Source organism: Mauremys reevesii, linkage group 1, assembly GCF_016161935.1.
Source record: "Mauremys reevesii isolate NIE-2019 linkage group 1, ASM1616193v1, whole genome shotgun sequence".
In the NCBI taxonomy this organism is placed as follows: Eukaryota; Metazoa; Chordata; order Testudines; family Geoemydidae; genus Mauremys; species Mauremys reevesii.
This window is the reverse complement of record NC_052623.1, coordinates 144434591-144722948: the sequence shown is the minus strand read 5'-3', so window position 1 is coordinate 144722948 and position 288358 is coordinate 144434591. Positions and strand designations below refer to the sequence as shown.

Here is a 288358-nt window from a genome sequence, read left to right as displayed (position 1 = left end):
AGCTGGGAGGTAGAAGAGAGGTATCAAGGTAAAGGTAACACTACCATCCCTCCAGCCTTAGAAATATAGTCTGAGATTTTCAAACATCACTTAAGACATTTGGATGCAAAATTCTCATTAAAATAAATTGGAATTGGGCATCCAGATCCTCTAAAGAGCTTTGAAAATCTCAGCCATATTATTTCAGGAACCTGGAATCAAAATATGATGAAGATAAGCTATCTGGCCAGAATATTTAAAAAACAAGGGAACCAGTAATCGAAGATTAGGTTAAAAGGTGTTGTGCTGTAATTAGATGAGATCAGACAAATCAGAGAAGAATTTAAAACCAAACGCAGCATTCTATACTACCCATTCATGCCCATAGACTTCAATGGACTTGCACAAATGTGATGGAGATCAGGATTCAGCCCTTACTATCTGAACCACTTTCCTCTGGACACATTCATTGGTACAAAAATGCTGTATTATTGCATGATTATGGAAGGAATTTAGGTTTGAATTTTCAGTGGCGTACACTAACTTAAAATGTTTAAATTTGGGGGTGGCTGATCTGACTCACGTCAGGGCCTGATTTTCAGGTCCCAACCACCTGTAGCTCCTCCTGGTATCAGCTGAAAAGGTATGCCTTCATACATATCCTTTTCCGAACAAATAATTAAAGAAGAAAAAGAAGTCGGGTACTCACTGATCTGGTTGGTCGATGCACTATAGAAAGCGTTGACAGTGGTTGGACTAGTAAACCACCTGTAAAAACAGCAAAAAACAGCAATAAAATATTGGTTGTCAGTGTGCTGGGCTTGTGAATGGAATAATCAAAGATAAAAGGCTAATTCAGTTAAATGAAACCAAGAGATTAAAAGCAATTAGGTACATGACAAAATTGCAGAAATAATTATATTTGTAAATTGCTATCTGTGATTTTTGGATCATTTAAATCTATTATCTACCAACATTATTTTAAATGACTATAATCAAATAGTGCTTAACAGAGCCGTCACTGGAGGGTACACTTGCTAACACTTATTCTATTTTTGTGTTCTTTTTTAAGTGATTTTAGTGCTTATGAAAGATGCCAAACTGACAGCCTTGGACACTGAAGTCCTCTATTTAAAATGAACAGGTGCCACACAGACAGTAGCAGTGCAAAGTCCTTTGCACTGTCTCAGCAATGTACTTCAACCCCCTCATGGAGAAACTACCTATAGAAATTAGAGGAGTTTACTTAGAAATGAGTAATGAAGGCTTTTCAGTCCATGGCTTCTCCTGCAACCCCTGACAAAGTGACTACTCATGCCTATTAGGATGATTTCAATTATGTGGATGTATCTCTAATAAGAACAAAAGAAAGAAAAATGATTTCAACATTCTGTAGGCCACTCAGCAACTACTGCTAATTATTTTATCACTAGTAAAGACTGCAATAGCTTTCAGCAACTATTAACCAATGGCCTAGAAGTGAAATATTCTGTACTGTGGGCTAGGGGACAATGCAAAGGACGAGGTTACAGGAACTCCTGAAATTCGAATCCAGCTTTTCCACTGATTCATTGAACGGTCTGGACTAGCAATTTAATCTTTTAGTTTCCCCATCTGTAAAATGATTAATATATTTACTTACCTACTTTAGAGTCTGATCCAACCAACACGCACATGAGTAACATTGCTCAAATAGTTAGTCCTATGGCTTGAGTAAAGTTACTTGTGTGTCAGTGTGAGTAGGACTGGGCCATTACACAGGTAGGTTAGTTAATGCTGGAAGATGTAATATGCTAAGCATTATCCCCTTCTGCCCCACAACTCAGTGATCTTCTCCCCCTCTAATGTCATTTATTAACAAAAGAGTCAGTTAGTTATTAACAAAAGTGTGGTTCATCGTGGTTACAAATATTGCACTGGTCTGCAAACAATGTACAAAAGGATTATTTTCAATTGGTCACGTGCTTTCCTTGCTGCTCTCTGTGTTCTAAACCATAAATGCAATGGACAAACCTGAATATTGGAGCTTTTCCACTAATATTGTAACAGAACCTGCACCAGCAAGATTTGAAGGATGTAATATTAACCCTGGCTGAACTTTTACTGCATCTATTGAAGTTAACAGCAAAATTCACATAGACTTTACTGGGAGTAGAGTCAGACCCTCCCTACAGGTGAAATTCTGCCTCTACTGCAGCCAATGAGAATTTAGCCATTGACTTCAATGGGGCCAGGATTTCACCCTAGGTTTTTATAATGAAAAAATTAAAATAAAATTAAATATAAAAATAATGAGAATTAATGGGTAATCTGTGATAAATTAGGCCCAGGTGTAATAAATGTCTGTACATCTGAAGGGAAAAATTCTTGAATTATCACATGAGATGCTAGAATTTCTTCAGTATGTAAGATCAAAACTTTAGAAAGTCTCATTGAAAGTCAATAGCACTTAGGCTCCTTTAGTGCCTAATTCACTTTTGAAAATGTGGCTTTTCCATCTAAGTTATTTAAGCCTTGCAGTTCTGAATGGAGTGATGCCTAAATACCTTTTAAAAATCTAGGCCTTAGCATCTCTGTGCCTCACTGCCCCTATCTGTACAATGGGGACAACGGCACTTTCCAACCTCATAGGGGTGTATGAGGGTAACACAGTCTTTAATGGAGAGGTGCTTATATGGTAATGGCAGGACATATAAAATCATATATATGAGAGAGAGAGAGAGATTAAAATCTCATGTAACAGGATCATACACAATAGAGATTAAAAGTAGCAAAGAGTCCTGTGGCACCTTATAGGCTAACAGACATATTGGAGCATGAGCTTTCGTGGGTGAATACCCACTTCGTCGGATGCATAGAGATTAAAACATTTTAAATTATTTAAAATTATTTAAATTATTTTAAACTGGGATAGAAAACCAGTTAGTTCTGATTTTACTTGCCTGCAAAGAACAGAGTCAAGGGTTTCTCTTACTACAATTAATGACTTCACTATTATTGAAAACAGTATAAGGAATGCTATTTTCCAAGTGTTAGTGATGCCATTCAATGCATCTATAAAAACATTCAACTCTGAATTTAGGTCTTAGTAGGCAAAAATCCTCTCAAGTTAAAAACAACAAATATTGAAAGATAAATGTTGAGGAATCCCTTCTGAATTACTCTGCTTTAAAATATTTTCATTCCCCTTTAGAAAAGTGAAATCTGAAAGTGAAATTTAGAAAGATTTATGGGGTGCAGCATGGACACCTGACCCTGAAGTCCTTACTTAGGTAAAACTCTCACTGAAGTCAGGATTTGCACCAGTGTGACTACTGATGGTGGGTTCCCTTTTGCTTGAATGCTCTTCCAAACCTTAACCATACAGTAAGTGCCTTGGCACTTTTAAAACCAAGCTACACAGCCTCAGAGACCACGTCCTTAATTTCCAACTGTCTGGTCCCTTCCCTGAGACCACCAAACACAACCCTTTCCCAGCACCCCACAGCCTTCCTAACCTATGTTTCATCAGGTGCAAGTGAGACACTTGTGAGCTCACGAATACAATACACTCCAAGAACCAGCTAAAAGAAATTATCTAAAGCCATGGTTTTCAGCCTTTTCAGGCTCAGAAGCCATTTGTAAATGTTAATGGCCTGATGTGACCCAGTATATAAGCTGGGGGAGGGAGCGTTGGATCTTGCCCCGAGTGGCTTATGGCCTGTCACAACCAAGTAAACAGGCAGTGAGGAGGAGGAGGGGGAATCAGGTCCTGCCCTATGGATGAGTAGGAGGCCATGGGATCTGGTTCTGTCACCACTGAGGAGTGGGAGGGGAAGGCCTGTGGCAGAGCCCACCCCACACTCACCTCGCAGCAGTTACTCCTGCAGCTCTAGTCCCACAGGGCTGGCTGGGCCTGTCTCCTCACTCCAGCCATGTGCAACCTCCAGGCTCATAGTGCCACTCAGGTTTGGCCCTGCTGCCCTGACAAGGTCCTGCTGGGCCAAATTTCTGGAAGTGGCATTGCCACCTGCTGCTAGGGTTACCACCTTTGAAATGCAAAATAAAAAGCACCCACCATCACAGAAGGCAAGCCCGCCGCAACCTCAGCCACCAACCACAACTCCCCCTCCTTCAACAGCCACTTATAGTATGTGGAGAGAGAACACATATAGGTGAGATTGATAACATTTTCTTACTTCAACTGCAGAAGTTGGAACGCTGCAGCATCTCTAGGTGGACACAGAAACTTTTAACATTAGATATCCCAGTGTATTGTGATAATAATGCAAATCTTTACACCCACGTAAAAATTAAATTATTTTTTTTTGGCAACTGGCAAATCCATAAAAAAAAACAGCCAAGCCACCTAAATACCGGGCAGATGGTCACCGGACATGTCAAACCCGCAAAAAAAACCACAGAAATTGGGCTTGTTTTTGGCTTACTTGGCATGTGAGTTGCTTGTTGGCTAGTTTTTGGCTTGTAGCTTGTTGCTTCTTTTTTTTATTGGCTCCCAGGAAGCAGGGGCAAGGTGGGGAGAGAGTCAGGGGTGCACAGTCCCAGACTGCACGCTGGGGGGTTCTAGTCACATAGAGTGTTGGGGTTCTTAGGGATTGGCTTGTTTGGGCCTTGTTTTGAAATGGGATTAGCTTGATTTTTGGCTTATTGTGAAAGTCAGGGCATTTATTTACCATGTGAAAGTTGGCAAGTGTGGTGGCAACCCTACCTGATGCCTGGGATTGCAGCAGCACTCACTGTAATTTCACCTGACCTCTCATCATGGCAGAGGAACAGCTGGGCCAAACCTGAGTAGTGCTGCAACCCTACAAGTCACAACACCTGGAGCTGAGCTCAGCCAGCCCCATGGGAGCCACTTCATGACCCTTTGAAACAATCTGACAACCCACTTTTGGGTCATAACCCACGGATCGAGAAACCCTGGTCTAAAGTACTGAGACACTGGAAGCAAGCAGCCACTTCTGGCCCAGCAGAGACTCTGGCAAAGCTACTAAGCCCCATAAATTTTCAAATGTAGGTAGGGGGATAGGGCAAGAAGAGGCTAAGGGACTGGGTTGAGATCAAAGAAACATCTGCACTGGGAGTGGAGTCAAGCAACTGGATTGAGTGGGAGCAGCAGATAAAGGCACGTGGGGAAGAAGTAGGAAAGAAAGAGCAGGGTAGAAGGTGAGATAATCAGAGCCTGGAAAATGTCTGATTTCAGTGACATGAATGTAAAATAAGCAACCGAATTAGTTATCTGTGGAGTTATAGTCGTAATGTGCTTTTTTTGGCAATTGCAATTCTTAGTTAAATTGTGCAATAAAGGATAGAATCTTAAAATGGCAGCGTACATTCCTTAATCAATACATTAATCAGCCTCCCTCTCTCATTTTATTTTCAGCGTTGTGCTGCCACTTTTACAATGCAGGAACCAGAGAATTAATCAATTGAAACATCAAAGAATGATGTCATAGCCATATCTTAAATATCCATCATTTTATGGACTCTAATTGCCAAGGGTAATCCTCCCTGCAGAGTTTATTTAAGAGAAAGGCTTTTTCCAGAAAAAAATCTCTGTAATAAAGTGATGAAATGGTGGAAATATTTTAGTAAAACAGTGAAAGTCAGAAGACGACAGGTGGTTCTGGTGAGAAGGGGGGAGCAAAAAATAGAAACATTTATTTATACTATATTTCAGTTTCACATCCATCCACATCAGCAGTCAGAGCAATGATCTGTGAGGGATGCAGACACTTGGAAAGTGGGGCTCACCCACAAGAAAAACTGCATGGCTTTGCAACGGTCTGCAGGACTAACCACCAGTTTAAATTCCTTCGGTCTGAGGAGAGAACCTCAAGGGCCACATCTGAAATACTGGACATTTATTTTTTAATTTCAAAGTATCTCAGAATATAGTCAAGTATCCACCAGGATGTCAGCCTCAACCCAGGTGTTTGTCACCCTTCTCCCACAACTGCCTTTCCACTTCCTTCTACCGAACCACTTACACATGGAAAGTACTCCCTGACATTATGCTCTTCTTCTCCAAATCCCTTCTCAAGATTGACCCAATGACTAAATTGCCACATAGTTCTAGAGCCTTCTGAGGTTAATTAATACTTAAAATATACATATCGTATGTTTTATCCCTCTCCCCACACCCTTTTATTGTTGCTTGGCTTCTTATCTTTAGAGCCACGCTGGACTCAGCCTTTGGCTAGCCTGAGGAGTCTGCACCTATTCTTCCTGGATGTATTTGTCACTTCAAAGTTAGATTACTGTACCTCACTCTGCCTGGGGTTAATGGTAAAGGTTGGTGGGTTTGTACAACACTCAGCAGCCCATCATGAAAGGCCACAGAGACTATATCATATCACTGTTCCACCTGCCTCCATTGGCTGGATCCACTTCACAGTCCTTGAACTTATCCTTAAGAGTTGGCACAGGGTCTATCTTGTAGACCACTTCCTTCTCCGTGACCACCAATACAACTCCCACCGCCGAATTGCCGCTGAAGACCCGGCACTTCAGCGGCGGGTCCCGAGGCGGAAGGACCCCCTGCCGCGGGTCTTCGGGGCACTTTGGTGGCAGGTCCCGGAGCAGAAGAACCCCCCGCCACCGAATTGCCGCTGAAGACCTGGAGCAGAAGCAGCTCCGAGGGCCCGGGCCCCGCAAAAGTTTTCCAGGGCCCCCGGAACGAGTGAAGGACCCTGCTCCAGGGGCCCCAAAAAACTCTCGTGGGGGCCCCTGCAAGGCCCAGGGCTTGGGGCAAATTGCCCCACTTGCCTCCCCCCACCCCGGGAGGCCCTAAGCACACTCAGGAGAGTAAGGGGGCACTCCTTCCTCCACTTCACACAGGCATAGGTGACCCACAATCTCACCCTATATGGACATTAGGTCTATTAATCTTTTTTTCAAATGTAGCATGAAGGGCAAAGAAAGACCAGATCTAATCTACTATGCTACAATGTGAGTAAAAATGCCTTCAAGTTCTCCTTGAATGAAGAGAAACAGGATAAGAGGAAGAAATTATATTCTATCTCTCAGTGAACAGGGGAGTAAATCCCTTATTTTTTTAAGCATATCAGTGATGTGGAAATTCTCAGAGTATGGCCCTAAAGGTGTATATTTCAGGGATTACCTGCCAAATAATTTCCTACAGATGACATTTCCCTTCATAGTAAGAACCTATTCAGTGCACATTAATGCAGCTAAAAAATTCCTTTCGCAAGACTGAAGGATAGAAGGTGTTTATCTACTTTTCTATAAAGGAGAAAATGTTATTTCACTGCTCCCTGGAAACTCATAATGGGCTAAAGAGAATATATTATCATGACCTAACTGTGTCACACAAGGCTATAGGAGAGTCTTCAAAATCATCCCTTCAGAATTAACCCTTCTGCTTTCAAAGTAATGTGTTCATGAGATTTTAGCAGTCACACTCACTGTTGAAGTTAAGCTGCTAAAACCAAGGACTATGCCTCAAATTCTGATACCCTTAATAACAGGGAATACTACAGTACATCACCCTTTGAGTAGTCTCATAGAGTCAAGGGGACCACTCCTGGCCTAAGGTGAAACCAGGTGTGAAAGTAACTTAAAGGACTTACCGGTACTCCAGAGTCCTTATGAGGGGGAGGGGCCTCTACCGGAAGAGACAGGGCTTTTAAATCCCCAGGCTCTTTAAATCAGGATTTAAAGGGCCCGGGGCTGGGGCAGCAGCAGCTGGGAGCCCCAGGCCCTTTAAATCACCCCCAGAGCTACCAGCTGCAGAGGCGGCTGGGAGCCCTGGGGGTGATTTAAAAGGCCCGGGGCTCCAGCTGCGCTACTTCAGTGGAGCCCTGGGCCCTTTAAATCACCATCGGAGGGGGCCCAGGCCTCTGGCGGAGCTTCAAAGGGCCCGGGGCTCTGCTGCAGTAGCAGCAGCCGGGAGCCCCTGGCCCTTTAAATCGCCTCCAGAGCCCTGCCACTGCTACCCCAGGGATCCAGCAGCAGGGCTCGAGTGATGATTTAACAGGCCCCAGAGGGTAGTGGCAGTGGGAACCCCGAGCCCTTTACATCGCCACCCAAGCCACGCTGCCGGAGCCCCGGGGTAGCAGAGGCAGCCGGGGTCTCGGGCGGTGATTTAAAGGGCCTAGGGCTCCGGCTGCAGCTATCACCATGGGCCCTTTAAATCATCCCATAAGCCCTGGGGAGGCGGCGGCGGGCTCCGGCGGCTATTTTAAGGGCTGGGGCAGTAGCTGCGGCAGGTGCCCCAGGCCCTTTAAATCGCTGCCTGAGCCCCGCTGCCGCTTCCCCAGGGCTCCGGCAGCAATTTAAAAGGCCCAGGGCTCCAGCCGCTGCTGGGAGCCCCAGGCCCTTTAAATTGCCACCAGGAGAAGCTGATCCGCCCGTTTCAGCATACTGGCAAGAGCTGGTGCGCTGTACCAGGGTGGACCAGCTTACCCTCTGGGTGAAACCCAACATGAGTAAGGATAATAGAATCTGATTTACAGGGATTAATAATATACTGGAGACAACTGTCACATTAGTTGTAACGTGAAAAATGATCTTTAAACCTAAAGATGACAACACCTATATGAAATATGACCAGCATAGCTATGCATCAGTGCTACTTTAAAGGTTTTATGCAGTGCGATTACACTAATTGACTTTTGTATAGGTCTTAATTGGAATTTCAAGGATTTGATTACCCATCAGTAAGAAAAAAGATTTGATTACTCATACATATTAGACTATTGTATATAATACATCTTAATATTGTAATTTTAAAAGTAAATTTAAAATGTTAAAATGAAATTAATTATTTCTTATTCCACATCACTGCTATCAACAGCAGGTAACTAACAATGCTGGCTGCTATTAGTAATAACAATATTATCTCTTAATATTCTATTAATGGAAAATGTATTGAATAAAATCCCTGCTGTGCCATTCTAAATTCTTACTGGGACCACGAGAAATAATCCAATTTTAACTGAGATTCAATTACTCTTTCTTTTCATTAAATTAAACATTTAAGCTCCATGAATATGAGGAGTGTGATGCTGCATTGGAACAGGACTGCCCAGAACTTTTAAGAAGTTTGTTAAGATATAAATATTTACAAGCATTTCTGAGTAATTACTGGGTTTTTTTCTGTAGTATTATTCCTTCACAATGAGGCACTGTGTGCAATTTTAATCAATGTACATGTTTGCCTACTCACTCTGTTTTTGGAACTTCTTTTCTAAGCCAGTAGAAGTCAGACTGGGCCAGATATTTGCGAGTCTGCAATACGTTGCCAAAATAGTCATTTTCTGAAAACTTCATCTGTGTAAATAAATCATAACCATTAAACATGACCAACAGACACAAAGATGACATGAAAAGAATCAGAACTTCGACAGTAATGAGATAATAATAATGACTAAAAATGAATTGGTTAAGGAAATGACATTATTCACATTACAACAGTTAGGATAAAATCCACCCCATTGCAGAAGGCTTCCCTAGGACCTCCACACTGTGGAATCTCTAGGGTCACCCTGCATAAGGGAAGGGTCAAGAGCAGAGCAGGTATACAGGAGGATCTCAACACTTTGTACATCACCTTGGGTGGCAGGATGGTCATGTGGTAAAGACAATGAGATAGGACTCAGGATGTTGGGGTTCAAGTCTCTGCTCTGACACCAAACATTCTGGGTAACATTAACCAACACTATTGCATTAAGAGTTTTGTTTCAAAATATTTTCTGTGTCATTAGCTAACTGGTTTTGGATCCCTTATTTACCGTATATAAGTGTCAGTAAGAAATCTTTTTCTAAATAAACCAAATACTCATACCATTTTTAAAACTAGGGGGCTTTAAACATTTTTATTATTTTCTTCTATCAATTATTGCCATAATCAAATGTTATACCCAGATATCTACTATACCATGGAAGGCTTAAGTGTTTTTCAGTATCTAGCCAGACAAATTTGGGTATAAGATAATGTTAAAAATTGCTTGGACAAAGCAGAATTACATTTAATCCAGGTCTAGGGCACACACAAAGAGTTAATGAGCCTGACAACTGATGAGTACAAGCTAAGCGTAAGCATGCATTTAAACATGAGAAGTTTATGAGCAAAAATTGATCTTCCCTGGGAGTTTTAATAATTGACATCAGCTATTTATTTTTTTTCAAATTACACCCTAAGGACTAATAAATGTTTTATCACAACAGTGGAGACAGATACAAACCATTATTGTTTACATTGGACAGCTCAGAGGATTGATAATTGGATAAAACAGATTTCACCTGTGGGTCACAGGTTCAAATCCAGGCTGTGCTGTCAGTGATTGTAGGTCATTATGATCTGATTGCTATTTAGTGGCTTATGTGAAATCAATCAGTTGCTCAGAACAATTTCTAGAGCACAAATATCTACTTCCTATAAATCACCAAATAGGTCAATCGGTAGGGGGTCCTCTATATTAGTGCTTAAAATGAAAAACAACCACATTTTCTGTTTTAGGTGAGTCATTTAATTCTGAATTAGAGAGGTGATAAGTCAGCACTAGACTCAAACTAGAGCTATGTGAAATTAAATGTGTCAGAAGATTTCTAGGGAAATATTTGCCATATTGGTTAGTGCAATTTGCAGTCCATAAAATTTCACTTTGAGAAAAATATTGATGATATACTATGTACATGTTGGAAATGTGAACAACATGCATTTCTACTGGTATTATTATGTAAAGCCATTTTCACATGAAAATTGGCCCATCTTGCTTTAAAAAGTATGCAACAAAATGTTCAAAGAGAAGTGATGTTTGAGTAATTTTGCATTTCATTGCAAATATTTTGCACACCTCCCCCTCAAAGGAATCTAGCAGTGCTGCTCTACCATCACTCATGTTAGCAGCATTTACCAATATGAGGGTTCCCATTGCCAGAAGTCTCCAATCTATTACCATATTTCTCAAATATGACTAGCCATGCAAGAAAAAAGGCTGTTAATATTACATAAACTTTGCTCATATCCCAATCATCCTTTCAAAAAATTCTCAAGCTTCGGACAAATTTACACTTCATTAACAACCTACTGTGTTGCATTTTTAGGGCCCAGACTTACAAACATATTGCTTATGTCAGTGAGTGAGTCCACCACCTGAATGGCTTTTCCTCTATCCCATTAACACAGATGGTAAAGGTTCACAATATCTCCTCTCTACACTGTTTCCCTTGGCAGGGACCAGACTTGCTGAGTTTTTCCTTCTTAGAATTCTGAGTGAACTACGCCATATTTAACAATGCCTTATTTGGTTAGGTTTTGTTTGTGTACTATTGTCAGTTATACTGAAGCAATTTTTTGCAATGCTACCATTGCAAAAGAGAGTCCATGCAAACAATCTGGTGATAAAGTAAATATTTCTCCCTTTTGTTATTTGATCTTGATGTAGATGTAAGTCCTGCTGGTGGCTATTCCAGGTTTTCCTATAGCTGGAAACAACATGTTCTCTAGGAAGGATGGTCTTGTAGTTAAAGCACTAGACTTAGAAGATCTGGGTTTAATTTGTGGTCACAAAGATTTCCTGTGTGACCTTGGCCAAGTCACTTCAGTCACCTGCAACGGTTCCTCATCTGTAAAATTGGGATAGAAATACTTCCTTTCTCCCACCCTTTGTCAGTCTTGTCTACTGAGATTGAGAAGTCTTTGGAGCAGGAATTATCTTTTACTATGTGTTTGAAAAGTGCCTAGCACAATGGGGCTGTAATGCTGTATCTTATCTGGGGCTTGTAGGCGCAGTTATCAATATTCATACTATTAGGGAAAACAGCCCCAAGCATTTAATAATAATTTATAACATTTGGGGAGAAAATGTATTAGTTTGTTGAAGAAGTTTATTTTGAAGGGAATGTTAGGGGGTTATTTTGTTTTATTATTAAATACAAAATTTGTGTTGGAAAATTTTTATCTTGAAAAGAATACTTTGAGTGTATTAAAACTGCCCAGCCATATTTTACAGTTAATAGGCCTGGTCCATCATCTTACAGACAGAGGTGGAAACAAGGAATATCTCTGTTGAAAATCAAGAAAGCTACCCTGGCACAAATCTGGTGCAAGTTAGAGGAGAATCAACCCCAATATTCATACTGTCATAAGTCCAGATTTTTCAGTCCTCACAATGGCATGACTTCTATTTAAATCAATTTGGATTCTTCTTGTATGAAGACTGCTGCATTGGACACATATAAATTAGATTTGGAAAAGATATTAGATTACTTAGTCCACCAACCTACCATGGCAGGATTGTTTCCGAAGATGTATTTTCTATTGATTTATCTTGTTTGCTTTTAAATCTCTTACCATGAGGTTTAATAGCATCTGCTTGATACGATGTAAAAACATTAATAATAGAAGTGACTTGTTTTCATTTTTCAGTCTATTTTAACTCATCACAGATGGGACAGTCCCTTCAGTGATGACAAAGCCAGTATTTAACACTGGAACTTTATTTCAATGCAATATTTGGCAGTTAACAAGTTTGCTGCAAGCTCTAGAGACTGACTCTAGCAACCATCAATTTATTCTAATGATAATTCTGGAAAAATGATTGATGACGGCTATGGCTGGCCACACCGAACATTAAATCACCCCCTTGTGTCCGTGCATAATGTAGCTGGCATCCTCAGCTCCCATGCCTCCTGTTGGCCATCTGCCTCTAGCTGGGTCTTCTGTGGCTCAGCCCTCCAGCAAAATCACAAAGTTCAGACCACTTCCAGGGTAACAGAAAAGTCCAAATGAAAATCCAAATAAAATTAATAATTTTTCAGCCATGGTGGGCTACTGAAGTCTTCTGTTTCTACTATATCAGTTCTCCCTCCCACAGAAACCTACTGGGCTCCCTGGGGGGTTTCTCCCTGTCCTCTACAGTCTCTCTCTTTTCCAGGACCCTCCACAGGGATAAATTCTTCCTCAGCCTGCCTAACCCAAGCCCTTCCCAGGGAGTGGGGAGGGAAAACTTCCCTATCTCCTCTCTCCTGGGTCTTTGCTATGTGTGGAGCATGACTTGTTAGGGTTCTTTCCCTTGCCTTGCAGGTGATGGGGATTAAGCAACATCACAATAATCAATCTGTTGTATTGGCCAAGTTATACATAATACACAGTGTTGTAAAACAAATATTCCAATGGACATGTTGTAAAAAGAGTCTCCCTAGCTTGGTTGAGGCCCCTTGCCACACCCAGTTACCATCGCAGGCTTGGCCCAATCCCAAGCCCCAACCTCTTAGTCCTTGCAATGGGCCCCACCATTGTGGGCCTGCTTACTTTATTTAGGGGAACGGGAAAAGCAAGAGTTCAGAATCAGAGAACAAGCCCCTCCTGGGGTCAGCAAAAAGGTCAGTAGTACCACCTTACTACAGGGGTGCCTGGGTAGCAGCTTTACTGGAGTCATTACATCCAGACAGGCAGCCACATCAGTCTCTCCCTACTGGGCTTGCCACTAGGGTTCACTGGATCCTCACAGAACTGGGAGATCTCTGGCATGGGGGGATTCCTCCTACTGCTTCAGCAGCCACTCCCTTCTCATGGCTTCCCCCTTGTTGACTGCAGCTTCCTCCTTTTATAGCCCTGTTCCCTACCATGCATGAATGTCAGGGCCAGAGAAGCAGGGCTACCTTAGCGCACATAACCTCCCCATATCCTTCCCTCTCAGCATGGGGTTTATCCACCCCATCACAATGCTCAATTCTTTCCTTTGTGGTTAAGCTAAGTTGGCACCGAGACCGTGTGTTTAACTTTATTGTTCTTTTAAGATTTCAGTCTGGAGAGACAGGGTGCTCACTTCAGAATCATAAGAGAATGGGGCAAATCAAGCAGAAGGCCACAAGCAAAGTGTGCCATGCAAGGGAAAAAATGTAAATGTTTTCTGACACCACCGCCTTTATTTAAAAATGATGCAACTACTTTGATTTTTGGATGACTGAAAGGAAAAGACCAAAAAACAGTTGCGACATACTGTAAAGGAAGAAAACTATACACTGTACACTTACTGTTTTGATGTCTTCATTAATATACGTGTCATTCATTATAAACTCAGGGTAGCCCACTTTTGCCAAAACTGCTTTTGCCTTTGAAAGAAAAAAAAGTGGATGGTTTAAGCATTTCAAATGCATTTCTTCCCTCATTGAAAGGACCGCGCAGTACTATGCCTCCTAAATGACACCCAGATTTCACCTCAAACAGCTTGCTTAGATGCAACAAATCAGTTTTAGTTTATAACACTGAGGGCCACATTGAGCTGTCTATAGTTGCTCCACTGACTCCTGTAGAGTTACTACAGAATTACAAGTGTGCTTGAGCATGTAATCTGGTACTAAGAGTTGAACCCCACTAAGGATTGCAAGCAAAGTTAATCTAATGGTCACAACTTATATTTTTTTAGTGTTTTAACATCCTGTGACCTGTATAACTACCATAGAGCAGCTGAAGCAAGCCCAGTTATTCAGATGTATGCGGGACATGGATATGAATAGGTCAGAACCTCCGCTGGGATAAACACAGCATAGTTCCACTGACGTCAAATAGATCTCACCAGACAAGGATGTGGCTACGGTTTTCTGACGAAGAATGTGGTTTCTTCAGTTCATGCTGTTGAACTGTGTTTTGCTCATCTACCTGAGCCGTCTAATTAAAGTCTTTGCACTCCGCCTCTGTTTTAACAGACTCCATTTCTTAAAATACTTGTTCCCAATAATAGCCCAGAATCCTGTGTGTTCCTATGCTCAATACAAAGGCGATAGGAACATTAAAACAATGCAATTTACATTTTTACATTAACTTGATTTATTCTGTTTCACATTTGTGATAATTTGCCTTAGTGTTTATATACAGTACATCTTCTATATATATGTATACATACACACAAAACATATTTATGAATGCACACACAGACACATATATACACACACACATACATTCTCAGCCAGGGTAACTGTTATGCCTGCACTTACGTTTTACAAAATAATGATACAAATTGGAAACAATTACATAAACTAACTTCATAATACATTTGTGGATGGCACTAAACTTGTCCCACCCCAAGGACATCCATCCATAGTTACTATGGAAACAATTTATTTCCTAGAGCAAATGCAGAGAGAGAGAGAGAGTCTAAAAGATGAGGGGGAAACCAAACAAAATAAGACACATGCATGGAATAAGCTAAAAGGGATAGAGTGGGATGGTATAAAATGTATATTTCCATGTTGTTTAGGAAGACAGATGTCAATTTACCCTTTAGGACTATAGGACTTTTCCTTAAAATTTTCCTCTAGTAATGTGATCCTTTCAACACAAAAATCTGAAACCATGTGGAGGCTGAAAGAGGAGAATCCTAATGAACTACATGGCCCTTTCAAAATAAACCATCTTCAGCATATAGGCTCCATGCTGATCTGTGTGAGAGCACCCCTGCACCCATATGGAGCCCCTTGACTGCAGGGGTTGCCTAGATTTATTTATTTGTTTTACCATCCTCTGCAGCATGAGGCATGGGTCACTTGCAGGTTTAAACTAGTGTAAATGGTGAGTTCTCTGTAACTTTAAGTCTTTAAATCATGATTTGAGGACTTCAGTATCTCAGCTAGAGGTTAGGAGTCTATTACAGGATGGGAGTGGGTGAGGTTCTGTGGCCTGCAATGTGCAGGAGGTCAGACTAGATTATCATGATGGTCTCTTATGGCCTTAAAATGTATGAGTCTATGTGATGGGGAGAAGCAATGCTACAATGTTTTCCCCCAACATCCTTTTTTTAACTTCCCTCATTTTCAAGAAAACAGGATCTTTGTCTCTTGAGAGTTAATCTGTTCCTAGGGCTTATTTCCCAGTTGAAGTTATTGTCTTTTACTAGTGACATCACAATTAATTGTTGTAGAGATAATTAAGATGTCACAAACAGAAGATTACAACTTCAGGTTAGAAATTAACAGCAGGAACAGATGAACTCTTCAGCAAGAAGGATCCCATTGTCATACAAATATCCCCAGTGATAGAAAAACAATAGAAGACAAATGCTCTACGGGAAAGATGAAATGAGCCAAATTACTTCTAAAATAGAATGTTTTCTTAGTTTTTCATGAGGCACAGCAAGTACTGAAGATTTTTTTTTAAAATGCTTGAGAAAACAGGAAAGAACCAGAATTCAGCTGTAGATAGCATCTATTTTTTGCCCTGCTTTTGCTGTTTTGTCCAGTTGACTGAACTTTTGTGATGGATTGGAAAACTTTGGTACATTACTTTAGGGTTTTCAATGCTATTTGCTACTATATCTGTCTCAAGAAAGCAAGTAGGAAAACTCATCAGTTTTAATTTCCACTAAGTTGCCTGCTTAAATGAGTTAGGTTAGTCTCAAATGTCTTGCATGTATTCCAAAGTAATCATTTTAATCACTTAATTAAGCAGTCTTTGTGTTGCATCTGCATAATTGAGCCCTTAACATTTTTGATTAAACCAACAAAAGAAACAAAATAATTTATAATAGCTGATGAACAATTGCCCTTTTTAAAACAATTCAAAGAATCAATGTGGATTAACTGCTCCAATACTGCGTTGACTTTGAAAGCTGCAATCAGTACAAAAAGTGGATCAACATTGTTAAATATATTTAGGCAAATAACAAAAAGCACACTGAATGATAATATCCCTTAAAAACACTGGCATTTTTCAGACTGCCTTCCAGATCCTTAGCAGTTGTAAACCTCACAGAATTCTGAAACCATCTTAGGCCCAACAATCTCAGTGAGCAGGTCAATCAAGCATAGTTGTCATGATGAGAGTAGCAAAGGTGGACCCTGGCCTCAAACCAGAGGTGTTAATAGTCTGATCTTGACGAGCGCATACTGCTCTCCTCCCTGCCCCACTGAGAGATTTTGATTTCACCTTGAAGAGTCCATCTGCATAGACAGTAAAATCTTTCAGAACCATAAAACTTTTCTGACCTAGAACTCTGTCTGTTCAGCCAAGGAAGCTGAGGTATAGGAAGGCAGCCTGTACAACCCTGTTATTCTCATATTAAACCTATTCCATTACTCACACAAAAGGTGGACTCTCAAAGCCATCCATTTTGGACTGAGAAACACCCTACATTTAAGGGCAGATGGACAAGGTCAGCCACGCCACCTCCCCATGGCTGAGGCTGAACAAAATGCCCTTTTTTTTGTATGTGTTTCAATGGTGAGATGCCAGTTGTGCACCATTGACAGATATTTGGTTCATGTCTGTGATACTATCAAAATGGCCAATCAAGAGTGAGGCTTTGGACAATCTGCTTCCTAATAGAAAGTTTAACAACTGATTTAAATATCACTGACTGCCAATTGTTATTTACCATTTATTTCATATTGTGGTATATGTATTGTGTGTGCACGTGGGAGAGAGCGGGGGGGCAGGACAGAGAAAGTGAAAAAAATATCCTGGCTCCATTGATATCAGTGTAAGTTTTGCTATTGACTTCACCCATAATTTTTTCCCCATTTCTATTCATTCCAAGTGTATTGCAAACCAGATGGCTGTAATTGCAAAATGAAATTTTAAAAAAATTAACTTGCCTTGGCTTGCCAGCCTAAGTCAAATGTTTGTGTTTCAGAGCAACAGAACATCATTCTGTTCTATTCAGATTCTTCTACCATGCCTTGGTATCTGAGCATTACCAGTGACCCTCTCACTGATCATTTTAATTGCTGGGCCTGATTTTCATTTACACTAAGGTCCCTTTAAGCCACCCTGGCAATGTAAAGAGTCATTAAAGTGGAAGTAAGTTACAGTTACCTTAAATTACACCCATCTATGTATATTTTTACTAGAGTATATTCATAGCTTAAACAAACTCCAAAGAAAGACTATCATGATTGTCAATGTGCTACACTATATCTCATTTCTATCATGATATAAAAGTACTTGGCTTCAAGCACTAACATATCCCTGTACACTGAAATAATACTCTATCTACTGTAAAAATGTTTTTGAAATACCTGCAAAAATTAAAATTTATGAGTATGAAAAGGCTTTTTCATACCGACCTTAAGAAGATTATTTTTATTTTGGAAAGTCTGAAAATTAAAAATTAATACAATTATAGTTCACTGAAAAATTAGCATGAAATCTAGTTTGAAAGCTAGAATCGTTCATGGCAAAGTAATGTTCCATTTAATTACAAAGATTAATTCGGCCTTTATGTACATGTCTGGTCTTTTCATTTTTCATTGAATATATATGATTCGAGTGCCATCTGGCAGAATTGCTGCACATATATCGCTGGCATATATTTTAGTTTTAAACACAGAAAAGAGGAAGAAAATAGGGTGATGGAAATTTGTAAAATGTAGTGAGGTACAAATATGGGGCTTGAACCAACTCCCAGTCATATCAGTAGACAGGCTCCTACTGACTTCACTGGGAGTTGGATTGGGCCCATCACAGTGATGTATTTTCTTTCCTCAGCTGGTGCAATGTGAAACAATTTGTGAATAGCAAACTCTGCAATCAAAAGTGAAGTGGACACTCAAACACAAACCCTTTTATTGCTTGGTCTAAAGTGCTAAATGAAGTTATCAAGAGTGCTTGATCTGTGCAGAGCACACTACAGAACACAGCTAGTCATCAAACTGCTGTGCGTGTGGCTGTTTTTAAACATTGATTTTAACTGTTGGTCTTTTTATATTTGTAATGATTAAAAATGAATACAATTAACGTAACTATGAAACATAATTTATCAAGATTCCAGGGAACCGGAGCGTTGTTTAATAACTAATTTGCACACCACATCCAACTGGCCAACAGTAAGTCAAGCTATTATTTTCCTATTTCAGTAGTTGTTTTATGTGTTCTAACTTAATGTGGTTATTATTGCTTCCTTCTTGCTACATCCTGAGTTCAACAACAGAAAAATACCAGGTGACGTGACCAAACACAACTCAGCAACACAGCACAAATATCAAATATCTGGTGTATGTGTATACACCTCTACCTTGATATAACGCTGTCCTTGGGAGCAAAAAAATCTTACTGTGTTATAGGTGAAACCACGTTATATCGAACTTGCTTTGATCCACCGGAGTGTGCAGCCCCATCCAAATTCGTGTTATATCAGGTTGCATTATATTAGGGTAGAGATGTATATATCTCCTCCCTATATGTGCCATTCTATGCATCCAATGAAGTGGGCTGTAGCCCATGAAAGCTTATGCTCAGATAAATTTTTTAGTCTCTAAGGTGCCACCAGTACTCCTGTTCTTTTTGTGGACACAGACTAACATGGCTGCTACTCTGAAACCTGATGTATAATAGTCACAATGACCTGTTTTCAATCAACTCAGAGAGTAGAGAAAACTTTGTATTTGGTGTATTTGGCAAATGCCAGTCTGCTCATGGACATCCCAGGAGCAGGAAAAAAAGACAGAAGGGGGAATTTGCCAAATAAATTGTTCGTTGGCAATTATTCACTGAGTTCTAATACAATAGGGGTGATATTAACAGTATTATTTCACTTTTATTATATCGCCACTTCAAGAAGTTGAAACTTCAGTAGGACCTCACAGCATGAAGATGTCAGCACATCAGTCTGCATGACTGAGACACTCTTTTCTGTTATAAATCCCTGCCAATGCATTCTGGTCTTGTATGCTTTGAAGACAAAATCTTCATGGCTGGCTCAAGCAAAGCAGGTCCTTCCTCAAACCCGTGATTCACCTCTGGGGTTGCAAGGCCCAAGATTCAGGCAAAATCCTGACCCCATTAAAGTCAAAGGCAAAGTTCACATTGATTTCAATAGAATCAGCATTTCACCCTGTGTGTGTAACATTAACCTAACCTCCCACCCACTTCTGTTCCAAACTCCTATGACATGCAAGAGAGGACACCCATGCCCTTCCTGGCTTGTGAAAGAGTCATGAACAACTGGTACCACTCCTCACTGAAACAGTCAATATTTCACTCAGAGAAGGAATCTTCGCTTTCTCCTTCAAACACACAGTAGTCCAACAAACACTAAAGAAAACCACCCTGGACACTTGTGTCCTAGCCAACCACCAATGAGCAGTGATGGAAAATGGCACCTCCACCACTAGACCCCTCACTTGTGGAGTTCCACAAAAATCAATTCTCCCTTCAGTGCTTTACAACATCTACACGCAACCACTAGGTGAACCGGTCAAACAACATGAACTTAAGTTTGAGAAATATGCAGATGATGCACAGTTCTACCTATCCGTCACCATAAACAATCATACCGTTATTACAAAGGTGGCCTATTGGATGGGATCAGCTCTTGAATGAAGTTGAACCCAAGCAAGACTGAAATGATGCTGGTGGGCCAAGGAAAGTACTTTGAAAAGATTGCAGCCATGGTGTAGTCTCCGTCGGTTGCAGATACACACCCACAATTAGTGAATTCAGTCCATAATCTATGAGTACTCTTGAATTCCTTACTGATGCTGAGATCTCACATAGAAAGCATTACCTGAGGATGCTGCTATCATCTTCACCTAGCTAGGAACCTCTGTTCCTTCCTGGCAGAAGGAGACCTGGCCTCAGTTATTCAAGACTGCATCATCTCTCAGCTGGATAACAGGTTCCTAAGCCTTAGGAAACTCCAGCACATCTCTCTAGCAATACAGACTACCATGCACATATCAAATCTGTCATCAGCTCTCTACACTGGCTTCCCACAGAATTCTGAATCAAGGTCAAGGTCTCAGTCCTTATCTTGAAAGCACTCCATGACCTGGGTCCAGGATAGCTAAAAGACCATTTAAAGCTCCAGGACAAAGCCCATGGTCAACAATGCTACTCCTCTGGCACAATGGAACTATAAACAATAAGACCAAAGCTCATCTGTGCTAGAGACAGAACTGTCTCTGGGCATGGTCCAAGAGTGTAGAATGAACTCCCTCAAGAACTATGGACCACCCCTAACCTCAGCACCTTCCACAACAAGTGCAAGGTGCATTTCCTTAACCTTGCCTTCTCTTACATAAACACATAACAGGTAATTTTAAAAAAAAATACAGACAAAGGTACCCCACTGCACATGCTTCTCCCTCTGAGGAAAGGATGAGAGAACAAATAAAACTTGGCAGATGTGTAGTCATGTTGCTTCATGCACTACTGGAAAGTGCTCAAATACTATGATGATGAGCCCAGTACAACAACAACAACAACGTGAATAGAATAGAATGTTCAGTTCTATAGATGTCAGGCAGCACTGCACCAGAACTGTCATGTGAGTTTGTGAGCAATTAAACAGGAGGAGGAACCTAGGATATGTCCTAGCCACGGTAGCAATTAAGAAGAGAAATTCCAGTTCTTAGGGAGTTTACGCTATCATCACCACATAACTCTCAATCAGCAGCACTGCACACAGGGCCGTCCCTAGGGCAGTGCAGGGTCCAGGGCGGAAGTGACAGATCCGTCTCTTCCAGGACTCACCGTGCCAGCCATTCGCACCAGCCCGCTGGGCCCTCGAAAGCACAAGGCCTGGAGTGGGGAGGTGCAGGGAGCCTGCCTTAGCCCCGCTGTGCACCCCAAACCCCTCCTGCACTCCACACCCCAACCCCCTGCCCTGAGCCCCCTAATCTCCTGCCTTGAGCCTCCTGCCGCACCCAAACCCCCTGACCTGAGCCCCCTCCCACACTCAGTACCCCTCCTGCACCCTGCACCCCTTGCCCTGAGCCCCTTCCTGCACACCACACCCCCTCCTGGACCCCAACCCCCTGCCCCAGCCCTACGTTCATGGTCCTGCATACAATTTCCCCACCAAGATGTGGTCCTTGGGCCAAAAAGTTTGCCCACCCAAGCTAAACTGTAGTATATCAGAAGAGACATACTCCTGTGCATTTTACTCTATCTCCATTTCCCATTTTTACCTGCGCTTGTGATGCTACATCATGAGATTCAGTTATTTTATGTACAGACTTGTGTGGAGGAGGGGAGATGACAGATTGCAAGACTACACAGTATACATACTCACCACAGATCTGGACTGTCAAATGTGTATATTCATGGCACTCAGAAAATATTCCTGATAACCCTTCATCTATGATTACACAGTATATATGGTTCGATCTATGCTTACTATATCCCTTGCAATTTTGAACTAAAGCAATAGGTTGATTCCAATGAACCAACTGCATTTTGGTATTTCATGCTCCATATCAACTCTGACCTGAATCAAATCCAATAGTCCAAAGCTATCTATAAATGTATTAAGAGAGAACACAGTGAAACTAGTCATAAAGCCAGTGAAATGATCCAAGCCTTAAATCAGTTTATTCTTGGCCCAAATGCCAACTGACAGACATATTAAAAAGATTTAAAATACTGAATGGGAAGGAGCTCAAGTGTTTGTTTTGGAAACCAATGCAATAGATAAGCCATGCTCTATGAGAATTTAAATAAAGCCACATCCACAGAAAGAGAGTCTCCTTGCTGAAATAAAGCTTCAACCATTTAGACTAAATCCAGTGGCAGACTACAGTTTACCAATATGAAGTATTATTTTGGAAGTCAATAGTTGTTTTAGCTTTTCATTGGAGAGGTCTAAAAAGAGTCTTCAATCCCCAGTTAATGGTGAACAGTATAAAACCCAACACCAAGCAATAAAAGCAATAGAAACATACGGATCAGATATTAACAAACAACTTTGTCCTATTTCTAGTCCCACTGATGCCAATGGTAAAACTCCCATTTACTTTGATGGGAGCAAAATAATAATGCTGAATGCTTTGGAAAAATCTTACCCTATGCCTGTATGCAAAGTCCTTTGTTTTATAATGTAATTCTTATTAACCTCAGGGCTACAATAATTTTTCCATTTTCCAGCTACATAAATGTGATTGGACTAAACCTATAGTTGCAGCTGTTACTGTTTCTTTTTTGTGAATGTATTGCTATTTTAAAAGTGCCAGACTGATAGCCCTGTTTTATCCACAGGCATCTTGGCTTTTGCAAGATAAGTTCAGAGAAGGATGCATTAAGATCCCAGTGAATGATTAATGGTGCTCCTTTTAATCCAGGCAAAAAAAAAACCCTCCATGTCTAAATTCTTTGTGTGTGTGTGTGTGTGTGTTTATTTTAAAAAAAAGTGCATCCTAATTAACTTAAAATAAAATTTAAACATTGAGCAAATTACCACTCTATTTTTCACATTTTACAGTTCATAAGTGAGGACACCCCAATCCATGAATAAAATCAAATGACTGATTGAGGTGGGATTGAAACATATAGCAACAACTGCTATTGGGGGGCAGTAGGGAAGGGTGTAGAGCTCTGGGGAAATTCTGGAAGACATGTCTGACAGGCAAAATGCTGCAAGAACTCAGGGAATCCCATATGGAGCACAGATATCATGCTACTCTTGGAAAGGGTGCAATGTCTGCTTCTGGCCAGTGAGAGGTAGATGGGGACATGGCCCTTCCTCCTCTCTGCCCCCACTGAAGATGTAAGTAATTAGTTCCAGTAGCAGCACTAGGCCTGAGAAATCCTTGCATGGAAAGGCCCCAAGAACAGGCCAGCCCAAGGACATGGTGCTCCTCCCTATGCTGGAAATTCATGAGAGGAGAACCTCCTTAGGCCCTCACTTGCAAAGCCACTCTGTGGTCCAACACAATCTAGGACTCTGCACACAGTTTTCTAAAGTGCCTAAGTGACTTAGGAGCCTATGCCCCATTTTCAATGGGACTTGGGCTCTTAAGTCACTTAGGTACTTGAGAAAATTATGCCGTCTCTCAATATCCAGATGATGTTGTGCTTTCTCCAGAACCAAATGTTTCATTTTAACAAACAACCTTGTTATCCCTCCCTTTGAAGTCATGCTAGGTTTTCTTCCCAGGTGTGTTTCATTTCAGAACCCAAAACATTAACTGCACCTTCATCTGTTAGCGCATTGCTCTAATTATTCCATTAAACTCTTCTTAGAAACCTACTCTGTGCCTCACCCCCTGCCTGGAGAACCCCTGACCAATTGACCTCTACTGCAAATGGTTGCCATGCCACCCATTGCTGAAAACATGAACAACTCTGAGCAAAACCTTTTTGGGTGTTTTTTGTTTAAGCTCTGGCATGTCAGGAGATTTAACAAAGAGCACTGCATTGATTGACATGGTAAAAACCCTCAAGGGCTTAAGAAATTCAATGTGCTAAAGGAAAATTTAGGTTCTGAATAACATAGCATCATCTGTGCACAGATATAAAGGGAGCATAAGGGAGGGAGAGAGGGCAAGGAGGCTCTCTCCTGCTGCAGGGCCCGGTACTGTGGGATCTGTGGTCCCCAGGGTCTGTCTTGGTAGCTGTGAATTACCCGCTGTTAACAGTGACAGCCTTCCAACCCAAGCCTTCTGTTTGCATCAGTTGACATTTGTTTAAAATTTCCACTGTTAGCTTCACCTAGAAAAGGGATATTTTTTACTAACGAAATCTAAGAATTTTCTTTATATTTCTAGTTTCCTGAAAACCAGTGGGAGCCTATGACCTCATCAGTCTGCTTGGCCCTATGCTTTGTAGGGCCTAAAGTCCAGATCCAGCCAGGAAGTGCATGGACAGGGTGTGGCTTTAGCATTTCCCAGAAACTTAGCAGCCATCATGGACTTAAATTCAAGCAAAGACGACTGTATTTTACCCTTCCCTTTCCCTGATCTCCAAGAATAGATTCCATCCGTATGGTTGTAAATCGTTCACTCTGGAACTGAACAACCGTATCTCCAAAATACCTAGAAAATGCCTCACAGCCTGAACATTCAGCCATATTGAATGCTAACAATGCAACATACTCAGTCTGTCACCCACTTGAAACAGTTCTTACGATCAGAGCTTTGCAGTTGTTGTCTCACTCTGTGGAGAGGAACTCTGTCCACTTGAGCAGAGCCCCTTCTGTGCAGACTTGCAATGAGCACACCAATATTACTCCCCTCACCATCCCTACCCCTCCCTTCTATCCTATATTGAGACAAGAAAACAGACACGCACAGACACACAATGCAGGCAAGAAGGCACAGAACAAACAAACAGAAGAGACATTCTGTTTTCTACCTAGGAAAGGGTCTCTCCTTCTAGTAGATATCACTTGTGAAAAATCCCATTCTTGAGCTTAGATTACTTCTAAATTTTAAAAAACTTACTTTTCAAAGTTATCAAGGAAGAAGCAGACAGTCACCACTTATTTAAAAAACATAGGCACATCAGTGTTTGCCTAATAAATGTGAGCAGCTGACAAAGCATCTTTTCCACTGAGAACTACATGCTTCTTGGTGAATAGCCAATAAGGAAGCAGCCTCCTCCTGCATCTGATGATCCTCGTTAAAAAAAATACCTCTGTAAACTCTACCACCACCAGAGTCTGGAGCATTTCAATGGGACATTTAACATTTCTCTTCATTATTTTGTTTCAGACATCATTGGCTAATGAAATGCTTAAGCAATTTAATCTCTGCTGATGTTATAACAAAGTTTTCCCAAACTACATCACCAATTCTGCTGTCTAGTACTCAGGGTATTAAAAATATGCATTAGCACATAGAGATGCACCAGTGCAGTTACTCCTGGTTTCACCAGCGTAAGAGAGAGGATTATGGCCACACAAGCCAGCTAGCCTGCCAGGACTATCTGTACACAAAGTGCAATCAAAAGCACATGTAGATTATAGAATCTGGCCCTATACTGTCCTTTACATCTGCTCTCAAGTTAAGCAAAGCACATCATGAAATATCAAAACAGCTGGCCAAACGAAGGTGAAGATTTTTGAAGACAAACAGTAGCTAGGCACCTGCCTCACACTGGAAGTCTGTCATTAGTGGCTTTGAAAAAACTTGTCTGAAACACGTATTTTTAAACAAATGGAACATGAGTGATCGGTTTCCACCAGCTGATTAAGCTACGTCCTAAACTTGTTTTGCTGCCACTGGGTTTGGAACCTGGCTTTTAAAACATGGCTGTTTGGGCAATGAAGACGGTGCCCAAAGGAACCTCCTCGACGAACCCATATTGAAGAATCTATCCTGTTATGGTAAGAGGTGCTCGTGGTTGGCACATTAGGGGTGATTGATATATAAGCACCCAGGATTAAACTCTCCAAAAAAAAATTAAAGATGCCATGTAGTAACTGCACCCACAGAGTCAGTAAGGGACCTGGGTATCATCCTTTCTCACGGGACCTTTCTCAGCTCCTTTCTCAGAGCTGATGGGCAAAAGGAGGGTCCGTGACCAGGTCACCTTTTCCAGTCCGTGCAGTCTGAGGCAACACTTGAATTAGGGGTTTCCCAGGGTAAGGTTCAGGGGCTAAGGGAGGAAAAGAAACAGTACCTTGTTAAGCAGTTGGATTTGTCCGACTTTGAAAGAGTCCTGGAGAAAGACCCAGGCCCAAGGAAGCTGCTCCTTGGAGCTGGGAAGGCAGCAGGGGTGGCTCTAGACATTTTGCCACCCCAAGCACGGCGGCACACTGCGGGGGGCGCTCTGCTGGTTGCCGGTCCCGCGGCTTCGGTGGACCTCCCGCAGGCATGCCTGCGGAGGGTCCGCTAGTCTGCGAGAGGTTCACCGGAGCCACGGGACCAGCAGACCCTCTGCAGGCATGCCACCGAAGGATGCCTGCCTGCCTGCCGCCTTCCCAGCGACCGGCAGAGCACCCCCCGTGGCATGCCGCCCCAAGCACACGCTTGGCGTGCTGGGGCCTGGAGCCGCCCCTGGAAGGCAGAGGCCTTACTTGGGGTTTCTGCCTGTATGTAGCCTGTTACAACCTCTGCTCAAAGGAACAGGACACATATTCATTTTGTAAATACACAAATTACAGTAAGAATGTACTTTATTCTGCCTCACTGATTCCAGCTCCTAACAGGAAAATGGCCTACAAGGCCTCAGAGGGAGGGCTCTGAGTTACTTCAGTGAATTTTCTCCAGGAGTCTGGCTGATGGGTATCACTGACATGATCAGGGTCTAATTGATCACCATTTTGGGGGTCAGTAAGGAATTTTCACCAAGGTCAGATTGGCAGAGACCCTGAGGGGATTTCGCCTTCCTCAGCAGCATGGGGCACAGGTCACCGGCAGGTTTAAACTATGTAAATAGTGGGTTCTCTGTAACTTGAAGTCTTTAAATCATGATTTGAGGACCTCAGGAACTCAGCCAGAGTTTATCAGTCTATTACAGGAGTGGGTGGGTGAGATTCTGGGCCAGCGATGTGAAGGAGGTCAGACTAGATGATCACAATGGTCTGTTCTCACCTTAAAGTCTGTGAGTCTATGAGAATCCATTACTGCTCAGCAAAGGGGCAATAATCCTTTTTAAAATGTACCTTTATAAAAGGGTTTTGTTTTTGCTGGAGAAACAGCAACGTTTTCAGAAATGAGAGCAACTTTCTTGCACATCAGAAGAATTAATGTTAAGATGGTGTGTATCACTGCTTTTACACAGCATTTCCACTCCAAAAGCTCCAGATTCATGCCCAGTTTTACTTGTGGGTATGTCCCTCCATCTTTTTCTCTGTCTCTCTTCCTCTGTTTCAAGCCTGAGATTTGTCATAAGTGTTTTGATATCATGCACCCATTCTGGCCTTATGGAGTTGTGCTTGGGTCTGAAAAATGACAGCGAGAGATCAGGGTTAAATGCAATTTCCTTTCCCTTCACCCATTTTCCACTATCCGTCTGCATGGTGCTCAGGTTATTAATGGAACTGACATCACTGTACAACTGACTGAGCAGTAGCAGCAGCCAGATAACAAGGGAGAAGCTGACAGCAGCAGATCTAGCCTCACAGATAAGATATAAGCAAACATGCCATGGCTATTAGCTTCAGCTCAGGCCAAAGATGAACATTTCATATGGTTATTGAGTAGAAAACCCCAATCTTCCTGAGGAGATTAATTGAGTTTGGGTTTTGAAAGATATTATTCTCTGGGGCCAAAATAAAAGTTTATTGGAGGAAGAAGTGTTGGACTTGTAACTATGTATTGTCGATCCAACCGCAAGTGAGGATTTCTTTTTAATCCAGGAAAAAAGCATAGAATATTTTCACACTGAAAGGAAAGTCTCTGCCACTCATTTTATCTGCCAGTTGAAATGTTATCCTTAACACTGTCATTTTCCAGATGAACGCAGAAGGGTGTTAACTTCAGCGTCCTGGCAAAATTCCAGTCTGGGTTACTACAGTGACCTTTCCAGATTCCCTTCCTCATTCCCAATGAATACAGTACTTTTCATTTCCTTCCTTCAACCTGTCATGTAGTGCTCTTCTCTGCACACATTCATGAGCATAGTAGGAAAAGGATTAACCACTTTGTAAACACAAGTCTGAGTTGAATGGTGGTATGTTTATTGTCCTCTAAACCTGTAGGACAGTTCAGAAACACAGTTAAAACATGGTTCAGCCCCACTACACATTCCAGATCATATTTTAACTGTACCAGTAGACTAACCTTTTGCAGCCAGGTCTCCCTATGGTGTAGTTGTTACAATATAGATTGGCATCTTAATATTTAATGTCTACATCAGAGCACTGCCACAACAGAAGTACTAAAATATTCCACTGCAGCAAAATCATCACTGAGGCTGAGGCTGCACTAAAGACAGGGTAGATAGGTTTGTGATTAAAAGCACAAATCTGGAAGGGACAAAGGTTTCTAAAGGCACAAATAGGAGTTCGGCACCTAACTCCTCGTGAGTTCCATCTCTGCCTTTGAACATTTCCCCCTCGGTTCCTAGGTCTTTCTGAAGTAAGGTGTCACTGAACAAGAGTATACCTGGCAGGGTCCATTTGTTTTGACAATTTCGGGGGAGGGAGAGGTCAAAAAATTTGTCAAAGCCACCCTTTTTCCCATATCAGAGGGGTAGCCATGTTAGTCTGGATCTGTAAAAGCAGCAAAGAGTCTTGTGGCACCTTATAGACTAACAGACATTTTGGAGCATGAGCTTTTGTGGGTGAATACCCACTTCATCGGATGCATAAACAGTTTCCCATAAACAGTTCTGGTTTTGATAAATGGACATTTTTTGACAAAAGAAACATTTTGGTGAAAACTTTGTGACCAGCTCTACTTTAAACATAGTTTCAGAACAGTTTTGGCTCCTGTCACTGACCAGGAATACCATATTTAAAGCATTTAAAATTGGTTCAGCTAAAATGGTTACGACTCTTATTCAGTAAGGTGCCTAAGTAGTCCAATTGACTTCAAGGGGGTTGACTTCAATGAGAATACACAACTGCTTAAGGCACATGCTTAAGTGCCTTTTTGAATTGGGGCCTTTGTTCCTATTATAAATAGTCCTAAATTACTCCAGACATTGGTTTGTAAAGGCCATTGACCTGATCTGCACCACAGAGATCAATGGAAATTTTGCCTCAGTTTATATTGCTTGATTCTGTTCCCAGTGAAGTCAATCAGACTTGTGCCATTGACTCCACTGGGAAAAGAATCAAGCAATGTAAGCTGAGACTAAACTAAGAAACATAACAGAGAATTATGTGTATGTTTTTCTATGGCTCTGCCCTATCAGTCTTCAGACTGGGAGAGATGGGATTGGAAACAAATACACCTCTACCCCAATATAACACGGCCCGATACAACACAAATTCGGATATAACGCGGTAAAGCAGCACCCTGGGGGGAGCAGGACTGCACGCTCCGGTGGCTCAAAGCAAGTTCGATATAACGCGGTTTCACCTATAAAGTGGTAAGATTTTTTGGCTCCTGAGGACAGCATTATATCGGGGTAGAGGTGTATTGTAAATAGGACTTCCTTAGAGAAAAGTAAAGCCAGGCAGCAGTCAAATTCAGTAGGCAACAACATTACTTCAGATTGACCTTGGGATTTGTGCTCTGTAACCTAGAAAGGTTAATTATGTTACAGAAAGATCTTATTACAGAAGCACAAGATATTTTGGCTTGTCATTTGTAGTTAAAAATTTTTAAAAAGTGCTTCATCTAAATAAATAAAATAACTTCATAAGAAGCAGTAAATTTTCAAACTTTTGGAAAATAACTGTCTATAGATCTTGAATCTTGCTCTCAAGCCCCCCCCATTAAACTCAAGTACAAGGGGCATTTTAAGGGAGGAAAACAAAGGGATGAGCAAAAAAAATAAATTATCTTGCTTGTGCCCACAATTATAGTTTACTTCTCACAATTATCATCTGCCAGTGAATTATCATTTCTAAAGAAGCAGCAATAAATTATGATTTTAAAAATTAGGATCATCATTAGGACACGATTACAAGAGTCATGTTTATGTAGTTTCAATTTTGGGTCTCTTTTTTCTCAGCAGGTCCATCTTAGGAAATGCAGCTGTCGGTATCATTAAGCTGATATAGCAGTCTGCTATCAACACTTTCATTGTCAGGAAAAGAAAAGGCCCTTTTTGCACATTTGTCAGCTTTCCCAATAGGCTGCAAGGTGACTCAGACCTGGGCCAGCACAAGAGCTATTGAAGAGGTATCTCTCCGCATGACTGACATAATGCATACAGCACATGCCAAAGACACCCATTGAGCTGCACTCATCTGAATAATTTAGCTATACTTAAAAATGAAAGCAAAATCTAATGACCCTCACAAAACAGGGAGTTTAAAAAGTGAGAGCAGGAAGCAAAATGAGTTTTAAAAAGAGAAAAATCAGAGGCCTCCATCTAAGACTTAAAGGATTGACAGGAACAGTTTAAACAAATCCTTGATTATAGCCAAATAGAGTATAATAAATTAAGACTAACAAAAGAAAAAGGAAACAGAATATGAAAGCTTGGTGCCAGATACTAGACTCTGATTTAACTATGTTTTTTAGAAATACCATGAGCTCCATCCAGAGAATTAGGTGAGAATTGCATGTTAAAAAACCCAACACCCAAGCCTGTTAGGATCTGTTTCTTTGGGTGTTTTGTTTTTGGTTGGGGAGGGGGAGGCATGGGGGGTAGGCTGCTTTCAGTAGAACTGGTTTCAATTCATACTTACAGCACAGGGGTTTGAAATGATTAGAAGACATGATTTTTATTATGTGGTCTTATTCCCGAGGGAAAGAAACACTTAAATTCCAGAGAACTCCAGGAGCAAAAGGTGAGATTCCTTGAGATACAGAGCACAAGGATGCAGAAGAAGTGCTCAAAAGGCCACATAAGCTTATACTTGCTAAAAAGGCCAATTTTCAAAACTTAGACTGAGCTGGCTTCTCTCCCAAAGCCAAACTATGGCACTGGTTCTACCATAGGGATCCGCTTCAAAGCCTGCCTAAATCAATGGGAGTCTTTCCATTGACTTCAGTGAGGTTTGGGTCAGGCTTATAGAAGGTTATTGTTCAGCTGACCCCTGGCACTATCTGCAGTAAATATGTGGAAGCTAGTGTTGAGGCTAGCCCTATCACAAACAGAATCTGCAGTATCCTCTTTGAGGTGATGCGTAAGCCTATCAAGCCATTTGCAATATAGTGGAATCACCTAAACGTAAAGATATATGAGCCCATCAAGATCATGTTAGAAGGAGAGAATTTTTTCCAGAACATTTTCAGTGCAGAAAACCAAAACATACAAACAAAAGGTCTTTTACCTGTTGCACAATAAAGGAATAAGCCTGTTACAGCCTAACGGTCCATGGACTAAATAGGGACTAAATACCAGGGAAACTGACCTAATGCAATAGAACTGGTAAACAGGAAAATAACAACAACAATTAACTCCTTTCATTCCAATGTGGTTTGCAAACTCAAAAAACAGCTGAACAAACTATATCTAGACAAAACAGGCTATATGAAATGCAGCCATTGCTGGGTAAAATGCAGGTGGGGTTTAACTGCACACAGTAACTCTACACTACATGTCATTATGAGATAGTATGGCCAAGTGGATAGAGCAATGGATTTGAACTCAGGAGAGTTTCCCTGAGTTCAGATTGTAATCACCCATAGTTGGGTTTGTCCTCAGTTAACAATCTTATTCTCATAAAAATGCCATGAGATACTTAATTACCACAATCAGCCAGAGCAGTTATTTTACATGTCACTTGGCACAATGCAAGCATAACAGGGTGACATTCTGTGTATCAAACCAGTAAATAAATACTGGTAAATCCACCAATTTATTTGTTTTATATGTTATTGTATTAAAGTAAAAAGAGAAAAAAATGGAAGGGGGAAGATGTGTAAAGCTGATCATATATTGGTGCAAGCAATATACTTATTAAAGGTCTAGGGGTCTGACACATGGTAAGTCTCCCATTTATCAAGTAAATTATTTGATCAAGGGGTTTTATTTATTCATTTAACATGTGCCCATTCAAAGCTCTTGGCACAGTTATAAAATATATCAATAGAAATACTACAATAAATAAAGTGGTTCAGGACTGTTTAGAAAAGCTGGATGAGCACAAGTCCATGGGGCCGGATGCACTGCATCTGAGGGTGCTAAAGGACTTGGTGGATGTGACTGCAGAGCCATTGGTCATTGTCTTTGAAAACTCATGGCGATCGGGGGAGGTCCCGGGTGACTGGAGAAAGGCTAATGTAGTGCCCGTCTTTAAAAAGGGGAAGGAGGAGGATTCAGGGAACTACAAGCCAGTCAGCCTCACCTTAGTCCCTGGAAAAATCATGGAGCAGCTCCTCAAGGAATCAATTTTGAAGCACTTCAAGGAGCGAAAACTGATCAGGAACAGTCAGCAAGGGCAAGTCATGCCTGACTAACCTAATTGCCTTCTATGATGAGATAACTGGCTCTATGGATGAGGGGAAAGCAGTGGACATGATATTCCTTGACTTTAGCAAAGCTTTTGATATGGTCTCCTATAGTATTCTTGACAGCAAGTTAAAGAAGTATGGGCTGGATGAATGGACTATAAGGTGGATAGAAAGCTGGCTAGATCGTTGGGCTCAACAAGTAGTGATCAATGGCTCCATGTCTAGTTGGCAGCCGGTTTCAAGTGGAGTGCCCCAAGGGTCAGTCCTGGGGCCGGTTTTGTTCAATATCTTCATTAATGATCTGGAGGATGGCGTGGACTGCACTCTCAGCAAGTTTGCCGATTACACTAAACTGGGAGGAGTGGTAGATACGCTGGAGGGTAGAGATAGGATACAGAGGGACCTAGGCAAATTAGAAGATTGGACCAAAAGAAATCTCATGAGGTTCAACAAGGACAAGTGCAGAGTCCTGCACTTAGGACAGAAGAATCCCATGCACTGCTACAGACTAGGGACCAAGTAGCTAGGCAGCAGTTCTGCAGAAAAGGACCTAGGGGTTACAGTGGACGAGGAAGCAGGATATGAGTCAACAGTGTACCCTTGTTGCCAAGAAAGCTAATGGCATTTTGGGCTGTATAAGTAGGAGCATTGCCAGCAGATCGAGGGACATGATCATTCCCCTCTATTCAGCATTGGTGAGGCCTCATCTGAGTACTGTGTCCAGTTTGGGGCCCCACATTTACAAGAAGGATATGGAAAAATTGGAAAGAATCCAGCGGAGGGCAACAGAAAAGATTAGGGGGCTGGAACACATGACTTATGAGGAGAGGCTAAGGGAACTGGGATTTATTTAGTCTGCAGAAGAGAAGAATGAGGGGGGATTTGATAGCTGCTTTCAACTACTAGAAAGGGGTTTCCAAAGAGGATGGATCTAGGCTGTTCTCAGTGGTAGCAGATGACAGAACAAGGAGTAATGGTATCAAGTTGCAGTGGTGGAGGTTTAGGTTGGATATTAGGAAAAACTTTTTCATTAGGAGGGTGGTGAAGCACTGGAATGGGTTACCTAGGGAGGTGGTGGAATCTCCTTTCTTAGAGGTTTTTTAAGGTCAGGCTTGACAAAGCCCTGGCTGGGATGATTTAGTTGGGGATTGGTCCTGCTTTGAGCAGGGGGTTGGACAAGATGACCTCCTGAGGTCCCTTCCAACCCTGATATTCTATAATTCTATGAATAAACAAATATCCACCCAGATCTCTCCAAAACTAAGACATCCTCATCATACTATTCTTTATTGGCAGGGTTGGTGTCTATTTGTAAACTTCAGTGTAAACCTATAATCTGAAGCCTTAAATAATCCTAGAAAATTACCTTGCTTCCTGGATGTCTTTTTGAGAAAGATGCCAATCTCTCCTGAGAAGGATGCTCCCTGATTTATTCTGCCAATATTGCCCAAAGTACTCAAACAAAGCTGACATTTTGTGCATTGGTTTTAAATATATCATATTATTGTTTGGTGTGATTTTTTAATTTTTTTAAAAGAACAGTCATAATGAAATAAGCTTTGGGGGTTGTTTAAAACACTTCTGGATTAAGAGGATTTAAGATAGATGGGGCTTTTTAAAAGCATCATTTTATCAGGTCATTTCACTTTGTATCCCACTTATGCCCTATTATGGGATTGTGTCTAATATGCTAAAAATCACACAAGGCATGAATATGCTGTCTCCATTCTTATAAAAATATGTTCTACAGTAATGATCTAAAAAGGTGACTGCTGTCAATGATATTACTGTGATTTTGAAAAATCGTTTTAATATAATAAACAAATGATAAATAATAATAATAATAATAATACTTTAAATATACTTTGCTCTTATAAGCCTGCTCCTGTTCCCATTGAAGTAAATTGTTGGAAGTCCCATTCACTTCAACTGAAGCAATGCATATATTACTGTACCATATTGTAGGGTTTTTTAATAAGGTCTGAATTTAGTCTGCCAGGCACATTTTGTATGTAGCGGAAGGACATATGACCAATATGATTTTTGGCTTCTTATGGACTTTATGGTACTTTTACCACCTTCTCCTACTGGCTCTCTTCTGTTCAGCCTTCTGCTATATCTGATAGGCAGCTGACAGAAGTAGTGCAGGAGAGTGGTTAAATAAATAATTTAGTAGAGAAATAAGGCCAGACTCTTATGATATTATTAGAAAAGTTGCTGTTCGGAAAAAAATATGTACAAGGCCTCTTTCCCTCTTCAAAGACCAAAAATAGTATCAATTCACCCTGAGTTGGGCAAGTATCTATATTAGATACACACTATATTAGATATAGTCAGACTGTTTGTTTGTTCACTTCCTAAACTTCACAAGCTGTGTGAAAGTATGTGGGTAATTGGTGGCTCAAATGGCAATACACTCCATTTGCTATCAGGTTAGCAAGAACCATAGTGATACGCTGCCACCCTTGGCTTTGGGGCTCTGAATGATTCACTCATCCATCTATACATTCCTAATGTGTTCTTGAGAAAGGCAGCATGAGGCAAAGATGTTGCATACTGAATTTAAAACTTTCCAAAGATAAAATGACCTCCGCAGCCTTTTCATCTGATTTCTCAAAAAGCTTTGAAGACTGCTTTTCTAAAATCAAAACTGCTATTTTTATTCAAGCACAGCAAGTGGGACATAATTCAGCTCAGCTTGCATATAATTCTGTTCAGAAAGGGTTTGTGTCAATTGAATGCTGTCCAATCACTTCAACAAATAAGGTGAAGAGCCCATCCTCTCCTCCTATGAGTTCACACATTTTTAAGGTATGTCAACACTGTAAAAAAAAATGTTTTTTTTTTTAAAAAAGAGAGAGAGAGAGACCGACCCCTTGGCAGTGACTCTTAGAATCTGGGTCAGTTGACTCAGGATCAGTGGGCTCATTCTATGGGGCTAAAACTAGCAGTATAGATGTTTAAGCTCGGGCTGAAGCCCAGGATCTCAGAGCATACTCTTGCTGGATTTCAGAGCCCAGGCTTCAGCCCAAGCCCAAATGTCTACACTGCTATTTTTAGCCTCAGAGTGTGAGCCCACATCAGTGGACCCGGGCTCTGATACTTGCAGTCATTTTTTGCAGTGTAGACAAATCCAGATTGTTGCTCTGTGTGCTGCTCCCTGTTTTCTGAGATCACTTTCCATGTGTGAACTCATAGTGTAAGTGAGGGATGGAGGGACCTGGTTCAGGAAGCCTTGGGTACCTTCTAACATCCAATTCACCCTCTGCACTATAATGTCACACAATGTTTAAGTAATCATGAAGGGAAGTGCCAGTCTTGAGAATGATGTGATATCATTGCATTTGGGGACTGCTGATTCACTGGAATGGTGACATCACTCTTGGAAGTACTGTTTTCAGGGGGTAGACTTCCAACAGTGACATCAGAGAAGATGCCAGACGTAACATCTTCATATACCCATTGCTAAATTGGAGCCTCCTCCTTCCAGGTACTGGACATCCTAAACAATCTAAACTTTAAAATATTTTATAGTAGTATTATTCATTTGTACTATGGTAGCACCTATAAAGCCCATTCAAGGATCAAAGATCATTGTGGTAGGCACTGTCCTGACAAATAATGAGGAAGACAGCTCCTGCCCCAGAGAGCTCACAATCTCCATGTCAGTCAGGGTGTAAGAAGTGGACAAAACAAACAGGGTGAACATGGGAGGAAATGAGGTAACAAAATTAACAGCTTAGCAGAAAAATAGGAGTTCAGGTTTCTCAGCATTTGAACATAAAAGCGGCTATACTGGGTCAGACCAAAGGTCCATCTAGCCCAGTATCCTACAAGTTTAGGCAAACAGATTGCCAATGTGTATTTCTAAAATAGTAAACAATTAAATGGAACATTAAACACAGCATTCAAACTAATGGCAAAGCTTCCATTGACTTCAACGCAGCAGGATTTCACCCAGCATTTCCATATTCCCACATCAGCAGTTACCTTTTCATTAGCTTTCCTTTTTGTTCTTGCATCCATCCAGTCATTTTCCTTTTCCAACATGTCGATAAAAGCCCAGCGAATCCCTTCAGTCAACTCCGCCATCTGCAAAACAAATTTTCCCCTATAAAGAGAGTCATGGGAAACTGACTATAAGAAAAGCAAACTTCTTGACTAACTGGGTATATGAATGACCTGTGGGGTAAGACTACATCTGTCTCTCTTTATATGACACCAAGTCTCCTTCCTTCCCCACATACCTTCCTCCGTCTCTCCTCGCAACCTGTGATTTCTAGTCATAAAGTGCTTGCCGTCATTTTCATCTCTACTAGCTGCATCTCTCTGACTACAGTTCCCTCCATGATACAGTAATGAACAGTCATCATGAGAATGTCTTTCTTGTGCTCATGATGGACATGCTGAGAGAACAGCAGAAGTCTTGTGAAATTCCCGGCAATTTGTTTCCTAATCACATGTGTACAGTGCCCAGTATTCCTTCTGATTGACATTCATCCAAAAGAACAGTATTTGGGCTGTTTGCATCTTTACCCAAACATAAAGTAGAGCTCTATTATTTATCCAACTAGCTTCATTTGTGGACTTTTACTGTAATTTAAATAAATATTGTTTATATTACAGATGGTAGCAGCTTGAACACCCAACTGGGCCCAGTTTTCCTTGTTTTTTGCACCTTGGATAGTAATTTACATTGGCACCACAATTCTGGTCTGGTAGCATTTTCCATCCACTTGGCACAGGTATAAAATGACTACACAAGGTGTCACGGAATTTCAAAAACAGAAATAGTAACAGGACTAGTGACCGGGGACCTAGAAAGAGTTGACGGAGAGAGACACAGTCTGATTTCATGCCTGGACTGGTTGCTTGGGTGGGTTCGAGACCGGCCTGCGGAACTTTGGGGGTTGGATTAGAAGATGACCTCCTGAGGTCCCTTCCAACCCTGATATTCAATGATTCACTTAGATACCAAGAGGATAGACATTTGGGAATAGCCTAAAATGATACACATCAAGCAACCCCATGGCATCTGATCCTGAGTGAAAGATTATTCTGCTGGTCTAAAGAGCGGAAATGTTATCAGTCCTATGTATTTGGCTGGGGGAGTTGAACAACAGAGGTGCTCGTAGTCAGTTGCTTCTACTTGTGTTGACAGGTGAGGCTGAAACCATAGGCAATTACTAAAGACACAACCATGGCAATAAAAAAGGGCTGAAGTTATTGGAGCTGGATCAGGCCTAAAAGTTGGGATAGCAAAACTAATCTAAGGATTCAACCATATCACTATATAAAGTTTATCAGCTGTGTTAAATTTAAAAATAAACAGAAATGTGAATTAACATGGACGTGCAACATGTTAATCAGTAGAGATGGCATCGTTAAAATGTCCTTGTGGGGTAGAGGGGCCCTGAAAAATAGCAACATTATTTTCAGCTGAGCAGTCATGAATGCATCAGACTCACATTTTGAGCTGTTATTTCCTTGTTGTGTATGTGTCTCAAATTAAAGGAAAGCACTTGCCCTCTTTATTATTAAATTTCCTCCCCTCCTTTTTTTAATATCTCATTATCTTAGAGATAATATAGGACAACCAGAACAAAACATTAAATATGACCAAACCATCTCAGTAAACGGCATCCAAGGGACTAAAGTAACTTAAAGAATATTGATGGCAGAGCACTGACTCAATTAACTTAGTGCACTAATGAGGTGAATTCCTTGTGTTTGGAGGTTGCAAGTTCAAACTCAAACTCTGCAATTGGACCCTGGTGTATATTTAGGTTTTATGCAGCAGCTGTAGCATTAGGGGGTGGGAGAAGAAACCTATTCATATTATCAGAGTTATTACTGAAATTGCTCAGGCATAGCTGTAAGAAACACTGCAGAGTCTGTAGGTCAAAACCAATACTATATTTAGACACAGATAATATTTTTTTCATAAAAGGAGGAGAGAGAAGGCAAGCATGGCATGAGACATCATCAGTCACTAAAACCTGAAAACACCATACTATCCGTAACTCATGATTTGCTTAGCAAATCTCTCTCCTTTAGCTAAGGAAAAAATGTTCTGGAAATCAGAATGGCTTTCCTAGTGTAAGAAAGGGGGGAAAATGGAAAAAGAGGAAGAGAAAAAATTATTAAAAATAGACTTGAAGAGCCACAATTTTCAAGGTTTCAACCAGATTCAACATGACCTCCAATTTTATTTCCGTACTCACACTCAGGGCAGGTCTACTCTAGAAGCGCTACGTCGATGCAGCTGCACCAATGCAACTGCACATCTGGTAAAAACACTGTATGCCAGCAGGAGAGCACTCTCCTGTTGACATAACTACACCACCTTCGCAAGAGGTGGAAGCTATGTCAGCAGGAGAGCGTCTCCCACCATCATAGCGCCAGTGTGGACAGTGCTTAGGTCGCTGTAACTTGTATCACTCGGGGACAGGGGGTGCCTTTTTCACACCCCTCAGCAATGTCAGTTAGATCAACTTAAGCAGTAGTATAGACCTGCCCTCAGATAAACCTGCATGGAGGTCATTACACTACATTTGTGACATCCCAGAGTTTTTTTCCCTAACAAACTGTAATATAAACACCACTTTAGGAATTCAGTGAATGATCAAAGAGCTGAAAAAGTTGGATGTTGGAGAGGAAATTCTAGTTCAAAGACAAAGGCTTACAGCAGTAAAAAAGGGAATCCAGATCATTATTGAAAATATAAGGAACAAAGACTTTGCCAAACCAAATCAAACCACTGGTCAATTTGGGATCCTGCCCTTGACAGCAGCCAACACCTGGTCCTACACATGAAACTGAAGAAACTAGAGGTTGAATCAAGCCAATAAATTTAGATTAGAAGACTGGGCCTAATTGAATGCCCACTGAAGTCAAACCCTTCCATTGACTACAGTGTATTAGATCAGGCCCTTCAATCTAAATCTGAATTTTCCCAGAATCTAGTATTTGGGGTTCAGCTTAGGCACACTAAAGAGAAGATCCATTAGCGGGGAGTTTACGTTAAAAATTAGAAAAAATCAAAGTGGAACTAAGTCACAAGTTTTTAACAGCGGGGATAGTTAATCTTTAGACCAATTTATCAAGGGAAATGGTAAATTCAGCATTAATTTGAAGTCTTTAGGTTGAGAAGAGATGGCTTTCTGAAAGGCATGGTCTAAATCAATCACCGGTTATTGGGCTCAATCATGTTCACTTACATAACATGGAAGAATAATTCCTGCCCACCATAGGAATTACTGGGTGAAATTTTATGCAGGAGGTTTGATTATATGATCACAGGATTTATGCAGGAGGTTTGATTATATGATCACAGATTTCTTTAAAATTATCTTCCTAAAATTTTATGAATCACAAATCCTGAGTTTTGATCTTTAAATATGAGCTTCCCCAAAATTTGGGCCAGAGATCAGTTAAGGATTCCCTATGCTGGTTCAAACTTCCAGGGAGGATATTCAGAATGCATACAGTCAACTGTGCAATGCTGCACCTGCAGAGAGGAGATCCTTCTTGACCCTCACAGCTGAGAAGTCTTGGATCAGATCCTCAAGATCAGATCCTACAGTTTAGTGATAATGCCAGTTAGCTCCTGCACCATAAGAATTACCCTTATCTTAGAAGTCATAACTACAAGTCTATTCATGGTGAAAATATTACCTGGATACATTTTTAAATCCAGCTACATATTTGTCTCAAAGGCCTGAACTGGCAATTAATGCACAGACTGAATTTAGCTGGAGGGAGAGGAGGCATTTCCTTTACTTTGTTCTGTTTTTCCCTACCATCCATTACTCTGAATAAGTGAAATTTTTAAAATCATTGCTGGTGGAAAGTCTCTCTTTAAAGCTAAATTCAACTTCAAATTTATTCTACTGGGAGAAAGAAACTATTTAAAAGTTTTCAGATAGAGACTGAGGAGGACTTACCATTTCTCTCTTGTCTTCTTGAAAATGGACATCCACAAACATCCTGCCAACGACATAAGGGAGTGCTCCTTCTACAAAGTTTACACATTTATCCCACTGAGGCAGTAAAGATGTGGTTCCCTGGATTACCTGTTGGCATTGCACAATAAACCATCAGAACATGCCATTTGAGAAAAAAACATGGAAATAACTCAGTATCCTCATGGTAAATTCTGAAAAGTAACAGACAGCCATAACCTAATAAATATAACAGCAGGATCATTTTACTATTTATGTTGCATTTTCATAGTCTTCAAAAAGACACCAGCTGAGGATCTGCCTTCTTAATGTCTAATTCACCATTTAATGAGCAGGATGCAGCATTCTGCACCAACTTCAAAATCATCCAAAAGACCTCCTCTCTGGTCAATCCCCATTCCCCTGAACCAGGCCTGCCATTAGGATTGCAAAGGATTGGGGTAGGAATTACTGAATGTGGAAGGTCATCAGTATGCCTGCCTGCATGGGCATTTCTGGGAGGACACTAATATCAGTGTGAGAAAGAGAGCACCAGCACAAGTAGAGGCTATCAATGAGTGTGTGAATGAGTGTGTGAAGTAGAAAAGTGAGAGTGTAAAAAGGCACCGCTGAGTTGGGGGAGTGGGGCAAATATGTGTGACAGTGTAGAGGGGCATGAACGTGTGAGGTAGGAGAGGACGCTGGAACCTTTGTACAAGTGGGGAGGCCAAGGCCAAAGTGCCTGCTCTCTCTCTCTCCAAGGCTGGCTGCTCCAGCAATGAGCCAGCTGCCCTCTCTTCTGGTCCCACAGCAATTCCGAGTGGGCAAAAGGTATATTTGTAGCACCTCCTTGGCAGAATCTATTATTCTGCGGGGGGGGGGGGAGCGGAATCTGCAGGGACATGAATTCTCCGCTTGTTTCTTTTGTTAAAAAGTGGGAGGCATGGCCCCTGGCTCCTTCAGTTCTGGCACCAGTGGCCCTAGTGCCTGAGAGAGAGCAGGAGGTGCAGTATTCAATTGTGAGAGAGACGTGCATAGTTGGATGTAGAGTAAGAGTCCAGGGTAAGAAAGAGAGAACGAAAGACTACAGACACTGTAGCAAGAGAAGAATATACAGAATGAGTAGAAGGAAGAGGCTAGATGAGAAAAGCAACAGAGAAAAAAGAGTGAGGTGAAACATACTGAAAAAATAGAGGGAAAGTAATAATATGTATAATAGAAGGAAAGAAATATTAGAGTAAATGAACAAAAAAGAAGAAAAAAGCCATGGAGAAAGTTAATCTTTCATTGAATAATTTGTAATAGCAAAAAATTTCAAATAATACAAAGTTAATGTTTGACATATGCATATCTTTTGACTAGCCATTTTCTTATACCACAACTCCCTTCAACGTACCAAACATGATTTTGTTTGTGCATTGGGCAGTAAGCTATAGGAGGAGGAAGAACTTTGAGGATGGGGAGAGATAGCAGGCTGTCAGATTCCAGTGGGACAAAAAATGTCTTGGGTGGTGTTGCGAGAGGAGGTATCTTGGCTGGGAGAAAGTGTCAGCATGTAGGCTAGTCAAAATATATCGATTGCCTGCACCACTTTGTACCCGCCAGCCTTGTCCTGCTCCCATAGGCTGTGGGCATCATAGGCTGGTGGAGGCTTGAGCCTCCCCAAACAGCCCAGCATGGCCCTGCCCGTGTGCTGCCCACCCGGCGTTCCAGGGCTCAGACTGGAGACACTGAGGCCACTCAAGCAGCCCAGGGCTGGGGGGCTGGCGGCCAGGGTGGGAGTGCTCTGGGCTCTAGCGGGGGAGTGAGGTGTATGGTAAGGGAGAGGGGTGGGCCTTGGGCAGAAGAGGAGGGGCCAATGGCTAGCCTCTCCCAATGGCCTGCTCCCCAATTTGTTATTGGGAAAGGAAGCAATGCCTGTAGTCACTTAGGGCTGGTCTACACTGAAGGTAGAAAGTCGACCTAAGTTACGCTACTTCAGTTACGTAAGTTATGTAACTGAAGTCAACGTAGCTTAGGTTGACTTACCGCTGTGACTACACCATGCTGTGTCGATGGGAGATGCTCTCCCGCCAACTTACCTTACTCTTCTCTGGGAGGTGGAGTACAGATGTCGACGGGAGAGCGCTCTGCCATCAACACTGCATCGATTGCACCAGTACCAGTTTGGCCATAACTATAGGCAAGCCCTTAATGTAGCCCCTTTCCAGTCAGTTAAACAGCAATGTTGATGGACTCTGAAGGGATTTGTGTTCATCTTTTATCAGCTCAAAACATACTGGCATGTGGCAATGGCCATCAAGGGAGAAGGAAGGTGCAAAATGGAGGAAAACAGGGATCCTCAAGATTTTAATGGTTTCAAACACACATTCAGGGATTATGATTTTTTTGACAAATGAAATCTTTGTTTCCTCTGATGCCTTGTCTCATCATGTAAAAGTCACTTTAATAATTCCCCCAATGAAATGGAAATAGTATGTAAAGTTTAAACTTACTATAAAGTAACCACACATCCAGGGAGTCTGTGGCTTACAGGGCTAATTATGAGACACAGGGTTCTCCAGCTTTAAGTCACTAGTTTGAATCCAGCTTTGGTAGGTAACACAATGTAACTGAGGCCTGGCCTGCTATGAGTGCTACTAGCACTACAGTGTAGAAAAATGGCTGATACTACGAACAAAGCAATTTCTCAGCAGTGATGTCCTGTTTTACAGCCTATGAAAATGACCTTCCACTTTTAATTAATTGTGTGATTTTCTCCTCCTCTTCCTCTGCAAAGTCCAAACCATTTTTATTTTAAACCTCTTGATGCCAAGATTCACATTCTTCAGGTCTGAAACCCATCGCCAGGCGGGGGCAAGCTGGAAATTCAGGGCCCTGTCTGTACTGTGTTTAGCAGACTGGATGGAATTCACCCACATGCAGGGAACCCTCACATGGCCTATTTACATGACAACTTGAAAATGTTGTGCTGGAAGGTGTACAACCAACTCGATGTATATATTTTCTTTGATTTCTCAAGTGAGTACATAAATGCAAGTAGCTATTTGGTGTGTCATAAAGCACAACCCCTAAACTCTAAGGGTTCCATTTGGGATCAGAATATCCTGCCAGCCTGGTTATAGGTCAGCACTCTATTGTACTTGGCCACCAAGAAGTGTCTCATAAAAAGATGCACTAATAAACATGTAGCTGGGATTGGACAGCCAGTTGCTCACATTTTTTCATAAAGAAAATGCTTTTCTAACTACACTTGTTTGAATGTGATTTAAATTCTTCTAAACCCAGGGTTGTGAGTTCAATCCTTGAGGGGGCCACTTAGGGATCTTGGACAAAATCAGTACTTGGTCCTGCTAGTGAAGGCAGGGGGCTGAACTCGATGACCTTTTGGAGTCCCTTCCAGTTCTATGAGATAGGCATATCTCCATATACTTCTTATATTAACATTAGTCTACAGCTTTTGCCTTTTTCACAAAATAATGTATTTTATGGTGCTTTTTTTTTGGCCAACTCTAAGAATGTTCAAAAGTTACTTTTCAAATGGGAAACTCTTAGGTCACTCCATGTGCCCATGCAGGAAGTTTAGAGCAGAGCTGAGCAATGTTTTTTTCGGTGTAGGGGCCAAACAAAAAACATGGTAATAATTCTGGTTTTAGTTGAACTAACAGAGATACACTGTAGGAATTGGAGGGAGGGAAGTTTTATGGCCTATGCTATGAAGAAAGTCAGACTAGATGATCACAATTGTCCCTTCTGGTTTGGAATCTATGACTGTACAAAAAAACCAGTTTTTTTTTTAATTCATCAAATAAAAAATATATTTAAAAAATTATTATTTTCAAAACTGACCAAAACATTTTGAGACGACTCAAAACAAGATATTGTACATTTTTCAATTCATTTCAAATCGACCAAAATGTTTTTGATGGACTCAAATTTTTCTTCTGAAGTTTTCATGTAGATTCAGCCATTTCAGGTGTTATTCAGCCTTTGTGTGTGTGGTGGAGATTAAAAAATGGGCCAATTTTGAAATCAAAAAGCCATTTCAAATCAAGAAGTCAAAATGAAACAATTTTCTAAGTGAAGAGTTTCAATTCTATAAAAAAAGAAAAAAAATCAACTGAAACCATTCATCAAATTTAACTCAGATTCAGCAGTTTTGTGCCCCCAATGCATTTTTATTAAAAAAAAAATCAAAAATAAATAAATACAAGTCACCCAACTCTAGTGTAATGTGCCCATCTCATTGCTCCAGCCACCCATATCATGGGTGGCAGTGTGATGGGAAGAGAGCCATCTCCAGGGGAGGGGATTAAGCAGTCTTGGCTGATCTTCCCAAAACAGTCACAGCGTTGCACAGCGTGGGAAGTAATTTGCTATTTGTATACATTGACAAGCACATGGCCTCCCCTGGCAGCAAGAGAGAGCCAAGGACCAGGTTGTGAATGAGCACCACAATCTGTTCCTTCATTTGTCCATAGGGCAGTGAAATGTCACACTGCCCCTGATGAGAGGAAGATTAACAACTCACTGTTTGGACCTATTGTTATAACTGTGTTTGAATGTTTGATTTTGGAATTTTAATATTGTTTTTGTAATGTAGTTTTAATGTGACTATTTGATATTATTAAAATTAATTCACATTTGTTTTATATGAATGGAAATATTAGTGAACGGTTTATTCATCAAGGGGGGGGTTCTGGTGTGGGAAAAGCTGATCAAATTACAGTGCTGTATAAACGATGCAACGAAACCGGATCAGGATGCACTACTTTTTTGTAACCACTTTAATGCAAGTGATGTGCATTCTATTTATTATGTTGTATTGTAGGGGGGGAGGTCTCTGTATAGTGGGGCATTACTGATTTCAGTAGGGTTTTTTCCATTGATTTACTGGGCTTTGGATCAAGCACCAAGTGACTATGATAATACAATACACAGTATGTCATCCTCTGGATTTTTACACAATCTCCAGTTGCTCACAAACTTAATAAATTAATGAATTTACTTTGTTCTACTTCTGAGGAATCTCAGGACACTGAATTTTAAGCAGACCCCAAACATTCACAGAACATAACTGAAGAAGATATAGGGGAAATTATGCATCTCTCTCACTTGACTTTTTTTTCTATACTTAGTTACCAAAGTCCTTCACTTAATTAAACATATATTGGATAGAGTCCAAAGATGTGTCATCAGACTCATGCTCTATTACTTAATATCTTACTTCCTGAAAGGAGAAAGTATACAACTACACAGATATGGGCCTTTGAAAGAAAAGAAGGGAGGACTGGAAGTAAATGAACAGAACACACATATCCTGGAATCAGAGATATGGTGTTAAACTTTTACTCTGAGCTTTAGCATTTTCTATCACTACAGTAGTAATATGCATTTTTTACTGGATCTGGTAAGAATTATGTGTAAGTGTTTGTATATTCACAAGAGATTTGTATGATTTTTGACATATTACACACATACAAAACTACATTAGAAGAACGTTAAAAGGTTCCAGAGTCAAGCATTCAAAAGTTAAAAATGCCAGAAGGAAGGTTGCCTGTGAAACGGTAGTAGGTTTTATCCTCTACACTCGTGAGTTCTCAGATTCATAGGCACCGACTCCGTGGGTGTTCTGGGGCTGGAGCACCCACAGGGAAAAATTGGTGGGTGCTCTGCACCCACTGGCAGCTCCCTGCCCCCCCCGGCCCAGCTCACCTCCACCTCTGCATCCTGCTTCTCCCCCCTCCCTCCCAGCGCTTGGCGCCATGAAACAGCTGTTTTGCGCAGCAAGCCTGGGAGGGAGAGGGGAGAAGGAGGAACGCGGGGTGCTTGGGGAAGGAGGTGAGGCCAAGGCAGGGATTTGGGGAGGGATCCAATAGGGACAGGGAGGGGTGGAGTTGGGGCGGGGACTTTGGGGCAGGGGTGGAGGCGGGGCAGGGCCGGGGGCAGGTGTGAGCACCCACCAGCTCTGAAAAAAGTTGGCGTCTATGCTCACATTCATTCTTATTCCCATTCTCCTTGTGCAGCCAATCTCCCTTCCTGATCTCAGTGTTCCTCCCCAGGCAAATGGCTGCCAGTTCTTCCCTGACTGGCTCCTAATCCCAGCCTCTACCTCAGCTACCAGTCTCAGCCTTCCATCCTCACCATGGCTACCAGTCTCCTTGCCAAGCCAGCAGGGGGATCATTGATGAGCATGGTGCTGTCAGTTCCTGTGCCCGGACCTGCCATGGCCTGGAGAAGCAATTACAGGGCAAGTCCTTCTCAACACCTATGCTGAGGCATGCTCAGTTGTTATGTGGGGATGCGCCTGAGCAGTCTGATCACACATAGGAGCTATGTAGACAGGGATCATGCTCAGCTGCTTTGTGGGGATGGTGCATCTGCAGTCCGGTCACTAGAAGCTGTGAGAGGCTTGAGCATGCTCAGTGAGGGTAGAATCTTTACAGATTTTAGCTGGTCAAAGTCTACTTGGCACATGCCTATAACTTGATCAGATTTGGGCATATGTTTATGGAGATGGCAAAAGACACATCCCTGCCACAAAGGCCACCTCCTTTGCCAAATTTTGAGTCCCTGCTCCAAAGCATGGGAGACAGCTAGAGCTGTTTAAAAAAATTGCTGGAAGTTTATTTCTATGGGATAAGCAACCCATTTCCCCCCTACCCTCACTCTTACAGATGGCTGAAGTATTTTGGCAGAAATTCAGCCTAAGATAAACAGCCAGAATGTAAAATTCATTTCAAACTATTAAAGCTTGGGACGGTTATAAGTGACTGAAAACAGGGTCTTATAATGGGAAGCATCAGGCAACACTGATAATAGGTGGTTGTGACGGACTATACTATTGTGTTGACCACTTTTATAAGACTATGATAAATTTTGCACAAAGTATGCCTTGAGAGGTATCATTTGAAATGTCATAATCTGCCAAACATTATTTTCCTGGTAAGATATGTGTATCAACATTGTATTTGAAGTTATAAGATTTTACTATGTATTATTGCTGTAACATGGTCCAAGTTTAAGAAAACCAGGCCCATATCAGTTTCTCAGAAGCAAAGGACAGACCAACACCCAAACCAGGAGTTAAAAGTCTATTGAAAGCGTAAGCAGCCATTCTCCAGCAACGGTAAGGTGTAAACAAGAAATTTACATTTAATCACAATGGATTGCATATCACCATGACTCAGGAAGGATGTTTATAGCACAAAAAATTGAATTATAAAAAGGGAAGGAAAACTCCTGACTTCAACTCCTCCTCCAATCTCTCTGCTCATGACATCAGTGAATACCTGAAGGAGACTGAACCAAGGGGAAGGGTCCCCAGGCTGGAAGGAGACCCAGACGGTAAAAATTACTGCAACATATGGTGAGGAAAAACTTCATTTTGAATTTTGTTCATTTGTTAAGTTAGCCATTAGCTTGCATTTTACTCTTTTGTAACCAATCCGGGTTCTTATGCATCATTATTTGTAATCACTTAAAATCTATCTTCTGTAGTTAGTACTCTTATTGTTTTATCTTAATCTGTGTGTTAGGTTAAAGTCTGTGGGGAAACTCCATTTGGGATAACAGGGCTGGTGCATTATTATTTTCCTTTGATGAAATGATGGACTTTCTATGAGCTTGTATTTTTCAGAAGCGTAATGAGCAGTACAAGATGCAAATTTCTGGGAGACAAGGCTGGGACTAGGAATTTGTGGGTGTCGACTTATATGTAATTCAGGAGTGACTGGTCAGAGTGCTCATGTATTTAGTTAGGAGTGAATTTGCATGCTGAAGTCTGTGTGCAGGGGCGGCTCTAGGCATTTTGCCGCCCCAAGCACAGCAGGCAGGCTGCCTTCGGCAGTTTGCCTGCGGAGGGTCCGCTGGTCCCTGCCGGAGGTCCACCGAAGCCGCGGGACCAGTGGACCCTCCGCAGGCATGCCGCCAAAGGCAGCCTGCCTGCTGCCCTCGCGGCGACCGGCAGAGCGCCCCCAGTGGCTTGCCGCCCCAAGCACGTGCTTGGCATGCTGGGGCCTGGAGCTGCCCTGTCTGTGTGAACAGGCCAGAAGTGGATGTTCTGAGAGCAAAGCCGTGTAGAAGGCACCCCAGGCTAAAGAGTTAAGGAGACACCACCTTTCAACAGTTCAGATTGTACCCTGGGGAATGTCACTACCAGTCTCACCTATCATAAAAACTGAAAAATCTTGAACTTACCCGTGAAAATTCCAGCCATCTATACTGAAAGCGTCGGCTGAGGTTAAATATTCTTGAATAAACCATCCTCCATACCAGATAGTTGGCAATAGTCCTGTTAAATCAGACATACATATTTATCAAACATTTAATTCCATGTGATGTACAGCAAAGCACTTGTAGAAGCAATATCTGAATGGCTTTCTGTAAGAGCAGTTTGAACTGAATGACAGAAATTTCACCTTTAAAATTAATGATGAGCTATGACCGAATTGCTAAAATCCTATTACACAGAAGAAATTGCATGAAGACAGACATTTACTGCCTGATTTCATGATAGGAGCCATCTTCTGGAGAATGCTTTTAACACATCCATATCCTGATAGTTGTACTCTTTTTACAATGCAATTTTCATTTAGGTAATCGTTACACAAATGGTAAGTGCTATGCAGTGACAGTAATTACAGAACTGCTCTGTACAGAAACTACACAATATCTGGTAATTTTTGACTTGTAAATCAAAGTGCAGGTTCTTTCTCTTTACTAGTAAGACCAGCAAACAATGATCATGAAACTAAAATAATGGATAATTAGCTACTATATATAGTCATTACATGGTATTAACTAGGGTGACCAGATGTCCTGATATTAGTGGCTTTGTCTTATTTAGGAAACTATTCTGCCCCCCCCCCATCCTCCCACATGCCCACTGGGGAAAAAAGTGTCCCAATTTTTCACACTTGCTGTCCAATCATCCTTGTATTAGCACCTTTCATCTGAAAATATCAATGTGCTTTATGAGCATTTCTTCATTAGCACTCTGAGAATTACTGTAGGCAATTATTACTATCCCCACTTTGTAGATGGATAAACTGAAACACAGGAAGAGTTTAAGCTCCCAGATACTAGAGGGATTGAAGATAGATAGGAGCGACTTGTCCAACCCCCCCAGGAGGCCCAACTCCTGTTACCTTTCTCTAAACATTAAACAACACACTCTCAAGTCCGGTGTGTATGGTTACTGTGATGGGGTAACTAGCACCTGCTGTATAAGACATATGTGCATTGTAAAATCAAGGTGAGGAATTTAGATTTCACCCTCTCAAAAATACTAAAGTATTCTACAGTAATGCCCAAAACACACTGGTACAGTCATACACAAGTGTGAACTATAGTAACTCTCTTATTCACTAAAGATTTGCCCCTGATCACATGCACTTGGAGAGCACATGAGTGTATTTAGCAAAAGTCATGATTAAGAAAAGGGGAACAGGATAATTTGGGAAGCATTTATGACTGAAGATAAAGTAACAAGCTCTATTATATGATCAGACAGATTGCACCACTTCTGTATTGAAAACTGAAGGAGGCAGGTTGGAATAAGGAAAACTCTGTGAAGGTTCCCTTGTGAATATTTTGCGATAGCATCCTGAGGCATAGGAAAGATTTGCCTTCCTTGGGCAAGGCCTGTGGGGCCCACCTCAAACCTGGTGTTTCCTAGGAGATCTGAGAGAGGTCAAAGCCATCCACAAGGAATCCCTTTACCTGAGCACTGACACAGGATGCCCGTAGCCATGAGGTTCCCCAACAGTGGCTACCCTCACAGCCAAGCTTCCTCTTCCGGGAAAGATCCATATGGTCAGAGCAGGGATAAGAACGACCTGCCCAGGCTTCACCCTCAGCCTGACCGCTCCTTTCTCCCAAGCTTCCCCTTTTCTCATCCTCTCCTACTGTGGCAAGACCTTCACAGGTCTGAAGGGAGAGGGACAGTGCAGTGGCAACATCCAAGTCTCCTTCCACATGTGGGGGTTGATATCCCATGCATGGAGGGAACCCTTCACTAGGATCTAGGTGGCAATCATCTGCCCTCCTGTATGTAAATATCCATGTAATCATATAATATTGTGTCAAGTATCAGAGGGGTAGCCGTGTTAGTCTGGATCTGCAAAAGCAGCAAAGAATCCTGTGGCACCTTATAGACTAACAGATGTTTTGCAGCATGAGCTTTCGTGGGTGAATACCCACTTCTCTTGCATCCGACGAAGTGGGTATTCACCCACGAAAGCTCATGCTGCAAAACGTCTGTTAGTCTATAAGGTGCCACAGGATTCTTTGCTGCATATAATATTGTGTGTCTGTTGGATGTTTTTTCAGTGATTAGAAATATATATGTCTAATATATAATGTTATCAAGAAGATTAGCTTGCATGAGCTCAGGTTACAAGACTTGGAACAGTTCTTTTTGTCGTGATTGAATGAATTGAATCAGAAACATGAAAAATACACTCCAGGATCAATAATGATACCTCAAAATAGCAGGTCTTTCCCAAAAAATGTTTGGTCAATGTGGGGTTTCCTTAAGCAATGACAAACTGAAGTATGCTGTAGGTGCCTACTCAGTAAAATTTCTGCAAGTGAGCTAATTTCCACAAGCCTCACATCTATCAGTTTCAAAGTGCTTCAGCGGGGCTGCATCCATGCTCCTGCAATATCTATTAAGCCCCTGCATCTTATTAGAATCTAGAAAAGTATTTGCAGGATTCCTGTGGATTAAAATGATAAAAGGCTTAATTTTCATTGAAATTCTTATAAGGAGAAAACCCCATGTAGAAAGACCACTACCATGAGGAATTACATTTTACAATTTAGCACTTAAACGCCAAAGAAATTTAATTCTCCTTTGTGTGTAGTTCTTGCTCCACCTTGGGTGGTGTTTATCCTTGATTATGGGCTAGGAAATCTGTTCTGAGTTAAAATAAAAAGGTGGGAAATGTAATTAATGATGGATGAACTTCAAAAATGGGCCTGATCCAAAGCCCATTGATATCAATGGACGTAGTTACATTGATTTCAGTAGCTTTTGGATCAAGTCAGCGATATGGAGGTGGGGCTGAGTTTAGATAAATACATGAAGATTATCCAAATCTTATTTGAACTGGATCTGAAAAATTGGGCTGGTACTTTCTTTTTGAACTAGTATTTGAATCCCCTGCTACCCAAAAATATAAAGCAATGAAAAAGGTTTCATTTCAAACTCTGGATGAGGATTGGTTATTCTGTTTTCAAGAGCATGGGGAAGAGGAAAGGGCAGGGTTCATATTTTATCTGAACCCGTTTACCTATCCTTGGCTTCTATTCTTTGTCTCTTCGGCCAAGTACACAAAGTACAAAAAGAATAGAGATGGACGGGGCTAATTTCACCACTTTGGTTTAAAACAATAGTACTTTTTACTTCTGTGTTGCCATTCACCTAAGGCTCTCAGAATGCTTTACAAATTATTTAATCTGCACAATGCCAGCGTGAAGGAGGCAACTATTATCCAAAGTTTACCAGTGGTGAAACTGAGGCACAGAGAACATGAGCTATTTGCCCTGCTTCCCACACTGAGATGTAGTTCTGGAATAGAACACACAAGTCCCAGATCCAAGTTCTGTGTAACTAAAGTCCTTGTTATTGTAACCCTTGGGAAGATTACATTTTGCCCCCACTTTGACTGCTAAATGATTGCTACAGATGGAAAGTTTAGGAGGATTATTTCTTAACAAAGCAGTCTGTTAGTTTGTGGTATGGTTTCCCAAAGGAAGTGGTAGAAACCTTGTTTCCTGGGACATTTTGAACTAGACCAAGCATTTGTGATAACACTGTGAGGAAGAATTATGCCTTGACAGCGAATAAAGTTGATGACCTACATAAAATGCTAGGATTTTGTGACATCATGCTAACTAATGGACTAATGTTTTCTAACTAATAGACTTCCTTGAGGGGCATAAGCTATGCATGCATTTTTGCATCCCTAACTGAATTGTGGAACCAAATTCTGAGCACTTCTAAACCTTTCTCTATCATACTCCAGCAGGGGCATATCTACAACTAATTTTGCAGGAGCATCCTGAAGTGCAAAGAGAATACTAGGCTTCAAGTTTTCTAAAAGTTTATTCCATTATGTTCTATGGAAGAGTGAGTGTTAGTTATTTGTCTTTTGCCAGACCAGTAGGATAAGCAACAGGAAAGTAGTTCTTCAGTTTGAGTTCCGTTAGGGTTATAATCATTGTTACTGTAATAGTTACAAAGATTTGTATTTGGGATACAAATCCCTTTATTGCTCTCAGGTTATACATGTGACTCTTATTCCCTCAATGTACACAAATTCTCCTTAACAAAAGTGAAACGGGCATTGAGGAAAGAACATATTCCTTATATAACAGATGTAAGTTAATATCTAAGATTCCTAGGACATACCATACGATATCTTGATTAAATTCACTGGAGTTACTGTGAACCGATTAGAGCTGAGTGAATAATGGCCTGTGAAAAATTCATGCAATGAATTTAGCTCCTATTCTGCTTTGTGTGCCGTCTCCAATCAGACTGCAATTTTAATGAATTTGTTCACTATTCAAAAGGGTCCAGTAAATGCTCGGAGGAAATAGTTTTCAATATGTGTATTGCTTACAAAAAATTCTCTGTGAATACATGGAGTGTGAGGAGACAGAGTCATGGCTTTGCCTACTCCCACACTTTCTGCTTTCTTTGGGGGACCGTGTGCCCAAGGGCAATAGTTAGGGAGTATTCTTGCACTCCACTGAACACAGGGCCTGCACCTGTGCCCAGCCCATATGCCAGCCTCCCTCCCCTCTGCTGTGCCCCTGCATAAAGGCTAGTGAGATCTAGCTCCTAATTATGCTGTAGTACCCAATCCTCCCAGCACCTTACAGGACAGGACATTGAAGTAAATAAAATGAGCCTCTTTGCTTTATATATATAATACAAAACATACACATAAAGGGACCAATTCTCCATTACCTTGCTACGTATGCAGTTGGTGTAAAATGCTACCAAATAAGCATTTTATACTCACTTTGCATGTATGAAACTGACTTTCCAAGGCACAGGGCAATGGAGAATCGGGGCCACACAATGCATATTGTTCAGTCATTTGAAGGAGAAGTTCTGTGGTCATGTCTGTTTGAATTGTTTAAAGTAGGTTATGATAGCTAATTCTTTCGTGGTTGAACACTAATTTTTATTTTTAGTATTGCCTGATATTTTACATGTATTATGAATTTTTTAAAATATGTTCTTATTAAGAGAAGAAATACAGTGCAATAATATCAAAATAAAGTTTCTGCCTTGTTTTAGTATTTTTAGTTGCTATGTAGATAACTTTAGTTTGACATGCTCTGACCAAGTAATATTATTGCACGGTTAGCAATAAACTGTTTTTAAAAAGACATTCAACCAAAAATAAAAAGGTGGATGGTAAGAGGCAATCATTAAACAAGTAGCTCAACAGAGTAGTTCATAAGCTGTTGGTCAGTTTCAGTAATAAAGGAGTATTGCAAAGTCAGACAATTCAAGTATATACATTTTTCTCTATACTAAAGGACTGTTCTTCCATGTCTTGCACCCCTGAGCAAAGTGGGTGCAAAATGCTACCATTCGAATCTAGTAGCATTTTACACATCCATATCACAGCAGTACATGACTACACAAGATACAAGGCCATGGAGAGTCAAGCCTTAAATGTATATTAGAATGGTGAGCTGGATGCACCTGTAATGGCAAGCCTCAATGCAAGATCTTTTTTAATTCACGTTTTTTTTATTTGAAGTTAGAAATTGCATTACTACATACACGGCTTGTATTCTTCAGTCTTTATTCAAGCAAAACAAAATGGGAGGTTCACCTGAGTAAAGACTTGAGCCAAAGGAGTACTGAACATCTGAGATTCTCATTGAAATGTCCCGGATTTGGCCCTCCCTTTTGAGTGTAGTTGAATGCACAGTATAATACACCAGACAAAGGTATAACACAGTCTAATGGATGGAAGTTAAAGCTAGACATAAACATATTCAGACTGGAAATAAAGTACAAATTTTTAACAGTGAGGGTAACTAACCATTTGAACAATTTACCAAGAATTGTGGTGAAGTGTCTATCACTGGCATTTTTTAAATGCAAGATTGAGTTCTTTTAAAAAAAAATAATAATAAAGATACACTCCAGGAATTATTCTGGGGAAGGTCTATTGCCTGTGTTATACAGAAGGTCAGACTAGATGATCACAATAGTCCCTTCTGGCCTTAGAATCTACAGAACAAATAATAATCCTTACTTTTTCCTTTCTTTTTCTAGTATCCTGAACAAATCTTTGAAGTACTGGGGCACACGGACAATCACGTTTTCTGAAGGACCTATATCTTGAAGGTGAGGGTAGAGTTTAGTGTCAATCACCTTCTTGATATATCCCAGCCAGTCAAACTGAAAGGACAAAGAAAAGCTCAGTTAATACAGTTGACAAACAGGGAAGATCAGACATAATTAATTGGCAGGGTTCAGTTAAATGACACAAAGGTTTTTGCTCATTTAAAATATTTAATTTCATCATGGAAGGTATTATGGCACTTAAAGATGCAGCTGTATTTAAAACAACAATTATACTAGAGAACACCTGTTTGTACTAATGTTCATTTTAAATGCTGCCCTATGCACATTTGAAGCACCTTCAGTTGTAAATGGTGAGTTACACAGTCCAGACATTAGAGCAATTTTCCAGTTAACTTCCACCAACCTGAGGGATCATGGCACTAAGTTCAGATATGTTCATTCTATTGTACATAATCTCACTGGTTCGATTCTCCTGTGGAATCATTATCTAGAGAACATAAATGAAAAGAAATATATTTTAAACATCTTTCTCTTACAAATAATATGATAGGTATTAACAAAGTGAGAACTATCTCAGACTAGCTGCAAAAAAAAAAGTAGTTCATAGCAACAAATTGCCTCCCGATCCTCAAAGGAAAGTCAGCTATCCTAAACCAAAAACTAACTAATGTTATTTTAACTTATTACACTTCAGTAAGTTATCCAGTATTTTTACTTTTAAAGATTGGGCCATATTTTGCTCTAATTACATCACATTAAATTACTAGTCACTCCATTCAAATTTTTAGCAACATAAGTGAGAGCCAGATTTAGCCCATTAATACTTCTTCACTCCATCACCTCAACTAGAAGTCCATTCCATCTCCTCAAAAGCGTCTGGTCAAAAAGAAATACAACCGAGAAAACTAGGCCCATTCATAAATTATGAGGATTATCCTGATTCCAAGGTTTCAGTTTGTCCATAATAAAAAAAGTAGTCCAAGCACAAAAGTTCAGATCCAGTTCAAAATGTCCTCAAAGTTCAAGGGTGTTAGGATTTCAGATGCTGGTTCCAGTCTAATTCTAAGGTAATTTCTATACAATGGACGCTGTTGAAACTAAACAGGACACAGATGGCAAGACTCCAGACCAACCAAACTAATGGCAGTTTTCCAACCCAAACTCCCAAACCAAGTTTCTCTGGCTTTTGCTTAAGCCATACAGAAAAAATGACTTTCCTCAGATATTTTAATTCCCTTCCCTCACTGCCCCTCACATATGTCATCTTTATCTTCCCGCACTCCCCACAGGCTCTACTCCCCAAAATCTTCCCACTTTTTCCTGCTTAAACTTCCATTTTTCTCCATGCCTACAGGTACCACCCCCGCCATCTGACAAATCTTTAAACTCATCCTGCACGCTCTACTTTCTTTCTCCCACAAAATTTTCCTACTTGTGTGTAGTTCGCAATCACCCACATCTACCTGAAATCTTAGCATCTGCCCTCCACACATTCCCTCAAATTCTCTCTAAACACTCCATCTCCTCTCTAATCACAGGATCTAGTCTCAGAAATATTTTCCTTCCATTCTTGCTACTTCTCTCCCCGAACAAGTCTTCCCCAAGTAAGTTCACTTAAAATGAATATAGGGCACACGGTATATATAATATACCATTTCATCTATGTGGCAGCTTCACATGTGCACTAAATTCATGAACTAAAAGTCTGTAGGGCTTTATCGAAGGAATTACTGGAGCCACATGTCATGGCAATGTCTGGGGAAAGTGCACCCATGTGCAGTGTCCCTAAAGAGCTGAACAAACATGTATTGCTTTTCCAATCTAATGAAAGACAGTGAAGAATATGCTCATTACAATGAAGCAAGTTCCGTAAGGCACTGTTTTGAATAAAATAAAGCTGAATGCTTGATTTGATACACTGCTGCCATCTTGGATCACCCCAAATTCTGCAAAAAAAAATCTTTTAGGGCCATATGATACTTTCTACTCTGTGATAAGCAGCAGCAGAAATCAGCACATCAAGACTAATAGTGTTTGTGTGTGACAGGGAGAGAACTGGCTTTATGGCAGGCTACCCACTATCCTTCCCCAACAAGCTTAACCAATTGTCTCCACAGGTTTCAGGTTCCACGTATTATGATAGGGATGGGAAAACTTTTTGGGCCAAGGGCCACATCTGCATTGGGAAATTGTATGCAGGGCTAGGGCAGAGGGTTGGGATGTGGGAGGGAGTGTGGGGTGTGGGAGCAGGTGCAGTGTGCAGGAAGAGGCTCAGGACAAGAGATTGGGGCAGAGAAGGGATGCGAGGTGTATGAGGGGGCTTAGGGAAGAGGGTTGGGGTGTGCAGCAGGGGGATCAGGGCAGGGTATAGGGGTGCACAGGGGTGCAGGGTGCAGCAGGGAGGTCAGAGCAGGGGATTGGGGTGCTGGAGGGGTGCAGAGTATACAAGGGGGCTCAGGGCAGGAAGTTGGGGTGCAGGAGGGGTGCAAGCTACAGGCAGGGGGGCAGGGGGGGGGGGGGGGGTGGGGTGGGGGTTCAGGCTCCGACCACCACCGCACGCCTAATAAAAGCGAGCAGGGTGGCAGGCTCTCTGTGCCCCTGCCTCCCCCCCCCCCCTGGGGAGAGGGGAGGTGGCTCCACGTGTGCTGCCTCCACTCCTCTCCAGGTACCTCTCCTCCTCCCATTGGCCGGTCTGGGCCCGTGGGGGGATGGAGCCTGAGAGGCGAGGAGGAGGCAACTGGAGCAATGCACTCCTCTCTGCGCGCCTCTCCTCCCCCCAGGCCCAGGGCCGCTGCCCAGGGCTCTGAGAGCGGCGCAGGGCCCATGGTGCCACAGGGGGCAATCCCATGGGCCGGATCCAAAGCCCTGAGTGGCTGGATCCGGCCCATGGGCCATAGTTTGCCCACCCCTGTGTTAGAAGGTGGTGGGATGAATGGATGGCTGCTCTCCACAGCTCTGTCAAGAAACCATAAACTCCATGTACATTAATGTTGATGGGGCAGCACTAATTTATAACAGTTCGTCACCACTGAATTAAACCCTTCCTGCTCACCCTGACCAAAGGAGATCACAGGAATGCTAGCAGGATATGCAACCTCTGGGAGAAAAGTCCCTGCAGGAGCCATGCTGGCATGTAGGTCAGCGGAGCAAGAAGCACAGGGCTATCACAAATGTTGCCTTTGTCTCCAAACAGTTCCCAGAGATCTAGGAGTTTTATGGGTAAAAAGCAAGTATAAATTCTATAGGAGTGAGTAGGGATCCATTTTCCTACCATGGCCTCATTTTTCATGCAGATACAAATGGAATATTGATTGACTAAACCCATCATTCTGTAATTGAACAAACAAAAGCCCACACAATTCAGGTGGCCATAATGTTCTAAAAGACAACAAAATAATGTTCTCTTTTAGAACATTTAGAACAGGAAAGCTAGACATAAAACTGTTTGTAATAATACTTAATGGTATTACTTCGACAATTACTTCAACCTTCCTCACAAGCATAAGTTAATGATAATACATTGCCCAGCTGATTGCACTACGGGTGACACATTTAACTAAAACAGCCTACATCAAAACTCAAACTAATAATTATTTTGCAGATTTAAAGGATGGACTATACTCCCGTGGTTGGTTATTTCAGAACAGATTTCTGAGTTAACAGTTAACAAATACAGAAGGTTTGCTTTGGGCTTTTCTTTTTCATACTTTCACTACTGTTTCTACTCTTCCACTTCACCTTTCAAGAAATGTTACGAAGTATGTTAATATAAAATAATTGCACAAAGGAAAACCAGTAATATAATATTGTTTCAATTCGTGCATCTTTTTAGTAGTTAGTTACAATTACACATTAGAAAATTACTAACCTCAGCTATTTTAATTTCCAGTTTCAGAACTGACTTCATATCAGACTCTGCCCGTGAGGCATTAGCACCCAAAAGCACTGCAATATCAACCATGAACTGCAAAAAGGCTTCTCTATACTGAAGAGAAAGAAGAATGAAATGAGCATTGCAGTTACATCTAAGGTGGCTGTAGCAGTAAAAAGAAAAGTATTCTGCATTTAAGTCATTGTTTCAAGTGGAATATAAGCATTTTGTGAGACTGGCTTGATTCCACCGCAGGAGAACCAGGGAAATAACGCCATAATAGGTACTGTGCTGACAGGATCTCTCTGTGGTTCACTGAATATAGCTTTCAAAACATACCAAATGGCATGTGTGTGTTGGATTGAGACATACCTACAGATGTTAGAGCTCAGAGAGTTAGTATACACCAAGCCAAGCTGTAAATCTACAGCACACTAGCATACCATGCACTAGCGGCCGTGTAGACTAAAAGTTCACTATGGTGCTTTGACCTACTACTGTATCAAACAGCGTGCATAGCAGTATCCACATGGCCAGTTCATGGCAAGCTAGTGTCCTGTAGATTTACACCCCAGCTTGCTGTGCACTAAGTCTGTGTGTAGGCAAGCCCTTACAAAGCAATTGAATATGTATATTTGCATAGAAAATATATTCCTAGAATGAACTCTCTGCAACAACTCACTCTCCTCCTCCAGTCTTGCACTGACCTTTTGGATGCCCTAGGTCCTCTGATGTCTTGGAGGGCATCCTATCAGCCAGCATTCAAGACAGGAATAAAATTATACTCCAATTAACTACATATTTCACCTTCTGGTAGATGTAGTTCACTAGAGACACACCACCTGGCCAGAGGGATGCCACTGGAAAACTCACTAGCTCACCTGAGAGCTGGGAGGGGGAAGGAAAAGGGTCAGAACTTGGATGAGGGGTATCACCAATGCCCCATGAAGACTGTGGGGATATATTTGTAGAGTCTGGAGCTACAGGTGCTGGACATTGCATAATTTCCCATCATACTTAGGGGGAAAGGTGTTGCAAGTACTAAATATTGGGATAATCATTGAACACTTTTGGATCTTGCAATCCCTACTCAACTGTGAGTATGGAGAGGTTTGGAAGGGGCCATAGTAAGAAAAGAAACTGAAGACCTTGGAACCTATTGAGGGCCTCCTCATTCTGGGATTAAATACATCTAAATGTATTTGACAATAATGATCTAAAATACCAGAACTTAATACAGTGTTGGTGCTTAGAGACATTAGGTTATTTTACATAGTTTAATTGAACCAAGCCAAAGCTTACTATAAGGTTCAGGTTTGGTTCAGAGGAAATGCAGAGCTGAATTTTTATTTTTATAATTTTTCTAAAATGAAGAATACTCTGGATGAGAACAAGAGACGTGCAATTAACTGTAGTATAAACAAGCATAAATAGCAAACCACAGAGCCCAATCTCAATTTGGAGCTTAGCTAAAAAGAAAAAATTCATAGTGGGAAAATGATTTATCAAAGCTCAAGTTACTAATACTTACAGATTTAGCTTCTGTGGTATTATCAAGGTAATCTTCCCGTGCGGTTAGAGACAGGGTTGCTTGGTCTAGCTGTTAAAATAAACAAGAAAAGTATATAATATTCCTTATATAGTCTGTATTACACACATACACACAATTAACCGCCATCAATAGGAGTGGTATTTCAGGGCTGCCCAGAGGGGGGGCAAATGGGGCAATTTGCCCCAGGCCCTGCAGGGGCCCCCATAAGAATATAGTATTCTTTAGTATTGCAACTTATGGAAGGGGCCCCCAAAATTGCTTTGCCCCAGGCCCCCCTGAATCCTCTGGGCAGCTCTGTGGTATTTTTCTGGTAGTTTGAATAGGTGATATAGAGGCTAGTGGATCTGATCACCAGTTTGGGATAAACAACTGGCCATGCCCAAGAATCCAGCTCTTCAAGACTCTTTAACACAAAAAACTGTAACACATTCTACAGCTAAGATTGTGGGGCTTTCTGGCCTGTAAAAGCTTAAGGCACTGGACCTTAGCCCAACGTAGGAGGGTCCGCAGGACTTTCCTGCTCTGTTGCAGCCATCTACTGCAGCCAGAGTGTGCATTCCAAGCCTTCTCCTGGTCCCAACCAGCCTCATGAGACTGGGGCCCTCAATTATATCCCCTGACTGGGATCCATTACCCCCAATCACTAAATGTTGTCTGACTGGGACAGATGATTCCCAGCACCTGCCAGCTGGGCTCCTCTTCAGAATAGGACAGGCTGCTCCCTGGCTCCCCTGGCCCTTTAAGGGGCACACTGCCCTGTTATGCTGTCCTATAACACTAACATACAATCAATTGGGCAACACTGTGATAAATCCCACAGGAACTCTCACAAGCAGAAAACTTCAAAGTGCACTGCATGGCATTAACCACACTCGGACTGACCTCAACTCCATCATACTCAATGAAGCTTTAGAAGCCTCAAGAAATAAACAAACCACCACCTGCAGTATAAATGAGATTGTCCTACTGTTGAAAAGATGGCGCTGAAACCTTTTTCAGAGAGTCGTTCTGCAGCACGTTTAAGGTTCACACTGATTTATATTTGTTCTGCAGGATGAAATAATAATGCCAGGATACTTGCATATTACTGCAAGTCCTTAATCAGGTAAACTCCCTCTGAAGTCAATTTTTTTTAAATTACTTCTGGAAACTCTCATTTTTTCCAAAGCATTACATTGGCTCATGTTAGACTGGGGTATAGATGCCCATTTTGAAGGCACAATCAGTTTCAAAATACTGAATAATATATTGATGAGGCCACTAGCAGCAGTATCATTGCTGCAAGATTACTACTCTGGAGAATTTTGTTTTTAAAAAATATGATGTGCTGCCCAATGAACAAACATTAGATTTAAGTATATAGTTTTACACAGGCACATTTTTAGAAACAGAAAGAAACAAATAATAGCAATATAACATATTTATATTTATTAAATTTGGTGGGAGGTTTAAATGTGTGCATTTTTTTTTAGAATTTGAAATAAATAAAAACAACCGGAGTGTCAAATACGTAAATGTTGTCATTTCCATATCACCTGCTATTTGAAAGCTTTTGTAACATATCTTATACAGAATAATATAAATTATTCATAGAAACCACTTCTTCAGCTGGAACTTAGGAAGATTCCTCTAGTTGTTTAAAAACACGTGGCAATGATACTCAACAGCTTTATGATTTCTGAGAAACAATATCACTGTACTATTTCTGAACATGTCCAAGTGAAAAGAAGGTACCTACAGGAGCAATAGTAGACCTCGGATTATTTTGTTTGTTTTAAGTAATCATTCAATGATTGAAATGCTTATCTGAACTTAGCCAAACCGTTTTTGGTCTAGAAATCAGGCTTGAGGTCTTGGAAGAACAGAATTTCTTCCAAATGTTTTTATACTTGGCTCCATTAGGGCTGGAAATATATTCTAGTTGAAACCAAGAAATGCAAAGATGTGAGAAAAACCAAAAGCAAAGGAAAGCTAATCAACTTCTTTAGCCCTCAGGAAAAGGTTCAGGTTGGATTTGAGTAGAGTTTTTTATTTCATCTGAACCACATTGCTCATGAACCTGTAATGCTGAAAGAGAAAGCTTAAGAATGTTAAAATATCTCTCTTCCCGTAAACAGATTTAAATACTTCATTACTCATCTACCTCATCTACCCTGCTGGGAATTAATTAAAACATTTAGTTACTAAGCAGAATATTGGCAGAGGCACTCTGCAAATCGAGCTTCTAATCAAATTAGCAATGAGCAGTCATTCAGACTGTGCAGTCGTTCAGTTACTTATGCACTTAAATACTACAAAACAGATTCAGTGGACACACTAGTAGGTATAATCCATCACTGGGAGACTAGCATCTGTCCCAACCAACAATTTATGTGGGTGAGTTGGGTTATCTAAATAGCTTCTTGGAAAATACTTCCTATACAGTTTCTAGTCTTTCACCCATTAGAAAAAGACCTTTGGCCAAAGTATTCCTTCCAGATCTGAACATCATTCAAGTAGTCTGTACGTGGGAATCCGCTAATGAAAACAAGGAAGTGGCTCATTAACTTGATTTACTATTGACTCTATCAGTAGTGGAAAGAATTTCTTTAAGGGAACTTTAGGAATATAAAAATTTATGTCAGTTGGCTATCCCTGACCTGGTTTTGAAAACTGTGACCCAGAATCAATAACAAATCTAGTATCAGAAAAGTTAAGGTCCACAATATCCCTACGCAATCTATGTAATGCCCAGAAGGCAACTTTTATATAAGGATCACCTATTTTATTTCACTGTCGTGACTGGTCACTTTCCACTTTGCCTTTAACTCTCTCTAGCACAGACATACAATCTCATTGCTGGTAACGGTGGGTTGGGTTATATAGTTTAGGGTTGTTTTTTTCTCCTTAAAAAGCAACAAAAATTTGGACAAAGTCTCACATGTTAACCCAGGTGACAACCTACCTACCTAAATTCTACCTGTCCTGGTGACAACCTGACTACCTAAATTTCCCCTGAAATTTCAGTAGGATACAACTAGGTAACATATTTTAATTCATTTACTGTCCTAAATTGTTGTGTAGTGTTGACATGAATTGCTAACCTGCAACCATGTAATACTGCAGAAGTGACTGCATTTCACTGAAAGGTTAAGTGACTCCTGTATTTAAAGCATGAATGAGTTTGGAGATCATATGAAATGAATGATGACATATCAATATAGGACAAGATATTAGTGCCACCAATTAAGTGCCTAATGAAGTGGAATATCCCAAATTTATAATACTTGCAAATGATACACCATCTTTTATCTTCACAGAAAAAAATATTCCTCCTCACACAAATATACAGGACACAAAAACCATCAAGAATCAGATTCTAACCTCATTTGGATACCCACATCGATCTTGGCTATTGATTCATCAGGAATGTATTTTACTCACAATTCTGCCCTATTAAGGAATAAAATACCCTATCTACATATATTTTTCACCCGTGATAGTGTAACATTTGGTAACTAATGGCTTCTAAATTCCCATATATGGGTGATCATGTATATATACAAACCACTGGGTACTAACGGTTACAGCTAAACTTAAATTAACACAGTATTGAACTCACTTTTTAAAATGGATCACATATCTATGACAAGTAGCATATTAGAAATGTTATACTGTACCTTTAAGATGTGTTTATTGGAGGTTTTGTCATCAGGAGCCACATACAAACGGATGAAGACAGAGTTACTGTATTGACCACGAAAAGTTGCAAGGGTCTGGAGCATGCTGAACTTCCTTTCTGACCATTGTCCTTCAGGTCCGATGTTAGATTCCAGCACAGGCCAACGGAACAGCGAATGCTTCAGTATACTTAACAGTGGCTTTGCATCAACTTTTTCAATTTTATCTTAAATGACAAGATGTGCCAACATTAAAGTTCCAGACAATTCAAACCCAGTAGTGGGTATAAAGTCATGTTAATGAAATAGAAAGATTTATAGACTGATCAATTTCTAGGCAAGACTAAACAGAATAGCTCAAACCTAATGCCTTGGGTGGTCTTTTGCTGAAAAGATGCCTCTGAAAATAAGAGTATATGACTCCTTTATCACAGTTTATCCAAATCAAGCACTGATAGCCTGGGCAAGGAGAAACTTGCATTGCAGTCAGCTGCACTGTGCCTGTCCTTGGAATGTAAACCTCTCTATACTCTAATTCTATGGGATGTTCATCATAGCCAATGGAAGAAATGTTTCAGATAAATAATACATAGTGATAATCTAGGTCAGATTTCAAATATAAAGTAAGAATCAGCTTAAGTACTATAGTGATGGACTCTATGGAACACCCTAAGAGTGACAGAAATGTCATTTGTTATTTAAGAAAACGGGATGAAAAACTACACTTGCCTTTTAAATAATGGCTGGGGGCTAACAGGGAATGAAATAACATGCAGTGACAAAATCCTGATGGTGATTGCTCAACAACTGGCATAGGAGTTTGATTGGGTCAGAGGAATACTTGCTATTTGCAAACAAAATTGAGAGGGAATGGGAGTGGCCAGACCAAGAATACAATGGAGTGTGCAACAGAAAAAATATGTAGGCAGTCAGTTTCACAGCATGTTGGAGCATCAGAAAAGAAATAATCCATAAGACTGGGGGGGAAAACAACTTCTAAAAAAAAATTCTGGGAGAACAACAGAAGAACATGTTGAGGAACCAAGTCTAGCAGGTTTGATCCCCCACCCCCGCAAGGAACTGACTCATGAGATTCCAGAAACTTTAAAGATAAATTGCTAACTGCATTTGACCCGGAAGAGACACAAGTAAAACAGATTTCACAGTACCAGCCCCTTGTGAAGACATTAGGGCAGCATGAGATTTTTGGGAGGTGGAGGTTCTAGAGACATACGCAATCAAATGTGACTGGTGAAGAAACTGTGAGAGTTGAAAGTGGAGATACAGTTACAAGAGACCACAACCTAGGCTAGGGCCAGGTGAAGACACTACAGCTGCACTGATGAGAGGAAAGAGCAAGGAATACTGCAGGCCATACCGGAGATACTTTGAGAGGGTTCTGCTGTCAGGGCCCAATTGAAGAGTTGGCTTGTGGGCCCTACCATTTGGGTGCCTCTGGTGTAGAGGAAATAGGAATGCAAAGAAGAATTTCAATTTTCATTAGAAAAAATGAACATTGTTTCTAACTTGTTTCTGAAAACTACTTGATGGAAGTCATTCGCTAAGGTCAAAGAGAACAAGCAGGGGTGGGCCAGCAAAAGGCTGAGGGACCTAAAGATCCTGATCTCCTTCACTCTGTCTTTTAATGTCAAATGACTCCACTGAGTTTGGGGTCTGTCCCAAAAGTATCACCTCACTTACCCTCTCCAAAATCCTCAGGCCAGAACTGTACATACTAGTATGATAATAAAGGAGAGACTTTGGTTAGTGTTGAAGAGCAGGGGTGACAAATATTTATTGCAGAGCCTGAAGCCTGAGGGCACAAGCCAAGATGGTAAAGTTTGCCAGCTGAACAATTCCATCAGAGGATTCTATGAAACGATTTACTCATTTAACCTGTCAGTCAATGCTCCCACATCGTTTTGAGATGCCCTTAAAGCATAATCACTTTTCAAAGGAGAACTATGTGAATAGGGTATCTTGTGCCTTTGTATATTCAGAGGCACACTGCCTGACTTTATTGACAAAATAAGACTCTGAACTTGTAATTGGATCCATGTGAGTGGATCCTTCATTTGCTTGGAGCCTCACTAAGTTCAGTGAGTACAAATGATGGCCTGCATGGGTACAACGGCAGGGTCTGGGTCTAAGGTTTTACTGCTTTCCTCTGTTAGCACGTCACAGCCTACCCATGCCCCAAAATAAAATCAAGTTACTTACTCTCATTCATACATGATGAGTAAAGGATCTTGGCTTTCTGTACAGCTTCACTGTCCCGTCTCTTGCTGATAGATTTCTGTAGCAGTGCTGTGAAGCATACACAGTAAAATAAGTTTCTCCCGGGCCTTGGAAAATGCAGGGTTTGGTTTGTTTTTTAAATCATGCCACTGGTTGGAAAATGTATCATCATGGGATGACTTCATGGTCTAAATGCCACTCATCTCCTCAAAACAACAGTTTTAAATCCTAGCTGGGTTGACTCAAACCTTACCCCTTCCAGGGTACTTAAACTGAGTTACTCTAAAGAGTTGGGAGGGGAGAGAGCCAATAAGGAGGAGACTTTCAAATAACTTTAAAACCCAACCTCTGAATTACATTTTTTTTTAAACTGCATTATGAAGGAAGTGAAAATCATTGCAGAATATAGCTCATCCTTTTTCTTTTAAGGCAGGATGGGGGAGGATAGATCTTGCAAGCAGTTGAACAAGTCTTTTCATTCCAGGGCCTATGCTATTCTATACCACTATTTACCAGGCCAGCTTTTCATTTTTTGGCCACTGCCTTTTCCAATAATTTACCATACCACTGTCCCCACTGTTGTCTCTTATAGGATGAGCACAAGAGTGAAGCTTGGCGATGACAGTCAATTCCATGCTGGAGGAATGGGGCAGCTTTCTCTCTACCAGGTACAGTACTAGAAACTATGAGGATGAGTGCCCATAATGGCCACTGTCTTCAGTAGTATCTTAAGGAACTCAGCATTTCTCAGGAGGCACTCAGCACTTTGAAGGACCTGGCATAAAGAACATTGCAAATATGACTCACATCCATCCATCTGAGGAGCAGAAATCTACACACAGAAAAAAAATGGCAGAAGACAACAAAAATTCTCCTGCCAGCTACACTAATGCATAATGTAGCAGAGTACTGCAGGTGACGTTCTGTATTAACACCTCGGCAACAGTGTGGCTGTCATCAGTTTTAAGTGGTTAAAATTGTCTTATTATAACTGAATAAATACCAAAAATCACAGAACAACAAAATTGTTTGGTTGTTTTTTACCAAAGTTTTTAGCATGATAATGCTGTTTTAGTTTCAGATAAGAATCTCCCCAAATCTACTGCAGGGCACAATTCCCGATAGATTTGATATCAAATCTCAATCTTATCAATATTTCTGAGTTTCATAAATACAACATTATAACTGTCACCAACATATCTCTACCAGAAGGCTCATGAGCAAAGTTCTCAATGGAAGTAGCTCAATCCCTTTATTTTTTTTTAAACAGGATTATCAGATCTGTCCAAGATTTAAATATGGAATTTTAAAGGAAACTGTGATTCAGACCTTAATAAATCTAAAAATGAAAAATAGCCTCCTACTAAAGCCAATGCAATCATTTCTGTTTCTTGCCAGAGTTTTGCAACAGTCACGAAAATTGGAAGCTAACAACATTGTATAGCTAAAGCCCAGAAGAGGGGAAGACAATAAGCTAAAATAAAATAAAACCAACTCTAGAACTGCACTAACATAAAATCCTATTAAAATCAGACCTGATGCTTTCCACTGAATACCTTTTTTTTTTTACTTGCTACAGGAAGCAGCTGTAACACTCATTACATTACTGCAAACAATGACTGAAACAAAGACACTTCCAATTTGCTTAGAAAAAATAAAAAAAAAATTCAAAGAATATTCTGGATTCTTACTGTGAAACACGGGAAGCCCAGTTTTCAAAAATGGGAATCTTAACAAGATGGTCAAATCCTGCATTTGGACCCTCAAAAAATTGGCTCTTTGGGATATAAATGCTCTTTACAGCAGACATGTGACTGACTCTCGAAGTTCAGATTCAGATCCAAACTGCCCCTTAACTTGAGAGGATTCCAAACTGGTGTTCTGGTTCAGGCCTCTCTCTCTGCTTTTTATATCCTGAGGTGCTAATGTGACTATCCAAATGCACAATTTGGACATCCTTCTCCTATTTAAAGTGCCGTGTATGAAAACTTTCAAGTACTAGAATTCTCTTTGCTACCACGTACTTGAGGAAGAGTGAGGAAAGGAGGAGGAGGAATGGGTCTCTTTATATCTATATCTACCTACACACACATTATAGGAGGAGTTGGTAGCAACCTCTATATTCAGCCTAACACTTTTCCATATGAAGGATTCTGGCAACCATTCCTGTGAGAAACTCTCACACCATTGTTTGCAGCAGGCCTTTGATATTGGGCAGGTGGAATGTGCTCAGGCTAGACAAGCGCTTTTTCATTGTCTGTCATTTTTTGCTGAGGTATAAACTGTTAAAAATTCCTGTTTCTCTTCTCTTGCTTGCATTCCTCAGGAAAAATGTTGGCAGGCTTCTAGAATAATAACTGCACACAAAAATTTTAAGGCCAGGCTCATGTCACCACCAAAGCAGCAGCAACAGGAATACCTGGGAGTTGCCAGAGCAGCTGTAGGGGGCTAGGAAAGGGTCCCCCCATCCCCAGACCTGGAATATGGGCCCAGGGGCCTCTGCCCTCTTCTGAGAGTACCAACATGGGGAAAGGTTTCTTCACCTCACACTGCAACATCACCACTCAGACTGAACACCTATTCCCTAGCAGCCATCCCCCTGTCCCTCTGAGGAGATGGAGCTGCAGATCCTCTAACTCTCAAAGGTAGGGAGGGAATAGGAAACAAAACAGAAAAACTGCACACAAGATCAACCACTATCCGAACCCACCACATAATCCACCCCACCATCTGTGGGCACCAAGTGGGGCAGGAGCTACACCAATTCCTCGTGGGGGCTAGAGAAAGAGGGAAGAGAGCCAGGCCAGGCTGGGATCCCCCTTCACAAACCAGCACCTGCACCCAGTGGTCAACCCACGTTCAGGGATAACAACCTTCTGCTGCTTACAGCCCATGTAGTTAGTTCTGAAGATCCAGCAGTAGCAATTTGTACTGCAGTGCTAACAGTTCAGAGTCTAAACTATGATGATGATGATGATGTTGGGGGAGGGATGGTCACAGTCACACATGATAGAACCTTTTTCCTTTTAAAACACTCTAGAAAATTACATTTAAAGCTATATTAAAAGAAAGTTATTTAGTTTTCAGATTCAAGCTCTCAAAAGTTAGGAAGTGTTAGATTTGCATTTGCTTGCACAATTTTAATTCCAGCATCCTTGTGCGTATGTGTTATGATACAGTATTAAATTACATAGTCATCTATTACTTTTTCCACAAGATGCTTGCTTCATTCAGTGCACAGGATATACAAGGGGGCAGAATTAAGGCTGTACAGGCAACCGTAAACCTGGTATTTGCTACCTTTCAAGTGCTTGACTTTGCAACCAAATAATGTTCTTTTAATACAGATTATTACTCGTGTGTGTGTTTTATCTTCTTATTTCGGTTTATGAAAACATAGCTTCTTTTTATCCCTAAAGAGAGTGTTAGCCCTCCAAGGACCCCTTTCAAAAAATAAATAACAACTAATTTCAAAACTTTTAGACTCTGCACAGTCCAGCTTATCAAAGAATGTTTCATCTGAAGCTGCTGAGATGCACAATACCATTTTGTATTGTCTCCTGTTCTCTGTAACATGAGTATGCTTCCTCTTCTCATGGTTACTTGTCAATATAACCTAACCCACTGGTGCCTGGTCCATGTGTCACTATCTGAGTTCATGTGTAATCCAGCCTGCTGCTAGCCACTACTGGTAATATGATTCCCAAGGCTGTTGAAAGTGACTGAGACATGGAGGAAGTGAGGGGGTAAAACTGACAAGAGAAGTAGTGACCTAAGAGGAGGGTTAGAGAGGTTAAAATTAACAAAACGGAGAAATGACCCTGATATTACTATGGGATGGAGGGTTCTGAAATACAGGGGAAGGGTATGAAACTAGTAAAGGAAGCAGGAATAGTGAGAGACTGATATGTGCAATAAACAAAGGCAAGGAGGCTAGCACCACAAAAAGAGAAGGGAATGTAGTGCTTCAAGCTATGAAACCGATGCTTTAGTTTCATACATGCTGCACATTTACATTTCTAAGAATTCTCCCAGTGCAGATGTAACCCACACACCGCCTGGGCTTGGTGTTGTGTCCCATCTAGTGGCACTGAGACGAGAGAGAGAGAGAGAGAGAGATTTTAATGAGTCTGCTCTAAAGCCTTAGGTAAAAATAGCTTTTAGCTCATGTGGTAGAAGCTCATGCGCTCAGCTCCAGAGGCTTCAGGTTCGATCCCACCCGCTGACGACCAGGGTCTGTTGGTGTTACACATAGAGTTCTACAATCATTTTGTTCTACGAATAGCTGCAGCCTACTACAGAGGAGACACCTGCTGTGCTAGAGACTTTACATTTCCTCTTTCTTCATTGTTTCCCATAATCTAAAATAAAAATCATTCAGAGTACATTGCTGCTCTTTGAGTCTTATTAGTCGTAAAGCTTTTTATTAATAATTATTATTACTATTATTGAATAAGGAAAACAGAGTGGGGTGGGAGAGACAAGTAGACCAAATTTTCAAGAGACCAGGGCCCAATTTTCAAGTGCTCAGCACTAACAACTGGGGCCAGATTTTCAAAAATGTTCAACTCCCATTTAGGCACCTAGCTAAGGTCTAGATTATAAGAGATGCTCAGCAACCTGCAGCTACCATTCCAACATCTATGGACAGATTCTCAAGACTTTAGCACCCAACAGGCTGAGTTCTTTTGAAAACCTGGCCTGGGCTGCGGGAAGCAGTGCAGGCCAAGAGATGTGCTGGCCGCCGCTTCCTGCAGCCCCCATTGGCCTGGAGCAGTGAACCGCAAGCTGTGGGAGCTGCGATCGGCCAAAGCTGCAGATGCTGCAGGTAAACAAACCACCCCAGCCCACCAGAGGATTTCCCTGTGTACCAAAGGTTACCGATCTCTGGGATAGATGTTCCTAAATGACAGCACGGAAAGGTGCCCAATAACTAAGGGCCTACGCCTGAAAGGTATTAAGGACCCACAACTCCCACTGACACCTCTAGTTGTTTCAAGAAGTCAGCACCTCTGAGTCCCTTTTGATGTAAACTCTTCGGGACAGAGACTGTGTTTTGTGTGTCTGTAAGGCAGAATATAAAAATGAGTAAGAATAGTTCACGGTGCTTCAGATTCCAGAATCCGTTAGTACACTTTGTCTTAGACATCATGGTCATGGGCATAGAATAGGACACTAGATAGGTATTGAGGTAGATTAGAAAGAAGGAAATCTAACTTGATTGATAACCTCTCTGAAACTAGTACTTTATCTCACAGTGTCCATTATAACTAGATTATGCCTTCTCTTTAGTCACTGCTTTAATTTCCTTCAAAGTTCCAAACTAATTTCAAAATTCTTCTCCAAGGGACTTTACTATCAGTCTCATCATCTGGTTTCTACACTTCAGTATGTGCCATGTGGCTTGGGCACAGGATTTATTTTATATGTAAAGATGGATATAAATAGGGCAAGTGACAAAATCTATTGTTAACTGTGCTCCAAAGCTCTGGAATGCTGTAACTTCCCTCATTTAGTGTCATCTGTGTGCTCCGAAGTATGTTCAAGGTGTTCATGGGCTCTTAAACCTTCTTAGTTTTCCAAATTGTTTAACTGGTTTGGGGTCATTTCCTTTTGTCAAGAGAGTTAAAGGCTGAAAGACTCTGGTTGCAAATTTCTTTATTTTTGGCTGCCTCAATGCTAAGAATCAGATCAAATCACTTTATATAGCTCTTACTAGATCTTGCCCAAAGCACTGAGGAGATAACTCTAATATAAAATAATATACAATTAGGAACAGTGCTCAACACTATGAATTCTAGATGCTCAGACTTCAGTGTGATGGGCACGGTACAAAATCTTATTAGATAGGCAGACAGAATCAGTAGCCGCAGCATCTTTCCCTTGGGAAAAGGTATTCTTACTAAATCCATTCAGTGAGTGCTGTTTTAGGACACGATAGACTAAAAAGGCAAACTTTCTGAGGTCTACTACCCCTACAGTAAATAGCAATCATCTACTGTTAAAAGTAAGTATAATTCACTTTACAACCTAAGCTTTTTTTTTTTCTTTTTCTTCCCTTTTTTTTTTTTTTTTTAACTATTCTAAAGCTGCCTGAGAATAGCCTTGTGGTTACATTGGTACCTTTAATCTTACTTGCTATTTCTAGCTCTTGTTGATTTTCCAGCCTACAGTCTGACACAGCTTCTCTTTGGTTTTCAGACTCCTTGTTTTATCTACTGCAATGAGAAATCTCTCTTCCTCCCCCGGCTCCCCAATTTGGACTGCATGAAAAAGAATCTGTTGTACAGCAAGGTCTGGGAAAAGATGGATCAGTTTGCATTTCATTTTTACTCAGAATAAAAATATAGATTCAAATTACCAAAGTCATGGTCCATCTATAGACTGTATACTTTCTATGCTATTTTTGATTATTTAGCACATATAATAGATCTCTCAGAAACAAATATCAACCAAGCATGTGATTAACTAGGTATAGTTGATGCACTAGAAAAACCAATATGAGAAGAACATATTTTTCACACATCTGAAAACCTTCCTGGTTACAACTGGGGAGAGATTATTATCCCAAGAAAGACAATTACATTTTTGTTTTGTATTCATTCCCCCCACCACTGCCTTTACCAACATTTGCAGTAAGTAGAAATAGCAAATTTATATATTTGGAAAGAGAGATTTGATAATGAGTTGAAATATATTACAATACTTTTCACCTTTCACCAAGGAATGGAGAAGGAACCACATGTGTGAGCATGCCAGTTGGAAGGCATTCAGATACCATAATGATGGGTGCAGTAGAAAAACCTAATAGATCCATGCTGTATCCTGGAAAGTGGTGACTCCAAAAAGAACTCTAGCATAATAATGGACAAGCAACTCAGCATGACTCCCAATGCGATGCAGTGGCAAAAGAGAGCCAATGTGATTACTGGACGTATAAAAAGGGGAGTAGTGAGGGGGAATAGGGAGGCAAGTTTAATGCTTATACAGCATTGATTAAGCTGATACTCAGGCGATCTGTGCCTGACAATAGTGGGGGGGGGGGGCAGAGGAGGGGCAGATGGCTTCAGCAGTGTTACTCAGCATGTTCAGTACAAGCCAAGCAGCAAATCTGGGGGGGCACATGACTCCACATCCCCACACACACACGTTGCCTCTACTGATACTTGAATTCTGCATCCAGTTCTGGTGTCCACACTTTGAAAAGGAAATTGCAAAGTGGGAGAGGGTGCAGAAAAGAGCCACAAACATGAGTTAAGGGTTGGAGAAAAAGGCCTTAGAATGAGAGACTTAAAGAGCTTGATAAGTTTTGGTTACCAAAAAGAAGACTGAGAGGTGACTTGATTACAGTGTGTCAGTGTACCTGCACTGGGAGAAAATGCTGGTTATGAAAGGGCTTTTTATTGTAGCAGAGAAAGGCATAACAAGAACCAATGGCTAGAAGCCAGACAAATTCAGATTAGAAATGAGGCAAAATATTTTCACAGTGAGGGTGATTAACCACTGGAACAAACTACCAAGGGAAGTGATAGATTCTCTAACTCTTGATGTCTTCAGATCAACACTGCATGCCTTTGTGGAAGATGCGCTTTAACTAAACACAAGTTATTGGGCTCAATGCAGGAGGTCAGACTAGATGAGCTAATGGTCCTTTCTGGCCTTAAACTCTATAAATCTATGAGAAGGCTCTCAAAGCACTTTATAGACATTAAGCATGAAGGTGGTACAACTTTATCAACATTTATAGATGAGGAAAATGAGCCAGAGAAGACCAATTCCTGCTTATCTTACTCATGTGAGTAGTCATATTGATTTCAATGGTCCCCCTTTGTGAGAGTAAAGGCAAGCAGAGTTTGACCCAGAGAGAGTAAGGGCTTGATCCTTGGAGGCATTGAATGCCTTTTACTCCCACTGAAGTCAGCAGAAGTGGAAATTGCCCAGCATGTCACGTGAGATGCTCAATATCTTTCAGAATCAGACCTTAAATGGCTTGCACTAAGTTCCAAAGCAAGTCAGTGCCAGAGCTGGAAATGTCTACTCTCATACTATATGTTTATTCCATACAAAAAATATGTATGTTAAAAGAACACTAAAGATGCACCCTGAACCCCTACAAGTTTACATGTGCAAGGTTAGCTCTGCCACAATGTGCATATGACTATGGGCTTTAATAGTATGATCACATGCCATGATTTTTTCATACGCTCTACATTGGACATATAGAGAGCCAAATTTGTTAACATTTGTGGAAGATTCTTCCAGTAGTGGGCTGGCCAGGGTAACAGACACCATGATAAAAAACAATAAATGAAAGCCAGAGCTTTTGTTACGGAAGTCATGTCTTGACAAACACACAGCCTTAATTATAGTGGTGCAGATTTACACTAGCACATTCCAAGAAGTATTATTTCAGAATGGTTTGGGGTCAGCTGACATTCATTTAGAATATCTGATTTCTACTTCCATTTTTCAGGAAGTTCCCACAGAGCTTGGATATAAGAGAGAGAGGGCTGACATCTGGGAGTTTTATGAAAGAAGAAACACTAAGTATATAATGTTCTATCTCAAAATAAAAATACCAGCCACAAACATCTAAAATTAGGCACAACATTGTTCCTCTAACTTGACCAGTGGTCTCTTCTCCTGAATTCTATGTGCAGAAATTGCGTTCAGTAGGCTGCATACCACAGCTCCCCTAATATAGAAATCTGGGTAAATCTAGGAGGTTCTGAATAAGATTTAACCAATACGTTTTGATCTTTTGCATATTAATAGGGAACAGGAGTAACCAGTCCTGTCATGCCTCAGAATGAGCTGTTCAGAGAAGACATTGCTTGTGGTATGTTATCATTTAAAAAATATTTTATGATGTTGATATTGTGAAACATTTAATTCAAACTACATCTCACTATGACATTCAAGTCTGGATAACTGAAATTACCCATTATCACCCTTCTAGTATATATTTTTTCTTCCTTAAACTCTTTTGAAATAAATATTCTGGATCACGTTAACCACTGGTCTACACGGAATCATTTCCACTGAAATCAATGAGGTTGCAACCTTCTTACATCACTGGTGGATTTGGCCATCTGACTTAACTTCACTGTGTTGATCGGGACATTGGTTGTATACCTACCAGCAAAGATATGGCCCCGATTCTGCAAACAGAACCACATGGACCTTTGTGCACACACACCCCAATAGTTCTCTTTGCATGTTTAGGTCTTATATTTGTATTCTTGTAGCCTGGGATTCAGTAAAGATTCTACCTCAGTCATGGTCCTCTTCCTGACCAGAAGTTAGTTCAGTAGAGTCTATGGAATCCTATGTACCAATAAAACCCAACCTAGCTTCCACAGTATAGTTATTATAGTATTTGATTACGTTGTTTCATTCCATCATGTTTTAGAAAAGCCAATCATGTTGAGACCTTCTCCCAATGTCAAACATTCTACCCTACCCATTTTTCCTGTTAAAAATTGGTATTTAGTAAAATATTACTTTCCTGGAATCTCATTGAGATGAGAACTACACTTAGTCTTTTCCCCCAGCACAAGCCACCTTTATTCACCTGCTTGACTCTAGTTCGGATATCTAATTTGCTCAGTCTATAACTCCCACTCGTACCACACTCCTTTTTAAAGGTAATCTGCAAAAGGTTGTCCTTTTAAATACAAGCTTGCTTCTAAAATTCCAAAAGAACAAGTAAATTCAAAATCCCTCATAACTCAGAACTGGTTCATGCAATTTAGTTGAACCTAATCAGCTCTATATTGAGCTCTATATTCAGATTAAGCATAAGAAATTTTCTTCTTAAAAAAAGGAATGTTTTGAGAAGGTGACAAGTATCAGAGGGGTAGCCGTGTTAGTTTGAGAAGGTGAAAATGCCAGTATAGAATGGAGTGCGTCTTTCATTCTATGTTTGTGGTGGTTATAATATTGCTAATATTGGCAGCTGTGGTAGATAAACAATTGGAGTGGTGGCCCTTACAAGTTGTTTAAAACAAATTTTGCAAGAGCTATTTTCAATTTTCTTTGTTAACGCATGAAGCTGATATTTTGATCTTTGTTAAAAGTTCAGGAAATGACCAAATAAGCAGAAAAAATGTGCAGAAATGTGATTTCATATGCAAAAATTATCTTTGTCAAAACAAAGTCACAATGTAGAGGTCTTTAATTTAAAAAAATAATCAAAACAAATTATGGCCTACTGTATTACCCAGATAGGTTATTTTCTAAAACTGGATGATTATTTTATGAATTCAAAATGAAAAGTATAAAATTTGAATTTTAAAATTTTCACTTTTTTTCTGAATAATTCACATAACTCTACAAGAATATCTTAACCTATAATTCTTCAGGATCCAAGGAGCCAATGTTTGTCTCAAATTTGGTTAAAATACAAATAGACTGATAATTACATCTGTAAACAAAAGCTACACACGTTGTTTCCTCTTCAGCAATTTAACTTTCATCAAACCCTTAACACAGACTCATGCTATTATTGTCCCATTCTGTTGTCAATCTTCCACTATCTTTGTTTCTTTCTATAGTTTCTCTAGCACGCGCCCTCAGCTCCTCCATTACAATCAAACCCATCAAGCCAACAGAATCATCTCCCTTCAGAGCTCTTAAACTATCATGTCAGGCAATCTCTAATGTTAGCATTGTATTGTATCTCAATGACCCTTATTGTCAGGACCAGGACATGGGCAGCCTGACCTAGTGGTTGGAGCAGGGTGGTCATGCCTAATTGTCAGAGCCAGAGTGCAAGCCAGGGTCAGAGTACAGGAGCCAAGAACTGGGGTTGGGTCTGGTGCAGCAGTCAAAGTTTCTCGGTTGCTTGGACAACTTTTCTGGCTTAAATTGTATGAACTAGCCAATCAGTGGGGCCTGTCATCACCCCTCATCAGCAGTACCTCTGGGAAGGGTTAGAGTTCTGCTAGAACTCTCGCTTCCAGTAGTTCTGGATCAGCTGCCCAGCAACGCTCAGGGTGTGAGGGCTGCTTGTAACCCATGGGCCCAGGTTCGAGACCTATGGACTTACATCATCCCCTTCCCCTAGGGCACATCAGGGTGGCTTTGGGCCTGGTTTCCCAGGATCAGAGTCAAGGAAGGCTCTCAGTAGGTCGGGAGCATGGACATTTTCCATGCGCTCCCAGGAACATTCTTCTTGTCTGCAGCCCTCCCAGTTACCCAAATATCAAAGTTTTCCCTCCTTTCTTTTGGAGTTGAGGATTTTGTGGACAATATATTCAGCATGATTTTGGACATGAACCAGAGGGGGGAAGGGTGGGAATGTATTTTGCACATAAGGCTTCAGCAATGATGTGTAGAACTCTGGGTATATCCAAAGGGATTGAGGCCGGGGGAGCTTAAAAGTGACTGTGTTGACTTAGTTGAGAATTTGGTAAGGACCAAGAAACTGGGAGTCTAACTTGAGCGATAGCCTATCCAAGCATAGGTATTTGGTGGACAACCACACTTTGTGGCTCCCAGATAAGAAAGGAGCTTGCTGTTGACACTAATCCACATAGTGCTTGTATCTCCTCTTAGCATCTTTCAGGTGAGCTTTCACATCCTCTTGGGTCTGACATACCAGTTGTACCCGGTTTGCAGATGCAGGGCTGGAGGAAATTGTGAGTAGTTCCAGGTGGAAATGAGGGGAGTACCTATAATGTGAATAGAAGGTGCTCTGCCCTGTGGAAGTTCTACATTGTTGTACACAAGCTCCACCATGGGTAATAGATAGGATCAATCATTCTGATGATGATTGATATAGCACCAGAAGTAATGTTCCAGAATTTGATTAATTTTCTCCATTTGGTCATTTGTCTGGGGGTGGTAGGCAGATGAAGGGCTGGCGCAAAACGACTAATACTCAGACGGCCTCTCTCCAGAAGTGGCATACTTATTGAAGCACTCTGGAAGACCACTAAGACAAGTGACATGGTTCACTCAGAGCTGAGCAGTTTCCCCAGAGAAGGGCAGCCCAGTGCAGAGAATAAAGTGGGCCATCTGGAGAAGTGGTATACTGCATCCAAGATTGTCCTAAATCTGTTGGATTTGGGTAATTCCTATATGAAGTCTAGGGTGATGATTGCTCAGGGTCTGGATGATACCTGAAGGGGTTGCAGGAGTCTGAAAGGTTTATCAGATGGTGCCTTGGCAAGGGTGCAGGTGTTACAGGAGGAAATATAGGTCTGTATTGTGGCTCACGTGTGGGGCCACCAAAAGAACTGTGAGGCAAGCTGTTGGGTTTTGGTACAGCAAAATGACCTGCTGGGGGGAATCACGGAAGGCATGCAGAGCTACAACTCTTGGGGGGCTCAGGAGAACATTCTGTCACATAGAGGATCCCTTAGCAGACATCCAGGGCCTTCTTGTTTAACACTTTCTGGTCGCTGACGGGGGAGGGGATGCCTGGGTTGAGCCCAGCTAGATCCAGGCAGACAGGTCTCAACAAGGGGACATGCCAAAAAAGTTCTGGGGCTTAAGAATGCTTGAAGCATCAGGGCTCGGGCCTTTCAGGTCTTCAAGATGCTTTCCTTTTCAGAACAGCACATTGACCTTTCTATTTTTAGGCCCTGACAGAAGATAACAAAATAGAAGTGTGAGAAGAACAGGGCACAGAGAAGTTGTTGATTAAGGGCCTTGGCCCTGTGCAGATATTCCAATTTCTTATAGTTGGTATTCACCTGGACTGGAGACCAGATCCCTCAAGATAGTGGTCCCATTCCTCAAAGGCAACCTTAATTGCCAGGAAATCCTTGTCCAGGGTTTCAGAGTTTTGTTCTGCAGTGGTGAGTTTTCTGGAGTAGAAAGCACATAGATGCAACCCTGTTGCGGGGCTGCACCTCTGGGAAAGCACTACCCCAATCACTATGTTGGAGGTGTCTGTTTCCATGGTGAAGGCTTCTGTGGGATTTGGGTGGATCAATAAAGGGGCAGAATTGCACGCGAGTTTTAGCATTGAAAGGACAGTTGAGCCTCAGAGACTCAGTGGAACTGAATGCTTTTGTGAAGCAGGGAGGTGAGGAGGGTGACTCATTCTGGGAACTTCAGGATTAACCTAGGATAGAAGTTAGCAAATCCCTGGAAATGCTGCAGGTCTCCAACATTCCACAGTGTCACCCAAACGAGGACTGCCTTCACTGTGCAGGGGTGCATCTTGACACCTCTGTGAATTGGAGCAACCCTAGAAACTCTATGGAGGACTGGTGAACTACAGACTTTTCCAGCTTAGTGAAGACGCTGTGCTGGCATAGCCTTTTGATGGTGGTACAGATATGGGTTGCTTGCTCCAGCTCCCGAACTTCTGAAGATTGTCGTATGTGGCTTGGAGAATCAGTAAGTTAGGCCATCCCTGGTGTATACCCAGACAGCCTCCACATGGTCTAACCACTTGCATGAGTGATGGTGGATAGCAATTCCTGATTATGAGTTGGTTCAAAGCACGGTAACACAACAACACAACACAACACACACACACACACACACTCGGAAGCTTCCATTCTTCCCTTTCATGAAAAGTACTGGCACCCCAGTGGGACAGGTGGATTTGCAAATAAACTCTTTGGGCAGGTTTTCTTAAAGGTAAGCCTGCAGGGCAGATGGCTCAGGCTCAGACATGGAATAAATGCACCCAAACAGAATCTTTCTTCACTCCTGGTTGCTATTCTATGGGGCAGTCATACTCCCACTGTGATGGTAGGGAGTCTGCGGTGGAGGAGGGGGTTCAAATATATCTGCATAATTATACTGGGAGGAATTGGTGTTCAAGATCTGTGGCTGAAATAGCCAAGCCAAGTGCTCTGCTTGTGGTCCTTAGAAAACTATTGCACACTTCCCACCCACTGGGGGCTGGCAGTGCTGATGGCACAACTCTGGCTGCGTCGGAGGAGTACATCTGTGGGTGAAGCAGCAACTGGAGGCAGCACTGATTCATGAAACCTCAAAATCTTTGGCAATCCCTGTCAAAGCATTCCGGCGGAGGAATGATGGGTGCTGGTTCAGGTCCAAAGCACAGTGCTCTCAGTAAGAAGCTGGAGCACTTGGTCCTGCAACCTTGGTTTTCAGCAGCCAGCTGCATAGCCTGTGCCTGGCAGCACTTGGCTGTCTGCCTGACTGCAGACTACCAGCTCATGAGATGCCAGTGTTCCTTGGGGTGTGAGGGGCTCTGCTGGATCCATGCCTGGAAGGTTATGCTCTGTCAAGGGGTTAGTGGTCCGAGCAAGCTGTCAGGACTGGGACATGGGTGGTCTGGCCTAGTCAGGCCTAGTCAGAACCCAAGTCCAACCCAAAGATCAACCAAGAGTCAGGTCCAGTGCAGCTGTCAGGAAGTCTCTCCTTTGCTCAGACAACTTCCTGTGCCTCCTTCTGGCTTAAATTGTATGGTCCAGCCAATCAGTGAGGCCAGTTATTGTCCTTAGTGAGGATCCTCATGGACAGTGCCTCTTGGAGAAGTCAGAGTTCTGCTAGCCTCTCACTTCCAATAGTTCTGGGTGTTACCCAGTGGCGGCCAAAGTGCAAGAGCTGTGTAGGAACCCAGGTTTGAGACCCATGTGCACGCTCACTCATTTCTAGATTTACTCTGGGGCCAGAGTGTGGTAAGACCTGCTGGGATGTTCAAGGGGAAAACAGCCAGGTAGCCATTCTCCTCATTGTGATTTTGTACATGAGTCAGGTACAACCTCAGCCCTTGTGCACCAACAATAGTGGAAGGAATCTCAGTAAAGCAGGCAGAGGATGGGGACATGATCCCATCCCACTCCATGCTAGCCAGTGGAGAGGAGCTGGCATCTGCTAACGAAGTGCAACCTACTAAATCATACTAAGCTGTTACTGCTGTGTATGCTCTCCCAGGGCTCCAAGAGGCACCACAGGCAGAGGCTTAAAGCTACACTTTTGTCCTGTGTACGCTTTTAATTAGGAATAAGAAAATATTCCTTTCCTGCCAGGCCAAGTAGAAGCAATCCAGGGCACTGGACATAACCCATGTAGACCCTCTCATGTTATTTCCTACCCCTTCTTGGGTGGCAGCAGGTTTTAGAATTATGATGAACAGGGCTGCTTACAACTCTTGGAGCTACTGACTCAGGCTGTGTACAGGTTCAGGCAGGCACCACTTCACTTTGGTTCACCTTTTGAAGCTTTTATTTGCATCCATGAGGGCTACAAATATAATTTAAAAAAAAAACAACCTGAGATCTTGTTAGCTGACTCCAGGATTCCAGGCCCCAAGCATTGGCCAACACTGCCTATGCCTTAATCCAGGCCTGCTCTGTTTTAATCTGCTGCCTTCTTTTTTTATTTTAAAGCACATCTAATGATCTAAACATCAACACCAATTATACTGTCTCGACAAACGTGTTTCATTTTTGACATAGTAAATATTCACCTGCCTCCCTCGTGAGGGTAGTGTATTTCTTACCACAAATAGTCTAGACACACTTGAAAATAATTGGCCCATCAGGATTCCTTTGGCATTCATGATAATGCTCTTAAATCACTGTGAATTAATGTGGCATTAATGATGATGTAATTAATATGCATTTCCATAGAAATTCCATGATGATTTAGCAATTAATCCATCAACAGTGATACCGTATCTCAAGAAGAAATAAAATAAGTTGATCTTTCAAGACAAACAATTCCATAAAAATTGCACTTATACAAACAAATCTGATTCAAACAACAACATTTTAGTTTTGCTTTTTTCCTAAGAAGCCATTTTGCCATCCAATATCAATTTCAGCAACGTGGAGGTTTACGTGAAAATGCCAGTAATACAGCTGTGCTAATATAATTGCTTCCTAATGCTGTTTAGTGGTGCCTGAAGGCCAAACTATGAAGCATGTTGCCCAAATGACAATGCTTTGAAAGTCTGTTGCTACAATTTCAATATTTTGTAAAGGCTTTTTGAGCTTGTGTGTGAAAAGATAAACACATCACTTGAGTTCAGATAAAACTGAACGAACGAAACTATGCACAAACTAAAACAACATTCGTTGATAAACTATTGGAGAGGGGAGGATCTGTTTTCACCAACCTAATTTCAACATTATTTTCATAAATGCTTTGGAGGTATACTCTCGTGGCACCATGCTACAGGGGGTTATATATACGTTGCCATAAGAGAGTAGAACCATTAATTTATAATAGTGGCATATGAGTAATAGGCAAAATTGTAACAATAGAGCCGCAGTGTAATGTTTAACAGCAACATTAAGTTTTACTTCATGTTATTAATAGTTTTACCATGCACTTTCAATAACTGTTTTTCATCAGAGAATATAGAAAATTAGATGACACAGATTTTCACGGTTTTAAGGTAATAAATGTATCTTTTTCTAGAATTAAAGGTACAAAGAAAACACTGAAAGCTTTATAATTTTTTATCTTTGGATACAAATCTAACATTTTGATGCACACAACAGCTTCAATATATATGCTTGGTACAAAACTACTATAAATACTGCCTCAAAAATAGAATGAAAGGGTGACAGAAAGTCAACTTCTCGGTACTGGCATAGTGAACTCTCACAAGACTCATAAGCAAGAAGGTGGTGTTCTGCTCTCCCGACCAGAGAGGCTCTGTGGGAATCCTGTGGCTCAGCTGCTGTGGAGCCTTAAACCTCACTCAAGAACCAAAATGATCTCCTTTCTTCACCCATGGTTTCCCAAACACGCATTACAAATACAGCTTTTCTTTCTAGCTGCCACAAGAGCCTGCAAACCTTCCTGGCTGCTCCACTTCCTATTCAGGTATGTTACTTTAACAAAAAATAAGTTGTTAACCTGTACTGGGTTGGCAGACTCTCATATCTTATTTTATCTTTTTGGCAACATCTCACGTTTTGATTAATGCACGAGTCTCAAATTTTATGCGAAGATATAAATACCTAGTACTTATTGTACCATTATTAGTGGAATTGGAGTCAGAAGACCCATGTTCCCTGGAGGAACTGTTATTGACCAGACTCCAGCAAAAAAGGGAACGTGGGGAGTTAGACTGGAAGTAATTCAGCCACAAGGGGAAAGCAGTGTAAAAGGTTAGCGTCACTCTTTATAAATGAAACACTTATATAAAATATTTTATAGTCCAATAATTTGTACTCATTAGCTAATTAAATGCTCACAATAGGTCTACCATGCAGGTATTATACATGTTTTACAAATGGGGAAAACTGAAGCACAGCATGTACTAAGATTAAAAGAAAATATTGGAGCCAGAGAATTCAGGAGTTCTTGAATTCAAGTTCGGTGTTTGGATTACTGGAGCACACTTCTCAATTCTGTTTCATCATTTGGTATCACCCTTAGGGGATGAGCAAACTGGCTCAGAGAGTGAGAAAAGGTCTGAACTCTTACTAAAAACTGGGACTTGGGAACTATCTGTCAATAAAGTAAAAATCTCAATTAAAAACACAAAGCTTCACCAAGTACTTTCTCAAAAACCTTGTTTTTCATATTATGCTGTTAGATTAGAAACTTCCACCCACCCTTAATAGTATTGGAAAGAATTCTCAAAAAACTCAATCATTGATATACAGAATGAGGAGGAAGAAGCTGGTGATATCACTTCTGAATATGAGACAAGAAGTAGGAATAACGATAGCAATGAATGCCACACTAATGATAACATGCAAACAAAATAGACTATACTGAATGCCACACATCCAAGAGATTCTTCATTGTTATAAAAAACATAGCCCTACATGTATGCAGTGTAGTTGTAGCTGGCCAATGGGAGCTGGGGGGGGGGGCAGCGCCTGTGGGTGGAAACAGTGCACAGAATCACCTGGCCATGCCTCTGCCTAGGAGCTGGCAGGACATGCTGGCAGCTTCCCAGGAGCCACCTGAGGTAAGCACCGCCTGGAGCCTGCACCCCGAACCTCCTCCCACACCCCAACCCCCTGCCACAGCTCTGAGTCCCCTCCTGTACCCAAACGCCTTCCTGGAGCCTGCACCTCAAACCCCCTCCCATGCCCCAATCCTCTACCCCAGCTCAGAACTCCCTCCCACACTCCAAACCCAGCAGCCCCAGCCCGGAGACCCCTCCTGCACCCCAAACTCCTCATCTCCAGCCCCATCCCAGAGCCCGCACCCCCAGTCGGAGCCCTCATACAACACACCCTGCACCCCAACACCTGTCCCAGCCCAGAGCCCCCTCCCACACCCTGAAACCCTCATTTCTAGCCCCACCCCAGAGCCTGTAGCCCCACCCCAGAGCCTGTACCCGTCCCACATCCTAACCCCCACCTCAGCCCAGAGCCCTCTCCCACGCTCCGAACCGCTAAGCCCCTCCCCCCTCCCCAGAGCTCCCTCCTGAACCCCAAACCTCTCATCCCTGGCCCCACCCCAGAGCCTGCACCCCCAGCCAGAGCCCTAACCCCCTTCGCACCCCAACCCTCTGTCCCAGCCCAGAGCTCCCTCCCGCACCCTGAACCCCTCATTTCTGGCCCCGGGAGCCCCCACCCCAGCCGGAGCCCTCCGCCCCTCCCGTACCCCAACCCCCGCCCAAGCCCAGTGAAAATGAGTGAGAGTGAGTGAGGGTGAAGAAGAGCAAGCGACAGAGGGAGGGGGGATAGAGTGAGCAGGGACAGGGCCTCAGAGAAGGGGCCGGGGCAGGGCAAGGATGTTTGGTTTTGTGAGATTAGAAAGCTGGCAACCCTAGAGACAGCAGGGAGAAAAGGCTTCTCCTAGGTCGGGGTGGGCAAACTTTTTGGCCCGAGGGCCACATCGGGGTTGCACAACTGTATGGAGGGCCGGGTAGGGAAGGCTGTGCCTCCCCAAACAGCCTGGTCCCTGCCCCCTATCTGCCCCCTCCCATTTCCCGCTCCCTGACTGCCCCCTCAGAACCCGCAACCCATCCAACCCCCCCTGCTCCTGGTCCCCTGACCACCCCCTCCCGGGACCCCCACCACCTATCCAACCCCCTGCTCCCTGTCCCCTGACTGCCCCAACCCCTATCCACAAACCCGCAACCTGACAGCCCCCCGGGGACTCCCACCCCCTAGCCAACCCCCTCTGCTCCTCATCCCCTGACCACCCCCTGCCAGGACCCCCTGCCCCTAACTGCCCCCTGGGATCTCTCTCCCTTATCCCACCCCGCGCTTCCTGTCCCGACTGCCCTCCTGACCCCTATCCACATCCCCAACACCCATCCAACCCCCACTCCCAACCTCCCTATTCCCCCTCCTGACCGCCCCAGAACCACTGCCCCATCCAACCACCATCCCCCCCGACTGCCCCTCAGGACCCTCCACTCCCTTACCCAACCCCCCTGCTCCCTGCCCTCTTACCAGCAGCAGGAGCTCGCAGCTGCGACACCCAGCCAGAGCCAGCTGCGCTCCCCATGCTGCCCAGCGGGAGCAGGAGCATGGCCCGCGTGGCAACATGGCTGCGGGGTAGAGGGGGACAGCAGGGGATGGGCTGGGGACTAGGCTCCCCGGCCAGGAGCTCAGGGGCCGGGCAGGATGGTCCAGCAGGCCACATGTGGCCCGTGGGCCGTAGTTTGCCCACATCTGTCCTAGGTGGAGCTGCTTGCCTCCATTTAGGGGAAACACTGAGTTTACTTCTATTTGGGGAAGGGCTGGCAACCAGAAGCCAACATAATGAGTCAATGATCCAGTGAGGGGCAAGGAAATGTATTTCTTTTGTATTGTGGGTTTTTTGTTTTTGTTTTATTAAGAGAACTACTCAGGCCTACCAGGAGGCCCATTGTAAATAGGCCAAAGTTAAGAACTAAAAACCTCCAGCATAGGACTGATTTACTCCAGCCCTTCTGGCCAAAGTGAGAAATGCTGAGGCTGACGTGGCTAATGAGATGCCTTGCCACACTTTCTGTGAAATACTGTGTAAAAAATTTTAGGTCCTATATAATTAAGAAGGCTGTGGTATATTGCAGTCACATGGAGATGTGTTTCGTAAGGTAAGAGGGAGACCCTGAGGTGTTAACACAAATAATAATTATTTTTATTCATAAACATTCCACATCTGGGTATGGAATTTGTATGTCGGGCCATGAATGCTTGAAATTGGGGGTTGGGGTGTGGAAGAGGGTAAGGGCTCCAGCTGGGGGTGCAGGCTCTGGGGTGGGGCTAAAAAAGGGTGCGGGAGGTGGCTCTGGGTGGGGGGGAGCAGGGGGTTCGGGGTGCAGACTCTCAGAGGGAGTTAGGGTGTGGGCTCTGACTATGGGTGCAGGCTCTGGGGTGGAGCTGTGGATGAGGAGTTGGGGGTGCAGGAGGGTGCTCCGGAGGGGGGGGAACCAAAGGGTTTGGAGCGTGGGAGGGGGATCAGGGATGTGGCAGGAGGTTGGGGAATGGGAAGAGGCTCAGGGATGCAGGCTCTGGGGGGCGCTTATCTCAAGCAGCTCCCAGAAGCAGTGGCATGTCTCCCCTCCGGCTCCTATGCGGAGGCGCAGCCAGGCGGCTCTGTGCATTGCCCCATCCACAGGCGCCACCCCTACAGCACCCATTGGCCGTGGTTCCTGGCCAATGGGAGCTGCGGGGTGGCACTTGGGGCGGGGGCAGAGTGTGGAGCCTCCTGGCTGCCCCTATGTGTAGGAGCCAGAGGGAGGACATGCGGAGAGAGGAAAGCCCTCGACCCCACTGCCCGGATGGAGTGGGGCAAGTCCCGGAGCGTGCTGCCCGGCAGGAGCTCAAGGGCTGGATTAAAATGTTTGGAGGGCCAGATGCAGCCCCTGGGCCATAGTTTGCCCACCCCTGCTATAGAATCTAGGGTAGTCACTCCTCTGTGGAGCAGAGGTTGGATGAGGTTAAAGTGTATAGCTGAGTGTCAATTGTATACCAACACCACAGCCCAAATTCTACCCATCCAAATGGTCCCATGTGTCAGTCAAAGGGGAGGCATGATAGAATGGAACCCAGATAGAATGGAAACCAGCATAGTAGATCCCTTAGAGCAGAAGAGCAATTACTCAATGCTACCTTGTGGCATCTGTCAGAAAAAAGGAATCCATGAGCAAAACTGTCCTAAATCCTCTAAATCTCAGCATTCACAGGATATTTTACATTCCTACAGTCATGTAAATGAAAAAGCTGTTCTTTACAGATAATTCTTGCAAATGATCTTGTGAAAGACTGACTACACTGCAAAGTTGTTTTCTTTGTTTTCTGTCTCCTGTTCTTTGAATTACAATATTTAAAATCCCCCCAAAAGGCTTCTGTTTCTCTACATCAGCCCTGGTGGGAATGCCTCATTTTATTTAAAAGGATTTTCATCTGAACATAGCAATGTTAAAAAGCTTAGATCAACAAATTAGACTGAAATAGGTGCCAGGATCAATATGGGATAAAATCTGCAGAATGGTTTCCACAGTTATAAATTAAATGTGAAGGCCTGAAAGACACCTTCACATACTATTCATATAATTCTAAATAGTCTCCTATGCAATGCTGTGATTTAGGAATGTTTGCACAATTTTGTAATTTATTGCTTCCTGCCTGGCCACACAAACAGCTGCACATTGTTGTTCTGCAGACTTCAGATGGGGGAAAAGAAATAGTATGGTGCTGATCAGATTGCAGTATAGGTGATAAGTCCTGATTTACTCACCCCAGGATTCCAGTTTTGCATAATTTGCAAAGTATCACCCGCATTTAAATACTAAGATTATACAGTGCTCTGAAACTCTAAACAAAGGTCAATGATCAACATGGAAATTCAGTTGGAACTGATATAGCTTAGCAGGAAATGTCATGGTGAGTGAAACCCATTTACTAACTCAGAGAGAGAGAGTGCAAACTCCACTTTATATCACCTTGAACGGCAGCAGTGTGTAAGATCTTCTCTTTTAACAACATTGGCCCCCACCTAAAATGTTTCTTCCATTTTGAAAGATTCTACTGCTATGAGAACTATTCGCTATAGTTAAAGAGTGGGAACACTACTGGAACTGACAATCTCCACCAAACTGATGGAAATTTTTGAAATGCACCTAATATAACTGCAAATCAAATGTGGTCTTAAATTAGACATCATACAGCCCATGCAGTGTAGTTGTAGCTGTATTGGTCCCAAGATATTAGAAAGACAAGGTGGATAAGGTAATATCTTTTATTTGACCAATTTCTTTTGGTGAGAGACAAAAATTTCAGAGATCTGTGTTGCTTGAAAGCTTGTCTCTCTCACTAACAGAAGTTGGTCAAATAAAAGATATTACCTCATGAACCTTGTCTCTCATCATACAGTCCAGTCAGCAATGGTTAAATACTAGAGGATACACAAAAGACAAACCAAAACTCCATATAATTCCAAAAATATCAACCAGAAAGTTTCATGTTAGATTTGTGGCACCTGAATCTAGATCAAAACTAAAATTACATAACCCTATTTTTCAATTCATGACCTATCTGAATTTTGGCTAGTTGGGGGCTGGTTTACAGTATGCTGCCATACAGTGGGTGAAATCTTGGCTCTGTCGAAGTCGATGGAAGTCTTGTAATTGTCTTTAATAGGTTTAGGATTTCACCCATTACATATGGTTAAAATGTTGTGGATGAAGTTCACAAAGGGGTTTTGGTCTGTTTGTTTAAAAAAAATACTTAGTCCTATGAACACGCAAAAAATATTTAATGAGGAAAACAACATTATTTATTTTAGTTTGAATTTGTTACAAGTGAGTAGTGCAAAATATTAAAAGCATCAACTATTTCATATTCCTGTGGACTTTGAACCCAAACCCTGCACCAAAATACAAAAATGTGTTGGCATTATGTTTGCAAACAAAAACCACAGCTTTCTTGTCCCTTCTCTGCATCTAACCAGCGATATGTGGAGAAGAGGGCAAACTGAGTACATGCCAATTGCTGTGGACACAGAGGCAAAATGAGGACAGACATATGCATGGATATAAGCAGAAGGCCATAACTTTTCTTAAACTTTAACACAAGAAAGGGGTGCTATCCGCCCATCATCCATGCTCTCCTATAACCAGACATTTAATTGGTTCCAGTGCCTTCTGGAATGGAGGCAAAAGAGGGTCCTCATGGCCCTTGCGCTGAGCTAAGTCCTGAGATCTGGGGAACGCTAACCAATCAGCACCCCTCTACCCCAGCTGGCCAGTGGGTGCCAGAGACTCCCAGGGGCGAGCTACCTATTATCCCTTGGCATGTGTCTCCCTCCCTTGCCACTGAGACTGTCCCCCTTTCAACACTGGTGCCTCAAGTTACCCCACCCATTGATGCAGGTGGGTGGCATTGACTGCTCATGGGGTATCACCTAATTTCATTGCCACTCTCAGCCATTCCTTCCTTTGTTATGCACCATCAGGGCCATACATCTTTCACAGACAGGCTGCTTGAATACCCCTGCCACTCCTGAAGCTGACACCTGCCTTGTCCTTTACCTCATTCTGGGCTCTTATTTATCAGCATCCTGAAAGAACTAACTGTGGTCTCATCTCTGGCTTCTCATATATCACATTCTTGATCCTGTACTCTTCATTGAACCTCACTCCTTTGCCTACTGCTTATTGGCAGTCCAATTCTAGTCCGGTCTGCGAAGGTTTGGGAATCTCTCTCTGTTTCCAGTTGTCCATGAATCCAAAACGAAGACACACAGTGTTTTGATTATGTCCTTGAAAAACTAGAATCCAATTACTGTGGCTTTCCAAAACCAATACCTAAGCCTCCCTCCGATTATTTCTTTTCTTCTTAAAATGAAGAAGTGTTCAGAGATCAGTAAATAGAGCAGAAAATATTCCATTTTAAGTAAGAACATTCCATAAAAAATTGCCTTCCATCTATATCATATCATCAAAGAATATAAATACTAAAAACATGACTTTCTGCACCAACTATGAGAGAGGCAAGGTGGATGAGGTAATATCAAGTTGGCCCAATAAAAGATGTTACATCACGCACCTTGTCTCTCTAATATCCTGGGACTGACACAACTACAACAAAACATGCCCAAACTATGTTATCAGAGTAAGATTAATAGTTTTCTTCCATGTTGTAAATATTTCATAACCTGGAACTTAAGTAGTAAATAGTCCTTAAAAGATTTTTTTCCTAGTCTACAACTAGATGTTAAACAGGGACGGACAACTACAATAGAATGCAAAGCGCCACTGAGAGTAATTAGAAGACCGAGGACAAATTTTTCAATGTGAGTGCCTAAAGTTAGGTTTTTCAAGTCCATATTTAGGCCCATAAATAAGGGGCCTGATTTCCAAAGATGCTGAGCACTCATCAACTCCCACTGAAAGGGGCAGAAGCAGCCAAAGCAGGGACTGCTGCACTGGTGGGAGGTTGTAAAATGGAGTTGAGCAGGGGGACTGGGAACTATACAGCAGAGAACACCACACACAATATATAGGCACTAGGACCCAGGCAATGCTTCCCCTCCACCCCACTATGTCATGGGGGGAAATTGCAGAGAGAAACCCGTCAGAGTCTCCCACTGGTTAGAGCAGAAGCAGAGACCCTCTGCACACTTAGAGCATTTCCTACACTTTTGACTGGACTTTCACTGCCCCAGTGGTTCTCAACCTGTGGCCTGCTTGTCGCCCAATCAGCACAGAGCTATGGCCCATGTGACATTCTCAGGGCCATAGAGGTAGTATCGGATGAGGCCCACAATGGTAAATAGGTTGAGAACCACTGCTCTACCCTGTGCTGATTGGCTGTTTGCTCCAACCCTTCCCCTCCCTGCCAAGTCTCTTCACCTCAGCTTCACTCCACACCTGCCCCTCCTATCCTCTTCTCCCCTCATTCCCCTTCCCTTTTATTTCCATGTTGCTGATCCCTGCTTCACTAAACCCACCTCCCGAAAATGTTTCAATATGAGGTTTAGCATGGTTTCCTTCACTCATGTTATCTGTTAGAAGGGCTAGTACTCCCAAAACAAGGGCTGAGCAAGTAATTTATTTTTCAGTTTAGCCAGCAAACCAAAACTTCATTAGAAAAATGGGTTCTGAAACTGTGGAAGGGAGGAGTTACACCCTTTAGCTTAGTGTTTAGGGCAGTGTTCTCAAAGCCGGTCCACCACATGTTCAGGGAAAGCCCCTGGAGGGCTGGGCCAGTTTGTTAACCTGCCTTATCCGCAGGTTTCGGCTGATCGTGGCTCCCACTGGCTGCGGTTCTACATGAAGCTACCTAATATGTCATTTTGGCAGCAGTAAGATTAGAAAAGCAAAATTTAAACCAGTTTCCAGCAACAGTTTTACTGGTTCAGAGGCATCCTCAAAGAAGAACTAACACAGCAATCATTAAATCACGTTCTACAGTATTTGTAACTGAGCACAGCTATAAAAACAGTTAATGATATCTAGAATGAACATGCACTGTACGCTGACCTTACTGAAGAGTTAGTTGGAGAAGGCCCATAAGATGCACCAAAAAATCCCTGAGGACAATAAATCCAATAAATCTATTTTAGTGCAACACAAAAGTGCTGATCACTCTCCACTCTGCTGCACTCAGAGCAGGTTGTTGTTGTTTCAACAACACGTTTTCATTGTACTATGTTAAGGCACTTAAAGGATAATATTACATGACTCACAGTTTTACTCAAGATTATAAAAATCTGACACTTTTTCCTACCTAACAATCAACATCATCCTTCTTCCTTGTAGAACTTCCTGCTGAGGTGGCATTGCTACGGAGTCCAGCACAAAGTCAGGTCTCATGTTCAGATAAAAATATCTACCTCCCTACACATATCCACTTCAGGCTATTTTTTTCTCCAGATGCACATTCTCATAAACAGTTTTCTGTTTTTCTGATGACAGTTCAGGTATTTTAATGGAAGCCACACACCTCTATGGTTTATTTACCAGCTGGCTAAGGAATTGAAATGAAGCAGAATACTAAGATCTGATTTGCCATTCTACATCAACAAATTAAGTAAACATGCTCAGAACATTGCAAAACATAGTTCTTCAGTCTGTAGTCACAGCTACGCCACCGCCTCAGGTAAAATGAGCTTTGACTTAAAATATCAGTGATCAAATAAACACAAAAAGCAGAAAAAAGATCATGAATAACACTGAGTGAAGGTAACTGCACAATATTGCTCTAAAAGAATATGTTGGCGAGGAAAATACAATGCTATATGACAATCACATGTAACAGAGAAGTCACATTTGTAGCATGTGGACAGCTCTCTGTTCACTTTCTGTGACAATCAGGTTAGTGCATTTCACTAAGTCTTTGTCTATACTGAGGACATTTAAAAATTGTATGGAGTTCTAACACTGCTTCAAATTGTTAAAACCAGTGATATCCCCAGTGTAGAGAAAGCTTGAACAGACAGACTCATTTTTACTACCATTTCATTAAGAAGTGCTTTTCAAAAACGGTGGCAAAAATGGATCCCAGAGATCCCATTAATTTTAGTTCCCTTTCAACTGAACTGGTGAGAAAAGGTCTTGAAAATTTCCCCACTGTAAACATGGCCTAAGAAGTATCTGATAAAATCCTGCTGTCTTTCCCTTTAGTATAATTCTCCGTTGTACACACAATGGGTTACTGGATTCATGTTTCTTTGGGTTGCCCCCAAAACATTCTTCTCCCTCCCACCCCATACACAGTGTGTTTTTCTCATGTTGTATTCTGTTAACGTACTCTTATCAAAAGCATCAGAAAAATGCAATGAAAAGAGAATGTGATGTTGTTCTGTTGGATGTTATTCAACATAAATCTAAATGAAGGAAGAGCATGGAGTCAATATTCATTCTATATAAAGCCAGCTAACAAGCTGCAGTGAAAAGAGCTCTTATTGCTTTCAGAAAGAACATATTTACCTTTCAACTTGAGGTCCACATTGTTCCTCAGCCAAGGATAAACTCCATAGTTTGACGAGTCTTCAGGAATGGGATTATTAGATGTCCAGCCATCACAGGCAAACCGAAAAAAATTCTCACAGGGATCCACAGACTGGTTTATTTTACTTAAGATGGAGGCAGCTATAAAGTATCACATGGATTTATGGATTATTTTTAGCAAAACAGAAAATTATGCCAGATTATATTCCCAAAATGATAGTTAACATACATCAGTTATCCAAGCAAGGCTTTTCACCTTCATCTGAAGGATAAAGATCATTCCCTGGCTTGCTGTGGTCTTGCTGTTTCCAGAATCTAACTTTGCACATACATAAACTAAATAACAGCCAAAATATTTGTGCATGCATTGTAATAACTAATTTGGACAAACCTGCCATTGATTGTTATGAGATGATCACTGCAGCCAAAGCTATAAAAAATGAACTTATAGAACCTGAATAGAAAGGGAATCTCCATCTTGCAAGGACAGAGTGAAGTCTATCTAGGCATTTAATATCAGAGCATGTCAAACAGGCTGTAATTAGCACACTCCTAAATTATACATTCTTTACCTGCAGCAGCATAGCACTAAAGGAAAATATGTAAACTTCTTTACTACCTTTGAAGAGAGGAAAGAAAATACCTCCTGTTTAATCTTTATGAATGAATGCCCACTGATTATTATTAGAGATCAGACTCTTCTGATAAAGACATCAAGTCTAAGTCAGTGGCTTTTAGAAAATTTTTGTGAGCCATACAGCCAAACAATCCCTCTCCTGGTTATCAGTAAAAATCAAATTCCATAATAAATGATTATGGCATAAATATGCATGTGATAGCTAGATTATCCGATTTGGATGGTGTGCATGGAATAGGATACTGAGCAGTTTTCTTGTCCCCACTTCACTATCAATCAGAATAAATTTGAAATTTAAAAAAATTGCTTCTCTCGGGCACAGCAGAAGCCACTTGCACCTATGGTGGATATAACTCAAAAGATTCAGATGTTCAGCCCAGTTTGGCTAAACATCCATACATTTTGAAGTTTATCCAAATAATTTTGCTCTGAAAGTTGGACCGGAAGCCTGATAAGATTCACAGGCTTTTTGTGGTAATATTTCCAGTACCTGCTAGTTTTACTTAGGTTGGAATTGCCATTACAATAACTTTGCCAGTGTGGAATTTTTAAATGTTCATTGGATAACTACAAAGGGAGAAAGTTCGGGATTGGTTTGGTTGGAGTTTTGATGAAGGTTGATTTGGTTCTTATTAAATCAGAACTGTCCCTATTTGCACCCTAAACATTACACTGTTTCTTCCTTCATAGTGTCCAGCAAGCACTCAGGTTTGTAAAGAAATCAATAAAGCATACTCTAGGTTAGCCCAAAGATAGTCTTTGTCCTTTATAACACATGCAACCACCTCCTTTTACCTTCCCATACATTCTGCACTCCTCTGCACTCCACTTGTGATGTCTCAAATATTAGAGACAAACTTGAACTAAAACTGAAACTCTGAACTCCCTTGAAAGTGAAGAGCCTAATCCATATCTGTACTGCATAGCTTGGGCCCATCTTTACTACATACACCTCTACCCCAATATAACGCTGTCCTCGGGAGCCAAAAAATCTTACCGCGTTATAGGTGAAACTGCATTATATCGAACTTGCTTTGATCCGCCAGAGTGCGCAGCCCCACCCACCCCGAAGCACTGCTTTACCACGTTATATCTGAATTTGTGTTCTATCAGGTGGCGTTATATCAAGGTAGAGGTGTATCGTGCTTACTGGATGCTTTGCCCTTAGGCAATTATTGTACAGCTTTTGAATAGTTGTAAGACAAGCTGTGACCTAGACCTCAAGAATACACTGAAGGGATTCATTACTCATTGCTTTTTGAAGTAAGACTGTTGAGTCAAGTAGCTCTCCAATTCTGACTCTGGACTCTGTGCAGTGTGCAAATTGTGCAGAATGACAATTTTTGTTGATCCAGCAAAAAAAATTAAGGTCAGTCATACATTAGCACAACTAATAAACATAAGAAACAGGAAAAATGGTTCAGATAAAATACAGGCCCCTATTTTTCCAAAATCTCAAAATAAACCCCATATTTTTTAAGGTTCTTAAATATTTAGTCAATATATTCCACCCTATTGCTTCCTATTTTTTGTCTCTCTCTCTCTCTCTCATCTTTCAAGGTTCAGCTGCAAGTAAAAGTGCCCAAATACCTGCCAAAAGTTGTTGTTGCAAAGGGCAAAGTAGAAACAGTAACTGTAGAAAAACTGATGAAAAAGTTTGTTCTCGTGAGATTTCCAAACCAATTCTGTAGTCTCAAGAAGTTCAGCTAAACAATCAAAGTTTCAAATGCAATCCAAACTCCACACATTATGAGGCATGAAAAAATACCCCCAAAAGATGCCATATTGTCAACTTTGTTTCTAATTAAATACCTTGACCGTTGGATTTTCAAACGTATTAAGCATTGGTCTATCTTTGCTCTCATTAAAGTCAATTGGACAACCCACACTGTTTTCAGTGGGAGCAGGATTAAGCCAAAGCTGAACAGTTTAGAAAATTTCACCCTGGCTTTATAAGGCCCTTTGCTTGCAAACATTTACTGGCACCATAGGCCCCGCGCTGCAAAAATAACCACATGGTTCTCTAAACGGGCACAGCAGTCTGCCTGCATGTAACAAGCTGTGGCATCAGTGCCCTTTGTCACCACACTTGGTATTAAGTATTTGCTAGACCAGGCCCTAAAGCAGCTACGTGATTATTAACATTTTGCTGATTGGTTACTTTGCTAGCTACTGAAAAGGAAACTTAATTAATATGAGCATTCCTAAAAGTGTCTTTATCCAACACTAGGCCTACAGTAAAAAAAAAGACAGGATACAGTAGAACACGACAACAATACAAAAACAAAAGCAAAATAGAACTAGAGTAAATTGCTGCTGCATTGGTTTTTACATGATCTTAACATTTATTCATTGTTACCAAGCCTTCCTGAGTTAAAAGGCATCATGGAACCATAGAATACTATCAATATTTCATATTTCTCTCAACCAAAGTATTGTAATTATGATACAAAACAGGTTTGAAAATTGTTGCTTACCAGCTTCAACACATTCTGAAGTCAAGCAATACTGTTGCTTTGGATGAAGGTTTATAAGACCTTGGCTAACTGCAAAATGGAAAAACAAATTGGGATAATTTGTAGTGCAATGAATTAATTGTTAGCATTTTGAGTCAAACATCCTAAACTCTGTAGTTTGAACACCCTGCCATATACATACTACAGAATGTAACTTTTTTACTCAGTATGAATACCTCTTGTCTCAATAAATTGTACTTGCTAGGTGGGTGCTGGGTGGTGTTTAATGGCCTGTTTATATACAGAAGGTCAGACTAGATGATCTGGTGGTCCTTTATGGCCTTAAACTCTATGACTCTATGAAACAGGTGCTGCCATTTTGTTTTTCATAAGTCTAAAAATAGCAACATGAAAAAGCAGGCACCTCACCTTCAGACAACATTAAATGGCTAACACTAGGGCCCCACTGGTGGAAGGCCAGTGTACCAGAGATGCTAGTTCTTGGACTGACTTCAACACATTGTTTATTTGCCAGCTTGGAAGATCTCACACCCATTGGTCATTGCAACCTCGTTTAGATTCTCTTGCATCAGAATACTGCATTTTTTAAAAACAAGACCAGTACGGTACTTAAAAAAAATAAACAAAATGGCTTTACAGTGTCCCTAGTAATTTTCAGTAGAAACATAGCTTTTTCAGAGGCTTCAGACAGCCACTGTGCTTTAGCTTCTTTACTGGTTTTCAGAAGCTTTCCAAGTCTAATATTTCAAAAGGTTATCCACAAAATATATGTGCAGTTCCTCTGGGAACTAAAGTAATAAATCCTTTGAGTGCTGCTGTCTTGTAGAGCTACTCTAACAAAGCGAGGGAAAAAATGAAAAAAAAATATTGAAATGTATCAGTTGTTTCGGTTTCATGTGGTTTGAAAGCGGATACTTTTTGTTTCTTCAAAATTTTCTCTAAATATTTTTTGAAAACCTGCAAATTTTTATTTTTCCTCCTCTCTCTCCTATTTCCTCAGTGCATTAAAATGAATAACACACATCCAAGATTTTTTGGGGGGGTGGGGGGGGGCAGGTTATGCATTTTGGAGGAATTCTTTTTTTTTTCCTTTTTCCAGTTTACAACATTTCAAAACTTCTCCAACTTTTGAAAAGATACCGAGAAGAAAAAGGGAAAAATGTTATAAAATGAAAAAAGAAGCCTAGCCCTTATCCATTCTGTTGCACTCAGTGTTAAAAGGGGGAAAGAAGAGGAAGAAGGGAGTTGGGGAAAATTTGATATTTATGAAATCTGAAAACTGTGTTGGTTTTCAAAAAGCAAAACAAAATTTCAATACAAAAACAAAACATTTTGATTTTTTTAGAAATTTCCTTAAAAAAAATAAAAATTTGAAAAAACACATTTTTGGTTTTGATTAACCCCTATTTTTTTTGGAGGGAAATTATTTCAGTTGAAAAGTTTTGATCAGCTCAATTGTCTTGCCATCTGATGTTACCAGAACCCATCATTACATACAATTGTGATTACGTTACACTATTCTGCATCTACTTCTTAAGGTTATTTCCAGACTTCTAAGAAAATAAGTGGCATAAATACCTGAATGAGAGAAGACTTTAAATGCCACAGAAATAATCTCACTAGCTTTACAGTTTGTGAAGTCTAAAGCTACCAGCGAAGCAGGGGCAAGGGGTATGGAAATCAAACCTTAAATCACCTTATTCTCTGATCTTGCTGCCAGAGAAGGAATGGGCAGAATGATCTTTCCTTCCCCTTTGCTCCTCCCACCAGAGCAGGAGATCAGACTGGGACATGAGTTACTAAATTTATATGGGATTAGGGGCTCCTAAAGATGTTTAATGACAAACTGAATGGCCAGGGGCCAACTTGACTAGGGAAGGATGTGTCCTTGGAGTCCAGGAGTTGTGCTGAAATCAGTGTATTTCCATTATGGCATCTGTTGGCACATTTTATATGGAATCATAGCCAGAATCTTAAGCTACCCTCCCCCAGCAGAGCCGCTAAGAGAATGGGACAGTGCAGCGGTAACTAGATGGATGGGATGTTCAGGGATGTGCCAACATTCCTATGTATGTCAGATATTCCTGGAAAAGGACTCTATTGGAAGTTTAGTGGCATACTCTGGTAGCTGTTAAGTGTCTTGCTAGAGGACTTGCGTTTTTATGCAGAAAATACAAATAAGAAACCCCACTGGTCAGAAAGAGACAATTTGTCCAGCTTCTTACTGATTTTCAGAGATGCTGAGCACCCAAAACTCCCAGCAAGGTGAAAGGGAGCTGTGGGTGCTTATGGTCTTGATCCTGCACCCAAAGTCCTCAGTGGGAGTTTGGACCACTAGGTGCAGGATGGCCCCCATTATTCTTATATAATTGTCTCTTTAGCATTACATATTTTTGCCTGCATTTTCATGTCTAAACATTGGATAAAGAACTTGCATCTTCAGTGAATTTTAGTGACTTTGTATATATTACTTGTACATAAAATATAACCTAAGAGGAAGAAAATAAGCCCTCTTTTTATAATTATTCCTAGCTGTGTGGTATTCTATTTTGCACTCAAACTGTGGACCTGATTTTGCCAGAAGTTATGGATGTATGAAGTTTCATACTCATTAAGAGTCCAGCTGAATCCCCCAAGACTCCTTGTTTGATACGTGCAGTTACTCATGTATAAGTGTTTGCAGGCTCAGGACCAACATACTGTAGCCTGTTGATTCAAGTTTTCCATATGAAAGTTTTCAGCTGATGCACAGGAGATTGTAAAAAATGGTTCTAAGCATAGAGTCTAGGGCTAGTATATCTTTCAAACAAGACTATAAAAAGAAATAAAAACGCATTAATATCCTTAAAGGCCAGATTCACACCTGGTGTAAAGCAGCATAGCTGTGTAAAATTAAAACAAATTACACTGATTTACTCCACATGAGGATCTGACCCTGTTGAGCTTTTATGGAAATACTGCTTTTCCAGATGGCTTTCATTTAGTAGTAGGCATCTTTGGCCCAACCAAATATATTCCACATCATTTTATAGATCTGTTTATGTACTTTAAACAATATTCCTACAAAATTCATTTACAACAAACTCCAGATCCTGAAGAGGAAAATATTCTCCACTCTGTTCAACTGCAGCTAATAAATCTGATACAAATAGTTTAATTTCAACCAACATGCATTTGATTGTCATTTTTCCAAAGAAGATTCCGCAATTCATCACAGAAAAACATTAACTGTTAAAAAAAATGTGCAGAACATTTAGTCAAATCCTAATGGAAACCAAATGAAATGAATAACCAAAGTGATTCCATAAAGCACAAACAGTATAGCTCAGTTTTCTGCAAACAGAAAATATTAATCCATATTAGTCAAAATCTATCAGTTAATTAGCATGATTGATACACATAATTTTAACAGTCTCTACCCAAACTATAAAAGACCACAATTCTTAATAGAGTACATTCTACTGAATATTCAAATTCAAATAAAGTACTCGAAGCTATGTTAGCTGGTGTTGCAGCTCCCAACTATAACAGTTTGTTTTACAAATGTCTTTACTGAAATATTTTCATTTCCATTTAAAATAAAAGAGCAGAAGGAGAAAGGATGGTGAATATAGCCAAAACTATGCCTAGGTAAGCCATATAGTACTTGCATTCCAGCAAGAAGTAGAAAATCTTGAGAGAGTTTCAGTTTTGCTAATGTATAACTTTTAACTTACCTAGGAAAAGTGCAATGCCAAGCACTATAACACCACTTATGAGCATGCCAAGGGCTATCCGAATGGCTTTGCTGGCGGTCCTCTTTGCGCCTGGCGCTGAATTCCCCATTGCCTCTCCTTCCATTAGAATGATTTTAGAAAGCACTCTAGAAAAAATCTTGTTTTCTTTTTACTGCTGGTTTGCCAGCATTTCAGCTATTCACAAACCCTATATATAAGCTCTGTCTTTTCTGTCACTTTCTTATTTACAACTTAAAGTTCCTGTCATGAACCCTTTCCTAGCCCACACTCTATCTCAAAAAGAAAAAAACCCACACATTAAACACTGGCTGTCTTAAGTTTTCCTCTGACCAGGACTTGGGATGACAAACAGTGACTACTTTATTTACAGCTCTTGCTGTCTGCAAAGTCTGTGAACCAATCGCTTAATAGTTTCCTTTATCAGTTCAGAACATGAATATTTCACAATATTGCTGAACAGATATTTTAGCTGCTCAAACATATAGCAATAAAACCTTTTACTATCAAAACTAAACTTCTAGCAAACGTTTTCTAACACATTGGTGGAGTGGTTTTTCTTGCACCTATTTAAAGAACCTAATCATCTGCTGAACATAATTCCTTTTTCTTTAATCATCCTTGCTGCATCATTTGTCTTCATCAGAAAAGACGTCCTCTCAAGCATTCAAATCCCTTTATAAAGTTTCCTAGGGGTTTTTGGGATATCCTGTAGTATTTTATTTTGGGAACTTTGTATATGATACTATGTGCCAAAAATCATAGTCCTGCTCAGATGCAGTGCAAAGCAGTAATTAAGACAACCTACAGAAGAGTTCTCTCTTTTTTTAAATTTCAGACAAGCCATATTCTAGGTCCTGTGGTGCTGCTAGGTATGTCACCATGCTTCTGGATGAAACACTTTTGTTACTGTGAGTTGGATAGCAGAGAATATATCCATTTGGGGCAACTGTGGATGGGGGAAGGTTTAGCTACAGGGATTTCCAGTTCCAAGGTTTAAACTTGGACAAAGTTGCTTTCGATGGTGAGAGTTTTCCAGCTAAATCCCTGATGATGTTTATCATTTCAAGTTGATTTTTCTTCCTCTGGTCTGAGACAACGAGGGGCCAGAATTTCTTGTCCAACTGTACAAATTGATCCCACCCTCCACACTATTGTAATAATTGTTGTACAAAATATTCCTTCTGAGATATCATTTGAAAACTAGTAACTCACTGATGATTAATATTCTTGCATGATGTTTGTATGCAATGGATATGTTAGAATAATGACTAACATGTGTTTAAACCAGGCATGTCATGTGGAGTTGGTAAACAAGTCTTCCTTAAAAAGGAATGTCTATTTGATTCTCAGACTAGCCCAATCTTCAGGCAAAGACAATGAAGGCCCATTTTAACATATTAGGTAAACAAAGTTATTAAGCTAACAGTTGGGAGAAGAAAGAGCATGGAACTTCCTTCACCACCTGACTCCATGTTGCCTTGCTTACAGCTTAAATAAACTTTTCTTTGAGGGATAACCCTCACAAGAATCCATTTCAAAGGAGTATAAAGACAGGGAGTTAGAACCTGAAGTGATAAACAATTGAATCAACAGATTCTATACAAAATTATTGTATTGGCAAAGTGTACAGAGGAGGGTCTTTTCTGAAAACTAATGACATACTGATGATTAATATCATTGTGAAATATATCTATTAACACTCTGAGGAAATATGAATACTTAATGATATTATGTTTTCAAATCTGTGGCCAAACAGGGAGAAACAAGTTCCCTCCCAGACAAGAATGAAGGCAACCATCTACCTGTCTCTAATGAAATCAAGCAAGGTGTGACCAAAAATAATAGAAGCCCCATTTATATAGAAATCAGCATGGGAATGGGAAGCCCTCAGGAAGAGAAGAACAGCAGGAGGTCACCCTGCCTCTTGAAGCAAGGTCATGGAACTCCGGAAGATACAAGCAACATTCCCTGGTGCCAATGGGAGCTTGTACCCCCCCGGCCCCACCCTTTCCCCGCCCTATCCCCATTACAACCCTTCGCCAAAATCTCCACCTCCTCCCTGGCCCTATTGGACCCCTTCCCCAAATTCCTGCCCCAGCCCCACCTCTTCCCCAAGCACGCCATGTTCCCCCTCCTCCCCCCTCCGGCTGTGATCGGCCAAAACCTGCAGACGCTGCAGATATACAAACTGTACCAGCCTGCCAGCGGATTTCCCTGATGGGCCTTGTGCCAAAGGTTGCCGATCCCTGTTGTAACCCTTGCTAACTTTATTCCTTTTACCTGGCATCACTTAACCTCTGGCCTATAGAAAATAAAACAAATTTATTAACAATAAACCAACTCAGTGCAGTGTTTAAAGGAAAGGATGTATTTACCTCAGTTAAATTAATAAGCTGTAATATGCCTTTGTCTCTTTACGAGAACAAAATTTATTATTTCTCTGAGAGCTGGACATTACAGGGCACATGGTTTTGTGAAAACTCAGGACTGGGTGTGGGTTGGGGTGACCTTGCTGGTTGTAACCAAGGCTGCTGGAAGCTATAGTAGGGCTACGTGGTAGACAGACTGCTGAGCTCAGAGGGGTTGAACCAGGGCTGTCCAGACACTTCAGGGTGTGATCTGCATGCTTGTAGGCTGGTTATGAGTGACCCAGGCTGAGAGCTACAGCAGCAAACCATTGTAAGGCACCCAGGGTTGGAGGGAAAGTCGTGAAAACCCTTCACTAGTCTGTATTGCCCCCTGGCCCCTGTAAAGATGGTGAGTTTTCTAACTATATCCATGATGAAGTTTATCACTGCAAATGTAATGTCTTTTTTCCTCAGGTCTGAGACAACAACGGATGGGCCTGAATTGCTGGCCCAACTGTAGAACTGACAGTCATTTTCAAAAATCTTTCACTCCCAGACTACCTCGCTGAAAGTAAAAGGCTACATGTAAAGTTGCCATGTTCATGCTCTCAACAGCAACATATATGTTGTGACAAAGTTCCTCCTCTACCTTGGTGGGTCCTGCGCTTATTGGCGGATTTGCTCGCCTCATAGATTCACCCTGTGGGTTGGGAAACAGCCCAGAGACCTTCCCCTCTGGTAGAAGCCACAGTCCAGGTCAACTCCTATGTTTGATCAGGAGTTGGGAGGTTTGGGGGAACCCAGGCCCACCCTCTACTCCGGGTTCCAGCCCAGGGCCCTGTGGATTGCAGCTGTCTATAGTGCCTCCTGGTACAGCTGTGTGACAGCTACAACTCCCTGGGCTACTTCCCCCTGGCCTCCTCCCAGCACCTTCTTTGTCCTCACCACCGGACCTTCCTCCTGATGTCTGATAACACTTGTACTTCTCAGTCCTCCAGCAGTTTGCCTACTCACCCTAAGCTTCTTGCACACCTCTTGCTCCCAGCTCCTCACACGCACTTCCTCTCCTCTGGCTCCTTGGCTCTCTCTGGCCTGACTGGAGAGAGCCCTTTTATAGCACCAGAGGGGCCTTAATTAGAGTCAGGTGCTTAACAGCCTCACCTGACTCTTATCAGGTTAATTGGAGTCAGGTGTTCTCATTAGCCTGGAGCAGCCCCTGCTCTGGTCACTCAGGGAACAGAAAACTGCTTATCCAGGGCCAGTATATCTCCCTTCTACTATTCTGCTGTTTCCTCTGGGCTGTGTCCCCTGGCTCCCTTGACGCCTTTGAGGAGCAGTGGGCGCTGTCCGGGGTTCTCTGCTCGGTGTCCCCATCAGGTTCCCTTCGTTTAGCCCTATGACCTCACTCCCGATCCTGGTTTTTTTTTTCATTAGTTGTCCCCCGTATTTATTTGGTATCACAGACCTGTGGATCCTCCCCTTAGGCTGGGGGGAGGTCCTTTAGCAGTGGGCGGGCTTTGCCCGCCCACTTCCTGGATACCAACAGGACTACTCTGCTGTTCCCAACTGGCCTGGGTCTATCACAATATATATACACACACCTCTACCCAGTTATAATGCGACCCGATATAACATGAATTCAGATATAACGCAATAAAGCAGCACTCCGGGAGGGTGGGGCTGTGCGCGCCAGTGGATCAAATCAAGTTCGATATAACGCAGTTTCACCCATGACGTGGTAAGATTGTTTGGCTCCCAAGGACAGAGTTATATTGAGGTAGAGGTGTAGCTGAAGAGTAAAACGTAGATAACTTCTTGGGCCCTGTTTGTCTCCCTTTCCCGGTAAGACCTGTAGGAGGGGATTGAAAAGAAGGAAATCTCCTTGAGAGTCTCCCCAGTCATCCCTTTGGAGGCAGGATTTACTCCCTCTCCCCTAGCATGGACTAATCTAAGAGGACTGCTTCTTGGAGCAGCTAGTCCTGGAACCCACAAGAGGAGAGGCAATTATTGATTTAGTCCCAAGTGAAACAGGTGAAAATAGCTGAACCACTTGGTAATAGTGACCACAATATAATTAAATTTAACATCCCTGTGGTGGGGAAAACACCACAGCAGCCCAACACTATAGCATTTAATTCCTGAAAAATGAGGAAGTTAGTTAAACAGAAATTAAAAGGTACAGCACCAAAAGTGAAATCCCTGCAAGCTGTATGGAAACTTTTTCAAGACACCATAAAAGACAGTTACCTTTTCCATAACTGGTGTTCTTCAAGATGTGTTGCTCATGTCTATTCCACAGTAGGTGTGCGTGCTCACCACATGCACTGGTGCCGGAAGTTTTTCCCCCTAGTAGTACCCGTAGGGGAGCACCCCAGCGACACCTAGAATGGCGCCTTTATGACGTGGTATAAGGGGCACTGCGTGCTCCCCCCACCCTCAGTTCCTTCTTGCCAGACAACTCCGACAGAGGGAAAGGAGGGCGGGTTCTGGAATAGACACGAGCAATACATCTCCAAGAACACCAGTTACGGAAAAGGTAACTGTCTTTTCTTCTTCGAGTGATTGCTCATGTATATTCCACAATAGGTGATTCCAAACTATATCTGTTGGAGGTGGGTAGGAGTTCACAGACTCTCAGAACAGAGTACAGCCCTGCCAAACCCAGCGTCCTCCCTGATCTGGGAGACGACCGCATAATGCAAGGTGAATGTGTGAACTGAAGACCATGAGGCAGCCGCTGTACCCTCCTCCACCAGAGCTTTGAACTCCTTCTTGTCACACTCTTGGAGAGAGTCCTCACATTTGGGCAGAGAGCCCCACAAATTGAACTCTTATTTCCCCAAGAGGGCCTGGTGATGCACCACCCTTAACTGGAAATTCAAGGATGAATTAACCTTTCTCCCGAATAGATCCAGTCTCCTTGAGTCTTTATTTTTCAGAGTAGGGGCTGGTTGGCCCTGCCTCTCCCTGTGGTTGACCGACTCAATCACCAGGGAGTTGGGTCAGGGTGGGTATACAGGTATTCATGCCCCTTGGCAGGCACAAAATACTTCCGTTCCACCCTCTGAGAGATGGGGGGCAAAGAAACTAGAGTTTGCCACAAAGCATCCCTTCATGGAGTGGGAGGGCCATGCTGCCCAGTGCTGAGGCCGAGAGGCCGTTGAAGAGGGAGTCCAAGGGTTCCTCCATCTCCTTGGCTTGAAGGTTGAGGCTTGATGCCACCCTTTTCAACAGTTCCTGGGTCCTAGAGTCCTCCTGCAGAACAGATGGAGGAGGGGCCGTAATCACCTTATCAGGGGAGGATGAGGATGGGAGTGCGGTACTCTGCATGCCCACCATGCCAGAGGTCCCACCATTTGGTCGCCCAGCGGGCACAAAACCTGTGATGAACGCCCCACTGACTCCTTCCTGGGAGGCTGAGATAGGGAGGCCAACGGTCTCTCTAAGGCTCCGGCCACCAAGCGAGCCACTGCCAGGGGCTGCATCGGGGGCCAGGGGACCCATTGGTACCACGGTGCGGCCAAGGATCCTGGTGCCACTGCACCTGCTGTGGCACTGGCGGAGCAGGCTGTTCAGCCTGACTAGCCTGTTCCATCAACTAACAACTACGAAGGGAGGCTGCTGGTGTATGACCTGCTGCTGTCCAGGGACTGGGAGGAGCGGTGGTGTCGGGAACAGTACTGCCCACAAGACTGTGATCCTGGCATGGAGGAGCAGGAGTACCGCCGGTAGCAGCTGCTCCATGATCAGCTCCGACCGGCAGATCCACGAAGGCAAGGTACCAGCGATCAACACCTGGGACTGTGGGACCGGTGTCGCAGCGGGGTCATTTAATTAATACCTTTTATGTGTAAAATTACCCTTTTTATCTTACGGATTCATATATTATGTAATTTTAAATATGATGTTTTTCATATTATTTAATGTCCAAATACAAAATAAGCTTTGAAAAATTGTTAGTGCCCGCCACACTCTTGTGAAAACATGAATGGGTTACTGGCCACAAAAAGGTTGGGGACCACTGCCCTAGACCATGAACAGCGACTGTGGAGACCCAAGCAGTGGCCTGCCTTCGGACCAGGGAGCCAGCGGTGGCAGTGCCCCTGGTACCAGCAGAGACATAACATCCCGAACCGCTTGCAGGGCCTCCGGCGTGGAGGGCACCTGGACGTCTGGGGAGGTCAGTGCAGAGTGGGCCAAGCTACTCCGCTCAACCTGAGTCGGAGATCTGGAGGCCAATGGGGATCAAGAACTGCCCAACGTGGATCTCGTCTCTCCTCCAGTCTTGCTCTGGTGTCTCGGCGGGGAAGACCTCTTCCTAGCTTTTTTAGAGTGTCCCACGGACAGAGAGCGGTGCTGGCTGGTGGAAGGCACTGAAGGGTCACCGCACACTGATGCCGTGGTGTTCAGTGCTGACTCGGAGTGGTGGGACCTTGACCCTATCTATCCTCTGCCCCATCCACACCAACCTGTTGAGCAGAACAGATGCTATAACGTTTTTACTTTGCTGTGCTAGAAAATCAAGAGGATTTTTAAAAGATGTTTTCAACAGGAGTGTCAATTGTTTTCTTTTTTAGATATTTACTCTCTGTTGAATGTGGAGCCATCAGAATGGCTCGGAGCCAAATGTCCCTTTCCTTCTTGGTCTGAGGCTTGAAGGATCTGCAAATCTTGCAGCGATCACTGAGATGGATTTCCCCCAGTCAGCATAAACAGTCCACATGCGGATCACTCACTGGCATCAGCTGCCTGAAAGTGTCGCACAACTTAAAGTCTGGGGCATGGGGCATGCCCCGACCCGGGTGCATTAAACTAACACTAAACTAAATTACTTTAACTTTAACTGCTAAATATCCAGTAGGGCCAATGGATCATCAAGATGCTAAAGGAGCATTCGAAGACAATAAGGCCATTGCAGAAAAACTAAATTAATTCTTTGCATCAGTCTTCACAGCTGAGGATGTGAAGAAGATTTCCAAACCTGAGCTATTCTTTTTAGGTGACAAATCTGAGAAACTCTCCCAGACTGAGGTGTCATTAAAGGAGGTTTTGGAACAAAATTGATGACTTATTACTGTATAGTTTACCAGGACCAGATGGTAAAGAAAATATCATATTGCCTTTATATAAATCTATGGTACACCCACATCTTGAATACTGTGTACAGAAGAGTTCTGAAGTAGCTCAAATGTGAAATTGCAGAACTACTAATTGTAGTTTGTAAACTATCATTTAAATCATTTTCTGTATCAGATGACTGGAGGATAGCTAAGGTGACACCAATTTTTAAAAAGGGCTCCAGAGGTGATCTCAGCAATTACAGGTCGGTAAACCTGACTTCAATACAGGGCAAACTGGTTGAAACTATAGTAAAGAACAAAATTGTCAGACACATAGATGAACATAATTTGTTGGGGAAGAACCAACATGGTTTTTGTAAAGGGAAATCATGCCTCACTAATCTACTAGAATTCTTTGAGGGGATCTACAAGCATATGGACAAGGGGGATCCAGTGGATATAGTGTACGTAGATTTTCAGAAAGCCTTTGACAAGGTCCTCACCAAAGGCTTTTAAGCATAGTAAACTTGATAAATGCAAAGTAATGCACATGGGAAAACATAATCCTAACCATACATATAAAATGATCTAAATTAGCTGTTACCACTCAATAAAGAGACCTTGGAGTCATTGTGAATAGTTCCCTGGAAACATCCACTCAATGTGCAATGGCAGTAAAAAAGGTAACATAATGTTGAGAATCATTAAGAAAGGGATAGATAATAAGACAGAAAATATCATATTGCCTTTATATAAATCTATGGTACACCCACATCTTGAATACTGTGTACAGATGTGGTCACCTCATCTCAAACAAGATATATTGGAATTGGAAAAGGTTCAGAAAAAGGCAACAAAAATGACTGGGGGTATGGAACGGCTGCCATATGAGGAAAGATTAAGAAGACAGACTTTTCATCTTGGAAAAGAGATGACTAAGGGAGGATATGATAGAGGTCTATAAAATCATAACTGGTGTGGAGAAAGTAAATTATGAAGTATTATTTACTCCTTCTCATAACACAAGAACTAGAGGTCACCAAATGAAATTAATAGGCAGCAGGTTTAAAACAAACAAAAGGAAGTATTTTTTCACACAACGCACAGTCAACTTGTGGAACTCCTTGCCAAAGGATGTTATGAAGGCCAAGACTATAACAAGGTTAAAAAAAAAAGAACTATATAAGTTCATGGCTATTAGCCAGGATGGGCAGGGATGCTGTCCCTAGCCTCTGTTTGCCAGAAGCTGGGAATGGGCGACAGGGGTTGGATCACTTGATGATTACCTGCTCTGTTCATTCCCTCCGGGGGAACCGGCATTGGTCACTGTCAGAATTCAGGATACTGGGCTAGATAGAGCTTTGGTCTGAACCAGGGATTGGAGGCAGGAATGTATGCCGGAGGATAGGGTGGTTGGCACTTAGGATCCAGGCTGTGAGATTGGGCAAGTGAAAAGGAGGGATCCAGCTCTGAGAAGCACTTGGACTTGGAGGATGGGTCCAGGAGGAGCGGAGCCAACAGCGTAAGGTGGGCAGAAGAACTGTGCTGCTCAGAGTGGAGCAGGGGAGATTCAGCTGCCAAAGAAGGCATGACCCAAGTGTCCAGGGGACTGGAGAGCAGCAGGGAATCTGAGTGTAAGAGCAGCAGCTCCTCAGTAGGCATCAGCGGTTCCAGGCATCCAGGGAATCACATGTGGCAGTCTGGAGGGACCTGGTGGCATCAATGGTGCTGGTGGTGACAATGTTGCAAGACTGGTAACTATGGCTTAAGGCAGCACCAGTGCACAGCATTGGTGCTTCACCTTGTGCTCTGTCCAGGGTTTCTTGGGAGCCAGAGCAGCCAGGTTGATGCACAACTTCTCACTCAATCTGTCTCAACTCAGGGAGCCAACACTGCATTTTGGGGTGGTCCACTGTAGGTAGCTGCCCTTATGCCTATATTAGTGCTTCTTATGCTCACAGTGGGGCTTCACAGGCTGCAGCAGTTCTGATGGCTCCAGTGTCAAGAAGTAAGACAGAGGGGTGCTCACCGACAAAGATGTATGTTATTCCAGTGGATCCACCAGTCCCAGTTCTGACTGCATGTGGACGTATAGTCTCCTCCATTAGGAATTTGCAAAGGTGATGTTATCTAGCTTCTTATGTCCTGAGTGGGAACGATCAGCAGATGTGGCAGCAGGCAACAACATGGGACTTCACCGAGACAGTAAAGCAGGGGTAGGCAACCGGTGGCATGTGTGCCGAAGGCGGCACGTAATCTGATTTTCAGTGGCACTCACACTGCCCAGGTCCTGGCCAACGGTCTGCATTTTAATTTAATTTTAAATGAAGCTTCTTAAACATTTTAAAAACCTTATTTACTTTACATACAACAAAAACAGGAGTACTTGTCTGACCCCAACGAGAAACTGCTGAATTAATATGCAAACTAGATACTAGCAATTTAGGCTTGAATAGAGACTGGGAATGGCTGAGCCATTACACACATTGAATCTATTTCCCCATGTTAAGTATCCTCACACCTTCTTGTCAAACTGTCTGAAATGGACCATCTTGATTATCACTACAAAAGTTTTTTTTCTCCTGCTGACAATTGCTCATCTTAATTAATTAGCCTCTTAGAGTTGGTAGGGCAACTCCCACCATTTCATGTTCCCTGTATGTATATATATCTCCTCACTATATGTTCCACTCTATGTATCCAATGAAGTGGGCTGTAGCCCATGAAAGCTTATGCTCAAATAAATTGGTTAGTCTCTAAGGTGCCACAAGTACGCCTGTTCTTTTTGCAGATACAGACTAACATGGCTGCGACTCTGAAACTTTACATACAACAACAGTTTAGTTATATATTATAGACTTATAGAAAGAGACCTTCTAAAAACGTTAAAATGTATTACTGGCACACAAAACCTTAAATTAGAGTGAATAAATGAAGACTCGGCACAGGACTTCTGAAAGGTTGCTGACCCCTGCAGTAAAGGCACCATTGGAGCTCGTCACTCACAGAGAAGATGCTCAGGCACAAAGCACAGCTTTTGAAGCTGAATTGCCAGGGCATAATCCCCAGAAGGGGCAATCTCCCCAGTAGGGGAAGAAGACCAATGGGGAGTCTAACTATGAGTCTATATACAACCATAAACAACCATATACAAAAATGGACAATCAACTCTCTTACTAAGCTAAAAGCACAGCGGTGACTCTGGCCATGTGGCAGTAAGAGGCAACTGGAGTGGCGTCTCATAGCTTCGGATGCAAGCATGCAAACGAAGCATGACATAGGTGAGGGTCAATGGACATTACTACAAAACTATTCCAGCTCTGGCACATGGCCTGCATGCTCACCCCCAGTTAGAATCCATATAGGGACCATCACTCGAAGAAGAACCACGAATGCAAAGGAGTTGCAATATACATTTTTTAAAACAATACATCCAGATGAACTTTGTTAGCATTAAAAATGTTATTAAGCAATCATACAGCTGTGCAAACTTAGCTGACCATGTGCTTCAGGAACACAGTTTGTCTCGCTGTAGTTTAATGTCCTTTTAATCTCTCTCCACCCCCATCCCCACCCTTCCATATGCTGCTGATATGGTGAAAAATAAAGAATAAGGGGGAAAAGGTAATTTAAAACTGTCTCCTTCCTTGTTGAGCCATGTGATAATGTCATTTTTTGTGGAGGGCAGGGGAGTTGGCTGGGTGGAGGGTGAAAGAAAAATAAGCACTATAATGGGAGTGTCGGGCAGGACACAGCATGATTACATGAAGTTTTGTGTATTCATATTACTATAAAAAGGAATGGAGAGTTTGTACAGTTTCCAAGCATGGCCTTTGCATTGAGCACTGGGGTGGGGATGGGGTAGTTTAAAAGTCCAGCAGGTGGAGAAAGTGAGACTGACATGGGGGTGTCCTTTCAGTTCCTGGGCTAACAACAAAAAACAGTGGAGGGCGAGCAGCAGAAAAATTGCCTCTCCACTCTTGGGTGAGCCTTGCTGGTACCAGAGCGGCTCTAGCTTTTTTGTCACCCCAAGCACGGCAAGCAGGCTGCCTTCGGCGGCTTGCCTGCAGGAGGTCCCTGGTCCCGTGGATTCGGTGGCTTGCCTGTGGGAGGTCCCCAGTCCCGTGGCTTCAGCGTACCCTCCCGCCGAATTGTCGCCGAATCCGCGGGACCGGCGGACCTCCCGCAGGCATGCCACTGAAGGCTGCCTGACTGCTGCCTTCGCAGGGACCAGCAGGGCGCCCCCACGGCTTACTGCCCCAGGCACGCGCTTGGAGTGCTGGCGCCTGGAGCCACCGCTAGCTGGTACACAGGGGGAATCAAATGGCATAGGTATGCACAATATACACCTTCTTCTGGGAACTCAGGCTAACTTGGCCCATAATCTGTAAAACACTTGGGAATTTTTAGGACAAAAAGTGTGAGACACAAAGTTATGAATAAAATATGAGCAGCCTCAAGCCACAGCTGCAAAAGGTGATTTCTGGCAGTTTTTGACATGTACGTGGAGCATGTGTGAGTCAGCATCTCCAAGTACCTCTGAGCACCAAGAGAAGGTTAAGGTTGCAATAAAAGCTATTCCGTATAAGTGTGCTGTGATGTGACCCATTAGCTGGTCATGTCCCCACAAATATACATAACCTACACCATATCCACTACTAGAACTGCCAACACCTCCCTGGACTATTCTTATCCAAGGAGAGGTTGCATATGGCCCCAGTTATATAATGTTTTCAAAACATTGAACAATCTCAGGAAGAGAATTGTCATTCAAATGGAACATTCATTGACTCATTCGTTCAATCAGAATTACTCCAGCTGAGATTCCTAACAATAGGATCATTATTGTAACAATGACAGAATTAATGTTGTTAGCATTTCCATTAGAATTCTATTTACAAGAGCTGGTAGATAAACTGTAAACTATTTTAAGCTGAAGCAGACATGAAAAATAGCCCAGGAATGTTGGGTGTGTGTTTTTAAGATAGACACATACACAAACACACAGACTGCAGACCTGGCTGTTTTTAAGATGGGAGAACAAACTCAATGCTGGTGTAAGTGGGTACAACTCCCACTGAATCAACTGAGTTGTGTCTGCTTACGCAGCTAAAGAACTCAGGGACTGTCTTCAGTGCCCCGCAGTTCAGACCACAGGGGAATGAATAGCAGTGCACACCAAGGTGCTGCCCCGTAACTCCCTTGGTGGTTGCTGCAGGCACAAACTAAAAGGTTCCTTGTTGGCCTTAACATAGTCCTCTTCCAACAGGATCACATTCTTCAACTGGCAATTCTTCAACAAAAAAACTTCAAAAACAGACTCCAATGACAAACTGCAGAGCTGGAATTAATTTGCAAACTGGACACCATCAAATTAGACCTGAATAAAGACTGGGAGTGGATGGGTCACTACAGAAACTAATTTCCCCCTGCTGATACTCCCCTCTTCTTGTCAACTGTTTGAAATGGGCCAACTTGATTACATTGACCTCATTAGCACTACAAACGTGATTTCCACCCCTTCTTGTCAACTGTTGAGAATAGCCCGCTTCCACCTTAATTGAATTGGCTCGTTAGCACTGACCCCCCACTTGGTAAGGCAACTCCCATCTTTTCATGTGCTGTGTAGTTACACCTCCCTACTATATTTTCTACTCCATGCATCTGATGAAGTGGGTTTTAGCCCACAAAAGCTTATGCCCAAATAAATGTGTTAGTCTATAAGGTTCCACAAGGACTCCTCGTTGTTTTTGCAGATACAGACTAACATGGCTACCACTATGAACAGGGGCGGCTCTAGGAATTTGGCCGCCCCAAGCAGGGCGGCATGCTGCAGGGGGCGCGCTGCCGGTCCCGCGGCTCCGGGGGACCTCTTGCAGACATGCCTACGGAGGGTGCGCTGGGAGGGCGACAGGCGGCTCCGGCAGACCTTCCACAGTCATGCCTGCGGGAGGTCCGCTGGTCCCGCGGCTCCGGTGGACCTCCCGCAGGCATGACTGCAGCAGGTCTGCCGGAGCCGCCTGCCGCCCTGCCAGCAAAATGCCGCCCCAAGCATGCGCTTGGCACGCTGGGGTCTGGAGCCGGCCCTGACTATGAAACCTGATTACATTAACGTGAACCTTTGAGACCACAGCCACATAGTCCACCCAGGTGGTTAGAGTGTTGCCAACTCATGATTTTGTCATGAATCTCATGATAATTATGTTTTCCTTAAAGCCCCAGCTCCCAGAGTCAAGTGGATATGTGATGATTTCAGCCTTCATTCTTCAAGAAAAAGTAAGTTTCTAGCCCTAGTGGCTGTGAAGAAAGCTTCAAAATGTGGCCTCAGTGCACCCCAAAGGCTCAAAAAGCAGAAGGCAAATCAAAAGAACACCAAATCTATTATTTGTTACAATCTCATGATTTTAAAGCCAATCTCATGATTTTTGAGCATTTGGGTATGGCAATACTGGGTTTACAACACTGTACATTGATGTGCACTGCTATTCACACCTCCGTAGTCTGAACTGCAGGGAAGTGCAGACGTAGCCTCGGATTTGAGCTCTGTGAAACGTGGGTCTTTCATTTCAGGGAGGGTTGTGTCAACTTTTTGTCCATAGCTGCTTCACATGAGTTCCAATGCTTTCAAATACCACAAAGCCCACACATTTTGCCTATTTTCAACTGGAAACTATTCAAAACCACAGGGATGTGCAGTTTGTACCATAAGGCATCTGGAACCATCAAGCAGCCCAAACTTGTTCCAAACACAACCTCAGTTTGTTGAAAATTTTGAGAATTGCTGTGCTTTAGTTCAGATGCATTTTCCTGCTTATATAATTCAAAATTACTGGATTTTTTAAAAAAGTAACTGGCAAAAAAGAAAACCACTAATTTTTAAAGAAAAAATAAAACAATGCATTTAAAACACATTGCTAGCTACTTAGAGGATTACGTTATTTATACTCAGTCTTTTTTGCAAAACTTCTTAAGATTTTGTTCCTCACTGTGTCCCTTTAGCATTATTTCTAGCTCTAGCATGAAATGGGGGGGTTGGAAGCAGAAGCACAGCCCCTATCCCACCCACTTCTCTTGGCCACCTGAACCTGAGGTTAGGCCATTTATCCCTCGTGTCCTCATCCTGCAACGTCATGCACGCTGAGTGTTGCTATGAAAAAACTCCAATTTTATTGACAGGTTGTCTTATAGAAACTGGTCTAAGCTTGACCCGATCAGTTCATAGATCAACTTCCTGCTAAAATAAAAGTAGTTTTATTTCCCCGGTGAGTGTTTTTAACTTGTTGTAAGAGGAAGAAAGCTGCTGCTTTAGCAACCAAAATTACTGGGAGAAAATATTGTATGTAGGGTTTAGTGAGCAGCTGTAGAATATCACTCTACAGAAAGGGGTGGGGGTGTATGGTGCTAGGAGCTAGTATGATGTATGTGGGCTGGAAGTAGGTTGGTACAGAATGTGCTCTTTCAAGACTGACTCACTGAATGCTGTTGGAGAGAAATCTAAAAGGCTAATATGCAGCCAAAGTCGCTTCCAGGAACAGAGAAGTACAATACCTAGGGAGCTACGGATTGTGTTTCCTGGATATGCAGGTCTCAGACTGAGAGAATTCTGAGCTAACACTGATGAATTTAATATATAGTATATGAGAAAAGGAAGTGAGAGAAAGTTCCCTTTTTGTTTAAATGTATCTTGTTTAGGTACTGATCAAGTCAGTGAGCTTTGGATCAGGGCTTTAAACCCTACAATTATGCATCTGTTACAGACAGAATAGTTGTACACAGTGTAGTTGTAGCTAGGGTGACTAGATGTCCCGATTTCATAGGGACGGTCCTGATTTTTGGAGCTTTTTCTTACATAGGCATATATTACCCTCCACCCCGTCCCGATTTTTCACACTTGCTATCTGGTCACCCTAGTTGTAGCTGTGTTGGTCCCAGAATATTAGACAGACAAGGTGGGTGATGTAATATCATTTATTGGACCAACTTCTGTTGGTGAGAGAGACAAGCTTTCAAGCTGCACAGAGCTCTTCTCCAAAGGCTATGTTTCCCAGACATGAAGAAGAGCTCTGTGAGCTCGAAAGCTTGTCTGGCTCGCCAACAGAAGTTGGTCCAATATAAGATACAAGGTGAGTGAGGTAGTCTCAGGTAGAATAGGTCAGTTGTGCTTTAAGCATGTGCAACATGGGAAAAATGTACTGAATTTCAACACACTCTGAACATCTGTCACTAGATTGCTGAATCACGTGGGCCGTACCGAGTCTCTTGGCTACAATTAAAAATCTTCCCGTTATAGCTGGGCAGCTGCCACACTCTTGGCATAAACATCCTTTTTCTTCATATGTTTCTGAGACAACGATTTACAGTTGTCACGTCTTTCCCTCAAACAGAACCCTTTCCCTCGTCCTCCACTCAAAAACAAGAGGATTAGAATTAAGTTGTGGTTTTCATACAGCTAAAAGCCAGAAAACCACAAAATTTAGATTATATCCTTAACACTTACGCCGTGTCAGCAAGAGACAAAGATTATGTCTACACTATGGACCTTACAGCAGCACAGTTGTACCGCTGCAGCTGCACCACTGTAAGGTCTCCCATGTAACTGCTCTATGCTGGAAGGAGAGAGCTCTCCTGTCAGCATAATTAAACGATCGCGGTTGGCTATGTCAGCAGGACAGCATCTTCCACTGACAGTGCTGTCCACACTGGCGCTTTTGTTGGCGAAACTTATGTCAGTTAGGGGTGTTTTTCACAACCTATACCCGACAAAGCCTGTGACACTCAGCAAGAGACTTTGGTTTATAGTTCTAACTGTTGGCTATACGTGTCACATCTTTAATGCTACTTAAATGACTGTATGGGTATAATAACGACAAACAGCAGCAGCTCGGAAGGATTTAAATGGCATTTAATTGCTGAAGTTCTGATGGGAGCAGGGGACCCGAAACCACCATACAAAGCCCCACAGAATGGAATAATGGAGACCAAATGTTTGCTTTCCTTAAAGCACAAAAGACCCGCAGAACCAAGCATTAAAGAACTAAATATAATTATCTTGGTAAACCAAATTGCAATGTCTGGCAGCTCTTCCTTGATGTTTCCTTTATAATTAACCTTTATATCTGAAATAAAGTGTTTTTAAAAAACAACAAGACCACCAGAGGAAAGCATACAGCTGGTCTCCTTCATATTTTTTTTTTATTTATATCCAAGCCCTATGAAGAACCTTTGAGCAAAATACATGGCACTCACACAGATTACACGCTATGTTCATAAATGTATCTCAAGTCAGTGATTTATGTCTTCATTTTCTTTAAAATGTGCCATGTATCTTCAGGGGGTGTAAAAAGCTGGTGTGGGGGAGAATTGTTATAGGGGAGGGGAGAGGAGAGAGGGAAGGAAGGAGGGAAAGTTAGCCCCCTTTTTGTTTTATCAGGTTTTGTTGGTTTTCATTTCTTTCCAACTTCTGTACTTCTTTGAAGAATTTACATTAACAAAACATATGTCAGAAAGCTTTCTGATACTAGAAATATTAAGCTCAATTTTCACTGTGGGTGAAAAATGTTTAACTATTCTAAGAAAGTTAAAATGGAGAGCAAGCTAGGTTCTTTCTATGCTTCTAGAAAAGATAAAACTTAAAGAACTGTCTAGAAACATGAAGGGGAACGGAAAGGAGTCATTGGTGGCTGGGAAGAGGAGAATAGTTCATGAGCAGAATAGTCTCTTGTATCTACATTCAGGTCTCACTCATTAGTGGCCAACAGCCAATGTAACTGCATTGATGCAAACCTGAAGCATAGAAAAGAAAAGCTGTGGTTTTCATCAGTTGAGCTAGCCACAGCTTGAAATTGGGGTAAAACCAACAAGTTGTAGTTTTCCTTCTCTACATTTTGGGCAAAATCCTGGCTTCACTGAAACCCCAGGTAAAACTTCCAGTGGAGCCAGTCTGTTACCCTTGAAGTTTGCAACATCCGGCAGGTGGGCAGAACATCTGATAAAGTAGCTGGACATAAAGCTGGCTAGATACCAATTTTTATTCTTCATATTGTTAAACTCCCTGAATGGTTGTTCAAACATAACATTAAGGCTATTGATCAATACTGAAAATAGTTGATTAAACATCTGCATATGTGTTTCTCTAAATAAAATGTGAATATTTTCAAGGTTCATTAAGTAGCAAGATAGAAGGTATTCGTGCTCCTTTCAAAATATAAATGCAGAAAATCAGTTTCTTCAGCTTCAAATGTGCCCATGAAGGAAAGAAACAGTCTTTTGAAGTGGAAGAGCATAGGCTGATGATCTCACAAGTAATATATATTTGTTGCCATCATAGTCAAAGCATAGCTGTTTAAGACTCTTTGAAATGTCTGTAAACACCATCAGTCTCTTGGCTGATTCGATTGGTTGATTAAAATGGAGGATTAATGACAGAGCTTCTCAATGACACTTGGTCGAACTCTCAAGAAGACCATGTCTGTACATTTTGATCCAACCAGTATCAGTATTTTGAAATTTGTACTGAGGATGACTTTGGTCAAAACATACCAGGAGTACATATTTTATATAACAGAAACTCAACAGACAGATACCAAAACTTACAAAAACAATTGGAGGAAGTTTCAGAAGAACTGGACAGGTTTACAGAGGGATGACACTGTAGTTGCAGTTGATAACGTGTATTTGTATTTAAGGGTAGAAAGAAAAATGTTAGGTCAAAATAGCCAGTAGAATAAAATCATGATGTTTTATTTACAAAATTGAAGGCTTTCTATTTGTATGTGAGAAATGTGCTAAATATGCTCATGAAGTGAATTTCATAATATGTTTTGAGTTTCACTTGAAAAAACTTTTTGTGGGATTCTGGGTCCCTTCACCCTGACCCCCAACTTAGTTTCTCTCTCACACACACACACACACGCTATACTTAAGTTTGGGGAACCACCACCGCCCTGGTTAAATTGAATGTAATATTGAGAAATAATTGCTATTAACCTTAAGCATTTATAAAATGTCTCATTGCATGCATCAGGGCATGTAATAGAAAATTTTAAATTAAAACCATTTTGACTTGTACGGAGTGTATGTTGTCAGGCCAGATGGCTACAAGAGAGTGTTAGAAGGCAGATATATTAGTCCCAGATTAAGTAGCTCCCTTTTTCCTGGGTAAGGTAACAGGGGCAGTTCCAGAACAAGCAGGAACTTGTTGGAACCAATAGAGGCAGGCAGGCTAATTAGGACACCTTAGGGTGACCAGATGTCCCGATTTTATAGGGACAGTCCCGATTTTTCTTATATAGGCTCCTATTACCCCCTACCCCACATTTGCTGTCTGGTCACCCTAGGACACCTAGAGCCCATTAAGAAGAAACTGCTAGAATCAATTAGGACAGGCTGGCTAATCAGGGCACCTGAGTTAAAAAGGACCTCACTTCAATTTGTGGTGTGCATGCGAGGAGCTGGGAACAAGAGGCACAAGGAGCTGAGAGTAAGAAGACATATTGCTGGAAGACTGAGGAGTACAAGCATTATCAGACACCAGGAGGAAGGTCCTGTGGTGAGGATAAAGAAGGTGTTGGGAGGAGGCCATGGAGAAGTAGCCCAGGGAGTTGTAGCTGTCACACAGCTGTACCATGAGGCACTCTAGACAGCTCCAGTCCACAGGTCCCTGGGCTGGAACCTGGAGTAGAGGGCGGGCCCGGGTTCCCCCCAAACCTCCCAACTGGACTGTTTCCCTACCCACAGGGTAAATCTATGAGGTGAGCAAATCTGACAATAAGCGCAGGACCCACCAAGGTAGAGGAGGAACTTAGTCACAGTTGCCACAATACACATAGATGACTCAAGGGACAGCAACTACTAAGCTTGGTTTACAATTGAATAGTATCAAATACTGAATTTAGATTATTATAGAGCAGTACACTTCATAGTCTATCATTTACTGTTCTGTTACTGATAAAATGCAAGCTTATGCCTTCACTCTTACTTGTGTCCTAGGATGCAGCAGGTTTCCTTCCCTTCCCTTTTCCATACCAAAGGAAGATATTTAAATTGGTGGACTGCTGAAATGAAATCAGTATTCATTCAGTCATAATGGGATTTGCAAGGAGTGTTGCTAAGGAGTTGGTTCACATTCACAACTCAAAATTGTCTTAAGATTTTCCAGTATTGAGCACATTATACAGTGACATAACAGTGATCGCTTCTGTTAAGCTAAGGAAACAATCTCAGAATGCTTCAAAGTAACCCACTGAGAACTTTTTTCCAGCTATGGCTGACAGAGGCAGCTCTAGTTTTTTAGCTGCCCCAAGCACAGCAGGCAGGCTGCCTTTGGCAGCTTGCCTGCGGGAGGTCCCCAATCCCACGGATTCGGCAGCTTGTCTGCGAGAGGTCCGCCGGTCCTGTGGCTTTGGCGTACCTGCCACCGAATCCGCGGGACCAGCGGACCTCCCACAGGCAAGCCGCCCCAGGCACACGCTTGGAGCGCTGGTGCCTGGAGCTGCTGCTGATGGCTGAGCAAGTACAATGGCCCTTTTACCCTTAATAAAAAGCATCAGGTCATTTCATACCCAGTGGCATATTTTTTTTCTACAAGCAGCTCAACAACTGGATGTAAAACACATTGCTAATTATGCAAACAACTGAAATAAACTGAGGGATTGAACTATATATTTTGAGAAAGCACGAGAGAGCGTGCACACCGTTGTAGCGATATGGCTCAATTGCCAGGAAGCTCTGAATGCATAACATACAAATAAACTGTAAACCTGAAGCTTGATCATGTGGTCCTTAAATCTCATCTTAAACATGTAAAGAAGGTACATTATTCAAAGTACATTTATCTAAAATGAACTGGGATGGGAGAGCATATGTTTCTAATTAATAGAGATGGAGGTAAGCATCGCAATAAACACCTGAAAAGAAAACACACCAGTTCGTGGATACAGTATAGACTAAACTCTCTTAACTACCTCCCAGTTAGCCCAAGTGACATTGTAGCTTCTAATCGACTGTTCTAAATTCATCCCAAACCCTAATTACCTGAAAGTTTTGAATAAATGGGTTTACATGGCATTCAGAACAACAAAAGAATCAAGTCTTAACTCCATTTCAAATGATCACTTTTCTCTTTTCAAAGGAAATTTGAACCAAGAGACTGATATTTCGACCATATACAAAGAGGGATGGGCAAACTGGTTTGAATAAAGTAAAAATCAACCACAATGTTCAAACAAACCTGAAATATTTTTGACCTTTGAAAAGTTGAAGTCAATTAAATTTTCATGCACCTCTGCATTTTCTGTTATCAACTGGAACTAGAAATAAAGGTATCAAAATACCAAGAGAGAGGCTGTTCTTGCTGTATTTTGCAGTCACACTAAACCAAAAAATGCTGTAAATGAGTCAGCTGTTGAGAGACTTCTAGTACAACCTACAAAATAAAGATACATTTGGAAACATTTTGCACAATCATCCAAACCTCTTGATACTTCTCTGAATCAATCCTCGTACAATCACTATTGCTCAGGGGCTTTCGTGACCAACATTTCCATAAGTGACTCATATTCTCGGGTGCCCAACCTAACAGTGACTAGGTCTCTCATCTCTAATTTGACTAAATCTGCTCTTCCATCTGCCAATGCAGGATTGTTCCTTGAAGTACATCAACCAGCTTCCATAATCCCTCTCCCACCTTGTTTATCCTCTTCACATACACCATGTCCTTGTCATTGTCCAGTCCTGTAAACATATTTCCCATCTCAACTTGTGAGCTAAATTTAGTTTTCTGGATCAGGTTAAAGCTCTATACGTAAGCACACGATTAGCCATGGACATCCCATTTCTTATTTTTAAATGGAAGAACTGCTACCATTCTGTATTACAGTAACCCCTCACTTAACGTCCTTGCAGTTAACATTGTTACGTCGCTGATCTATTAGAGAACATGCTCATCTAAAGTTGTGCAATGCTCCCTTATAACATTGTTTGGCCTCCTGCTTTGTCCACAGCTTGGAGGATTCTCTGGAAGAGCAGCCCGTGCTTGTGGGGCAGGGCCGCCCAGAGAATTCCGGGGGCCCGGGGTCTTCGGCGGCGGGGGGTCCTTCCCTTCTGGGACCCGCTGCCGAAGTGCCCCGAAGACCCGCGGCGGGAGCCCCCCGCTGCCGAATTGCCACCAAAGCGGGACCCGCCGCCTAAGTGCAGCCCGGTCTTCGGCGGTAATTCGGCGGCGGGGGAGGGGTCCCCGCCGCGGGTCGTCGGGGCACTTCGGCGGCGGGTCCCGAACAGAAGGGCCCCGCCGCCGAATTACCGCCGAAGACCGAGCTGCACGTCGGCGGCGGGTCCCGCTTCGGCGGTAATTTGCCACTGGGGGGATCCCCCGCCGGCGAAGACCGGGAGCGAAGAAGCTCCTGCGCCCTCTTGCCCCACCCCCTCTGGGCGGCCCTGACCCTATCCACCCCCCCCAGCACCCCCCCACTCCACCCCCCCCCATTCCCGGCCCCATGACCGCTCCCCCAACCTCTGTCCCCTCCCTGTGCCCTGACTGTCCCCAGGACTCCCTGCCCCATAGCCAACCCCCCCGGCCCCAGCCTCTTACCCCCGGCTCCCTCCTCGCCCGGAGCCTCAGCGCCTCGCTGAACAGCCGCAGCGTGTCTCCGGCAGGGCCCCTGAGCGCCGTCCCGCTCCGAGCTGCGAGGTGAGGGGGCGGGGCTGCGAGCTCCACGCCGAGCGGAGGGAGCCTGAGCTCAGCCCGGAGCTCGCAGCCCCGCCCCCTCACCACGCGGCTCTGAGCAGGGCGGGGCTCGGGGGCCCCGCCGGAGACACGCCGCTTGATGTGCTAGGGGTCCAGGAGAGGGGCGGAGGCGGGAGCCTCAGCTGTTCTCTTGGGGGCCCCTGCGGAGCCCGGGGCCCGGGGCAAATTGCCCCCTTTGCCCCCCCCTCTGGGCGGCCCTGTTGTGGGGGCTTGGAAACCAGAATGGGCTGGCAGCCCCCCATCAGCCCCTCCATCCTCCCCCCACTGCAGCGCCTCCCACCCACCAGCAGGCCCCACGGATCATTGCTTCCCCACTCCCTCCCCACGCCTCCTGCCTGCTGCAATCAGCTGTTTCACAGCATTCAGGAGGCGGGGGAGGGGGGAGAAGTGAGGACACGGTGGGCTCAGGGGAGGACCAGGGGTGGGAAGAGGCAGGAGACCTGGACCAGAGCCAGGAGTTGACCACCCCCTGGCACCTTAAATCGGTGCCTGTGCTTGTACCTGAGTCGCAATGGGTGCTTTCTAGCCTAATGTGGCACCTTCTGCCTCCTTGCCTGCCCCATTGTCTAGAGCGAGCTGTGCCTGTGTGGGGTAAGGCAGGGGCACCTGCCAACTATGTTTATAAACATACTCCACATGCACACTACCCCACAGCAATTCACCATCACTTTACAGCCCAGCTGCTGCCCTCCTCCCTGCTCGGAAATATAATGCTATGCCGAGCGCTTGCGGAGGCTCTGCCTGAGACCACCAGCTGCCTGTAAAATAGCTGCGGGAGATGCACAGCAGTGGCCCCGCCTTGCTGTCTTGTGCCTGCCGACACAACATTTCATCTGCTCCCCCCCACTTCGCAAGCGGTGGGTAAGAACAGAGAGGGCGGCAGCCCGCCCAAAGCAAGTTAATAGTGTTCCAGCGCCTGCCTCACTCTAGCCAAGGGGAGAAGTGGTGTAGGGATACACAGAACCTGGCCCTGCTCCCATTAAAGTCTGCAAAATGCACAGAAGTTGCATCTCTCTGCCCCTGCATGCACACAGCAGGGAGGGGCGCATCCCTGCAACAAACATTATTTTCCTCCTCTTACAATAGTCACTGCTACACTGGATGCAGTGCTGCCTCAGTGCTGAGTGAATGGTTTCTATGGGAGATACAGCAGGGCCGGTTTTTCCAGGGCACCCTGGAAGACAGGCCTTTGGTCCTCCAGCAGGGCTCCTGTGAAAGTAAGAACCTGCAAGTGAAACTGACTCCATAACTAGTCCTAGCCTAAACCCACAGGGCTTCCAGATTACCATGGAGAATGACATGGGTTTTCCCAATTCTTTCCCTTTCAATAGTTGATTGATGCTGCACGACCCCAACCACTCCAGGCTGAAGGGAGTGAAGAGTAGCACGTGCATGCGCCGTCCAGAGGAGGGAGTGCTGTGCTCCTGAAGGCCGGGATAGTGTGGGTTCATCATCACCTTCAGAGAAGTGTTTGCAACCACTACCATGAGTCTATTGTGTCTCCTCCCTCCTGCCTCAGTCAGTGCTGCCTTGTAGAGTAAGAGGCTACATTAACAACAACGTGTTAAACCTTGAGGGCTCAGCCAACCGCTCATTTAGCAGCAAGGCATTCCCCTGGGAAATGTCCCACCTGATATCAACACGGTTGCTTTAGGAGACGCTCATGAGCAGGTCCTCAGCCAAACCTCTGATTAGTTACTGCAGGGAGATTTGGGAAAAGAGGAGCTGCTGCTAACGTGAGTGAGCAAGAAACAGAAGGGGCTCAAAGAGCTGACATAGCACATTGTTCCAGCGGCCCTGTGCGAGTCTGTTTTAAATGTAATGGTGGAGGGCTCATTGTGATTGTACTGTACAGTATCATGCAGCATCATGAGTCAAAAACACCCAGCAAGTGATAGTGGAGTGCCTAGCAGTAGCTGTACCACTAGCAGTAAGGAAACCAGGAAAAACCATTAGTTTGGGTTCTAAATTAGACGTTTTAAGGCGTTTTGATGCAGGTGAGCATGCGGTAGACATTAGCATCATTCTAGGTCTTACTCCGCCCACCGAGAGAACAATTTGGAGTAATGCTGACAAGACCAGGGCTGTAGTTGGTGTGTATCATGGCTTAGTGCTACTAAAATAAGTCGATCAAGAAGTAGTTTGATGGAAAACGTGGAGTATCTTCTCTCAGTGTGGACAGAGGACCAAAACAAGCGGAACATACCTTTAAGTTTGCTAGTGATACAAGCTAAGGCAAAAGGTTTGTATGACAATTTGAAGAGAGACCATGGTGAAGAATCACAGAGATATGTTCACAGTAAGTCAGGGATGGTTTAATTGGTTCAAGAGGCGGCTTCCACCTGCATAACATCAAGATGTCTGGTGAGGCAGCTAGTGCTGATACTGCAACAACTAAAAAAATTCCCCGGCTATCTCAAGAAAATAGTTGAGGAAGGCAGCTATTCACCTAAGCAACTCTTTAATGTCGATGAAATGGTCCTCTATTGGAAGAGGATGCCTGAACAGACTTACATTTCCTGAGAGAAAACAACACCCAGATTTAAAGCAGCTAAAGACCACCTAACCTTGCTTCTAGGTGGAAATGCTGCTGAAGACATGAAGATGAAACCGCTGACAGTGTACCAATCTGAAACACCACAAGCTCTCAAGGGATTTTTAAAGGAACATCTTCTGGTCATTTGGAGATCCAATAAGAAGGTATGGATAACTGGACCTATTTTTTCAGAATGGCTAATTCTCTATGCCATCCTTGTATAGAAGGACTACTGTGCCAAGGAAAACCTTGATTTTCCATCCAATCAACCTGGACGACCTGTGCGAAAACATCAAAGTTGTCTTTCTGCCACCTAACACTACATCACTCATCAAACCCATGGACCAACGAACCATTGCTGCGTTTAAGGCATATTATTTACATTTTTACACCATACTTTCGACCAGCTCATCTGAGGCACCGATGGGGAAGGCAAGCCTATGATTCGGCAATTTTGGTGTGACAACAACATCCTGAAGTGCATCAATAGCATTGGTGAGTCCTGGGCTGAAGTTACTCAGGCATGTATGAATGGTGTGTGGGGGAAGTTGTGGCCTGAATGTGTCAATGACGTAAAAAGATTTAAAGATGTTGTCTACGAAGAAAGATATCCTCGGCTTGGCCAAGAAAGTGGGTTTTGATGAAGTGGAAGAAGCCGACATTACACAGCTTCTACAATCATATGGAGAAGAGCTAACCAATGAAGATCTGATGCAACTAGAGGTAATGGGAGCAATGGAAGAAGGTGGCCAAGAAGTAAAAAGAACCAACCCATCAAAATTTGACTGCCAAATGTTTTTCTGAAGCTTTCAAAATGATTGAAGCTAGCTTGCAAATCCCTAGTGGTGATGATCCTGACAGAGAACGCAGCTCCAAAGTGATTAGGGGAGTTGGTCATGTAATTAATTGCTATAAAGAAATTTACCAAGTGTAAACGTCCGCTATTGGAGTTCGCCCCTCTCTGGGGCGGCTGGGAGCCAGGCCGCCTCACTACACGAGTCTGGTGAGCTGGTGAATTAGCCTGGTGAGGCAGAAATAGTCAGGAGCTCAGGCCCTCAGGCAGAGGCTGAGCAAACAGTTTAGTATTCAAGCCCTGGCCCTAGGTCAGGGCGGGGCAGCAAACAACAGTGCAGAGCTCAGACCCTCAGGCAGGGGCTGAGCCAAGTAGTTCAGTATATAAGCCCAGGCCCTGGGTCGGGGGTGGGGGACAGCAAACAACAGTTCAGGGTTCAGACCCTCAGGCAGGGGCTGAATAAACAGTTCAGTAAGCCCAGGCCCTAGGTCCTGAGCGTTGGTGTGAGGGGGTGACTGCCACCTGTGAGTAGGGTGGCAGGGGGGACGCAGGCCCGCCCACTCCACTGCGTCCCAGCCCGGGGCCCTAACAGAGGCAGGCAGCCTGCTGCTGTGTCAGTGGGGATCCTGGCCGCAACACACTGACATTGGCTCTGGGTGTGCTGCAGCCAGACTAGGGTCAGCTGCCTCCGGGCTACTTCGACCTCCCCCTCTACCAGTACCTGTGTCTCAGCGGCGTCTTCCACAGCATCCCACACCATGGGCTCCTCGGGATACTGAGCGAGGGGTAAACTGGGCAGCTCCTCAGGGTCCCTTTGTACCGGTCGGCTTAGGGGCTCTTCCAGCGTCTGGTCGGCGTCCAGCCTCCGCAGGTATGGCCAGTCCTCGTGTCGGTCGCAGGCGGCAGGAGTCTCCCCAGTGGGAGCTAGGGCACCAGTGTCTGGCCTCTCCGGCGGCCAGGCAGCTTCTGAGCCCTGGGGCTGGGCTTTTATACTTCCTGCCCTGCGCTATGACCTCTGAGGGGCGGGCGCAGGCTCCAGTGGCTCCGCCCACTTTGGCATCCATAAGGGTTCGCCCCTCTCTGGGGCAGCTGGGAGCCAGGCCGCCTCACTACACCAAGAAAAATAAAAGGAAAGCAAAACAACAATCTCTAGATGTGTTTTTTTCAAGTTGGGAAAGTTCAGCAAGGACAGCAAGAGGAGCAGCTGGACGATCCACCCTCTTCCACCCTTTAACTCCACCACCTCAACCAAGCTTCACAATCATCACAATATTAAATTGTTTAAATTGTTTGAAACTTATACTGTATATGCATATAATGTCTTTTGTCTGGCAAAAAAATTTCCCTGGAACCTAACTGCCCACCCATTTACATTAATTCTTATGGGGAAATGGATTCGCTTAACATCATTTTGCTTAAAGTCACATTTTTCAAGAACATAACTACAACGTTAAGTGAGAAGTTACTGTATTTAGGATAGTTTGAGGAATTGGCAACGTGAAATCCACCGGAGATTCTTTTTCTATTAAAATAGGAACATCAGGAATGACACGCCCAATACAGAGCTTAAAAAGCAAAAAAGCCTTTTACTGAACAACTGGTCTTTGCAGGAAGCCCCCTCCTTTTCTGTCCAGTGGAGTTATAGTACTGATACACGATTACTTTCAATACCAAATGTAAAACTGAATTTGCACTTAGTAAATATCTGCGCTTCTTTGCTCAGGTGAACTACACAAACAGTTTTGCAACAGGATTCTACATGGACAGATTACTGGACAGCTCTGAAGTTTCTTGTTTATTAGTATGTAATATTGCTCTGTACATAGGTCGCAGTTATCTGGTGAGCTGTGCCTTAGACCCCCGTTTAGCCCCTTTAGTGCACCCCTCAGGTGACTGGCCCGGCTCCCAGTGCCTCACTTAGGGTAGAACTCTACAGTCCTACCACTCTTCACTTGGATCTGAGCTGCAGTCCTCCCCCTCCCAGTTCCCAACCTTGTTACCCCAACAGACCCAATGGAGTTCAGCACTTGTAAGCCTTTTCCTCCAGGAGCCTATGACAGTGGCTGACTAGCGATTCAAAAACAGCTTCTTCAGAACAAAGCATTTTTTTTTATTTTCATCCAAAGGTACAGAGCACACAAAGGGTTAACACAAAGCCTCCTATATGCCCATTCATTTCCCCTTTCCTACACTTTAATCTTTCCTTACAAACATTTGAATTGCTCTGCCAAGCTAATCCCTCTCAGGCTGGGGGAAGCAGACTGTCTTGCTCACAGCATGCTTTCTCTGTCTCTGCATCTCCTGGCATGCCTATTCGCTCTCACTGACATGCCCTGGGTAGTCCCCTCCTTCCCAAGGCCATCATCAGTAAGGTTTAGGATCCTCTTTGATCCTTGGCTTAGCTTTGTTTGATTCTGATCCCACTCACATGGGGGAATCAAGTGGAATCATTAAAGGAAGGAGAGGGTTTGAAGAAAACTATGTTGAACTTGAGTTGAAGCAGAACATCTGGGAGGAAACGTGTGACATATGTGAGACCTAGGAAGCTTCAATCGGCTATTTATTATATTGAGATGGGCCAAATGCTGAGAGTGTCAAGGATTCGTCAAACTTTGGCATCTATAAATGTTTTTTGTGTCATTGTGAGCTAGGGATTTTACATTAGCTCCATGGGGGAGGGTTACAAAACTTTCTGCAGGAGCTAAAATCAATGGGGCGTCATCACTGAAAAGCTCAAGACAGGTAAACTCCTCCAGAGAAGAGCCATCTCTGAGGGAATTACATATCCTGGCTCAGACTGGATATGTAAGAGGCCCAGCAGACAAAGATTTTGGGCTTTAAGGACCACTCTGGGCTGGCCGAGGATCTCTCATTTAGATCCAAAAACTGATATAAGATTGTAACCAAGAGGGCAAAGCCCACTGCAAAGGTTGAAGGATTGAAGTGTGCCATGGTCTCCATGTGGAAGCTTAGCATGTGTGGAGATTGTTTTATACACTTTCTCTGTAATGCTTTTGTGCTAAAATAAATGTACTGTGCTTTGCAAAAGCTGGCTGGTCACTGATAACCTATCATTGTCCCTGAGATAGAGGGCAAAAAGCAGGTGCTGGACTAAGGTCAGACCTGCTGGGATAAGCACAGTGAATTGCAAAGGGACTGTAAGCCTAAATCCCTGGTCTGAAGAGAAAGGGACATAGGTCCCTGCCCAGAGAAGTGATGGCTGGGGACCTCACACCTAAAGGCAACATCCCTGGAGCAGACCAGAGAGGGAAAGAGGTGCAGTTAACCTCGAACTGAGATATGGTATCTTGAGAAGCAGTTGGAGATGCAACTCAAGATGTTGGTTGGTGTGTGGCTGTCCCTTCCTCCAAGTGTTTTACAGTTACTTACAAGTTAAGCTTCTGACCCTGGAGGTGGAAAAAGCTTTTACAAAAAAAACCCTAGGTGTTTTGAAAATGTTATCCTCGGTGACTTAAGCGTCTAAGTCTTTTTTGAAAATTGAACTTCAGTTCTGAAACTCACTTAGGTGCTTTTGAAAATTTTACCTATTGTCACAAGACTTGTTGCCTGGAAACTCCGGTTAGTTTCCCAGAAAAAAAAATGCATAGGTGGTTATAAAATAGCATTCAAAGTACACAAGAATCGTAAATAAACAGTCAATACATTCTTTTCCAGGATGTAGGTAAGGTTTTAGAGCAATATTTAGACAAGGCATGAGAAAAAAGGAAGCAAAAATATTAGTTTTGATATGCCACTAAAGGAAAGCTAAATGGCAAATTAATATACATTAGAAGCTGCCAGAAAACTAAAAATATTTGACAATAGCAAAGTGCTAGGTCTGCACACGCTAGTTATGTTATTGCTGGCCAACTCAGAGCACTGTTTTGAAATTCCATCAGTTTGCCTTGTTTACACAAAGATCACTCAGATTCTGCTTTACTAGTGAAGAATAAAGCAGAACAAATTTCAAAGATTAAGAAAACAGAATAGCCCAAGACCCAAATAATTAATATTGCCATTTCAAGAACTTCCCTCTTCCCACACCTTTGTGCTGCGTAACATTAAACTCTGCTTTTAACCTCCATGTTGCTGTCAACCAACCCACCCACAAGATCTACCCCATGTCCCTTCTTTCTGATTCCCAAAACAAGCTCTCTTCCTCTCCTGTTAGTCTCCCACCCTTCAACTTTCATTCTGATAACCCAGCCAGTCACTTCACTTCCTACCTCTTCATTTGACCTTAGTGAAATCAACTCACCAATGCACCAAATAAGGCTATTATCTCCACTAAAGAATGCTCATTCTGATCTCTTAATAGTTTCCCCTCTGACCATCATCTCATCTCCTTTAGCATTGCCTACTCCTCTCTTGATCACCAGTCCATCTTTACCAGGATATCAACTCCATTATCATCCCTTCGTAATCTTCCCTCAGAACATTACTTCACAGCTGACTCCCTCAAATTTGCTCACCAATGATGAGTCATTTACTCCTCTCGCCAGTACACTACCCACTCCAATTCTCAGACACTTAGTGCTCCACACTATTTCTGTGGACCAACATTTTTTTGCCTCATTCACGTTCCTAATTTAATGTCATGGTTTTTCCTCTTGCCTTCTCTCCATTCCCAATCTCTCCAGCTGTTCCATTTACCCCAATTCCCGCCCAGTTTCTCATGACCCTTGACCCTACGAATCCTCCCTATTTTCCCCTCACCCAAGCATCATGCTTTCCCCTTCCTCCACTCCCAATTTTTAAACACTATCAACTCTAGCCAACAATCCTATTTCCCCGCACCTGTAAAGCTCATTGAACATGCTGTTCACAATCACTACCTCAACTTCCTTACCTAACGCTCACTCCTGATCTAACCCAGCTTCCACTTTTTCCATTCCACAGAAGATATCGTCACAAAGGCAACTAAGAATCTCTTCCTAGGTAAGTCTCAAGTCCATTTTCCTAACCTTTCAACTGACAGTATTAATTACTTTTTCTCTCACATCCTCATCTCCTGGGTTTCTTTCTCTGACTGCTTTTTCAGCCTTCCTTTGGTGGCTGATCCTCCTCTCCATTGCCCTTCTCCATGGGAGATTGTGTGGTGCTGCCACTTGTTATTTTTGGGCAACCTCATCCAATCACACAGTTCCCCATTACCTAGACTACTATCTACACTGAGAAATCAAATCTTCTGCTCATCTGATTTCCCCCCCCCCTCTGCTCTCTTAAATATTGCATGCAAAGTAGTTTGTCAACTGAAGCTCAACAAACAAAACTGAGGTGCTTTTTCTTTCTCTTATACTGGCATTAGAAAAGTTTCAGAGAAAGGCAACTAAAATGATTAGGGATTTGGAACGGTTCCCATATGAGGAGAGATTGAAGAGGCTAGGACTTTTCAGCTTAGAAAAGAGGAGACTAAGGGAGGATATGATAGAGGTATATAAAATCATAAGTAATGTGGAGAAAGTGAAAAAGGAAAAGTTATTTATTTGTTCCCATAATATAACTAGGGCCCACCAAATGAAATTAATGGGCAGCAGGTTCAAAAGAAATAAAAGGAAGTTCTTCACACAGTGCACAGTCAACTCGTGAAACTCCTTGCCTGAGGAGGTTGTGAAGGCTATGACTATAACAGGGTTTAAGAGAGAACTGAATAAATTCATGGAGGTTAAGTCTTTTAATGGCTATTAGCCAGGATGGGTAAGGAATGGTGTCCCTAGCCGCTGTTTGTCAGAGGGTGGAGATGGATGGCAGGAGATGATCATAATGGTCCCTTCTGACCTTAAAGTCTATGAGAGAGGTCACTTGATCATTACCTGTTAGGTTCACTCCATCTGGGGCACCTGATATTGGCCACTGTCGGTAGACAGGTTACTGGGCTGGATGGACCTTTGGTCTGACCCTGTATGGCCATTCTTATGTTCTCTTGTATCTTCTCCATCATTGTCAACACAAGTGGTTTCTCCATTGCCAAAGTCTGCAACCTAGAATGACCTTCAATTCCTCTCACCATACACAGTTACAAACAGATCTTGTCTTCTTCTCCAAAGTATCTAGAACCTGCTCTCTTCTTTTCTGCACCAATGTCATAATCACCCACCAGGACATCTACAACTTCCTTTTCTCCAGTTATCTTGATCCCACTCACCAAAATCCATCCAGCATTATGCCTCTAAAGTCACCTTCCAGCACTGACCAGAGGAATCCCCTCTTTGAAACCCGTTGTTAGTTCATTGTCCTGTTAGCAGGTTCAACCTTGTTCTCTCTTTCAGAAGGCCCTCCATACTAACTCTACCCTTATCTCCTATGCTGTGTCTCAAACTATGCTATTCTTGACACTTTTTTCCCTTCTGATGCCCCCTCCTCAACATCTTTCTCTAGACCTCCCCATGTATGGAATGTCCTTCTAAAGCCATTCTGCCAACCCAGCATACATACAAAGCATCAACTTCCATTTAAATCCCTTCTGAATAGTCACTTCTACAATTTCTCCTACAAGTTAACATTACATATGTATAAATAAATGCAGTTTTGCACTTGCCATTGTCAGTACCAAGTAATCACATGATTATATTGTTGGAACCCATGTCCTCCTACAGTCCTGTTGTTTTGTTTCCCCATCACAGGGGAGGCTGGAAATTTTACTGTGAGCTGTTCATGGCAGGGACCTCTTCTTTCATAGGTCACAATAAAGTTCCTAGCACATTCTTGCGTGATGGTAAAAAAAACCAAAAAACCTTAAATTACTGATCATGAGAGGCAGGAAAAACTCCTTTAATGTCTCAATAAAAGGACACAAAACTCAACAATATTGTGCATATACATTGGGTGGGGATTGGAAAAGAATGGAGACACATTGATGGTCACCACATTAGACCACTGCATGGTCTTTAATACTGAATACGGGAATCCACAAGTGAATTTAACAATTCAGTCATACAGATAATAAGAGTGTACCTTTATTTTAACATGTGCACTGCACTCGCGCAGTAGATACAATGCCAGCAGTCTTCTTTCACCACAGTCAAATTACTACCAATCAAGTTTTTAAATATTTAAATCACATTTCTTGGTGGAAGCAGCATTTAGTGCAAAGAATAAAAACATTTTTTTCATTCTGTTTCCATGTGTAGTGAGGCACTCGTAACTATGTCCCAACTGGCTTTAAATGTAAGGTGTTGTTCAACTATAGCAAGTTTCATCTGACATTCACATGAAGCTGATTTTGTTTAAGTTTACACTACAGCAAAAACAAATAATGAACGACAGTGCTTTAACCAAGGTAGTAATGTAAAGAGAAAAACAGCAGTGTTCAGTGTTTGCCAGTCTGTTTTCTACTACATCTATCACTTTAAGTCTACATAAAAACATTCCAAAACAAAATAGTTACACTCCCCACCCTCTTTTCACAATATCAATATAAGAAGAAAATTGTCATATGTACTGATCAGCTTTCAAAACAATGTTTCCTCTCACCTCCCCATCACCCACCAATTTAGGATTCCTCTCCCTCACTGAACATTCCAGGGACTGATTTCACAGCATCTTTCCACTTTCAAACAGCCCTAATTCCATGTATTTATGCAAAACAAAGCAATAGTCTTGGCGCTACAAACCTATCAAGTGTATTAGATCATGTTCTAATCCACAAGCTTGGGGTGGGGGGGGGGGGTGGGGGGGAGAAAGGAGGGCAGAATCACTCCAAACATGGAGAGAGAGGCTATTTTAAGCCTCAATCCTGTGTGCATCCATGCATGCACACTTAACATTACTTACATGCGTCATCACAACCAAGTCAACGGTGCTACTCAGGCATGTGAAGTTAAGCACGTGTGTTTTTGCAGGATCAGGGCCTTAGTTTTCACCCCATATATAATCCCACTGACTTCAACCTTCAGCCACAAATGCACAATTACAACTGTTCAGGGTCTAGCAGTAAGATCACTACAATGTTTTGTGCTCTGGATGTGACACTGCCATGAATGCCTAGGGATCAGGAGAAGGCTCTTTCCACTTTCCTACAAGGAGACTATTCTTTAAGAGTTGATGCGACTGCACAGGCTGTAAATCAAGGAGTGATTTGGCCCCAGGTGTATGAAATAAGTAATGCTGCTTGCAATCACTTAAAGCAGTAAATTAAAACAGGGAATACAAAGAACTTCACTTAGGCCTGGGCTACACTAGCGGGGGGCGGGTCGAACTAAGATACACAACTTCAGCTACGCTATTCACGTAGCTGAAGTCGAAGTATCTTAGTTCGACTTACCTGGCCGTCCTCACGGCGGCGAGTGGACTGGCGCGGCTCCCCCGTCGACGCTGCTTACTCCTCCTGCCAAGGCGGAGTACGGGCATCGATTAGCGGATCGATTTATCGCATCCAGACAAGACGCGATAAATCAATCCCCGATACATCGACCACTGCCCGCCGATCCGGCAGGTAGTATAGATGTACCCTTAGCTTCCCAAGTTAAAGTGGTCTCTCTAATAGCATTATCATACATACAAAAATATACACCAAGTGAAGAGCAAAGGGGATTTTTTGCAAGGGTTCTAACTAATATCATTTTGGATTTCTTCAGAGGCTACTTACAGATCATTAGTAGTTTTGACAGATATGATAGAACACATCAGTTGTACTGTTTCTTCAGAGTGTAATAATTGGAAACCTAGTTTTTTGACAATCTTAATTCATTATTAATGGGAGGTAAGGGGGGCACCACTTTGACTCAAACTACAGTACATAGGAAACCTGGTGTTTAAAGATAGTCTCATTTTGGTCCACGATGTTGGATACTCAGGGAGGGACAGTGAATTTTTTTATTCTCTCAGACATACCAAAGGGTTAGACTTCTTACCTCCTCTGAGGTGGAATCTTTTTAATGTTCTGCTTACAATAAAGTTGGCAATTGGTAAATAGCAAGCTTTTACAAAAATATAATTTCACATAATGTGCAGAAATATTGAAGGGAAGAAATTTTTTTTTTTTAAAAATCCCACAAAAAATAATGCAATCTTCCTTCCATTGGAATTTTGACTTACCAGTGAATACTATGTCTGGGCCTAATCCTGAATTAGTGTCACTGTGGACACCTGAATCCATATGATCAGAGTTTAATCTAGTGAAGTGAATACACTAAACACACACAAAATATGAATGCACAAGGACCTAAATCACATTCTCTCGTCTTCCCTTTTACGCGACTTTCATTCTCTATGGACATAATGTTCTGCCATAAAGCTAAGTAAGGAGTATCTGTCTACTAGAAGCCTCATTACACATTTCAACATCCCACATTCTGGTGGGAATGAAAATAGGCTTTAATTTTCAAAGTTATGGTGCTGAAAATGCCTCTATAACCTACTCTTAATCCATATTAAAATCAAACTAATAAATGTGACAGAGCTAAGTAATTCTAAGTGGTGACAGGTCAGAGCTTTGTCTGCTGAGGAGACTACAGTAGCATGATGAATGAAACTAAGGCGTAAACAAATGAAACCTCAAATTAACTCCTTCCCTTTATAACTAAGGACATAGGGTATTCTTTAAAAAAAGTTATGCCCTTCACATTTTCTGTAATGGAAGCACTGTGGTATTCACTTAAGAGAAACCCGCCATCCTTTAAAAGCACCATAATCTATAAGGGAGTTAAAATCTTGAGAGAAAAAAAATACATGGACTACCCTCAGGAATGAAATGCTAAAGATGTCTTTTTTTAATCAGTTTGTGAAGATCTACAAAAAAATAAAAAGGATCACATTCTAAAGGTTCAGTGCATTCAGCAGCTATAGTTTTGCTGCTAATTCATCTTTAAGTTGACTTTCAAAAATAACACCCTACCTCATCAAAATATACATTTTCCATTTGCTTTTAAATTAAAATAATAATAAAAAACATTTAAAGAATTCACAATCAATAGCATGACTAAGTTTCAGGATCATCTACAGCATATAATTTAAAGGTTCAAGATGCCAATACGCAGCACGCGGCAAGCCTGTATGCTCCATGCAGCACACAATTAGAATATCTTGATCTTCACGCTTCAGTTCTTGTCTTCCAAATAGTGTAGAACACCCATCTGGAAAAAAAAAGTCAAGGAACAAAGCAAACTGTATAGTATATTGTCAAAGAAGCACTTTTAGAACTAAAGTGAAATTAATCTCCAAATATCTCGTTTATTAGATCTCAGAAAGATAGGATGGGTAACATCCCCACCATTCCTTCCTGATTCCAGGAAGTGGGACCCCTTTGACACTTAGGGCTAGATGCCATTTTTGTGAAGTACCTCTTTTTGCCTCACACTCATGTTTTTAATTTAGTGTCATGGATTTTTCCTGTAGTTGTATGAAAAGATTTGTTCCACAAATGCCATGACTTCTACTTATAGTTTGTCATTTCTGTCCCTTTCTTACTTTGACTGCCATCACACTTTCTTAGTTTTGATCTTGGGTATTCCCCATAATGTTTCCCTCTTCTTGTTGTACATTGGGCTGGATGCAGTTAGCACATTTCATTCTGCTGGGAGCAGATTCTGGCCCCTTCTCCATGAGTGCAGAGGGATCCAGATACAGCAAAACCAACACACTTCCACTGTGCAGAAGATGTGAAGAGGCAGTGTTCCCCCTGAATGGCAAGGAGAAGTGATCTGTTTGAACTCCCTGTTTTCTGATATTCATGGGGTATAAGGAAGATTAGATCCACTTCTGTGTAAATCTACTTGCCCCCCTGTGGCATGGGAAGGAGGGAGGTAAGGTGAAGACTAGGGCAAATTTTAGGATGAGAGTAGTGTGCACTGCTCTGCAGCACTAACAGATGACAGTGATCTAAACAGAGAACAGATGGATTTCCTTCCCATTCTTATGTCAACTTATCTGGAATACTTATTAGTTTTAATATCTAGTTTTCCATTTTTTTTAGAATAAAATATATGCTATTAACATTAATGAATACCAGATGTCTAAGTTAAACAAACAAAAGTAATGTCCTGCAAACATGCTGGAGGCTAGTCTGCAGGCAGCATGACTCCTGCTGCCCTTATTAGCATTTCTGAATATATGGTGTTATCTTGTCATGTCGACAGACAGAATGAATGAAAACCTGACCTTTATAAGAGCTGTTCACTTTGAAGCCTATTTATGACTACTTAGTAGCCAGAATTAACAGAATTAGCTTTAGTGGCATTTCATGCCAATTACCTCACCAGAAACATTTAAATATACTCTCCAGAGGAATGCAGTAGCACTTCTTGCCATAGTTCACGTAGAAGCATTTTGCAATACTGCTGCACAAACAACACAACAAACACTTAAACGTCTTTAATACAAAATGCACCCAAACCATTTACTGAGTTAAACTAAGCAAGGCATGGCGTATATAATAGACAGTGAAAAACATTATCTATTGAATAAATTAAAGCTGTTAATCATAAGGGTAAAGTCAAAAGAGATGGCATTTATGCCTTTTCTATTTGTCTTAAAGATGCAATCTGAATATTGATGGATAGTTGGTAAGGTCAAAAGAAACATGAAGATCGTTCCAGAGGGCAGGGCTTCAGAACAGAAGGCTCTGAAAACAACCGTACCAAGATACAGGAACAGAAAGGAATCCGTACAGGGAGAAAACACACAGAGACAGAGAAGTAGATTGTGGCGAAACCACTCAACCCTTTAAAAACCAAACAGAGCAGACCTAGGTACACAGGAAAAGGTGGGCAACACCAAGCAAGAGTCTGGAGAAAGAAACTCTAGATTACAGAGGAGGAGCTGCAATAATCAAGGCAAGCACAACCCTTTCAGGGCAGGCCTCTATGGAGCTGAAGACTTGGGCAGCCTTTTCATGCCTCAGACCTCTGTTTCTCCACAGGAAGCGGCTATTTAGACCAAGGAGGGGAAATCATCATCAAGGTGAAGGGACAGCGACAAAGACAAATAGAAGGGATGAGACTTGAGGGGAGGGAGGAGCAGCTTGTCCTGGGCCTTGAAACTCCTGGCTGAGTACCTGACTCTTTGATTTTTCATTCCCACAGGTTTATGAATTTATCCTGTAGAGGTATAACCCACAACTGACAACTTTATAGGAGAGTTAAGGAACAAGTGGCCCAATTTTGAAAGGTGCCAGGCCTCTCTCACAAGGACATCAAATGGGAACTGTGGTTTCATGGCACTTTTAGGCCGTTCCCTCCCTCCCCCCAACCACTACTACAGTAGTTCACTTCCTGTTTAATAATTACAAAACGTGTTTAGATTAGGGCATTTAAAAGTGTTGTCTTGTTCATTTAAAGAAAAGAACTATTTAGTTCGCTCCAACCTGACAAACTGGAGTTGTTTGATTTATTAATCTTGCAGGCTCAACCTTTTATATTGGTCAAGGATACAATTCCATGTATGAGGGTACACACACAGTTTCCTTTGAGAACTCCACAGGGCAATAAAGCCTGCCGAGCTGTTCTTCATAGAGGGTCAAGGCTTCAGTCAGATTGATGCAGTTTCCCTGAGAGGAGGACAAAAACAAAAAAAAATATATCTCAAGTCCTAGTTACAATGAAGTAAAGAAAAATTATAGGTGCATAGGCACAGACACATGCATACATTAATTCTAGACTGCTCTGCACTACCGAGATATGTTTGAGCTCTTCTTAATACACAGTGCTTCCAATGTTAAATGCAAGATGAAGTCTGAATAACTTGTTTTTCCATCTCACTTACCCTTTCATGTAAAGACACCTATCCAATCACAAAGTGTAATGAATTTGTAAGTACTAGAGGATTGTCTGACTCCCTTCTCATTAGCAGGAGCATTCACTGCATCAGTGCTTCCAATTTCAGTAGACACTGATGATATTTATATGAACACCATCTACTCCATAATCATTTTCTTTATTATTGCTTCCATACATAAGTAAACAGCATTATAAGTCAGGTTTTTCTTAATTAATATCTTAACCAGACTATGTTGTATGAGTCAATCTACATTTAACAATTTAATCTACTCATCCATAAAACAATATGTTGAAACCACAGAGATTCGGCAGAGGAATTTCTGCCTTACCTTCAGTTCCTTTGTGTCATGCTACTGAAATGCAGGTGCTTCCCCAAAAATACTTTTTTTGGTATCTAAGCAACCAACAGAGGTTTTCTCCCCCCAAAGATATTAGCAATTATTTGCTTATCAAAAGAAAGTAAAATCTAAATGACCTGCTATTATTTCCCCTCATAAGACTATTGCCAAGACACCACCACCTCCACAGAAGGACAAAGTAAACATCATATTCTTCCATTCCAAGTAACAAACTCCACAACAACCACCTACCCCAACAAGCCAGGCAGTTCTTGGGGTATACACCCTTTTATGAGACTAACTTGAAAAACTGAAAAGCCATGGTTTAAGAATCATACTCTTCAACAGGCAATTGAGAAAGTGAGATATGAGGTCACCACTTAAAGAGGGTGGTAAGTGGAAGGCATGTAGCACTTCTGCGTACCTAGTTTGGAAAAAATTAGGGATAAGTCAATCCCTTCTGAACATCTCAGGAAAAGAAGGTAAGTCCATAGTGTAGGCTATTATTTTAGGTAGTAACTGCAAGTCTAAGAAAGAGTTCCATATAAAAAATGTTTGTCATTTGTTCCATGGTATCTATCCCACTTGTGGATTTTGGTACCAGTTCTAGAACTGAAAGCAATACAACCAATTTTGAAGCAGTGTAGATGCTCTGCTCTGCCAATATTTTAACAAAGTGCTCCAATAAAAATTCCTCATTTAAGCACATACTTGCAGTTCATTTGTTTTCCCAGCTGAACAAAAATATGCTCTCTCATCACTTTAACCAGGAAAAGCTGTAATGTTGCTAGATAAACAAATTTATTCAGTGACATTTGCTGGAAATGTTTATATTTTATTCCTGAAAGATATATTGAGCATATTGACAGTCCAACCCAGGCTTGTACCCATTGAAGGGACATGGGATGAAGATTCAGCAGAGGCATTTCCTCTTTCAAGAGACTGATACAAACACACAACACATTTGGTGCAATCTGCTCATTCTAAAGTTCTAGGGTTTTTTCCTTTTGTTTATTTTTAAAGGGTTCTTCAGAAGTATTTTTATGATTCCCAAAGATAAGTCATCTGACAGGGATAGTTTAGCAGCCCCCAAAATTCCATCAGAAACAAGAAAGTCTTCATTTCAATTTGGTTGTGCTGGAGATTTACCAAAAGGTTTCCAGGAGTCCCATTCAGCACATCCCTGTTAGATGAAAAAGTCAACTGGGGAACTAATTCAGGATCTTTACTGTCTCAAACAATCAACAATTTCCTCCACAACATGCATATATTCTATTTTAAAGGAACATCTAAGAAAATGGTCTATAACAAAAAGTCTATTAGTTCTTTACAGTCTTATGCCCAAGTAGAATGTTGTTATTCCACACTCGAAAACACTCCCTTTATTTCTCAAATCTATCTTACGTCTGGACTCTTATGTTAGCATTCAACAGAGTATCTGAGTGCACCTTATACTTCAAAAATACTCTTAATTGGAAGACACTAAACATTGCTTTAGATGTCATCCGCTGACACACTAAGAATGCTAAACCAAAAAAAAAAAAAAATGAAGTTAGCTTTGGCTGGTCTGCTGAGGTCTCTCAGCATTACAGCCCTTGGTTAAGGAAATTCCCTTTTGTTAGGAGTTAGATAGAGGGTAAATGCAAGGTTTTTGTTTTATTCAGTTTTCTCCTCAATAGATTAATACAAGAAATCTTTATTGGCACATTCTTGCTAAAGGTAAATTTGAGATCTCTAATCTTTGGGGTCAGCTTAGTAAGATTTTATCCCTGCTGCAATAAACTAAACCTGTAAAATAAATATTAGCTCTGTGTGTGTGTGTGTGTGTGTGTGTTGGGGGGGACGACATGGGGGGGGCACTTGAAAAGGTTTCTTCTTCAAGGAACAAACATAGCTACATAGGACTTAGACTTGTATGAAATACAAAAAAATCCAGATGGTCCAAGTGAGAAAACAATGAACAATAAAACCTGAGCTGGCATTATATATATTTATACATCTATACACACACATTTTATATATATACATACATACTGGTGGGGGGAGGAGTGTATATAAATACATATAAATCAACAACAGTACACACACACTGAGCCTGTACTGGAGATTTCCAAGATGGGTCAGAAGAAGGGGATGGATCCTTTCTCCAGATCTGCAGACCTGCACAAGGAATCACTACTGCATCCTCAGCCACATCACTCCTTCCCCCCCATCATAATGGCAGGTGATCTATACAGTTGCAGACTCAGCTCCCTTATTTGCTCCTCGTCTGGATTCTGCCGACTCCGCAGTGAGGCACAGGGAGCCCAGGTCCACACAGGTAAGTACATATGGTTATCAGCTATCTTGATGAGGACTGGAACAGCCAACCTTCCATCTAAGAGAGAAAAGCTACTTACCTCTGTCACTTAAACAAAAGGCAATGCTGCTTAACTACATGTGGCAGGAAAAGAGTTTATATTTTGCAGACCTCCAGTCACTAGAAGCAGAAGCATGAACTAAGAGATCTTCAACTCTACTTTCAGTAGCAACAATAGCTTTTTTACCCTTTTATAATTTCCAATGGATATGTCCCATTTATCATAGCAGACAAAAAACAAAGGAACTTGTATGTAACAGTATAATCAAATCTTACTGACGTATGGTCTGAGCAAAAGTCCCTAAAAACATGTTCCTGAGAAGAACTAAGCCTCAACACTGTCACTATTTACTATAGAGCTCATAAGAATAGATCATTAGTCTTAATTAAACAGACACTAAGCTGTTTTCTAATCTTTCAAACATTTTTAAGAATTGGATAATTCAACCATCAGTACCAGCTTCACAGTTTCTAGAATGACCTTCTCCTTACATGCCCCAAAACCTACCCATCATAACCCTAGAAGACCTTTAAATCTTAAATTTGCATGGAAAAGAGACAAAGGCAGAGGCAGAAAGCCTAAAGTAACAAACTCTGCCTAAGCAAAAGCAATTTTTTTCACCTGTTCTGAGAAACTTTTGGAATAGTCTGAGATTTAAAGAGATTTTAAAAAATATTAAGGTACCGTATTTTCCGGCGTATAAGACGACTTTCTATACTAAAAAACAACCCCCAAAAATCGGGGGTCGTCTTATACGCCGGGTATAAACAGCGGGCAGCCCAGAGCCCTCTGATTCCCGGCCGGGGGCTGGGATTTAAAAGGCTCTGGGCTCCCCGCCGCAGCGGGCAGCCCAGAGCCCTCTGACTCCCGGCCGCGGCTGGGATTTAAAAGGCTCTGGGCTCCCCCCCTCGGAAGGGGGGGTTGTCTTATACAGCGAGTATAGGCCAAAACCTATGCTTTAACTGTAAAATTAGGGGGTCGTCTTATACGCCCCGTCGCCTTATACGCCGGAAAATACGGTATCTTTTTTTCCTTCCAGACTACTTGCATGATTTGTACCTGACTGGAAAGACATGAAATACTGCCACTGCTATATATCTGGTTCTCATTCTAAAGACTTAAATGTCACCCTTTATTGGGTATTCTCAAAGTCCTCTCATCTGAAGGTGCAGATCAAGCTCTTTTAATGACTTTGATGATAAAAACACAGAATTAACTAACATAGCAATTTCAAATGATCTTTCACATACAATATTCATGTTTTGCTAAAGCATTACAGAGTTTTGTTTTTTGAGAATAGATTTTACTACTGTGATTCTTCTTCCAAGACAGCTTTGAATTTGTTAAAAAATAGCCCTAACTTAATATAAGCTTATTTTTGGACACAGACACAAAAAAGTCAGCCCGAACAACAGACATACATAATGAGAACAGACTGAACCAAGCAGATCTTATATTTAATCTAGTATAGTTGAGCAGTTTCTTTCAAAACTGTTTCTTCTATGTGGCAGCCCCAGATAATAACTATAAAGTAAGCCCAACCTGTCTGTTTTAACTTTGGGAATGAAAAGGTATAAAACAGTTTCTTTGCTTCCTACTATTACAAGGATCCTCTCCACTGTGGTGTATTTGAAACAAATCTGAAAGTGTTCAGAGGAGTTTGGAAGGAGATAGGGAGAGATGCCATCCCACTTTTATTTTATTGTACCTTGACTTTTTGCATTATACTGTAAGTTCCATGGATGGAATAAAGAAAGCTTTCTGTCTTACAAAGTATTTTTTTAAACATCGTCTTTTACCCTTAAGGTGCTCACGTTCAGTTTGCTGGAATGCCAAAGAGAGTTGGGTAAAACAGTGATCATTAAAACTGATATGATATTTCATTTACAAATGCACTTTTGATTACATGACCCAAGATTGCACATGTCACATTGCAATATTTCATACTTATTTCTGAACAGGTTTACGAATACTATAGGTATCAGGAAATGGAAAAGAAGAGATTTATAAAAGGTAAGAGCTGGGAACTTTAACTTAGCACAACTGTATAAAGCAATACACTGAAGAGACTACTGTAGTACTCGTTTAGTAACCTATTATTATGCAGAGGACTGCAGTGGTTATTTGGTTCAGCTGTCCTTTACCAACCATATAATTTTGTTTTGACATCAAATTGAATGAGAGTACCAAAACAGCTTGTGTGTGTAATTTAAGATTCACAAATAGAAAATAGCACTTGGTAATTTATGGAACATACCACCATTACGGAGGAAGTTTAATGGTGAGACCAATAAGGCACACAATGACACAAAAAAAAAAATATATATATATATATATTTATATCTATAGACTAGTTTCCCAGACTGTCATCTTAGTATCCTATCCCTTTTCCTGTCTTCATATATGACAGAGGAATCACTATAGCCAATGTGGCAAACAAATTACAGGAAAGAACAAAACACTTCAGTGTGTAATTTCTACATTTTGTCAAACCCACAAACTCCCACTCCTCAAATCAAGACTTGCCCTAAGAGTGGTCAGACACATTCCATTTTACAGTATTTTTAACACCCTCTTTGAATTGACATATAGAAATGTAGGTTTTATATTGCTTTTGTTTCAAAATAGTTGTCTACTTTTATTTAACAAGCCAAAAACAAAACAAAAAACACTGCCTAGAAAATGTAGATATGGTTATTCCAATTATCAAACAAATTATCCTAAAACATCCCCCTTCACTAACAGTTGACAGGCAACAAGAATAGTTTAATGAATTGTAGCAAAAGGTTTCACTTAGATTACTTGTAGGTTGCAGTTATGATGCCAAGTTAGAGCAAATTTAGGAGACATTCCTGCACCACTGAAATTATTCAGACAGGGATCAAGACTAACACCCAAATGACCATCTTCAGTCAGATAGGGGAAACAGTTAAAAAATGAGTGTAGGTTTAAGGAACACAATTCAAGGGTGTAGCAATACACTTTTTCTTCCACCTAGCCATTTTGTATCCAGTAATGGGCAATATTAGACAAAGTGAGAGGCTTCATTCCATCTCACTTATACTGAGTTTAATGCAGTTTAAACAGGTTGACTAATGGAATTACTCCTGTTTTATACGGTAATACATGAGATCAGAATCAGGCCCTTAATTTCCCCCCTTTTTGTTCAGCAAAAGCTTTCAGCACACCACAGAGTTGGAGAAGTCTTTTCTATTTTGTACTGTAACCGTCTTGAGGGAAGTTTTCCCAATTTATTTTGGTTTTGGCTTTTTCTTTATAGGTGCCACGATGAGATAGCTCTGCAGCTTTCTGAATAGGAGAGTACGTACCATGATTATTAGACATGGGGAATTTTTAGTAAGCTTGCTTGCATTATAAAAAGACTACATATTTCTATACAGTAAGATTTAAACACCCCATGCATTCTTACATGGATTGGAATACTTACACCTTTCACTGTCCGTGCCTTTCCCCAAATGTAAATTGTCTCACCTTCTAGAGACCAGAAGCTCTTTGGGACAGAGGCTATCATTTATCACATGCACAGTGAAGAACCAGCCAGGCTGACCTCAAAGCACTATTGCAATATGAATAGTGAATACAGAGAGGGTCAAAACTTTTCGTGAAAAGTTTGTCCCTTTCTTATGCACCATACCCTACCCCACCCTGCCTCCAGGAAGTTCCTCAAAAACCTTCAACCAGCTCCAGTTAAATCCCCACCACATACACAATATTAGTGTCAACAATTCCCCACCTCATATTTTAAGATAAACCTATCCCTTGCAACATTTTTTCTTTCCTCTGCCACATGAGCGCACACACTACCACCATGCTTTGTCTGGTAGCAGCCAGCTTTCCTACTAGAAGGAAAAAGGAAGGGTAATATCAAAAGCTCTTTTCTTACATGGGACTAGGACAAAGGAAGCAGTTGAATTCGGCCAATATTCCCTTTCTTTTTTATTTCAGCGTGACTAAGGGCCAGAAGATATCTATTCTACAGCAAGACAGAAAATCATTTTGGCTAAGTAAGTATATGTGTGTCGTGGGAGATGGGGCAGTTATCAAGAGATAATGGAGCTGAATGGGTTCAAAGGAGGACTCTGCAGTGTTTTATGAAAACACAGTTCATTTTAGGATAACAAAGAAATACCTATAACTGGAGGTTATCCCTATCCATATTCCATATGTGGGTGTGCATGGTACACATGCGTACCCATGTGTGGAATATACACACACCTAGGAACCATGCCTCAAAAGTAGTTGTGTTGGTCAGAAGAATTTTGAAAGAAGAAACTGACAAGAAATTACACACACACGAGCAGCTATGAGACAATGGCCCAACGGGTTTGAAGAATCTAAAAGGGCAGACTTCTATTATATTGGAGAGTGGTTGGGAAGGAGAAGTATGACAAATGGCAACGGGGGGGGGGGGGGGGACAAGAAATCTTATCCTCACAACAGTAGTTAGTGGAATGCACAAAAACCCACCATAAACATTCTGAGAACATTTTTATCTGGACGGGAAAGATGACCCAGACAAGGAAGTGCAGTTCCCATACAAAAATATTTTTTAAGTTTTCGTTTCATAAACAGGCTCAAGATGACAGCTATTGGCTGAGAAGGTTAGATTGGCTGAGCAAGTATCTGGCATCAAGAATAGTGCCTATCAGTTAAAATCGTTGGGTTATACAAAACAGACAATGACTGATAATAAAACAGCCATCATACATCAGCTGTTAGAGAACCTTCCAATAGGTTTGGACAGCATGCAAAAAGGTAGTTTTGAGGCAGTTAGGACAACTCTTGAGTGGGATCTTCAAAAGCACATAAGTGATTTAGGAGTGGGACTTATGCTCCTGTCACTTAGGTCAGTGGTTTTCAATCTTTATTTATTTGCAGACCCCTAAATTTTTTCAAATAGAGGTGCAGACCCCTTTGGAAATCTTACACATAGTCTGCGCACCCCCAGGGGTCCACAGATCACGAGTTAAAACCGACTGACTTATGCAATTTTGAAAATCCAACCCTATTCCTTTAAGAAAAGGATATTTTACCCTGCATGAAACAGAAACGTGGCCCAAACAGCATTTTGAGTAGTGAGGTCTGGAAAGAATGACTATATGGGACTCAGTCAGGAGGTCCCAAGTTCTAAGATTGGTCAATGACTCAGGGCTCTATCCTTCAAGATCCTGAGCACCCTCAACTCCCACTATCTCCAATAAGAGAGAAGGGTACTCAGCACCTCATAGGATCAAACCCTCACCATGTAGCCTTTGGCAAATCACTTCACTTCTCTGCTTCACAGGGAGAGGAAATGATGAAAGAAAAAGTAATTACACCATGGGACAACCTTTTAAACCCTTAGTACCTCATGCATTCCTATTCAAATCAATGGGACTATGTTCAGTAGTATGTCTTCAGGACCTTTTTGCTTCTTTATGATATATAAAGGACTGAAAGGGTCTCTCCCCACCTCACATCATGCTGGGGGAAGTTGCTGGCTTGCTTTTTTGCATTGGAGATTCAGGTCTTGTGTATGGCTGCAGAACTATGATGCCTGAGGAACTACTGAAAGAGTGATGTTGTAAGAGCCAAGAGTGCAAGCTGAACAACTGAGAGGAAACTGAACAGTTTTTATGTGCTGTACACGTGTCAAGCATATTAGGCGATAAAAAGTCACATGGTTACTACTATACTACCACAACTATTAGCCACGTTAAAAATCTAATCCTCTCTTTTCAAACTGTCTTCCATAACTGTCTACAATATAAAAACAAATCCTACAACTAGCCAAGTCTGTCCTAGCACTCTTGTTAATGCAAATAAATCCTCAAAATTCTCTCACACAAAACTTTTCCATGGACTCTGGTGTGCTGAAAAGTTGCTAGCCAATATTAGTCTTTTGTCTCCACCCGGTGGTACAAGATCATACTGCACAATACTCATAGATTCTCTTAAGTCACTGGTTCTCAACCAGGGGTACATGTACTCCTGGGGGTACTCAAAGGCCTTCCAGAGGGCACTAGACAGTTGCCTAATTTTACAACAGGATACATAAAAAGCACTAGTGAAGTCGGTGCAAACTAACATTTCATACAGACAATGACTTGTTTATACTTCTCTATACACTGAAATGTAAGTACAATATTTACATTCCAATTAATTTATTTTATAATTATATGGTAAAAATGAGAACGTAAGCAATTTTTCAGTGACAGTGTGCTGTGATACTTGTATTTTTATGTCTGATTTTGTAAGCAAGTAATTTTTAAGTGAAAGGGGTCTGGAAAGGTTGAGAGCCACTGCTGTATTCAGTCTCAATGTCTAAGGAATGACCAAGCTGTGGAATGGAATGCATGCGAAAGAACAAGTATACTTTGAGAATCTTGAGAGGGAAGTATAACTATGTAAATCACAGCTATAAAAAGAATGTAAGATACAATCTAATTTCTACCCCTTTTCATGATGTATTCCTGGTTCAACAGAGCCTCCTGCCAATCCTAGAAAAACATGAAACCTGCCTTGTTTAAAAACATAATGAACAAATCTTACATCACAGAACCTGGCTAAATGTTCCCCCAAACCCTCACTATTATGCAATTTCTGTTGAGAATAATGTGCTAATTTTGCAGGAGAGGAAAAAAAGACAAACAAATGAAGCCTCACTCCATTTTACTACCTTCATTGCACCCATCCTCCAAGAGACATACATCTTGTCTGGATAATTCTTCTCTGCAAGGATCTGATCCAAAGCCCACTGAAATCAACCAGATGTAGCTCCAGTTGGCAATGAAGACCTGAGAGATAAACAGTAGACTGCCTCTGCATATATTTCACAGCTTTCCTGAAGAACACTGATGGACAAACCCCTAGCCAGTTACACCTACAGTGCCATTTATTTCGTGCCCTCTTGCTCATGAGGAGTATACAGATGTATTATCTGCTCAACACAGTCATGCAAAAACAAGGATGTTGGTGTGGCAGTGAAACTTTCATGAATTTGGAACTTAAGTTATTTAATTAGGAATAGTAGCATATGACCAGTTTGGGGGATTGGTGACTTTTTTCCCCTTAATGCATGTTATACTCTCAAAAAATAAAAACAAAAACCCTACGAAATAAGGGGAAAACAGCAAGTTTTGATTTCAGAACAAACCAAAGCACCACATATGCACAGCACATAAACAAATTCATTAGACTCAATTAGCCTGGGAATAGTAACTAGAATATTGGAAGAGGAAAAGGAGCAGATTACACAGCCAGATGTGGAGGATAAAAATCATTAAGCAAGAGCAAGGTACACTCAATTACTACTCTTTCAGACTTTCATCCTGCGGCCTACAATTATTACCACCTCCCTCCCGCTAGCGCTTCTGTATTTACCTGCTAGTAACTGCTGATATTTCTTGAACTTCCCTAGCTACTGTCAAGGAGCTATCTATCGGAGACTCCTGGGCTCTACATCCTGTGCATTTGCACTACATAAAACTCTATCTGCAGGTGCAGTCTGCAGAGCCTAAAGTAGTGCAATACATGTAATTGTACTGTTAGCTTATAGTGACACAGTTGTGGTACAGTACAATCCGTGTGTATAAACTTTTTTTTCTTCTATATCCATCACATGTAAGGTAGTTTTTATTTAACTAATAAAAACAAAAATTTTAAATGCTGCTTTTGTGCCTTTTTAATTAAATGCAAATTTCCGTCCAAATTCAGCATAAACACAAAACACAAAGTAAAAAATGAATTAGTTAATAAGAAATGTGTCTTTCACCATTTTCTAACACAAAAAATGTAAGAGCTCAGAATCTTCCTAAACACATGTTAAGCTATACAATTGCTTAAATTTACATGTACAGATATAGTGTACCCACCTGGGTAGCAAAAAGTTCCTAGTTTAGTGAAAAAGACTATATTTGTTCGCAAATCAACATGTTTTAATTATTACTATCCCATGAGAATCAATCTTTCTTTAGGAGAATAACTCAAAAGGTACATATGCAAAACAAAATTAAGAACCAGTGATTATTTAAATTAAGGTTTCCAGCTTGCTGATTTAAAAAATAAAAATAAAATCAATCCACCTCCAAGTATATTTGCTTTAAAAAGAATTAAGATACTAAAAAGGTAAACTTTAGCATAGTGAAATATGTACAAATCATTGCTAACAAGTAATCTGAGTCTGTAACACAAGCTAGTCATTGAGAAAGTCACATCCAAAGTAGATGGAAGGTTTGGGTTTGTAAATGAAGCTATGTTGTGGAAGAAAGTTTGCCCAGACACTGGGAAGAAACAATATTCTAAACCGACAGCCCTTAATCTGACAGCTTTCCAACTTGAAAGGCTGACTCCACTGCATGCTTGGCGACCCTACAGCCAGTGTTCAAACACCAGCACAAAGCACAAAGCACAAAGCACAACAGATTTCAGCTGGAGCCCTGTAGAGTCAGCTACTATGTGGCAGCTGACCAGTAATAAGTAGGAGGTCTACTCCATTATTAGACACCTTGGTTTCTGCTGAGAAGCGTCTGCTCATCACGGGAAAAGCCAAGATGTAACACAGGGAGACGCGACAAGCCAGAATGAATAGATGGGCAAATAAACCATTACTTTTTCTGGTGCCACTTAATACATTATTTTTAGGCTAACCCATAGTTTTCAGCTCCCTGGGGAAGGCAATCTCAGTTTTTACAAATGCCTTCTTTGAGAAAATGAAGTTGTTTTGCTAAGTAAATACAAGGTACACCATACAGACCCAGACAGCAGTCTGAGACATAGCAAATTGGAGTAACACTATGTAACAGAATCTATAAACTAAACAACCCTCCACTACCAAACCACACAGACTGGCAAACTGCAATACAGAGACCAATTCAAGAGTCAGCACTTATCAACACATCATAGCATTCAACACGCTGCAGTTTTCAACATATGCTTAAACAAGGCTCCAATACCACAGTGGTTATTGTTGCTAATGTTAACTTTTACTAAAATAATTAAATTTGGCAGATTCCTCATGAATACCTAAAACCATGGATACAATTTTAAGTTTACAGTTATAGAAGTAAAATATAGATTTTACTATATTTTACAGTGAAATGAGTTAAACTCTGATGACAATAAGGTGGGCAATAATGAAAACAACACAAAATAAGTGGTGGTGGGGGTGGTTGGTGGGGGTTTTGTAGGCAAACCTTATTTTTTTGTGAATTTATGCACTGCCGTCTAGCATAAAAGCCATTTCCTTTACAAACTCCTAGCTTAGACAGACATTAAGTTCACTGATTTGTTCGCCATTCAAGAATTATTGTAGAGTACTAAGTGAAAACAAATATTTCAACATACTACACCTGCATGATAGATATATTCAAAGACAAGTTATGCTGAGTGCATAGGGAGGAAAAAATACCTTCAGAGTTACAGTTCAGATACGTGCTGAAGAACAGAAAATAACAGCAAACATTTTATGTTTAAAACAATGATACAAAACTTATACGTGCAGTTATGACTACATATTTGTGATAAGGAGAGTCCAGACATCCCAGAGGAAGAACAGGGGCCTGAAACCTCCAAAATAAGCAACTGAATACTGTATACAATACTATTATACTACATTAACTCCTCGCTTAACGTTGTAGTTATGTTCCTGAAAAATGCACATTGCCCCTTTAAGTACGCTGACCCAACTCTAAGTACACTGCCTTTTTAGATCAGGAAGTTGAGACAGCAGCTGCTGCCTGCACGCTCCCTCCGTCCTGAGCCCTGTCTTGTGGTCCCCCCGTTCCCCACTCTATGGAGATAGGATAAGTGGGTGGCAGGAGCAGGGGGAGGGGGGCACCCTGATATTATCCCTCCCATCCCCCCCGCCAGCAAGCAGGAGGCTCCCAGGAGCAGCTCCAGGTCAGAGGGCAGGAGCAGTACATGGCAATGGGGGGAGGAACAGGTGAACTGTGGTCAGTTGATAGCCTGCTGGACAGCTGCTGCACAGGGAACTTAAGGGAGCAGGGAGCTGATGGGGGGCTGCCGGTCCGCCCTGGCTCCAAGCCCCCACCAGCTAGCTCCAACGGGCTGCTCTTTCTGCAGGCAGTGGACAAAGCAGGCAGCTGCCAAACAACGTTCTAAGGTAACATTGCACAACTTTAAATGAGCATGTTCCCTAATTGATCAGCAACATAACAACGAAACAACGTTAACCGGAACAACTTTAAGTGAGGAGTTACTGTATAAATGTATTAAGTAACGTCTTTTATGAAAGCCAGCAACACATGAGTTATGAATATCATTGTGAAATGTATGTATTAACACTGTGAGGAAGCATGGATACTCATTGATATTATGCATTCAAGGCTGATCAGAGAAAGGGAGAAACAGGGTTTCTCTCAGAGGGGAGGGAAGGCAGCTATCTCCCTCTCCCTAATGTAAATTAGGCAATATGGAACCAAAACAATGGAAGCTCCATTTACATACTAGTCAACAGGGGGATGGGATGAACAGCAGGGAGTCATCTTGCTCTATAGACAAAACAATGAGTTTGGAGAAGTATAAAGAGAAGCAAGAAACCATCACTTAATGGACACAGAGACACAGAGAACACAGAGATCAGAGGGGTAGCCATGTTAGTCTAGATCTGTAAAAAGCAACGAGTCCTGTGGCATCTGTGACACAGTTCCTCCTCTACCTTGGTGGGTCCTGCGCTTATTTGGCAGATTTGCTCACCTCAGTGATCTTCCCCACAGTCTGGGTCAACTTCTCCTGTGTCTGATCAGAAGTTGGGAGGTTTGGGGGGAACCCGGGCCCGTCCTCTACTCCAGGTTCCAGCCCAGGGCCCTGTGGATTGCAGATGTCTATAGTGCCTCCTGTAACAGCTGCATGACAGCTACAACTCCCTGGGCTACTTCCCCATGGCCTCCTCCAAACACCTTTTTTATCCTCACCACAGGACCTTCCTCCTGGTGTCTGATAACGCTTGTACTCCTTAGTCCTCCAGCAGCACACCCTCTCACTCTCACTCTCAGCTCCTTGCGCCTCTTGCTCCCAGCTCCTCACACGCACTTCCTCTCCTCTGGCTCTCCCTCACCTGACTGGAGTGAGCTCCTTTTTAAACCCAGGTGCCCTGATTAGCCTGCCTTGATTGGCTGCAGATGTTCTAATCAGCTTGTCTGCCTGAATGGGTTCTAGCAGGTTCCTGATTACTCTAGTGCAGCCCCTGCTCTGGTCACTCAGGGAACAGAAAATTACTCAGCCAGTGACCAGTATATTTGCCCTCTACCAGACTCCTGTACCCCACTGGTCTGGGTCTGTCACACATCTTATAGACTAACAGATGTATTGGAGCATAAACTTTTGTGAGCGAATACCCACTTCGTCAGGGGACACAGAAATCTGTGAAAGGTGGATCCCTCAGCCACGTGGGTTAAAGACACTGATCTGACTGTAACAGTGAAATTTCCTGAGACCAAGATTGTAATCGGTTAAATTTTAGACACTGGAAAATGTGTTTAATTTTTGTTTCGTCATCATTTTCTGTTTCTATTATCCTTGCTTACTCTCACTTACATTGCTATTCTTATTAATAGACTTACTTTTGGTTTTATCATAAAATCATCCCAGTGCTGTGCATTAAAGTGTGGATCTCTCAGCTAAATTAACAGGCTGGTGCATGCACTGTCTCTTTAGAGGAGTAAACTTGGTAATTTTGGTGAACGTCCAATGATAGGAGCTGGTTACTGCAGAGGAGCGCTCTCCTAGGGGGTTCAGGAACTGGGGTTCAATGAATGTTACCTGCAAGGCTAGGTTAAGACTGGCAGAATCTCAAGAAGTTTGCTGGTGAGGTGGACACACTGGTGTGGCAGGTAGCTGACACACACTTTAAGCTCCAGAAAAGCTCTCTCTTGCTGAGGCAGAGGGATAACAGTGACTTATGGTTTTGGGCACCCCGAGAAAGCATCACAATATTTAAAAAGTCTCTTCCAGTGAGAGTTTGATTAGAATTACACTTGAAGTGGTTTTACGTCAGTTAATATATTAAAAGGCTTTTATATTTTTTTTAAAACTTTAAGTTAATGAATATTAGTCCAGAGGTTTCAACATTAGTGGGCACTTGGAAATCAGAGTTTTGCCACTGTCTTCACCTGAAGTGTTTTTACAGTGCCAAAATTAGAGCAGGTTTTCAAAAGTTGCCTCTAATTTTGTGGAAAAATGCAGGCAAAAATTTATATTTGCAAATCTGGTCCTTGAAGTTGGAGCTAGCAATCTAAACATTACTATGGGGAGGAGTTCTTTATTATTAACTCTCCATTTATTGCTGGTTGAGCATCCAGTAGGTCAGTTCTCAACTCACTCATGCCTTATGGACAACATAAGTTTTCATCTTTTGTTTATATTACTAGAGCCACATGAAAACTGGTTCTTTGTTTAACAATTCACCAGTTCTTACTTTTTTAAACACCACTTGAAGCCATAATCCTCTGTGACAAGCCAACTAGTTCCTGAAGAATTGCTTATAAATGTCAAGACAAATACACTATGACCTCAGCTGAGAACATGCACCACCAGAAACAAATGAGTCAGCAGCAGCAAAGACCATGTTTCATACATATATCCCTAGCAATATATTAAAGAAAAAGTCAGCCAGTATTTTTTCAGGATCTGAAAATGTAAGTCACTATATATAGAGAAGGAATGTAGAATTATTACTTTTAATCACAGTGTCATACCTGCGTGAAATATTTTCCATCATGTTTCAGGACTTTCATTGAAAGGTCAAGAATCAGTCGTAGAAACTCCCACGTAGAATCTGGATATAAAGAATGAATTAGAATCTTCAAGTACTAGTGGCTTGCTAAGCATTACATAACTAATATTTAAGCACTGCTACTGAGTATTTCAGCAGGATGATTATTTTTCTCTATCATTAGTTTAAATAAAGTGTTGATTACCAGCACTTGGGCTCCTGGGATTTTTGTCAGGTTTTTTTAGAATTTCAGAGACTTTGCATAGCCTGTAGTGTGAATTCCCACACTTATTTTCATGAGTTCCCACTATTCAGCTGACTGTGCTTAAAGTCAAACTAAAAGTGGTAAACAAAGAAAATTTCAGGGGAAAAAAAAATCAAGTCTTCAATGCCAGTAACTGGGCTTTTTAAGCCCAGAATGCCAATAGAAAAGTATTTCATTACCAATAAGGTAAGGCAGTTTCCACCCAGCCAAGGGCACAGAGGAAGCAAGCATGCAATCCTAAACTATGGAGGTTAGATGCATAAGTGACATTCCCCCATCAGCTCTAATTTTTCACATTGCAAGGTGCATATTGGTAAGCAGTTCAGGATGAAAAGCTCCAGAGTCCTGAAAATAAGAAAAATACGCAGGAGAAAGAATGTAATGGTGATTCTTTAAGTCACTGGATGCATGCATTAAATTAACCCTCGTGAAGACTTAACTTGTTTCGCAAGCATAACTGCAATTGGCAACTCAAGCTACCTGTCATCTGTCATCAAGTTATCTGTCATCTTGAAGGCATTACTGGAGAGGAATCTAAAATAGTGCCGCCTAATGAAAATATTGAGATCTTGCTGTCCTGCAACATACAGCACAATAAGACTTCAACTTCTTCTAGCCATTCCATCCACACTGTGTCTTCTGCAAGGAAAATTCTATTCTCCATAGATAAGATAGCTTATGTTCCCTAAAGTGTTCCATATCCATATTTTAATAGAATAGTGAGATAGCATATAATAATTCTGAAGTCCTCAACTCTTTTGAAAAAGGACCTCAACTTTCAGACTTGCTCAGCAACCTTCCAGATTTTTTTTGTCTGTCTTGTTTGGGGGCTGCTATTGGATTTCTCCGCCCCCCACCCCAAAATGTCAATCAAGGAATAAGCAACAGCATGGGAGTTGAAAAAACAGTAGAATTAGGACCAGGAGCCATTATAGAATGTTTGGAGGCAGTTTTTTCATGCTGTGCTATGAAATCAACCCATCTTTCTCTAATATGCACTGAAAGGCAGGGTCTTCTGCAGTTATTCCCTATTACTAACAAAAGGGTATTTCCCTATTCTGCCTGCATACTGTATCCCTACTCAGTGTAATGAGTCATCTGGACTGTAATCCAAATACAGCCAAAAAATACCCTGAGTTGGTACTAATAATACTGAATCTAAATATATCAAACGTTTGCATTCTCAAAAATGCTTTCTAAACAATCTATAAAAATCCTGTCTCTCACAATTTTCTCTAAGTGATATCTGGCCTGATATGAAACAAAAGCAGTAATTTAAACATAAAAATCAGAAGCTTAAACACTGACCTTTTAGAAATGTATTCTAATATACAAAAGCCAAAAAATTATTACTCTAAAGCAGGGGTAGGCAGCTTATGGCACGCTAATTTTCAGTGGCACTCACACTACTCAGATCCTGGCCACCGGTCCAGGGGGGGCTCTGCATTTTAATTAAATTTTAAATGAAGTTTCTTAAACATTTTAAAAAACGTATTTATTTTACATACAACAATAGTTTAGTTATATATTATAGACTTATAGAAAGAGACCGTCTAAAAACGTTAAAATGTATTACTGGCACGCAAAACCTTAAATTAGAGTGAATAAATGAAGACTCGGCACAGCACTTTTGAAAGGTTGCCGACCCCTGCTCTAAAGGCTCAAGTTCAAGTGTGAGTATAATACTTGCATAACAGAGGTAAATATAATGATTATGTCTAAAACATGTTAAATGTGTGACACTGGAAGCTAACAGAAAGTAGAAAGGGACTGAAATGAGGAAGGACATTGCTGTAATCATTCACTGTGTTGGTGTCATCAGGCATCTGTACTAGGTCTGAATGGACCAAAGTTATTTTATGCTTGCCCAGAGTGCCTCCATGTTTAAACTCTAATCGACCTAGCAGGCCAGTAACCGAGAATGGAATGTGCAACAGCTAGCTCAACCCTGGTACTGCCAGGAGATAATGATGAGGCCTGCTTGCACCTGGCTAAGGGGGGCAGAATAACAGATCAAGGAAAGTAAAACAAGATAACTGTTCACAGAAGAGTTACTAACGAGCTAAAGTGGTTTTTGCCAAGTATGACTTAACTGCTTAATGTAATTGCTATTGCAAAGTGTATTTGCTACATGGGAATAGACGGGAGGGGCAAGAAGGGGGGGTAGTGGGGGTAATAGGAATGCTTAGCTGAAGTTATGTATAAAGAGGGAAAAACTGCTTGTAGGTGTGTGCTTGATCTGAGACGTGTCTGTGTCTCCTGGCACCGCTTTGAGATCTCAAATAAACTTTGTCTGCTTCTCCACCTTGGTGTGTTTATTGGAGCGAAGCACACCGGGCAACGAACCACTGTTGCTGTCCTCGGGCCTCTGTGCCGGCAACAACTGCATCATATCTAAATATAGGCCTCAATCATGCAGTTCACTGTGCATGGATTCAGGGATGTGCCTGATGGGGTAAACTACAAGATCAAGGTCTGAGTTTTGGACCTATTTAGGGCAGTGGCTGTCTTCAAGCAGAGCTCAGCATACTTCTGGGTTCTGTATAAAATTATTCCCAAGACTTACATATGACTACAGTAGTTTATATTGTACCATCACCCAGAGAGGAAGTAAATTCCTGGGGGGCGGGAGGGTGGAGGGGGAAGAAATGCTCCAAAGAGAAAAGAAATCTGGGCAAAAAATGCTCCAAAAACGTACATGCTAGAGCAGCAACTCAAATATAGTGTAAAAGCAGCAAAGAGTCCTGTGGCACCTTATAGACTAACAGACGTTTTGGAGCATGAGCTTCTGTGGGTGAATACCCACTTCGTCAGATGCATCAAATATAGTGTGATACTATTATATTTATTTTCAAAAACATAAAACATATCTCCCTTCCTGAGAGGATAAAATAGTGTGTCCCCCAATTTCATAAGACCCAATTAAAGAAAATGTACATTCAGGTTCTGTAGGTCACAAATCTATGGCAAGCTGTAAAAAACAAATTTGTGTTTCCAAAGTCTTCCATAGTTTATAAACTAGCTGTACTGTTTAAATTCAACTCAAGAAGTGGAGATGGGGGAAAATAAAGATCCTGCTATGACATTTACTTTAAAATTTGCAAGGAAAGTACTCCTCACTTCCTCCTTCTCCCAATTCAGGAACTGAATGCTAAAATTTCGAAGTCCTGATAGTCACAATTCTTCTCTCCATCTGCATGCATGTGCACTCCTTTCCCCTCGCCCCTTACTTTTCTTCCTAGTATTCCTAATTATGAGAACATCTCTGGTCTCAAAAGAGCATGTTACTTAGTAAGTGTACAGTTGGCTTCACTGCTCTGCAGTGACTAGGTCCCTGTCACCACCAACATCCAGAAAGTGGGGGGCGGGGGAGAGGAGAGGAGGAATGACGTACTTGTGGATATATGTCTACACTACTGCAGGGGAAAAAAGCCATGGCAGAGTCTTAGAGCCCACATCAACTGACTCCGGCTCACACTACAGGAGTAAAAATAGCAGTGCAGATGTTCCCACTTGGGCTGGAGCTCAGGATCTGAAACCCACAGCAAGCTGATGGTGGTGGTGGTGGTCAGTTTCTGAGAGCCTGAGCTCCCGCCCAAGTGGGAACATCTGCACTGCTATTTTTAGCCCTGCATCAAATGACCCAGGCTGAGATTCACTGCCACAGGTTTTGTTTTGGCATTTTTTTTGCAGTGTAGATGTACCCCATCATTGCAGTCTGCTATTTAGCTTTTGATACAACTAGTTGTGACCCAAGAGCCCCACGGGGCTAGACAATCCAGGCAGATGCTCCGGAGTTGCAGTGTGCCTTTCACTAACCTGCAGAATGTCAGCAGGACTGAGTAACATAACATAAGAACATAAGAAAGGCCGTACCGGGTCAGACCAAAGGTCCATCTAGCCCAGTATCCGTCTACCGACAGTGGCCAATGCCAGGTGCCCCTGAGGGAGTGAACCTAACAGGCAATGATCAAGTGATCTCTCTCCTGCCATCCATCTCCATCCTCTGACGAACAGAGGCTAGGGACACCATTGTTACCCATCCTGGCTAATAGCCATTTATGGACTTAACTACCATGAATTTATCCAGTCCCCTTTTAAACATTGTTATAGTCCTAGCCTTCACAACCTCCTCAGGTAAGGAGTTCCACAAGTTGACTGTGCGCTGCGTGAAGAACAACTTCCTTTTATTTGTTTTAAACCTGCTGCCTATTAATTTCATTTGGTGACCCCTAGTTCTTGTATTATGGGAATAAGTAAATAACTTTTCCTTATCCACTTTCTCAACATCACTCATGATTTTATATACCTCTGTCATATCCCCCCTTAGTCTTCTCTTTTCCAAGCTGAAGAGTCCTAGCCTCTTTAATCTTTCCTCGTATGGGACCCTCTCTAAACCCCTAATCATTTTAGTTGCTCTTTTCTGAACCTTTTCTAGTGCTAGAATATCTTTTTTGAGGCGAGGAGACCACATCTGTACACAGTATTCGAGATGTGGGCGTACCATGGATTTATATAAGGGCAATAATATATTCTCAGTCTTATTCTCTATCCCCTTTTTAATGATTCCTAACATCCTGTTTGCTTTTTTGACCGCCTCTGCACACTGCGTGGACATCTTCAGAGAACTTTACTCATATGAACAGAGTAGGCCTACAGGAGTGTGCTTGTGCTGCCCCTGGAGTTGGGGAGCTGACCCATGGCAGGTACAGACAAGGTTTCCTCAAGGTGAAGCCAGGAGGGGCAGGGGGTGGGGCAGAAGGGCTAGCAAGGTTCCTCACAACCCAGGGTACCCCCAAGAAGCATCACATAAGGTAAAAAAATTCCCCTCATTTTAACTCCAAAATAATATTTTACTGTGAACTGTCAAGAAAGCAAAAAGTGTTAAAAACAGTTAGTATAAACAAAGAATTAACCTTCTTCAGGAGATGTGGAGATTGGAACAGCTGTCAGATCATTAATTACATAATCAAACATCCTTCCTTCTTTGGCATACCTCTTCAGTACTGGAACACAGTCTTCTATTAGAACCTAAAAAATTATTTTTTAATAAGTGTTCAAAATCCTCTTAAACTGACTAGACTGATATGATGTATAGGAATTAAAATAGGGAAAGAGGTCAGAATTAAGCCAGACTTTAACATAAGGTTCTAATCTTAGCTTTTTATATCTCCATATAGAAGGCAATGCTGGGGGGATCGGGCAGCAGAGTGATGCAACAGCCAACCAGAATTTCCATTCCCAAGCTCTGTCACCAACTGCTGGGTGACCACTTAGATCATTTGTGCCTCTGTTATTCCCCATTTTGTAGATGGGGAAGTAGTTAATAGCCTCACAAGATAATGGCAAGTTTTGAGATCCTTGGATGAACGGCACTTGACGCATGCAAAATATCATGCAATTTTTGCTAGTTTTTCTCCAAGAAAACTAGCTAGTGTTCAAGGATATGTCCTTAGGAAGAATAACCTTGCAGTTAAGATAACAAACTATGATCCAGTAGATCTGGGCTAGTTTACCTACTCTGACAGACATGGTATGTCACATACCCTTCTCAGTAACCTAGTTTCTTCTTTTTTCCAATGGGGAGGGGGTGTAGAATATTTACTCATATGAACAGAATTTGCCAACAGATTTCAAGCAAATAATGGCACAGATAAAACCAAATTAACCCCCCTATCATGTGAACTATACCTGAGATTCTGAATGATGCACTAGCATTGAATTAAGTTTATGATTTGCATTACTTCTCAGCCAGTTTATACTGGGAGATATTAGACACAATACCCTATTTTTATATTAATATTACCTATTTTCACTCAGCTACTAACAAGGTTTGGTGATGGCAATATGCATTATTATCCTTCAAGCTTCTTTATTATTCCAAGTGTGAGTTGTAAATATTAAAAAAGCAGAGTGGGTTTGGAGATGGAGAGTTAAATATCTCAAAATTAATGGATCAGTGTTTTGAATCTAAACCCTGGTACAAACTATACTATGATTTAGAAATGCAGATATGGATTAAACCTAAAATAGTAGGAAAGAAAATGTTAAGAAGAAGTCAGATGGCATACAAAAAACTTCCCAAAACAATACATGCCAGATCTAAATCTAGATGTTACTTGCAATGAAGGTAACAGATAGATTACCTGATAGCATTCTCCTTTAAGATTGTCTAAGACATCTCCACATGTTTTACGCATGTATTTTTTACACCCGTCGATCACCATTTGGTCAATGTTTGATGTTAGTTAAGGAGCATTAAATTCTGTTCACCTTTTATTAACCAAAGTTGGGGGGGGGATGTCCCTTTTATCGAAAAGATACAGTCAAACTTATGGAGGAATAGGAATAGGAATATAATTTCCTGCAACATCTAGGCTTAGGAATTAATTCCCAACCTCAATTAGAGGTTTAAGATATTATTTATATTAAAAAAAAAAATCTTTCCAACCAGCACTGATGGCACCATAATTTACCATACATTTTAAAAGTGTAATGTTTTAGTACAATGATGATGGTAATTATTTTGGTTTATAGCTAATGAAATTTCCTATGTACAGTGACTAACAGCAAATCATATCTGGAAAACTTTGAAATCTTATTTATGAAGCCACCTTTGGATCATTTTCTTTAACTGATATCTGAGAAAGAGGATACGGTTTGACACATGTGCCATCATCATTAAGAACCAAATCCTGAAGTCTTTAATCAAGTGACATTCCCATTGACATCAATGGCTTTAAGTTACCTAAATAAGAAAATCGGGATTCAGCTCTAAGTGCAGAAAATGCTGTCTGAGAGCTATGGTTTGGATTAGGAACTTGGAAATATATATTCCATGGCCAGGATCAGATCTCAGTCAGCGCCTGCATGCTGCAGTGATTGGGTCTAAAACCATTCCTATTTTTTGGCTTAGAGAGAGCCAGTCTCCCAACACAAGTTCATATAAGAGACATTTAACTTGAGGTCTCAAGATACATAAGGAAGAGTATGCTGTATTATTAACATGAATGGTCATTTGTTGAAAGGATATCTCCACCATGGTGACCATCTTTGGTTTCAGTTTGACTATTTCATATAGTATACCCCCATCACCACCTCCTAGGATCAGCACTTCTTTCCCAGTGTAGTCTTCTTTCCCACTGCCCATTATGGCTTGCGTATATGCCAGGTCACTCTCTGCCAGATCTGGAAGGAACAAAGAGAAAGTTGGTCAGAAGCTTTGCATTTTGAAGTCATTAATCACTAAATACAGTAGACCAGATGCATCTTAAAGCAATGCTGTGTAATGTCAGTGTGAAAACCAGCATGGATTTTATATTCTTCCAGAACAAAAAAACCAACATGTTTACAAGTGTTAATGTTACAAAATCCAGCTCTCCAAAGTGAGGACATGCCAGAACTAAGGGCTTTCCCTGCATGGAATTTTTATGGCTACTTCCACCCTCATCCCACCATTTACTCTGCATGGGTAGATCTGCATAATGACCCCTATTAGAGTCAATGAACTCTGTGCAGATGTGACCACAAGCAGCCAATTGCAGGTGGGGGCATTACTGCATACTCTCTGCTAATTCATTGACTTTTTCTTACACCTCAGTTAATTGAGCAGTCCCTGGGCTATCATTTTATTAGATAGATATATATTTGTCTACACAATGCCTGCGAAGAGCACCAGAGGGGTTTGAAATCATGGCAGATCTGGCAGTGTCCTTTCCTGTGGCCCTCCTCCAGACACTTGAGACAACTCAAGTGAGGGTCACTGGTAGGCCTAGGCTTGCCACACTGTTTAAGCCCCAGTTATCAAGGCATGTCCCGGTACTGGGGAAGGAACGGACAGCCTCTCCGGGCATTGAGAGGAGCCCTACCCCTACTACAGTAAAACAACTAAAAACTAGACTAAGAAACTATGTACAGGAAAACTATAGAGAGAACCACTAAAGGCACTTTGCAAAGGCAAAGAGAGCAGTTCCAACAGCTGTCATGGGCGGTAAGAAGGAACTGAAGAGTGCAGGCTCAGCGAGGCCCCTCGCTGCATGATCATTTCTATGATCATGCAGCACCAGAAGGCACCAGAGCCAAGCCAACGAATACCACTAAGGGAAAAATGTCCAACAGCTGTGCTCAGAGCATGCACACACCTAAATCCAAATGGACATGTACAAGCACTCGAAGAAGTAGTAGTATTGATGGGGAGGTTGAGACCGCTAATTGGCTGCCCCTAGCTGGCCTCAAACAAAGAAAATCAGTTAACAAAAGAGAAAGCAAGTGGCCAACGGCCCAAATATTTTAAAGGGGAAAATAAGCCATTTAACAAGTTATAAAACCCTAAGGCAGACTAGGGAAAATCATTTCATTTGTCCTTTAAAATAATGGGCAGTTGGTTAGAAGATGGATGACTGAGTTTGCTTTCCTGTCCCTTAAAGTAACTGTCAGAGGTTGCACAGCCTGAGAAAGGGTTAAATAAATATAAGAGAGCTCTCTTCACTATTCTCTGAAACTTTCTGTTTGATACTTTGAAAAAATGCCTTTAAAACACACACACATTCACACTCCCCCCAGAAACTCCACACAACATCCAGGGGAAACTAACAAAGGTGTGTTCTGACAAGATAGAATCCAAACAACCTACAGCTTCAGACCAACAGCACATTGTAAAGAGACCATACTTACTAACATCCCCACTGAGGATAAGAATATTCCCAAACTGTTTCGAATGTAGAATTTTAATATTCTGATAAGGCGACTCTTCATCATAAACAACCTCATCTATGTCATACTCTACCAAACGCCCATCAGCCGTGGGCCAGTATCTATCAATGGCTTCTCCTCTCACAATTGCTGGCAATCTAAAGAAAGGAAAAACAAAAACTATTCACAATTCAATCTGAAAGTTAACAAACATTCCTCATTCTCCTTTAATTTAGCATAAATGCAGTACAATGCTCTCCCACCCCCATAGTACTTAACATTTTCTTATCATCATTGACTTACATCATAACTTATCATTGACTTATCATCATTTCTTATATCATAACTGAATGTAGTGGACACCTACTCAAATACATGTTTAATCTATGATTTTGCAAGAAAATACTATCCAAAAAGTATTCATACAAAAGAATTAAAATCTGCAAATGTGATTTTTACATTTTTCTTGTATTCAGTAAGATTGCACTGTATACAAAGTTATTCCAATTTGTGTGTAATGCTCAAGAAGGTTATTTAAAATATTTTAGTTAGCAGTCAAATATACAAGGATTGCTAGTGTCTATAGGAGAATCAGGGTTTAATTTAGCACTATTCTAGCAACCTGTGTGTGAATCAGTCTTTTATAGTGGGGAAGAGGATTTGTGTAACACTAGACACTTAATTTGAAACTAGAAAATGAAATTAATGAAACAAATGCAGAACACTGGCAAAAAGACACCAAACAAGTTTAAGCACTGTCTGCCTTTATTCTTAACATAGATGTGAAACACATTTGGATGTTTTCACCAGAATTTACATTCATTTCTGAAAGTCTGGTTCATATATGTAGCCTCAAAGTTGGATGAATCTAGTAATTCATTTTATAATTTCTTAATTGAGTATACGTTCAGTTTTAAAAAATGAGTTAGCTTTAAAAAGACAAATTCACATTCAATGTTCATGTTAAGGTGACACCAACAGATCAAAATGCTTTTGTTATGCTTCTGTGCATAAACACTGATTTAATTTGTTTCCTATTGAGAATTAAGCTTTTTGAAAAAAATAAATAAATTCATCTTTTGAATTTCCAGTGATTCTGAAGGACAAGAATCAAAATTATACCTTCTGAGAGACACTAGATGGCAATACACTGTGGGAGAAAGATTCTCTCTCTCTCTCTCACACACACACAAATATGAGAAGGCAAAAAAAAAAAATCAGGAACTGCAATTTCTGGCTGGTCTGCTTCCAGAGTGAAAGACCTTTGCTGTCCTTATAAAATAAACACACATGGACAAGATAGCCTCACCATCTGTGCACATCAAAATATCAAACTGAAATGAAAATGCTGTTTTCTCCAATTTTTTATTTATTCAACTCAATTGTTATGAAAATATTTCAGACTACTTTTTCTTTATTTTGGATTCCCTTTCTCTCTTCATGCACCATAATTATTACATAGTATACAAAGGATTAGTATTACACAATGGCTTATGCTATGCACAATTTAACAAGCTTAGTGGCGATATTTATCAATTCTGAAATAAAACCAGCACATTTATAGGTATTGGAAAATTAGACATGCTCCCACTAAAATATATATATATTACATACACACACTATTTATAGTTTTTTTTAAAGGCAATAATTTATTATTGGTGATTTTAATAGCCTCTTACGAACTCCACCACAGCACTATAGAATGTGTCTGGGAACCAAAAATCTCTCGTTTAAAAAAAAGTCACGTGGAATTTGCTAGCTACAAAAAAGTCAGTTTTGCACCTACCAATCTTGACAGTATTTCTTTGAACAGGTATTTACTGTAGAAATTAACTGCCATATGAAATTTTCAAATGAGTATACAAAAATATATTTACATATACGCATCCGTTTGAATAAATCTGAGGATTAGAAACAAAAATTAACAGTAAATCAAAAGGTATGTCCACAGACCTGTCCACTACACTACAGGATCAAAACCAAATTCTGTGTCAATCCAGAGTGATTCCCTGGCTTCTGAAGAATTGGGCCCTACTTACACCTGTGTAACAAAACAGGATTTTACTCACTTTCAATGTTAATGTAAATCAAGTTAAAAAGGTGATGATACATTAAAAATAACATACCGCTTTACCCTTTTGATACTGCTGTGAAACAACTCTTTCATTTTTTCTTCTATCTTATTTAGTAGCTGTAAGAAACATGAAAGATGTTGAGTTTACAAAGGTCAGAAATACACTTCCCCACCCACGATACAGTAATTTGAAATTGTATTAAATAAGGTGTAAAAAGAGTGTCTCCCTGTGGCACCTTATACAGCTGGGTTGGGGCCCCGGGCCACGCCTAGTTATCACCCCGAGGTCAGCCCAGCCCCCAGACTTTTAGGGTACATCTACACTTCAGTTAGACACCCGCGGCTGCCCCGTGCCAGATGACTTGGGCTCGCCAGGCTCAGGCTATGGGGCTGTTCGACAGTAGTGCAGACTTCCGGCTCAGGCTGGATGTGGGGCTCTAGGACCCTGTGAGGTGGGAGGGTCCCAGGACTCGAGCTGCAGCCCGAGCTAGAACACCTACACCACAATTTATCAGCCCCGCAACCCGAGCCCCACAAGCTCAAGTCAGATGGCCTGAGTCAGCCTTGAAGAGCTGAAAACTTGCAGTACAGATGTTCAGGCTTGGGCCTGAACATCTGCACAGAAATTTTACAGCCCCACAAGTCCAAGTCAGCTGACCCAGCCAGCCACCGATGTTTAATTGCTGTGTAGACATATCCGACAGGTAAAAGCCCAGAGCCAATAGAACTCCTGTTAACAGTCCATACGTTTGTTAATTTACGGCTTGAGTGTCTACACTCATTTGTAACCCCAGGTTAGGAACTGTTGAACCCTGGGTCCCAACCTGCATCTACACTGCATTATGTGGGCTTGAGTCCAGCCACCCAACTTTCCTAGTACCCTCCGAACACATGGCCCCTCTAACCCTTGGTTCATGGTGTAATGTGGGAAACTTTGACTGACCACCACACATGACTGTCAAGAGGACAAAGAAAGTCAGCACGTGGGAGCGTGGAATGCCTTTGGTGGACTCCCAAAGCACAAGTCCAGTGGGGCTACGTCTACCCTGTAAAGCAACAGGTCTCGAACCCTGGATCCTGGCTTGACACAGACTCGTGGAGTCCTGAGAGCCTGGGTCCAAGCCCTGGGTTAACATAATTTGTGTTTAGATGGAAGGAAGGAGTTGAGGCTGAGTTTGAAAGAGGTCAGTAGCACCCCCTTACTTTGGGGGTGCCTGTGTAGCAGCTTTATGGACTCTTGGCCAGGTAGCCAAGCCAGTCTCTCCCTCCTGGGCTTCCCTGGGGTTCACCTGACTCCTTGCAGAGCTTGGGGGGGAGGAGGGAGAGGAAAGGGAGGTGTAGAATCTCTGGCTTCAGCAGCCACTTCCTTCTCAGGGCCTCCTCCTTGCTGACGGCAGCTTCCTTTTTACCATGCATAACTGGCATAGCTACCTTAGCACACAGAGCCCACACTGGCCCCGGCCCTTTCAGTGCGGTGTTTACACACCCTGTTACACTGGGTATCGTAAGAGGAAAGTAATGACACACAGCCTTTCACTTGCAAGTTACCAATACAGATCTGGTCAACAGCCAATGTGAAGTTAGCAGTCTTAGCCCAATTCCTAGTGAACAGTCTCCACATTACAGCAATTACTATCACAACTGGCACATTTATTGACAATATCAGTCTGCAGGCCGAGGATCAAATGGGCATACAGAGGCTCTCTCTCTCTAAGTAAAAAGGTAGCTGATTCTCCAACATGGCATTAAGACACAGCAGTGTGTGGAAGGTTGCACTACCACTAAGCAGTGTCACCTCCGGATGGTGGGAATAAGGTGCTTCAGTTGAACAGCAGTTGCAGTACAGCCCACCCAAACTGGGCATCTGACCTGGCTTCTAAGTTTAGGGCATGAAGCTTGACAAAAAGTCAGTGGGTTACTCCACACTGCTGCCTTGCAGATATTCCTGAAACTGGCAGAAGACACTGTTTGCGCCCTGGTGGAGTGGGCCTTCATATCTGGAGGGAGAGGTACAGCAGCCATCTGGTGACCTATCTAGATAAAATGTCCTAAGCAGCCTCATATGGCCACAAAAACACATCCTGAAAGATTTAGTTCTATTAATATACTAGAGCAAGTATGTACATATATACACACACATATACAGAGAGAGAGAGAGAGAGAGAGAGAGAGTGTGTTAGTTCTTGAGTCTAAATCAGGTAGACAGAGTCAGGCAGAAAATTTAGCCAACACTAAGAGGTACTGGGTTGGACACCACAGTTTTATTTTGTTGCCACGGGTGGTAAGAGGCGAGGGGAGGGTGTCTCTTGCATGAGAGCACAAGGGAGGTACAGGATGCATGGCCAGCCCCAACAAACACTGCTATTCAAAAGACTCATCTTGTGGACACATGAACCTATAGCGGGATCCACACTGACATATTAGAAGAAATCCTAGCAGCTTCTTTGATGTGCTTAGAGATGGGCTAATGGTATACTTACATGATCAATTTCATCTCTTCCTTTCATATCATCGCTGTGACTCTGCAGATCCACCAATACTAATCCATGAGGGTAAATTCTCAGATTGGAAAAACTACAAAGCAAAAATTATAGTGATTAGGATTTCATTTAACAACAAAATTGTGGTTTAACAAGAGGAAAAACTGTTTCTTAATACAATGCAATTCAGAAGTCTGGTAATTTTTCCAGCTCCACAGTCAACAAATGATTTTCTCTCTCTGTTTCTTTCAAAAAGTAATTGAACAACAGAGTTGACAGGGGCATGCCAGCCACCCCATAATCTTAAACTAATCATACAACTAATCTTAAAACAAACAAACAAAACCGCAGCAGTGCATAAAAACCAACACAGACATAACAAGAGGGAAAATGCACTGCACATCAGTCTCTATTCTTTGAATATGATAATTTGTTGGGAGAATTAAGAGTTAGATATTTAAAGACAAAACAAGTTTCAGAAAACAATTAGCTATTCCCTTCCCTTTCACTTCAAGAGAACTTAAAAGTATTGGAGACACCTCTTGCAGACAGCTTTCATGTTAACAGATTAATGACTATTTATAAGAAATAAAAAGCGTATTTTACGGGGGGGGTGGGGGGGGGAAGAGGAGAGAAGATGACCATACACAATTAAGTGACAAAAATGAGTACTAAGTAAGAGCGGGTAACTAGTTTCTGCAAGTTTAATTACTGGAAATTTTTTAAGTGATTAAAAGTTTCCAGTAATTTTAGCTTTAAAGCGATTACCCTAAAAACTAAAAAGGGAGAGGCCATGGATGACATGAACTGAACCAACAACAACAAAACTCTTTGCTCTATTCTAGAGGCCATCAATCGGCCATTTGCTTTGGATATCAGTGGGGTTTGGTTTGGTTTGTTGGCGTTTTTTAAGCAAAGAAGAGAAGGCCTTTAAGATAGAACTCCAGTCCCTTCAAGAGATAGCCTACGATGTCTCAGTTCACCAAAGTCTCTATATAGGACCTCACTTAGGAGTAGGATATGCAGCATAACCCCTTTGGAGTAATTTTTTTTTTAAATCTTCAGTAACGTCTATAAAGTACTTTTAAAAATATGCAGATTTATAGTTTTCCCTCTGAACCAGGTGGTATCAGAAACAGTCCCCCCAAGGCCTTTCCCACTAATATTTAAGACTATCTATGAGACATCTGTAAACTAACACCATTAAAACAATGGTTCACCAAAGCTACAGGACCAGTCTAATTCCTGCTACTATCTAGTAAATAACTTCTGCATAATAAGCAACCTGCGGGTTCAGTTTGATGGAGGAAAATAGATGGACAGTGATGTAATAGATCAGCCATGGCCAAACTATGGCTTGTGAGCCACATGCAGCCCTCTTACAGTTAAAGTGCGGCTCACGGACACCCCCCCCCCCACACACACACACACCCTCCATTCTCTGCCTATCAGACTGGGGGGGAGAGGAAGGGGGGGAGAGGGAAGAGCTCGGTGCATCTGCCCTGCAGCAAGGTGGGAGGATTAGGGGCTTCTGCCCTGCAGGGAGGGAATCTAAGGGCTTTAGCCCCACGAAGGGGCAGTGGGCCAGAAGCGCCGCACCTTGGCAGGAGCCGTCCCACAGGGCAGGTTGCGCACATCTTGCAGCTCTCAAACTTCTGAAGATTATTGTATGTGGCTCGGAAGGTCAGTAAGTTTGGCCACTCCTGTGACAGACTCATGTTTCTCTTGTAATTATAAGATCAGCTTAGTCACTAGGATGCTGTTCCATCACTTTAGAAACATTGGGATATTACCACTCTTCGGAGAAAGCACTCTCAGGTACTTTGTTCTAATAATAATGGTTTGGTTCTTTCTTCCATATCAACACTATAGTAACAATGTTACTATAGTGACAATCTTCAATAGAGCAACTTAGTTATAAGCATGTTCAGTGCATTGATGGACATAAGCAATAGCAATACATGCACAGTGAGACTTTCTCCAGCTTTTCAGAAATACATACAACAGTAAAAACCAATCAGGTTATGCCATTTATTTTTAAAACAATCATGGGGACTGCAACTGCAGTCCCCATCTATTCTTCAGATTCACCATCTTTCCCCCCATCCATTCTTATATGGCAGAGCCAGCCTGTCAGAAGGTTCTTTGACAGCCCTGAACACTCCACCAGCATCAATGCTTGGGTGTAAGAGCTGGTGTTTTTGCAAGATTCTGCACACTATTGCATTGCCTTGTACACAAATGCTACAGAAGCAACATCAAAGCCAGGAAACTCTGGAATAGTTTTTGTTTCGTGAGTGGGATGGCTAGGATCTGGTAAAAGTTAGCAGGAGATTGGCTCCAGCAAAGCAAGATTTGCTATAGTATAAGCAAGTCTTCAGCTACCAGAAAAGGATAACTCCCCAGTCATATATAGAAGTTATTAAGTTAAGAACCTAGAGATGGTCAAAATCTTTTGACATTCAAGATTTCAGGCCACATATCAGGGGAGAAACATAAAAGACTGAAAACATTTGTGATCTTTTCCTCTTTTTTCCCAAAAACCAGTTCTATAAAGAGCTGCCATTACTGTCCTCTAGCCTTTATGCATGTGTATCCCTAAAAGCATTTTTAGCCCTTTCTCTTGGTCTGTTTCTTAAGGCTCTCTGGGCACATTATAAAAGAAACCCTGGCTGGCAACAATCCTGCTGGAAAGTAGTAGTCAAGCTTGGATGCAGAAGCCTACATGACAACTTTTTCCAACAGCTGGACGCCCACACTACAGAAAGCACACTTAATGAAGTGTGCTTGCCCAAGCATGCTATAGACTAGCCCTATAGGTATGTACAATGCCTTCAGTCCAGGAGACTACATGGTTTTTAATCAAATACTTAAATGGAAGTACTCCTATTGACTTTTTAAGTCAATTGAGTCAGACTAATCCCTAACCACCACCCACAGTACTAGAGCATATAGCTAGGTGGCACTCTTACTATTCTGTACTAAACTCATGCTCTGACATGGTGCCAGAGAATACTGCACTACCAAATGTGCCATTTCAGAAGTTTATCCCCATACTGTAACAATTGGAGGTATTTCACCTCCCATTGGCCAGTCATTAATTTGGGCAGTCATCTCCTCTACCCAAATTCCCCCCAGTAATTTCAATTTCTGGTCCTAAAGTGAGGTATTACTATTACGGTTTAACAACTGCCATGTTTCACCTCCAATGTGGCTCATTTCAGAGCTGTGGGAGCTGCTTCCTCAATACATACATACTTTGTAAACATTTTAAAATAAAGACACAATATAAAGGCAAGGTTATTTTATTGCAGGTATTAGAATATAAAGCAGAGGCTTTTCTAGACCTACGTGGATTTTATCTATATTTTATTTTAACTGTTACCACAGTATCTTTTAGGCTTTACATGAGTGGAAGATTGCTGTCAGGCCTCCTTTCTTCCCCAAACTGCATCTGAGTGGTTCATAGGGTCCCTAATTCAAATTGTAAATCTAGCCCATACTTCCTGCCTCTAAACAGAAGACATTCTTAGCCTTTTTCTAAAGGCAAGTTGCACCAGTTTAACTAAAGTCAGTTTTTAAATCTGCTTAGCTAAACTGATGGAAATCCCTGCTGGTTACTGATTTACTTGTTTACCTAGTTAAGCTAAAACTGATTTAAGTGTGTCCACTAACTAAGCAGGTTTAAAAACAGATATAGTCAAATGACTGCAATCATAGGTTTAGAAAAACAGCCATTAACAACAGTAGGGCAGCAACAGTCTAAGGGTGCGGCCAGGAGACTTGTTAGCTTCCTCAGTAAATAAGACTCAGCAAAATCACAAACAGTTACTACGCTCTGTTCAAAGTTCATCCTCTTTCCTACCAGTCAGTTTCCCCAAGTTGCCAATGATCACAGGCTCACCCAACATCCAATGAGAATGCTTCATACAGCTTGCACAGGGAATTTGAAAATGCATGTGACATTTTGGATAGACCAGTGAGAGATCACACTATAAGGGTAGGTTTACACTTACCTTCCGGGTCGACGCGGTGAGTTCAACTTCTCGGAGTTCGAACTATCGCGTCTGATCTAGACACGATAGTTCGAACTCCGGAAGCGCTGCGGTCGACTCCGGTACTCCACCACTGCAAACGGCGGTGGCGGAGTCGACGGGGGAGCCGCGGAGTTCGACCCCGTCGCGTCTGGACGGGTGAGTAGGTCGAACTAGGGTACGAGCTGCATCCTCGGCACCGGGGCGGCTGGGTGCGGTCGGCGCGCTGCTAGTCGAGGCAGTCTTTGGCGCCGCCGGTGCTGGTGCCGGAGGTTGGAGGGCCGACTCCATGAGGAGTTGCTTCAACCGTGAGTCCCGCTCCTTCCTCGTGCGAGGCTTAAAAGCGACGCAGATGGGGCACTTGTCCGACCGGTGAGCCTCTCCAAGACAGCGGAGGCGGGCGTCGTGCGGGTCACTCACCGGCATAGACCGCTGGCAAGCCGCGCAGGGCTTGAAACCCGCCGGTCCGGGCATAAGCCCGCACCGGGGCGGAAGAAGAGGGCTAACCCCTCTAACTCCCTAATGAGAATTGTAACACTAACTATAGAACTATTAACAAAATTTAACAACTATGATAACTATATACACTAACTAACGGAGAACGCTAAGCTGTGGAGGACAGGAGAGCACTCCACTGTTCCTACTAGCCGTCACGGGCGGAAAGAAGGAACTGAGGAGCGGTCGGGCCGGCTGGGGTATATATACGCTGCCATGGCGGCGCCACTCCAGGGGGCGCCAGCCGGCCCACTGGAGTTGCTAGGCTAAAAATGTTCCGAAGAGCTGTGCACGCGCGGCGCGCACACCTACATGGAATGGATAGGAGCAATCACTCGAAGAAGAACTAGACACGATAGTTCGAACTCCGGAAGCGCTGCAGTCGACTCCGGTACTCCACCACTGCAAACGGCGGTGGCGGAGTCGACGGGGTAGCCGCGGAGTTCGACCCCGTCGCGTCTGGACGGGTGAGTAGGTCGAACTAGGGTACTTCGAATTCAGCTACGCTATTCACGTAGCTGAATTTGCGTACCCTAGTTCGACCCCCCTTCTTAGTGTAGACCAGGCCTAAGTAACCATAGGGTGGCTGCCATCAAAAGCTGTTCAGTTTTCTTGAATTGCTAGCATTGCCTCAGTATTTCTTATATATATATAAAAAAGAGACTAAAGAGAAGGAAACAATTTTTTGTCACTATTAGGTTAGACCTAACTTTGAGTTGGTCAGGCAACCAGAAGGGGATAATTGACTCAATGGGCTAGAGTCCTCTCACATAAAGGTTTTGGGGTGTGTGTTTTAATAAGACACACTCACTAGTTTAACCCCACTGAAGTCACAAAATTATCGGGAAGCAAATGAGAGCAGAATCTAACAAAGTATCTTGTTACCACATCCCACCAACTCAGTCCTCCTGTTTGGAGCCAGATCTAAAGCTCACTGAAATCAAAGGGAGACGTTTCAGCAACTTGAAATGGTATTGCATCAGACCTGTAGTTACTTACATTATTAGAGAATTTTTAAGGTGTCACTTCTAAAATCAGCAATTTTTAAGACTGAAAAGTAGATTAATACTGGAGTTTAAATGTTGTAAGTTCTAAAACAAGACTAATTTTTACATTAATAACGAGGCTAGTTGAAAATAGTCAATGTAGTCTGTAAGATAGAAATATTCAAACATTTATTATTATGGTAGCACTTAAGAGGTCTATCAGGCCTCATAAAGGCTCCTGAAGTGACACTCCCTGTCCACAGGAAAATATATACAAAGATTTTGTTTTCCAGTAATTCCAGATGCAAGCAGTTTTTGGCCTGTTTAGATGGTACTTCAACTATTTAATATGCAAGAAGAGTCCACTTGGCAGAATGCTGCATATATAAAATAGTCTAGCCTGTTTAAATGCCAAATTATACTGTTCATATTTTAACAGAGGCAACACATTTTTCATCTACAAGATTATGAAGAAGACTGCTTTTCTCTCCTTTCCTACACCTGACTTCTGTTATTAACATTCAGTTTTGGTGGTGGGGGGTGGCAGTGTAGAGGGAAAGTGAAAAGAGATGAGATGCAGCCCAAGTCAAGCAAATCTTTCCCTCCTATAAGGGGTAGTGGAGGTAGGGGCCTTGGTGCTGCTCCAGCTGTGGGCCTGGATGCTGCTAGCCACCCTTCTCTCTACACAGGTTGAAGGAATCACAGAGCTGCCTTTTTTGGAGGGGGTTGGGGATAGGAGATGGGGTGAAAGCAAGCATACGCTATGGGAGCAGGGTTTGCTTGTTTTGTTTTATGTGTTTCTAACATTTGACATTCAGGTCTCGCCCACGTTGGTTGTCTTGTCCAGCCTTCTGCTAGGGGTGGTTGGAGATCAATTAGAGGACATCAGTTCATCAGGTTTCATTTCCTTTACACTTGTGAACTAGGAAGTGACTTATTTATACCGCTTGAAGCTGAGGGATGGAGATTTGGGGTCAAGAATTTAGTTAACTCCTGTTAAATTAAAAAAAAAAATGAAAGAGAAGTCCACCTTGTGAAGGATTCAGCACCCTCCCCCCTTCAATTAAGGGTTGAGAGAGGACTATGGGGGAGAGAGGAGGGAGACAACACATCACACCCCCATTTCAGGCCTTTTTTGCATATCATACAGCAACCTAAATATTTTCCTAGACAGGTCACTTTTAAAATGTTGTCTTCTGTCACTTAGGTATTCCTCATAATAGGGGAGGGAACAGAAGCCAATCCTGATTGAGACATTTCAATGGTATTATTTTAATAAATCAAACTTTGCACATCTATTAGCATTTCCTACCGGATCTCAGAGCATTTAACAGACATGAATGAAAGCCATCGCTACATCACTCCTGCATAGTAGTTATTTTAGTTATACAGATGGGAAAATTAAGGCATTTAAGAAATACCCAATGTTACAAGAGACAGTGACAGGGCTAGCAAGTGACTACAGATCTGATTATGCCGTCTGACCTTAGGATGATTCCGAGGGTAAACCACACAATTTATAGCCTGAGGCCAGGTCTTCGCTACAGACCTATCGCAGTATAAACTAAGTTGCTCAGGGATGTGAAAAATCCACACCCCTGAGCGCCGAAGTTAAACCCACCTATCCCCCAGTGTAGCCAGTGCTTTGTCAATGGAAGGGCTTCTTCCCACGACATAGCTACCGCCTCTCACGGAGGTGGATTAACTACACAGACAGGAGAAGCTCTCCCGTCAGCATAAGAGCATCTCCACTAAAGTGCTGCAGCTGCGCTGCTATAGCGCTGTATGTGAAGACAAGCCCTGAAACAAAGGGTTGGAGAGTGTCCAGACTAGCTTTTTTTAAAGAGGTGTTAACATGAGATAAAAAAATCCTTCAACCTCCTGCTGTAGGACAACACAGAATCATAATCTACAGAACCACCAGCGTGGTTGACAAAATGCCAATAAATCACAGTGCTCTACTCTGTTCCAAGGCTGAACAGAGGTTTAAAAAACAGTGAAGGTCACAGCTACTCAGAGAAGTATCTCATCTATTTTTTTTCCCATGAGAAAGAGGGATTTTGCTTTTAAAGCAGTTGTGTAGGCAGACCATGAGTGTGGATTTGAAGCAGGTCCTCCCCCTCTCCCCACATACACTGCCTGCCCAGGCATCACATGCAACTCTCAAGTTTACCCCCCCACACTATCAAAGCTGCCACTAGAACACAGTAAGATACAGCATTCATTTATATGGCGCCATCAATTAAAAAAAATAAAACTCAAACAGTTACAGATACTACCTTTAGTGCCCCCTTCACCCTGAACTCCGCTGCCAATTTTTGAAGTTTTACATTTTCTTTTCATCATTATTTTCTTGTTCATTTGCTGTATGGAAGGTGCCAGCACATATGCACAAAGTAAAAATACACAGAAAGTGCAGTAATGATTTTCCCTACAATGTCATGTACTACATGGAATGAGAGTCAGTAACATTATTTCAGGTAGAAATGTGCTGCTTAACACAAGGCACCCTTCTAAAAGCTAATGCAATTTACATAAGTGACTTTAAAGGTATTGATCAGAAACAAAAAGTGCTGCGGTCCCACAATGCACTTGTGAGAGCTTTGGTGTATTTGCCGGCTCAGTGTTTGGTCAATGAGGCTGGTACAGCAAAGAAAATATTCATTCACACCACTACTGGCAATGATTTGATTGGTTAAAGTGGGAAGTGTCTTGCCTCTGTGTGGGGTGTGAATGGTTATTTCCCCTACGTTTGTGTTGACAAAATGATTAGTGAATGTTTTTCAAGTGAGCCTTCTTCAATTAGGTTCTTTGTCAGAGTAAATCATGAATTAAATGGACCAGGTAGAGTTGCCAAATGTGACTTTTGCTAGTTTAACTTCAGACAAAGAAGGACGGGGCTCTGTTATTTTGGCAATGACAACAGGAAAGTGCGGCTTAATCCGCAAATCAGCTCTGATTCATTTAACAGCTGCAGCTTTCCAAAGGGCCGTTCAAATAATGTCTTTGTCAGACAAATTTTTGTCGACAGCAACGATAATACTCTGAATCTACAACTAAAGAGTAGCATGCTCATTTTACAGTTTGTATTACATACACAGCGTTTAACAATATTTTTGTGAGTTGTTCAAAACATTTTTGTTTTTCTAGGTTTAGCACTTTTGCATGTGGCGCAGCATTGGCTCAGCTTTCTTTGCCTGGTTCAGGGCATAGATAAGTACTGAAACTACCCAAAGCAAGTACTTTGACATTAAGGATGGCTATTCTCCCTCCTGGGCTTCACCTCCCACTCAGAGTGGAGCGTTTGTGCCTGACAAGACTCAGCAATCCAGTATGAGAGCCCCATGTTCAGGCCCACAAAGAAGAGACATTGTGCTGCAAGATGGGTCCAATTACAGCACCCTCCGCTGAGGCCTTAATATCAGAGTTACAAGATTTCCTGCCAAAGCCAAAATAGTTAGGTAACTAACTCCAGCCACTGCCTATGGAATAATATGAAGGTCTTTTGACAAAGGCCAAACTACAGCTGCATGACAGAACAATGTACGAAGTTACTAACTGTAAATCTAAAGACATTGTTTTATTAACATATAAATTCTACATATATAATTACAGCAGTACATTCTAGTATATACAAGGCCTCAGGGTTTTCTTAAGTCCAGCTAACGTTTGACTAAATGTATAACTATGTCCACGAATGTTTTAATGGGCTGTAACAAAAGTTACAGAATTTGGAGTTTCCTTTTAACCTTTTTAGTAAAGAGAGTTCCGTTTAAAAACAAAAACAAAAAAAGAGAGAGAGAAAGAGAGCACATGAGAGAGAGTGTGCTGCAGTCTTGCAAGCCTCCAGATAGCAGAAGATTCAAGAAGCATCTTTTTTAGTGGAAGATATAAGGCACTGAGTACTTCTGTACCTGCGTAGCTAAACTGATATAACAGTGTGTGTAAGCTCCTATCACAAACCCCCTGCCATAGTGTAAACCATGATTTTGCACTGGTACAGCTCAAAATTGGGTAAGAAAGAGAGAAAGAAAAGAAGTCCCACAAGAAAACCCCATATAGCCATGGTGACACTTCTCACTTTGCAAACTAGGATAAACTGCAACATCTCTATACTCTGAGCTTGCACCACTGCATTTAGATTAGCACTGCTATGCCAGTGCAAACAAACAAAAATGAAAAAGTCAACAAAACTCACAAAGCATAAAACCCATGTCAAGCTGCACAGCTTTTGGTTTCTGCCCTCAAGGATGAGCCAAAGTTACAAAATGGTCAAGCATGAATACAGTAAAGCTAATCTAATTGGTGATGTGAAGCGTCAAATATGCCAATTATACTTAAATATGCAGTCCTTCAAAATAAAATCTATTTCTGCATGGTAAAACAGCTAAGGAGAATAAATTGAGCCTGGTTTTATTAGTTTGTCTCAATTAGACCTGCTTATATGAAAGTCAAGTATCAGAGGGGTAGCCGTGTTAGTCTGGATCTGTAAAAGCAACAAAGAATCCTGTGGCACCTTATAGACTAACAGACGTTCTGCAGCATGAGCTTTCGTGGGTGAATACCCACTTCTTCAGATGCAAGAAGTGGGTATTCACCCACGAAAGCTCATGCTGCAGAACGTCTGTTAGTCTATAAGGTGCCACAGGATTCTTTGTTGCTTTTATATGAAAGTGTGTCCCACTCATACCATTATCAATTTTTTTGGAACTTAACAATGGGTTTGTAAAATAGCCAAAAGCAATGGCAATAAAGGGGTAAAAATACCAAGTTAATACATCTACAGAGACCGGGGGGGTGACCTTATTGGACCAACTTCTGTTGGTGAGAGAGACAAGCTTTCAAACTACACAGAACTCTTCTTCAGATCTGGGAAAAACAGAAGATCTGGGGACTTCATTTTTCTTCTCTCCAGAGAATGCACTTCAGTTAGTACATGTACCATTCACATGCTGCAATTTTCTAAAGCTAAAACGTGGTTACATATAATGATCTTATTGTTGGAAATATGAGAATCCTGAGGCTAAAGCAGCAGTGATAAATGATGGCAGGGCTTCAAACACAGTAATCCCTGACAAGTAGGAAGTTCTCTCAAAGGGAGTTGGAAGAAGTGTAACTTCAGATTTCTGCAGAATTTATCATCTCGTTAAAAAAAAAAACTAGCCACTTTGACTGCAAAGATGGAATTCAGTTCACATTGGGAATGTTAAGTGATTTAATGCGGGTTGTCCTAAGTCTGAAGAGAAACAGTTCCTGGCTGTCTGTTTCTGAGATGCTTCCTATGCTGCAACAGAGGGTAAACTGATTAGAGTGGTCAGTTTTCACTGCTACTGTTCAGAGTTTTGGGCAGCAATGGAACTGGATAAAGTTTGGGTTAATTTCATTCTGCTATAACAGGAGGACCCCCCACACACACCTACACCTACACGCGCACACACACACACACACAAAGGAACAGTGGATCAGCTCAGCTGAGGACACTCCATGATCCTTTCGGGAGCCACAAGGGAGAAATAAAATAAGAGAAAAAATATATAGGGAAGGAAGTAAAGCAAGTACTTCATGGACAGGGGAGAAAAATAAGGCTGAAAAACAATACGAGACACACCATGATCTAGAATAAGGAAAAAAACAAAGATAGGGAAGAAGGTAAAATGAAAACAACAAGGACACAGCAAGACACCTTTTACATTTAATATGTTCAAAAGAGTTTTAGTTAGGTACAGTATTTAAACTAAGTCCCAGCCAGTACCCAACTCTTTTGTTCCTTTGGGGTTGTTTTGTTTGTGTTGTGTTGTTTTGTTTTGTTAGGGGATGAAGGGTTGGGCAGAGGTTTTCAAATATACAGTTCCTTTTATAGATTGCTTTCAGAAGCTCAGATGGTGTTAACGCTGCTTTTCTTACACAGTTATAACTATGCTCATAGATGCCTTCACTCATCTGATCAGAATATGAACCCAGGCTCCAATATCCAACTCACCTTCCATTTTTGTTGATGTAAGTTGCTAAGTAACCATGATCCTCCCAGTTATGAATTGTTTCTGTCATTCCCTGCTCTTGAAAAACAGGCTGTAGACCTTTAAGAACGGCATTGCAATCAGCTGCAAGATGAAGGGAAGGGAGGGAAAATACAGTCAGTTAAGACATTCTCAGACAAAGGTTAAGTTTACTACACACACCTGCTGCTTTATTTATATTTTAAAAAGGTTCTATAGTTCTTGGCTGCAGTCTGGCAGCTATACTCTGGACCGCCCTTGTTCCCCCACTGAGGCAGTGGCTTTTGAGTCTGCAACTGTACCCTATGGGGGTGCCTTGTCCCCTCCCTCTTTATGACATCTTTCTGGTCAAGGAAGTTCCATCAGACACATGCTTTTTTTTATGATTTGGGTGATCATAGGACAAAGTGTAGTTTAACAGGATTAACATTACTCAACCATTTCTACCATGAAAGGAAGACTCCAGACTTGTACTATTTTAATTATGATGAGACCTGATAATAGAGAAGCTACTGTACTCGATGACCTCGCAATTTAGTATTCTCCCCAGGTTAGGACTTTTAACATTCTCTCCAATAACAATGACCGACTGGGCAAGATGAGCCAACCAATTCTACTCAAGACACAAGCCAAGCTTTTCCTGATTCCTTTTTGGAGCAATAAGATGATTTTCCTCAGGTGAAGAGGGAAACTCTAAGGTGAAAGTTTGTAGCTAAGGGATACAAAGCGATAGTAAGTGCTAATGCACGTTTCTCACCACCACCACCAATACCAACAGTGAGTTATATTTTTTAATTGACTGTCAAGAAGCCCTCCAACAGAGACTTCAATCTGCAGGTACTCTCTGTTGGCATCACTTTTCTATCAAGAAAATACTGATTTATGCACTGATCCCGGTCTGTGGTACAGAGAAGTCTGTTTGCACAGAACTCAATAAAGGCTCAAGGCCTTAGTCATCAAACTAGAGATGTTCCAGGGTTTAGTAGACTTTCACAGGCCAAATCTAAACTAAAATGGAATTACTTAGAGCCTGTTCCTTCAGTTATTTACTTACATTAATTAGACAATCCCAAAAGATGGAGGAGCAGAATTGTCATTCTCTTATTTAAGAGGCTATTATAACCTGCCAACTATAATCCAGTTATTCTGCTAGAGTTCATATCCAATATACATAAACATTTGTCCAAAGTCAACCCTAGTTTGATCGCACTGAGTTTAATGCAAGTAACATCTGAGACTCATTTGCTCTGTTATCTCCAAAAAAAGAGATAAACCTACTTTTGTAAATCAGTAATCATCCCTTTATAGATAAAACAATCAAGTTACAGCACAAAAGTCTGGTGTGCATAAAATAAAGAGACTGCATCTTTTGCTTCCTCATTATGGTATTTTAGAAGCTGCATCAGAGTGAAATGCTAAAACTAAATTGTGACTTAAGTTAGTTGACCTTGGAATTAGTTTTCCATGCTAAAATAGTGAATCTGGTAAAATTACACGGGACTCAGTGCAAAACTGGCAGAAAAGTGTCATACAACTCAGGTTTTGATGTACATTGCATTAAGCTTCAAAGCATAACCCTCTGAGACAAGTTTAAAAAAATAAAAATAAAAAAAAGACACTAAGCCCCAATTAAACCTCTGTTGCCCTAAGACCATCCAGCAAGACAGGCATAGCAAAACAAGCAGCTAGTCTCGTACACAGGGAAATATATTGTTTAGCTATAGTGGAATAATTATAACTATGCCAATATAGCTATATGCAGACACTATTCCAGTGTTAAAATGGCTTTATTCAACAATTACTCTGCTTTAGATGGTCAGTTTCCCCAGGCAGACAAGCCCTAAAACTTAGTAAACAAAGTGTCTATCTTCCACCATGTACAGAGACTACTAGACTAAACTGCCAACCTGATTATTGATTGACATTATGTAAAAGCTGGACTCAGACATGTGGGCTATCATCCATATAATTTTACCAAACCAACTGAAATACTAGAGAGGAACAAAAAAGTATTTCCCTTATTTTTCTCTGTCAACCAGGTCACAAGAATGATGTGATTCATCTCTCTTGCCAAATGTATTAAGCTGGGAAGGCACTGCACTGCCTTTTAGATAGAGATCAAATAATGTTAGAGCTAACAAAGCAAGAGTTCACATTTACCGTTTCTACATCTCATTCATTACACTCCCCGGCTTGCAATTTATGCTTAATTAGAATTTAAAAAAACCAAGATCTACTGAAAAGCACTGAAAAATGTGTGTGCTGACATGGCTACTAATTTTACTCATGTGTAGTGTTCACACATGCACAAGTGTAATTGGACTTTCCTTCCAAGCCTCCACAATATGCATGCAGTGTTAAGCGCCGGTGTAAATTCAAACACTTTACTGGGGAGATTTTATTTCCAAGTTTTTTTGGCAAATTAGCTCAATTAACTATTCCCATTATAATGATAGCTGAAACATAATCAAATGCAATCTCTACCCTCCCGCCTCAAAAAACCACAACTTTTTTTTTTTTGCCTTCTTTCATACTCCTCATTTTCTAGGAAGTTTTAGACCCTCTCCCTGGCTCCATATCCACTAGCAATTTTTATACTTCCTGTCCAGCAGCAGTATAGATACACCATTGATGTAAGCACTAGCACAGACTACACTCAGGTGTTTATAGCGGTGTCATGAAGGAAGGTTTTCATGAATAGGTGTTGAACACCCTCCCCTGCTCCTGTTGTCTGCACTGCTAGTACTGGTACAACCACTCCCTGGCAAGAAAACTGGTTCCGCATTTTTTAATTTAGACTCTGCCCTTGGTGCTGTCTCTTGTGTTGTCCATCCCACCCCCAACACATCCTCCCCACTACTACCCCCTCCCGTCAGATTCTCCCTCCCACTTTCTTTCCTTTCCTTCTTGCTTTCTCCTACAAGAGCATAAGAATCAGGAAATGAAACAGAAGCATGAAAATGAAACTGACGGGTGCCTAGTTAGTTTAATTATACACACAACACTTTCCAGGCGAGCAGATTAGAGTGAAAATCACAAAGGCCTGGTCGACATTTGAAAATTAGGTCGGCATAACTACATCGCTCAGGGATGTGAAAAATCCAACCCCACCCCGAGAAGCATAGTTAAGGCAGCCTAAGTTCTGTGTAGAGAGCACAAGGTTGATGGTAGAATTCTTCCGCTGACCTATTTATCACTCTCAGGGAAGTGGATTACTTATGCCAACTGAGCAACTCCTCCTGTCAGAGTAGGCAGTGTTTACACTGAAGCTAAGTGTAGACATGCCCTAAATGAATTCCAGACCTTCACTTGGATGCTGCTGCAGCAGCTGCATCATCATAACCACTGGGTAGCCAGGAAGTATTTGGAATACTGACACCCACCACCTCGTCCGTCCGTCCCCCCCCCCCCACACACACACACTTTTAAAAATAAGTGAACTTGCCCCCCTACCCCAGTTCAGAGCAGGAGGATCAATATAGTGAGCAACCCCAGGCAAGGCAAAGTGTATCCTCTGACCATAACAACAACTCAAGTGAAAGAAAGCCTTTCCATTCCGCTCAAATTTTGATGCAAGTTCAGGCCAGAGAAATTTCTTTACAGTTCACATGGAAATTTAACAGACTGCATTTATTTAAAATGTCAAGTACAGAATTGATAATTATCTAAGTATTTGGCATTTATGCATTGAAAGGAAAGGAGCTGCAAGGGATTAGATATCAAAGAACACAAAACAAGAATTAATATTATGTACAATGACGTCACATCTGCATAAGTTTTACGCATCCAGTCTGTGCATAACAATGTGCTCCTAGAAGAGGCAGTTTGGAATAGCTACAGACATTCCTCTGAAGTTACAGTTGCCAAAAGGCTGCTCACTGATAAAAATCAATGAATTTAAATGCTGTCTTAAGGCCAAAATGGGGTGGGGGGGAAGAGCCATTATGATCTGCTAGTCTGACCCCTTGCACAATACAAGCCATAGAATTTCACTCTGTAATTCCAGCATTCAGCCCCATAATTTGCAGCTGAACCAAACCATCTCTTTTAGTAAGACATCCAACTTTGATTTAAAGTCTCCATGTAAGAGAGAGTTTCCAACAACATCCCTTGGCAATCTGTTCCAATAGTTTATTACCCTCTTGTTTATTACACATCTTTTTTCCAGTTTGAGTTGTTCCAGTTTTAATTTTGAGCCATTTGATCTTGTTATGTCTTTAACCCCTGGATTAAAAAAGCCCTCTAAATTTCTGGTTTGTTCTCTCCCTGTAGGTACTCCTACACCACAATTAAGTTGCTTCTTAGGGCTTGGCTACACTTACAAATTTGCAGCGCTGCAGCAGGGTGTGAAAACACACCCTCTCCAGCGCTGCAAATTGCGGCGCTGCAAAGCGCCAGTGTGGTCAAAGCCCCAGCGCTGGGAGCCGAGCTGTCCATTATTCCCCACAGGGAGGTGGAGTACGGACAGCACTGGGAGAGCTCTCTCCCAGCGCTGGCGCTTTGACTACACTTAGCGCTTCAAAGCGCTACCGCAGCAGCGCTTTGAAGTGCTAAGTGTAGCCACAGCCTTAAACTTCTCTGTGAGATAAACAGACTGAGCTCCTTAAAACTCATGGCAAGGTATGAACACAATTAATGTGATGGTTCCAAAAATACAACATGAACTTCCATCTGTTTAGTTCTTGCTAGTCAGATAAAACAAATTAAGTAAGACTGTGATGGGGTGCAACCAGGGACAGTGCGACCGCTGTGCCCCCTTAACTCATTAATTTGGGTTGTCTCTCACAATGTCTTCCTGGTAGGGGTGACCAGATGTCCCGATTTTATAGGGACAGTCCCTATTTTTGGGTCTTTTTCTAATATAGGCTCCTATTAGCCCCTACCCCTGTCCCGATTTTTCACATTTGCTGTCTGGTCACCCTACTTCCTGGTGACAAGCAGCAAACCCCTCCATGTGCTGTTACCACTCAGTACAATTGCATGTAGAGCCCCACACCCAGCTATGTTGCATGAATGCTCCCAGAGCCACTCATGAATCACACAGAGAAAGGCACCAGCCAAATCTCTTTCCCCCCCGCCCCGGCTCCTAGCCTTGAAACCTAGGGAATGTACCATCTTGAACTGCTCAAGATCCTTTCTTGAGCAATGCAAGTTTATTAATTGGTTCACTACTTCATCAAAGGGAAGTGGACACACACAAGCCTTTATAACCTGAGCAGATTTACCAAGCAGTTCAGTCAAACTCACTGATAAGGACAAACATTAGAATAAGATTATTGATTACAAAAGATGGATTTTAAGTGTTAAGTGATAGGCAAAAGTCAGTGTAGTTACCAAAGGAAAATAAAAGATAAACACGCAGTCTAAATTCTCAACCTTGTTAGACTAGGCACTCTGGACTAAGCAGTTTTTCTCACCCCACTGGATACTGCAGGTTGGTTACAATCTTTCACATGCAGGCTCTTCCTGTTAGTCTGGGGACTAGTCTCCTCAGCTCCAGCTTTCTTGTTGCCTTCAGCGTAGTTGGGGGAAGATACAGGACAAACCATGAGGCCTCTGTCCTCTATTTTACATCCTCATTCCATGTGCTCGGAGAACACAAGTTCAGGTATGTCTGATGAGCAAAGTCACCAGGCAAAATTGAGAAATTCCCTTGGTGTGGCCCTGTGCAGGTGAATCACTGAACTGTAACTCCCTTGCTGGACAACGGCTGCTGATGGTTGTTCGACACCTGCCCGGGTACTGGTGAGCTCCCTTGTTATTGTTCCTGGGGATCTAATATCTGGGCAATTCTCCAAGTCACAGCATATTTTAGTAACAACCATACAACACAATCTCATAACTTCATATGCACTAATTATATACACATTTAGATAGAACAATGGCTTTCAGCAGATCACAGCCCTTCCCACGAGTCCTTACCTGGCATGCTTTATATGAAATATCACAATTATATAAAAATTATGAATATGGGGCTTACAAGGCGCCTCTCCCCCATCCCCGAGGTACAGAGTGTCACAAAGACCCCACTGTTGAATACCTCTCCAGTTTTGAAGACTGCTTTTTTCCTAAATAAATCCATGGACTAAGTCACAAAGCAAAACTCATAAACCTAATGTAAGATATGACACTGAATATGCATCGTTTGAAACAGCGTACCTATGCAAATACTTCTGTATAGCACACATATTTATGCCAATGGGTGTTAGTATCTATTCACCCTCCACACAATGTGAAAATATATAAGTGGCCTGGGAAAAGAGCAATCTGAGTGTGTGACAACTTGTGACAGTCAAAGGCACTGGATGCATGAGTTTGAACTTGCAAATATATAAAACCAGGGCTCTGTAGTCCACAGTTACATGGCTTCAATAGCAGCAAGTCTGATCCTTTACCACACACTATAATTTGCTCTGACTGTGTATATATCCCATGATATAACAGTATGGCCCTATGAAATTTATATCTCTAGAGACACTAGCTATGTGTATTATCAACATGTGAATTTGTCAGCACATGAACAGGAATTGGGGTTGAGGGGGAAGGGCAGAGGCCCACCCACTGCACTCTTTTGATTTAGGAAGTGGCAAATAAATCTGTGGATTATGTACGGCTGTAGAAATGGCAGAAGTCAAGTGCATTAGTCATATAATTAAGAGGTACATTTTCATTTAACTGATAGCATGCAATATTTCTGGCCCCATCCCAAAGGTAATTTAGTGCTGTTGTGGGGGGAAGGAAGGGCAAATTCACCCACTTGAGCAGATTACAGGAGTGGAGCTTATAAAACTAAGAATGTATATACTCTTAGGAAGAGGTGGAAATTTGGGAGCTCAGCGACCTCCGAAGAGACTTCATCGCTAAATGTGATGGTTCTCAGAGCAGCAAAACAATTTATTAACTATGTTTCTCACATTTACTTATTTTGAGCAGAGAGTCTTAGGCTTCCAGGTTTTCTAATGTTTAGGGAGGCTGTTTGTTCTTGTATTAATAGCTTTTAATTGTATCTTTTGTTGAAGGGATGTTTTTAAGAAGAAACTGAAGAGCATAACAAACCCCATTCTAACATGAGCTTTCAAACAACTGAGCTACTTTTTGCTTCAAGTTGGTGAAAATATGTCCACTAAAAACAATTGGCCTTGGCAACAAACACCTCCCCCAGTACTAAGTTTAGAAGCATTCTGTTCTCTATAAGAAAAACACCATAGGAAAATCCTTTGTTTTATGCACACTAGATCCATGCAGACACAGAATGCAGGAAGCACAGCTCTGTACCAAGACTATCAAGGCATTTGGGAACTGAATTTTTAATAAATTTCCACATGTGAGCAGCCACCAATATTTCAAGTTGATTTATATCTCTGAATAAGCAGAATATTCATGAAGCTGAGTGGAAATGACCCACCTATTATTCAATTGTACATGGGAAAGTGGATCAACATTGGGTTTTCCTGTGCACCTGCTCTGTTTTATTAGGTTCCTCATGTCTATAATATGGGAGATGGGTTCAGAGGGCTACTTTTCCTTAATAGACGGTCACAGTAGTAGTGAAGTTCTAAAATTACGCTATCAAAATAGGAATGTAGAAACTACACTGTAGCAGGGTGAACCCCTGCTCCTTCCCTGAAGGGGTTAAAAACAGCCCTGGGAAGGGGCTGTGGCGGGAGAAAACAGCCTTTAGGCTGGGCTGATTGGGGAAGTGGCTGCAGCTGGGGCCATGCCCCAAACTGAGCAACAGGGCCTTATAAGAAGGCCAGGGAAGCCAGAAGCCAACACAGTCTCTCTCTGTATTCAGAGGGAGATGGGCCTGGCTGCAGGGAGCTAGACCGGGTACCTGAGTGGAGCAGGGCTGGGAAAAGGCAGAGGAGCTGGGGAGCTCTGGCCTGGAAAGCCCCAGGCTGCAGCCTAGCAGTGGGCTAACAGGTACTGGGGGCTGCAGAGGCAGCCCAGGGGTAGGCCAAAGCAGCAGGTCCAAACCCTCCTTGCCAGTGATGAATAGGCTGATACTGCAGTCTGCCCCAGGACGTGGGGCTAGACAATGACTGGCAGTAGCCATACACTGAGGCAAGGTGGGGATAGAGGGTGGGGGGTTCCCTGAGGAGGGGAACTCAGAAAGAAAGGGGTTACTGCTAGGGGGCAGCACCCCATGTAAAAGGGCACCGGGTCCAGGGAGAGACACGGGGGGCCAGAAGACAGGCGGATCACCGGCCTAGCAGAGGGCTGGAAAACGAGCTAATTCCCGGAGTCACCAGCAGGAGGCGCCGCAGGGGTGAGTCCGACCCGTTACATACACAATGTACACAGACCAAGAGTAAAAATGAATTTCTTTAATACTCATAATGCTTAGCCCACTTGGAGCTTCTAGGAGATAGGGAAATTTTGCACGGAGAAGACGTAGAAGGAGTTCTTTGCTTTTTATGTTTGCATGTCTTGACTTCACTGTTTTTGCTGACGTACTCCTTGGTGGACTGGGGGGGGGGGGGGGAGGTAAAAAACAAAATACCACACCCCACTAGGAAGTGATGTGATAAGACCGTGAAAACAAAAGCAACCCAGAAAGGAAGGAATTTTATCTAGGCTGTTTGAAATTGATTTTAAAAAAAATAACTGATAAAGCCATTGCAGTTGGGAGAACTGCTTTCAGAAGATTACTTTTCAAACTGAGAAATCTTCTACTCCAGTCCTACCTATCCATATCACCAACCAAGTCACCAAAAAATAAATTAATTATTTTGGGGGATGGGGAGGATTATAATTTGGGTCAGATCTTATTTACATATCATAAGCCAAGAAGAGAGAACTTTTACTTTTTGCAGGTTAACTTTGAACTGCTATTCTACTTTGAAAAGTGACTAAAGCAGTGTTTCCCAAACTTAGGACGCCACATCCGCCAGTGGGAGCTGCGCTCAGCCGGACCTGCGGACACGGCAGGTAAACAAACCGGCCTCGCCCGCCAGGGTCTTTCCCTGCACAAGCGGCGTCCCAAGTTTGGGAAACACTGGACTAAAGGCTTGTGTGAACTTGAAATGCTACAGCGGCACAGCTGCGCTGCTAGAGTGCTTCATTGTAGACACTACCTACCCCAACAAGAGGGATTCCCCTGTGAGCATAGGTAATCCACCTCCCTGAGGCACAGTAACTGGGTCAATGAAATAATTCTTTCATCAACCTAGCACTGCCTATACCAGGGGTTAGGTTGGCTTAACTAAACGGCTCAGGGACATGGATTTTTTTTTTTTCCCCCCCGCACAAGTGATGTAGCTGGGTCAACCTAACTTTTTAGTGCAGACTAGGCCTGTATAAAAACTGTACCTTAGTTCTGAAACTTTTGCTACCTGTGGGAATTCAGAGCAACATCACCTTTCCTAAGGGTATGTCTTCATTAGCAACATTAAAGCTCTGCCGCAGAAGTGCTTTAACTTGGCTGTGTAGTCGCGGCACCATCGCTGGGAGAGAGCTCTCCCAGTGCTGTAAAAAAACCACCCCCCACGAGGGGAGTAGCTCCCAGCGTTAGTGCACCATCTACACTGCCACTTTACAGCGCTGAAACTTGCTGCGCTCATGGGGATGCTTCACCCCTGCGCAAGAAAGTTGCAGAGCTGTAAAGTGGCATTGTAGATAAGGCCTTAGTGACTAAAGTTTTTCTATGTTTAATTCTCACAAGCAGTGCAAACTGAATATAGTTATGAGACACAAGCATGATTCTATTCTTTCATGTGTATTGAAACAAAAATGCTTTGAGTTCCAGCTACAAGGCCAATATGATACAAATGAGTAGGAGCTACAGGACTGGGACCATTGCCATCAATTCAACACAATGCACATGGACAAGATTCACCATAGTCACGGATCTAGTCTATTTGCATTCCATTATATTACAGATACTCAAGTAGTTTTTTTTTTCTTGAATCCTAGTAAGGAAGATGTTCACTATTCTCTTTGTATTCACACAGGAAGGGGAGTATAAGAGAAACCTTGTCTCTTTTTAAAAATGTGATTGCAAGTCATGCAAATTGTCAGGAGATCTGAAGCAACTGTGTGCCTGAATTCCCTGATAATTTTTGTCAACTGAAATAACATTAAAAACAAGTCTCTCCCTCCCCTCCAAAATATACAAATGAGTGGACAGTTGTGAAAATTCAGACATCAATACATGTAAAACAAAACAAAGCATGACTGTCTAGTTGCTACACTCTGCCTGTGCTCACATTGCAAATACCTTAAGGGGTTGTCAGATGCATGAAGTGAACTGTAAAAGGTCAGTTAAAAAATCCAATGTGATGTATAAATTGATGTCCCTTTAAAGCACATTTATAGTCTCAATTCTCAGGTTACAGAATTAAAAAACTGTTGTTAATTACTGGTATTAGAGTAGCATCCAGAGTCCCATCGTGCTAGACACAAAAGATAGAGGACATTGCTCTAAAACATGAGTGAAAGTCTTGATAATAACTAAAAATATGTATGTTCACAGTGGCATTCGTTTTGTGAGACATCTAATCGCTTGAAGTTCTGCACCAACTGTGCCTGACGACTTCAGTTGTGAGAAAATTGATAAATTGACATGGCAGGATGTATTTACTCAGTCTTTAAAAAGGACACTAAAGGACACATTTCTGTTTGGCTTCAAAGACAAAAACTTCATTTTAAACAAGATGAACGGCAAACTTCTGCCACAAGAACAGTTATCCTGGATTAAAATGTTTCAAACCTATATGAGTATGACTGTGTACTGAGAAACTAGTAGCCAGCCCCCCACACCATAGCCTATAATTAAAAACAGTAAAAGCAGAATGTGAAGTCTGTGAGAAACCATAATCCCAGTATCCTGAGGAAATTCCATTCTATCTAAATCCCCCATGAAGTTTCAATTGGATAGCCCATTTTTTACTTCCCATTCTTAACAACTGCATAGCTGTATCAGCATTGGTTATACAGCAGTGGATCTCAAACTTTTTTACTAGTGACCCCCTTTCACATGGCAAGCCTCTGACTGCAACTCCCCTTATAAATTAAAAACACTTTTTTATATATTTAACACCATTATAAATGCTGGAGGCAAAGCGGGATTTGGGGTGGAGGTTGATGTTACCTGAAATTGGGTCAGCTAGTAAGCTTAGGGAGGACTAATGACCCACCACAGTTTGGCAGAAAGCAGCATGTTTATTATATTGATAGCTAAGCTCAAAAGAAGGCGGGGGGAGGATATCACACTCACGCTTCCAGGACAGGCATGGCACTGGAGATGTCAGGATCCTTCAAGGTAAGTGTCCCACAGCACAGTGATGGATGGTGCAATGAAGGTAAGTCTTCCTGAGGCAGGGTGGAACGCAACAGTGGGTCCCGCGAAGGGCCTCCACGGGAGGTACAAGCTTGTGAGTGCACTCCTGAGCACATGGCCCCTTCCCCTTTTAAAGACTTGCTCCTCATGGCCTGCGACTAGAGATGACTTGGCTGCATCTGGTTGGTCACACTCCACCTCAGCCAGTGTCCATGCATTGGGTATGTGAGTGTTGCCTAATTAGAGTCCCAGACATCTTGTCTATCTAGGAGCGCTTCTGATCTTCCAGCTGCTGAAGCAGCCCATTCATCCCACAAGCATTCCAGGAGAGAGAGGGGGAGGGGGGAAGCCACTTCACAGGTATTCAAAGAGGGAGAGGAGACAAAAGGCTTGGAGAGGTGTAACAGACCTTTTGAGCATACAGGTTATACAGAGCATACAGATCACTGCTGCTCCTACAACAGTTGACAGCTCACGACCCCCCACGTAATAACCTTGCGACCCCCTGAAGGGTCCCGACCCCTAGTTTGAGAACCCCTGTTATATAGTACCATAGTTTGCATGGCTCTTTACAGATGAGAAATATGGTCACTCCCCCAACAAGTTTAGAAGCTAAAATTGATAACGTAGGACAGAGAAAGCCAGGGTTGCAAATAAAGGTGAGGAGACTTAGGCCTGATCTACACTAGAAAGTTAGGTCTGCACAACCTAGATCACTCTGGGGTGTGAAAAATGCATGCCCATGAGCGGTGTAAGCTATGCTAACCTAAGTCCCCAGGTAGACAGTGCTAGGTCAACGGAATACTAAGTCAAAGAATCTTTAAAACATCCCATTTAAAACATGGGAAATAGTAGTGCAGTGCCCAAATATTGTACCTAAATCTAGGCATTTTGTCTATGGGAGGCGGGGGTAGGGACCTATTGTTGAGACCACTGGTGCACCTCTAACAGTGGGAACACTCGCTTAGACAAGGTGCTGGTGTTTTTACTACCATGTTGCTTGGACATTAACTGCCTAAACCTTGCTTTGAGTTGGTCTATTTGGCTACAAAATGTCTCAAATTTGGCATTAAATACTAAAAAAAACCTCTTCCTTTTGTATGAGTTATTTATTGGCCTCTGGACTCCTGCTCATCTGAAGTCACACCCATGTTTTTATTTGCTAAGCACTGGGAGCTCAGGAGGACACAAGGAAGACATACTCCCTGGCTTGAGGAGTTTAACCATCTAAAGCCATGATCCCGCAAGGGTGCTCTGAGTGGGCATTAGAGTTCACCATCACAGTGCTCCTTGAAGGATCAGGGCCAGCGTAGACAGACAAATCAAATCAGACCCAAGAGTCACCAGCCCACAGGATTTTTTTGTAACTGGTTATCACTAGAAAAATCTTCATTCCAATATAAAGTCTATCTATCCTACAGCCAGTTAAGGATCTAACAAAGCCAGATTTAAAATACTTTCAGGGTGGTTGAGATTTAAGCTATTTGGGAAGGGTGGGCCATTTGTTTCAAAGTTTGAAACACAAACAAAGGTCACACTTGAGTATCTGCTTTGATTTTTAGTTGCATAAACATGCATTAGCCTCACTTGTCAGAGATGATAAATCAATCTCCAAAACAGTTGCTTGACTCACAGAGCCTAACTACATTTCCTCAATATGAGAGGCACTTTTCCTGGCTTGTGTACAGCACAAATAATATTCCTTGCTCATTGGAATTCAATGACCCCACTCCATCCCTTTTCTATTTTTGATGACTCCTACTTAACAGTTGCCCTAATGCAATTAACACACACACATACAAGTTGTTTCTTATTGTGTTAAGTATTTTATGGTTTTGCTTAGTTTAGCCAAACAACTTTTAGATCCCTTCAGCACTGCTGGGGAGCTGGGACCATTTTAGGAACCACTTCCAACTAATCAAAGAATGTTTTTCAATTAAGCCAAGATGAGTCCCAAAACAACCTTCCCCAGGAGGGAAAAGAGGCTTAAAGACACTAATCATGCCTGTCAAAATTTGGCATGCTAATTCCATAAAAGGCATACTTCTTGCAAGATAGCTGAAAGACAGAGAGAGAGCGCGCAGTGGCACAGTGACATACCACTTCTTTCACAGACAATGCTCACAGAGACTTGCACCAAAACAAAAGGGTGCAAATAAAAATAGAGATTTTTCCAAAAGTTTGATGTTGACAGAAATAAAGAAAGGGCTGTTTTGCCACCCAACCAGCTGTAATTAGAACAGCTGATTGCTTTTTCAGCAACAGTTTGCATGTAGACCAGTTCTTCAAGTACGGCCTGGGTTGAACACACCACACCACACCACTATGCAAAAACTACTCAGCAATGGTAAATGGAAAGCTTTTCCCAACAAGCATGAGGTCTTAGGCCAGCCATTTCTACAGAATCTAATCTTTCATTAAAAAAAAGTTTTAGTCCTTCTGGCTAAAATGATAAACTATTCCAATGTAAGACAAAGCAATGTGTTTTCTGGGTTCGCAGATGGCTCCAGTCCCTTTTGCCATCCTTAAGTTTGCCAAGTAGCAGCAGAGTGAAATTAAATGAGACTGACCAGTTTCCCTGCTGCTAGTCAGAACCCTACTGACACCTGTGACAGTATCAACAATCACATCAGTTTCAAGCTACTGATCTTTGGGAAAGCAAACCAGCAGCATCATAGGCAGACACTGGATATGCCCCAATAAAAGAGAGGCAGGGGAAGAAAGAATAGCTTGGTGCAGACTTATCCCTTCACAAGGGAGGGAGGAGAAAATAATACGCTAGCAGAGATCCACAATCTCTCCCTTGCAACTAACAGTTCTGAGGGAGGGATTCAATAACAGAAACCCTCCATCCATTCTTTCAGCAGCTACGAGGCAATGCAAAACAGAGAGACAGAAAGCTGCTTTCCTCCAGCAGCTAGGGAAGGATTGAGTTTCAAACACCTATTACCCAGATGCTGAGAGATGAAGCCTCAAGCACCTCCCCCTTCCCAGACTCCAAGATAGCAGGGGTTCTGGCCTTGTTCGAATGTTATTGATCCTCCATATATGGCCGTTAGGCTTCCCTCATCTTTCATATCTACCTTTGACTATCAGATTCAGGCCTTCTGCTAGTAGGCATCCAATAACTTTTTCAAGCACTAGTAGTTGAGTATTCAAGTCATGCCACTGTGCTGTCAACCTGTGTCTTGGAAAATAAAATACTGCAAGATATTAACTACTTAATTCCTTTTCCAAGATACAGTGTACCTAAGGGCAAGACCAAGGACTTATTACATAATTACTTAAAGCCAGGATAAATTGATTAACATCAGTGATGAAAGCAAGGTTTCCTGCTTGCTGATTTTAATAACGATTTAAGGCACTTCGATTTTAATCTCACTCTGCAATCGTATTTTGTTTAGGGAAATAAGTACTGGTTCATTCTCATTGGCTGATATAACAATTGAAACTCATTGATATGCAACCAAGTACCAAAATTCGGTACTTTTTTTTTTTTTAACTAAGAGGATGCACTATCTATACACATTTATTTAAGTAGTTATATAGTTTAAGTATACATTTATTCAGATTTTTTTTTATTACTGTTGGAATATGCATGTGACCTAACAACCTCTTAAAGCCAACTGAAATGGGTGTAGAGAGGGGTTACACAAATCTCAAATCTGGTGTGCACATTCTAGCTGATCAAAGCATGTCATGTGAGGTTTCAAACAAAAGCCAGTATCACACTGGTCATAATGTCATTGTGAAATGTATGTACATGTACTACGCAAGGAGTTATGTATCTGTACCAGAAAATTATGTTCTTAATTACATAAGGTAAAAAGTAGGTCATCAAAAGGTGACATGCCTCAGACGAGTTCCTCCAGACAGGAGGTAAGAAATGTGCATCTCTCTGTGGGAATATAAATTAAGCATTGCTAGCTAACACAATGGTTGCCAATTTACATACAAAGTCAAATGTTAACAAAGAGATGTGATTTCAACAGGAAAGGAGCCTGCAGGAAAAAAGCAAGCCATGGAGAGTATCCTGTCTAGGAGTAAAGACAATGAAACCTTGGGGAGGGTATTTCTAGAAGGCAAAGACGATAACCTGGTATCCAGCACCTATGAAATAAATAGTCAGCATGAAGTGGGCTGTAGCCCATGAAAGCTTATGCTCAAATAAATTTGTTAGTCTCTAAGGTGCCACAAGTACTCCTGTTCTTTTTTTCTTAGTCAGCATGTTTGCGTTCATGAAAGTAGGGGTCTCAGCCAAGCTTGGCTGCAGAAGATTTTGGGAGAGATAAGCATCTTTGACAGGAGGTTAACCTTTTAGTTGAATTTAGTTTCTAGAAAGCATCTAATGATTTTGTTTAAGATGAAGGCATTTCTTTCCACTATTCTTACTCACTATTACTTGAATCTTCGATAATAAACTTATTCTTGTTTTCAATATACATCTAACTGTGATGTTAAGCAAAATGCTGATCCTGAGCTGAAACTAACAACCTGGCAAGTGCTGTTCCTTTGTGATTGGCAGATCTGGTAACTGTGTAGAGTGTCCAGTGGATATGGGACTGGATGTGGCAGAGATCACTCCAAGGATTGAGGCATTGGTGGTGCCTATCACTACCTGTACCGAGAGAACGAGGACTGCGGAAGCCTAGAAGGTGGTGCTTGTGCGACCAGAGGCAAAAGATTTTCTGTCCAACAGAAATTGAAAGTACTTTTCCCCTCCTTAATATCCAATGCATATTTATTTAAAGGGTTAAAAGATTATACTAAATGTAGGCATTAATGTAAGTTGTCATAATTTCAAGTTTAATTTGACAGGTTTATTTTTAAAAAGAAAAATGTATTTAAATACAAAATCTGTTAACTGATTTGTATCCACTCTGCTTAAAGCAGTCGTCACTTTTCAGAATGTAACATGTGAAAAGGCACCTCATTCAGCATATCTACTAGTGTCTACTCAGCGTTACACTTGATTTTAAAATAAGTTTTTTATTGATTTCTAGTATTCTTTGTATTGCAATGCCAACACAGCAAAAAGGGGAGCTGGATTCTAATCCTTTTTGTACTTTGAACAGAAAGATTGTCATTCTGTTTGCCACCCAGCTACCTTGGTACAACCCCACTGTACACAAGAGGGTTACACAGGTATAAATAAGGAGCATAACATGGCCTGCTGAGTTTAGCACCAGCATCTCTTTCACACTGAGGCAGAGGGGTTACGCTGCAACCTACAGTTTTGGATGCCTCGAGAAAACATCAGAGCGTAGTCAGGAGTTGCATGCCTATATCAGCGAGCTGAGGTTCACATGCCAAACACTTGCTAGGCAGACTATAACAGATTCAGAAGTGAGGGAGCAAAGCACAAGGTTAGACTTTTCATTTGTTCCTGTTTATTTAGGGTAAAGGAAATAAAAGAAAGTATAAAGAAGAAAGCAGCAGAAGAGGCAGGCTGAGCGAAGACGTGCTTAAAAGAAAAAAAAAAAAAGGAAATGCTGTTGGCCAGTATTCCACTGAGAGCAGGAAGACCGGAGGGAGGGGCAAGACTCTGGTATAGCTAGGAGATGCTGTAGTCCAGAGCTCCACTGAGAACAGGAAACTGAGGCACAGCTAGAAAGTGCTGTAGCCCGAGATTTGCTAGGAGCAGTGAGTCACTAGTACAACTAGGAAATAGCTGGAACCCAGAACTCCACTAGGAGCGCGGAAGACTCTGGGTGATAAAGGGTATGGTTTCATGCCTTCAGGGGTGACAGAACTCTTTGCTGTTCAGGGTGACCCAGACAGGGTGAAGCAACGCCTGGGGAAGTATGGATATTAAGGAGGGGCACAGGTGCCCCTTAGTCTACAGGTTATGGGGACTTAGAACCAATGGCTACAGCCAGTGCCTAATCCTACTGCGTCAATGGCAGGGAAGAGGTGCAACATACAGAGCACCATTGGTGGTTCACTACTACTCTGTATCAGCTACTCCTATCAGGCCTGACAAACTCATTATACTTAACATATTGCTGTCACAGTTTCTATCTATAAAAAATGTTGTGTGAGATCAAATGAAAGCCAGTGACAAACTGGTCATTAATATCACTGTGAAATCTATGGGGAATTACGGATACTTACTAATATTATGCTTAAAAGAGAGAGAGGTTTTATTCCAGATTGGAAGGAGGATAGTTGCCTCTAAGGCAAAGTAAGCATTGTGGAACAACACAAAGGAAGTTTTATTTGCATATGAAGTCAACAGGAAAAACAGGTTGACAGAGGGATGTGAAACCAACAGGGAGGAATCTGAATCCCAGGATGTCATCCTGATTCTGGAAACTAAGACAATAAACTTGGGAAATATGAGGAGAAAGACATCTTGTTATCTGAAACCTTCATGGAGGGAGGTGATTCACTATAGGACAGGAATGTCTACACTGTTATTTTTAGCTCCATAGTGCAAGCCAGAAGCAGTTGATTCAGTCTCTGAGACTTGCTACTTGAGGGGCAGAGGGAAGTTGCAGGGTAAACATATACTCATAGTTAGAAAACAAAAACAAGTCAAGACAAAAACAGAGTGCCTGTAATCTGAAATCAAGTTTCACACATACTTTCAGCAACTCCTTGGAAGGCAAATCTTGGAGGAGAGTATGGAAACAGCAGACTAAAACACTGGATCCCAAGGCTGTAGGAGAATTCACTCCTGCTCTATTGCACCACAGGAAGTTATCCCTCCAATGAGTGAAACTGACTACAACTCAGTTTCTCTCTAGCTGCATCTATACCAGCGAATTGCCACTACTGTAGTTTACGCTGGGATGACTGAAGCTAGGCAAGCTGCAACAGTGCACCCTTCCCATCCTCCCTTCCCCCCCACCCTACTACCATTAGCCAACCTTTTGTAAGCAAGCAGTACTTATGAGTCAACAGGCAGCACTCCATCCAAGTGACTGTAGATTGTAACATCTTCTCCACAGTCCTGACACAGACTGCAGATGCCATGGAAAAACATCAGCAGTTCCAAAGTCACTTCAGCAGTATCTACGCTAGGCTGTTTTGGCAAAGTTCTTCCAGTGGTTCAGCTCTGCGACTCCTAGCACTAGCATACTTAGGCCTGGTCTACACTAGGCGTTTAAACCGGTTTTAGGAGCGTAAAACCGATTTAACGCCACAACCGTCCACACTAGGAGGCACCATATATCGATTTTAATGGCTCTTTAAACCGGTTTCTGTACTCCTCCCTAACGAGAGGAGTAACGCTAGTATCGGTATTAACATATCGGATTAGGGTTAGTGTGGATGCTGATCGACGGTATTGGCCTCCGGGAGCTATCCCACAGTGCAGCAGTGACCGCTCTGGACCGCAATCTGAACTCAGATGCAGTGGTCAGGTAGACAGGAAAAGCCCTGCGAACTTTTGAATATTTCCTGTTTGCCCAGCGTGGAGCTCTGATCAGCACGGGTGGCGATGCAGTCCGAAATCAAAATAAAGAAAGAGCTCCAGCACGGACCATGCGGATGTGATCGCTGTAAGGGCAGGCAAATCCGTTCTATCAGCGCTCCGTTACAGAAGATGAAATTCAGAGTCCTTTTTTAAAAATCTCCAGACAGACGCCATAGCAGGGACTCAGCGCACTGCAGCGTGACAAGCGTAACGGAAAGCCAAAGAATCAAATGGACGCTCATGGACTGGAGGACTGAAGCTATCCCACAGTTCCTGCAGCCTCCGAAAAGTATTTGCATTCTTGGCTGAGCTCCAAATGCTTCTAGGGTCAAACACAGTGTCCGCGGTGGGTCAGGGCATAGCTTGGCAATCTACTCACCCCCCCCCCCATCCCCAGAAGCGAAAGGGAAAACAATCCTCTGACTCTTTTACATGTCACCCTATCTTTACTGAATGCTGCAGATAGACACGATGCTGCAGCCGTAAACACCAACATCCTCACTCCCCCCCCCTGCCATGGGTGGCTGATGGTACAAAAGGACTGGTAACCGTCCTTGTCATCAGCCTATTGGCACATGGGGCAGTAACCATGCTGATTAGCATCCGTGGGCGCCTGGCCCTAATTTTTTATGGTGGATGGTGCAGTATGGCTGGTAACCATCGTCATCATAGCAACAGGGGGCTGAGCTCCATCAGCCCCCACCCTTCATGTGTAATGAACAGATTCAGTTGCCCCTGGACTAGCAGAGGGATGCTGGGCTTCTCTCCTACACACTGCTTAATGTCCTGTCTGGACTATCATAGCAGCTGGAGGCTGCCTTCCACTCATTTCTCACTAACAAGTCACCATGTCTTTTTATTCCTGCATTCTTTATTACTTCATCACACAAGTGGGGGACAATGCTACGGTAGCCCAGAAAGGCTGGGGGAAGAACGGAATCAACAGGTGAGGTTGTTACAGGAGCACCCCCTGTGAATAGCATACAGATCATAGTTTCTGCAGGATCTGACACAGAGCAGCTGTGCTCTCTGGTTCTATGATACAGTGGTTATCTAGTACACTTGCCTATATTCTAGGCAGGACTGATTCTATTTTTAGATACCAAAAAGGAGGGATTGACTCAGGGAGTCAGTCCCAATTTTGGCTTTTGCGCCCCTGGCTAAGAGCAGCCAGGGGCGCTTATGACAGCAGCAAATGGTACAAAAGGACTGGTAGCCATAATCATCCTCACCAGTTCCAATTTATGGAAGGGTTTGGATGGTGCAGTATGACTGGTAACCATCTCTGCTGTCATGCAAAAGCAAAAGCATGCTTCTGTGTAGCGCTGCTGAATCACCTCTGTGAGCGGCATCTAGTACACAAGCGGTGAGAGTCACAAAAGGCAAAACAAGCTCCATGATTGCCATGCTATGGCATCTGCCAGGGCAATCCAGGGGAAAAAGGCGCGAAACGCTTGTCTGCCGTTGCTTTCCCAGAGGAAGGACTGACTAACGACATTTACCCAGAACCACCCGCGACAATGATTTTTGCCCCATCAGGCACTGGGATCTCAACCCGGAAGTTCCAACAGGCAGCACTCCACTATGGGATAGATTGTAATAGCTACCCACAGTGCTGCACAGAATGCAGATGCCATGGACCGCGACGCACACCACCAATTAATGTGTTTAGTGTGGACGCTAGGCTGTTTTATAAAATCTGTTTTACAGTGGTTTATGCAAATCTGAATAGTCCCGTAGCACTAGCATACTTAGACGTAGGCACCCACTAGCCCTTTGTCCACTGTGTCATCCAAAACTCCTCAGAGCAGGAATACGCAACATGGTGGTTAAAATGCCAATGACCAACTGTCTATACTAGCAGTCCCACAACTGGTGCTCTGCAAATGTAGTCTTGGGGTGGGGAAGAGGAGAGACGAACAAACCCTGGTGGGGGGAATAAACACAAGTCATCCTGAGTTTTGAGATTATATTTTAATTTCTTTCAATTACTGTTCTAATTAGTGGTAGTACTTTAAGGAAATAACCAGTCTCAGAACTTTTCAGATGAAGTTTTTTCCTCAAAGAAGTCTGTTTTGCTGCCATCAGATACATTCGAATCATTAGCTTGGCTATAGAGGGAGTAATCACCAAGTAGTACATCATTATCATAATACAGGTCTCTCGCAACTTACGCACATTTAACATGCGCAATTTCAACTTTACGCGTACGGCCGGAGTGGGGGGCGTGGCCTCAAGATTTAAAGGTCCTGGGGCACCAGCTGTGGCTGGGAGTCCCAGGGCCTTTAAATCACCCAGGGGGCTCCCAGCTGCAGAGGTGGCTGGTAGCCCCTGTGGCAAACTAAAGGGCCCGAGGCTCCAGCCACCGTGGAGCTCCAGGCCCTTTAAATGCCAGCCCCAGCTCGGCTGCCAAAGCTGCGGGTGGGATTTAAAGGGCTCCTCCGGGCTCCCTGCCGTGGCGGGAAGCCCGGTGGAGCCCTTTAAATCCCGCCCGCAGCTCCGGCAGCCAGGCCGGGGGGGCATTTAAAGGGTGGTGGGAACGGAACCCCCGCCTAAGATAAGACTTGCCTGTAGTGGAAATAGGCTCTTTACATACAAACACAAGAGATTATTATTGTCGTCAATTATTTTTACAGTAGACAATACAGTAGACTATTGGGCAAGTTTGTTTTTTATTTTATTTAATTTTTTATTTTATTTAAATTAGTCTTAGACTTACAGTCTAAAAAGTATAAAAAAGAGGATGGCTTGTAAAAGAAAAAAAAATTGTTTCTCCTACAATTTGAGTGAAGCTGAAGTATACCATTTAAAAAATGGACTTCAATTTACATAGCATCCTATTACAGCTAACCATTATTGTTTGTACAACAGCTTCATAATGCCAGCAATGCTCTGGGAATAGCGGCTAATGGATGTTGCAGAACCAACAGAGTAGCAAGTACTGCTTATGGGCTTCCAATCATAACAGTAGGTATCATTTCCCCTTCTCTGCTTGTTTAGCATTAATAAGCTCACTAACACTGAAGTATGAATGTTTTTATCATTTCTCCCCCACCCCAAAAGTCATGTGCACACACACACTCATTATTATAGGGTTCCCAATTCTTACTTGGCTGCCTTTTTAACTACAGAGAGAACTTTGTATAGACTTTGCAAACAGTTAAGGAAAAGATAGGTCACATTTTGGGCTAACCCAGTGAGTGACATTATCCTTTTATGCTTTACACTTGTAGCCTTATAATGGGCATTTCCCCATTTAGGACCATATGGATGGTGTTTGTGTTTGGTTCAATTAACATCTTGCTGTGGGAAGAAGGGAGATATTTAATGAACTCCTACTGCAAAAGACCAAACAGCAGATGGTAAGGAAAGCCTACAAACTGAACATTTCGAGTCCACTTAGTACTTCAAGTTCTCCAATACCAACATTGGAGAACGTACTGATGTACACATGCCTGGAATGTTACTTACAAATCCCAATGCATGAAGAAGAGAATGCATCTTACTTCCTTTTAAGTGCCTGAAATTCACTGATTGACCAAAGACCAAAAAAAAAAAATTCTCTCAGTATGCTTGTAAATTAATTATTACAAATTTATAAAATAATTGTGTGCATGGTAAACTCTGCACGTGGCTGCCCCAAGAAACACTTTCCTGGTAGTAGTGTGCTTGAATGAAGCTCCACCCCACTCCACAAGCTTAACAGATTTAATAGAAGATATTTGCTTCTTCTTGACTGCCACTTGTAACTACAGCTGATAAAAAAGAATGAACGTTTCATGCAGGTTTTCCTAAGAAGCAGTATGTTTTTCCAAGCTCAACTCTATTGGTAGAGAGAATAGCTCCCCTCCACTGACTTCTTTACATCCATGTCTAGTCACAGCAGCTGAGGATCCGGCCCACTATTTTGATATAGCTATTAGCACACCAAAATTGTGCACATTTTACATAATGTCACCTTGCCCTTTCATCCAAAAATATTAAATAGAACTAGCAGACAAAGCTGTTTGATTCAGGATATGTCTGTTCATCCAACACCAGCTCTATTACTATTCTTGTCAGATTCTTAAGCCACACTATCCAAGAGCCTTCCAGAAGTGCATTAAGCAACACGATTAGTATTTGTCATGTCTAGTACTTCCAGTGTTGTAAATGGGCTGCTGAATCCTGGAATGAAGGCAGGCTGTTTGTTGGACTGCAGAAGAGGAATGGACCAATGACACCTGACTAGATTTCCTGAATGAGAGCAATTGGGGGTGGGAAGATGCACTAGGTAGGACCATAGTTCTTCACAGCAGTTGGGGCTGAGCTCCGCTACTAATTGCAGAAAATCTGGACTGATGAAGCAGTTTACCACTGTAGCAGAGCGCATGCTGGGCCCCTCTGGTTTCGGCCCCTGTTGCCCTCTTCAATCAGTCAGGAATGCCTCAGCTTGATGCAACACCAGTGTTCTTTATTTACAGTTGTTTTCCCACCACCACTTTCCACCTACATAGAAGTTTCGCAGCCAGCTTTGCCAAGTGCAGGCCTGAGCAGCAACAGACCAGAAGGCTCCTGGCTCCCACCTCCCTGTGTGCCTGGCCGGCCTCCCTCCCTGCCTTTATAGCCCTGGCTAATGAGGCTGGCAGGTGCTGCTCCTTAGCAGGCAGACACTGGCAACAAGCCCCAATCCATTCCCCTTGATTGAGGCTGGAGTGGCAGGGGCTGATCAAGTGCTTCTCACTCAGCACCCTGTCACAACCACCCTGAGCAACTAGTTTATCATGGTTTCTTTAGAGACAAGAAATGTTATCTATTGTTATCTAATGTTTCTACAATATGTAATAGAAATATCTAACAGGAGGAAGCATTAAAGGGATATCAACTTAAAAATCCACACAACACATCTAATAAAAAACCACTACCATTATTACAATAACCAAAAGAGTAGAGGGCAAAGTCCCTTTTGTTTACTGTGATAATTTGACTATGTGGAGTTCGTTTCACTCTTCCTCCCCCACAGACACTCAGTCCTGTTTCTGTGGGTCTTTCACCCAGCAAGAAGGAAAAAAAAAACATTAAAAGAACAGGAAGAGGAAATTATAAAACCTCAAAGGCAATGAAGATGCTAATACAGTACCTTCCCCCCACCCAAAATTGTTTAAAATAACTAATACAGGTCAGTGTGGCAGAGAACAAGTCCATAAAGAGCACCCAATAAACACAGATTTGTGTACAGAAAAAAATCCAAGATGTGCCAAATAGAGGGACAAGAAGAAAATGAAAATACTTCACCTGGCCCTCAACCTAACAAGCTTCAAACACCACCATATTTAACTTCACAGTTCTTGTATTAGTTAACCTAGTCTACAGCCAGGTTCTCTACCAAATCTCTAAAGTACATTATGGCTCTTGCCAACCCTTTACCAAGGGACGTGGTATGTTTTCTGCCACTTGGGAGCCTGGATATTTTTGTGATCCAGGACTTACCAGACTTATATTATACAGGAAGTCAGCCTAGATAACCATAAAGTCTTGAATTCCTTGTTTTTCCTAGATGAGGCTCTGGAGGACTAGCTAATTGTTATGTCATGATCCCACAGGCTGGTGGGAGAAGGATGGAGACTTTGAATGTTCTTGTTGACAGGGCTTGACAGGTATTTCAACTGAACGATCCATCCCTCCCCTCCTCTCCCCTCTCACTCAAGAGTTTTAAACACAAAATCATATCCCTCCCATTTCAAATTAAGGCTGGGAAAGATGGAGATCAGGTTTGTCTTTTGCAATGTGTGAGGTACAGGAGAAGCTAGATGGAGGAAGCACTGGTCTGCCAAATAAATGCAAGTGTTCATTCAACAGAGAGTTTATGAACTGCTGGTTCAACAGGTAGCTAGTACTTTATTGTTTAAATCTCTATGACCCCAATCCTATGAAGAGCTATACATGAGCTTTACATAGTGTGTAAAGTTATGCATACGCTTACACAATCAGATTTTCACAAATGCCTAAGGGAGTTAGGTTCCCAAATATTAAGGGTGGGATTCACAGGGGGGAAACTTTGGTGCCTACAGTAGCTGACAGGAATTTTGTAAATGCCACCTTTTACATACCAACATTTAGATACCATTGGAATTCATAAAAATCCTCTTGGCTACTGCTTAATCCTGTAGGCACACAGGCACTTTAGGCACCAAAGTTTCCATAGTTAAGAGTCCCTGAGGCACCTACATTTCAGCAGCTAGGCACATGCACAGTCGCCCAAGTCCTGAGATCACTAAGCAGAGAGGGCTGACCCAGTTCAGGCACCTAACTCTATGAGAGGATTCACAACTGTGAACCTTGAGTGGAGGGAGATGTCTCCCTCAGGCCTGGAGTTAGTTGCCTCTCTTTGAGGGGAAGAGCTTACACAATACTCCTCCTCTCCTAGCCAATAGGAAATGGTGAGTTTAGGTAGCTCCCCACTGAGCATGTTGGCTTTTATTAATCCCTTTCTTAGGCCCTCTCTCCCCATACATTGCATAGCGGGCCTGGGTGCCTAACTCAGGATTAGGACTTCCAGTAGGTGCTGCAATGCCTAAATCCCCCATAGGCTGCTATAAAAAAGCCCAGTCTAGCTTGTATCCAGAGGAAAGAAGCCTAAGGGTACGTCTACACTACAGGATTATTCCGATTTTACAGAAACCGGTTTTTTAAAACAGATTGTATAAAGTCAAGTGCACGCAGCCACACTAAACACATTAATTCGGCGGTGCGCATTCATGTACCGAGGCTAGCGTCAATTTCCAGAGCATTGCACTGTGGGTAGCTATCCCATAGTTCCCGCAATCTCCCCCGCCCATTGGAATGCTGGGTTGAGATCCCAGTGCCTGATGGGGCAAAAAACATTGTCGCGGGTGCTTCTGGGTACAGCCTCACCCCTCCCTCCGTGAAAGCAGCAGCAGCCAACCGTTTCATGCCTTTTTTCCTGGGTGAACTGTGCAGACGCCATAGCACAGCAAGCATGGACCCTGCTCAGCTCAAGACAGCAGTCATGGACGTTTCAAAAAACTCGTGCATTCTCGTGCACTCAGTGCTGAACCGGGACCTGCAAAGCCAGGCGAGGAGGCGGCAGCGGCTACGGCAGCGCGGCGACGAGAGCGATGAGGACATGGACACAGAATTCTGTCAAAGTGCGGAACCCTGCACTTTGGAGATCCTGCTGGTAATGGGGCAGGTTCTAGCCATTGAACGCCGATTTTGGGCCCGGGAAACAAGCACAGACTGGTGGGACCGCATAGTGTTGCAGGTGTGGGACGATTCGCAGTGGCTGCGAAACTTTCGCATGCGGAAGGGCACTTTCATGGAACTTTGTGACTTGCTTTCCCCTGCCCTGAAGCGCCAGAATACCAAGATGAGAGCAGCCCTCACAGTTGAGAAGCGAGTGGCGATAACCCTCTGGAAGCTTGCAACGCCAGACACCGGTCAGTCGGGAATCAATTTGGAGTGGGCAAATCTACTGTAGGGGCTGCTGTGATGCAAGTAGCCAAAGCAATCACTAAGCTGCTAATACGAAAGGTAGTGACTCTGGGAAATGTGCAGGTCATAATGGATGGCTTTGCTGCAATGGGATTCCCTAACTGTGGTGGGGCGATAGATGGAACCCATATCCCTATCTTGGCACCGGAGCACCAGGGCACCCACTACATAAACCGCAAGGGGTACTTTTCCATGGTGCTGCAAGCACTGGTGGATCACAAGGGACGTTTCGCCAACATCCACGTGGGATGGCCGGGAAGGGTTCATGACGCTCGCGTCTTCAGGAACACTACTCTGTTTAAACGGCTGCAGCAAGGGAATTACTTCCCAGACCAGAAAATAACAGTTGGGGGTGTTGAAATGCCTGTCGTTATCCTGGGGGACCCAGCCTACCCCTTGATGCCATGGCTCATGAAGCCATACACAGGCAGCCTGGACAGTGGTCAGGAGCTGTTCAACTACAGGCTGAGCAAGTGCAGAATGGTGGTAGAATGTGCATTTGGCCGTTTAAAGGCGCGCTGGCGCACATTCCTGACTCGCTCAGACCTCAGCCAAACCAATGTCCCCTTTGTTATTGTTGCTTGCTGTGTGCTCCACAATCTCTGTGAGAGTAAAGGGGAGACCTTTATGGCAGGGTGGGAGGCTGAGGCAAATCACCTGGCCGCTGATTACGCACAGCCAGACACCAGGGAGATTAGAAGAGCACACCAGGAAGCGGTGCACATCAGAGAAGCTTTGAAAACCAGTTTCATCACTGGCCAGGGTACAGTGTGACTGTTGTGTTTCTTTCTCCTTGATGAAACCCTCCCCCTCTTGATTGACTCATTCACTGTAAGACACCCCCCCCCCTTCGATCACAGCTTGCTTTCTAAGGAAATAAAGTCACTCTTGTTTAAAAATCATGTATTCTTTATTACTTAACTATAAAAAGAGGGAGAGAACTGACAAGGTAGCCTGGGTGGGGTTTCAGAGGAGAATAGAAGGGAAGTAAAAGGCCACTATAAAAATTTCATAATTTCATAATAATGAGAGCCTTTTGGTTGGGCTGTCCACTGGGGTGGAGTGGGCGGGTGCATGGAGCCTACCCCCCCCCCCCGCCGAGTTCTTACTCATCTAGCGGGTGAGGAGGCTAAGGAACATGGTGAGGGGGAAGGGTGGTTATACAGGGGCTGCAGCGGCACTCTGTGATCCTGCTGCCATTCCTGAAGCTCCACCATATGCCGGAGCATGTCAGTTTGATCACGCAGCAGCCCCAGAGTTGCATCCCACCACCGCTGATCTTCCTGCCGCCACCTCTCATCTCGAGCATCTCTCCTCTCATCTCGAGCGTCTCTCCTATCCTCACATTGGTCCCTCCTATCCTCACGTTGGTCCCTCCTATCCTCACGGTCACTGGCATCTTTCCTGTACTTTGCTACCACGTCCTTCCACTCATTCAGATGCACTCTTTCATTGCGGGTCACTTCCATGATTTCCGAAAACATTTCTTCTCACGTCTTTTTTTCCACCGCCTTATCCCTGATAGCCTTCGGGATGGAGTAGGGATGCTTGAAAAATTTGCAGCTGCATGAGGGAGGGAAAAAAGGGAGAGAAGTATTTAAAAAGATACATTTTAGAGAACAATGGTCATACTCTTTCACGGTGAACAACACTATTCACTTTACATAGCACATGTGTTTTCACTACAAGGTCGCATTTTACTTCTTAATATTGAGTGTCTGCGGCTTTGGTGTTACAGATCACAGACGCAGGTCCGGGCATCAGAATTCTGCTTGCATGTGGCCATGGTAAGCCATTGTCTTTCGTCTTCTGCAGCCTTCATCTATCCAGCGCCCTCCTTTCCCAAATAGCAAGCAAAGCCCGTTGAGTGCTGCTTCTTTCCTGATAACGTGCAGCAGCAGAAACCACCCCGTGGCTGGTATCATGGAAGATCACTGCTAAACACCCCCCTTTCCATCACCCCCCACAACCGCGTGGCTGGTAGCAGGAAAGATCCCTGCTAGCCAAACGCGGAAAAGCGCAGCACCAATTGCCGCCGCCCCCCCCCCCCCCCCCCCCGGCTTGGCTACCTGCAGGGAAGGATTTCTTTTAAGCAACAGGCAAACAGCCCAGTAGGAATGGCCATCTCTGTCCCCTTACTTAAATTCCTGAATTTCAACCAGGTTACCATGAACAATATCACTCTCCTGAGGATAACACAGCGAGATAAAGAATGGATGTTGCTTGAATGCCAGCAATCACCGGGACCATACGCAGTTAGGCTTTGTCATGCAATGATACCAGATTACTTGTGTGGTCAAGTGTCCTACCATGGAGGACGGAATAAAGCAGCGCTGCCCAGAAATCTTCTGCAAAGGCTTTTGGAGTACCTCCAGGAGAGCTTCATGGAGATGTCCCTGGAGGATTTCTGCTCCATCCCCAGACATGTTAACAGACTTTTCCAGTAACTGTACTGGCCGCAAATGCATCACAAGTCCTCAGGCCAAATTAATCATTAAAAAACGCTTGCTTTTAAACCATGTCTTATATTTACAAGGTACACTCACCAGAGGTCCCTTCCATGGCTTCATTGTCTGGGATAGTTGCTTGGGAGGCCTGGGAGGGTAATTCCGTCAGGGTGAGAAAAAGCTCCTGGCTGTTGGGGAGAACTGAGTGCTGTGTGCTCTCTACAAGCTCGTCCTCCTCTTCCTCCTCCTCCTCTTCCCCGTCCGCAGAATCCTCAGCCATGGCTGCGATTACCACCCCCACCTCAGAATCCACGGACAGGGGTGGGGTAGTGGTGGCGGACCCCTCTAGAATTGCATGCAGCTCAGCGTGGAAGCGGCATGTTTTTGACCCTGCCCCGGACTTTCCGTTTGCTTCTTTGGTTTTCTGGTAGGCTTGTCTGAGCTCCTTAACTTTCACACGGCACTGTACTGAGTCCCTGGTGTGGCCTCTCTGCATCATGGCCTTGGAAATTTTTTCAAATGTTTTTTCATTTCATCTTTTGGAACGGAGTTCTGTTAGCACGGAATCCTCTCCCCATACAGCGATCAGATCCAGTACCTCCCATGCAGTCCATGCTGGAGCTCTTTTTCAATTCTCAGGAGACTGCATTGTTACCTGTGCTGATGAGCTCTGCATAGTCATCTGTGCTGGTGAGCTCTCCACGCTGGCCAAACAGGAAATGAAATTCAAAAGTTCGCAGGGCTTTTCCTGTCTACCTGGCCAGTGCATCCGAGTTCAGATGGCTTTCCAGAGCGGTCACAATGGTGCACTGTGGGATAGCTCCCGGAGGCCAATACCGTCGATTTGCGGCCACACTAACCCTAATCCGACATGGCAATACCGATTTCAGCACTACTCCTCTCGTCGGGGAGGAGTACAGAAACCAGTTTAAAGAGCCCTTTATATATCTATAAAGGGCCTCACTGTGTGGACGGGTGCAGGGTTAAATCGGTTTAACACTGCTAAATTCGGTTTAAACGTGTAGTGTAGACCAGGCCTAAGTATACTTTTTAATCATCTGCTTTATATTGTCTATATTTCACCTACTACAAGTACTAGATATAATTAGGTATCACACGGTCTTCTTACTTTTATATAAACTGTCCATTCACAGAGAGTCATGATTTTAAAGACTAAATATATTACCATACATTAACGTTTCCTAAACCACAATATCATTCAATAGCCTGGAATGATATAGTTGGTATTTGGGAGTAGGAGACACTTGAAAAGATATATACTAAAAACAAGACTCTTCAGTTGCTGTCCCATGGCAGAGAAATGTAAGGCATACAGATAACACACATTACTCTAACAAACAAGACAGTTCAAAGATACATCAACAATTTGTTAGTAGTTTCATAACATTCCAGAGCACTTTACCGTCACCCTGCAACACTGCTAGCTGCAGCTGTTATTTTTCTGTTAAAAAATTGTTTTGCCCATATAGGAGATAAAACAAACAAGCTAGTTAATAACCTTTGATTCAGCCTTTATATCCAAAACTTATTTCTATAGATTATATATACTGGTTTCATTACAGAAATCATACCAATATTTTGTTTTGGGCCACTACTATATAGAGGTGAAATTCAATATAAAAAAACCCACAACTTGAGTTGAGGACACAGTCATCTGGGGAAAAGAGACTCACTCCTCTCCAAAGACTGTTCACCTCCTGTTGTTACAGAAACACACAAGAGTAAAAGTAGTTTTCCTCATTCACTTATGTATTGGATAACTCTTCCCTGTTTAGTCAACTTCCCCTTTTGTTGTTAAGGTGAGTACTTCACACACACTAACTGGAAAGAGAAAAGTGTTGTAAAAACAATAGGAAAGTAGGATTTTAAAGACACAATAAGGCAGATGTAACACCTGAAAACATTGCCCCCATTAACTAAAGGGGGGGGCATAGAAAAGTATTAAGGACAGAATATGTTGTTAAGTACACAAACTTTTACAATTATTTTCCCTTCTGTGATATCCTTTTGGTTCTTGATGGTTCACTAAAAAATGTTTCATCCTGCACTGAAACTTCTAGAATCTATGTTATCTTCACTGAAACAGAATTCCTAAAAAGGATTTGTTTAACACGGGGGAATGCCTGTCCCCAACCCAAACAGCCTGGAAAAAGTACTCCTGGGGGCATTCTGCACCAAAAAAATAAAAACTCCATGCAAAATTCTGCAAATTATATTTGTTAAATAAATGTGGAGACTCCAGCATGGCACTGGGGAGCACAGGCCACTAACTGCACAGAGGTGGGAAATCACTGTGCAGCACCCCCTCGGACACAGACTCAGCAGTGAGGCTGCATCCAATCCACACACAGCTCAAGGACTGGGCCAGCAGAAACACCCCAGGGCCTTGCCCCTCCAAGCCAGGTGCGCCATGATGTGTGGGCAGGCAGGATCCAAGCATGGAGAGGCTTAGTGTGGGGGGGATCCAAGTGTGGGTTGAGAGGGTTCTGTGTGGTGCAATCTGGGTGCGGGCAGCTCAGGGATCCAGGTGTGGGGGGGAGCTGGATGCACAGGGGCTTGTTGGTGGGTGGAGGGGGTTGTGGGGGCAATGGTAATGGGACTCTGTGGGGAGGTCCAGCTGAATGTGGTTGGGGGTCTGGGTGTGTGGGGGGGTATAGAGCTCGGCAGGGGCATCTGGACGTGGGGGGCTCAGTGAGGGGTCCAGATGCTGGGGGGAGTGGGGCTCATTGGAGTGGGGATTCAGGTGCAACTGGCTGGGGATCAGTGAGGTGGGGATCTGGATGTGGGTGGCTTGTTGGGGTGGTCCAGGTGCAGAGGGAGTGGGGCTCATCGGTAGGGTTTCAAGTCAGGGAAGGAGGCTCAGCGGGAGGGTCTGGGGGTACAAGGGGATCGGGATCTGGATGCACAGGGGTTGGGTGGATGGGGGAGCAGCTCCCTGTACATGGATCCCTCCTCCCCTAGCGATGGATGCAGGAAGTAGGGGGTGGGAAGTAGGAAGTGTGCAGGGCTTCCTGCATCTGGGGGTGGGTCTTACCGAGCCCTGGACACAGTGCAGGGGAAGAGGGAGTCCCATCCTCTCCAGCCCAGCTAGGATTAGCAGCTGAGCCCGGCGCAGGATAGGAGCCACCAGCCAGGTCTTCCCCATCCCCATCCCCTACCCCTACCTCTCTGACGGCTGTCCTGCAACATACTTCTGGGGAGGGTTGCATGACCGCTCTTGTGGCTTCCCTTTGCTTTCCCGTCAGAAAGTCATTTTTCTGCGGGGAAGCAAAGAAAACTGCAAGGGACATAAATTATGTGCATGTGCAGTGGCGCAGAATTCCCCCAGGAGTAAAAAAGGGTGCATTCAACAACAACTAAAAAAAATTATTTAAAATAAATATTGTCAGAGTAATTAATAACTAGCAAAGTAATCAAGTGTTTACTTGCCTCCTTACGAAACTATCAATTTCAATCTACAGACTTTGATTGGCACTCAAAGTTTACTACAACGCTCTCCAAATGTGAAATGTATCGCCCACCTAACTTACCAAATAAAATTAATACTTTTATTGAGTTTTGGCTCAAATCTGCCTCCCCATCACGCAACTGACCAGTCTGTGGCTGTAGTCAGTAGTTAAAATCTGATCCCAGCTCACTTTTATCACTTCTTACTGCCAGAAATTCTGCACACCATCATCTGACAAGAAATTCCGGGATAGCTTACAAAATTATAATAAATTATGTTGGATATGTGTCCCTCTACTTTGTGTTGACCCAGAAAAAAAATCAGCATGTTACCTCAAAAATTCCTGTTGCCTCATTTTAAATAAGAGAAAAATGCTACTTTTAGCATTTCGCTGACAAGTCATAATAGACTACCTAATGAAATGCCACAGGTCAGATTTTCAGGACATTCCATTTTACAGTAATGTCTCCTCCCCAAGGCAACCTCAAAAAGCCTAATATGGATAGGAGGTTTTTAACAAAAATATCTAGTTTTTAATATGAACAGATTTAAAAATTTTATTAAGATGTTTAAAAAAAAAGTGAACGGTACAGAGTTTAAGCGTAGAAGTTTCTGGTTATCTGGGAATAACGTACAGATTATCAAGGGGTGCAAAATTCGGGTTAAGATCTGATGGCATAAGGAATGCATAATCTGCAATATCCCCAATTGGAGGTGTAAAAGGTTAATGGGTCAAAGTACAGATATTGATATATGAGAGTATGTTGTTTATATAATGGCTACATTCAGGTGTGGAGTATCGTGAGTAGATACAATGAGGATGGATTGATTTAATGTTCAGTGAGTTTACGGCTCCAGTTCATATGGTCCAACAGACAAGTACATGCATAAATCAACCCCACAGACTGAAGTCTTCATGATAAATCACAGCATGTAAGCCATGAATGCACACCCCTACCAACTCCCTTCCTGTAGCACCGTAACAAAGGGATAAACAATTAAAAACAAAACTTGAGTCTTTTCTAGCTTAGCTACCCGTGTCACTTGCAAGAGGCCGACAATGCACATTTCCAAACCAGATCTCCGAAATCCGGGCATTTCCTTGTTTCCTCTCTCCATATCATATTGTTGTATTTCCCTCCAACCCTCCCAAACACAAATATTTCATTTTGCCTCGCTCTATTTCCACACTAGGCCAAGCATTACCTTGGCCAGATCCCATTTCCCACCAGGATAAATGCAGAAAAATTAAAGTAACCTCGCCAAGAGACAGTCACCTAGCCGAGGGACAGAAAAAGGTCATGCACGCGGCAAAGAAATGCTTAATAGCAGCAACGTCCTTCCCCCAGACGCACACAATTTTAAGCGACAATCCACTTATTTGCACTATAACACTTGCATCAACCCTCTAGCCTGGCGAAGCAGAGCTGCACTAGGTGCGTTGCTAGGCTGGCCGCCGATGCCGAGCGGACTTTGTATTTTTTTTCCCCTACGGGTCGGAGAGGTGAATTGTGCGGAGACGGACAGGAAAGGGGCTGCATGGCGAGGCACGAGTGGCGGACGCATCTGCATGCCTGGGGGGAGGCGGGGGAGCTCCGCACGTCCGGGGAGACGCAGGGCAGGGGGAACCCGCACGCCTGAAGGGAGAGGGCAATTGCACACAGCAAGGGCCGGGAGAGCTGCATGCCTGAGGCGGTTACCGCAGGGGGCCCTGCAACATGGGGGAGGGGAGCCCACGGGAGACTTGCGGGGGGGAGGGGCAGCCGGATGCCTGCACGGGGGGAATCAGCTGCGCGCCTGGAAGGAGGGGGCGCAGGAGGGGGAGCTCTGGAGGAAGCAGCGCAAGGATTTGGGCAGGGAAGCGCTCGCATGGGCGGCGGGAGCTGCCGGAGGGCCTGCAGCCAGGAGCGGGCCGGGGCCGGCTCCCCCCGGCCCGCTGTCTGACCGGCCAGAGGCGGAGCACCAGCCGCCGCTCGGGGCGCTAGCAGTGGGGAGCGCGGCGCCGACCTGGGGCGCTGAGCAGGAAGTCCAGGGTGCTGTGCCGCGCTGCTGCTGCTGCCATGGCGAGGCGGAGCCCTGTGCCATGCCTGGTGGCGGCGGCCGCTGCTGCTGCTGCTGCTGCTGCCCGAGCCTGTGTGCGCGGTGTGGGGCTGCTGCGTGGCCGCGTGTGCGGCGGGCTGTGGGAGCGCAGGGGGAGGGACCCGCCAGCGCCGCCCAGCCCAGCCCACCCTGGGGGGAGCAACCGCGGCGGCCTCCGGGGGCGAGGCAGTGCTGCAGGCGGGCCGCAGGGGGTTCCCGGGGGGGGTCCCCGCCTCCCTTCGCTGCCGCCCACAGGTCAGGGGACACTGGGCAGTAATTAAACAGCAAACAAACCCTGGGGCCCAGGCAATAGCCCCTCAGCCGGCAGTTCCTGGCCCCTGGAGCGCCCACACTGTGCCAGCACCAGGGGAGGGGACCAGCCAGCACAACACTTTGGTTCCTTGGGTTGTGAGCCCAGCAGGGAATGAAAGAACGGCCATATTGGGTCAGAGCAAAGGTCCAGCTAGCCCAGTAGCCTGTCTTCCAATGCCAGGCGCCTCAGAGGCAATGACCAGAACAGGTAATCATCAGCTAGTCCCTGCCCTAGCATCAGGCAGTCAGAGGTTTAGAGACACCGTAAGAACCTATAACCATCTTTTTGTTGTGCTTGTTCAGTGCCCAGCCCATGACTGGGGCTCCTATGTTCAACAGCACTGCAAAACAAATACTTGTAACAGTTATAGGTGCCTCCGTTGCCACCCTGAGCCTCTCTTTGGAACTTAATGGATTCTAGAGTTGGGCCCGTTGAAGCAGACAGATGCTCCCTGTGCTGCCACAACAGAAATACACCCCCCACCCCTGGAGTTCTCCCAGGGCCTTGCTTCACAGAAGTACCACAGAGTGCCCTGTGTTCTCCCAGTACTAACTTTGTTGCCTAGCAGGAAGGCTGCTGTCACTCTCCTTCAAAACATTTCAGAAAGGCTGCTGTAAGGAAACTTAAAATCTTTGAATAAAAGGAGAATGGCAAGATGAGATGCTGCATACTACAAACAGCAGATGAAAGAGGCAACATGTAAACAATGGGTGATAGTAAAAATTTTAGTTCAAGCAGCTGTGGCTGGTGTGACATCCAGAAATGTATCATTTTGTGGCATCATGGTTACCAAAAACTCCACTGGAACATGCAACCAGACCATAGTGGCCAATAAGACGTGTGTCATGGACTAGCTAGTCCTTTGAGGCAAGCTCTGCCTATCATTTAGCAGCTATCCCTAGCTTTACTGAGGAGCTGCCACTAGTTCATTACTGATCCCACTGGGTGTAATGGGGCTTAGTTAGAAAGACTGACCCCAGCTGTGGTCGTGGAGCAGGGTGAGTACTATTCAAATAGAGCTGGGAACTCAGAAGAAAGGTGGACTCTAGAGAAAGAAATAAGGGGAGTTCCCCTCCAGGAAGAGTCTGAGGCAGTCAAGCTGAATCACCCAGAGAGGAGAGGAAGAGCAATGAGTTAGGGCCTAAAAGTAGCAGGGAGTTCCTCAGAGTCCCTAGCAAAGGGAAATGGGGCTAACCCTGCTGGGGAAGAAGCTGTTCAAGAGTGTCTCTACAGGGGCCAAGAAGCAAAAGATTTCATGAGCATTTGAGATGAGCAGAAGTTTGGACATTTTGAACTTTAAACCAGACCTTTAGTTACCGTAGAAGGAGAGTGAATTATTACATGACTTGGCCGGAGGGCTGAGCCGCAGAAGATTGGTGGTTGTACTACATGTAGGTACCAGTGACATAGGGAAAGGTAGAAGAGAGGTCCTGGAGGTCAAATGTAGGTTACTAGGTAAGAGATTAAAGTCTATGATAGCATTCTCTGAAATGCTTTCAATTCCACATGTGGTTCTGCCTGTCTAACTGGCTCTGCAGGGTCTCACTGGATGAGATAATGGTGTTAGGAGGAGGGATTAAGGCTTACTGGGAACCTTTTAGGAAAGAAGGAGCCTTTGCAGCAGAGATGGGCTCCACATAAACCAAAATGGAACCAGATTGCTGGCATGTAAAATTAAAAAGGTTGTAGAAGAGTTCTTAAACTAATGGCTGTGGGAAAGCCGACAAGTGCAGAGGAGCACACAGTTCAGACACAGACATTCTTTAGGTGAGGATTTATTAAAAGGGATACTCTATTCTAGTAAAAAAGGAGAAGATAGAAGTAGTTAAAGTACAGATAGGAACTGGAGAGAAAGTCAAATAAAAAGAGTCCCATTCAATTATATCTCATGAAAGCAGACAATTAAATGTTGACAAATTTTGTAAGTGCTTATTTATATACAAATACTAGAAGTCTAAATGTTAAGATTGATGAATTGAGTGCCTGGTATTAAATGAGGATATTGATATAATAGGCATCACAGAAACTTGGTGGAATGATGTTAATCAATGGGACACAGTAATACTAGAGTATAAAATATATAGGAATGACAAAGTAGGTTGTGCTAGTGGGGGAGTGGCATGATATGTGACAGAAAGCACAGAGTCAAATATAGTAAAAAAACTGAAATTAATCAAACAGTACCATGGAATCTCTGAATAGAAATTCCATGCTTGAACAATAAGAATATAGCAGTAGGAATATACTACTGATCAGGATGGTGATGGTGATTGTGATATGCTCAGGGAGATTGGAGAGGCTACAAAACCAGAAAGCCCAGTAATATGGGGGGATTTCAACTATCTCCATATTGATTGGGTTCATGTCACCTCAGGATGGGATGCAGAGAACATTTCTGGACACCATTAATGACTGCTTGGAGCAGTTGGTCCGGCAACCCACAAGGGGAGAGGCAATTCCTGATTTAGGCTTAAGTGGAACCCAGGACCCGGCCCAAGAAAATGTAGCTGAACTGCTTGATACTAGTGACCGTAAAGAGACTAAATTTAGCATTCTTGTAGGGGGGAAAATACCAGAGAAACCCACCACAGTAGTATTTAACTTCCAAAAGGGGAGCTACACAAAAACAAGGAAGCTAGTTATACAGAAATTAAAAAGAACAGTCACAAGAGTGAAATGCCTTTAAACTGCATGGAAACTATTTAAAAAAACCATAACAGAAACTCAAACTAAATGTATACCCCAAATAAATAAATAACCCCCCCCCAAAAAATTCCACCATGGCTTAACAATAGTGTAAAAGAGGCGGTTGGAGGCAAAAGGGCATCCTTTTAAAACTAGAAGTCAAATCTTACTGAGGAAAATAGAAAGGAGGATAAACTCTGACAAGTTAAGTGTAAAAGTATAATTAGCCAGGCTAAAAAATAATTTGAAGAGCAACTAGCAAAAGACACAAACTAACAGCAAAATTAAATAAGTAAATAAGAAGCAGGAAGCCTGCCAAACAGTGACAATCAAGGTGCTAAATGAACACTCAAGGAAGATAAGGTCATTCCAAAAAAGCTAAATGAAGTCTTTGTATCAGTCTTCAGTGCAGAGAATGTGAAGGAGATTCCCACACCTGGGACATTCTTTTTAGGTGACAGCCCCCGTGGAACTGCTGTGGCACAAGAGTGCCTGTGGCATGGAGCTGGCGTAACCACCATCCCAAAGAGCCCTAGGAGTAGGAGTGGCTGGCTAGGGAATGAGGGTGTGACTGGAACACCGTAACTCTTTCCAGATTCCAGAAGGTAATTGGGCACAAGGTAAGAGGCCTCACCCCAGCACTGGGATCCAAAGTATAAAGTTATCTCTGGCTAGAGTTTGCCCAAGAATAAGAGCTGATTAGGACTTTCCAGAACAACTCTTTCCCATTTGGCATTTATATATATATGCATGAAATATACATGCATTGCCTTCCTAGGAAGATTTGTATATGATACAATTAAAAACATTTTGAATTTAATTATAGGTGGGGCTCGTAGCACCGCCTACTATGAAGGCTATTTGACACTTCCCATTATAAATCCTGCTGTTCATTGTAATTTAGCCAGACTTTAACTGTGTGGGCTGAAATTTTCCATGCCAGGTGTTTTAACAGTGTTGTGGGTTTGGTTTTATATTTTTAGAGGGGGAGGGAGGGTTATGCAATATACATAAACTATATTCCACTCTGAAGTTTGAAGGCTGTGTATGCATTCAGAATGCTGCAAGCTTCTCAATTTCTCTCGTTATATTACACACACAATACTACACACATTAAAAGACATTAAGGTTGTAAAGTCAAGCACTTGAAAGCTAGCAAATGCCAGAATTAAGGTTGCCTGCCTCTTTCAGTGCACAGACTGGACCTGCTTTGGGGATGAATCAGGGGTATGTAAGTTAAGGAGACTACTGTCTATGGGACCCCTGCTCCATTTGTTGCAGAAATTAAGTGTGTAGTGCAGGGATCGGCAACCTTTGGCATGCAGCCCATCAGGGAAATCTGCTAGTGGGCCGAGACGGTTTGTTTACCTGCAGCGTCCGCAGGTTCAGCTGATCACAACTCCCACTGGCCGTGGTTCGCCGTTCCAGGCAAAAGGTTGCCGATCCCTGGTGTAGTGAATGAGGTAGGGGACTGCAGAAAGAGAAGAGATGGTCTATGGTTGAAGTAGTTCAGTGCTGCCCTAGAGAACTCGATTCTATTCCTGCCTGTGCCACAGAATTCTGATGTGATGCTAGTCAAGTCATGACATTTTCACATGTACTGTATTCCTCATTTTCTGGTGCCTGACTTTAGACCAGGGATCAGCAACCTCTGGCATGCGGCCCACCAGGATAAGCACCCTGATGGGCTGGGCCGATTTGTTTACCTGCTGGTTCGGCCAGTTATGGGTCCCACTGGCCACGGTTCGTCCCTTTAAGATCACACTAAAATGAGTACTGGTTAGTAACAGAAAAGTAGTCATACCTGGGCTTGGAAACATATATGACAAAATTGTGGTGCAGTGCCCTGATAGAAATCCCATCCGCTTTACACTTCCCTTCAGATGTAGACATGGGCTTGGCTTTTCACCAGTGATATGCCTCTGGCTTTCCAAGTCTTTAGTATTTGCTTCTGGTTCATAGAAGTCCGCTAAATTTTTCAGGTCCTGTTTTGGAATAGAAGGATGTGGAAAAGGCAGGATCTCAGACGGTATTTTGTGGGGAATTGAAGGTAAAGCTTACAGAGAATTTATAAGTATTTACATATATTATGTCTTGTAATGCGAGAGAGAATTTAAGTAGAATGTATTTTCTAAATGTGTCATCTGTTTAGATCAAACTTGTCAAAGAAGAATGGAATTCACTACTCTGACAAAACTGGGGCTTTAATTTATTAATTATCTATCTAGGTTCTGATACCAACCCCCCTGGTATATCTGAGAATATTACAATTTGTTAAAGCAAACACAAGATCTCTCCCTTGCCCTCCCCTCATTTAGGGACTTAGACACAGATTTTGAACAGTATTTAGGCATTGTTCCACTCAATTAGAAAAGCCTTAGATCCAGATCCTCAAAGGTGCTTAGGCATCTAACCCCAGTGATTTCATAGGAAGTGAGGATCTGGGCCAAGTGACTTCACCATCCAAGTCCCATCTTCAAAAGTGATTTAGGCACTTAGGACTCCAATTCTCATTTTGGGAAACACCTAAACACCTTTACAAATCTGGGTGTTGGGTTGAATAATTAAAAACATCCTTACGATTCTAGGAAAGTACAACAAAGTTTGACCTGTCTTTACTTATTTCAATTCTGTAACAAGAGACCTAGAAAGTCAAATTATATCTTCATTTCTAAGGGTTCTTAAACAACACGACAATTCTGGAAAATTTTGGCAAACTGAGAAAAAAGTTAATTGCTTAAATAAATAATATTGTAAATTACAACGAATTATCTGGTACCCTAGTTCTGTACACATGGTGCACTTGTTTAAATCAAGAGTGACTCAATTAAGGTTCATACTGGGATCGTAGTGGTGTGAAAGTGGAATGAAGCCTATGCTCTTATTAAAAAAGTGGTTCCCAAGCAGTGGGTCTTGCCCCATTTATTTTCTTGGTTTCCCTCTAGTTCTAGCTGGGTTGCATGCCAGCTCAGCCTTTTAAAAATTTTATAAACCAGAAAAAAGAATATCTACTTAATCAGTGAATCTCACTTAGAATTATGTGAAGAAAATAATAGTAAAATAATAGTACTACTGATCAAAATGTTCATGCAGAAGGAGGCACCATGTGGGTAGGGGCTGGTGGGAAATAGAAAGGAAAGAAAAATAAAAATCATTCAGACAGCAAGGGAAGCAGAGTGACTATACAGAGTCCACAGAGGGAAAGGAACATAATAGAGAAGATAGGGAAAGGACACAGTTCAGAAACCAATACTGCTAAGTTATTAATTATGCAATACTGTTGCTCAGTAAGATGGCTCTTTTCTTCTTAATTATTTTATTTTTCTACTCCCCCTTATATGGAGGATGTTTAAAAGGCACCACAGAATTTGTAGCATCAGGAGAACACCCAGCCATATTTATACAGCAAGCACCACACCGTTCATAGCGGCAGGCAAAGCCCCCAGCCCAGCAGTATTTATAATCTGCAGCAGGCACAATGGCATAGATACCAGCAGGCACAAAGCAAAATATACATAATTTAAAGTACACAAGACAAACAGTATCTCAAGATAGCACAAGAGTACACTATGGTGGCTGACTGTGAAAAAGCCTCCCTCAAACACATAGCTCCACGCGGGGATCTTCTAATAATACTGCCATCTGGCTTCTCAAATTCAGCAGCCATCTGCTCCACCATTCCCCTCTACCCTGGCAGCAGCTCTTCCCCATTTGCTTCCCATATATTATGCAGTACACAACATACAGCTATAACTATTGGGATGTTTTACTCACTGAGGGCTTGGCTACACTTGAAAATTGCAGCGCTGGGAGTTACAGCGCTAGTCGTGCAGCCGTGTAGGGACAGCGCTGGTGTGTGGCCACACTGACAGCTAACAGCGCTGCAGTGTGGCCACACTTGCAGCATTTCCAGCGCTGTATTGAGAGGTGCATTGTGGGCAGCTATCCCACAGAGCACCTCATCCCATTTTGGTGCTGTGGGTTGTGGGAAGGGGACGGAAGGGTGCGGGTCATTCCACTTCCTGTCCCAACGCCCCGTGGTGCATCGCTTCACATCCCAGCAGTCACAGTTTTTCCGGCCACGTTTGGCGCCATTGTGAGTCGCTTGCTGTGTTTTACTCTCTCTGGGAATCACGATTTCTGTGGGAAATGGAGCCCGAGCTGCTGAGGACTGTGCTGATGAGTGTCGCCAGCACAACATGTTTGGCAGTTGAGCTCTTCCTTCAGCTCCAAAGTGACAGTGAGGAGTCCGACAATGATTTCGAGTCGCCTGCCGCGTGTGACACTACATTGCTTGTGGCATTCACGGAAATGCTCAGCACCGTGGAACGCCGCTTTTGGGCTCGGGAAACAAGCACTGAGTGGTGGGATCACATCGTCATGGAAGTCTGGGATGACAAGCAGTGGCTGCAGAACTTTCGCATGAGAAAAGCCACTTTCATGGGACTGTGTGCTGAGCTCGCCCCCACCCTGTGGCGCAAGGACACAAGATTCAGAGCTGCCCTGACGGTGGAAAAGCGGGTGGCTATTGCAATCTGGAAGCTGGCAACTCCAGACAGCTACTGGTCGGTCGGGAACCAGTTTGGAGTGGGAAAGTCGACCGTTGGAATCGTGTTGATGCAAGTTTGCAGGGCCATTAATCGCATCCTGCTAAGAAGAACTGTGACTGACTCTGTGACTCTGGGGAACGTGCAGGACATTGTGGATGGCTTTGCACAAATGGGTTTCCCTAACTGTGGAGGGGCTATAGATGGGACGCATATTCCTATTCTGGCACCCCCCACCTAGCATCCGAGCTTGTTAATTGGAAGGGGTATTTCTCTATGGTTCTTCAGGCGCTTGTGGATCACCGTGGGCGTTTCATTGACATTTACACAGGCTGGCCTGGAAAGGTGCATGATGCACGCATCTTTCGGAACAGTGGCCTGTTCAGGAAGATGCAGGCAGGGACTTTTTTCCCAGACAGGAAGATCACAGTAGGGGACGTCGAAATGCCCATTGTGATCCTTGGAGACCCCGCTTACCCGTTACTGCCTTGGCTCATGAAACCCTATACAGGGAAGCTTGACAGGAGCAAGGACCGGTTCAACTACAGGCTGAGCCGGTGCCGAATGACTGTGGAGTGTGCTTTTGGCCGTTTAAAAGCGCGGTGGAGGTCCCTGTATGGGAAGCTAGACTTGGGGGAAAGCAGCATCCCCGCGGTTATATCCGCTTGCTGTACCCTCCATAATATTGAGGGTGAAGGGAAGGGTGAAACATTCAGTCAGGCATGGACCACTGAGGTTCAAGTCCTGGAGGCTGAATATGCACAGCCAGAGAGCAGGGCTAATAGAGAGGCCCAGCACAGGGCTACAAGGATTAGGGATGCCTTGAGGGAAGAATTTGAGGCTGAAAGCCAACAGTAATGTTTGCTGCCTTGCATGGGAGTGAAGTGCAGTGGTTACACTGTTATTCTATTATCCCTAAAATGATTTGCAGTGCCTATTTCTTTACTGGGCTAAGGTATCTTTCACTATCTGCAATAATAAAGACTGTTTTCAAAGCCAAGAATTCTTTTATTGAAAATAACAAAACTTCCTTGACAGACAGACACACAACATTTCAGGAACATAAGAGGGCACGGGGGTGGGTTGGTGAACTGTACAGTCACAAGTTTGCATATGTCCTGTCTGGAGTGCTGTGCAATGACTGCTGCACTTCAGGGTGCATATATTGCATGGTGATGGGGGTTGAGTGCAGAGGGTAAGGGTCGTAGTTCTCAGGGCTGGTTGGTGAACTTACAGGTGTTGGAGGCAGCTGTTGGTGGTAAGAACCTGGATGCTGGGGAAGGCGGGGTTGAGCTGACATTGGGGCACAAGGGAAAAAGCTTTGGGACGGGGCGGGCGGGGGAGTAGCTTTGGGGCGGGGGAGTAGCATGGTAGTGCTCTGCTTGCATAGCTACAAGTGACTCGATAGAGTCCGCTTGGCGCGACAGGATGCTTAGCAGCTGCTCTGTGCTTTTCCTCCTGGCCACTGCGTTTCTCTGGCGGATCCTGCTTTCCTTTTCTCTTCAGTCCTGCAGGTTTTTACTCTCTCTAGCAGAGTGATCAATAACTGTTTTCAGCATGTCTTCCTTGGTTTTTTGCGGCTTTTTCCTCAGATTTTGTAGTCGCTGTGCAGTGGTGGAGCTTGGCAGTCCAGCAGTCAAGGTCACTTTTGGAAGGCAAAAATGGCAACAGTTAACAGGGTAGCATTGTTCATTATCTCATCCAGACAGTAATTCCCACACACTGAAGGAGTTTACAGTCTTCACTTTAGCATACTTTTCCCATACCAAATAAGAGCACACATAACACAACAGGAGCCACGAAATGTGAGTAAGGGGTGCTGAGATTGCTTCAGGGCTGTGCAGGGGTTTCTGTGCATTGGGGACAGCAAACAGCTACAGGGGGCATCTGCACTAAACAGTCTCCCAACATTTTCCACAGGAGTTACTCCTGGAAGATATCTCGCTGCTGCGGGTCACCAGGGAAGAGTGGGAAGGTCTTCTACAGCAATGCGGATTCCGCCCTGGCCCCTATGCAGCTTGCCTGTGTGCAGCAATGGTCCCCCCACCCCTCGCGGCACAGTGGCGCGGACGCGTTAGCCTGACTGGGACAAGGACCACAATGGCTCTCCCTATAAACCTGCACAGGCACATTGCCCACGCTCTGGCTGAAACTTTTGAGGAGATTACTGCAGCCAATTACCACGACGTGATAGACCACATCAATGGGCTATTCCACATCTAGGCATGCATGCATGCAGCCCTAAGCCCCCCCTCCTCTCCCGAAACATTTCCACCCTGAAAATAAAAGCCGCTTACCAGTAACCCGCTCCTCTGCTTGTCCTTCAGCAACTGCTGGCTGCTGCGATTGGCTACCTTCCTCCTGGCTTGAGAAGAGCTCCTGGCTGCATGCCTCCTGGGACTCTGGGGTGTCTTCCCCCATCCCAGTAGCTTCACTCACGGTTTCCTCCACCCCCGCCTCCTCCTCCTGCTGCTCCTGTCCCCCACCTGCTCAGAAGTGTCCATCGTGGTCCTCGGATTGGCAGTGGGGTCACCCCCAAGTATCGCGTCCATCTCCCTGTAAAAACAGCAGGTCGTGGGGGCAGCGCCGGAGCGGCGGTTTCCCTCGCGGGCTTTGTAATAGGCACTCCGCAGTTGCAGCACGTCCCGCTCATGGCCCCTATCCAGCATGGACCTTGATACCTGCCCAAAGATATCATAATTCCTACGGCTGGAGCGCAGCTGGGACTGCACAGCTTCCTCCCCCCAAACACTAATGAGGTCCAGCAACTCGCCATTGCTCCATGCTGGGGCTCGTTTGCCACGTGGAGGCATGGTCACCTGGAAAGATTAACTGATTGCACTCCACACCTGGCTGCAGCAAACAGGAAGGGGATTTTTAAAATTCCCGGGGCATTTAAAGGGCGGGTCACCTGAGGCCAGAGCAGTAGAGTGCAAACAGATGAGCAGAGTGGCTGAACAGGAATTCTGGGATATCTCCTTATTCCCTGGAGGCCAATTACAGCGCTGGTGGGTATCCACACCTGATGAGCAGCGCTGGATCACCAGCGCTGCATTCGCTACACCCCAACCAGACCAGGTGTTCAGCCAGCGCTGCAGCCAGGGAGTTGCAGCGCTGGATGTGCCTTGCAGGTGTGGACGGTGACTAATTGCAGTGCTGGAAAGCCTCCACCAGCGCTGCAATTTTCAAGTGTAGCCAAGCCCTGAGATCTAATCTAATGAGTAAACAATGCTAGTGACCCATCGGTCTACTAAAAGCACATTCCACTGTCATTCTGCATCTACTGAGCCATTAGTTGAATCTTTCCTTGGGGCTGTCCAGGTGGCCAGTGTATGGCTTCGTGAGCCAGGGGAGCAAGGCATCAGAATTACGGTTGACATTTTCACATCACCAGTGGTAAATCTGTCAATCAGGAAAGAATATTCCTGCATGCAACTTTCTGCAGAGTCCTGTGTTCTTAAAGGTGCAAGTGTCATGCAACTTTTAGCAAAGCACCTCTGGTGATCCACTAGTGCTTACATAACCATGGGAAAATACCCCTTTCTATTGATGTAGTCAGTAGCACGGTGGGCTGGTGCTAAAATAGGGATATGTACACCGTCTAATGTCCCAACACTGTTTGGAAACCCATCCACTGTTTCTTGCACACTGCCAAAAGTCACCGTCTTTCTTAGCAGGAGATAATTAATGGCCCTACACACTTACAAGACAATGGCTTCCACTGTAGATTCTCCACATCCAAAATGATTTCCCACTGACTGGTAGCAATCTAGTGTTAGTAACCAAAGAGAAATGTTTAAGATACACAAAACCCAGTGTGCAACATGCTTTACTTTCTGATAGCACCCAGGATCTGGAAGGTTTTCCTCAAAAGAAGTGAGAAGCAAGCAAGATTTTTCAAGTAGTATACAGGATTCCTGATAGAAATTGCAAGAATACTGCATTAACAGCAATTCAATGGAGGTTTGGGAAGCAGACAATTAGACAAACAACTAGGCTCAAAATACTGAGAAACATGCTGTGTGACCCTGTGTGCCTAGAGCAGCCCTCACTGGAAATGCCAAGGTCAGGGCAGGCTGCAAAAGAGAGAGCAGATACCCACCAGTCTTGGGAGTAACACTGAGGTTAAACTCTCCAACCAGTCCCAAACTGTGCTTCTGATCCCCCCATGCTGGTTATCAAGAAGCAAAGAACAAACCACTGCAGCAGTGCTTAGGCCATAAACTGACTATCTAACCTCATCTTGACTTCTACTACATATGTTTCATCTGATAGCATGCTTTGCCAGTGCTTCTTAGATTTCTAAAACTGCATAGTATCCCAGCAAAGTATGGTAAAAAAAGATTACAGACCGCTAAAGATAATTTCTTTCTAGTATCTACCATTTACTTTAGATTACAAAAAACTGCCATATGAAATATACTTGAAAAGTTAAGATTTGTGTACACAATTAACCCCCAAGAGAATTTTCCATGTACGGATATTTGTAACCTTTGGTTTCATTTTGGTAATGAAGAAAACCCACAAACTTATTTTTTCATTGGAAGGAAAATATCCATGAAATATACTCACAATGTTGCCATGCAGAATTAGCAAACTTTAAAAGGAAAAAAATAAATTCTGCATCATATAGTGTTAAGCTAACAATGGTCTTCAGTTACAGTGCACTTTATAAACAAATATTTATTTACTAGCACAACTGCTTAGATTTATTAAAACAACTGCATGCTATGTGGGGTTTCTGTAGCATGAAATTAATGATGGAAACATTTTTCTTTTGAGTAAGGAAGATTATTACTCTAGCATGGACAACTGCAACAAAAAACAAAACAGTGTTGGATGGCTGGGTTTTGGACAAGTAACTCTGTACTGCTATCTGCTTTTCAGATGTCTGCATCATGTGTGACACTGTATGGAATCTGGGGGGACACTTTAGGATATTATGAATATTGTAAAAGTGCAATGAGTAATGCCAGATATGCTGTGTAAGGTATCTGCAAAAATCTTATAATTTTCCAGGTGTGATAATCTCGTTTGTGTTTGTATCACCTTTGTATTATAAATTATATGTATGGTATGTCTGTAGTTCCAAACTTGTGCTGTGCATCCGGGTGACATCCCCAGACAATTTGGCATCAGCACTAGCTAGCCTGCTTGACAACCCATCAAGGGACATCAGTTATACAATTGATCCATTGAGAGAAGGCCAGGGATACACCTTATAACTCAGCAAGGCATGCAGGGGCATGCCTATGGACATGAACAAGCAAACTAAGCTGGTGCCTAGGGCAGGCCTGTGATCCTGCTGCCGCTGAAGCTCCGGAGATCACGCAGCAGGCATCCCGCACACCGCTGATCTTCCTGGGGCAGCCTATTTTCCTGCCGCTTCCTGCCTATGGACATGAATCTAAGGCTGTAAGTGCAGAATGTTTAATTATTTTATATTCTGTTTTGCTTGTTGTAGGCCCATCTGTATCACAGACCACACTGTTGTGATGCACAGTGTGCCAAAAGACCAAGAATGGAACAGCTCACTGAATCCATGAAGCAGCAAGTGACATGGATTAGAATAGACACCTGAAAGCATTAAATTGACAGTCTGTTTTTTCTTATCCTTATTTTTAAGAATTCACTATGCAGAAGAAATCATTTAGACATTAAAACTGAAGTCAGATTTCTCCGCACATTTTATTGTATTTTCCTATGTCATAGGCATACATAAAAGCAACCCTACAATAATAAACGTAAGTACTGGACCACTGGCCTTCAACTTTTACTCTTTTTGCTTGCAAATTGAAAAAGCAATATGTATTTTTTTAAATCACATGTATGGAGAATTACAGATTTGGGGGCTGAAAAATGGGATGAGGGCAGAGGAAGGTATGGTAAATTATGTATTGAACAAGACTGATTGTGCCAAATAGTGCCATTACCTGGACCCAATCAATGTCATGTTATAGATTTTGTGTAGCAAGATTATGCACTAGCATGACTTCATATATTCTAAACTACCTTTTTCCTAGATTTTTTTTTATTCTAGGACCCAACCAGCCTGTGGCAAATCCTTTTATTATGCTGTATGCATATGCTCTAAATCTGTTACAGGAGAATTTCAGAGTTACAAACACCAGAGTTAGGCTGTGGCTACACTTGTAGTCAAAGTGTAGTCAAAGCGCCAGCGCTGGGAGAGAGCTCTCCCAGCGCTGTCCGTACTCCACCTCCCTGTGGGGAATAACGTACAGCGCTGGGAGCCGCGCTCCCAGCGCTGGGGCTTTGACCACACTGGCGCTTTGCAGCGCCGCAATTTGCAGCGTTGGAGAGGGTGTTTTTTCACACCCTGCTGCAGCGCTGCAAATTTGCCAGTGTAGCCAAAGCCTTAGGAACTTATCAGTCAACCACATATTTAATTTGGAACTGAAAGTACACAATCAGGCAGCAGCAGAGACCTACAGTACTGTACTGTGTTAACGTAAACTACTAAAAAAATAAAGGGAAAGCAGAATTTTTCTTCTTCATAGTAAAGTTTCAAAGCTGTATTAAGTCAATGTTCAGTTGTAAATTTAGAAAACAACCACCACAATGTTACCAACAGAGTTACCAACATTTCAGAGTTATGAACAACCTCCATTTCCGAGGTGTATGTAACTCTGAGGTTCTACTGTAATAGGGGGGATTCAGAGAGTAAACAATCTTTCTCTGCTCTGCAATAAAACATTGGGCCTTTGCTTGTTGATTTTTCTGGACAAATATTACAAGTATTAGAAGTCCTGCCACTTTAAATTTATTTCTTCATCATTTACAATAAACTGTACCAACAATTATGTTCTTCAACGATTTTAGAAAACTGTCTTCCTTAAAAATATGTAAACATGTGAATCCTTTTTAATGTTGCCTGAAATATATAGTTGTGTGATGCCATCTAAACAAGCTAACGTATGTACTGATAAACTAAAAAGAAAGATACATCAACCTTACACACCTCATCCAGTGTTCATATTGGATGCACTAACAAAAGTAAAGTAATTAATTAAGACACCGTTTACACATAAGCACAATGCTATTCACATGACTGGTGTTTAACTGTTAGCAACACTAATTATTTGTGTCTAACTTCTACAATTTTCCTGAATATGTAAAATTTTATTTTTGAATGATGAAGATATAAAATTGTCGTCAGTTGGCGCGTGTGTGTGTGTGTATGTTCTGTGTGCTGTCCCAGCTCTGCACGGATAGCTGGCTCAGCAGACCTCCACCCACAGACTTGGTTCAGTGATGGTGGCACTTGGCCAGGTTTATTGTTGACAAAACGTGGTACTAGCTCCCTGGCTCATCTTCAGATACATTAACACATGTATGGCCATCACAATGGTACTAACTATTGGCCCCTTGGCTGGACAAAGGTGCCCCTCCTCTCATTTCTCTTTTATACATTGTTACAAACAAGTTATGTATAACATTCCTGACAGTTACCAACCCTAGCCCTTGTACCTGTTGGTTCAAACAAAACATCTCTATCCATTGTCCTGTCCTGTCCTCCCTTCTGTCCTGTCCTTGTCTTGCTCGGGGTCGGTGTGTTCCTGTACCATCTCTCACAATTGTGTTTATGCCATAACTCTGTGGTGGCCTGTACCTGTACTAGCCTTCTGGAATGTGTTTATGTGAATACCTAGTACTTCTTAGGAGTGCTTGTGTTTTTGCAACACTAGCTGTGTTTTTGCCAAGTTTGTGTACCGGACAGTGAACTTGTAAGCAAGTGTCTACTTTATGACAGGCCCTGATTTTGGTGACTGTGGTTCAGGCCTCAGGTCTTGCACCAGGCCCCAAGCTCTCTCTACTACATAAGTGAAATAAAAAAAAGTGATAACTGGGTTTTACACAGTATTTTTAAGCACACTGAGCATCCTCTGTGAAAGTGTAAGCACAGTTGTAATCATATGTTCAATGGCATCCATAATAAGCACTGTGCATAGGCTATGTCTTTAATAGTCACCTTTCACTAATGATCTTTTCACAGAGCCCTAACTGACTTCACTGTATTTTTGTTTTGTTTATTGTTAAGCTTCTTTACAGGCCAAATAAATCACTCCTCTCCAAAATTTAGGATTATTATCTATTTACATATTTTTAAAGGAGATAATTTTGTCAATGTGAGCATAAAGACTGCTCATGTAAATAAGGGGTTCTGGGCCTAAGAAAGTATATTAAGCCTCTGGGGCTAGGAATCCTGTACATGTAGCCTTCTGTCGGGTAAACTAGTTAATCTGAACACAGGACATACCGAAAGCACTGTAGATCAACCACCCTGGTGCTGTAGGGGATGAGGAGCGTTAATATGTGGGGAAAACAAGTTCAGGCCATGAGCTCCCAAAGCTGGTAAGGGAAGGGAGTATTGCAAAAGCAAAGCTTTCAACAGCGTCTGTGTACCGAGGAAGTGCTTCCTATTGCTTTCAAGTGGCCCATTCTAGCCAACTGCAGGAATGGCGCTCACTGGGGCCAAAGGGAATTGCATGCAGCCCTTCTGGAAGGATGGGCGAAGGCAAATGGCTCCCAGATGCATCCCTCACCTGCTGCCCCTTCAAAAAGACCAGCAACATAAATCACAATGCTGTTTGTTGCAGAAATGCAGAATTTTTACCTGAGGGGCCAGACTTTCAGCGGATATAAAGCAGTGTAGCTGTATCATAGCCAGGGGAACGATGCTGATTTACACCAGCTGAGGATCTAACCCAGTATTTCTGCTTGGATCTGCTTGAGTGACAGGCACAAGCATCAAATGGCAGCAAACATTTTCACATACTTCTAAGTCCAGACTAAATTATTCCTGATGCCTCAAACTAAACTTTCATAGCACTCAAAAATAAAAATAAATGTTAAAGTGCGAGTTATAATAAAAGCCAACAAATTAATTAGTTGTGGCTCCTACTTCAAACAGTGTCTAAAAAGTGCAAAAATACTAGTGTCTAGAGTTTCAACCCAGCGAGTTGCTTCTTTCCAGTGGCACAAACCAGCCAGTGGATTCAGACCCCTGGGGATTCTCCCTTCTCTGTGGAAGCTTTGGGTGGCACAAAGCCACTGTAGCAGCTTCTTTGCCATTGATATTCCTAACTCCAGGGCACAGTGCTCCCAGAGGAAAAGGCCCAAATTGCCCTTGAGTGGTGGACAGCCTGGAGTAGCCTAACTTGCACAAGGGACGGGACTGGCAAATCTCCTAACACTTTGCCTCCCCACCTACAATCTTGTGCAGAGCTTTTATGCCAGGCCAGTATGTATCAGATGTATAGAAACATTATTTACAGGAACAATTTGTAATTTCATAGCAACAAGCTGCATAAAACCACTCTCAGAAGGGTGTGAGCCAAGAGGGCAGTAAAGGGAACGTTAGAAGACAACATTACTCTCTTGTAATTCTGTGTCTCTAAATATGTCATTCTGACAGTATTCCTACACTTGGGTCTTTACTTCATGTAGTGAGACCACATGAATATAATTTTTCCAGAGAGACTTTTTCCCCCTCACTCTCAATTTTTCTTAACAATCGAGTGATTAAGCATTCAGAAGACTGGTGGCAATTCTGAAAGCTAAGGGAATTTGCCAATGAGAGTGTGGGTTGTGTATGTTGGTGTGTTTTTGTAATTCAAAGAAAAATGTTAGATTTTTTAAGTATGATTTTAACCTTTCTATATGTTCTTATATAGATTGTTAAAACAAAGAACTTTTAAAATATACATTTATTTACTGACAGTGAAAATAGATTAGCTAGTTTCATTTCATTGCTTGTAGACAGTAAAGCTAATCAAATTATCTGTTGCAACTAATAGTAGTTGTAATTTTAGCCCTTTTTAGTTTACAAATCATTCATGAACGGAATCAGATTTCTGATACTTTAATAATCTGCATATTCTGGTTTCCAAGGTATCTACTGAATAGTTTGTGGCAATAAGTGTCAATTTGTAGGTTAGTTGAAAACTATTCTCTTTGACCTTCACTTTTGCTTGTTGGTATTTATATGCACTGGGTCACCTGAGTCATATGGTATTTTCTTCTGTTTTCTGATTGCCAATCTGTTTAAAATGGTGATTAGCAAATAACAAATTTCCAGAAAAATCATCAGGCTAAAAGTTCATAACATGTACAAGAGTCACAAATATCCTCAGACATGTCTCCTGCCAGCAGAATGCTCACGAGCCTCTCAAAAGTAACCGTAAAGTGAAATCTCCACATTTATTCAGAAATCACTTTCTATACCATTTTACCAGCTCTAATATGACCTTTTCTAAAGCACAATTCAATCAATGAAAGAAAGACTTCCATCAGCTTCAGTGGGCTTTGGATCAGGCCCATCCTCCCTTTCCTTTTGACTCTCAGGCAGGAACACAGGGGCGGAGTGTTTGTTTGCAAACACTGCAGGAAATGTTTAACTACAAACAAAAATCTGTTGCCATGGGCACTTTACAAATATCATGGGGAAATTCCCATTGATATTTAATTATGCAAAACCTCTGTTTCACAAAACTAACATTGTAGGCTTAAACTGACTTTTTAAAATGTAACGAGAAGAAGCTAAAAACGTACATATTTGGTATGTGCCCTGGCCTGCTCCTGTAGGACTTATAAAGATGGTATCACTCAGCATTTCAGTCATGAGAGAAATGAGTTGGAAAGCCTGTTAGGGAGGCATCCAAGCAGAGGTGGAATTTTGTGGCGGGAACGGTGAAAGGTTGCTGTAAAACCAGTCCTTTCCATGGGCTACGTTTGAGGTTACAGAAGTAACATGGCACGTTAAAAGCAGATTGTACAACATTGGTGTAATTTCAAAAAATGCTGCATTTACCTCATAGAACTGCGAGAAAAAAAACAAAAGACACACGAAAATGAAAGGAAAGTAGTGGTTAGTTATAACTCCTTTAGTATATGTTTACTAGCAGCATGGTTCTTATTTATCTCCCTTCTGCAGCATGTAGCCCTTATCGTCCCTCTTCCCTCCCACTTCTCTGAGCTCCACACATTGCAGTTCATCTTTCCTCTCTTCCGCCACAGGACCTTCATTTTCCATCTCCTCCAACTCAAGACCTCTGTCTTTGATGCTGTGACTTTCTGGGTTCTCCTAATCAATGAGGTGCTGTGTAACAATGCTTTGCCCTGCTCTGCAACAATGCTTTGTTGATGTAGCTCCCAACCTGGGCCCCTCACAAACAGCACGCTGGCCACACACCCTGAGTTTCTGTGTATAGCTTCAACCCGCCAGCACACTTTAGTCTCACACTGGTTTCCACTAGTCTTGTTATCACTTGCAGGGTGACCCAACACACCCCTAGTCCCAAATTTTCCCCCAAAACTTGTGTTCTGCACTGTCCAGCCCTCTCCTGGACATTCAGATATTTTAGGTTTGTTGTCCTTTAAGGGGATCAATGTCCAAGAGTTTGCTACTTTAATTGGAGTTACCCACACAATTCAGTTTAAACACAACACTGGATTAGTTCTGATTAAAGAATAAAACAAATTTATTTAACTACAAGAAGAAATTTTTAGTGAGAACAAGTATAAGGCATTATAGTCAGAAATGGTTACAAGAGAAATAAAGACAGAAACACTTCCTAATACTAAAATTTAACAGGCTAGACTTGGTTCAAGATGAAATCCCCTACCACATGTTCCCAGTAACACTGCTGACCAAATTCTCAGGCCAAGATTTTCTCCCAAAGGCGGTTTCTATTGTCTTCTTAGGTGAAAGAGAGATGGATAGGGAGAGAGAAGTTGGTGTGCTTTTGCCCTTCACTTTCACAGTTCAGTCACTCTTTGAAATGCATTTTCCGGAAGGTTACCCCTTGATAAAATTCATTCTCACTGTGAGGAGAGAGACAAGGAGTCTGGTGGTGAAACAGTTCCATGCTGTTGTTTGCTAAGATGCAGAAGTTTGTCCCTGCCGCCCTTCCTTGCCCAAGAATGACCACTTGACAGAGATTGCCCATCAACTTTGATGACACCTGGGTAGAGGTGTCAGCTTGTCCTTTCTCTTTGAGAAACTGGCTTACCCAGACCAGTTTGGTAAACACATTTCAAACCTAATTTCAGCTTATAACTTAACATATTATGTTACTATACACATTTTATCATGGTATTATTGACCAGTGAGTTATTAGTTTTCAAGTGATACCTCACAACACACATCTTATACAACGATTATTACAGTAGCATGTAGGGTGCAAATGCCTGGGGTGCATTTGGTCATAGATGCCCCTGACTTCTCTCACCTCTCCATCCACACAGCCACCATTTACTGTCTCCCTTCCACCCCCAAAATTGGGAAATTCTTCCTAAAAAGCTTTGTTAACTGACAGTTAAGATAAGATAGTTTTAAGGGAGGCAGAAGGGAGGTAATTGGGATGTTGAATGACTTACCTGCTTATTTCCTTGCTTTTTATGGTTTTCATTCATGAGACTGATTTACAGAGAGATTTGCATTCTGCAGCTAATTGAAGACCAATTTATTCATGAGCATTTTTAAACATATTAGTAATAAAAATGTAACTTTTGAGTGAAATTGATTAAAAACATGTATAGGTTAATAGTGCCAGCCATCACCATGCCAACTCATTGGCATAGACTCTATTTATTATACCATTGCTTGCTAATGTTTCAATGAACATTATCGCATAAAAAAGTGATCTTCTGTTTTGACGTCATTAGACTAAAATATTTTCAATACAAGAATGGTTCAGGTTCACTCAACAATCTTTATAACTAGAGACAGTACTCCTTATAGAAATGCAATCAATGTGAACCCTCCATCAGATGAGTAAGTGTACCTTTTGAGTAAGGCAATCAGTTAGAATCCAACATTGAAATAGCCCTAAGGTAAGCCAAACTATGTATTTATTCATGTGATATGTACAGAAAGAAGGAATAAGGGAGTCTAAAACTTTAAATTATTATATATTAATTTTCAGTCACAAACTGTTCAATTTAATATTTATATGTTGTGCTTTTAATTCCTTCCATTGGTTTCATTTATCAGCTATAAAATAGCTATTTATTGAGGTGCTATGGATTTTATCCTCACAACATCCCTTGGAAGTAGGAAAGTATTATTCCCATTTTACAGATAGCACATGATAGATTAGGTGACTTACCCAAGATCATACTGGGAATGAAATGCTGGTCTCCTGCTGTCCTAACCACTAGATGAGTGTTTTCAAACTGTTGCTCATGACTTCTGGAGGTGGATGTGTCACAAAAGATAATCAGAGGGATGGCAAGGTCTTGAAAAAATTATTACAATCAAAAGAAAAGAAAAACTTGTTTCCCAACTCCCCACATATCTTTACTTTTTCAGGTCAAGTATTCTCTGTCAACGTCTTGAAACACACAGTAAATTGTAAAAATAGTTAACTTTGAGAGGTATGTTGTCAATTTGAAAAGGATGAAACACACATACACACACTGGTTCAGATCTACACTGCAGGCCCAGTTCTGCCACTTTTACTTCTGCTGTTACTTCACTCCAAGAGCAGTCTCAATGAGTTCAGTTGACTACTTGTGGGCTAAGGAACTAACTAAAGGCTTGATCCCATACTCATTGGCATCAATGGCATAACACTCATTGTCTTTAATGGTGCAGGATTCAAGCCTGTAGTGAATAAGGGTAGAAGATTCGGACCCCCTCTGTTCACAGATTGATAGCCCAAAAAATGCACGAATATTAGGAATGGTATGTCTTCAGTTTGGACATTTTCCTGTTTACTTCATCAGCTTAATTTATGGTTGACCTATGATTTTCTGATAGCTGGTATAGTTATCTCAGTCTTAACACAAAAATACCATGTTTAATGGTAGATTTAAGAATACTGTGTATTAATGCCTGAAATATAGGTTACTAATGTGCAGAAATCAAAACCTATTATTCAAATGCCTAATTCAACTGGTTAATTATTGAAGTTCTTCGTAAAAATAGTTGACTGCTATAGGGCAGGAGAACAGCTATCTTAGCAGCCGGCTAGGCAAAGTTTCTTTTGTGAGATACAACAAGGTCAAACATCTGGAGTACTGCAGGAGTTGGAGAGAGAATTTCCAAGTTCCTTTGTTTGTAAGCTCTTATCTCCAAAAAGAGCCATGTGCAAATCATGAAGTCGAGTTAATTGTTTTGTGGGAAGAAGGTGGTGATTTCCATCAATTGTTACAGATGAAGAAAACACTCATTAAAAATTAAAGTACTATTTTTAAATTAAGATTTTAGCTCTTTTAAAAAACTGATTAGATTTCAAACTTATGTCTCTTAAAACACATTTCACAAACAAGAAATACCATATTCTTATAAAATAAGAGAGAGAGAGAGAGAGAGCGCATGCATGCACACACGTTTGTGAATATTATCGGATTGAGAGTCCTGGAGAATGAAGCTCTCTATATTCCAAAACAGACACAGCAGAGATGAGAACACAAGATTAAGGGTCCCTAACAGTATGCCTCTAATCTGACCTGGAAACTATTGCATATTCTAAGACTTCAATTTCACTTAGCATATTGTCTAAGCAATCTGGACACCCATGCCCCTGGCTTGTTTCCAAAAGGCATTTCCCCACCACTACTATTGCAGTAACAGTCTTTAGGGTAAACTGGTAGTGGAAATGCAAAAAATATACTGATTTATCCACCCAGGTACCTATGTGACCCCTTCAGTAACTGAGTATGCCTCAAAATATTAAATGAACTGATCCTCACAAAATCCCTGTGAGGTAGGGGAAGAGCTGTTATTCCTGTTTTTACAGATGAGGTCCAGTAAGGCTAAGGGACTTGCCAAAGGTCACCCAGGAAGTTTATGGCAGAGCAGTGAATTAAACCCTAGGTCTCCCAAGTTCTAGGTTAGTTCCCCCCGGACCATCCTTCCTCTGATAACTCAAAGCTGTACCAGTATAACCCTATGGTGCCATTTCAACATCTCTTATTGCAGACACAGAAGGGTTTTTTTAAGTCTACAAGGGATCATTATAACCAACTGCATAACACAGGTCATATTTGATGGTAGTTAATCAAATGCACAGTGGATTCAAGTGTGATATATACTTCCTGTGTTTTATTTGGACTTCTAAATATGTTTTAGATCTAGAATGGGAACTTTCATGATGGAGTAAACTTAAATGAGAACATTTTTCTAATAACCTATTATATTTTTGGGATCAGAAGAACCCTTTGTTTGATGAAATTGGTTTTCAGTAACCACTCATCATAAATTCTAGTGTCTGGGTGTTGAATACAGGACTGGAATGCCTGAGGCTGCATTTCTGACTTCTTGTTAGCCAGTGTGGTGAGACAGACGTTTACTTTTGTTGCTGGTTTGGTATATCTTATGGAAGAATAACCACCAGTTTTGGGGTGTGTCTGCCCTATTTCTCAGCAGTTTGTCTTTAATTTGTTATTCTCAGTTGTAATCCACTGAGGCACGGTGACACCATTATAAAATACCCCCCCATTTTCCTAATTTAGGCAGGGCCTGGGAGGCCATTCTCTGCTACTTACAGACCTGGGTGCAGATAGTTGGGAAGTCGATAGTGCAAGTCTCCTGCTGGTGCATCTTGAATAGACCGACCTGCAATACTTCCATCATGTGCTAAAAGAAAGTCAAAGCTTAGCTTTAAAAAAAAAATTGCAAAGAAATGAGGCCAAAATCCTCCCAGTCCCCCTTTTCAAGTCATCAGAAAAAGTCATCAAGGAAAGAAAACAAGACAGCGGGTGCCTAGATGAACTAGCACTTTACATACCTGGTACTGCAGTTCATGCTTCTAATATGGAACCTTCCAGCAGAGGTCTGTGAGTTATGGTCAAAGTATACAATCAAGCAACATATATAAATACAAAAGAAGGTGAGAGGGACTAAGTCATATCAAAACCAATGCAAACAATTTCAGATGATAAAGATATCGGTAAACCCAAAGGAAAAGATTAAGGACAAATGGAAAGGATATTGTAGCCATCTGTTCTCAGCACTGTCCAAATGACACAGAAACATTGATTACTGAACCAGCATTAAATTTTGGAAAAAGCAATTGCAGAGGATCAAATTTCACAAAGCAAGACACCAGAAACATTTAGTCAGAATGCTAGGCAAATGAATGCCTAATTGTTAAGGTCATGTATTATCATTTTAGGAATGCTGTAGTTCCCCCGTCCGTCCATCCGTCCGTCCCGTCCCTCCCCGCCCCAAAAAAATAAAAAAAAGTCCCTCAAAGCAAAGCACCACGATATATAACTGATTGGAGATGACAACAACCACCACCTCTCCCACCACCCTTCCTGGGCCTGGCTGATTGTGTTGTTGCTTATATCAGTTTCTCTCAACTGAATGCAGTGGAGTTACTCGGGATTTATACCATGGCAAGATCAGCAGCAGACTTTAAGAGCTCCTTTTCCTGTGGGGGTAACAAAACCACACAACATTCTCCTGGGGCATTTTTATGCAGAACTTTGACCTTCGCACACTATTGTATTTTAAATCACTTTTTGGAAACTAGCATGCTATGCTGAATAGAGCAGTTCTCACATAAACTAAGACAAGGATTTTCCAAGCAGCTGGGCATCCAAGTCCCACTGACTTTCAGTTAGAATCAGGAATCTAACTCTGCGGAACCCTTTGGAAATCTCAGCTCAAATAAAGACGTGTGAGAATTAAACATTAAAATGTGCAGATTATCAATGGATATTTATGTATAACTAATGGGTTAAATAGGAATGTGAGTACAAACAAACACAAAAATCTAATACAGATGCTGGGGAACACTTATTTTTGGTGGTGCAGACATGGTTGCATGGTCGGGATAGAATTAACGTAACCCCTATTACATAAACTAATGGCTAACATGGCTGCATGGACACACCACTTGTTTCAGGACTGATTACATTCAGAAAGAACATGTATTTATTTGTAACTGTAACATTTGGAAAAAAGGCACCAATCTTCAGGACATGTGGGTTTTATAGCATTAGTTTCACATTAGATTACAGAACACACAGAATATAGAACTCTATACGGCAGTGACAATCCAGGGTAAAAATCGTCAAAAGCACTTGAGCCTTAGGAGCCTTAGGAATAGGATAAGTCTACAGTGCAGGCACGAAGTCTCAGAGCCGGGGTCAGCTGACTCAGGCTTGTAGGGCTTGAGCTGCAAGACTAAAAATTGTGATGTAGATATTCGGGTCTGGGCTCTGAGACCCTGTGAGGGGGGAGGTCTCAGAGCTCAGGCTCCAGACCTAGCTGGAAGGTCTACTCTGCAATTTTTAGCTCCACAGTCCCAAGTCCCGCAAGCCTGAGTTAATTGACCCAGGCTCTGAGACTAGGGGCCACGGGATTATTACTGCAGTGAAGAAATGCCTTAAATCCCACTGACTGCCGATGATATTTAGGCTTGTAAGCACCGAAGTCACTTTTGAAAATGGCACTCAAAGCCTAAGTCTTTTAGGTGCTTATCTATGATCTCGAGTGTAACACAGGAATATCACAGATGCCATCTCCATATACTACTGGCCAGAAGATTGTACCCCCATCCTATCACGCACAATCATGGTGATCAGGGCCGGTGCAAGGATGTTGCGTGCCCTAGGCGAAACTTCCACCTTGCGCGCGCCCCCCCCCCCGCGCCTCCACCCTGAGGCGCCCCACCCCCTGCGGCAGCTCCCCCCCTCCGCTCTGAGGCACCCCTCCCCCAGCCCCAGCTCACCCCTGCTCCGTGCACAAGCACCCCAAGCATGCTGTGGCCACTTCACTTCTCCCGCCTCCCAGGCTTGCGGTGCCTAAGCTGATTGGCGCCACAAGCCTGGGAGGCAGGAGAAGTGAAGCAGCCACGGCGTGCTTGGGGAGGAGGCCGGGCGGGGAGTTCCCCTGCGTGCTGGCTCCCCCCCCGCTTACTTGCTGCAGGCAGCCCTCCCAGTGCTCCCCTGCCCCAGCTCCCTCCGCCTAAATGCCGGCAGCGACCGGGGTGGCTGAAGATCTGGCCGCCGCGGTCGCTGCTGAAGCAAATGGTGCCCCCCAAATGCCAGCGCCCTAGACAACCGCCTAGGTCGCCTAAAAGGTTGCACCGGCCCTGATGGTGATCTATACATTCATGGGCTCTAGGCTGGATGGGAATGAAGTCACACCCTCTGAAAAATCTGACTGGAATAAAAAGGAGCAGCCTGTCTGCTTAGCAACAAAGGTTGTGGTCAGCACATCACCCAGTCCTCAGAGTACAGTTCAACGTCCTACACACAATTGGCTCAACCTAAGCAAGTTCACCTCTTCCTCCATGACTATATATATCCCATGTCAGGTTCACTCCATTAGAGCAAGAGAATGGTCAACCAATTTAGAGAAGCTCATGAATCCAGGAGACAAGAACTTTCACAGGAACTGAACCCCGACTATGGAACGGACTCCTGCAAGAGATGAGAATAATCACAGGACTCATCACATTCAGAAATAAATGCAAAACTAATTTGCAATTTAGCTTTCCCCAAGTAAATTTTTTTTCTCTCTCTCTCTCTGTCTCACACACACACACACACGCTCTCTTATGTGCAGACATACAACATCGTGCCTGCACTCTGAATCAAGGTACTTCTGCTAAAGATGAGAGAGAGGGGGATTGTTATGATAGATGCGAGTCCTTGGAAGTATGGAAACTCCAAAAGACTATTATACTGAGATGTGCCAGGTATATATATTATATGTATCTTTGTGAGTTAGGGATTGTATTCTGCCTCCATGGATGAGAGTTACAGGCCTTCCTGCAGGAACTAAAATCAGTAGGGGGTAATTACTGCAAATCCCAGGATTAGCAAACAGCTCTGGAAAAGTACTATCCCCTGGGGAAACTGCATACACTGGTTCACACTGGGGTCAAGAATCACAGCAGATAAAGAATCACCTTTTTTATAAAATGGGGAGGCTGCACCATCTCCGGGACCCTTACTGGATCCTCAAATTGACATGAGATTGTGACCAAGAGGGCAAACCTTGCTGGAAAGGTTTGAAGGACTGGAAATCTGCCAGGGTCTCTGTGTGGAAGATGTGTGACATCCAATAATTTTAGCATGCATGTGTAATACTTTTGTCCTAAATAAATGTAATGTGTTTTGTAAAAGCTGGCTGGTTACTGGTAACTCTGTCAGAGCCCCTGGGAGACAGAAGAGCAAACACTGGACTAAGGTCACATCTGATGGGATAAACACAGTGAACTTCAGGGAGACTGCAAGCCTAAATTCCTGGTCTAAAGAGAGAGGTACACATCCATAAAAAGATCGGTATCTTAGATGCCTATATACAAATGCAAGAAATATGACTAATAAGCAGGAAGAACTGGAAGTGCTAGTAAATACAACTATGACATTGTTGGCATCACCGAAACTTGGTGGGATAATACACAATTGGAATGTTGGTGTGGATGGGTACAACTTGCTCAGGAAGGACAGACAGGGGAAAAAGGGAGGAGGTGTTGCCTTATATATTAAAAATGTACACACTTGGACTGAGGTGGAGATGGACATATGAGACAGAAGTGTTGAGAGTCTCTGGGTTAGGCTAAAAGGGGTAAAAACCAAGGGTGATGTCATGCTAGGAGTCTACTACAGGCCACCTAACCAGGTGGAAGAGGTGGATGAGACTTTTTTTAAACAACTAACAAAATGATCCAAAGCCCAAGATTTGGTGGTGATGGGGGACTTCAACTATCCAGATATACGTTGGGAAAATAACATAGCGGGGCACAGACTATCCAACAAGTTCTTGGACTGCATTGCAGACAACTTTTTATTTCAGAAGTTTGAAAAAGCTACTGGGGGGAAGCCATTCTAGCCTTGATTTTAACAAATAGGGAGGAACTCGTTGAGAATTTGAAAGTAGAAGGCAGCTTGGGTGAAAGTGATCATGAAATCATAGAGTTCACAATTCTAAGGAAAGGTAGACGGGAGTACAGCAAAATAGAGACAATGGATTTCAGGAAGGCAGATTTTGGTAAGCTCAGAGAGCGGATAGTTAAGGTCCCATGGGAATCAAGACTGAGGGGGAAAAACAACTGAGGAGAGTTGGCAGTTTTTCAAAGGGACACTATTAAGAGCCCAAAAACAAGCTATTCCGCTGGGTAGGAAAGATAGAAAATGTGGCAAAAGACCACCTTGGCTTAACCACAAGATCTTGCATGATCTAAAAATTAAAAAGGAATCATATAAAAAATGGAAACTAGGACAGATTACAAAGGATGAATATAGGCAAACAACATAGGAATGTAGGGGCAAGATTAGAAAGGCAAAGGCACAAAAAGGGAAACAAGAAGACTTTTTATCAATACATTAGAAGCAAGAGGAAGACCAAGGACAGGGTAGACCCACTGCTCAGTGAGGAGGGAGAAACAGTAACAGGAAACTTGGAAATGGCAGAGATGCTTAATGACTTCTTTGTTTCGGTCTTCCCCGAGAAGTCTGAACGAATGCCTAACATAGTGAATGCTAATGGGAAGGGGGTAGGTTTAGAAAATAAAATAAAAAAAGAACAAGTTAAAAATCACTTAGAAAAGTTAGATGCCTGCAAGTCACCAGGGCCTGATGAAATGCATCCTAAAATACTCAAGGAGCTAATAGAGGAGGTATCTGAGCCGCTAGCTACTATCTTTGGAAAATCATGGGAGACAGAAGAGATTCCAGAAGACTGGAAAAGGGCAAACATAGTGCCCATCTATAAAAAGGGAAATAAAAACAACCCAGGAAACCACAGACCAGTTAGTTTAACTTCTGTGCCAGGGAAGATAATGGAGCAAGTAATTAAGGAAATCATCTGCAAACACTTGGAAGGTGGTAAGGTGATAGGGAATAGCCAGCATGGATTTGTAAAGAACAAATCGTGTCAAACCAATCAGATAGCTTTCTTTGATAGGATAACGAGTCTTGTCGAGTCTCAATAAACTAGGCAAATACAATTTAGATGGGGCTACTATAAGATGGGTGCACAACTGGCTGGATAACCGTACTCAGAGAGTAGTTATTAATGGTTCCCAATCCTGCTGGAAAGGTATAACAAGTGGGGTTCTGTAGGGTCTGTTTTGGGACCGGCTCTGTTCAATATCTTCATCAACGACTTAGATATTGGCATAGAAAGTACGCTTATTAAGTTTGCAGATTATACCAAACTGAGAGGGATTGCAATTGCTTTGGAGGATAGGGTCATAATTCAAAATGATCTGGACAAACTGGAGAAATGGTCTGAGGTAAAGAGGATGAACTTTAACAAAGACAAATGCAAAGTGCTCCACTTAGGAAGGAACAATCAGTTTCACACATACAGAATGGGAAGAGACTGTCTAGGAAGGAGTATGGCAGAAAGGGATCTAGGGCTTATAGTGGACCACAAGCTAAATATGAGTCAACAGTGTGATGCTGTTGCAAAAAAAGCAAACGTGATTCTGGGATGCATTAACAGGTGTGTTGTGAACAAGACACGAGAAGTCATTCTTCCGCTCTACTCTGCGCTGGTCAGGCCTCAACTGGAGTATCGTGTCCAGTTCTGGGCACCGCATTTCAAGAAAGATGTGGAGAAACTGGAGAGGGTCCAGAGAAGAGCAGCAAGAATGATTAAAGGTCTAGAGAACATGACCTATGAAGGAAGGCTGAAAGAATTGGGTTTGTTTAGTTTGGAAAAGAGAAGACTGAGAGGGGACATGATAGCAGTTTTCAGGTATCTAAAAGGGTGTCATAAGGAGGAGGGAGAAAACTTGTTCACCTTAGCCTCTAAGGATAGAACAAGAAGCAATGGGCTTAAACTGCAGCAAGGGAGGTTTAGGCTGGACATTAGGAAAAAGTTCCTAACTGTCAGGGTGGTTAAACACTGGAATAAATTGCCTAGGGGGGGTTGTGGAATCTCCATCTCTGGAGATATTTAAGAGTAGGTTAGATAAATGTCTATCAGGGATGGTCTAGACAGTATTTGGTCCTGCCATGAGGGCAGGGGTCTGGACTCGATGACCTCTCGAGGTCCCTTCCAGTCCTAGAATCTATGAATCTATGCGGGATGAAGACCTGAGACCTAAAGGGGCAACCATAGAGGAGGAAAAAGGTAGTTTACCCTGGAACTGACACAACTATTAGGAGATGCTCGAATACTATGTTGATGGTGGGAGCCATGCAAATGCCTAGGTAGCTAATGCCAAATCACTTTAAGAATATGGAAAACTACTTTTAATCTGATTTGAACAGTTAATAAACTTAAAAATTTCTAACTTTAGAAAACATATACCAATAACACATTTGTGACAAATAAGGCATTACACACTTTCAGTCTGATTTCAAATATAAAATGTGTTAACCATTAAACAATACATTTATTTGCAATTAACATTCATTTATCACAAGTAGAAAACAATACTTATTGTTTGGTTGATGAAGTATGAAAAACATACACGATACATAATTCAAATACAAAAATACCCCATACATTTATTAATCTGCTTGATTTGAACATCTTCAGAGTGTATCATTTTCCTAAACACGATGATGGTGGGAACAACTGATCTAGAAATCTGATATTCCAGTACTGTCAGTCGGTATAAAAAAAAACAGACTATATATAGAGAAAACTAACATTTTTAAAACAGTACAAATTCCACTTATGGGTTTCAGGTAAGGACATTTTGTGCACCTTGAAACCTTAACAGAAACCATGCAAAAATCAGAGGGGAATAAAACAACAGCTTTGTAAAGAAACCATTGGATTTCTGATGTGATTATTTGGAAATCTCTTCTATACCCTCAAACTGCTGCCTAAAATTTCTCCAAGTGCTTGTGAAAGTTAGTCATAGTATATTGCTGGGGGAAAAAATAGTGAACATCTAGAACTAGGCAATATCCAAATGAATCCCACCAAATAAATTGTGACTTCCCAAATCATTTTTTAGTATTTGATCTATGACAATATATCAAGGAAACAACGTTTAAAAAGTGTCTGAACTTCAAATGCTGTGTGATTTGACAAAGGACGGAAAACAGGAGCATTCTCTGAAGTGTTAGTTACAAAACTGTTTTTAAATTCCGTGCCAGTGTACAAGTATACAGTTATGCCAGTTTTCAATTAAGAGGTACCTACAACGTTTCTGAACATTAGACAGTACTTCTTCCATCTGATACAGATTTTTAAACAGAAAAATATAAGTTAATAGTGGTACCCAGCCAAATCCAACTTATTTTTTCTTTTACACTCCTCAGTTCAATATATCCTGTAAATATATTGCTGCAATCTATTTTAGAGGAGCAACTGCCTTCTAATCAGTCCACTGAAATATAGAGACAACACAAAAAGAGGATTCCATTTTCATTTTAGCTTTTCATGTCAGTGAAACATTAAAGGAAGAATCGATGTTAAATTCCTTTATGCAATACAAATTACCTAAAAGTTTAAAAAAAACCCACACAACCGTCAGTTATCCCAGTCCATTTTCTTTGAACTGCATTCTTTCCCAGGAAACAAACAAAACACAAAAAACAAAAATCCAATAATGAGAGCAACATGTACAGTCAAAATAGCACTTTTCCTTTATAGTAATTTACTTGCCAGGAGAGAATTCCATGACAATGAGGCTGAACCAGTCTGAGTAGCTATTTGTTTAGGGGCCAGTTCAAGCTGGGTACTACCATAGTGCACAAATAGTCCCGCTCTATCTTAGCTTTTAAGCAAAATTCCCCATTGAGTTCAGTATCAATGGCTGTAGGCCCTACTTCAAAGCACGTAAACTCATACTTAAATCTATCCCTATTCAGCAAAACTCAGACTTCAGTGAAATTAAGTATGTGCAAAGTTAAGTACATGTTTAAAAGTCCTTTCCTAAACAGAGATGGGCGTGAGCATGTACTTAAGTGCTTTGTTGAACTGGGGATTTAAAAGGTGATGGCACAATCTGGCTCCATATGAATTAGGACTTGTCCACTTGGCACAGCAAAGCACACCAGAGGGCTGTGATTTGTAAAGCGCACTAACAGGCTGCACTCTCCCTGCCCCACGTAAACCCTGCTGGCACACACTAAAAGATCTCAAGAAGTCTAAGTTAACGTGAACTAGGTACCTTTTGGAGAGCACCAGTGGGGTCTATCTGGGACAAAAAGATTGCAACATGTTAGAGCACTTCACAAATCACACCCTTTGCCACACTGTACAGACAAGCCTAAAGGGTGCCAGAATTAATCCTTTCATAAACACTAACCACAACAAAATTAATTGAATTTATTTTCTTTTAAAGTAAATGTAAAGGTGACACATTAAGTGACCAATTAATTTTAGAGCAGTGGGACTCAATTCATCAGCATATTAGCAGAACAGTTATAGTAGACTTGTAGCTGGTTACTGGAGAGCACCCTTTTTCTCTCTCTCCTTTTTCCACATACTCAGATGAGTACTGTGCCTGCACAGATTGTCACACAAATATCCGCAGTGAGGATAAATATTAATGTACAAAATATTATATTTAAAACTTTACCCAAAGAATATTTTTGAAACTGCCATAATGGCATTAATGATTATATGTGAGAAGAAAACGGTACTGCAACTCGAATACATACAAAGTGATCATCTGATTTTAAACTACTGAAGATAGTTCCATTAAATAAGAAATTTGATCAGTTCTACTGAGTTAGGGTCAGTACCAAACAACGTGCGTCAGAAGACAGACCAGAGAAAAATGCAAGAGGTAAATTCAAAATATACGTACCTAAAACATGTCAAGCAAATTAACAAAAAGCCAAGTAAATGAACATGTTCTTTCAACCTGTGCATTATTGCTCACATTATCTAAGAAGAATATATTTTTCATAGCAAACCATTTGTGTTCCACATTTCTACACTGAGAAAATAGAGTAACATATCAATGGTCAAATACAGGATACCACAGTTATCAGGGCATGCATATAGCACTAGGAATAGGACTCTATCTTCAATTAAAATCACAGCGGCTTCTATCACTTGGCCCCTGTACATTTTGGAAGACAAAGCCACGTGCCAACATAGTTCACTTTAGAGATCATCATATTCTTTTTTCTGCTCGGTTATGACCCAAGACCAAGCTCAACTAAACATCTTTGATTAAAATGAATACTGATAAAGGAAAGTAACTCTTTTAGGAAGAGACAAACACCAATGAGGTACTGTATATCAATCCTACTGCATACATGGCTACAGGAGGACATACATTCAGAAACAAGTTTTGTTGTTAAACACAAACAGGTATAACATTTAACTTTCTGAATCACAAACACACACACACACACACATTTAACCTTACCACTCACTTCTGAATAATTCTGCATAGTATTAGTTCAGCAATCACAATTCTTATTGGGAGACCAGAACTTCAAATTATTTTCAAGCTACTGCTGATGCACAAAACAGTATCTTCAAAAATATTCTCAGTGGTGCACAATATTACACATTTTATGTTTTAAGGAACACAGACAACATGTGGGTGGGTTTTGCCATTCTTCCACATACCCATTTCTCAACTGACATTGGCATCATTGAAATTGACATTTCATCTACGTTGGGAGAACAACATGCTTCCAGTCTTATCAGCCAGCTGGAAGAGAAGGGTACTAAAGCATAGGACGACTTGCTCCTCACGAACACATGGCAATAATTTACATGGCCTTGCACCAATATAAAAAATGAGCCCAAACTTCAGTTTTTCAGGTTCAAATTGATACACCACCAAATTTAAAAAAAACCCAACAACCCAAACCTGCACTGGTTGAGCAGAGCCAATGCAGAGCATCTCATATTCATTCAAATTACAAAACAGAGCTCAAGTAGGTTTTTCCCCCTCACAGTATACAAGACTTCAATGTCACATATATTCCTTCATTTTGGAATCTAAATTCACCAAGCCTGAGTCTTTTCCTTGTAAAATTGTTTCAGTGTAATTTCTCCAGAATGATCACAGTGCTTTTAAAACAATATTAAAAGAGAAGAGTTCTTACTCTTTAAACTTTTCCATTATCTGCACAAGATTTTGCAGAGTTAAATTAACATACAACTCCAATCACCAATCTTTCTTCCAATGGAATTTTAAGGAAGTTATTCCTATCTCAGACAGGGCAAGTTTTACAAGGCAATGGATTTCATTACTTTGTGTGTACTTGGAGAATTCATGGAAGTAATCAGATGCAGAAATGTTTCCAATATACTATCGGGCTGTCACCAACCAAAGTCCCAGTGCCACGTTGGCAGCCAAAAGTGCACTGCCAGCAAGCAAGATTAAAAAGCCAACAAGCTCTCGGTTTTGTTTCTCTACAATCAGTGAAGCAAGAGTGGCTTCCAGGAAAGAGTTTAATATCCATTGACCATCCAGTGCAAAGCAGGGTACTGCATTGATAACTGCCAAGGCTCCTGACAGTGAAATTAGATATCTGGGTGGGATTAGCTAAGGAACAAAACAAAAGAATATAGGACTGTAAGAAAGGCCACACTGGGTCAGACCAATGGTCCATCTAGCCCAGTATCCTGTTTTCCAACAGTGGCCAATGCCAGGTGCTTCAGATGGAATGAACAGAACAAGGCAATTATTATTCTCATCAGAGCTCTAAAAACTCACCATCAAGAGTTAAAAAAAAAGTAACCAAAATTATTCTTATAAACATCAGGAAGCAAGGAGTTTCATTCTGAGTTAGGCATGTGGGCAAATAATCAGTTTGGGAATGGGTCAGAGCTCATGTCCTAAAGATACGCTTCAGAACTGTGGACACCAGAGTAGAAGCAGCCCTGTTTAAAACTAGTAACGATATCCCCCTGAAATCTTGCTGGATCAGCAAACTGCAAACAATTTGTTTGTTGTTCTAAGAGAACACTTCAAAGGATACTTGCACATTGTCTCTATCACCACAGGCAGATCAATGCTTAGAAAGTTATGTCGTGGTACAAAACTGCTGAGGCTCACTGAAACAAAAAGAAAATGAAAAAGCAATAAAACTGCAAATGAAACCAAATGGCAATTCAACGGACACAGCATAATTAGTTTCAGATTAGCAGTGTATCACGGCAGATCTGATTTTTGTTTGTTTTCCACACTTCTTACAGGATGAAGAACTTTCCCAAATACAGATTTTTTTTTTTTTTAAAACAGCACTGGCACAATCACTTAATTATCTCTTAGTTTGATGCAGTCATAATGATGGTAGGAAAAATCAACATGCCACATTACAAAATTAGTACTTTATACTATACATGTAACGTCAAATCTAAAGCACATTATATGCCTTCAGACACAGCACAACTGAACATTTGTACTCCTAAAGAACATGTTGTGTAGTTTGAGCCCAGATTTGAGTAACTTTATAATGACTATTACAGCAAGAATGGCAGTTAAAGTTGTGTTAATATTTCCATTCTAACCACTCCCCTTGTTTTTAGGTCAGGTCTGCATTAGAAATTTTTGCTAGAATCATATCAGTAAGGGGTGCTGTTCTTTATGAAACTTTTAGCAAGAATCTCTAGTGTACATATACTTTTATCAGCAAAAAATGTCCCTTAGTCAGTTTTGCTTAGTTTATTTGGGGAATTGGCATAAACTATACTGGCAAAAGAACTCTTTAAGATGCCTCTCAACTAGGAGCAGGCTTGCCAACAAAAGCTAGCTATTCCAGCAAACTTTTTCTTGTGCAGACTTGACCTTCATCATTTATACCTTTCTCAAACTTTCACTCTTCATTCTGGGCAGGCAATGTAAGTCACCTGGGGTCCTAACGAGAGATGAGGAGTTCTCAGACATTAGGGAAGTGTCTAGATTCTCTAGATGGTGGTCTCCACTGCCTTCAACATTTGGGTTTCTTTGAAATTGTGGAAGTTTTGGAAAGAAAGCATGATTGATTGATTGATTTAGTATTAGCTGGATTCCACTGAAACTCACTTTGAACCTTAACTCTATTTTAGCATATTTGAAAAAAAATTTCTGTGAGTGCACGCACCAAAATTTTGAACTGAATTTGTGTATAAGCAAAGATGCCATGCTCCAACAGATCCATGAAGCAAAAGCAAGCCCACAGGAGAGAGGTGTGTGAGGTATGTGGTGTTATACATAGGCAGACTATAAAGATAGAAGGTGGTAGAGGGAGATGGGGAAGTTTTATCTACTGCAAAATTTGGAGTTTTGTATCTAAAATTTTTTTCACTAACAGGGAGAAAAGATGTCTGTTTCCTGAATTCACACCTCCTGTAGTCCTCGTCTTTCCACCTCCTTGCCTTGTGCATGCACTCCGCCCTCTCTCTCCTTGTATATTCCCCACCCATGCCCAACCCTGATCGTCTGCACTTTATCATCCATGCCATCTCTCCATCCCGTGCCCACCCCCTCAGCTCCTTAAACCTCTTCCATGTCCTTCCTTCCATGCCCCCATGGTTCTCTGTACCCCTTTATAGCCTATCACTGTCCTGTCCCCCTCCAAGAAACTCCTTCCACATTCTGAGACTGGGAAGCATAATTCCATGCACTCACTCAATATGCCCCACAATCCTCAAGCACCAGACCCTGCCCCACCCTTCCAGACTCCCGTCCCACACATTTCCCCTCAGTTGCCTAGCCTCCAGGTCTACGCAACAGCTGCTGCGGTATATCCTAGAGCAGGGGTAGTCAACAGTCAGACTGCTGGTCAAATCTGGACCACAGGATGCTTTTGAATGGACTCCAAAATCTTTTTATTTACTTATTATCATCATTATTATTTTTTATTATTCTCTCTGGAGTCTGGACCCTGATTATACCTTGACCAAGGAATTTGGACCTTGACAAAAAAAAATAATTAACTGTCCCTGTCCTAGAGTTAGCAAAAGCACCATATATATTATAAATGGTAACGTTTATATGCAAAATTACTCCTTACATATGAAATAACTCTTTATATTTTTAATCCTCCCATAACACCCTTCAAATATTAATATGTGCCTCTTCTTAGTCAGGCCAACAAAAAAAGTTTGGGGTTTGCACACAAAAATTATTTCAAACACATGAGCCAAAAAAAAAAAAAAAAAAAGGAAAATGCTCAAAAAGCAAACAATGAAAGTATCTAAAATACGATCACTTAAAAACTTTTCTGACTTTATCAAATATCCCTGAAGAAGTCCAACCAGGGCAGAGATGGGGTATGTGAGATTTAAGAGGGAATTGGTACTTTTAAGGACATTATAGTAGTTTATAAGAAGAAACTAGCCTCCCATTCAAAGGGAAAATCCAGGTTATAACTGGAAGCTAGTTTCAACCTCAGCTATGGAGTAAGTACTGCTGCTCTGTATTTCAACACTATCATGACGACATTAATGCAAGTAGAAAACAATTAAAAAAATCTCAAGATGTTTATCTAGAGCTATATAAAAATAAACAGTATAAATTTAAACAATGTTATTGGAGAACAAGAAAGAGATCATTTATTCACAGATTACTGTAATGCTAGGGTGACCAGATGTCCTGATTTTATAGGGAGAGTCTTGATTTTTGGGTCTTTTTCTTGTATAGGCTCCTATTACCCCCCACCCCCATCCTGATTTTTCACACTTGCTGTCTGGTCACCCTATGTAATGCAGACACAAAAGGTGGAAGGATTAAATACAAGGCTACTCTGAAAAATGGCTATGTAAAAGTGTCACTTTCTTATTTAGCACATCTGCTCCCTGTGAGTATTAAAGGCCACATTGGCTTATTTTATTGACAAATGAGGGATGTTTTTAAACACCTTTAATGCTTATTTTAAAATTTACACAGCTGAGAGTAAGAGTGGGACCCTCTTCATGCATCATCACAAGTTCCAATCAGTTATACCCATGCGATCCACAGAAGAAAATGGCTTGTTTTGCGCAGACAGCTGCACTTATGCACAGCCCCACTGAAGGCAACAGGGCATCTGCATGCTGCACAATGCAGGATTTGGGCACTGGTTTACATTATCTTGATACCGGTGCTGATATGGTACAGGGAAAGAATCCTATTTGACTCAGACCCTAAGCTGAGTTTGCAGTAATGGCTATTAAAGAAAAAAACCCATCTTTTTACTTGCAAATTGAGCTCATTTGAGAAGGGAACCATTGAGCCACAGTAAACCATTCAACCTCAATTCTGTTTTCATAAAGTAACTTTTCAGCTCAGCTCAGCAGAACTACACTTTAAGGTCACAAGTGCAGCAGCAATTTAGTAATTTCCTGATCATTTCTTTCTTGAGTGCTTGACAATAAAAAGCAGTTTTTTGGTGGAAATCCTAGTCTAGTGGGAAATATCCACTAAAATTCCATTACTCCATCAGCAAGGTATTGCAAAACACAACAGAACAATACCAGCTGCTTGAAGAATACCTACAGTGTTTTGTGTTTTTTAGTTAGAAAGCCAAGAAAAGGGGCTTAAAATAATTATCACACACTATTCTTGGAGCTCTGGTGCACACTGAACAAAATATCAGCAAACATAACATTAAATGTCAATGCCAAAGGCCCCAATCAATGCTTCCCAGGTGGAAAAAAGACAAAAACAACATTATATTTTGGACTTTCAGGATATACTGCAAACAATAAAAAGAGTAAAAATAGAATACAATAAAAATCAAATTTTAAAAGTACTCAATAATATCTGCACCAAACAACCTCTCCTCCCAGCCAAATTCCAGCAGAAAAGGATAAAGGCTGCCATCTTTATGAAAGAATCATTGTTCACACAGGGCCTGATTTTGCCATTGTTACTCAAACTCAGCAATACATAACTCCAGCCCTGATTCAGGAAAGCACTTAAGCTCATGCTTTAGACTACCCTTAGTTAGGAAAACACTTTAACACGTGCTTCAATTCCTTCTGAATAAGAACACTCTTCTAAAAGGGGTCTTCATAAGGAAGCCCGCTGTTTCAATGGGACCTCTCGGAGAGCACTAGATAGTGACTTTAAGCACAGCCCTGCCAAGGGGCAGTGCACACTGTACCACCCAAGAGTAGTCCTGCGAGGCACTGTGAATCTGACACAAACCTTGGAGGCACAATTCCTCCCTGGCTTTCTCCTTGCTCCTGGAGAGGGGGCATAACTTACTACTTGTCTAAACTACTTGTCTACATGCATCCGATGAAGTGGGTATTCACCCACGAAAGCTCATGCTCCAAAACATCTGTTAGTCTATAAGGTGCCACAAGACTTTTTGCTGCTTTTACTTGTCTAAACCAGCCTCAAATCACTACCTACCCCATGCTGGCTTGGCTATTCTGGCCAGTGAGTGGGCTCTGGAGCAAAGGGTCTGTCCATTCTCCACTCACCTGCTCGTAGCAGGTAATAAACTTGCTCCCATGTGCCTGGACCCACGACCTGAATAGCCTCCATAGGAGTGAGTCAGAATCTAGCCCAGAGTAAGGAAGTACTTAACATGAGTAAAGGTGGCAGAATTTGGCCCGTTGTTTACAGACTGATTAGGGTTGATAACATAGGGCTAGGTTTGGATACTCTTCACTCGTGATGAGTAGTAATTTACTCTATTAGTTGTCTCATTTACTTTACTAGGACTTCTTATTAAGAAAAAACTATTCAACATGAGTAAGGGTGGCAAAACCAAGCCCGTATATATTTACAAGGAAGACATCATGTGGACTTGTAGCAACATTTGGGTACTGGACAGGGTTTAAAGCAGGGGTCTCAAACATGCGGCCCGTGGGCCACATGCGGCCCGCGCCCGCCCCCCCGGCCTACCTTGAGGCCAGGGGTGGGCAACCCTCAGCCACAGGATTGCCCCCCCTCGAGCCCCGCACCACTCCCTGAAGCAGCTGGCATCACGTCACTGTGGCTGGGGGGAGAGAGAAGCAGAGGGCTCCGTCCGTGTGCTGCCCTGGCTTCCAGGCACTGCCCCCCTGCAGCTCCTATTGGCCAGGAACGGGGAACCGCGGCCAATGGGAGCTTCGGGGGAGGTACCTGGAGGTGCAGCAAGCAGCATGCGGAGCCTTGCGTCTCCCTCCCCCAGGGTCCGCAGGGACACGGTTCCAGCTACTTCCTGGAGCGAAGCAGGGCTGGGGCCAGCAGCCTGCCCTGGCCCCGGTGTGCGCCGCTGCCACCCTGTAGCCCAAAGCCCTCCTGCACCCCATCCCCCAACTCCCTGCCCTGAGCTCCCTGCCTGCACCTCAACCCTCTGCCGCACCACACACCCCAACCCTGTGCCCTGAGCCCCCTGCTGCATCTCACACCCCTTCTGCACCCCAATCCCCTGCCCTGTGCCCCCTGCCTACACCCCAACTCCTGCTGCACCCCAACTCCCTGCCCTGAGCCTCCTGTCTGCACCTCAACCCCCTGCCCTGAGCCCCCTGCTGCATCTCACACCCCTTCTGCACCCTGAGCCCTCTGCCTGCAGCCCTACCCACTGCTGCACCTCAACTCCCTGCCCTGAGCCCCTGCCACACCCCTCATGCACCCTCTGGGGGCAGGGAGCAGGCGGAGTTGGGGTGGGGACTTCAGGGAAGGGGTTGGAGTGGGGGCAGGGAAGGAGTGGGAAGAGGCGGGGCCTCATGGAGTGGGGGCAGGGCCAGGGGCAGCAAGGGGCGGGGTATCAGTGATGCAGCCCTCAGGCCAATGAACTAGCCCTCATGTGGCCCTCGTGGTCATTTGAGTTTGAGACCCCTGGTTTAAAGGAACAATTGTGTATGTTCCAATCCAGGGGTTCCCTAAAGGCTTTTGAAGAGTGCTAGAGCCTTGAGCAGTTCACACACTGGACAATGCACAAACTGGACAAGTGAGATCTGTTGAAGTGTCCCTTTCATGCTTTTTTTGAATAAGCAGTCACCTAATATATTGTTTCTATTACAATTATATCTCTTTGCATGGTGCACATTTCACTTTTATTTCTAATTACTCCAGCATCTCCACTGGCTGTAACTAGGAAAGGAACAATAGAATGGAGCTAGGAATGGATTCTGCACAAATGAAGCAAACTGGCAAGCCCTCCAACACCTTATTCAAGCAGTCTGCCAAAGCTAACCAGGCCATAACCCTCTTCATTTAAATGCTCTCATAAATAATACAAACCTGTATACTGAAGATGCATTGGGTGTCCTACAAACAACATGTCAACGTGGGGTGGATGTTTCACTCTGATTAGTCTCGTCTGATTTTCTAAAGAAGGTGTCACACACAAACTTGGAACAAAATCCTTCTGGCAATCCATGTTGGTTCGACAGACTTGGCTGGCCTCAATAGCTTTTCGTGCTGGCAGACAGGCATACTGCAAAGGACATTTTAAATAATTATCAAATTTAGGGTATTTTACAATAGATCATAAACATACTGTTCTGCATGTTTCTTTTTAAAACAGAAGAAGTTGATTCGATTTCATCAATTTGCAGCCAGGATATGAAGAATATTGTTCTGATTCTTTTTGTTTTGATGCATGGGTATATCCCCACATGCCCTGCAGATCTCCTATAGATCTAACGTAGAGGTGCGGACATATTCAGCCTGGCATTCTGCCATTAAGGCATAGGGGCATTTGTGTGTGCATATTAAAAGCAGGATTAGTATAAACATGTACGTTAGCTGAAAATTTAAATATAGGAGGGACAGGATGGTTCAAGCAGGCCCACAGGAAATACACATCACCCTACTACAGCACTGAGCTAAAGTCTGTCTATGGGGTTTTGGTTTTTATAGCCACGGTATCTGCAAATTAAAGCTTTTGTTAAAAGAAAAATCCTAAAATCTAATATGCTGGGCACTTTTGATGGCTAAGTTTTAGATCATTCTGAACTGAAGCAGCCAATGCAATGGTGTGTTCCTGAATCTGCCTACCATACACACTCCTTCTGCAGTTTGAGAGACCAGGATCTTCTCTCCCACTCACCACAGGACAGGGAGAGGGCAGTGGAACCCAGGAGGAAATGGAATTTTTTCTCCTCATCCCCTCCTAGAGGCTTACGGTGGCTTGCTTCTTGGCAGGGCAGGCTGGGGAATAGTTCATACCCCCTGTCCCTGCTCAAGGAAGGGAGGCTGTCAGAGGCTTTCAGCCAACAGCCACACTGGCGGTACAGGGCCTGCACACATGGCTGTCTCTATCTCTCCCCATTAACTGGAATCTAGGCTCCTCCCCATGCCAGTCTCTATCATGCTGGATGGGAGAAAGCATTCAGAAGTCCCCTGCTGTTGCTGTGTAGTTCTGCAAATAGCAGTTTAAAAAACTGCTCAGGAAGCTGAGCAGCCATCTTAGGCCCCTTGCACATCACAAGCCTGAAAAAGTGTTTCCCCTTAAACAGCAGCCATGCATCCAAGAACCTCAAAGTGCTAGAAGTGAATGACTTATCTGAACCCAGTGCAGCTCGGGACTGTTACAGCTGATGGCTATTTGGTGTCCAAGACGAAATGAACTGATGGGTTATGTCCAATTTGTAGTGGACAGGTAGCCGCACAAAAAATATCACTGGAACTGGAAGCTTCACGTCAGAGGGATCAAATGGATTTGGGGAATGAACTCCTCTCTGTTTCTTGAGGTGGTGACTCCAGGTCAGGACTGGGGAACACTGGCAGAGCACTACTGTTACCTGTACTTTCCTGTGGATCCTGAAAGAACTGCTGAATTTGCTCCACCACTCTCAATGTGGCATCTTTCAAAACACTTACTTTTTCAACAGGGCTCCTATATTTTAATATTTTAATTTTAAAATCCCAGAGTGGCACTTAACATTTTCCCATATTCTACAAGATGATTAAGTCAGAGGAGGAGTGGGGAAACGGGGGTTTCAGCCAACAGCCACTAGCAGTACAGGGTGCCAGGTGCTGAACACTCGATCTTGAGCCAGCACAGCACTTGCTTAACTTTAGGCATGTGTGCAGACCATTGACTTCAGCTGTTTAATGCCGAGCATGTATTCCAATGCTTTGCTGCTTCAGGGCCTAAAGTGCTCAGACCTGGCCAGCATCAAGCTCACGTTGAACAATTCCCCCTTGCTCCCGAGAGCTGCTGTTGGTCTCTTGTTTGCATGTATTTACTCACGACTGTTGTGCCTTCGAAGTATAAAATGTGGATGTGTATAAGCAAAGTAAGAAAGAACGGTCCCCTGGCTAAAGACATGTGACCAGGAGGATTGGGATCTGATTCTACCTCTACCACACATTCCTTGCGTGACCTTAGGCAAGTGGTTCTCAACCCACAGCCCGCTTGCAGCCCAATCAGCATACAGCTGCAGCCCATGTGACATCCGGAGGGCCATACAGGTAAGCATATATATTGGGTGGATGTGGCCCACATAACACGCAGAGAGCTGCATATGTGGCCCACAATGGCAATTAGGCTGAGAACCACTGCCTTAGGCAAACCACACAACCATACAGTCTCTCAGTTTCCTCAGCTGGAAAATAGGGATACGAATGTTTGCCTACCTCTTAGGGATGTTGTGAAACTTAGCTAATTAATATTTGTCAAGTGCTTTGAGATGCTCAGACAGAAAGTGCTACACACGGCACTGTACAATTATGTGCACATTTGTGATACCTATCTGAATATCAGCTAAAGTAACTTACCAGGTGGCTGTCCAAGTTATTGCTGTATGAAAAGCAAACGTCAGTGAGGCTGCTGTTACTACAACATTCAACAGTGCCATCAAGTCTTCTGTAGACTACAGAGGAACACAACCAACTAAATTTTAGACAAGCACAGAAAGACAGATTCATAATAAATCACGAAAATACATACGTCTCTGAATAAAATCAAACAATCATTTCTGTAGCCTGCTGAATTATAATAAATTATTTTAATTCAGAGAACCTGATCTGGAAGTCAGCAATAGTTGTAAATGAGTTTCTTCATCCTAAGAACATCACCAGACTGCAGCCATCTCTCCCACAGGCTGATCTTATCACCTTAATACATAGACTACTACAATTTTTCGAATACTGTTACAAAATAGTTTGATCTCTTGCCTGCAGCTGGCACCAACGGTGAGCAGAGGGATTCTGCTGCCTAGAGGGATTCTGCTGCCTGCTGTTGCATTCCCTTCACTGGCTGTGGGAATGACCCAACTTCAAAGTATAGTTTTTAAAACATTAAATCTTTTAATGGACTGGGGCCCTGACAGCTCTCTGAGGCCCCTGTTCAGCTAAAAGTGTGTTTTTATACTGATTTAGTTAAACTAGTGCAAAATCCTGTGTGGACAATCATAATTTGATTTCAAAGGGACTTAGTGATGCAAACTAAATGGATACCAGTCAGTTTTAAACCAACGCAACAGTGCCCATGTAAAGAGTTGCACCAGTTTAACTACATTAGGTTTTTAAACCAGTGCAACTTCTATATGCAGACAAGGCTTGAGCTGCCTGCATCCACATACCATTGTACCCTCTGAGGTCCAACAGCACAGAGTTTTGGAGCTTGGGGCTTGCAGGTGCAGAAGTGTACTATACGTATTTTTTTGCTGTAGCCTTAGGACTAGGTAATGACATACTTTTGATGTGTGGATGATCATGGAATTAGCTCCTTTACAAAATACATTTTAAACTGTTTTTATTTCAGAAGGCCTTTGGCACATTGATTTCTTCATGTTTTTATACCTGTCTTAGTTGTTTATTCTGTATTTGTCTTATTGTAAAGTGCCTAGGGTCCATTTGCAATATAGGCTCATTATAAATACAACATATTAACAGAAAGGATGCTGAGATGTGAACTGTTGAGATTTTGACAAATGACAGCTACTGCAGTTTGAATAACTGAGTTCATTTCATTTCAAAGGAATGATTATCACTGCTGAAGGCTCACCACTAAGAAATGCAGACAGACTCGTCTGATGGGGTGGTGGCAAGGACTGTGGGCGGCTAACACAATACACCACTGGGTTTAGAATCAACTCTGGCACTTCAGTCCAAATGGGAAGAAGAGGGTTACAAAATATGCGGTTTTATTACCTTTGCCTCTGAAATTACACTCCTGTGGACAGCAGGGATCTTCTTGTATTTATCTTTGGTAGGCTGGGATCTGGAAACACCGCAGCATTGCTTCTCCCTTACCCTCCCAATCCAACTAGGGCATGTGGCAAGGCTGCCCTAACCTCCTTCGGAGAGTGACTCAAACTATTAGTTTGTCTAAATGCTTGGGATCTGACCCCGGCATCATTTGGAGATATCAGTTTCAGATTTACATAATAGGAAAAGAGATGAATAGATTATAAAGATAGAAGGGACCACTGGGACCAGAATTAGCACTCTGAATGTCACATGAAGAGCAGTACACATCAAAAACACATGTGCACAAGCATTTGAGCTGGCCTGGCATCCTGTTTACTTCCAAGTATAATGCAAAAGATTGGTAACAATCTTTAAAGCGCAAATGGTCTAGAACCTGGTTATCCGAAAGACTGCCAACCTCTCTATACTGAGTTAGGGCAGTTAAGAATGGCTGCAAGGTGACTGCTGTCCAGTCAAAGTTAAACAAACTTCCCGAGGTTGGTGTGAGAGAATTTGTTCAGCTGAGGACGCTCACCTTTGGAATTCAGTTTGCTTGAACCAAACCCTAAGAAGTTCCTGGGCATCATGCAAGACATGGTTTAGTCCAGTGGTCCCCAACCTTTTTGTGGCCAATAGCACATTCATGTTTTCAGAAGAGTGTGGTGGGCACCAAGAATTTTTCAAGGCACCAGCGGAGCAAGCACATGCCTGGGGTGGCACATGCTATGGGGCGGCATTCCGTCCATTCTTGGGACGGCAGAGTCAGAGCGCTGGGTTTTTTTTTTCCTGCTTCGGCAGTTCGGGCTTTTTTTGTTGTTGTTTTTTTTTTTGGTCGGCAGTTCTGGGAGCACGGAGAGAAGCCTGAGAGAAGCTGCAGTCCTGCGCCTGCCGGGGACAGAGAACACCGGCGCCCGCAGCCTGCAGCCCCGGAGTTCTCTCTCCCTTGCAGGTGCGGGGCCGCGGCTTCTCTCCGCTGCTGGGCACTAGGCAGACGCACATAAATGGCGCCCACGGGCACCACATTGGGAATCACTGGTTTAGTCTATGTTTAGTTTAGGTTAGCTTGATTTTTAATTTTTTGTTTTACTTAGATTTTGCTTTTTGTCCTAGTTTTACTTAATCTATATTCTTCATTAAGGGCCAAGCTCTTATGGTAAAAGGCACTGTAATGTATGAACAAAACCAGAAAGGGATAGAAGACTAACCTCTACATCAGTGGTCACCAACCAGTCGATCGCAATCAACTGATCATCCCGATGACTCTCCCAGTTGATCACGATCTCTGGCTGATAAAAGTCTGGTGGTGTAGCGGTGCTGCCGCTAAGGCAAGATCCCTGCCTGCCCAGACCCCATGCCGCTCCCGGAAGCGGCCAGCATGACCCCGCGGGTGGGGAGTGGCAGGAGTATTCACACGCTGCTCCTGCCTGGAAGCACCGCCCCCGCAGCTTCCATTGGCTGGGAATGGGGAACTGTGACCAATGGAACTGCAGGGGCGGTGCCTGCAGAGGGGCAGTGCGCGGAGCCACGTGCTTCCCCTCAAGGACTGCAAGAGAATGTTGGCCCCTTCCAGGAGCGGTGTGGGGCTGGGGCACTTAGCCTCGCTGCGCCGCCGACCGGGAGCCGCTCGAGGTAAGTGGCGCCCAGCAGGAGCCCACATCCCAACCCTCAGCCCTGAGCCCCCTCCAGGAGCCTGCATCCTAAACCCCCTCCTGCACCCCAGCACTCTGCCCCAGCCTGGAGCCCCTTCCTGCACCCAGACTCCCTCCCACAGCTTGAACCCTGAACCCCCTCCTGCACCCCAAGCCCCTGCCCCAGTCTCAGCCCGGAGCCCCCTCCCACACTCTGAACCCCTTGGCCCCAGCCCGGAGCCCACACCCCCTCCTGAAACCCAACACCCTACTCCAGCCTGGGGAGAGTGAGTGACGGGGGGAGGTGGGGGGAATAGAGTGAGTGGGGCGGGGCTTCGGGGAAGGGGCGGGGGCAGGGTGGATCCTGGATTGCACGTAAATTCAAAAAGTGATCTTGTGCGTAAAAAGGTTGGAGACCCCTGCTCTAGATGGAACACCCAGAATCAAGAAATAGAAATAATTTCCAATTCACAGAGATTTTGTTTAAAAAAAAACAGCCCTTATCATAGTAGGATGATCTGCAATAGCAATCATAATACAGAGCACTGTCACCTTATACCCCACCCACCTTCACAGCACTGTTTTCTTACCAAATTAATTAGTCAAAGCAATAAGCCAACCTAGGAATTCACTACTGCAGAAGGTCTCCGAGATTAACACTGTAGCTGGATTATTACTGGCAACAACTGTATATGCAATCTTACAAAGAGGTAATCAAAGCTCATTCGTCATGCCACAAACGAAAATGACCAGAAGATAAGAGAAATTAATTCTTCTTCCACCTTCTCAAAAAGGAATTGCATATTGGTCAATGCCAAAGACAGGATACCAGACTTGATGAACCAAAAATCTGACCCATTAACAAATCCTAAATCAAACTTAATCTTTAAGAGATGATGAAATTATAATAGACAGTACTTATAAGGAGCATTTATAAGGAGTATACAAATAATCATACCCCTGGCTGGGAAGCTTAACTGCTGTAGGGTTGCTGCATTTATGCAGTACCCAATTTGTGTCTTCTGCGAGATCTCTCCTAGGCAGGAATTCCAGTCTTCCACACCACGAACTGAGCAGTCTTGAAGATTAGTTACAAGGTCCCCTACAAAAAGACCTCTGGGTCCATTGGCAGGAGAATCCTGCGGAGGAAAAAGGAAGTCAGACACACTACCATTCTTAATAATGCTCGGATTAGTTTATAGTTCTTCTGAATGTCCAACAGACACTTAAGCTAAAAACTATTTTTTGAAGAAACAGAAAACCTCAGATTTTATTAGACCTGATTATTTTAATCTTAGGCAGGGTATTAGGAAAACAAACTCCTCCACAAAGAGCCTCAATTATCCAAATCTCTCAAGGGACATCTGAAATCCTCAAGCAATTAGTTTCATTCAAATGAATGGTTTGTTTTTTAAAAACTCATTTTAGATTCAAGAAACAGAAGCTGACACCTCAGAGTTTCAAACAAGCAGCGTTCACCTATACTTCTGAGGGAGTGAAGCCATAATGTTGGAGAACACCAGGGAATCCTCCCTTTCTCTTCCCACATAGGTCCTCAGTTATGTCAGCTCCCTTTTTATCCCAGATAGGTAAAAGTGACAGGCATCAAGTCTATCAATCATGCTCTGAGTAGCTGATTATTCAAGAGATACGAGGTGCTCCCTTTCCAGAAGCTCAGCAAGCTGCCTCCATTGTGCTCACAGGTCTTACTGACGCAGGGAGCGAAAGGATCAAGCTCACAATCTTAACACTGATCTCTCACATTACACTGACACTGGGTCGCTGAACCAGTGTGGTCGTTATTCTCTCTCATGCTGGGACTGACTTCAGTTTAATTTAACAAAACTAAGGCTGCAAGTTCATTATATATTTTTACTAGTATCATTGAAAATCAGGGCATTGTCATCTAAACAGTGTGTGTTTCTCAAAGAACAGACTATACTGGATCCTGTAGAGTACTGCAGGATTTTGAAAAAATGTTTTTCAGTTCACCTAGTGGCAGCCTATACTACACAAAAGCCCCAATCCTGCCACTGGATCCATGCAGGTGGATCTTGGAACCATCACAAAACTTAACTGAAGTTCACTCTAGTGTATGTGTTTGCAGGATTGGGCCCCGCGCTTGGACTACATATGGGAGCAAGGGAGAGGAACAAAATCAAATGCCTGTTCTACTTCAAGTGTAAATAAACCCAGTTAAGGTCATGTGAGAATGCACAAAATTCTCCATCATTTTTTAAAAACTGTACTTGTTTTTTCTAGCACGTTAACCATCATAATCAGACTGTATTATATGCAAGATTGTCCTGTGACAGTGAAATATAATATAAAATTATCTGTCTACACAGAAAATTAAACAAATGGAAAAACTTCATTAACTAAGTGTTAAGGCTGTATAATCCAGAAGTCTACTGATCTAACATCAGAAAGAAAGGAAATATTCAGGTACGGTAAATAGATAAAAATACATCTTTATTCATTAATAAAATAAGTTTAAGATTAAAATAAAACAAATGAAAAACAGGCAAATCAATCTGTAAAACTCACCACTACCATTTTTAATTAATTGACGTATAATACTTCTTATCCATGTGTACTTTGTGTTGCTCTAAGTAAAAACACTAATAATTTGAAATGTTAATAAAATACACATAGTAAATTATATTAACTTGGTAGTTAAAGAATAGTCTATAGACCATTTCTTTCTGTTTGAGTTATCAGAAGGAGGGTAGGATTTCCAAAAGTGCCAAAGGGACTTAGAAGCATAAGGCCAGTTGACAGTCACTGGGATTTGTTTCTAACTCACTTTGGATACCCTATCCAAAATGTTTTATGGTCCAATGCTGAAATTTTTTATAAATGCTAGTCCTGTGATTTAATGAAGTATGTTTGTCTGTATGATTTCTTTAGGCAACCTTAACTGAAGCAACATTCTTTTTAAATGCTGGAAGACGGATTTTTACACTGTTCAGGCAGTGATCAAATTTTAGCCAATGAAATGTTTCAGGTCACGTAGCATATAATAAATCATTCAAGACCTGTTCATACCTCTGTGACCTCAGTGACAAGTGCCCCAACACCTGTGTAGTAAAATGGGAAAAGAATTGCTGGCAGCAGGAACAGAACTATGAGACTCGCAACACCAAGAACAAAATTATGCCAGACACCTACAAAGAGAATAAAAAATATCAACCTTCTAAGGAAACACTAGCACGAGTAACTAACAAAAAAGTGTTTCTGAACCGTAAAATATCAGAGTCTTTCCAGCTAACTTTTCTGAAATGACTGCAAGTAGCTACGAACACGAGTAGCCTGCTGATGTATGGATAAAGGCCCCGATCCTACAAAGACTTGAGCACATGAATTACTTTACAAACATGAGTAGCCCCCTTGATGTCAATGGGACTATTCACATTCATAAAGTTATTCGAGTGCTTAAGTCTTTATAGTATTAGAGCCAAAGCAAGTACTCTTTTGGTTGTGCAGCTTTAGAGTCTCTTTTAAAAAAAACCCCATAGCAAGTACCATGCTGATATATGCCACATAGAATTCACATCGTCACTAATTCAAATGGAAGAGAGAGGAACTGGGGTGGTTTAATTTTTATTAAACTGATAATCAACTACTATACAGTGACTTTTCTTTATGCAGCGGTACCATATATTCAGTGGGGTAGAACAGAAGTCCAAAAAGGGAAGCAGGGAAGAGACTGATACACTAAGTTACACTAAGTCCTTAATAAAACACTTATAAAATGTTGAGTGGAAAAATCTGGGCCCAAAGCTGTCCCAGGAAACTGGCTTGTGCAATCAGCACTTCCTAGTCTATCACTTTTCTTACTAAGGGAAACATAAGCTTCACAGGAGGCTGAGTGAACTTAGGAAGCAAAAAAACAGGGTTACTTTCAACACCTAGCACAGAAATTTTCCAGTTCTACTTGTTTGCATGGACAAGTATTCTGTGTGACCAATTCATAGCAACTTTCCAGTGATGGAGTTTCCTTACAGTATCTTATCTTGTTGAGAAGCATATGATCCAATTCCACATTTACAGTACCGTAATGATTTATTGCATAAGAGAAAGATTAATCTCAAAATCTTTTAAACTCATTTTCCCCCCTCTGTATATAATGGAGCAATCATAAGATGCAATGGAATCTCATGATAATCCCTTGGGATACTCACTGTGAGTCATCATTATGAGTCTTATAAAATTTGATTTCTCCTTCAGGGTTCTGAGACCACAGAAAGGGAACATGAACCAAAGTTCTATCTGAGCAATGCTCTAGTTAAGGGTTTGTCGTCATTTCCATGAATAGCTCTTTTTTAAAGGGATTTCTTTCCATGTGGGTTTTAAATCACATCTGGCTGAAACTAAATTGGCACATAAACTATAAGCCTGAACATTAATTCCCCTGATCCTAAAATAAAATAATCAAAACAACAGTATAAATCAAATAGGTGACAGTCATTTTATTTTAGCTTTCACGCCATTTAAAAAAACAAAAAACAAACAAACACAACTGTTTTAGTACAGCTTGTAATACAGACAACTTGTGTTCGAGTTTCTTTTAATCTCTCACAAATTTTATACATTTCCACTGACATCAATGCAGTCTGTGGAAGAATTCTATATAAATCAGACTATTAAAAGATGGATTATTAGATACTATCAAAAGCAAGACGTTTCAGAGGCTGATCCTCCTATGTCTTGCACCTTGCAAAGCAAGAGTAAAAAGCTACCATTTTGATTGGGCAGCCTGTTACAAGGCAGTGGAGAAGCTGATCCTCAAAGTTTATGATGAAAGATTTGTGTTACACACACACACACACACACACACGAAATAAAAGGAGTAAGTTAGGAAAGAAGAGAGGGAGGAAAAACTAAACAGGATTAAAAAAAGAGGGGTCAGCAATACTGTTGGAGGATAACAAGGGCAGCTTCAAAAGCACATGAGTTGAGAACCACTGATGTGGGAATGGGGCAGAGAAATATAGAGGAGGGAGTAATCTTATCCATCCCAGATACTGCAAGGCAAAAAAGGTCTGAAAGGGAGGGGCTGGGAGGTCAACTTAATTTTGTCAGAAAATTTACATTCCTTAAAGGTAAATCTCAGGCAGCACCCTTGATGATGTCTTTGATATATTTAAAAAGACAAAGACTTCAGAAAGCAACAACAAAAAACAAAACCAACCTGAGGACTCAAACAATTTCTTAAAATCTACTTAATTCTCATTAAAAAGTACATACATTCCAGTGACGTCGCTACAAGAAATGTACCCGCCTCTGAGAAAATATTTTTTTACTTGGGGAAATAAATAGATAACATGGAATTCCTTTGCTTTTATCCAAATCTCAACCTTTATTTTAACATTCATTCAATATTATTGAACTTATGATGCTATCTGCTGCACAACAAACATACTTTTTATCTCAAAAGTTTGAAAGGCCTACTTCTTCAGCAATCATCATAAAATCTGATTTCTGTCATTTAAACTTAGATTTCAGGTCTTCAAAAATTGGAGTAATAAGCTCATTCAGTTCCTCAAATAAACAATCAATAAGCAACTCCAAACAATGAAGCTTTTAGTAAAATTTAATGCACAATATGCTTAATCATTAAATACTCCATTCATCTTTTAAAATGCATTATTAGCTGTATCAAAATGCACTTATTTGATACAATTAACTGATAACTGTTCACTCAAGTATGGCCATGGCAATCTGCCTCTACTCTTCCCTGTCATCACTACATACAGTTCATTTTCCTGTTTCAAGTTTGGCAAGAGTTGTTCTTGGCATTTATTAGTCAACAAAAAACAGAATTAATTTTTAATCATAGCTTACAAATGTTATTTGCTCCCGTACAGAAAGCAATGGTGGGGAGCAGTTGCAATGAGGCATTTATGCCCCTTGACCCTTCCTCTTCTTCAATTCTGTCTAGGCTAGGTGGGTTTGACCTGGACTATGTTTGATTTTTAAAGAAATGGTCACCTTAAAAGAAAAAAAAAAAAAAGGGTCAACATATCTACACTGAAAGTTTTTGGTTTATTGATATGTTTGGGATATAGAATTATTTGCTTAGCTTTGGTGCGCTCGGCTTAAAAGCTCTTTTGCAACAAATTACAGCTACAGTACTCAGTGAAACAACAGCTTTCCAGAGTCTTTATAAAGCAGCAGTACACTAGGCAGACCAACATACCACTTTCCCCAGTAGTAATAGAACCCCTGTGTCCTCCAAATTCCTACAGCATTGGTGGAGGAGCTCCACTATGCGGTAGCTGCAGGTCTTTCTGATACAATAAGCACAATAGAGAGGTGATAAGAGTTTATAACTCCAGGATCATTTTGAACTACAAGCTGAATAAAGAAGTTTGTGTTTCCTTTTGTGTGTGTTTCAGCCCCCTTTCCTTCCTTAGGGCAACCTTAAAATCATAGAATAGATCAGTGGTTCTCAACCGTACTGTACTGGCTGTTCATTATGCAGCTAGTGTGCTTCAAGGCTTTACTATTAGTATTTAGAAAAATATAAAATAAAGACTATAGGCCATGTCCACTTAAAAGATGCTTTCTATTGCTCTAGATCAATGCGTTGAAGTTGAAGTTAGAAAGTTTGGTGCTGCTGACCATTCCAAAACATATAGTATCATTTTTTAAATGGAAAAGGGAATTTAAGAAAATTAAATACACAGACACCTAGAGAAGCTCCTCTTACCAACCATTTCTGACATTAATCTACAGTCCAGCAAAATGGAGAAGAAAAAAGGTACAAAAGTAAAGCTCTACAGTTAAAACAGCAAGGGGCAACCCAACATCAGGGGTAAAACTAAAAATTACATACCATGTCACTCTTATTAAATGGAAAAAAGGAAACTACATCATTTTCTTCAGATTTAACTTTTAAACTCGTAATAACTAAAACCTTTCATGTTGGTTAATATTTGGCTTTTGATGTTTGAGGAATAAATGTGCTTATGAAGGACCAGATTCTTATACTCTTGCTTACACTGAGTAACACTGTATTGCAAGAATGCTTCCATTTAATTCAGTAGGGGTACTTGTGGAATTAAGTATTATTCAATTTGAATAAGGGTACCAGAAATGGTGGGTCACACAGTATGTATTTTGTAGTTCATTTCATGTAAACACCCATTTTTCACCTGATTTTATTCCATTCTCCCCTCCCATACCTCTCCTCCTGCCAAAAGAAAGCCAGTAAGATTTCTCAGGTTGGAGAGAATCAAAGCCTCATTGCTGGAACTTACCAGGTCTTGTTGCCTTTATTGTAAGTGATGCTGTACTTATTTATATTTTGTCAAGACAGTAAGAATGGATACCCTAACTTTTATTATTTATAATTATTCATTTTTAAAATGACCTCCCAGGAATCTCAAGCTGTACTTCCAAAATGTTTCCTACAGATATTCTGCCATACCTTTTATTCCCAAATTGAATCTAGGATACAACAATTTTTTTTTTTTTTTTAAGCTTGTTCCACCTCCTGGAGACTAAAGTCTTGTTTGGGGGAAAAAACCCAAAAAAGATCAGTATGGGCAGTGGTACTATAAATTTTCTCCCCATCACCCAACAATGTATCTCAGTCTCAAAACAGAGAGACCACCTTTAGGGGGAAGAGAAGATTTTAGTCTGCTTGTCCATTCATTTCTTGGACTCTCCACCAAGATTGCCAAATAGGGTGCCACGTGATATCAATTTTGGAGATGTTATTCTGTATAAGGACATTTGCCAACCAGTAATTAGACTAAAACCATAAAGAATTGAAAAAAAACATGAGTGTTTTCAATGTTAACCCATACTAACATACGCAAAACAACAACTTCTTGGACAGATTAATATTTAACATAACACAGCCTCTGTTACCTGCACAAAATATTCTCAACTGCTGGACTGGAGATATAAGTTGCAAGTGGGTGGTAAAAAGGTCGACAAATGCTCCAGGATATACAATAAAGATAAAAATCCCAAATCCATTAAACCGTACTTGTTCTCTAAAGAAAAAAGAAAAATGTTACTGCAAACCAAAAACCAATGACTCTATAATATAAAATAATGATTCTTACATTTTAGAGCACTGTAGAATCTTAGACTGTATGAAATTCAGTTTAGCACAAAATACTATCTTAAAAGATAATGAAGCTAAACTTTGTTTCTTGTCTAAGTACCCAATTCTAAACAGAAGGAAAGGATGACCGAAATTTGTAAACGAAAGACAGAAAATAAATGATTATTTTTAAAATCATCTTTTAAAAAGCTTTTTATGTTTTAATTTGGGGGGGGGGTGTTTAAGTAAAAAATAATTCCAGTTAGGAGTCAATTATGAAATGGACCAGAACTGATCTTGCTCAAGAACGACTTAGAAATAGCAACAGAAATGCTTTTCTCACAACACCTGTATTTTCCTGAATTTATCACTCTTTTCCCTAAATGCACTTAAAAGCAATTTGCAAGCTAAAAGAAGGGCAGTGCCACTTGAAAAGAGAAAAATAAGTTTCAAATATTCCTATAACACAGTGAAGAAACAAAAAAAAAAAAGAGGATGAATGAAGACAAAGGGCATTAGTAACTGACAGGATGCGTGGGGTTTATATCCACATCAGAGTTTCGAATTAGTATTTTTTAAAATGGGAGTTATATTTTTGGAATGATTAGATAAAGCTTATGTGAAACTTAGGATTTTCACAGCGTTTGATACAGGCTTTATAGCTCCTGTCTATTCCGATGTGAATATTATGGACCAGTCCTGTATCCGAGCTGTCATATTATACACAGCTTAACATTTTATTTATTTACTCATATTTCAAATGCTTCTTATCATATGAATGAGGTACATTTGCACTAAAAGCTGGTACAAAGCTTACTGAATGAACCAATAAACAATTATAGGTTTCCATAAACACCCATAAAGAGCTGGAAACTTTTTTGAGAATATTAGATTCTGGAACACCATTCTGTAACAGTGCACAGTGTCTTTGCAAATTCCACAGCTACAGAATCACAGAAAATGTAGGACCTTGGTTAACAGTAAAATAAATTAAAGGAAGGCTAACCTTAAATCTGAAGCAATGCAGTACATTAAAGAAGTTAAAGTCCATACTGATGATCTGTGCAGTAGCTCATTTATTTAAAACTCTATGCACCCAGCCATGACTCTAGGCACTTCGAAAACTTACAATCTACACCAACCATGAAATACAATTATAAAAAGAGAACAAATGAATTGTATATATCAACCACATAAACTCTAATCATATTCACCTGTAGTTAAATACTCAGGAATATAAAGCTTTGTGGGCACGTAGTAAGAGAAACATAGTTTGCATTACCGAATAGCTGCCACCCCATGGCCGACTTCATGTATAACACCACTGATGAGGATTGCAGTGAAGAAATACGTCAGTTGACTGATGGGCAGATTTACACCAGGCACCTGTTCATGTAGGCATGACAACAAAACAAAACAAACTAGGATACCAAGAGATACAAAGACAGATCATTTTGCCTTTAAACATGCTACTGCAACATAGTTGTTTAAAGACCAGAAGCAAGACAAAGCCCTTTACGTACAGAACTATCAAATGACCCCTCTGCCCGTTCTACTTTATATATTTTAAAAAATTGTTTAAGCCTTTCATTACTTTTTATTGAAGATTAAAAACACACCAATTAAAACAACAACAACAACAAAAAATGAAACGAAAACAAACTAAATACACATGACAAATCATGGGAGAAACTGCCCTAACTCTCACTGAGCTTCAGAAGTGTATACAGATTTACATGGAAATGGTATACAAATAAATCAGTCATGGAAATTGCAAACATCAGTTTACAACTTTCTTCAGCAACTCTTGTAGGAATTGCTGCTTATCCATCACAACTGCTTTTGTATTGGAACAACAGTAACAGTCCAAAAATCATAAGTCAAAAAATGAGATTGGCCTAAAAATCATGAGGTTTTTTTTTTAAAATCATGTTTTTTGGTCTCTCTTCTTGTTTGTGGACTCCTTCTGATCACTCCCACTGTGGCTGTGACAAATACAAATACAGGTTGAAAATTCAACCTTAAATGCATACAAAATGTGTGCACACAAACAATGCAGGCCTCCCTCCGCCCCCCCGACTCGGAGCCCTCCCTGACTCCTCTCCTGACAGATCCCACTGCCTCAGACTCCCTCTGCTCCCCATTACCCCTGACAGGCTGCTGTCCTACACATGTTGACACTGACTGGCTCCAAGAGCTGCTCCCAGTTCCAAGCCAGCCAGTGAAAAGGCCGCCCTGAGTTCCTACCTTTATTAACCCTTGCTTTCCGCACTGCAGTGGAAGCATGAGGTCACTGCTGCTGCTGAGCTTGGAGAATGCCCAGTTCTGCAGCATCTGCACCTGGGCTCTGACCCCTCAGAGCACAGAGGTTGCACCCCAGTAATGAAGGCAGCTGCTCTGGCTACCACCAGCAGCACAAACTGAAATTGTGACCTCTAGCATTAAAAGGGGGGAACTGCAAACAGTGCAGGCAAGATGACTGAACCGCCTGTGTTTTTATCAGCAGAGCCTTCCAAAATCGGCCTGAAATTGTGACACACAATAATATCATGAGTGTTGGCAACACTGCAATAAGCTGATGTTAGCAATTAGTAAGACAGCCATTTTGTAATTTTCCTTAGCTTTTAAGCTGCAGTGTAAGATATACTAAACTACCAAAACTCCACCAGCAATATTTTGATGCAATCAGAGAATTCCAAACATATACATTTATTTCATTCTCTCATTTTAGAGAAGCTCCTACCTTGAAGAATCCAAGGAGGAAATCAACCACACAAGAACAAGTTACAGGGAAAAGCCAGACAAAAAGAGAGAGAAGACAGGAGACAAAAGAAGCAGAAAATGAAGATAGACGTAAGGATGGGGAGAGGCAAAAACCAACCATATTAGTACAGACAGACTGCAGGACAATGCAGTAAAGAGAGTGGGAAAGAACAGATAGAAAGGGGAAAAAACAGAGAGAAAACTGAATAAAAGAAAAAGAGGAGTGGTACAGAAAAAGGAAGTGACAAAAAAAGAAAGGCTTATCTCTGAAAAAACTGGTTCCGCAGGTGGCAATCAATAAGAGAGGCGTTAATCACTTAACCCAGGGTTCCTCAAACTTCATTGCACCACGACCCCCTTCTGACAACAAAAATTACTACATGACCCCAGGAGAGGGGACCGAAGCCTGACCCTGCCTGAGCCTCGCCACCCCAGCCAGGGGGTGGCAGGGGAGAGACACACAACTAAGCCAAAGCCCAAGTCCCACCACTCATGCAGGTGGGCCAAAGCCCAAGCCCAAGGGCTTCCAGCCCCGACCTGAGCTCCGCCACCCAGGGCTGAAATCCCCGGTCTTTAGCCCCAGGCAGTGAGGCTTGGGCTTCGGGCCCAGCAAGTCTAACAACATTGCTGGCGACCCCATTAAAATGGAGTCCCGACCCACTTTGGGGTTCTGACCCACAGGACTGCTGACTTAATCTAAAGTTATAAAAAATTAAACAACTAAAATAAAATTAAAAATCCTTTTTAAAAGAAGAGGAAAGGAAACCAGAGTAGAATAGAGAGAATATTTATGACTAGGCCTGTCACTATCAGCAGAGTAGGACCATGATGCCAATCTCAGCAGTAGGCACCACAGTCCTATAGTGTCCACACTTGAGAGCTCCTGAGGGAAGCAGAGTTTAGAATTTCGACTATAGCACCCTAGCAATTTGAAGCCAGCCATGCTCCCCCACATTAAGCATCTTCTGTATTTTCTGCATCAACTGGTGGTGTTAATTTAAAGTTAGAGCTGCAGAGAAGAGCAGAGATGTCTCAGACACATACAAGGACAAAGTGCTATTAGCACTGAAAGCTGGCATCATGCGTCTACCATGAATATAGGATGCTTCCCGGCATCAAACAGTTTTTAGACTCAATGTCTGAAAACCTATTTTAAGACATACCCCGTATATACTCATCATAAGCCGGTTCGTTTATAAGCCAACCCCCTCCCCCCCCACAAGATGGATAAGTAAAAATGGAAAATTTTTATTACCCATTCATAAGCCGACCCTATAATTCAGGGGTCAGCAAACTTTGGCTCCCGGGCCATCAGGATAAGCTGCTGGCAGGCCAAGATGGTTTGTTTACCTCGCATCCGCAGGCACGGCTGTAAACCTAAGTAAACAAAGTGTCCCGGCTACTCTGATGGGCCGGGACAGCAACTGGTGGGGAATTTTTTTGGGGAGGGGGGGAGGGGGGAAGCTGGGGGGTCAGGGGAGTAACCCCTGTGACCACCCCCCACATGACCCCACCCCTAGCCTGGGACCCCCACACTCTCCCCATTCCATCCCTTCCCACCTTATCTGGGGAGGGCCAGGGGAGGATGGTATTTAAAAGTAATCTAATCCTTCATGAAATATACTGAAATTGAAAATGACATTGTTTCCTAACAGAATGCTATCTCTAGATATCTTGATTTTCTAAATTCTACTAAAGGCATTTGTATGAGAAGAGGCCCTTTTGTTATGATGCTTCTTTCACACCTCTGACAGTTGCAGTAATTTCCATAGTAAGCAACTGGTAGAGAATAATCAGCAGAAGAGGAAGACCACTAAAGAGACAAACATTCTATTTTCATGCAAATACTCATAAGAGTAGAGGCAGAGAACAGAAACAGAAAATGTTATATAGATATATAGCTATAAAAGTAAAACTGACTGTTTTTCAATTATTCTTATATGGCATCTCTACCTCTTTAAAGTTTATTAACCCAACAGCTACGGTACAGCATCTATACACTTCTCCTTTGCTTACCTTATAATAATTATAAAAAGATAATCACATTGGTATGCAACAGACAGATGGCTGATCTACAAATATAGTTGGAGACGGTCCTACACAACTGTCCCTGTCACTGAGACTACTTTTCTACCACCAGGTATTGAATCACTTTATTACCGCTAATTGGATTTATGTGAGTAAGTCAATGGCACTCCACTCTGAAGACTTCTGCTTCATATAAAGCTCTAAGATCATTATGGTCTCTGAGGGAAAAAGTAGCAGTGAAGAGGAGTGCAAAAACAAAACGGCAGATATATAGCACCTACTCTCCTTTGGAATGTTGAAGTGACATGACAACTAGTTTTAAAAAGTCACAAACTATATCTGTTTTATTTTAAAAAGTATATCCCATTTTCCCTCTAAACATCTGGCAATAGCACGATATACAGCAACTCTTTGAAAGGTAGGGTTAAAAAGTATGTTGTGACAATTCAAGGTAAAAGAAGAATAGGGAATATAAAAATAATCACAAACCTGACTAGGAAAATCTTGCTTTTCACCCATCTCTCTGAATTAGGTGTCTCTAAATACTTCTCTATCCTTGCTTTAAATGTATTTATATTAGCAGCCCTCATATCATTGGGGAGTCCATTCCAATTCTGGATATTAAACCTAAGTCTCTACTTTCATGGATCCAATTCACATGGATAGGTTATATCCCAAGGGTTCAGTTTTAATTCCCTCCCCCCCCCCACCACCACAGAGGTATGTCACAAAGACCTTCCATTTTGTGAAGGTCGTGACATGATCAATTCCATATTATGATCACAAAATGAAGGAGCTAGGGTGGTGTTCCTGTACAAGAATATAATATAAATGTGTACAGAGAGTGAAACTTAACTTCTTTCAGAATTGTTACATCGACGGAAAGAGAATATAAGAATATTCAGCTGGAAACATTCAATACAATTGATGTAAACTGTGCAGAACAACCTTACATGACTTTATATGAGTGCAGGGGATGCCAGATGCACTCTGGTCATATTATTATACTAGAGGAAATAAAATTAGCTAGATAATCCTTCTTGTAAACTAAAACTATTTAAAAAGATAATGTCATTCCTTCTTCACTGCCTCATATATTCCAAAATAAGAGATAAGACATTTTAAATGCAAACTCTTCCATTCTGCAAAATAGTTCTCTTCTTCTGGCACTGTATGATTTAGTGTCTGGTATCAGAAACCCGTGCAACAAATGAATACAATGTTATTAACTCTGTAACCAGACATTGCCAACAGAGATAACAAAAATTCCTGTCTCAGATCACCAACTCGACAAATGATCCTTGCGTGATTCAAGTGTATAATCAGCTTCACAATATAATCTTTGCCTCCCACTATCCTGAACAGTTGTTCATCCTTCCTTCCCTCTTCTACTGACATCCTGAACCAAAACAAACTGAAACACTCATCTTTTTGCTGATTACAGACATGGCTTGTTTTGCTAATTTCAAACCCATCACCCTCTACTTGCAAAAAGTAGGGATTCTAAATAGTTGAGTGGAGGCAAATCCTTACAACTGATTGCTATTCTTAGTAACTATGACACTTTCTGGGTATTCAACATGCATACTATCTATTCCAAATTCCTCTGTGCTTTTTTTATATAAACTCTTTCATGTGTTGCTACCTCTTTTTTAAAAGCCTGAATGTGAACATGGCGATTTTTGGTATAATTGGTGAGACTTCTAATCTTATGTAGGAAGATTTAAAGATCAGAAAGGCTAACATCTTCTATGAAGACATCTGTTTAGAATAGGTTATAATTCTTAAACTGAAAAAGAGAGAGGAAACACTTACCACGACTTGCAACATACGATCATTCTGGCCTGCAGGGGCCTCAGTTATCATCAGTGTCAGTGTCTGCATCAGTGTCTTTCCAAGGAGAACAACAGAACCAAACATGGCAACTATGCCAAACACCATTCCTATACTGAACCTGAAACGAAGAGAAACAAATGGTCTTGAGCACATAAAATGAGCAACTGCATATTATGAAGACACTTAAATGCATCAGTGCAGCCTAACATACCAAACAATGGGTCAAAACTTCCCCAGTGCTATTCTATCTGGTATAGCACCACAAAAGTATCAGCAATCCAGTAGAAGGCTTAAGCCTACAGGAGTAGAACTGCATTTTTCTCCAATGAAGAAGTTAATGTCATAATGCTATACAAAACTGCATCCAGTTGAGGGTCAGGATTAGACAGTGATTCACATTGTTTCCATGCCACTAGAACAGGAAATACTTATTTTCAGATTATCATAACTTGCAAAATTTTATTAATGTTTCTTAACCGGTGGGAGGGAAAATTGGTACTGCACAGTATTTAATGCATTAGATAAAGCTTATTTTCTGGCTAAAATATTGCAAGTCTCTGTCAGCTTACCCCCCCACCCCAACAGTTTCATTGTTCCACTATCACCTTTAACTGAACCTCATCAGGAGTTAGTCAGTACCTTTATTTTAAGATGCTTGCATTTGTAATTAAAATAAAAGGGACAAGTGGAAGCCAGTATGTTCTCGTTTGCTGTAAGATATTATACATATTATAAAAAGGCTATTTATGACTGATGTAAACCCATTTTAACCCAAAGTTATCTTACATAAGAGGAAACATTAACAAAAAGTATCAGCTCAGCAGATCTTTCCTCTTTTATTCACTTCTATCCCACTGAGAGTAACAGCAAAATAAGTTCAGTATTGAACAGAAAGATTAATACACACAATGGGACAAATTCAACACTTCTCAGCTGTTATTCTCAGAGTTAGTGCAAAATAATGCTGGAAACGCAGTTTTGCATGCATTTTCTGGCCACCCCAAAAGTACCCACACAGCCACTCTGCATATCACTCACGCCAGGAGCATAAAAAATTCCAGCAGAGGAAAGTGTAGAATGGATATAGGCTAAAATGTCAGCAGTGCACCATAACTCCCCACACAGCTTTAGAATGTCCAGTAAATGGCATTGCCAACAGAGCCAAACTTGTGGTCCGATTTCTGTCAGGGCTCAAAGCAAGCAACTTTTTAAGCATGTGCCTCTGGCCAGCCAAAGTACTGAATTTGGTTCCACTGATTTCTCAGATTGCCCTCCCCATCAAAAGGTGTAATTCTGAAATGGGACTATTTGCATACAGTCTAACTGACTTCAAAGGGATTACTCAGATGCTTGCAGGAAAAAGCTGCAGGCAGTATACCAATACTGTAATAATAGCACAATTTTTGTCTGTTGCAAAATACCAACAGGCATTTTAGGCAACGCTGAAGAATTATTACAGCTCAGCTTCTTGTTTATCTCCTTAATGAAAACAGTTAACAAACAAAAACTTGATTTCTAATACATGTTTTTGAAAGAGTACAGTAGAAGAGGATCTTCTATACATACAATAAAAAGTATGTTAAGTCTTCAGCAGAGCAGACCAGGAAAAAATAATTTTTATTTCTTTATTGGGTATTTCATAATCCCTAAAACTATAAGTATCAATGATGCACTGACAATTTTCAGGGAAATTAGATTAGGAAAATGCCTAACTTCCATTAACTTCTATATTCCAGTGACCAGGGCAGAGCTTAGTGTACAGGGCTGGATACAACTTGCAAGACATGAAAAGCTACTCCTGGGTCTCCTAATAAATATATAACCTACGAATGTACGTTTACAGCACCCCATTTTTTCAGCCACTATTTTGCCAAATACGGATTTATAAAAAGAGAAAGAAAAGAAGATTGGAACTGCAAATACATTTGTGTGGTTTTAATACTAAGTTATCAAGGCTGTATTATAACCTGACCATTTTAAAACTAGCAATGTGGTAATAATTATTGCCACTCTGATTAACAAGTAGAAAGTTTTCTAGTGTTTGTCCAATACAAGGCCAAACTAGAATTCTGAAACTATACCATAGATAAAGAAATCTGGGTTTCCATCGTCCCCAACTGTAGAATAGACGGTTGAAGAGAGCAGTTTGCCATCGCATATGAAAAGGAGAGATGCTCAGCCCATATGACATCAGCCAATCTTCATAAGATGCTTTCAGAGAGCTAGATGACTGCAAGAAACAATGGAAAGTTAGTTTGACACACAGCTTTCAGGAAGATTTCATGTAATGACATCCAGTAGAACTAAGAGAAGAGTAGTATATGGAGTACGTATGTGTGCATATAGCAACACTTAGTAAACAATGCAAAAATAATGAAATAATAAATTGTGCACAACACATACTTTGTAGGAACTATAAAACCTTGTAGCAGGAGTCTAGTGAGTGGCCCAAAGTGCAAATGCATCTCACGGAGTTATGTACTACAGCCTTTAGTCAGCCGTTTCCTGTGATTGTAAAGTAAGGACAAAGCTGCAGATTTTCATTCCCGGTGAACTCAAACAAGAACCAAGATCAATCGCTGCACCCAGGAAGATAGAAATCTGGACAAGTGTTGTGACTGTGTACATTTATTTTAATAAACATATTAGGGCTGTCAAATGATTAAAAAAAAATTATCACGAGATTAAAAAAATTGCAGTGCAAATATTTATAATAAAAATAATAATATAAAATGAGCACTGTACACTTTGCATTCTGTGTTGTAATTGAAATCAATATATTTGAAAATGTAGAAAACCTTCCAAAATATTTATAACAAATTTAAATTGGTTTTCTATTATTGTTTAACAGTGCAATTAAAACTGCAATTAACCGTGATTAAGTTAATTTGTTTTGAGTTAATCGCGTGAGTAAATTGTGATTGATAGCGCTAAAATATATATATTTATGTAAGTGTAACATCTCAGTTATAATACTTTCAATCAAAGCACAAGCATAACATTAATCTAGGAGTTTAAAAGTGTTCCATGGACCCAGGGTTGTTTGGTAGACAGAGTCTCACCTAAAAATTGTTCCGGGTGATTCTACTCCAAGGTGGAGGGGAATCATGGGAAACTGGCTGGTGAGAATAGTCAAAAAGAAAATTATTTTGCTTAAAGTATATTTACTCTTCTCAAGTAAAAATAAATGTCTGTCTTAAAACAGTACATTTTCCTGAATTTAGACTGGTGATTTTTAAAATATTTTTGGGGAAAATGTTTTCATGATGGCAAAATAGGAGATTCCTAGCACACCTGGATTTTTGATACGTTATGCTCCTGAGGGCACTCTGCGCCACAAAATTATGCCCACAGTATTTTAAAATTCTGCAACATTCTGCAAATTTTATTTGTCAAATAAATGTGGAGGCTCCAGCGTGGCACTGGGGAGCACAGGCCACTGGCTGCACAGAGATGGGAAATCATTGTGTAGCGCCCCGCCCCCCCCCGGCACAGACTCAGCGGTGAGGCTGCACTTAACGCTGACACAATGCAAGGACCGGGCCTGCCTCAGAAACACCCCAGGGCCCTGCCCCTCCATGCCAGGTGTGGACAGGCAGGCTCAGTAAGGCAGGATCCAAGTGTGGAGGGGCTTAGCGTGGGGGGATCCAGGTGTAGGTTGAGAGGGTTCTGTGTGAGGCAATCTGGGTGCAGGGGCGATCTGGATGCACAGGGTCTTGTTGTGGGGTTCTGGGTGCAACAGTAATGGGACTCTGCAGGGGGGCCCAAGTGAAGGTGGTTGGGGCTCAGCAGGGGGTCTGGCTGTGGGGGGGGGAATAGAACTTGGCAGGGGGTCTGGGTAGGGGGAGCTCAGCGGGGGTCCAGATAGGGTGAGTGTGCTTGGTGGGGATCCAGGTGCAGCTGGTTGGGGCTCGGTAGGGTGGGGATCCGGGTGTGGGTGGCTTGTAGCAGTGGTCCAGGTGCAGAGGGAGTGGAGCTTGTCGGTGGGGTTCTGGGCGGATGGGGGAGCAGCTCCTTGTACAGAGATCCCTCCCTCTGCAGCTGAGGAGCGATGGGTGCAGGAAGTGCAAGGGGAGGGGGCAAGGGGCAGTTTGCAGAACTTCCTACAGCTGGGGGAGAAATCTGGGGGTGGGTCTGACATCCCCGGATGCCATGCAGGGGAAAAGGGAGTCCCGTCCTCCTCAGCCCAGCCAGGTCTTCCCCAGTTCCGCCCTCTGCCCCACAGTGATTTACCTCTCTGCCGGCTGCCCTGGGCACTCAAAACGTACCGCTGGGGAGGGCTGTATGACTGCTCTTGTGGCTTCCCTTTGCTTCCCCATCAGAAAGTAATTTTTCTGCGGGGAAGCAAAGAACACTGTGGGGGGCATAAATTAATCTCGTTCATGGTGGCACAGAATTCCCCCAGGAGTAATGTAAACACTATGATTTATATCTATTCCAAAAGATCTGGTAACAGTATGCAATATTCGAGCAATCAACTTATATTACAACTGTATATTATATTGCTTTTAATTACTTATCATATATACTGTTGTGCTAGGAGGAATTTACTTTGTCACCCAATTAACAGGCACAACAGGACACCAACCTGAATGACTTTGTAAAAGTACCAAAAAAATTTCACTTAACTAAGTGTATAAAATAATCGGTATGATTTATTTCCTATTAGAGGCTGCCATGAACGTTTAACCATAACAAAAACATAACTCAATGTCAAATATAGGTAGGTAATAAATACTTAATGTGTGGTGCAGACTGATAGCTGCAATTTTGGATATGGGTCTAGTTTTCCAAATACACTTCCCCTAATTTGCTTCATGGAAGCCAGTATCAAAGGCCCACTCTATGGGTGAGATTCCATGCTGCAATGATTAGAATATGTCTACACTGCAGCTGGGACCATGCCTCCCGGTCCAAGCAGACAGACACACCTTAGGCTCTGCTCCAGCTAACATGCTAAAAAGCAGCAGTGTGCATGTTGCAGCATGGGTGGCAGCATAGGCCACTTGGGCAGCTAGTCCCTGCCACTGCTCATGCTATTTTTAATGCGAAACAGAGCTAGTGCATGTCTATGTACCCAAACTGGGAGGAATGCTGCCAGCTGCAGTGTAGACATAAGAGCACAGCATGGAACTTGCAGCCCAGAGGGAAGAGATTATGGAAGTTTAAGCCACTCTTGTGCCCTCCTTATTCCAGCTGCTCCAGAGGCCCAATTGGCCCTGGAATAATTTAGATTGAGAGAGTCTCTCAGTGCTGGCAACCTCCCTGGGTTACCCTATGGACAGAGTAATGCCCAGAACCTCAATAGCACTATGTTCTGCAGCACCACCCTTGACTTGACCCTCAGACCCAGGCTTGCAGTTCTCTCACATGCAGGCTTGTGGAGGCCTTTATACTGCTCCAGCCCTTCCATCCGCCACCAAGGGGCCACAGCAGACTCTCTCCCTGTGTGTTTATATTTATAGTTCACCCCTTTTCCTTGTCTTGCGGAATTAATTAAAAGGCAAACACCTCAGAAATGTCTTCCAAATTATATCTTTTCAAGATATTAGATCTACTTCCTCAGGATGTTCCCCCCCCATTTTGTCTTCTCTTTATATATGTTTCACTGTTTTAATATAATTTCCTCCTCCTTCACCAATCTACCTATTATAGCACTGCTTCCTTTCAATTTTGCTGAGGACATGCAGAAACTTCCATTGTATTGCCTGCCATTCCCTAGACCCAGCTTAAAGTCACTCACCCAGTTTTGCATTAGTTACAGGCTTCTATTAACAACATTAATAAATCAATAGCTAACAATTGACATTAACTAACCTAACTTTAACAGTAATTTAAAAAAGAGAGCATAAAGAATAATCATAAGAATAAATGACAGAGTTCCATTGAAAAACAGATCAAAACAGTTAATACAAACCTTTTTCCCCCCAGGTTTTTCCAAATAGCATGTCTTTCCTAATACTGACCATAACATCAGATCACACCAACATATTCTCACTCATGCAGCTCTAATACATAATAGTGAATCTAACAGATACTTACTGAACTCTGATTGCTTGAGTTTCCTAAACCCTTCACACTAGCTTCACTTTAACTTCTCATGGTTCAGGTCTACCTGATCCTTGCCTTATTAATTTTATTATAAACTTGATATACCTTATCATTTTTACAAGCCCTCAAAATTATGAATGCCTGCTAAATACTGGGGAGCCATATGAATACCTTTTAGCACCCAAGGGTCCTTAACATCCTTTTGTAACTGACAAAGCCTGCTCAAGACTCAAGAATTTCAGCCTCTTGATCTTAGAAGTTAAAGCCTAACTGTGTATCTAAGGCACCTTTCATATCTGCTAGGACGGGGTGGGCAAACTACAGCCGGCGGGATTGCCACCCCCGTGGCGCAGCAGGGCTAAGGCAGGCTCCCTGCCTGCCCTGGCCCCGCTCCCAGAAGTGGCCAGCACCACATCCCTGCAGGAGGGGGGTGGGAGGCCAGAGGGCTCCATGTGCTGCCCTTGCCTGCAGGTACCGCCCCCCCACAACTCCCATTGGCTGGGAACAGGGAACAGTGGCCAATGGGAGCTTCGGGGGAGGTACCCGCAGGCGAGGGCAGTGTGTGGAGCCCTCTGCCCCTGCTCCCCCAGGGGCCACAGGGACGTCGTGCTGGCCGCTTCTGGGAGCAGCACAGGGCCAGGGCAGGCAGGGAGCCTGCCTTAGCCTCGCTGCACACCACTGCCAAACCCCTGCTGTACCCACATCCCTCCCGGTACCCCAACCCCCTGCCCACCCCTGTGCTAGGAGGAAGGACAACATTCCACACTTTCTAAGGATTATGACTGAAGACAATGGGGCTCTGCAATGACTCAGAGATCTGCCTATATCAGGAATGGGCAAATTTTTTGGCCCAAGGGCCACATCTGGGTGGGGAAATTGCATGAGGGCCATGAATGTAGGGCTGGGGCAGGGGTCCGGGAGGGGGCTCAGGGCAAGGATTTGGAGCGTAGGAGGGATGTGGGGCATACAACGGGGCTCAGGGAAGGGGGCTGGAGGACAGGAGGGGGTGCAGAGTGCAGGAGGGGGCTCAGAGCAGGAGTGCAGGGAGGGGTGTGGAGTGCAGGAGGGGGGTCAGGACAGGGGTGCAGGAGGAGTGCGGCAGAGGGCTCAAGGCAGGAGGCTGAGGTGCGGCAGGGGGCTCAGGGCAGGGGGTTGGGGTGCAGGAGGAATGCTGCAGGGCGTCTGATGATGACTGATGACTAAATATATTCAAATTTGGGATTTTTCCTGGACTCGCCTGCTCTCCTCAAGAGTCCCTCAGGACTGCTGTCAACTACTCAATTGCCTCTAAACTGTATGGTTTCTTTTCTTCTTTGCTCATGGATGAGCAGTATCAAAGGGGATCTAAAAAGAAAAAGGATGGTTGCTCAGACTGAGAAACCCATTTCAAGACCCCTATCCTGCAATCAGATGTAGATGGGCAGACCATTTGGAGTCCCAATTACTTCAGTGGGTCTCCACATAAGTGTAAAAGTTTTGCCCACATTCAACTACAGGGTAAGAGTCCAAAACTGTTTGTCAAAAAAAGCCTTTGAATAGCTAAAATCAGAAGACAGCCTGATGGCTGGTCTTTTTTTTTTGTTTGTTTACCTACGAAAGAAAGATCATCGTTCAGATTTTGGATTTCTTCCCCCTTGTATTCAACCACTCCTAATGAATGGAGTGCTTAGTTCAAGTTTGTTTGCCAGTATTTGTTCTAGATCTCCTCAAATAAAATTTGAACATTTTTTTTAAATAACTGTTGTTTTTTTACAAATAGCTTATTGAACTTTTTGTTGGCTTAATTATTAAATCATAATATCACAATATTTTTCTATAAAATGTTTGGCAAATATTGTTTTCATTATTCACTGAGCTTTATTTGTTTTTTATCAAGGCAAGCAGCAGAGGGAGCTGCTTATTACTCCTGTTTGCTCATCTTCTAAATATTAAGAGAAAATATCTTTAAGAGTTTGTTCCTATATAATTTCTAAAAATATTTTTGCTCCTAGCCTACATCTAAATATGTTTCCTTTATTGAAATAAACCAGGTTTCATCAGGGCTGGCATGAGTGATTAAGATTGCAGGATTAGGACCTTTGCTCTGAAAAATAAGAACAGCATGGAGGGAGCACTATGTTTGATTTTCACAATCATTGTTCTCAAATTTGTTACATTTATATAAGTATTTAACTTTCAAGGGACAAGCAACAAAACAAACAACTAGCATCAACATTAAAATTTACTGAGCAAAGTTTTGCTAGTTATGAAAATATACTTCCTCTGCGGACGCTAGTATTTCCATGATCCCAGAGAATTCAGGGGATGGGGCAAAGCGGAGTAGCAGACATAAAAAAAGGCACCACCCGCTGCAGCACTTGTACTCATCGAGCGGCGCTCCAAGTCTTTGGCAGGTCCTTCACTCGTTCCGCGTCTTCGGCAGCACTGAAGGACCCGCCACTGAAGACCCGGAGCTAGTGAAGGGCCTGCCGCTAAAGACCCAGACCGCTACTGGGTAAGTAAAAATTAAAAAGGCACCTCTAGCCAGGGAAGGGATTCTTGGCTATAGCTCGTGGGGCCTGTAAGGGGCCCGGGGCAAATTGCCCCACTTGCCCCCCCCCCCCCCGGCAGCCCTGGTCAGATTTATAAAAATGCCAAAAGAGGCACTAATCTATATGCCCTAGGGCAGGGTTCTCAATCTTGTTCTTTCTGAGGTCCCGTCCCCCCCTCCCCCAACATGCTATAAAAACTCTACAATAACTTGTTTATTGCATATAAAAGCCAGGCTGGCGTTAGGGGATAACAAGCAGAGCAATTGCCCAGGGCCCCATGACACATGGTCCTCCGCAAAGCTACATTGCTCAGACCTTAGGCCCGGGTAGTGGGGCTCAGCGACCTGGGCTTCGGCCCCATGTGGGCTTTCTGCCCCGGGCCCAAGCAAGTCTAACACTGGCCCTGCGTGGCAGACACCTGCTCACGGCCACCCAGGGCGCCCCAGGTTCCTGGCTGAGATCCACCGCTCTCGGGTCCCTTGATACAGCTGAAAAACGCATCCTTAAAGCAGCAATTTAACCCACCACACATCCCTACCCCTGTCCCTTTTCCTTCCAATCCCTCCCACCACCTCCACCGCCATTTTCAAACGCCCGGAGGAGAAAAGGAGCCTGGTAACACTCCCCCCCCGGAGGTTATTTTAGGACTATTTCATTCACCAGTGGGCGACGTTTTGTTGTACTTGTTATTTCTGTGATCGTGTATTAGAGGCGCTGAGACACATACACGGGGCTGCCTCGGGACGCAGCAAACCCGGGGGCCCGGGGTGCGAGGCGCCCCCGACAAAGGCGGCGGCGGGGGGGCGCCCCTCCCCCCTGGCTGCTGCAGGGGCCGCCGGCCGCAGTGACACCCCCGCCCCCCCGGATGCAGCCGGGGGTCCAGCGCTCCCCCGTCCCTTCGCTGCCCCGCGACCTCACCCTCAGCAGCGTGTCCGCCAGGTAAATGACGCACCAGCCCCCCAGCACGCAAACCACCACCGGGATCGGGATCATTGCGGCACCGAGGAGGAGGCGGCGGCGGCGGCAGCGGCGGTTCCCGCATACAGAGATACCCCCGGAACTAAACGTGTGTCGGAACCTTCCTGCAGCAGCCCCATTTTCTGGTCGGACACTTCCGGGAATAGGACACAGGAGAGACGACACAACCGGTCGCGGGGAGGTGGGATTACGTCATGCTGTATCTAACCTCCCTTGTCTCCCCTTCCGCAGGAAACGCCATAACGGCTGGTGCGCATGCGCTTGCTGCTTCCTTCAGCGGGTTGCGGCCTTTGAGTTTGCGCATGCGCGCTGAGCTTCCTGAGCCACTCCGGCGACTACTAGGCAGGGTGCTGCGAGAGGAGCGCGTGTAGATTGTGCGCAGGCGCAGTGAAGTGATCTCTCCAGGCTTCTCACGTACTAATAGCTCAGCTTGGGCTGTGCGTGGGGCTCGAGCTGCGCATGCTCGGTGGAGGGGGGCTCTCACTGAAGGAGGATCCTGCAAGGAGCTTGCTGCACAGTGACGTTGTTCTTCACCAGCTGTGCGCCCCGGTCACATGCAGCCCCCTCTGGCCTGGGGGGGGGGCAGGCACGTGCCTCCCTCCAGCTCCCTGCACAGCAGCGAGGAGGAGGGCGCGGCCCCAGTCTGTGCCCAGCGAGCACCATCGCTGACTATGATAGTGCCACGCAGCAGAGGTGCTTGGCCCAATGGCCAGGGCCCTGCTTTAGCTGCCTGGGTTGAGTTAACCTGGCCCATGTTTGAAGATTCACAATTTCAAACCCCAGGCTGAGCCCAAGTGTCATATCACAGCACCTGCCTGCTTGGCCCTCTCTTTGCTGCCCAATTTACCTTTTCATTTAAAAGGAAATTAAGTTTGTATCGCTAGCTGGTGTAAAGAAAAGCTTTCCATTGTGAACTGTTACCATGCTGCCTTTCTGAGTGGAAAGAGAGAGGTCCTCTATGCAGGACAAATTCAATTATGTCTGAGACCCTACTGTCGGGGACTCGAACCCCAACAGCGAAGTTCGTTGTCTGACCGCAGAGAGACAGGCAACACCAGCAAGGTCCGATAAAAAGTTCTTTATTGACAAGTGCACGTGTCAGTAAAAGAACAGCTCAGAACCAGCCGCCTCTTTACAGCTTAGTATTAGCTTATATAGACAGTTTTATTACGTCATAGATCATTCACTAGAACAATCCACCCCCTTTGTCTAACAACTAGAAATTAGACACCTTTTAATATATACGCATACCTAGTCTCTACAATATTGAAATGTTAATATCTCAACAAGCGCCAAAGGTTAGGAATGCGAGGGAGTTAAAACACACCGAACACTAAACCAAGAAGTTAGAGTCAGAACTGTGAGATGCTTGTATGTCTTATCAGTTCCTCAGACAGTTTGTTTCTCAATATAACACAGCTGGTCCCAGCCCCTTCACTGATCTCACTGTTTCCCAGGGCTTTGTGAGACAATGCTGCTTCTCAGTATTTTCCACTCTGAGATTACCCAGAAACCTCTAGATGCTTGACTCCAGTCAGGTTGGCACAACTGGTTTTGTGCTACATCTTTATTCAGGCCTAACAATCCCCCCTTTGTCCCTAGAGGACCAACGGGACTCTTGGGACAACAAAGCTTTAAATCGCCGTGAGGGGTAACAGTTCATTGGTCTGGGGCACCGACTATAAATCAATTAGGTATACCAAGTGGTCTAATGTCCCAGATGTCTCGGTAAATAATTTAGTCCCACACGCCTCCTCCCCATGGACCCGGCAGGATCTGGTATGTGTCCAAATGCTTGGAAGGAGCACTATGAATATCCACACTTTCATCCAGAAAGTGTCCAAGTATGTCTTCATGACCACAGATTAGATGGTGCTCCTGAGGCGTCTGTAAGGGCAGTGGGCCTAGTCCAGTGCTCAGGATCAATTTAAACATACTAGATCCCACTGCAATGCCTTCCCAGCCTCAGTGATATTCAGTACCATCTCTGTCAGTAACGTCTGGGTCACAGAACTAAGGGTGGAAATGACATGTAACTCACCAACTGCAGCCTGTACTTAAGATAGCTGAGCTTGAAAAGTAAGTCTAGTGGCCTTTTCTAGTTGGCCCAATTTCTCATCATTTTCTTGGCTTTTAGGTCCCTCTTTGTTGCAGAGGAAATAGCCCAGGCTCTCTGTTATACTAATCTAATGGCAGCCCCTTGTGAGCAATCTGGGTATGTAAAAGCGATCTGAAAACTGGATAAGGACAATGTTATTCAAAATGCAATGAGGGAGGGCAATACATGCTGAAGGATTTATCCAAAACACAGGGCGCAGCCTGTAGAATAAACCCCAAAATCCAATTAATACCACAGTTCCAAATATAAGTCCCACAAATTTCTTCCTGCCAGTGTGTAATTGTTTGTTTCTTCACCAGGGTCAGTTCTTAATATTCTTTTTAGTCAGGAATTCCTGGACTTTGGCAATGTCAGTGGAGTGAGTGTTTCTTCCTCTTTCCCAAAACAGATGTAGTTTAGCATTCTACAGGGAAGAGATTATCAGTACATCACCCTGTAATGGTTTTGCTTCTTTTAGAAAAATTCAAAGGCACAATAGATTTGTCCGTGGACAAGGGAGAGGTTCAACCAGCACGTCACCTTGTCCTTTTTCCCTGCTGTTCAGAAGCACAATAGAAGTAGAAAAAGGAATAGGCTAATCATCAGTAGGAGAATTCCTCGGAGGTGGAGGGGTCTTTTTGCAGTGAGAATCCTGGGTCCAGGCAGTCAGTCTTTGGCACTTCACAGCGGTGTTGGTAGTCAGCAGGACTCAATACGGGCCTTTCCAGCATGGAGCCAAGGCAGTCTTTCGTTGATGGATCTTTATGTAGACCCAGTCTCCTGGTTCCAAGGAGTGGCAGGGCTGCTAGGATCTTTGGGTTGTTTCTTCTTTACCTGTGAGAAAAGAAACCTAACACATTGCATTAGTGTCTTTGCAGATTTTACAAATTTTATAGCTGCATGGGCAAATTTAAGTCCCCCCCTTGTTCCTTTTGGGGGTTAGCCAAGTCTTAGCTTTCAGTCAACTTGTTTTTTTTTTTTTTTTTTTTTTTTCGCTTTCCTTCTTGGCTTTTTTTTTTAACCTACAAAAAAACTTTCACGTTTTACTTATACACCTTGTGTTAACAATGAACACATACACATTGCTGTTATACAGTACATTAGTGTTATCTAATATATGCCACATATACCATTTTACTAAAATAATGTTATTACAGAGCTTGAGAACAACAAACCAAGACAAGCACACCCACTTCAATGAGTTCATTTAATACAAACTGTAGTCCAATAGCTTTCCACCATCCCCAGCCCTCTGGCTAGAAGTCTGAGGTAGCCAGAAGGATTCCATGTACAATATGGGGAATGGGTTAACTTCCCATGTCCTTGCTTTCAAAGACTGTTAGTATGCAAATTTCAATAACAATTGTCAATTAAAAGTTTTGGCCAATGTAGTATCTTTCTCTTACTTAAGAAAATGTGTAAGACTTTAGTATATCACATTTTTCTGATGTATCCAAACACTTTGTATTCTAAGTTGAACAAAACAAATATCTGCATTTCAATCCAACACTGCTGCTCGATTTCAAATCAGACCATCCCATAAAAATATTAAACACATCAATTCTGGCCACAAGACAAACACCACAAGACAGAACATAGAACACAAAACACAATTTTTTACTGTGCCAGCAAATCATGGTACGTTGAATGCTGTTCAGCCGGCATCAGTTTTCTCTGATTATCTGAAAGACAAAAACAGAAGTCTACCCCTTCTGGGCAGGCAATCATTACTAAAAATATACAAATACTCTTGTTGATTTTAGGCAAAACAAGGGAATTACCCCATATTGTCTTGTATGTGTTGTATAGGCAGCCCGTTTTAGTGGCTCCTATCTTATTAGTTAGATAATTTGCATTAATACAGATGCTCACTGGCTCGCTTTGTACTTGTAACTCCTGCTTGTAAACACTGAAAGAAAACATCATCACTCACAGTGCTCTTAGAGCCTAATACAATTTTAATGACATAGCACTGTATACATTCTTCAGCTAATTTAACAAAATTGTTCATAGCCAAATGATTGCAATCTAATAATTTCTTTGCCTGAATTTATTTACAAACATTTCAAAGACACCAAGAACTTTTTACTTTAGTACGTTTACAAAGTTCAACTGCTGTTCCCTCCAGCAACTGCAAAGTTAACTTTTTACTGTGCCTTAAATCACTTGCTTGTTTTCCAACAGCCACTTATTAACTCAGATCACCATTCCAAATATTCTTCTGAGTATTTGAACCCCTATGCGTATACTTACTTACTCTGTTCTTTCACTACACCCTAAAAGTTTCCAACCTGTTCTCCAAGTTCTCTGTCTGTTGCCTGGCCGCCTGGGCCCGATCCTTTTTTTTTTTTTTTTGCTGAACCGTTTCTTTCATGGGCTTCTGCCCCCACCCTTCTGGTCTCTTCTGCATAACATTTGTACTTACAAGACTACCCAAGCCTTGTGAGGCTTGCCACCTGGGCAAAACACATGGCCTACTGGCGTTGAACTATTCAATTTCCTCTTGTAGCAAACACACTGCTGTTACGACATATGCTGAGCACAAATGGTTAAATTTTAACAAGTCCCTGAAGGACTGGTACTTGCTTAGCCAGGGCTTCCTTTTCTAACTGGAAATCCTGTCTCAAGGCCTGCAACTTGCCCTGGCGCAGGTTTGAGTTGCCGCCTGGTTCATGATCTGTACCCTTAATTGCTCAATTCTAGTTATCAAGTACACATCTCGGCCCTTTTCTCCAACTACTCTATTGCCCAGTCCTGCTACGACTGGGGGTAGATCCACCTGCCACCCTTCCGGTCAACCAGGGTGGAGAGAAAAATGCTAAACCCCTCTCCAGTTCTCAGACTTATTGCAGCTGAGAGTAGGCTCACCTTTAATCATGCAATCCTCAACATATAACACCAACAGTACCAAACAAAAGAAACACAAAATAACAAAGGTAAAACAGATAGATGGTGTAAATTCTATAGGGCGCCCCTATTCTTAATTGCTCACCAAACTGCGACAAATCTGTTACCAATTTATCTACTGCAGGACGTTGGGGGAACACACCATATAATCAAATTTTAAAGCTTAATTAAAAATAATAAAACAACAATGAAGAGTGTTGGGAACGCTCCCACATTACTCAGGAAGAACATGAATACTTCAACCATTAAGCCACTTTAATACTCACACATGTCCAAACTGGCCACGTCTGTATAACGTT

General features: G+C 42.4%; 3 protein-coding genes and 1 long non-coding RNA gene across 17 annotated transcripts in view; 1 reads left to right on the top strand and 3 right to left on the bottom strand.

Annotated features, from left to right (window-relative positions):
- Window positions 1–100159, bottom strand: part of PHEX (phosphate regulating endopeptidase homolog X-linked) — a 133641-nt gene extending 33482 nt beyond the window's left edge. For 2 of the 3 annotated variants that reach the window (XM_039520930.1, XM_039520931.1), the window contains exons 1-15: window positions 99863–100159; window positions 96147–96215; window positions 93012–93173; window positions 66215–66301; window positions 63995–64221; window positions 60315–60383; window positions 58781–58897; window positions 55316–55399; window positions 54860–55005; window positions 48765–48858; window positions 40569–40697; window positions 36613–36714; window positions 13984–14061; window positions 9170–9273; window positions 689–747 (exon numbers count right to left, since the gene is read on the bottom strand). In XM_039520930.1, coding sequence (XP_039376864.1) covers window positions 689–747; window positions 9170–9273; window positions 13984–14061; window positions 36613–36714; window positions 40569–40697; window positions 48765–48858; window positions 54860–55005; window positions 55316–55399; window positions 58781–58897; window positions 60315–60383; window positions 63995–64221; window positions 66215–66301; window positions 93012–93173; window positions 96147–96215; window positions 99863–99986 — 1651 coding nt within the window. In that variant the 5' untranslated portion in view covers window positions 99987–100159. Of the gene's footprint in view, window positions 1–688; window positions 748–9169; window positions 9274–13983; window positions 14062–36612; window positions 36715–40568; window positions 40698–48764; window positions 48859–54859; window positions 55006–55315; window positions 55400–58780; window positions 58898–60314; window positions 60384–63994; window positions 64222–65372; window positions 65382–66214; window positions 66302–93011; window positions 93174–96146; window positions 96216–99862 lie in introns of those variants that run through there. The other variant, XM_039520932.1, reaches the window with a different exon arrangement.
- Window positions 100160–135050: 34891 nt separating this feature from the next.
- Window positions 135051–212810, bottom strand: SMS (spermine synthase). Its single transcript, XM_039499908.1, has 11 exons — window positions 212647–212810; window positions 178513–178633; window positions 167018–167111; window positions 164590–164654; window positions 162446–162621; window positions 160806–160960; window positions 159919–160008; window positions 158689–158803; window positions 153491–153570; window positions 137732–137847; window positions 135051–135436 (listed from the first exon to the last, which is right to left on the bottom strand). The coding sequence occupies exons 1-11, from the start codon at window positions 212699–212701 to the stop codon at window positions 135394–135396; spliced, it is 1110 nt and encodes a 369-aa protein (XP_039355842.1). The 5' UTR covers window positions 212702–212810; the 3' UTR covers window positions 135051–135393.
- Window positions 212811–216160: 3350 nt separating this feature from the next.
- On the top strand, window positions 216161–225969 carry LOC120375500. The gene is made up of 3 exons (XR_005586690.1): window positions 216161–216336; window positions 217699–217766; window positions 225728–225969. It is a non-coding gene; the product is annotated as an uncharacterized LOC120375500 (long non-coding RNA).
- A 5828-nt stretch (window positions 225970–231797) lies between these two features.
- MBTPS2 (membrane bound transcription factor peptidase, site 2) lies at window positions 231798–283209 on the bottom strand. Of its 12 annotated transcripts, XR_005591368.1 has the most exons (15): window positions 282995–283209; window positions 275576–275724; window positions 273474–273612; window positions 268150–268253; window positions 266687–266814; window positions 261854–261972; window positions 259764–259944; window positions 255762–255856; window positions 253278–253473; window positions 247114–247189; window positions 236019–236051; window positions 235781–235867; window positions 233394–233476; window positions 232663–232732; window positions 231798–232107 (listed from the first exon to the last, which is right to left on the bottom strand). XR_005591368.1 is itself a non-coding variant. In XM_039515183.1 (12 exons), exons 3-12 carry the CDS (start codon window positions 275683–275685, stop codon window positions 246441–246443), a joined length of 1371 nt encoding a protein of 456 aa, XP_039371117.1. In that variant the 5' UTR covers window positions 275686–275724; window positions 276557–276613; window positions 282995–283099; the 3' UTR covers window positions 242539–246440. The 12 variants fall into 12 exon arrangements, 5 of the variants coding, with proteins under 5 accessions (XP_039371117.1, XP_039371108.1, XP_039371088.1 ...); XR_005591379.1 differs by lacking the exon at window positions 232663–232732 and having other exon boundaries at window positions 233394–233522; window positions 236019–236065; XR_005591380.1 differs by lacking the exon at window positions 232663–232732 and having other exon boundaries at window positions 236019–236065.
- Between the last annotated feature and the right edge of the window lie 5149 nt (window positions 283210–288358).

Coding starts and splice junctions, on each gene's coding strand:
- SMS (XM_039499908.1), bottom strand. CDS start 212,701: ATGGCAGCAGCAGCAGCGCGGCACAGCACCCTGGACTTCCTGCTCAGC. Junction 178,634..212,646: donor CTTCCTGCTCAGCGCCCCAG/GTCGGCGCCGCG, acceptor TTCATCTTGCAG/CTGATTGCAATGCCGTTCTT. Junction 137,848..153,490: donor ATGGAAAATATTTCACGCAG/GTATGACACTGT, acceptor TCCTCCTCTCAG/GGAAACTGCATCAATCTGAC.
- MBTPS2 (XM_039515154.1), bottom strand. CDS start 283,069: ATGATCCCGATCCCGGTGGTGGTTTGCGTGCTGGGGGGCTGGTGCGTC. Junction 275,725..282,994: donor TGGCGGACACGCTGCTGAGG/GTGAGGTCGCGG, acceptor TGTTTCTTGCAG/TCATCTAGCTCTCTGAAAGC. Junction 273,613..275,575: donor CCCAGATTTCTTTATCTATG/GTATAGTTTCAG, acceptor TCTTCGTTTCAG/GTTCAGTATAGGAATGGTGT.